General features: G+C 37.6%; 9 protein-coding genes and 1 pseudogene across 20 annotated transcripts in view; 4 read left to right on the top strand and 6 right to left on the bottom strand.

The window, feature by feature from the left end:
- LOC127439989 (nipped-B-like protein A) overlaps positions 1-23665 on the bottom strand; it is a 78949-nt gene extending 55284 nt beyond the window's left edge. The window contains exons 1-9 of one of the 2 annotated variants that reach the window (XM_051696323.1): positions 23575-23665; positions 21292-21439; positions 11107-11272; positions 10146-10282; positions 5843-5957; positions 5285-5439; positions 5125-5180; positions 3378-3750; positions 237-959 (exon numbers count right to left, since the gene is read on the bottom strand). In XM_051696323.1, coding sequence (XP_051552283.1) covers positions 237-959; positions 3378-3750; positions 5125-5180; positions 5285-5439; positions 5843-5957; positions 10146-10282; positions 11107-11272; positions 21292-21355 — 1789 coding nt within the window. In that variant the 5' untranslated portion in view covers positions 21356-21439; positions 23575-23665. Of the gene's footprint in view, positions 1-236; positions 960-3377; positions 3751-5124; positions 5181-5284; positions 5440-5842; positions 5958-10145; positions 10283-11106; positions 11273-21291; positions 21440-23221; positions 23376-23574 lie in introns of those variants that run through there. The other variant, XM_051696324.1, reaches the window with a different exon arrangement.
- A 2701-nt stretch (positions 23666-26366) lies between these two features.
- Positions 26367-47568, bottom strand: LOC127440023 (excitatory amino acid transporter 1-like). Of its 2 annotated transcripts, none has more exons than XM_051696392.1 (10): positions 47429-47568; positions 46281-46546; positions 44940-45077; positions 40115-40319; positions 39981-40023; positions 39004-39275; positions 38160-38393; positions 37094-37288; positions 35391-35525; positions 26367-27550 (listed from the first exon to the last, which is right to left on the bottom strand). In XM_051696392.1, the coding sequence occupies exons 2-10, from the start codon at positions 46459-46461 to the stop codon at positions 27340-27342; spliced, it is 1614 nt and encodes a 537-aa protein (XP_051552352.1). In that variant the 5' UTR covers positions 46462-46546; positions 47429-47568; the 3' UTR covers positions 26367-27339. The 2 variants fall into 2 exon arrangements, with proteins under 2 accessions (XP_051552352.1, XP_051552353.1); XM_051696393.1 differs by having other exon boundaries at positions 46281-46463; positions 47429-47553.
- A 9917-nt stretch (positions 47569-57485) lies between these two features.
- On the top strand, positions 57486-85015 carry LOC127440010 (G-protein coupled receptor-associated protein LMBRD2B-like). Of its 2 annotated transcripts, XM_051696372.1 has the most exons (18): positions 57486-57617; positions 59349-59588; positions 60393-60496; positions 60630-60728; positions 61474-61641; positions 61764-61974; positions 64097-64171; positions 64285-64398; positions 66445-66628; positions 70252-70433; positions 72181-72314; positions 72408-72513; positions 78049-78146; positions 78275-78378; positions 78474-78520; positions 78621-78729; positions 81991-82090; positions 83030-85015. In XM_051696372.1, exons 2-18 carry the CDS (start codon positions 59415-59417, stop codon positions 83091-83093), a joined length of 2073 nt encoding a protein of 690 aa, XP_051552332.1. In that variant the 5' UTR covers positions 57486-57617; positions 59349-59414; the 3' UTR covers positions 83094-85015. The 2 variants fall into 2 exon arrangements, with proteins under 2 accessions (XP_051552332.1, XP_051552333.1); XM_051696373.1 differs by lacking the exon at positions 64285-64398.
- A 6826-nt stretch (positions 85016-91841) lies between these two features.
- Positions 91842-106445, top strand: LOC127440012 (serine protease FAM111A-like). Of its 3 annotated transcripts, none has more exons than XM_051696379.1 (5): positions 91842-91959; positions 99750-99833; positions 100543-100608; positions 100971-101033; positions 103162-106445. In XM_051696379.1, exons 2-5 carry the CDS (start codon positions 99771-99773, stop codon positions 104959-104961), a joined length of 1992 nt encoding a protein of 663 aa, XP_051552339.1. In that variant the 5' UTR covers positions 91842-91959; positions 99750-99770; the 3' UTR covers positions 104962-106445. The 3 variants fall into 3 exon arrangements, with proteins under 3 accessions (XP_051552339.1, XP_051552340.1, XP_051552338.1); XM_051696378.1 differs by lacking the exon at positions 91842-91959 and adding an exon at positions 92001-93086; XM_051696380.1 differs by lacking the exon at positions 99750-99833 and having other exon boundaries at positions 91866-91959.
- Positions 106446-107404: 959 nt separating this feature from the next.
- spef2 (sperm flagellar 2) lies at positions 107405-144480 on the bottom strand. The gene is made up of 36 exons (XM_051696331.1): positions 144352-144480; positions 144106-144208; positions 141005-141257; positions 140173-140343; positions 138830-138973; positions 137546-137625; positions 135926-136094; positions 135580-135768; positions 135273-135460; positions 134539-134707; positions 133740-133959; positions 132403-132467; positions 132251-132302; positions 130821-130879; positions 130597-130700; positions 127627-127874; positions 126593-126728; positions 125926-126080; positions 124765-124895; positions 123037-123164; positions 122476-122614; positions 121957-122094; positions 121688-121845; positions 120465-120551; positions 120215-120335; positions 119783-119909; positions 119580-119705; positions 118507-118645; positions 117917-118146; positions 116966-117072; positions 116322-116504; positions 116003-116095; positions 115073-115243; positions 114271-114465; positions 114050-114172; positions 107405-108404 (listed from the first exon to the last, which is right to left on the bottom strand). Exons 1-36 carry the CDS (start codon positions 144407-144409, stop codon positions 108339-108341), a joined length of 5025 nt encoding a protein of 1674 aa, XP_051552291.1. The 5' UTR covers positions 144410-144480; the 3' UTR covers positions 107405-108338.
- Positions 108507-113702, top strand: LOC127440014 (serine protease FAM111A-like; annotated as a pseudogene).
- A 3023-nt stretch (positions 144481-147503) lies between the features above and the next one.
- LOC127440001 (leukemia inhibitory factor receptor-like) lies at positions 147504-180020 on the bottom strand. Its single transcript, XM_051696357.1, has 18 exons — positions 179829-180020; positions 170752-170897; positions 169318-169460; positions 167542-167695; positions 164264-164536; positions 163521-163650; positions 163127-163260; positions 160606-160751; positions 159923-160076; positions 159183-159247; positions 158402-158621; positions 155985-156167; positions 155636-155737; positions 155074-155223; positions 154568-154705; positions 154027-154120; positions 152701-152767; positions 147504-152620 (listed from the first exon to the last, which is right to left on the bottom strand). The coding sequence occupies exons 2-18, from the start codon at positions 170816-170818 to the stop codon at positions 152033-152035; spliced, it is 2808 nt and encodes a 935-aa protein (XP_051552317.1). The 5' UTR covers positions 170819-170897; positions 179829-180020; the 3' UTR covers positions 147504-152032.
- Positions 180021-184484: 4464 nt separating this feature from the next.
- Positions 184485-212576, top strand: LOC127440004 (leukemia inhibitory factor receptor-like). Of its 3 annotated transcripts, none has more exons than XM_051696363.1 (17): positions 184485-184663; positions 184968-185119; positions 185199-185358; positions 191264-191427; positions 192315-192493; positions 192826-192983; positions 194211-194344; positions 196822-196972; positions 197108-197184; positions 197991-198195; positions 204838-205020; positions 205617-205718; positions 206488-206646; positions 206846-206992; positions 208718-208799; positions 208922-208991; positions 210388-212576. In XM_051696363.1, exons 1-17 carry the CDS (start codon positions 184558-184560, stop codon positions 210739-210741), a joined length of 2583 nt encoding a protein of 860 aa, XP_051552323.1. In that variant the 5' UTR covers positions 184485-184557; the 3' UTR covers positions 210742-212576. The 3 variants fall into 3 exon arrangements, with proteins under 3 accessions (XP_051552323.1, XP_051552322.1, XP_051552324.1); XM_051696362.1 differs by having other exon boundaries at positions 191264-191530; positions 192364-192493; XM_051696364.1 differs by lacking the exon at positions 185199-185358 and having other exon boundaries at positions 184486-184663; positions 191264-191530; positions 192364-192493.
- Positions 212577-231385: 18809 nt separating this feature from the next.
- Positions 231386-250904, bottom strand: LOC127439786 (FYN-binding protein 1). Its single transcript, XM_051695999.1, has 14 exons — positions 250385-250904; positions 248048-248171; positions 247465-247532; positions 247358-247380; positions 246800-246840; positions 245334-245493; positions 243204-243363; positions 241455-241554; positions 241081-241110; positions 240423-240469; positions 240217-240280; positions 235895-235994; positions 235641-235803; positions 231386-231615 (listed from the first exon to the last, which is right to left on the bottom strand). The coding sequence occupies exons 1-14, from the start codon at positions 250902-250904 to the stop codon at positions 231386-231388; spliced, it is 1830 nt and encodes a 609-aa protein (XP_051551959.1).
- A 15783-nt stretch (positions 250905-266687) lies between these two features.
- Positions 266688-283328, bottom strand: LOC127440029 (polyadenylate-binding protein-interacting protein 1-like). 5 transcript variants are annotated; one of them, XM_051696400.1, is made up of 12 exons: positions 282263-283328; positions 279096-279241; positions 277468-277665; positions 276203-276315; positions 274876-274987; positions 274399-274470; positions 272284-272409; positions 271453-271559; positions 271217-271334; positions 271022-271076; positions 268700-268778; positions 266688-267613 (listed from the first exon to the last, which is right to left on the bottom strand). In XM_051696400.1, the coding sequence occupies exons 1-12, from the start codon at positions 282417-282419 to the stop codon at positions 267526-267528; spliced, it is 1371 nt and encodes a 456-aa protein (XP_051552360.1). In that variant the 5' UTR covers positions 282420-283328; the 3' UTR covers positions 266688-267525. The 5 variants fall into 5 exon arrangements, with proteins under 5 accessions (XP_051552360.1, XP_051552362.1, XP_051552363.1 ...); XM_051696402.1 differs by having other exon boundaries at positions 279096-279208; XM_051696403.1 differs by having other exon boundaries at positions 279096-279208; positions 282278-283328.
- Between the last annotated feature and the right edge of the window lie 5030 nt (positions 283329-288358).

The following is a 288358-nucleotide window of genomic DNA, read 5'->3' as shown; positions in this document are numbered from 1 at the left end:
AACCCTTTTTGGTGGACACAAACACACAATGCAGTAACTGTTGAGCTCTCACCAGCTGGGCGACCCAAGAAACACATTTTACATAACTGCCTCTACACAAGCAATCAAGAAACACAACTTCCTGCCAGGTTGCTTGTTCAGTTTGAAAAACCATAATGTTCATGGTAGGTAATGTAATGAGAATAAGAAGTCATCATTTAAACTGGTTTCTAGAGGAGATAAAGGAGTTCCCCTACCTTTCCCAGACCTCCCAGAGGACAGCCTGTTCTTGCTGGACTTGGAGCTGCGTGAGTCTCTCTCTCTCATGAGCCTCTGCACTTCATCTATGGAGAGTTTTTGCAGAACGACCACAGGCTTAACGCTTTTCTTCATGTCCGCCTCAGTGTCCAGTCTCTCTAGCCGCACACATGGCTGCTTCCAACCTTCAGGAATATCTCCCCCTCCATCTTTCTTGATTTTGGGGATGGTGAAGTTCTTAAGCGCTGAACTGGCGTTGTCACCCAGCATGTATGGAGGAAGCTCGACAGGTTTACTCCCAGATTGGGCTGTGCGCTGCGTGCTGGCATCGGCGTGGCGACCCTCTGGCCTGTGTTTTGGCCGTGGGGTATCAGGCTGTTTGTCGTCATGACGATGCCCCTGTTCAGGAGCATGGTCATGCTTGTGTTTGAGAGCTTTAGGTGTGACGCCCTCTTGTGGCTCCTGAGGCCAGCGCTGGGCCTCGCTGGCCGGGACGGGTATGCCCATGCAGGCATCCTCTACCTTGCCCACCTGCTCCAAGCTTACCTGCAGACCAGGCCGGCTGGCACTGGTGCCTGCAGCACTGGCCTCTTGCGGGGCCAGCCGATGACCTGCGTTAGCCCCTCCTCCCCCACCTGGAGCCCCAGAGCCTGAACCTGCTGTGCCAGCTGCGCCAGGCTCCTGCGGGTGAGAGTCCTGTTTGCGCTTCTTCAAAGGCTTATCTAGAGAGAGAGAGAGAGAGAGAGAGAGACACACACACAGAGAAAAATAAATGGTAGGGGGGAAAAAAAGACAGAGAAGAGAAAATGTTTGACTTTTTTATTTTTTTTTTGGCATTATGACATTTCAATAAAAGCAAGCTTTTTTTTGTCATTCCCATTCATCTCTATAGTGATTCTTATAAAAATCTCATTACTGTAATACAGTCATTTTTATGATTTGGGCAGGGGCATGTTCTTGAACAGTCTGAATAGGTAGATTTAGGGGTGTTCCATTCATGATTCTTTTAGTACTTTTGACGAAACACTATATGGAAAAAATAAATGCAATTCCAATTGCATTTATTTTCCATCAGCAGTCTGTTGCCAAATGACAAGATCAATTCAGATTTCGAGAGAGCAGATTAAACAAATTAGAAATAAATTTGAGAGGCATAAATGCAATCCAATCATTTATCCTAACTCTAAATTACATAAGAATTCTAAATAAACAAATGTGCTAACATATTTCATTTATTTATGGTAAAACTTTACTGACTGCAACAAAACTCATGTTTATCTTTACGTACTCATTGATCATTAAAAGAACTGGCTCATAAGATTCATTTGTTTGGGAGTCTACCACACTGGTAGTGCTATATGTTTCATGCTATAGATTCAAAAGAACTTGCTCATAAGAGTCATTTGTTCTAGAACTGGACTATATATATATATATATATATACACACACACACAGTGTATATTAATATTTAAAATTTTTATTTGCATGACATGGCGATTATTCGCATATCAATATTTGCTGAGAAAAGCCCCCAAATAAAGAAATAAACATAACTAATACATAATAATTCAAATAACTTTAAATATAATTAGGGATGTGAATCAATTAAATATCTGTAAACTTGTTTTATTAAAATCGCAAATTTTTTCTGCAATTAATCACGATTAATCGCGATTAAATTATGGTACATGATACATAACAACAAACATTAAAAATTTTCATAAATATATTTACTTTGTCTCAAAGAACTTGTAAGAAATTAAAATGTACTTTTTTTGTAGATAAAGTTAATGACACATTTTTAGAGGTATTAATCTTTTATACAAGTATATGTATACGTGACAAAATCAGTGGACATGTTGTAAATACAAATTGGGAAAAATCTTCTTGCATTTTCCAGTGGACTTTCTTTAACAGGATAAAATGGGCAGATTCAATTCATATCAAACTTTATTTGCAAGAGAAACTTAAGTGTATTGTAAATGAATTATTAGACACTATACAAACAGACATAAATCATATTGAAAGCAGAAGTTTAATTTGCTGAAGTTTCAAATCTCAAAACTATTCTTTTCTCTGGCTGCAGCTTGCTGTACGGCCAGGTCCTTCTCAGTCTCTATTGTGCACACGCTAGGTCTCTCGACGGTTTTGCTTTTGAAACGGGTTCAGATGAAAGTGAGTGAGGTTTTCACACGATGCGAAGCGATACAGCAGCTTGCCCTTCATTCTCCGCACAGTAAATCTGCTCCCATGTTTGCATCCCCATGGCATAATATCGCACGCAATGAATAAGCGTGCACTGCTTCACACAATCAGTTTCTGTGTTACGGTTAGGGTTAGATGTGCAGTTGAGTCAAGCGAATACCTCCTGAAAATGTATATATGCCAATTTTAGAAAGTGGGGAAACCATTGGTGAAGTTTCACCCATTGTGCAAAACTACCTGGGTTTGTTCCTGGCAGGCAACAGATGTCCTAACCCCTCCCCCACCATAATCAGTGCATGTAAGGCTGAGTAGCCTGCCAGGAACAACTCGGGACACTTTTCTCCCATTGTGCGAAAGCCCAGGAAGTATAAAAACAAATACTGCATTAATTGTTAATGAGTTAAACAAAAATTATTAATCGCAGAATTAACGCATTCAATTTCCCAGCCCTAAATATAATATACATAATAATTCATATTTAAATATATTGCATCATTGTGGCAGACAAATAAAGCATTGATTAGACAATACAAAAAGTGGCTTTATGAGTCAAGCTTCTGTCAGCTTTTAAGAACGTATCCTGTGTGACCGGTTCTCATTCTGTGACTGCGCTACTTGTGAGGTTTGATGAGGTGCACAGACCACCCCCTGCTGAAGCGGCTCAGAAAAACACAAAGTACTTCAAGCTTAAATTGGTCCGATGGTAGGAAAATACATACTTTTATTACGGAATTTATATACAGGTCAAGTTGAATATAATTAAATCACAATAAATTAACGTGTTAAATCGACACCACTGTATCAATTATCAGCAATTAAATAAAATTAGGAAAAATTTGGTTGTCAGCCAATATTTATCAGTGCATCTCTACAAGTAAAATGTTTTAATTCAAACACATTACATAATTAGACAGCTGTGTCATTCTGTGTCATACCTTTGTCTTGGACCTCTTTAGCACTACGGTCCGTTTCCATGGCCGCTTCACTTTCCATTCTCTCAATTGCAGCAAGAGCCTCCACCAGTTCTCCTTCCGGGTCTGAGCCCGGATACATTCCTCCAAGCTCCACCTCTGCCGGCCTTGCCCGTGACGGACGCAGGATCAGCTTAGTGTGATCTTTTGCCGGTGAGCCCACAGTATCGTACACTGCAGCCTTATCGGCCGGGTCCCGCTCTCCCTCGGCAGGCTTCAGGCCACGCTGCTTGTCCGGAGAGTTGAGGAGCAAGTCTGGAGCCCCGTCGCGAGGAGGTGTGTATGGTGGAGATGACTGCAGGATGTGAGACGCACCCGTGAAGGTCCTCATCTGATCCTAATGGTTTACAAAAAGAAACATGCAATCAGGAAGACAGTTACGGTTGACCCTATTGAAGGGAAAGCTCAATTTGCTTAAATGTCTACTTTTGTATTGATATTCTATAGTTTTTGCCTTACTGTTGCTTTACCGTAGATGTAATAAGCACAACTTTTCTCAGGTTTCATTTCTTCAGGTAACAGAGAAAGTTTGTCTGCTAGTGTATTTATTTTATCTTCAAGGTTTCTGATAAAGAGCAACTCCATGCCATGGACTGCGAGTTTTCTATAAAGGGAGGGAATTTACGAGTCGGATCATGGAACTGACTGCACTTGAGTTTGCTGTTTGATTTTTTTTTTTTCCTGGGACCTCATAAAAAATAAGCTTTGCATCACACTTTTTTTTTTTTTTTTTTTTTTTAATTTGGAAACTTTTGATTCATTTGTGTCCTTTATTTAGCCTAAAATTGAATCACTATACACTGCTATTGTATTGAAAATATGAACCGGGATATTATTTTGTTCCACAGAAGATAAAGTAATATGGGTTTGAAATCATGATGGCAAATGATGACTTATTCAAATTTTCATTTTTGGATGATTACTACCTTAAATTTATAAAACAGACTTGCAGTTCTGCATAATATCCCATGCCAAATGAACCCGTCCACTCAATGTACCTATTGATACTAGCTATTAAAGGAATAGTTCACTCAAAAATGAAAATTCTCTCATCATTTACTCACCCTAATGCCATCTCAGATGTGTATTACTTTCTTTATTCTGTTGAACACAAAGATTTTAAGAAGAATATTTCAGCTCTGTAGGTCCATACAATGCAAGTGAATAGTGACCAGAGCTTTGAAACTCTACAAATCACACAAAGGCAGCATAAAAGTAATCCATATGACTCCAGTGGCTAAATCAATGTTTTCAGAAGCGATATGATAGGTGTGGGTGAGAAACAGATCAATATTCAAGTCCTATTTCTCTATAAACTTACACATTCTTCTTTTGTTTTTGGCAACTCGCATTACTCGTGCATATCGCCACCTACTGGGCAGGGAGGAGAATTTATAGTACAAAAGGACCTAAATATTAACCGTTTCTCATCCACACCTGTCATATAGCTTCCGAGGACATGGATTTAGCCACTGGAGTCTAATGGTTTACTTTTATGCTGCCTTTATGTGCTTTTAGGAGCTTCAAAGTTCTGGCCACCATTGTCTTGTATGGACCTACGGAGCTGAGATATATTTTTCTAAAAATCTTCATTTGTGTTTAGCATAAGAAAGTCATACACATCTGGGATGGCAAGAGGGTGAGTAAATGATGAGAGAATTTTCATTTGTGTGTAAACTATCACTTTAAAGTCAAATAAGAGTCTACATACCTTATTCTCATGAACATTTCTAATGCCTCCTGGAATCATTGGACTTGCTACTGAACCTGTAAAACAACAAGAAAATCTAAATGAGGAAGAGGCCTGGATAACACAAAGAACAACAGAACTGAAACGTTTCAAGCAGCTCATGTGCGTTTATCGTGCAGACCTTGCTGTATGTGCTGGTGTTGACTGTAGGCTGGGGGGTGGGGGTACTGTCTGTATCCGGTAGCAGGGCTTTGGGGGGCATAAGGGCTGGGTACTGGGCTGTTCTGCTGGGGAAGAAACCGTCCACCAGAACCAGACTGCCCTGCCACAAAACGCCTAACACAAAGATCAGGAGAGGACACGGTCAATGAAGAGAGAAGCCGCAAAAGATTAAAAACAATTAAAACGTATCAAAATCTACTGGCAGAATGAGACATATTCAACAGTTCTGGCAAAAACTGAATCATTTTCACCAAGTTCATTTATTGGCAGTGAAATTAGCAAACTGCTAACAAATTAAATGTTTTACATCAACCTGACACAGACAAAAATTATTTGATTACCCCAAGAATAGCATGTTAAATCCATTTCTTAGTGCACCTCATAATGTAGCATCTGACACTGGATGTGGCCCAAATAAATAAATAAATACATAACTAATTGTAATTGATTTGGCTTCATTCCACTATTATCAAATAACAGTTGTTGGTTTGTTTAGTACAATAAAAAGCAGGCTTACCCAGAGGGGCTGTGGGACACAGAGGCCTGTTGGTAGTTGGCAGAGGCAGGGCTTCCCTGCATGGAACCTGCATGTGTGATTTTATATGGTGGTGCCATTGATTGCTGACCTATACCTGTGAAAAACATCAATATGAAAATATTCTGAATTAGAAACAAGACAAACAAGAAAAAAACTGTTTCAACAGAAACACATTCATATCAGACATTTCCTAAATAATCACACTACAAAAAGGACATGTGGGTCCAATGGGTCAGGTAAAACTATTACTTCAGCTTTACTAAATTATAAAGTAGCAAAGAATGGCGTTGGGCTTCTTGGTTTCATAAAGCCATTTTAAGACAGTCAACAGTGATTTCTTAGAACACAAGATATTAAGATGCAGTCATTAAAGAGGTCATACATAGGGAGAAAGAGATCAAACCGCAGGGTAAAGCTATTTACGATTCTGTAAGTATTGCTCATAGTAAAACTTCATAACAAAAGCATTCTCAAAAATAAATGTCTATTGAAGAATAGTTGTGTCTGATATGACAATTGTTCTCACTCTGTAATATATAATTTGCAGGTAAAAGGTAGGGATGTACAAAACTACCAATTTAAAAATAACAAATCGACCAGTCAGTGCATTGTCTGAGCTAGGGTTGCACAGTATACCGGTGCTACGGTAGCATCATGATACTAAAGCTTCAAAATACTGGTGGTGCCACAGTATTTTTTTTTTTTTAAATGGTAGTAACGTTAATACGGTAGTACCGTAAATTATGTTGTATGTACTATTGTAAATATTATTTTCGCTAAAACCTTGATTTGAATCAGACCTATGTCTGAAACAACATAAAAAAAAAAAAAAGTGTCTTTTCAAGTGGTGTCCTCTTCATGTACTGCCCTTTAAGTGACCAAAATGCTGTTTAGAATTCACCCCTTATATGGTGTTGTTTATTTTTCATTGAGTGGTTTTCCCATGCTTCAAACACACACACATCTGAATCTCTGCATCTTAATTTGGCGGTCATGTCTCCTAATGGATAATATGGATTTAAATAAAACTTTGAAGAGTGAGAAGCTTTTTAAAAACAAAATTCATGTAACGAGATTTGGAATTAGTTTGGGGTTTGCCTGATGAGACCGGGAAAACCCATCTGCCGTAAATGCCTACAAAGATTTCAAGCCAAAGGTGGAACGCCAGCAACCTTATTAAACACCTTCAGACACATCCCACTGCTTCTGCAGAATACACACCGGTTAGTGCCACTTCATTTAACCTAAATGCTTTATCTTAACATTTACAGATTTACAGTTTCTCTGAAAAATCGAACGTTGCACTCGTTTACTTTTTCCAATTACAAATTATTTTGGGAAATGCAGCCAAGGTCAGTTTGGTCACGGTTGGATCACATCTCTGAGCTGTGCGATCAAACCGGTGTGTGTGTAATCTGCATTCGCGCTGCTCTTTACCAGGAGAGAGGGGCTGAAGTGGTTATAATAATGAAACAGCTGCTCATAATAGTCTTTTTAATGTTACAATATCTTTATTTTTATGTTACCAACATTCAAATAATCACAGATTCATGGAATAAAAGTTCAAAGCCATTGCCATTTAAGTTTTTTGTTTTTTTCCCCCCAAACTAATCAAACTAAGAATGCATTAGGTAACAAGTTAGTCCATTAGAGCCTTCTCCCAGTTCATCCATCAGTTATTTTCACCACTTCTGGAGCAATAAGTGGAATGGCTAGTTTCTAAGAATCAATGTCAAACTGTGTTAAGAATTAACACACGATCGTGTGGTATCGTGACGCTTTATTTGGTATAGTGTCGTAAGATATGATTATAGTATCGTGACAACCCTAGTCTGAGCTAGGCAATTAGTTAGTGCAAAGGTACCCATGTATAAGACTGCATTATGTCCATTTGTACTCAAAAATATACAATATATCATTTTTAACTTTAATTTTGTTATATTAGAATATAAAATACAACATATTACCATAGGCTATTACTTTTATTAAAATGATAATTTTGCAACATATAAATGGTGGCTAAAGAGAAAAACTTCAAGAACCATTTCTGGAGCTATACTGAATTATGACACACATGACAATTCACCTGTAGTCCCAATGTCATTGCATGTTATTTGTATATGCATCCTGAGATAGTCTGAGATCCTTTACAGCGTTCTCATAGACAACACTATTCTTACAACCCGCTCCCAGATGACTGACAGAAAAAAAAAAAAAACTCCCCATTTGCACGTGTCGTGAGACACGGTTGCACTGCACACATTAGCACCAAAGCGCAAATGAACTTCTGAACAAAAAAGCTAATTAGACATGCGCATCACCGGCAATTCTTTCATCTGTTCTTCAAAATATAATCAGGTGTGTTTCCTCAACCATGCGTTTTTGTGTCTAGCGGCATTTCTTGTTGACATTGGCGGGTAAATATGCAAAATTACCCACCACTGCATATGAATACCCTGGCTGTTAGATTATAATTATTGTGGGGGCGCAACATGTAGTTTACGGCATCCAACGGTCTGATAAGCCTTTTTACAGCTAAACTATTTATTTATTTACTCTCCACAATATCTCTCAAATAAACTTTTGGATTATGCATAATAACAGGAACATTGATCACAACATAGAATTATGATGTCTGACAGTGAACAAACGGCACTTTGATGGCTGTAGCAGAGATGCATTAAAGGACTAAATAAAGAATTAAAAAGAGACAAAACTTCTCAGAGAGAAAACAGTGTTAATGTGGAACTCTGCACAAATATAGCTTTCTATACATCTATTAATCTTTGTAGCTTTAAGATAAACAAGTATTTTTTTTATTATTAAATAAAAATAGATTTTTCATTAGGGAGATGATTTTAAAATCGTTTGGTTCAAGAAAATCACGATTTGTAACAGAATAGTTTTTTTCCCCCAACCCTACTACATAGGCTACTCTACAATGTTTACACTACATACAGAACACTACAGACTAATAAATTGTTCAATATTGTTATTACACCAGTAATACTGATAAATATTTAAGCGACTCAAGACTAGCGCAAGTATTTATGCATGATTTGTTTTGTTTTATCAGCATAACAGCAAACTTCAATAATAAGTAGCCTAATAAGCACAAGGGATGTGCACAAGTAATCGATTATTCAAGTACTCAGTCAGCACCAACTAATCGACAAAAAAAGAAACAAAAAGAATTCTACTTGAATCTACTTTTGCATATTTCCCTACCATAGGCAATGCTGAATTGTACTGTATTTTCCCTTTAAATGTCTCACCAAATCTCACAGTTACAACGATGCATTGAGAATTGTAATGAAATGTAATCTGTTAAATTAATGCATATTTATTTTTTATTTTTTAAAGTTAGCTTATTTAAAAACTTTTCTTGGTAACATTTGCGAATAAAAGGAATAATAAATGTCAAGTATGTCATACCTGTAGTTTTTAACTTACATTTTCATTTACAGGTTATCGATTACTCATTTTTTTGTGGGTTTGAGTACTCAACTACAAAATTACTCAATAATTCCCATCCCTAATAAGTCTTTCCACAAGCAGCAAAATGAAAATAAAAATGCTTATCTCTCACAAATGCCATCCACACCGGACAATGTCATGCAGCGATGACTTGAAAAGTTCTGGAAGTTAAGATAAAATCCAGTCTTCTTCACAAGTTCAAGGAATGTGTCTGATGAATTTATTTTCAAAGTCATACAGTGCTTTCTCATTTCAAGTTTGATAAGGACACTTATTAATTTAAAAGTGAATGGAAGGATAATTAAAAAGGAACGTTACAAACTTGGATGAAACCGTTTTCAATGTGGCCATAATCTAATAAATATTTTGGAATTCAAGAAATACACTATTTAAATTTAGCTTTAAAAGTGTACAATTATTATAAGAATGAAGATATTCTCCTTGCGCATAAATACATCAATAGGCTGCAACCACTTGAGCAATGTAAAACTAAAAATGGCTAATGAATGTTTTACGTATTTTTATTATTGTAAGTGCAATCAGCTCACCCTATTCTAATTAATTCCTATACTGTTCTTTTTATTCCCATTAATAGTCTATATTATTTGTTCTTAATTTGCTTCTGCATTTTGCCACAGTACAGCACTTTGGGCTACTTGCAATATTTAACTTTTAATATTCCAACCTGTAATCTTTTAAAATGTGCTTTATAAACAAACATGACTTGACAGCCTTTAAAATGATAATTTCACTGAACAGACCAAATACATCTACAGTGTGCTGCTGTGATGGTAATGGTTCTTACCCGCCTGGGCTGGATATTGGGGTGTGCTGGGTGTGGACTTATTCCTGAAGATGTTAGGGTTCCTGGACAGCAAAAGCTGCAGTAGCACAGGTACATCTCCCTCCAACTCATCACTGCCCAGATTGTCCTTTAGCTCTCTTTAGAAAAGATAACAAAGGTTGACAATCATGCACCACTGAAAGTGCTTTTCTTGAAAAAATTGCTAGGTCTAATTAAAAATGAACTATATTACCCAATAGTTTAATGCTTATAAGTGGATCACACAGATTCTAGAAAGGTGGCCCCCTTTGTGCCTGACAGGCTGCTTGACATTTGTTAGCTTAGCAACATGCAAACACTGACTCTATTAGAAGCAACTGTGAGTCAATATTTCTGTGGCATACGGAATTGCTTTGAGATGCCTATGTAGAGTGTTACAGATCCGTCACTTATGAGGTCCCATCTCTGTTAGAATACTGCCTTAGAAGTTCACTAGGAAGCTCACTAGGTTTTGGAACAGACCCTTACAGTCAGTAAATACGGACTAAATAAAGGGATAGTTCCCTCTAAAACCAACAGAACACATAAAAGACATGTTAGGGAGAATGTTATGGACAGCCTCAGTCACCATTCACTTTCATTGTATAATTTTTCCATACAATGAAAGTGAATGATGACTGAGGCTAACATTCTGCCCAATGTCTTCTGTTGTGTAATACGGGTTTGGTACAACATGAGGGTGAGTAAATGAAGCCAAAATATACATTATTGGGTTAACTATTCTTTTAACAGTAAGACAGTTTAACAAAAAAGACCATGCATTTTCAGATGATAATGAAGACAAGGTTAAGATCACAACAGGGGCCCTGACCTCTGTCTATAAGCAAATGAGTCAGAGTACAGAGTAGTGACAGGCAGGTACAGATGTGAATGGGCATGCAGAGGTGCAGCATATGTAAAGGGCACACGTCAAGACACTCACATGCGCTCCGAGGAGACCTGGCTGAGGCCACTGGCGATCTGAGAGACCAAAGTTTCATCCCTGCAGCCCATCAGACGGCCCACTTCCTCAGCTACATGTCCGCTGTACAGCAGGCTCTTAGTGGTAGTGCCAGGTAAGGGGGATGGCAGAGGCAGCTGGTTCAACACTGCACACAAACAGAATGTGATGACGCAAAACTGTCTTTATAATTAGAGAACACAAACAAATATCTTACATTTACATTTATTCATTTGGCAGATGCTTTTATCCAAAGCGACTTACAAGAGAGGAAAACATAAGCCAATCATCTTAGGAGACAGTGGTATGAAAAGTGCTGTATTACAAAGTATCACTAGCATCATAATAGTATTCAAAACAGAATAAAGTGCAACAGAATTTATTTTTTTTTTTTAATGACTGGTTAAGTGCTCATGGAAAAGATATGTTTTTAGTCGTTTTTTGAAGACAGAGAGTGAGTCAGCTTCACGGATGGAGTTGGGAAGGTCGTTCCACCAACGTGGTATGATGAAGCTGAAAGTCCGGGAAAGTGTTTTGTTGCCTCTTTGTGTTGGTACAACAAGGCGACGTTCCTTAGCCGACCGCAGACTTCTAGTGGGCGCATAGCTCTGCATAAATGATTTTAGGTATGCTGGAGCAGACCCAGTAACTGTTCTGTATGCCAGCATCAGAGCCTTGAATTTGATACGTGCATCAACCAGTAGCCAGTGGACTTGAAGATAATACAAACTTGATGTCAAACGTGCCGGTACTTTGGAACCAAGTCGATCCTAAAATAAAATGATGTAATGATACCAGTGTTTCTGCAGTACCGGTAACCCAGAGCACCGACTCAATTCAGTACCTGCACACTGTCTGATTAACAGACGACTTCTTTCACATGCCCACAAGCTTATGAGGGCGTGCCGTTACTCCTTTTACACTGGAATGGACAATCAATCAAATTAAAATAGTGATATATGCCCTAGTGTGATTATTAAACTGGCGATTTAAAATAATAAATACAGTCTGCATGTGCTGCGTGCTTTAGCGCACACGTGAATGTGTGAAGCCGCTTATAAGCTGAAAACACAGACTGATGAAAAATCATCACATTTTATGGGAATCACACGCTGTGCTTGTTGTAGTAGATGACAGAAGAGAGCGCACATTTACTGTAAAGCGTGTAGTGCCTGCAGACTATATATTTATGTAGTTAAATTGCAGCATTTTGCACTTTAATAATCAAACTGGGCCATATAACCAATGTCTAAACCGAAGGTGTGAAACTACCATCAAAAAAACAAAATGGAAAAGCCTTCACATCAAAATAAAAGTCTGATTCAAAATAAAATCTCAACGGGAAAACTAAAGAAATCGGAACAGAAATATTTCAATACTGTATACTTAGCACAATGTAGTATTTTCTGTAATAATAATAATAATAACAACTAATATTATTATATTTAAGAAATATCAAGAATGCGGTTGTACTGAAAAGAAGTTATCAGTGTTTTAATATACAGTGTGATGCTCTTTTATGCAGCACTTTATTTAACAAATAAGACCAATTTTGTGTTTTGGATTATGCTGTGATGATCTTTACTGAAGCACTTAAAAAATGCAATGGTATGTTTAAAAGTAATTGTTACTATTTTATTTGATTAAAGTTTTATTCATTCTTATGATTAGACACTATTTTGATGATGAAATTGATGAAACTATAAAGAACAGAAAACACAGAATGGGAAAGGCAAAATTTAGAAAACAAAAACTGGTTTCATAGGGTCCTACTTAAAAAAAAATAAACATGAAAACATGAAGCAATGCTCACGTAATTGAGAAACTCTTCAAGGAAACATGCAATTGCTTTAATGTATTATTAACATTGACACATTTAACTTTGTTAAAATTGCTAAAGCGTGTTCAATAGCATACGTTTTTTTGTGTTATTGAGATTGGTATCAAGAATGGTTAAATTTTACTGGTATTGGTGCAGTCAGACTTCTGAAATTTTGATATCATGACACTAACCCAAATAAAAAAAGATTAACTCTCCATGGTACCGGTAGAAATTAATGAAACTTGAACATCCCCCTTTGCTCAACATCACAAACATTACAACTAGACAAAATCAATATAAACGTACATAAATGAAGTAAAATTGAATACAAAAATTATATGACTGGGCCTGTCGCGATTAATCGATTTGATTACTCGTATTGAAAAAATCCTTGATTATAAATTCCTCGATCGCAAAATTGAAAAATCGAAAATAAGTGACGGGGTACACGGATGAGGGTCTGAACACATAACGACAAAAGGTGTCAGCTGTGTGAGGGCGCGTCACTTTAGATTTGAAAAACAATGCAGGACCTAAAAAAAAACATGAATTAACTTCTGCAATGCAACAGCTCTTAAAGAGCCCATATTATGCTAATTTACAGGTTCATTATTTTATTTTGGGGGTCTACTAGAATAGTTTTACATGCTTTAATGTTCAAAAAAAACATTTCTCATACTGTACATTTCTGTTAAACCTATTTCATCCTCTGGCTCAAATGCTCCGATTTAGGTCCTGTCTCTTTAAAGCCCCCCTTTCCGAAAAGCCCAGTCTGCTCTGATTGGTCAGCTGGCCTAGTCTGTTGTGACTGGTCAACCACGTAGAGCGTGTCGGAAATGTAACACCGCTTACCATAACCATGTTTCAGGCTTCCTGAGCAGCTGTAAACACTACTGTAAATATGGTAACAGTGGCGTCAGTTTTTGCCATACCAGTTTGAGTCCAATAATGAAAGTTTGGAAGAACAATCTGATCGACCCGAACCACCTTCGCAAGCATGACTTGAGCAGGACGTTTCACAGTGGTGAGTTTTACTTTTATAGCTTTCTTACAAGTACACTGTTGATTATTGTGAACCTAACAAAGCTTCAAGTAAAAGACACGTAGTGCATCTAAGTTAGTCATCTTTTACTTGAATGGCTGTAGTCAAACTTTTTTCGCCAGAGCTATGAACGGAGAACAGAGGCTTACTCCCGGTTAGTGAGCAAGTTAGCTGTGGACTACCATGGATAGTGGCCGTAACATTACAGCTTGTAATTATATAAGACTCTTGAGATTGACCATTTTGTTACACAGTTTTTGGTAAAAGCCAGCCCACAGCTGAATAGTAAACCATTACCAAAACATTAACATTACATAGCAAGTTAGCCGAGCACTACCGTGGATTGCAGACATAAAATTATAGTTTGTAAAAAATAAATCCATCTCTACACTTGATCACTATTCATGATAGTAAGAACGACAAACAATCTGCATAATTCTACACAACTGTAGGTAAAAGTGGGCCCACAGCTGATTAGCAAAACTATTTCAACACAATATCATTAGCTAGCAGGTTAGCACTGAACTCTCGGTAGCAGATAAATCCAAAAATAATCAAACATACTTACAAGTTGTGATCCTGAAGCGCAAGATTGTCCCAACAAAGTGGGAACTACACCGTCTTTCAGGAGTAACCGTCTTGAAAATCCGGCATTAGTTGTGGTTGTACTTTTACATTTTAACCACTGATTCTTCAATTCATCTGCCTTTGGAAGTCCAAACAAAGAGGTTTTGCTTTTGCAGTGAAGAAAACAGCGTCTTCTTGACATGGCGACAACACAAACACTAATAATCAACTCACCTCTATAACTACCTTTGTTTGAGAGTGGCCCAAAGTAGCCCTTAGGCGGGTATTATGCAAATGCATTACATAGTGACGGAGAAACTTTACAGAAGAAATGGCTGGACTACAATCCAGCCGTTTCATTGTGGTCTGTGGGAGAGAATACCTCCCAAATCCTTTTGCGTGGACTTTGTGCTTTGTAACTTTGCAGACCTTTTAACATGCACAAACAGCTATATTACATGCTAAAGGAAAGGTAAAATCCCAAAAAGCAGAATAGGGCCTCTTTAAAAAAAAAAAATTAATCTAGTTATTACAGACCGGCTGGACATTACAATTACAATTATGGCATTTAGCAGACGCTTTTATCCAAAGCAACTTACAATGTGTACAATTACAAGGAGCAGATAGGGGGTTAGGCATCTTGCTCAAGGATTCTTACAGGTAGGCCAAACCTGGGGTTTGAACCCACGACCTTTCGGATGGGAGTCCAACACCCAGACCACTAGACTATCCTGTCCCCTCACTGCACAGTAAGTTCACTGCATGCGATTCGATGTGTTTTGCATCCAGATGAGTGAGAGAGGTTGGGCTCTCCATTAGAGGACATGCTGAACTCAGCAAAACAACACATTGGAATGCACTATAAACCTATTTATCTACACAATCATGTGCAATATGCTTTTATGACAAAATGTCATGAAAAAGACGTCCGTTGGACTTGATTAAAGTTACACATGCACAAACACTTTCCGTTCAATAAATCTGACCGAATCCAGACAAAGGTTATTTTCTGCAGATCGTGATTTGGGTTCCGTTCTGAGTAAATTAATTACCATATGAATGTAAATGCGATCTCTCTTCTCATGTCAATTAGATTTCATGATGATTTTGTAATAGTCCGCAATGCCTCACTTCCAATAAATATGGCCAAGTTTATGGCCATTTTCACAGGTAAAACTCAATGTGGGAATCCAGAGAACTTTATTTACTAAAAAGAGCCACAGTTCTGTACGCCATCAGTTAAAGCTCAATGTGAGTCTGTCGTTAAAGCCACACAGATGTGCATCTAGCACTCCGCAGGCACAATACATAACACGCTTACCTGAGGGAGTAATGGCTAGTCTTCCCATGTGAAATTATTAACAGTGTTTAGTCATGGACGAACTAAATGTCCAGAGGCTTAAGGGCATTTTACACAGTACTAGATCTGGGCAATATGTCTTAAATTATATCTTGATATTTTTCAGACTATTGACGATATTAGATATATATCTCGATAATTATGTATTTGCTCTTAATATTGTGTTCGTTTTTGTTTTTTTATCAGAAGAATCATCATTTCATCCAAACAGCCATTGTAGCCAAGTAGATAATTTTTTTTAAAGACATTAAATAAAAATCGAATAATTAGTTTAATTAAATAAACACAAAGGAGAATGAAATTCAATCATTTTCATTAACTACGTTTCCATCCAAGGATTTTTTGCGAAAGTTTTAGCGCATCAAAATTAAGCTGATGGAAAGGCAATTTATCGCTAAAATTTTACAAGTGTCGACACAATATTTTTCCATTTAACTCTAGCGCATAAACTATGTCGATACATCAAATGTCGCGAAAAACTGGTTTGGAAACACTTTTTGTCGAGAAAATTGGCATTAACGCTAACAGAATTTACCCTAACCGTTGCCTGTGTTAATCATGACGGCAAGGTATACGATCCTTGAAAGCCACTTTATTTTACGTGATTATGGATTGATCTGAACGGCATATAGATCTGATGCTGCAAACATGACACTTCCAGGAGTGCCAACACAAATATCTTGTATCATGCACATCGACAAGTGCACGGAGAACAAATGAATGGCCACTGTTTGTGATTAATTTAATCGCGGTAGCCATCCGTTTATTAAAGTTGCTTTTTCACACCAATCAAAATTATAGATGGCAATCACGGAATTAGCCCACAATACAAAAAACGTAATTTCTGTGCACAAAGATGTTTTAAATGAAAAATAAATACACAATACTAGAAGAAAAGCTTCAGTGTGCTTTTTTGGAAGACTAACATATAGCCCAATTTTATTACTTTTGAAAAAATGCTGGCAAACTTCCCTATATTAAATACATTACCAAATGAAAAATGAATTAACTTAAATAAAAATTAGCAAATTAAATTTTTTTTTATTTTTAGACCAATATATGCCTTTTCTTTACACAAACTTAAATTAGCCTTACCATGTTCTGCAGATTAATAAAGTCGGCTGAATGACATTTTCTACACTTCAGAACTATTTGTCCAATGCGGAGTTCACTTTCAGAAAACGAGCTTTTGAACATTTTAAATATTTTAAATCTAACCTTCTTTACCTCGGATCGCATTTGCTGAGCTTCTTCAGAAAACTTAAATTGCATTACACGCTAAAATTAATTTTAGATGACAATCAAGTTCAGTTGATCGTTAAAAGTTGCTGGAGAAATATGCGGGACATAATGCAGTTGTGATGCCGAGGCTTTAGATTAGATTATTGTTCAAAATAGCCTATTGAATATCAGGAATGCATCATATGTAAACCCTGAAATTACACAGCATCAGTTTTTCTTTAATAGCTGTGCACACAGCATATACACATCGATGGATGGTCCTTATACTAAGACTGAAAGTTTCCCCCACTACTTGGGGCAGGTTGCCAGCTTTAACAGGGCCATGACGATTCGCTTTCTGGTCAGAACCGGTGGCAACCTGTGACAGGCGCAACATCAGGACCAATATTACAGTGCTATCAGAAGGGCAACTGTTCCCTTTTGATTGCAATTCTTCATCTTCTGATTATATTTATTTGTGAAATTAAAATGACAGTAAGCTGGCTAATTTCAATGAATCGTCTCAATACTTTCCCCATTTTACCAAAGCTTCAGAGGAAAAAAACATTAGGGACATCTGGGAAGCGAATTGGCGATAAACACACATTTCTGAATGGAAACACCTTCAGGGCAGATTTCTTTTGTGCTAAACCAAAACTTCAGCGACAAAGTGTTTTTTAGGCATGACGTCATCACACACACCATTTATATCGATAAAAGGCCATTTGAATGGAAAGAGGAAGACGACGGCAAATTTTGCAAAAATGTTTTTACGCATTTTCACTTTGTCGACAAGAAAATAGCGCGAAAAGTGGATGGAAACTAGGCTATTGATATGCACTTTATATTTATATACGCAATGATACATATTAGCTTAATAAAAAGCATTATTTACCTTCAAATGTTTTTACTGTTCAAAGCTACTTCACTGACTTATTTTTGAAACCCCAGTTGAACATTGCATAATACTAAATTATTACTGTGGGACACGTCAGGTTGATTATTATAATAGAATGCTGAATTATCATTATTATTCTGATTATTAGATTTGCGTTATACAAAAGTAATATATTTCTTTCCTGTTTACTTCATCTTCACCTGGGGCTTTTATTTTTACACCAAAAGTGCTGTCGTATTTACCTCAACTTCACAAGGAGCTTTTATTTTGACACAGAAAAGGCAATGTGTATTTGACAGTTTACAATGTTCTGCATTTCCTGAAATGCTGTAATCTCCTTTTCTGTTATTCTGTGCCACATTTGTAGATTTGTATAATAACTTGTAACTGTTACTAATGTTTGGAATTGTGCAAATGCTTAAACCTGCATTACTTTGATTTCACAATGCACATGAACTGATCTGAGAGCGCCGCCATGTGTGCACACAGATCAGCGCATCACACACAGACCATGTTTATCTGTCTTTAAATCACAGCCTTTTGTGGATTAATAATCACATATGACCAACTTGCCATTTTGATGTTATTTTAATTGTGCAGCTCTGAAGGATCGTGAAATTAGTCTACTGATGCGCTCTTTATGAAAATTAATGGCCAATGAAAGCACATTAAAATCATCGTGATATTCACGATATTGGTCAATTTTATATCGTCAGTGAAATTATCTAGATTATATTGTTAATATTTGATATATTGCCCAGCCCTACACGGTACATGGCAAGCCAAAAGCTTTTGCGATCTGTGCGGCAAGCGCAACAATGTCCGCAACTGCTGCGGCTCAATTCAAGAGAGTTAAAACATGTATCTCTCAATAACTTGATTACTGAGATTAGACATACACACAAACTCCTATGAAAGAACCCTTCAGATACTTCACTTTCTGGCAACAGAACTTTTGCTTTTTTACAGAAAACAATCCATAAATATACTTCTCGTGCACAAAGCTCTTGGATAATCTTAAATAGAACAATTTTCCTCACAAATAAAATTGGCTTTAGAGTGCAACAGCAGAGTTCCACAAGTAAAAAAATCAATAAATAAATATTATTTTAAAAAAAAAAATCACTTTATCCTTGGAAATTGTATATAATACAATATAAATATAAAACTCTCCAAAACAGACCTACAAACTTCAGTGATGGTAAGGCACTGCGGTTTCTACTTTTTGAAGTTTTAATAGCCAAATTCACAATGAAGTATTTTACTACCCATAATCACAAAGAGAGATTCACCATTTAGAGAAGTCTCTATTATTGTGGAAATGGGAAAACTTGCTAGCAACTTCGCACTCCCATGAAGCATTGTGAATAGTGATGCTCCATTTGATCAGCCGCCGATCGGTATTGGCCGATATTCACATCATATGACTCAATCGGTGGATTGGCCGATGGCATAAACCGATCGCACATGTCCCAAAAGACGTGCGGCTCCTTTAAGCCTTCAGCAGCACTGCCATGACATCACAGAGTCTGGGAATACTAACAGTGTTGTAAGACAACAAACTTGATTCAGCAGTTAAGAATGATGCAGTGGGAGAGGTTTGGCGAATATGAAAAATTTGAGTACTGTACTGTTAATGTGGCGTTTCACACACAACAAGGCAAAGGGAAAACAGCGCGAGCTGTGAAACAGTCCTTATTATCGTTCATGGTGGCAGCTTCTCAGTCTCCGACGGGGCATAGGCATCTCAGTAAAGCTAGTTACAAGATATGGTGTAATTTAGACATCACTATTAAATATTTCCCGATTAAACGGCATTGACAATAGTAGCACCTGTAGAGTCCAGAAACATGCGCTCTTTCTCCACTTTCCTTTCATTTCTTGCCCTCATGAGAGAGAGCGCGCGTTCCCCCATTAAAGTTCAAGCAGCAACAAGTGAAAAATGAACTATTAATACAATCATCCAACTAAATGAAAAGGCAGGGAAGAAATCTATAAATATAATAATTCTTTAGACAATAATAAGATACCATAATATAGTGTATTTAAATATAATGCAAAAATAAAATAGAAATAAAATAGGGAATAATAATATGAAATAATGACAATGAATCAATAACCAATAGTCACATTGTTTAATTTCACCTATGGGTTATCAGTTTGTCTTCAGTTTGACACTAAGCTTCATTTTTTTATAGGGCAATCTATCTTAATATAGAGAATATTTTGCCATAGCTTATTAAAAAAAAGCTTTTTCTTCAGCAAAAACAAGGCAAGTGATATTAATGGGAAGATGATAATTTAATTAAAAGTGACAGTGTGCAGAAAACTTATATATAGCCAGTTATGACAGAGATCTTGATAAAAGGTGAAATGATAGGCCGATCAGGTGACAAGAAGATCTGTGATCGGTGTTGGCTGTAAAAGCCCTGATCAGAGCATCTCTAATTGAACTACTTAAAAAGTTGTATAATATTTCTAACATTTTGTCATATACATAATTTTTATGTTTTTGGCTGCCACATTAACTAATCATGAACACTGATAATCACTGCATCCATTTAAGTCCACCACTGTTGCGTCAAAAGGTTTATATGTTCAACGTATTTGCAGCGGTTGAGTATTCTAACCAATCATAGACATATCTGTTGAGCAATGCAACAGCAATGGCCAATCAAAGACGCTTAACTTAGTCTACAGTCCTATCAGTAATGACAACCAATCCTAATGTGCAAGTTTCATACAGACTGATGCCCAGATTCTTGCTTTAAGTTTAACCTCTGTTTGCAGTGGCACACAAAAATGTAAATTGTTTAGTTTTGTCATGCTACTAAGTGGGCCAATGTGAAGTTGATGTTCTGATGTATAAAACAGCAGTAACGAAACTCAGTTCTCAGCTTGTTTTGGATGTGTAGCCTAGATAAAGAATATGGCATGAGGTTGAACAAATAAGTATTAAACATAACTTCTATTAATCAACATTTATAATCACGAAAACAATATCAAGGGAATTAATCGACAATTATTAATTCTATCACGCAGCCCCAGTCTATACATTCTAAAGAATTTAAGTACACAGTCTAGCACCTTTGCCCCCCCTTCAAATAAAATGTTATGTTTTGATTAATCACAGAGCTGGTTCGGTTCATGGCTCAGAACTCCCATATTTTATTATTTTTGGAAATCCCTATGTAGAAAATTACTGTTGTGCTTTTTTGGCCAATGAAGTGAAAGTAGTGTTTGATGAGAATACTTACAATCAGTGAGGCCAGCGATCCCAGCAAGGGTCGTGATGGGCACATGTGGCATGTCCCCATTCATACTGATGGCTGGGAACAGAAGTCTTACACACACTGAGTTCCAGAGATATTTATACACTTATCATCCCTCACATCTCACTCAATCCTAGAGAGAGAGAAAGAGAGAATGTTTGCATGAGATTGTGTGACATGGCATGATCTATTAAATCCAAAAAAAAAAAAAAAAGAAGACACAAAGGCTCAGCAGATTCTGTTCATTGCTTGAATACATGATTTTCTTGAATAGGTCAACATATATTATACACTCATTACAAAACATATACTCTCCTCCCTTGCATAAAAGCCACTGGGGAGAATCAGTCCACTTAGATGTATTGCCTCTAACAGGTGTATTGATTTGTGTGTACACAAACTGCCACGTAAAGGAGGATTATGTGAGACAAATAACATCTACACTGGTACTGACAGTCTGACAGACACACCCACTCAAGCTGACAGAGGACTGACCATAGAAACACCCCTCTATTAGATATGCAAGCCCAACCCTGTCCCCTCTGGGGACCAGTGACAGCTGGGAGATGGACAGCTCATGGTAAGCACAAAAGAGCAGATGCAGAGAAGCACTGAAAGTCTGCCACATGTAACCTGCAAGTGCAATATGTATGCCTTGCATAATCAAACAAGAATAAATCTTATAGGCTAAACAAAGTACAATATATGAACTGAATCACTTCTCAGAAGATAAACGGTAAGTTTTGTATATTTGCATTTAAATTAGATACATGTATGCATCCAGCAAATGCCATTGTCATAATGCACCAGCAATGCATTTAGAACAAAAACCATTAAAACAACTCTCCTAAACTCTCAAAAGGAGCGTTTACAGTAATCCAAGAACACATTTCCGCATCCGGGCTATTTCCAGGACATAAATATTCATGAATTATTTGCATGCGATACAGTATTCGGAAGGTAAACAGTCCAGTGATAATCGCTGAAGGGCACTCCCGTGGCAGATTACGAATGCAACAGGGGGCATTTCAGTTGCACCAATGATCCACAGGCCATTTAAACTGCAAATATTTCACTACCATGAATCCACATTCTCGTCACTTGCATGCACGTTCCAATACAACTTCGCAACGAATTGCACATAATGCCTCTTAAAATCAAAACAAGTAGCGAGAACACATGCAAGAACTCTTAATTTAGGAAACACTCAAGTAAGAACATGCTTTTTGTTACTTCAAAAAAATGCAGCCTGAACTGGTGATAACGAATTACAAATTCAAAGGTCTTAAAATCGGAATGCAAATTTCTACCTAGTTAATATGGTTGTTCCAGACACACATTGGCTCCTACACACAAGCTATTAAAGGATGCAACAAGCCATATAATTAGGTGAAGGGTCACATTTATGCACACATGGCGACACGAAATAAGCAAAAACAGTGTTGACAAAACATCGCTCAGTGTAGAGGGGAACCATTCATCCTCAAAGCCTTTCACTGACGTTTATTCATCCGTTGTTTCGCTACTCACATTCCAAACATAGCTAACATGTACACTCACAGCACACGTTATGAACCAATCGATTATAAATATTGATTATAACTCACATTCAAGCTTTTCGTGGGTTAAAGAGATATGGCACACGTTACTTATCTGTTTAGTCTAGCAAAGCGTTAGCTACCGACTTAATGAATTCCTTGCACTGGTTAGCTAATAAGCAATGTTCTGAGATGAGGGGTTTGTTCTTGCAGGAATGCGAGCCACTTATGTTTATCACTCATTTATATCAGATTGGCTGCGAATGGTTCAGTCATTTTGTCATATCAAACGATAGCCGTTGCTAAGCTAAACGCTAGCTAGGCTACGCATATCCTTATATCTCCCCTTGCGAACAATAAAAACACTTTTTGGTCACCTCCATTCTTTCTTCTGACGGTACGTCACAAAACGAAACGTTATCCGTCATTTCAACGCGCACGGGGTGTTTGAAAATATTCCGTTGGAGTTTCCCCGCACAAAACACACACAAAAACACCCGTGTTTGTGTCGCGAGGCCTCCGCGAGCTCCACAGAAGCCTCGGACTTTGCGCACGAGAGCGACGCCAGGTCACGCGCTTCCCGCCACGGGCGCGCGCCGGAGGATAAGGGCTAGCCGAGCCGTTCCGTCGAGACAAAAACAAATGGAAATGAGTCGAAATAAGGTACGGAAACACAGAGAGAGAATGCGGGATGGCATTAGGAGGAATTTTGACAGGATTTCATATTTACCTTAGCTTGGGGTAACTTCAAAGAAGAAAAAATAAGAGGACTGTTGTTGGAATGAGAGGCTGGTTGTCGGTCTGCTGTTGGACTCTGGCTCCCCCTCTCTGCTATAAAAAGATGCGCGCGGGCTAACTGAGCCAGCTAATATGGAGTTATATATGTGCCACAATTCTGCACGCGCAAAATTATATTTTGAGCGCACAAAAATTAATTTTGCACTCGCAAAATGATATTTTGAGAGCACACATTTTTTCTGCATGCACTCGATGAAATTGAACACACAAAAAGTTGTTTTGCACGCACTAGATGATATTTTGAGTGCAAAAAATATTTTCTGCACGCGCAAGATGATATTTGAGCGCACCAAAACATTTCTGCATGCGCAAGACGATATTTTGAACGCACAAAATTTTTTCTGCACACACAAGATGATATTTTGAATGCACAAAAGGTTATTTTGCATGCACTTGAACTCTTCTTGCAAAGATAAATTCATTTTGAGCAAACACAAATCAATTTTGCGCTTGAATAAAGTTTCTTTGAATGTGAATTTGCTCAGAATTCTTACATTTTGCTTTCTCCTCCTACCCACTCTGCATGCAAAATGCTTTTTTGCATGCTCAAAATATCATCTTGTGCACGCAGAAAATTTTTTGTGCGCTCAAAATATCATTTTGTGTGCATAGAATTGTGGCATAAGTATAACTCCATAGCTAACAACAAGCCAACTCTATTCTTTATCTGAGGTGGGGGTAGGTCTATGGAGTTATACTTGTGCCACAATTCTGCGCGCACAAAATTATATTTTGAACATTTTATTTGCACTCAAAATATCATCTTGCGCATGCTAAATAACTTTTTGTGCGCTCAATTTCATCTTGTGCGTGCAGAAAAATTTTTGTACGCTCAAAATATCATCTTGCGCTCGCAGAACATTTTATTTGCACTCAAAATATCATCTTGCACGTGCAAAATAACTTTTTATGCACTCAAAATTTCATCTTGCACGCTCAAAATATAATTTTGTGCGTGCATAATTGTGGCACATATATAACTCCATAGAGGTCAGGCTTTCTCTCGTCAGACATATATATATATATATATATATATATATATATATATATATATATATATATATATATATATATATAAAAGCTCGGCTACACATCCTTTATGTTCGTCAACCCGTCTGCTTAATATATCACATCTTGTTTTCCCAGCAAAAACACCCTACAACTGATGGTTTGTCACTAGTGAGGTGAAATTTTAGGTTGACCGGAAACACAGATTCTAATAACGTGATTATTTTTCCTCCATACACATATTTCTAGCCTGTTTCCACCAGAAAATTGCCGCAAAACTCAAGTCAAACTGTTTGGCTTTTTTTTTTTTCACTACATGCAGTATGATATGAATAATACTATTATCTAAGGGAAATGTTTATACATTCACACAAACTGATATACATCTTGTAATAGTGGTATATATTATATAGCCCATATATGCATTAATTTATATATTTAAATCCTTCATATATAGTTTACACTTATATATTATATATATATATATATATATATATATATATATATATATATATATATATATATATATATGTATATATATATATTTATATTTATTTAAATTGATAAGAACTGTCTGTTCAGTTATTCTGAGCATGTGATACCAGACTACTGTTACAGTTTTTTCGCCTGCTCACACATTAATAATAATAAACTTTATTTTCATTTATTTATATAGCTTCTCAAGGTGCTTTATATAGGAAAAAACAAGATATAAAAATTAAAAGGATTAAAAATAAAGGCTAAAATATGCACATATAAACATACATGTTAAAAGATTTCTAATAATAAAACATTAGTTTAATAGTTCACTTCAATCTGACATAAAGCGCTGTCCTTTGACCTCGCCTGTACTTTCACTTCTTACCACTTGATGGCGACTCGGTATAAGCATTAAAGCTAGGGGGCTAGTATATTGAGCAAGAATTTACTAATTTCTTGGGATTTATTTGGTGGTTTGCAAACGCCATAACTCTCAATAAAGTAGCGATCTGGACTTATATTAATTAAGTTTTCTTTAATAAATACTACTCCACCTTTCTTTGTTGTGCTTGGATACACTGACCCCAAAAAGTATTTTGGACACTTGAGCCACATTAAAAATGTATGACTGTCATTGCATTAGATAGCAAAATATCTAACCAACTGGCATTTATTTTAAGGAAAAATAGCACAATCACAGGTTTAATAATAATAATAATAATAATAATAATAATAATAGTAATTTACATATTTGTATTATATTTGCACTACTGCCGCTATTGCTGAATATCCAGACCTTGTGTATACTTTTATGGGGAACTGACTTCATACATCCACTGAAAATCACCTTGACACCAGTTGGTTAAAAGTACTTGCAAAGTGGCTCACAAAAGTTAAGATAGCTCAGAGAAAAGATATAGCATCATTTGTGTGCAGATGTCACCTGGTTTGATATTTTGTTGCCTTATACAATGACATTCAGATATTTTAAGTGTGACTTCTAAAGGATGTCCAAATACTTTTTCATGGTCACCGAATGCCCATGCCGGGTTTTTCTTTTTTGCGAAGGTGAGAATACTGTAACACCGTGTACTTGATAAGCATAATAATGAAGGTTTGAAATGTATCAAGATTAAGCCATTCTCAACAGATGATGAATGTAAAGGAATCAGAAGTCCAAATTATTTTATTACTTCAGGGTGGGGCTACCCTGATGATTTAAGATTAAATTCCTTATTATCATTATACAAATACATTTGTTGTGACTTCAGGGTGTAGTAAGTGAGCAAAATCAAAGGATCTGATATGCAAAAACTAGGTTTGAAGATGTAATCCAAAGCAGGGATGATCCTGATTATAGAAACATCCAAAAATGAACATTTCCGAACAGACAATAAAGGCAACAGAAGAATCACCTCCTAAAAAGAATACAGGCAATGTGAGCAGACCTGACCAAAATGTCTTTTTTATTTACATATTCCTTTATTCTTTTCAAAATTAGTCATTTATAAAATTCTTAAAATGACATTGTTTCATCAATTGAATGAACAGTTTGTTTGTTTATTCAAATAAAAATAATGTGTGGTCTGAGTGACTTCACAGTTTGCAACTTAAAGTTTACAGAAAAGTCTACGGTGTGGCATGAAAACATTGTACTTTGATGTTTCTGGTGCCTCCGTCTCACTTTCCAACTTAAGCTGCCACAAAATGTCCGGACCAATGTGCGTCATGGATGATAAGTTGAATAAAAGCTTAAACTGTTTAATTGTGCATTGCTCACTAACTACACAGTTATAAACTGAGCAGATAGCCTAAATATGATGAATTTAATTTTCATTTATTTAAAATCTGTTTATTTTCCCAGCCCAAGTTTAAATATCATTATAAACAAATTCTGTCCATGATGGTACTCATAGTATATTTCTCTTGAATGAACAAAACCAAACCTTCATCGAGAAAATTAATTAAATCAAATTCTTACCAATCTAATCAGTTTACTAGCTCTACAACAAAACAAAAAGGACCGTTGTGGACCGCACATGTCCATTTTTGCTTGTAGAGTGGGCATTTCAATACATTTGTGTGTCTTTGACAGGCATAAAAAAAGACTTGAGATGAATATCAGACATCACTAGTGTCTGACTAAGTCACTGGTGTTCGCACAAAAACTCCAGTTTTCCATGGATAAAACTCCTCAGGAAACAGGCTGTTACATTTTGGTCTCGCTGTCAGGCATCTTGGCATTTTCACACTCGCTCTCCTGAGAGATGGGCTGATATGATTTCTTAGTCTCGTTTTCCTCCAGCACAGAGTTTCCGACCTCTGCATCGATGGAACGCAGCTCATGACGTGACAGATGCTCCACAATGCCAGCACCGATGGAGTCACCCAGAACATTAGTGGTTGTGCGAAGCCGATCTCTGAAACAAAAGATGAAAATAGAGGTAAAGAGATCATGTAATTATACTGTGGTTTGCCCATAAGTTAACCAAAGTATCAAAGTCATCAACAGGGTTCAACAATAAGGAAAGCCTTGCAGATTTAAACAATTGGTTTTATATTGTTGCGAAATCTGCTGATTTAAAGGAATGTTACAGGTTTAATACAAGCTCAGTCAACAGCATTAGTGGCATTATGTCGATGTCCACAAAAAATAATTTCAACTTGTCCCTTGATTGTTTAAAAAAAAAGAAAAATCGGAGAGTCACATGATGCCATGTGAGGTTCGGATGTGTGAACAGCGAGCTTTGCGCACTTTTCTAGTTTTAATACTTTTTATGTCATAAACCGGTAAGATTCGATACACTCTGTTCCATAAATGTTCTAGGAAGACAATATGTCAAAGAATACAAAATCTCTGGGCTCTGGAGACATTAAAAGACACTTACATGCTCAAGCTGACACCCCTGAGCAGCAGGCCATAAGCCCTGGAGCCGATTTGGCCGGAGAAGTGAAGGAAATTCGTCGAGAATTGTTGAACATGTCGGCAATGCTGACAAACGTCGTTGCTGACTTGGAGGATCTTGCTGTAATACGTCGATCGATCACTGCCATGAAGACGAAATTCTCTGAGGTGGTTACAAGAGTGGAGGATGTCGAGAAATGGATCGATTATCTGGAGTCATCAGATAGGGAATTAGCTGCTAATCTGCTAGCGACCAAGGTGGATTTGGAGTGCGTCTGGGTGAATCTGGAGGACTTGGAGAACCGTAACTGCCGGAATATCGTCTGAATTGTTGGAATTCCTGAGGTCAAAGAAGGTCGGGATATGGTGAAATTCCTGGATGGGCTCTTCCCGAGTCTGCTCGACATAACAGGCCATAAGCTGGAAATCGAGCGAGCTCACAGGGTTCCGGCTCGGCGATCCGCTGAGGGAGTCAGGCCCTTCAATTCTGGCCAAATTTCTGAGATCATCCAATAAAGATCTTGTGTTATGTGAGGCGAGGAATAAAGGAATGCTTTCTTGGAAGAACCACAGCATTTTCTTGTTCTCAGACTTTGCGAATTCGACAAGAGAGAAACGTGATCGATTCAAGGAATGCAAGAAACTCTTACATCAATGGAAGGTCACTTTTGCACTGATGTTCCCGGCCAAATTGAGATTAGATGCTAAGGATGGCCACAAAATATTTACATGTCCCCAGCAAGCAATGTCCTTCATAAAGTCAATGGACTGAGTAAGTTATTTTGTGGTACTCAAGTTGCAGCCAACTGGTTGGACTCACTGAACATTCATTTGTCCGTCCGAGGAAACTGAGCACCTTTTTGTTTCTTTTTGTGCTGGTTCCGCCTAGCGGTTGGAGTTGTTTTGTGTAGTAGCACTCCTTCGGGACAGTGTTGTGGATGAATCTGCATGTTCTTTGTGCTTATGCCTCCTATTGGTTGGAGTTTGTTTTGTGGAGGATGTCTTGCAGGACATTGGAGTGATTGAGTGAAACAAATGACCCATGTAACAGTCAAATGGGTTGGCTTACTGAACATTGGTTTGACTGCCCAAGGAAACTGAACAGATTTTTTTTTTGTGTTTTTTTTTGTGCTGGTTCCACTAGCGGCTGGAGATTTGTGGAGGAACACACCTTCGGGACAGTTATGTGGACGAATCTACATGTTCTTTGTGTTTATCCTGCCTATTGGCTGGAGTTTGGTTTATAGATTGTCTTCTGTTGTGTATTTCTGTCTCACAAAATTTGTAATCCAGATTTGAGCAATCCGATGGCAAAATTGTTGCGGGGGCTCTCGTAGGCATACATGGACTGTTTGAGTTTAGAGGGATGGACGGCAGTTGCCGCTGTCATGCATGGGGTTAATGCGGACGTTTTTCTTTTTTCTGTTTGTTTGGTTCGGGGGGAAGTTTGGGGTTTGATTGTTGCACTAATGTTGGAATGTGGTCTTTATAATTTTATTTTTGTCACACAATCTATTTTTTGTAATATGTCAAAATGTCAAATGTTAATATGAGTGGATTGTCTTTCTCCACGTGAAATGTGAATGGGTTGGGGCACCCCATAAAAAGAAGGAAGATTATTTCTCTTCTTAAACGTAAGAAATATGATATAGAGTTTCTTCAAGTTTCTTGAAAAATTTGGGAAGATATGAGGTGGACATGTTTTCTTTAGTGCTGGCTCAAGTAAGAGCAGGGGAGTCATTACACTGATAAGTAAGCATCTACAAATTAGGAAGAGTCATAATGGTTTTAGCAGAAATTCAGGGGCAAAGGTTGATTTTGGCTAATATTTACACACCTAACGCCGATGATCAGGGCTTTTTTATAGATCTTGAAAGGATGTTGCAAGCCACTGGCACCCCTCATGATATAATTTTGGGAGGAGACTTTAATCTATTGATGGACACAGTCCTTGATCATTGTGAAGCAAAAGTGTGTAAGCCCCCTAGAGCAACATTGACATATCACAGGATGTGTAAAAATCTTGGTCTTACAGATATTTGGAGACTTTTGAATCCATCTGGTAGGGACTATATATTTTTGTCAAAAGTCCATAAGATTTATTCTAGAATAGAGTTTTTTTTTATATTTAAATCCCTCATTTCATCTGTTGTTGATTGCTCAATTGGAAACATCTTAGTCTCAGATCACGCCCTGGTGAGTTTAGAGATGTTGCAACATACAGAGAAAAATAAATCATTTAGTTGGCGCTTTAATGTATCCCTTTTGCAAAATCCTGAATTCCAACAAATATTAAAGGCTGAAATCAACATTTATATGGACACCAACTGGTCCTCAGTATCCTCTGTGGCCGTGGCTTGGGAGGCACTTAAGGCGGTTCTTAAGGGTCGGACCATACAGTATGCCTCATACAACAAAAAATCCAAAGCACGAGAACTCGTGGAGTTGGAAAGGAATATTAAAAGTGCTGAGGCAGAGCTAAAGTGCTGAATGTCGTCTAATGGCCTCAGAGAATTGACCCAATTGAAATACAGATATAATACTATTTTGTCGCAGAAGGTGAAGTTTTGGCTATTCAGGGCAAGACAGTCATACTTTGAGTCGGGGGACAAAGCAGGGAAGCTTTTGGATAGATATATAAAGCAGAGAGTTTCTTTTTCCACCATTCCCTCAGTGAAATCTGCTGGTGGTAAAATATTTTCCTCAGCCATTGATATTAATAATGCTTTTAAATAATTCTATCTTGATCTCTATAGTTCCACGTCTTCATCTACTGATGAAGACATTAGAAAATTTGTGGAGCCATTAGAACTCCCTAAACTGACGATGATCCTGAGATAACCTTGGAGGAGCTTGGCAAGGTAATTAAGGCCTTTCCTACAGGCAAGTCTCCGGGGCCAGATGTCTTTGCCGCTGAATTTTTTAGATCTTATGCTACAGAACTGGCTCCACTTTTGTTAGAAGTTTATACGGAATCATTAAAGAATGGAAAGCTTCCGCCAACCATGACACAAGCCCGGATCAGTCTGATTCTTAAACAGGACAAAGATCCAAGTGAGTGTAAGAGTTACCGTCCAATTTCCCTGATCCAGCTAGACGTAAAAATATTGTTAAAAATTCTTATACATATAGATCAGGTGGGGTTTATTCGGGCCACAGCTCTTCTGATAACATTAGGCGTTTCATCAATATCATGTGGTCAGTGGCGAATTATTTTGGAAATATATGGGTTTGGGAATACTTTTATTGGATGGATTAAGTTACTTTATATACACCCGGTAGCGGTGGTACAAAGATTGTACCGGATTTTTAAAAACTTTTTTTGTACAGATTATTTACTCTGGATAGGGGCACTCGGCAGAGCCGCCCTCTTTCCCCATTATTGTTCTGTCTTGCCTTGGAACCATTAGCAGCCACGATAAGAAAAGAAGATGATTTTCCAGGGGTGGTGGTGGGCGGTATGGCGCATAAGCTTTTGCTTTACGCAGATGATATTTTATTATTCGTCTCCGACCCCACTAGATCTATGCCTTGCCTTAACAGAATTATTAATTCCTTTTTTAAGTTCTCAGGATACAGAGTCAATTGGTCTAAATCCAAAGCTTTGGCTCTGACAGCGTACTGCCCAGTAACGGCTTTTCAGCCTGCCACCTTCCAGTGGCCCAACATGGCATTAAGTGTTTGGGTATTTTATTCCCAGCAAATTTGTGTGATTTAGTTAGAGTTAATTTTGACTGTTTAATAAAAAGGTTTTCGAGCGATGTGGGCAGGTGGGCTTCATTACATTTATCTGTGATTGGAAAGGTTAATGTTATTAAAATGAATTGTATTCCAAAATTCAACTACCTGCTACAATCTCTCCCTATAGATGTGCCCCTCTCTTATTTCAAGCAATTTGATAGCATAGCGAAGTCCTTCATTTGGAAAGGTAAGCATCCCAGATTACATTTCAATAAGTTACATAGGCTGATTGACAAAGGTGGGCTAGGCCTACCCAAGATTTTTTTTATTGTTATGCATTCGGTCTCAGAAACTTGGCTCACTGTTTGCTTCCACATGAGAGCCCCTCCCTGGTTTTGTATTGAACAGGAAGTTCTTGCCCCTATTTCGCCATTGCAAAGCCGTTCTATCAAACCAATCGGAGAATTTAAGTTACACCCCGCTATTTCGCATTTGCACTCGGTATGGAAAAAGTGTTTAGAGTGTTTAATTCGGACATTTATTTAAATGTTGCCTCAAGCATATGGCTGAACCTAAAATTATGTATTAATAAGTCCCCTTTCTGCTGGTCAGAGAGGATTGAGAGGGAGGTTAATACGAGAGTGGAGTGTTAAGATCCTTTGAAAATTTGGTTCAACATTTTGGGATTCCCAGATCTCAGTTCTTTAGGTATTTACAGCTGCTCCATCTGCTTTGTACTAGTTTTGGGAGTAGCATACACCCCCCTAAAGCGGCAGATACGTTGGAAGAGGTGATTGCTGATTTTGGAAAAGGTCATGAGGCATCAGTGTATTACTCCCTGCTAATTCAGAGTCAGGGGGATGGAGCTTTAACTTCTATTAAGAGATTATGGGAGAAAGATTTAAACTTTGTATTGGAGGAGGGAGTGTGGGCTAGGATTCTGAAGAAAGTCAAGTCTGTATCTAGAGATGCAAGGGTGCGCCTTATGCAATTCAAGATTTTACATAAATTCTACTGGACCCCTCTAGATTGTATAGGCTTGGTCTTAAAGACACACACACCTGCTGGTGATGCCAATCAGAAGATGGAGACACAACCCATGTTTTTTGGGGGTGTGTTAAGAGCCAAGAATTTTGGTTGAAGGTTCAGAGTTTTGTGTGTGACATGTTGGGCACTCAGGTTTCGTTTTTCCCCAGACTCTGTATTTTAGGCGATTGGGCAGTCATCAATATAGGGGATAAACTCATAAAAAATGGGGTCCTGACCAGTGTTATGACAGGCAGACAGATTGTTTTAAGGGGATGGAAGTCAGCTGGAGCGCCCTCATTTTGGGAGTGGTGCGCGGAGATGGGGAGGGTGGCAGCTTTCGAGGAGGTGTCATGTAGAAGGCTGGGGATCTGATTCATTTGATGGGAAATGGGGCAGTTTTTTGGCATTTTTGGGGGACTCTCAGGGAGGGGCTGTAGAGAGAGAGGCATAGTTTTAGATGTGTAGGATTTTTTTTTGTGTGTGTGTGTGTGTGTGTGTGTGTATTTAAGTGTGACCATGGGGATGTTCGTTGGGGGTCGAGTGGGGTTGGTGATTGAGGAGGGGTAGTAGTAGGAGTTAAATGTTGTTTCAGTGTATATATCGATAAACATTAAAATACACACTGTTTCAAAAGTGTAGCCACAAGATGCAAACATTATACATGTTAACATGATTTTAGGGTGATAAAATCACTTACCAACCTTATTAGTGTAAAGTTACTGTACATCCAACAGTACTTCATTGGCATGAAAATGCACCGGTAGTAAACCCTGTATGCGATTTTATCACACTAAAATGGTGTTAACATGTAATGTTTATGTATCGTGGCTATACTTTTGAAACATTTTGTATTTTATTGTTAATGGATTGTTCCCATTCACTTTCATTGTAAGTGCCTTACTGTAACCCAGATTTTTGCTTCTTTCAAATAATCGAGGGAAGAGTTAAAATTATTTACTGTGGTAATCAACATTATGCTACAAATGAGTTGAGCTTAACTTATATGGAAACCAGAACATTCCTTTAAAGACGTCACCAAGATCACGTTATCTAGCTGTTTAACACAGTATAGTTGAAATTTGTAATGACTTGTGATAGTCTTGGAAACTATCAACTATTGAACATTAGTAATGTTTTGCATGGTATGCTATTGTTTTCCAGCAATCAAGTTTGTATGAATCATGGAGTTACATAATAGCTGTAGAATTTTCAGCTATTATTGCTCATTAAAAACATAATATATTATTAATTGTTTCTTTTTATGGTAGAAAAAAGCATTAAATGAAAGATAAATATAGTTTCCTGACAACATAAAAATAAATTTCAAAAATAAAAGTAGTCCTTTTTAGTAATAAAAAAAAAACAGACATAACATGTTTCTGAGACATTTAGAAACGAGATATTACACTTTTTGTGGTGGGACCAGTGGAACATTGGAAGTAAAAATCTGAAACACTGACCCGACCGGGGCAGCAAAATAGTGCTTATTGTTGAGCCCTGCATACTGTACTTATTGATGGTGCAGTTTTCAGATTCGTTCTATCACTTAATATAACATTAGCATTTTTTGTGCTCTGAGGGCCCCATGCAGCTTCCTCTTAAGAAAAATATTCCTTCTATCTTGTGAGATGTGTTTTTGCTGACCCATCTTTCCTAGTATGTACTTTCTTCCTCTGGATTCCCTCTGTCCTTCCAGGGCTGAGGTTTCTTGTAAGTGTCACAATAGATGTTCTGTTCTGAACACTGTTGCTCACATCATCATGCCACAGACTGCTTTAACCATATAATGTGACAGTGAATGAACTTACCAACAGGAATTCAGAATTCAGTGCAGAGACAGTGACTTAAAAGTGTAGTGTAGTGTTTGAGGGCGGGTCACAGCTGTTCGCGAGCAGCCAATGAAGACCAGAGACGGGTTTTTTGTTACCAAATTATGTAGGTTTGTACAGAAAGTAAGTCTGGAATTACTAATGACTCGTTTCAGGATTTCAGAATCGGTTCTTTCTTTTGGGAGTCAATAACTCCATTTGTCGTGCACTTTGATTTTTGAAACTTTGCAGACTTTTTTACGTTCACAAACAGCTATATAACACACTACATGAAAGGTAATATTTGAAAAACCATAATAGGTGCTCTTTAAACAAACATAGTACACGTGACCTGAAGTCCAGACTCTCCATTTCAAGGTTCCCACACCTTTTGAGCAATGAATTGAATTTGTGATTAGGATAAGCATTTTAAGAAAAAAGGATTTTATAAAGATTTTACTCACAGAGAACACTTACTAGCCCATTTGAGTGAGTGTGGGAGTTTATTAAAAATGATATACAGTATAAATGATATTCACTATAGAAGTTTCAATGACATTTAAAAAAAAAATTAAAACCCATTTCTTTTCAAGGTCTGGAAATCACAATTTTAAAATTCCCACATGTTTCCAGGTAGGGCTGCACGATTATGACAAAAATCATAATTGTCTATGATTTCCCTTGATATTGTAATTGCAATTATTCATTTCAATTAATAGAATTAACATTCTGTGTGGAGCAACAGCATGCCATATTTTTTATGTACTGTTGGCTACATCCAAAACAAGTTGAAAACTGTGTTCCTCAATTGCATAATACATGAAATGTAGTACTCACAGGAACCAATCAACAGCAATGATTAGGGTGATGTCATCAGTGGGCAGTCCTACAGAGGTCAGCACTATCACCATGGTAACCAGGCCAGCCTGAGGGATTCCGGCTGCACCAATACTGGCTGCTGTTGCTGTGATACTGTTAAACATAATAGCAAGAATTTCTTGTGTCAGAAAAGGAACTGTAGTAGTATGAAAAATTAGAGATATTTAATTGAATTAACTGCTGAATACTGTCATAATGAAAGTAACAGGATTCCCAGACTTTTTGACCAGTGAATTTCCATGACTTTTTCTTCAACTTTAGTTTAGAGTCATTTGTGATTACTTAAAAAATATTTTGATTCAGACTGATTTGATAAGGAATCATTAAGACAGATGTCTGTGAATTGGTTCCACCAACCGATCCACTCACATATTGCTATTGCTATATATCTACTCTAATTATTTTAGAGCAAAGCATACCTAAAAATGTATATCCACTTGAAATCTGCACCCTGGCCTCATAGAATCACTATACCTAAATTTTTGCAAAATAATTTTCTGTGTCTCGTTCTATGTATCACAGCAGTTTCCTGGTTAAATGCACACTAGAGGTGCAAAACAGCAATGACTTTTATTCCCTTTCACACAAATCACCAGTAAAATGGCAGATTGTCAGTTCAGTTCATAAGCACTCATTTTTTCACTTTGTTTCTCTGACATCTAATCACTTTTATTAAAGCACATGACTTGTAAGGCGACACATTCTAAAGTTTGCCCTACATAATCAACTAGTACATTTACAAGCTTGTTATAGTGATCAAATTAAGCAGTAGCTTAAAGTAGTATTCCTGGTTCAATACAAGTTATGCTCAATCGACAGCATTTGTTTCATAGTATTAATTACCACAAAAATTAATTTTGACTTGCCCTTTTCTTAAAAACAAAAAGCAAAAATCTGGGTTACAGTGAGGCACTTAGAAGTGAATGGAGGCCAACTTTTTTACATTAAAATACTCACCTTTTCTAAAGTATAGCCACAAGAAATAAACAATGTGTGTGAAAACATGACTGTAGTGTGATAAAACTTTATCTACTAACCTTTTCTATGTAAAGTTATAGCCAATTTTACAACTTCATTGCCATGACAATGTAATGTCAAAAAACTGTAAAAATGACAATTTAAACTTTACAGCTCAAATAATACAGTTTTAACAGAAGAATTAATGTAAGTGCTTTTTTTAAATTATAAGCTTCAAATTTCTGCCTTTAAACCCTCCAAAGATTGGCCCCCATTCACTTCCATTGTAAGTGCATCACTGTAACCTTAGCTGTTTAAAAGAAAAAAAAAACATTTTTTTTGTGGTAATAAATATTATGCCACAAATGCTTTCGATTGAGCTTAACATGTATTTAACCCAGAATATTCCTTTAACTGTTTAGCAGTAAAGGTATAGGATGTGGAGGTCGGTTTGTTCATTTAAACTCGATAGAGGATTAAGCTCTTCTGTTTGGAAAACATTTAACTCGCTTTTAGCGCCACACAGTGGCATTTCACCTCACAACTGCTGCGATACGTGTAATGAACCACGTCATTAAAAGTATAATTAAATATAATATATTAAATATTCATTTGCAAAAATTTTGTCACAGTCACATAATTTTAATGAAATCAGACTGTGGGAATTCTGAAGTTAGCTATTTTTTAATTTATCCTAACTTTACCTGATGGTTAGAATCTGTCCAAAGTTCAAGTCCATGTTGTTGACCTGTGCTATGAAGATGGCAGCCAGAGCTTCATATAGGGCTGTACCATCCATGTTTATCGTGGCTCCCACTGGCAGCACAAATCGTGTTACACGTTTATCCACATGGTTATTTTCCTCCAGGCACTTAAAGGTGATGGGCAGAGTGGCAGAGCTGACGAGAGAAACAAAACGTATGAGGTTAGTCAAGTGCTACTTTGTAACATTTACACAACAGTACAATGATTGCCTTTAGAACTACATAAATCATCTCTAGAAACTGTATGTCATTTTTAAAGGAATAGTTTTCCTGAACGTGAAAAGTCTGTCATTATTTTCTCACTCTAATGTGTTCCAGACCCCATATGACTGTGGAACACAAAAGGCTAAATTTAGCAGAATGTTTGTGCTGTTCTTTTCTATTCATGAAGGCATGCAGTGACTACGAGCTGTAAAGCTCAAAGAGGACAAAAAAGCACCATTAAAATGCCATAAAAGTTATCCATTGAACGTGTGCGATATATTTCAAGATTTCTCAACCCATTTGATAGCTTTATGTGAGCAACAGACCAAAATTGAAGACATTATTCACAGTAAATTTCCCCCCTACCATAGCTCCCATAGTCAAACTTGATGCATTGCAAAAATGGTAATTTGAGCATTCAGCATCATTGAAATGAAACCTGCTGCAACCCATCTTCTCGCAACATATTTAAAAAGATTTGAGAGCTGCAGCTGAGCAAAATATTTTCAACAAATAACTACTTAAATTCTTAGAGCTTCACAGCCGCTATGCTTTTATAGCATTGAAAAGAGCTTCATCAAATTCTGCTAATCTTTTTCTTTCATTTTGGAACAACATGAGAGTGAGTAAATGATGGTATATTTATATATAAAGAGAACATTTAAGGTCAAGGTCTAGAGTTTGAAAATGTCAGACTTCTAGTTATGACATCTCCACTCATGGCTGGTACATTTATTAAAAGTAATTCCTTGAAAAACACAGTTAACGAAACTGATTAAGCAGTATGGGTGTAAAACTTCACCTGGAAGAGGTACCGAGTGCGGTGACAAGGGCTTGCAGAAGACCACCGATGAACACAAATGGATTTTTATGTGTCACAAGGAAGTAGAGCAAGGGTAGAACGATGACAGCATGTATCAGCAGACCAGTGATGACTGTGACGGTGTACATGCCTAACTGCCCTCCCATTGCTGACAGATCATCCATCTCAACTATCTTTCCTGCAATCAGGAACAGTATGCCCAATGGAGCGTACCTGAGATGGGATACCACAATAGATATTTACTGCCATTTATGATCACTGTAATTCAGTGGAAAGCATAAAGTGTAGAAAAAGGTAGGAAGAAGGAGAAAGTTAGATGAATATGCTGAAATACTGCCTATTTTAGCAGAACATTTCATTAATATCAACATGAAATAAAACATTTCTAATACACATTCTTAGTCTTGTTGTGCAAGATTTATCATTGCATGTTATTCCAAAGAAAGTCTGTCTTTAATATTTCATCAAAGTGTAATAACTTGCTCCACTCTAAAACGACTTTCCTTTTTGGCTGACGTCACCAAGCCCTCCAGCCACCTGTCATAGAGACCCTTTTCATGATCCAATCAAATCCCTATGGAGAAAATCACGTTCAGCCCTAATTTATTCTCATGTCCCGTTTTACTCTGAAATATGTCACAAACACCATTTCATGTTGACTTTATGTCTGTGCAAAGTCAAAATTACAAAAACAGTCTGAAAAGCCATAACATGATTTTTATAGTTTCATAACAAGTGGTTTCCATTAATTATGAAAACCAATCACTTAATCTGTCCATTCATGTGATCAAAATTAAGAAAATTCCTACCCTAAATCACTCACCACATAATAATGGCAACCAGCCTCATGATGGCCTCGTTCAGACAGTCAAAGAAGTCCCGCAGCGGCTGACCCTGCTCTTTCATGTTCCCAATAATGAGACCAAAGCACATGGAGAAGACCACAAGTCCGAGCGCGTTGATTCCATTAACAGTTCCGAGCACTGGAATCATCTCTTCGTGTTGGAGTTCCTGCGACCCGTTATCCAAACTGAAGAGCGTCTCATTCACCGTAACTTTTACTGTGATCACGCGCTTTGCATACTTTGTCTTAAACTGTGAAAGAAAGAGAGAATAGATACAGTAAACGTGTACTTGGTTTTCTTTGCCGTTTTATGGGGTAACTATATTTTTACATTTTGTAAAGAAAATGTGAGTGGTGCTTGCCATCATGATGCTAGGGTGTGTGGGTTATTGCCAAGGCATTACTGTATGGTTGCTGGGTTGTTCTGGGTGGTTACTAAGGCATTGTTTGTTGGTTGCTAAGGTATTCTGAGTGGTTGCTTGCTGGCCCAGATCAAAATAGCCCACACACAAGTCTCTATGATATTATACAGTATGGAGTACGTATGACTCCAACTTTTCCCTCCTTCATTTCAAGTCTATGAGATTTATTTGCCAATTTGATCATCCACCAGGTGTAAAGTGTAAGTCAGATTGTTTATAAAAGTAATAGCACACCTCTCCTCTGCACAACCTGCACAATTTGAGATATCATTTGTCTGGGACAAGTTACATGGAGGAGTTTAGGGGTGTACTGTAGAGCAAACACCATCCTAAATATGAGCAATAATAGTAGTGGTGCTTACATTAGCAAAAACCACTTCAAATAAATCATTTTGGGGGAAAAACACAACAGATGGATATGAGTAAGGAATGAACATAAACAGGAAAAGACGACAATATGGATAGAACAAAAAAGAGAGAGTTAAATAGACAAAAACAAAAATATCAATGAACTCAGCAGACTGGAGTTTTTACCTGTTGTGTACACGCTTGCACTAGATTGGGAGGAAACATATTTCTGTAAAAACAAAAAAACACAATTGTTTTTTTACATTTGAACAAAAGACCCTTGTAAAAACAATGAAATGTAAAATGTTACTTTTCAGTACCTGATGAGATCCAGGAAGGCATCTGCAGGGCTAACTTGCTCTATTTTCTCCTGTTTAGTAAATTCATCTTTCGAGCCTTTTCCTGGATGGATGATGAGCACCATGACAATCCCGATGAAGACAGCGATGATGGTGGTAGTAGTGTAGTAAACTACAGCTCTTAGACCCATCTTCCCTGAAGCTCGACTGTCCAGTGCTGCCATACCTGCACACAGGTGATGTAAGACTCTGACTGAATGTACGTATAGTATTGCAAGCAACAGCATATATTATACTCCTATTATTACTAATTTCCACATTTAAGAAAAATAGTAAAGTCATCAAAAATATTAAATAACACAACTGGCTTATGCTTAAAGGGATAATTTATCCAGACATGACAATTCTGTCATTTACTATAATTTTGTTTAAACCTATATTAAAGGAGATGTTAGACAGAATGTTAGCCTCAGTCACCATTCACTTGCATTGTATGGAAAAAAGATGCAATGAAAGTGAATGGTGACTGAGGCTAACATACTGCCTAACATCTTCTTTTGTGTTCCATGGAAACAAGAAAGTCATATGGGGTTCGATCAACATAAGGGTGGGTGAGTAAATGATGATTTTTGGGTGAACTATCCCTTTAAGCATAATCCAGTTTTTAAGATCCCTTCATGTTCTTTATGTTTAGACATGTGTCTAAACCTTTGACTGGAAGTTATACTTCTCCCTGCCCTATAGTGGAAAATTCTTTTTTTTATTTTTATTTTTTTATCCAAAACAAATAGCAATATATTTTTCTTGTCAAACCAAAGTACAAAATAAGTCCTTTAGAAATGAATGGTTGGTTTCCTTTCTTTTCAGTAAAACTGAAACAACTATTGTATCGTGCAATGTATGTGGTCCATTATTAAGGTATGGTGTGTGTCAGATCCTAAGCAATGATCTCACTGCCCCCAGCCCATAAAAACCCTGAACTCACACCCCAAATACCCTCGACCCCCCCTAGTCTCCCTCAGACACTGAGGCCTGGGAACCTTGCGCACAGGTCATGTTTTCTTTCTGCTACTCTCATTAATTCCTGTTTCCATGGTAACGATGGCTCTGCCCTGCAAGAGTCTTATAAAGTCTCATTCTCCTATACTGCAAAGTAATCTCCTCACAAATGCACACAAACAGTCTTCAAAGACCAATTCTGTGTGACCCTCACTGAGAAATGTGTATTTAATGAAAACGCTTTCTCCGTAGAAATCAGTGAACAGACCGAATATTGCTGATGATCTAAATCTATCTGTTCAATCAAGTGGCTATATAATGAATACTTTGTCAGTTGTAACATGCTTACTAGTCACTATTAAGGCGAGGGTATACCGGTACATTGCGTGCATAGCGAGCGCTCAGCCTTTCAAAGTATACTCTTTTGATCACAAGCCCATACGGACATGTTCGCCGCATGTGCACTACGACAGCTTTTAGTACAGTCAACGACATGTGAATGTGCTGACAGGGATGTCAAGAAATATCAGGCTGCACGCGGAGAGTATGTCACGTTAAATGTACGTAACGAACAATGTGATGTTAATTTTCCAGCAACCGAAGTATAATTTTGTGCTATACCGTTTGTGCTATGAATGTGAATGATACCTCAAACTGGGGGGCCTGGGTAGCTCAGCAAGTCAAGATGCTGACTACCACACCTGGAGTCGCAAGTTCGAATCCAGGGTGTGCTGAGTGACTCCAGTTAGGCTTCCTAAGCAACCAATTGGCCCGGTTGCTAGGGTGGGTAGAGTCATGTTGGGTTAACCTCCTTGTGGTCACTATAATGTGGTTTGCTTCGGTGGGGCGCGTGTTGAGCTGTGCGTGGATGCCGCGGAGAATAGCGTGAAGCCTCTACACGCGCTAGGTCTCCATTATAATGCGCTCAACAAGCCACGTGATAAGATGCACAGATTGACGGTCTCAGATGTGGAGGTAAATGAGATTCGTCCTCCGCCACCCGGATTGAGGCGAGTCACTACGCCACCACAAGGACTTAGAGCGCATTGGAAATTGGGCATTCTGAATTGGGGAGCAAAGGGGAGAAAAAACAGTTATACCTCAAATTGTGTGCTTTTTTGTGGAGAGGTGTGCTAATATTTTTCTAAGCGTGAGTGGATAAATCCCACTTACATTGAAGGAGGGAACCAAGCCATATCTAGACTAGAGACCAGAATATCATAGGCCAGTAAGCAACCACCTAGCAACCACCCAGAAACCACCCACAACACCTTAGCATCATGGTGGTGACTTTTGCATGGGCAAGCAACACTAATTTTTTCTTGAGAGAATGTAAAAAATCTAGTTTAGAAGTAATGCTGTTGACTAGTTTGCATTAATTTTTTCTAATGAATTCCCTCAAATCATTTTAACAGCAATAATGACCTCTGCTTAAAGGGTTAGTTCACCCAGAAATGAAAATTCTCTCATCATTTACTCATCCTCATGTCATCCCAGATGTGTATGACTTTCTTTCTTCTGCTGAACACAAACAAAGATTTTTAGAAGAATGTTTCAGCTCTGTAGGTCCATACTGTATATTGCAAGTCAACAGGGTCCAAAACTTTGAAGCTCCAAAAAGCACATAAAGGCAGCATAAAAGTAATCCATACTACTCCAGTGGTTTAATCTGTCTTCTGAAGCAATCTTATTGTTTTTGGGTAAGAACAGACCGAAATATAACTCATTTTTCACCATAAATCTTGACATCAACAGGCTCCTTGTCGATCATGATTTCAACCTCGATTACACTTCCTATAGCACCATCTAACTCTCTGCATATGCATCAGGCACTAGGAAATGTAATAATGATCGTGCTTACAGACTGTAATGGCAAGATGTACAGTGAAAAAAGGAGTTAAATTTTTGTCTGTGTTCACCCAAAACCGATCAGAATGCTTCTAAAGACATGGATTAAGCCACTGGAATCGTCTGGATTACTTTTCTTCTGCCTTTATGTGCTTTTTAGAGCTTCAAAGTTTTGGTCACCATTCACTTGTAAGGACCTACACAGCTGAGATACTCTTCTAAAAATCTTTTTTGTTTTCAGCAGAAGAAAGAAAGTCATACACATCTGATGGCATGAGGGTGAGTAAATGATGAGAGAATTTTCCTTTTTGGGTGAACTATTTGTTTTGATACATCAAGCTAATGCAAAGCAACAATCAGTCAATTCATTTCTGTCAAATCACTGCTAAAAACTGCTTATAGCAATAATACACTGCATCTTTAAACCACAGTGTTTACAATGCAGGACCTTTCAAGACATTTCAAGAATCAGTAATTCTCCAGTTGTTAATCAGTAAATAAAGAAAGAGATTGTAGTTGACTTAGTTCCAGCAAACACCTGATGTGCTCACATTTTCTCTAAAGCTCTACATTATCAGTGAGTCACTGGTTTGTCTCTCAAGTTTGTCCCATGTTTTGGCTTTTACAGATTTGGTTGACTCGATGACAAGCTGTGATGTCGAGCACCACATGAGTGTGTGTGTGAGTGTGTTTATGTTTGAACGGAACTCTACTGTGTCATTGATGTCTGCCTTGTGACTGTACAAATGAAAACAAGAGAAAGACAAACAGCTGAATGTCTAAAACTTGTGTGTGCAACAAGAAAGAATAAGGACGTTACTTGAATTTATCCATCAGGAATTGATTGGATTGTGAACAGTAGTCTCTATATGACAGGTTGAATGGATTTGAAAAATAAGAAGGATTGATTACAAAGGAATACAAAGACAAAATGTTACTTGTTTGCATTAACATGCACTGCTGAATGGTTCACAGTAAGATCAGGAGAAAGTAAATGGTGTCAATTTTGATTTCAAGTTGACTTTAAAGGCACATGACTAGCAACATAAACTGAATTGATCTATCCAGTGAATTTAAGCCTAAAAGAATCAGTTTATCAGTGTCAAAGTTTAGCAATATAAATGTATTGTCTTCTTCATTCTATATATGCTGTTTGTTCCATAGGCAATCTATAAATCTGTCTAGGAGCCTGTCTCTGAAAGTTTGTGACTATTTAGAAGGCAGTAAATGCTATTTATGCACAGAGAATGAGTGACGAACAGAGAGAGAGGTCACTGAAAGAGGCATTTGTTCATTTCTCCGTATGGTCACTTTGACCCTCGACCTCTTGTCTGTTTGGAAAATGACCATCAAATACTGACCTCACACAAACTCTCACCTGCTCTCCCTTTTCCTTTCTCGGTCAGTCAAACCCCCCCACCAGAGAACTTATGCTAACCTTATACAAGATTCTCCTTTATTTTTATATCAGCATTGTTGAAGCTCCCAAAACAATACGGAATACAATTAACGCTCTTATATATTAGAATCTTAAACTGTTTTGCTAACTAAAAAACAACAAACACATTAAAGCGATAGTTCACCCAGAAATCATTTACTCACCCTCAGGCTGTTCCAAACCTGTATGACTTCCATTCTTCCGTGGAACACAACAGGAGATTTTAGGCAGAAGGACAGCCTCAGTCACCATTCGCTTTCATTGAATGGAAAAAGATGCAATAGAAGTGAATGGCGACTGAGACAAACATCTCCTTTTGGTGTTCCACAAACGGGTTTGGAGCAACATGAGGGTGAGTAAATGATTTTTGTGTGAGCTGTCCCTTTAACAGCTCTGGGAAAGATTGTGTTGCATCAGCTGTGTGACATAATAAAGGGTGTCACACAAGGGTCTGCCACATTCGGCCAGTCCCCTTCCCTTGTATCATATGTTTAGCTGGCAGAGTTGCCCATGTCTGTATGCAATCACTTCCTGTTGGCGCCGCGGTGGCCCGTAGGCTACCTGTAATTAAACTGGACACCAGCAGAGGGAGTACCAACATCTGCAGCATTCTCATCAGCAGCTCTCCAGGAAAGGAGAAGTACTTCATTTCCCGATAAGACATTTTATACGGCCGCAGTCCAAAGCCCAGAATTGTACCTGGCACAAAAACACATGCAAATCTATAAATCATCTATAAATAATGCGAGAAAATTGTTGTCCTTTTTTAATGACTTTAGCATCTTTTACACATTCATGTTTAAGTTGGAATGGTTAGGTTACGAAACATGTTTTTCATATACTGAAAGAAAAAAGACAGAAAAAAAATAATAAAAGTCACGACTGTGAAATTCTAAAATAGTCCAACTGTGTTGTACTGTGCCAATGCTGATGTCAGAGCACAATACTGAGGTATTAAGTATTGTGTTATGATATCACTTAATAATACTGAGAAACATATGAGATCTCTGAAATCTGATGTCTAATATATATTAGTGATGTGATTAAAGACCGATATATTTTTTTATGGGCAGTTTCGATTCTGATTTCTAGAGAGCAGGGTGGCTGATGGCCGATATAATGCTGAAATATACATAATATATATTATAATTTAATGATGGCAGATGAGAATTTGCTGTACTGAAATGAACACTTATTTGACACATTATTGACTCAAACATATTAATTTCTAAACAGAATATTTCATATCTATTGTGAGGGTGTTGATATATTTTAAAATTGATATAAGGAATTACCACTGCTGATAATAAGGCAAACTTGGAGGGGACGATTATCAGCAAATATACAGTGACGGTATCTCACTATTATATATGATGTCAGTATTAATACATAATGTAACAAATTACATTATGGAATAACAGAAATAACAGAGTACTGATGTAAAGTATTTCTGTATAGTATTTTTGCTTTAAAGGGATGGTTCACCCAAAAATGAAAGTTCTGTTATTATTTATTTACCCTTATGCCGTTCCAATACCCTGTAACTTTCTTTCTTCCACGGAACACAAAAGGAACACTAAGGTAATATGTTAGGGACTGACAGCCTCAGTCACCATTTATTTTCATTGTATGGAAAAATTAATAAATAAATGAAAGTGAATGGTGACTTAAGCTAAAATTCATCCAAACAGCTTCTTTTGAGTTACACGGAAGAACAAAAGTCATATGGGTTTGGAACAACATAAGGGTGAGAAAATAATGACACAAGAAATGACTTTTTTTTTTTTTTTTGGAAGGGGAGACCCTTTCCTGCATGAAAGATAAATGCATTGTGCATCTTTCCATTGAGAGTAAAAAAGCAAAAATCACTTTCTATCGTCTCAAAATCATAGATAATCTCACCAATGATTACAGCAATGACTGTGAGTATGACGAAGGCATTCCGTCTGAAAAACCCTTTAACGTCATTGCTGGTGATGTTCTGTACGGTGGTCCGTGCCCTCATCAAACGCTCTGTGATGCCGTCTCGCAGCTGCTGCACTCGCCTGCGCTGGATACGCGTCTCCCCATTACTTTGAGTCATGCCTGGAGTGGACGCCACACCGGACACAACAGACACAGTTGGGCGAGAGTTTTAATTCAAAACACTCTGCACTGATGGGCAATAGCTGCAGAGAACAAAATACAGATTTATCATAACATCTCCAATGCATAGTATTGTTCCTATCCATCCAGGTAATAGTATTATTGGAGATAACTGGATTTTTACATTTTCTGCAGAAAATGTAAATGGTGCTTTTTCGCTGTTATGATGCTGGGGTGATGAGGGTGATTGTTAGGTCATTGCTAGAATATCCTGGGTGGTTGCTAGTCAAATTTGTCCACCTCCAAGTCCCTATGATATTCTGGTATCAAGATATGGCTTGAGTCCCTCCTTCAGTTTTATTGTGCATTAGCTAAAAATGATAAATCTGATTGCTTAAAAAAGTAATGGCACACCTCTCTTGATAAACCGTGCCATTTGAGGTATCATTCATGTCTGTAGCAAAAACAGAGAAGAAGTAGTGATACATGCCTTAGCAAGCACCACTAATAACAATATAGAAAACAGTTAAATAATTAGGAAATGCTACAAAACTTTTTTTATATATATATATATAAATAAAACATGTGGCTTTAGATTACAGATATTAGACTTTGGACTTTTTTGTTTTGGTGTTCAAATGCTTCTTAAAAAATGTTCATCTTACTAAAACCCCTTAATTCACAACACTAGAGTCAACAACTCAGTCATGAAACGTGTGACTGAATTATTTCATTAGAGCTGACTTCAACACAGTTCAGCACAGGTTTTTGAAACAGAGCCAGATGCATCTGCGTTCAGTACGAACAAGTTGCCAAATACTGCAGTTTTCCACAGCTCCACGTGTGCTAGGAATACAGCCAGACCAAACACTACTGCTTTCCCTTTTTTTTCACTCACACACACACACACATGTTCTCAGAGAATTCACCCCTACATTTAGAACAATAATAAACAGCATACTTACACCACAAAAAAGGATTAGAAGCAGCTAGAGCCCTGTGTTACTGTGACAGAGGTGACAGAGGTCCTCTATGTTTAGGGTCTGGAGAGCCGTGTATAATTTGAAGAGAAGGCACAAGAGTTTGGAAAGATAAGACAGCAAGCATGGAGGGAGTGAGGGAAAAGGACAGAGAAGAGCCAATAACAAAGCTCTTTCACACACTGGGGAGGAGGAACTGCCACCTCAACTATGGGAGGGTCTTTTAGATCTCCTCCCCCTCCAGATGAAGAGATAAAGAGCAAAGCATGTGTTTGTGTGTGTTCATGTATACAGTAAGGACTACATTCAATAGCTGGGATTTTTAGGCATAATTCACTTAAAAATGGAAATTCTGTCATCATTTACCCCCTGATGTTGTTCCAAATCCGAATGACTTTCTTCATTTTTTTTTGTGTGGAACTCAAAAGGAGTTATCTAGCATTTTGGTCTCCATCCACTTTTATGAGGTGAATCACCCCTTAAAATTTGGGGATAAACAGAAGGTTTGTGGATTTAAAAAAATTCAAAACAAAGAATCACGTACCTAAATTTTTACTATACCAAATTATTATTATTGTACATATCGCCACCGTTTTCTGAAATCAACACTAGAGGCACTACAACAATAATGACTTTTATTCACTTTCAACCATCATGAGTAAAACGGCAGATTATCAGTTCATAAACACGTAATTTTCGCCTTTTTCATCACACAATGCTATCTTATGACATCATAACACTTTTACTATAGCGCATGACTTTTAAGGCGATGCATTTTAATGTTTGCCTTTTTTATGTCAAAGTGGGCTAAAATACATTGATTGAAAGCCCAATGTCCAATAGGTAATCAGATGCAGATCCAGTGCAAATAGCACTCATGAGACTCATGTTGACTCCCAGAGAAGCACAGTGTGGTGAGGAGGAGGACGGGGCCGGGCCGTGACTATGCACGCCTGGCCCCCAATCGGGCTAATCAGCCGAGGAGAGGGATAAAGGCAGCCAGATGCGGCAGTTCGGGAGAGAGAGAGCCACATGCAGCTGCCGTGTTCCCGCCTCCTCCTTTCCCATTTTACCCTTGTTACATTGGTGCCGATACCCGGGAGGGAGGAGGGATGTGCTGTCGTGGAGTCCTTGCCACTGTCGTCCGCCCAAAGGAGCAGCCGCGGCCATCCGCCGGGGGATGGAGGAGTCGCTGCTGGCCGTCTGGACGCAGAGGAACGGCCGCCATCCGTGAAGGGAGGAGGGGCTCGCTGCCGGCCGCCAGGAGTGGTGGAGCCGCTGCCAGGGGCGAAGGGGCTCTCTACCGGCCGCCAGAATGCGGAGGAGCGTTCTATCTGCCAGGGGTTGGAGGACTCGCTCCGGTCTGCCTGGGGAGGAGTGGCTGTCATCCACCAGAGGGTGGAGGAGTGGTCGAGGACTAGGCGACGCCGTGTCGGGGAACCAGGGAGAATTTTTTTTTCTCTCTCTGCTCTTTCTCTCTCACTGTCGCTCTGCCTTGCCCTTTCCTTCTCCTATTTTCCCTCCCCTTGTCTCCCTCCCAGGTCTTGAAAGGCGGGGAAAGGGCATGTCCGGAAGGGGTGAGGGGAAGGGTGTACATCATGAGTGTGTTCCCTGGGTGTTCCCTGGCCTGAGGCAAAGGATGGAGGAGTGTGACGAGGAGGAGGGTGGGGCCGGGCCGTGAATCCGCACGGCCGGCCCCCAATTGGGCTAATCAGCTGAGGAGAGGGATAAGGCCGAGCCAGATGCGGCAGTTTGGGAGAAAGAGGGCCACACACAGCTGCCGTGTGTGTGTTTATGTTTGTGTCTTTTTGTTTCATTAAATATTACTTTGACTGTTCAGCCGGTTCCCGCCTCCTCCTTCCCCATTTAACAGGGTTAAAATGGGAAAGGAGGAGGCGGGAACTGGCTGAACAGTAACAGGGTTAAAATGGGAAAGGAGGAGGCGGGAACAGGCTGAACAGTCAAAGTAATATTTAATGCAAAATTAAAACATAAAGACTCTCCCGAACTGCCGCATCCGGCTGCCTTAATCCCTCTCCTCGGCTGATTAGCTTGATTGAGGGCTGGGCGTGCGTAGTCACGGCCCGTCCCCGCCCTCCTTCTCGTCACACATGGCTTCCGGGCAGGATCCAAAATTATGTGTTTTAGAGCATTTCATCCAAAGATCATTAATCTTGTTTGCTTAATTAATAAATAAATAAATGGTACAGGTATTTGGCATAGACTCCTATTGACACAGGGCTTCAATGGGGGCTCTATGGGTTGTGCGTCCACTGACTTCTATGCAGAAAAAAGCAGACTGCATTACTCGAACAACTGTGCGATAGTGATGTGTGATATTTGACACTTTTATTCACTAAAATATTGAAATTCACAAAGAGTGATATAGAATTTTAATATATCATAATATACCGTATGAATTATAATATCTATATTTATATATACAGTATATACATTTATATGCATTAATATATTTTAGGGGAAGCCATTTTGTCCAGTATAATTGCACAGTTTAATGTTCGCTCATGCAGCCCAATATTTTCATTGTTAGAATGAAACATTGTTTCATACAGTATAAGGTTTTTTTGGGGGGGGCGGGGGGGTATGTTTTAGCTTCGCTTCAACAATCCTTTTAATAATTTAAAAATGCTAAATAACTTAGAGACACAAGTTAAATCTTTTACCCTTCTTGTTAAATCTACTTCCTAATAGTCTTGTGAAAAAGGGAGCTATCTGAGGAAGTGTCTACGGTACGAATACACACCATAAGCACTCAAAATAGCTGAGAGGTTAACATGGCAAATCAAATTAATTAAAAACTCTTAATTAATTACTATGTTAGTGTTAAAGGACATTTTTGCACATCAAAGTTTTAAAAGTATTAGAATGTTTTGAGAAGTCATCACAGTCCTGCTGCCTCTTGTAATTGTGTGTGTCAGCTCTCCTGAGTGTCTGTAAATACTGAGTGGTACTTTTCGACACCTTTTCACCAACGTCTGCCTCACCTGAAGACGTGTTACAATACATCAGACAGAAAGACCTCTGAACACTGTCTGCTGGAGGCCCTAAGGGGTATAGTTATTGCATGGTATATTTTAAAAAGCCTATGATGGAAACTGAAAAATAGTTTTAGACATCAAATATAAGACAAAAGGCATTGCAAATTACAGAAAAAGGCAGGGTAAAAAAATTAACCAGGGCTTGGGACAAAAACATCTGTTTGGCTGACCAATGGCAAACTGGGGGAGTGTTCATGAAAACCTGTTTGAAAGCAATTATTATGTTGGCTTGAAAAAGCCAATTTACTGCCAGTCTACACTTTGAGCTGTTAAGGGTTTTCAAAAATCCCTAAACGAAGACCACAATTTCTGACTGTAATTTCTAACGGATCAGAATTATGTTTTTTGCAGTGTGGACGAAAATTCGGAAAAATCCCATAGACTTATGGTTTATGTCACTTTGGAATTACCGTAATTGTGAGATTCCAACTTGTAAAAAGCGTTCATGCCTTTGTAGAACTTGTAATTATAAGTTGTAAATCTATACTGTCTATAAAAGCTTAGACTTGACAGTTGTGATGTCATGTAAAAAGAAACAATATGGCAGTGGCCTTAACAGTTGAAGGTAGTGAACAAATATTCCTGTTTGATATGTCATTTTATTATGCCACTGATGCCTGGTGCATTTTTTTGTTCTTAAATATTTTGCAAGAAATTATATAGGTGAATTAATTAATTCGTTGTGTAGTGATAAACATTTTGCTGTTACCAACAACAAAGCCGATTTGGCGTAATAAGATTTGCCATAGAATCGAATAACTAACAAGGTCTAAGGACATGAACAGCTAGAATCTTCAAGTTGCCATCTCGTAATTACAGTAATTCCGACATGACATGAGCACACCATAGAATTGATGCAATGTCCAGACTATTCAAACTCCAACGTCAATAAATGCAAACGTAAACAAACCCACTCAAGGCCTTTAATCTGCTTTCAGTTGCTCTCTGTCTCTCTCTCTCTCTCTCGACTGCAGTATCTGTCTACAGCTAAGTCTAATCTTTCAGACAAGGCTTTGTCACTGCAACATCAAAGTTTGTCTTGACAAACTTTATCTATATAGTTGTGTGGAGGTGGGGGCATGGCTGAGCACTGTGCTGTGGGGAGTGAGGCCGGGGGAGATGTGTGGTGAATGATTTCCACCTGTGCTTAACACCTGTCTTGTGTTTCAGTGAGGAGTGACGGGGACTTTTAAGGAGGGGCGACAGTGGCAGATGAGAGAGAGGGAGCCCAGCTGATAAACTGTCCGTGTGTGGGCCGTTTGCCATGCTACTGAAAGCTGCACTGATTTATTTGCATCTCTGTTGGTTTTCTTTATCGCTGCTAAGCGAGCATTTTTGTTTGAATAAACGGATTTTCCTGTGTTGGAATCGCTGTCTCCCGCTTCCTCATTCCCTGGAGCAAGTTGTTTTTGTAATTTTAAGTGATGCAAGTTGCTGCGTGATAACACTTCAATTTAAAATTTGGGGACAAAAATGCCCCCTTTATTAATTGCTGTTTTTCATTCTTTTATTGAACAGTTGATACATTCCAAAATAATCTATTTTATGCCAATCTATGGGTTTATTGCCTATAGTGACAAAAATGGACATATAAAAAAATAAAGTTCATTTTTGACACTGAAGTGAAGGGAACCTAGTGATGGGGTGAATGCAGGGTTAGGAAGTCAGTTTGATTGAGTCTGCTATTGTGAAGAGTTTGGGGGACCCATATTAGCACACAGTAGGGCATCACCGAGTCAAGGGCATTTGAGCAAGGATCTGAACTGGCCCATAGATTCGAAATTTCCATGGAAGCACTGCTTGGGGGAGTGAACTATAGCCGAGATGGGGAAACATCTGCTAATGTTTACTTTCAATGTTTGTTAGTGAATGCAGATGATAAGTGTCAATTAATAGTGATCATCATTTTCTTTATCGTTTAAGCTTGCAGGTTTCCTTATGCAAGTTAAAAAAGTGAATCAGTATAGCAGGGGTAAATTAAAGGAATAGTTCACCCAAAAGTAATAGTCTTGTCATTAATTACTCACCCTTTTCTCGTTCCAAACCCATATTGGAAATTAGACCTTTGCCTTGGAACACAAAAGGATACATTTTGAAGAACCGTACTGGTGTTTTTTTTTTTTTATCCAATTACAAAAATGCAAAAGCACCATAAAAGTATCTTTAAAATGGTCCATATGACTTCAGTTTTCTGAAGCCACACAACAGCTGTGTGAGCAACAAACTTGAAATATAAGTCAGAAAGAAAAATATAGAATAATTCTTTAAAATTTCTCTTTTTATGTTCCACATAAGAAAGAAATGTCATGAGCATGATTTAATGATGACAGAGTTTTCCATTTTGGGTGATTTATTCCTTTAAGGTATTAGGATGGCTTTTTCTCCTTTAAGGCAGGGGATGTTCAGTATGGGAAGTATGATATCACTGAAGAGTCATTGGCTGAGTTCAGAATGGCATACTACCCATACTACTACTCTTACTACTTCTGACATATGTGTCTATGGCAGAAATACAATGAGTAGTATGCCATTCCAAACTCATCCATTGAGTGTTTATAACTGAAGCTCACACATGACTTAAGGCGAGTACAATAGGCTAATTTTCTGATGTAACTGAAGTGCAATGCACAATAAAGGACCTTTTTGCTGCTGAGGAGTCATGCATTTTCATCATAACAGTGTGACCTCTCTTGATTCCTCTGGCAGTCTTATAAAATGCAACAAATTTGTGTTCCATGGAAGAAAGCTTTCCGGGTTTGGAACAACATTATGGTGAGTAAATGATCTTTATCTATCTCTTGAACCATCCTTTTAAGAAGCTGTATGTAGTCCAGTTTCATTTTAAGCCTGTAATAGTGGTATGATTGACTGCTGAGATCTGTCTTGAAACTTACTCTCCCAGGCAGCATTATATAACTTTCATTCACTCTCTGAGTCCTTCCAAGAAGACCTTTAAAACCTGTCCGTGCATTATGCCCATCTATCTCAGACCAGTGAGACAGGGTGGGTGTATCCCAGGGGAGAGGGCTGTATTTGGGGCAGGTGATGCGATCCGTTCTCTCCTCTACCCTCCAGAGAACAGAGACAGTGGGAATTGAGGGAGTTCTGGGCCGGCTTTGTGTGGCTGTTGCATTGTGCGGTGGAGTTCCCAGGATCAAACTTCAAACATAACCTCCCCATGCTGCTGTTCTGTTGTTACACTGCATTCACAGGACAAGGCTAAGTACATTTACTCTGAATGGAAATGGGGAGATCAAGGGGAGTACTCACTGAAATGCTGTTTCTGGACCGGTTGTCACACTAAAACGCAACGTGATTATTTAAGCACTGCTGACCTCAGATCAGAAGACTAGGAAATGGTGTCAATATGATCTCTCTACAATGCCGTCCTTATAAGTCAGTGAAAGCTCAATGTAATTTGTTTGCTCAGTTTAGTGCTTGATATCTGTAGCCACTATAGACTTCGAAGCGGATATGTCCCCCAATATTCAGATTAGTGGTTGACTCTTACAGGTTTTTCAATGGCTGATTTTATTAATTATTATATTCGGTCACCCCAATCCGGAATATGTGCTTATATCCTTGCTTATACAGTATGTGTGCATGTGTTGGTGTTTCAACAAGTACAATTAGAGAGAGTTCATCTGTCAGTCAAAACACAAACTTTTTTCTTACTATTATACTACTACACCGATCAACCACAACATTAAAACCACTTGCCTAATATCGTGTAGGCCCACCTCGTGCCGCCAAAACAGCTCTGACCCATCAAGACATGGACTCCACAAGACACCTGAAGGTGTCCTGTGGTATCTGGCACCAAGACTTTAGCAGCAGATCTTTTAAGTCCTGTAAGTTGTGAGGTGGGGCCTCCATGGATCGGACTTGTTGGTCCAGCACATCCCATAGATACTCAAACTGAATCGGGCTGATCAGTGTATATTTATTATTACTGTTTTCTACATTTTAGAATAATAGTAAAGTCATTAAATCTACGAAACAACACAAATGAAAGTATGGGAATTATGTAGTGACCCAAAAATATCAAAGCCATCTTATATTTTAGCTTCTTCGAGTAGCCACTCTTTATCTAGAATAAAGTTTTAAGTTTAGTAAAGGAAGTCATGTGGAGGCAAAATTTATACTTGATAAACTAATTTCAAGGATTTATGCATAAGACTTTAGATAAAAAAAATTTTTTAAGAACATAAGAAACATAAATTCAGTCCAGTGTGGACTGAATTTGAATTTATGGACTACTCAATGAAAGATACAGTGTGTACGATATTTACCTCTAGAGCTAATCTAACTGATATGCAGTGTTGATTTCATAACAAATGCAGAGACAAGGATTTGCTCTTTACAATGGTATGAACACTGAAACAAGTTTTACCATTTGCAGTCCCTTTTATGCAGAACAGCCAGAGTAAATGAACTATTAGTATTCGTATTAAAGCTGCTATCTGATTGGTTTGTGGTGGTTTTCGTGTGCAATAGTTAGAGTGGTTTATAATGAATAGCTCTGACTTTGTGATCAGCCGGCTGGTGCCAAGCATTGATTCAGGATCAGCTTGCCACAGCTTTTGTGCTCTACGTGTTTTAGGTTTCTCTCTCTAACAAGAATGCATACTTCCTTCATATTTTAATGATGTGGTTTGACGTATTTCATGTAATAAGCCAAGATTAACAATAGCAGTTTATAATGGAGTCAAATATAAAGGCTGCTGGTGTAACAATAGAACTTTATAGGCTTTTCTCAGGCTTCTGATTTCTTTTTCATTCGTCAGAACAGTAGAGGTATTAACATTTAGTGGTATGGCATCTTACACCACTAAATGTTAATACCCCCTCTCCATCAGACTTCAGCATGAGAAAAAACCCAGCCGTGGGAGGGACAAAAACTTAGCTGCATAGGTGAATTGCTTTATATGACCCAATATGGCTCTGTAGGTGTCACTATCAAGTTAGTATTTTAAACAATTTACTTTTAAAATTAAAATGTACAACAAGCTCTGTGAGTTCATGTGTTGCAACTGAATTGAACTGTTCAACAACACAACCTTGGGGGCAAGAGTCAGATGCAAAAATTGCGCCGCCTAGTGGACAAATCAACCAAATAATTGGATTTACATCTAAATACAAAAAAGTCCCAGCACTTACCATGGTATTATTATTGGGTTTTGTTTATTTGTTTAGTTGTTTGGTTGGTTGTTTTTTTTTTTTTTTTTTTTTTTTTTGGACATGTACCATGTTAATACCACCATTGTATCATCTGAAATACCTATATACGTCCCATATGAGAAATGCAAATTATTCAGCTCCATGGTACACTACTGGTCAAATGTTTGGAAACACTGAATTTGATTGAATTTATGATCTTGCAAACCTTTTGATCAAAATACTTATGATTAAATGCTTTAAATTAGTTATAAATTATGCCGATGAAAGAATTTCTTTACAAAACTAATTAAATAAAAAAAAGCCTATTTTTCAAATGTATGCATTTCAGTTTCATAAAAAATTACCATCAAACTGAATTGAGTAATATTTAACATAAGTGAATAAAACTTGAATATATTTAAGTTATTTATTAATATAATTTAATTAATTTAATTAATTTAATTTAGTTGTATAGATGGAAATGATAGTAATATTATATAAAAGTAATTTTATACACACACACACACACACACACACACATATATATATATATATATATATATATATATATATATATATATATATATATATATATATATATAGTGTATACGTATGTGTATTATTTATTAAATTTATTATTTTTGGTTGAGAGAAGAATTTGCAGAGCTGTAGTCTAGACAAAGAAGTATTTTTGGTCACTGCATAATCTCCATTCTTTAGTTTTATTTTATAGTTTTGATGATGACTACTATTATAAAGTGTGGAAAATAGTAACAATAAAGAATAAATAGGTGTGTTCAAACTTTTGACTGGTAGTATATATCCTGTATCTAAATACCATGGTATTACTAATACCATCACTGTACTATGTTACCACTACGATGCTTTTTGTATCAAGCTGCAAAAGGTAGATATGCTAAATACAGGAAAATTGTTGGGGAAAAAAATAGTATGATTATGACCTTCTGTTTACATCAGGTATCTGGAGTGTAGTGATGTGGCAGTGAGCTTGGCACTGTCTCGTTGAGTATTAAAGGGTTTAAGATCTGAGGAGGCAGATTGGCTTTTCTAAGCACCAGTACACCTGTTACATTCAGCTAACAGCAAAAGCTGAAATGGACATACAGTACATTTAAATTCAAATGGAGCTACCAGGTTCGAATGCTCAGGACTGGATCCAGTCTGTTGATGTGTTGGCCTCTCTGCTGCTGGACTCTGTTGGAAATATGGACTGTATGGAGGACTGGGAGCTGTGTCTGAGATTACTGGAGAATCTGAGTTTGGATCTGATCGGTCAAGTGCAGTGTTTGCTGGAAGACAGAGCAGTTTGCATTAATTTTCTGGGCTCGTTGTGGCTCGTTGCGGTCTGGGCTTTTCTGAACCTGTAAGAACACTTTTGCATAACTTCAACAGAGCAGGAGAGGATGTCTAAAATGTAGAGGAATCAAATGTAACAAAACATTCTCACCGGCTCTATTTAAAACATATTCTCTGGCATCATCATACTCTGCTCATTCATTTACAAATAAGAAGATATAAATGCCTTCTTATTTCATCATCTAATGTTCAAGTTATTTCATTTTTTTTTTTTTTTTTTTTTTGGAAACTCTTATTGAAATGACCTACAACATGACTTTCATGATTGTTTTCCCTTTGAACTGCATTATTTATGCCTTCTGGAACGCCTGTCTGCTTCCACATTACTAAAGCTTTCACTAAAAATATAACAGAAAGACAACAAATGACATAAAGAAACAGGTTCACTAAAAAACTACATAACCCATAATGCATCACGCGAACAGGAAGTAAGCCGCTCAGTGACGTGACACCTCTAGAGGTTCTGTACACAAATATCACGGGCTACTTCAATTTTTTCCACGAGATGTAACCATTCTCTCACATCGGACCTAGTGAACATTTTCTCCAGATATCGCCCTGATAGTCTGAATTAGCACGTAAGCTATCTCCTTCATTCTGTCTATAAGATTTAACTGACGATCTGAACATAAATTGTGGTGAAAAAGTCGACCTCCGGTAGCTGTGACAGAAACGCTCTGTACTATTAATTACACAACGATTACGTGTCATAAAATCAACTTAGCAACCGGATTTTCTCGTTATGCCACCGAAACGACATTATATCGAACAACATCTTCAAATCGATATACATTTAAATAGTAACTTCAGGTAATAGAACTTTTTAAATTCTTTAGGGGTTGATTTAATGTAACATTCATAAAGTTGTTTAACCCGATGAATGAATCAAATTTTATTCCAAGTTAGAAATCATTAAAATGATTACCATGTACCTTTTTATTAATCATTTTTATGAGTTATTTTATTAATCAAAAGTCAAAACAATTATTAGTGAGTACATTTTTAGTATCTCAGTCATTTTTATAATTAATAACTACGGGTCAAATTTGATTAATTGATCAGGTAATAAAATAACTTTCTTTGAAAATGTATTATACATTTTGTACTTGTTAAATAATGCTTATTTTAACTGTATTATTAAGTAGAATGTTTTAATTGTTTAAATTCTTATATATTTTTAATTTGTTGTATTTTACGAAACCTAGCAAGAGCATTTTCATGTCAAATCTCATCCCAGAAACAAAATAAAGAAAATAAAATAAAGCATATTTTTTAAAATATTTTTTTAAAGCATACACTTTTGCTTTGTGATATTATTTCCATGACAATTACAATTATTTTTTTTTATCTTATTCTCATTGCTGTTATATGAAATATATATATATATATATATAGTAAAATATTTATATATTATATATTTTTTATAGAAAACTTATTGAAAAGTAATATTTCTGGATGCATGGTAATGAGAACGGGGGGTGGTACTTAATTATTATAAAAGTAATGTCACAATTCTAAAATAAATTGGTCCTAAAAATAGGCTTAACTTTCATTATGAAAAAAATATTTAGTTATGTTATTTATTATTTTAGGGTGAAAGTTGATCTAGACATTCAGACCCAGTGATATTTATTTATAAATATTATATATTTATACATTATTATTATTTTATTATTTTTTGATTCAATGAGAGACTACCAATCCTGCTATAAAGGCTCATAGGAGCTTGTAATATTAAAATTTGACATACAGTACTGTGCAAAAGTTTTAGGCACTTGTGAAAAATGTTGCATAGTGAGGATGTCTTCAAAAATAATGACATAAATAGTTTTAATTTATCAATTAACATCATACAAAGTCCAGTAAACATGAAAAAAGCTAAATCAATAGTTGGTGAGACCAACCAAAAACAGTCCCAATTCTCCTAGGTACACCTGGACACAGTTTTTCTTGGTTGTTGGCAGATAGGATGTTTCAAGCTTCTTGGAGAATTCTCCACTGTTCTTCTATCTATTTAGGCTGTCTCAATTGCTTCTGTCTTTTTATGTAATCCCAGACTGACACAATGTTCAGTGGGGGGCTTTTTGGGGACCATGCCATCTGGGCTCCCTGTTCTTCTATTCTAATCTTTTCTATTTGCAAAAGTAATGTTTGGGAGTCTAAAATGTATATTTCCTATTGACACACTAAAGCTGAAGATATAAATAACAATCTTAAGACAAAAGCTTTTGTGAAACATCTTAAGTGCCTAAAACGTTTGTGCAGTACTGTACATTTATAAATCCTGACGTCATTTTTTATGCACACAGCTCTTGCCTTGATGGCGTGTTTTGTGCCAGTCTGACTGATCTAGAACAAAAGAGAGAGCGGTCAGGATGAGCGGCGTGGCGCTCGCGCTGGAGGTGGTGGTGGTATTCTTCCTCGCACTCTTCCTCCTGCATCGCTATGGAGATTTCCGCAAACAGCAGCGGATGGTTCTGTTCGCCACCCTCCTTGCCTGGTTCCTGTGCTTCCTCATTGTCTTCATCCTTCCGCTGGACGTCAGTACGGTGAGACACTGCAGTTACAGGTGGTGTGGGTGCAAGGTTACGAGGGTAGATCCATGAACTTGTGCCTTAATCTACTTTGTCAGTTTAACTTTTATGGGTGCTGTAGCTTAGTGGTTAAAGATCTGGGCTGGTATTAGAAAGGTTGCAGGTTCGAATCCCATAAACTCACCAAAAACCATTGTGCCCCTGAGCAAGACACTTTAACCTCAAGTTAATCCATAGTTAATATGTAATAAGTGTGCTGTCACTATAAATAAGTGTGTGTTTAATGCAGGTTCCCATCTTGGAAAACCTAGAAATACCAGGGAATCAGGCCTGGAAAAGCCATTGAAATTATTCACCCCAAAATTTTATTTCTTTCATAATTTACTCATCCTCATGTTCTTCCAAATCCACATGACTTACTTTCTTCTGTGAAACACAAAAGGAGAAGCCAAATGTTAGCCTCAGTCACTATTCACTTTCATTGCATCTGGCATATTATGAAAGTGAATGGTGACTGAGGCTGGAAGACATGGCAGAAAGAAAGTACGGGTTTGGAAGGCGAGTAAACGATGACAGAATTTTCATTTCTGGGTGAACTGACTCTTTAAGGCATTTAAGGCATGCTTGCTCATACAGAGTGACTTTAGTTTCATGTGTGTGACTGCCATGAACAGATGCCAAGCATGCAATTCTCTGTACAAATACTAATTATTACTACCTGTTGTAAACCGGTGTCATGGCCTCTCGATCAAGCCACTGTTCTCTTATTCTCAACTCCTGAGATGTGTTTCTTTCTCTTTTTTTTTTTTGCCTCTGCAGACCATTTATAACCAGTGTAAGATTGATAATCAAGTCCACCTGGTGGCAAGCAACACTTTCAACCTTGATAATACATCCAACACCTTGGTATCTCCAACACAAAGGTAAAGAGATTTTATATTTTGCTAAGTAAAGTACTGTTGTATAAACAGTTCTAGGTCTTCGATGTTTCATTTACACAGTCTTATCCAGTTATACATTAACTTTTCAACTTTACCTCACCACTTCTGATTATAGGGTACCGAAGACTTGTCACAAGCCTTGGAGTTACATCCCAGATGGAATTCTCCCAGTGTTCTGGAGGGTGGTGTACTGGACATCACAGTTTCTAACATGGTGTAACAGAAATTCAGTCACTGTGCTGCTGCTTTTTTTTTTTTTCACAGTATAAAGTCACTACTGAATCAGGAAGTGATACTAGCATTAGGGGATAATAGGATAATTCACCCAAAAATGAACATTCTGTCATCAATTTTACTCAACCTCATGTCATTCTCAATTAATTTATTTCTTGCGTGAGACACAAAATTTGAATTTCTGAGGAATGCCTTTCCTTATAATCAAAGTGAATGGGTACTGGGGCTGTCAAACTCTAAAATAACAAAAAAAGAAACACCATAAAATTATCATAAAAGTCCTCATACGACTCATAGGCTATATTTCTATATTCCGAAATTTAAGCTGTTATTCACTGATAATCTGACACAACATACTTAAATCCTCACGCAAAGCTATCTTGTGGCTTTAGAAGACTTAAGCAAACAAGTCATATGGGCCACTTTTATAGTATTTCCTTTGCCATTTTGGAGAATGACAGCCTCAGTCCCCTTTCTCTTTTTTTATATTGAGAGTTGCCAAAAATGAATCTTTCGGGTTCCACTGAAAGTCAGGTTTGAAACAACATGTAATTGTTTTTTTGAGTGAGCTATTACTTTAAATCATTCCTCTGGTTTCTATTGTAACATTTATAGTTTGCGTCCCCCAGATTACACATGTAACCATAGATATATTTTACTATGATCATAATATAAATGGTTTGTAAATGTTTTAACATCTGTTATTGTTTTGTTTCCGTGGGTAGGCTCTTGATTCCCTTCATGCAGTCATACGCACGTTCAGGTGGTTTCTCCATCTCGGGGAAGATAAAAACAGCCCTGATTGAAAACGCCATTTATTATGGCACATACCTGCTTATCTTCTGCTCTCTGCTCATCTACGTCGCCGTCAGTCCGCAGTGGCACCTCTCCTGGTCTGTTTCCCAGCCTCTTCTCTCCCTATCAACCAATCAAAACACTCCAAGCACATTTAATTTGTAGACCAATGGCTTTTCTCATTACCCTCCCCTATCTATTTTAACCAAACGTGTTTTAGGTATGACTTGCGAACGATTGGCATTACCGCAGCCAATACCTGGGGGCTGTTCCTACTGGTGCTTTTGCTAGGATACGGCCTGGTGGAAATCCCACGCTCTTATTGGAGGGCATCGTGCCACGGGCAACTGCTGGCGAAGACATATTTTAAAGCAGCAAAACTGATGACGGAGAAAGCCGATGCAGAGGAAAACCTGGAGGATGTCATTGAGGTGAGAACTGGTCAGATTATGAGGTTTTTAGAGCACTTACTTTAAAGGGATAGTCAACCCAAAAATGAAAATTCTCACATTTACTCACCCTCATGCCATCCCAAATGTGTATGACTTTTTCTTCTGCAGAACACAAACAAAGATTTTCTACAAGAATATCTCAGCTCTGTAGGTCCATTAAATGCAAGTGAATGGTGACCAGAATTCACAGGGTCCAAAAAGCACGTAAAGGCAGCAGAAAAGCAATCCATAAGACTCCAGTGGTTAAATCCATGTCTTCTGAAGCGATATGATAGTTGTGGGTGAGAAACAGATCAATATTTTAAGTCCTTTTTTATTGTATGTCTACACTTTCACATTCAGCCACCTACTGGTTGTGGTGGAGATTTATAGTAAAAAAAAAAAAAAGACTTAAATATTCATCTGTTTGTCTCACACACACCCATCATATCGATTCTGAACACATGGATTTAACCACTGAATTTGTATGGATTACTTTTTTGCAGCCTATGTGCTTTTTGGACCTTCTGAGTTCTGGTCACCATTCACTTGCATTGTGAGGACCAACAGAGCTGAAATATTCTTCTTAGGGTACGTTTACACGACAACGATGCACTAAAAACGGAAAAGTTTTTCCTTTGCGTTTTTGAAAAGTTTTGCGTACAGACGACAATGTTGTCAAAACGATCCCCGTTCACACGGATCCGCGAAAACGACTAAAAACGCTGTATTATGCATGCCAGGCCAGTAGTTGGCGATGTCACTTTGTAAAGAAACACCACGCGCCTGCACACATAATCATTCTTCCACAGAGCGGTGAATACAAACAATGAAGATGGCGATCGCTTGTCGTAGTAGTGATGCAGTAAATCTACACTTTGCTGGAGAAGCGTCAATAAACTCAAAATTTTGTGTAGCACAAACACAGTCCTGTAGTCCGCCATTGTAGTTTTGAATGTCTTGTGCGTTGTTTTGAAGTACTCACGCATGCCTATAGACTGAACACGTAATACGCGTGCGCATGACGTCATCGTTTTCACAAACGGAATAAGTTTTTGTATGTTTACATGGAGACGATAATGGCATCGTTTTCAAAAACTTGCACTTTGAAACCCATTTTCAAAAGTTTGCGTTTTCAGGCCCCAAAACGCCGTTGTTGTGTAAACGAACAGCCAAAACGCATAAAAAGTTTTCAGTTTTTAGTTGAAAATGTTGTCGTGTAAACGGCCCCTTAAAATCTTCATTTGTGTACTGGAGAAAAAAGAAAGTCATATACATCTGGGATGACATGAGGGTGAGTAAATGGTGAGAGAATTTTCATTTTTGGGTGAACTATCCCTTTAAAAATAGAAGTATATAAAAGTTATATAAATGTTGTAAAAGGAATACTTTATCCGAAAATGAATATTCTGTCATCATTTATTTGCCCTCATGTTGTTCCAAACCCGTATGAGGAACACAGAAGGAGAAAAAAATTTCAAAAAATTTCATTAGGACTGTGAAGTTCCAAAAAGGACAAAAAAAGCCATAATAGGATTTTCTTAAGCCATAATAGGATAGCTTTGTGTGAGAGCCAGACCTAAATTTATGTCGTTATCCGCTGAGAATATTCCCTCTGCCATCAAATCTCATATGCATATGCACATTTTTAAACATGGCGAGTCAAGATGCGTTGCCGCTGGTTTGACGTCAGTGACTCCAAGCACCATTCGTTCTGTCATATGTCATAACTGACATATTCAGGTTTCATGGCCAATATCTAGAGAGCAGGGTGGCTGATGGCCAGTTAAATTTATATTTTTTATTTATATTTTAATGATAGGACTTTAGATCTTCTAAAAATTACTTAGATATTATTTTGCACAATATGTACTCAAATTTCCATTAAAAAATAGATAAAACAAAAAACGTTGCAAAGAGATTGTCGGTAGATTTTGGAACTGACGCAAAAGGGAACTTACTCTATAAACTGGCCAAGCAGGCACGGTTGATGCCAATAATCTCAAAATGGCAAAATATCAGTGAAAAAGATATATTGATCAATCACCACTCTAAATTTGTTTTTATATTTAGCCTGCATGCTTTATCGTAACAAAAATTAAAGGATACTTCTCTTTTACAGGAAGTCAGAACAATTAATGAGACTATCAAATACAACCATCCTCTGAGAAAATGCATTGATACGATTCTGAGAAAGGTAAGTTTGGTTTGTTGTATTCACCGTTATTGTGCATTTGTAAAATATATATGATAAAGTAGATACAATATCGAAAATATTCTGTAGCATTAATACCTGTGTGTCATTTTCAGTGTCCTTTTGAGTACCAGGAAAAGTTGGGCAGGAACATGGATGATTATGAGGACTTTGATGACAAGGGAAACCCTTATCCTAGTAAAAAGAGTTTAGTCAAACTGCATAAACGGGTAAACTTCTATCACATTAATTAGGGCTGTCAATTCAACATTTTAATTTCATGAACAAATATACACAATTAACTAGAGGTTGAATGATAGTAGATTTAGCTGATACCGATAACTAATGTAGTGGAAAAGGCAGATAACGGATTAATCGTGCAATTTTTTAAAAAATCGATTTATAGAAAGTGACTTTTTTTTTTTTTTTTAAAGTCTTTTCTTACTATGACAGGCACAGACATAGAGGCTGCAAGAATCTAAAATGAATAAAATCCCAGATGCAGTTTATTGTTCAACCAAAATCCCAATAAAAACCAGACAAAAAGGCAGTGGTGGCTCAGCGGTTAAGGCTCTGGGTTACTGATCAGAAGGTCAGGGGTTTAAGCCCCAGCACCGCCAAGATGCCACTGTTGGGCCCTTGAGCAAGGCCCTTGACCCAATCTGCTCTAGGGGCGCCGTATCATGGCTGACCCTGCACTCTGACCCCAGCTTAGCTGGGATATGTGAAAAAAAAAAAGAATTTCACTGAATATGTGCAAATGTATAATGTGTGATTAATAAATACAATTATAATTATAATTATAATTAAAAATAAGCTTTGGTGCAGAATTTGGTGCTTTTAACTGTAAACAAGCCCAAAACACACATTCTTATTTTGAAATTACAGAGACTTGGCTCCATTACAATGCTCTCTATATATATTTATATACCTGTATATACAGTATATATATATATATATATATATATATATATATATATATATATATATATATTATTATTATTATTTTTTTATCCCCTTTTTCTCCCCAATTTGGAATGCCTAATTCCCACTACTTAGTAGGTCCTCATGGTGGCACGTTTACCTCAATCCGGGTGGCGGAGGATTGTCAATCCACACATTTATCACGTGGCTCTCTGTGCATGACACCGCGGAGACTCACAGCATGTGGAGGCTCATGCTATTCTCCACGATCCACGCACAACTTACCACACACCCCATTGTGAGCGAGAACCACTAATCGCGACCACGAGGAGTTTACTCCATGTGACTCTACCCTCCCTAGCAACCGGGCTAATTTGGTTGCTTAGGAGACCTGGCTGGAGTCACTCAGCACACCCTGGGTTCGAACTTAAGACTCCAGGGGTGGTAGTCAGCGTCAATATTCGCTGAGCTACCCAGGCCCCCACAATGCTCTATATTTAAGTATTTAACAAATTAAGCTTTTTATAGCCTACATGTTCACCATATAAAGGGTTTTGCATATATACTGTTTTTACCAGATGAGGTTTAATGAGGAATAAGGTTTTTTATTATTATTCACAAGATATGAAGTTGGAGATAGGATGTACATGTATGTGCTAACGAGGCACATTTATACAGTATATAGTCTTATTTTTCTTTGCATGCTCTTGCTTAAATTTAGAACACATGATTGTCCAATTATAATAAAATATGCTTTGAAGTGAGGATAAAAATATGGATGAATATTGTCAATAATGAAAGACTTGATTGTTTTAATTTTACTTTTAGACGCTGCTGTTATACTGTAGAACCGAGCCGTTCTAACTGTAGAATCCTCTGGCACCGGCCACCGAGGAATATGGAGGAATAATCACAATTATTTTAAAAAGCTATCGGCATAGATTTTTGCCAGTAACCGATACTTCCAAAAAGCAACTATCGGCACCGATTAATCTGTAAAACCGATATATCGGTCTACCTCTGCAATTAACCATACCCCCTCGCCCACATGGAAATTTTGTAATAAGGGATCCTCCTACCATCGAAGCATGAAGCATCACCTAAATAACCCATCTCTTCAGTGCTTTAATTTGCCACATAATGAAATGTCTTTGAATTATCATCTTAGGCTTTTCTCTGCAAATGATGAGATATGCACTTAATTGGGATTAATTTGATTAGTTTATCAGAAGGTTATTTAATTATTTAAAAAAAAATAGATTAAAAATCCTAATATTAAATATACTGGAGATAGACTTTCTTATTTAGGTCAATACATGTTTTTGTATTATCCATTTGATATCTCTCCTCAGGTGATCTATGCTGTCCAGAGGCATAACCGCACACAGGTGCAATGGCAGATTCTATTGGACGAGGCTTTTCACTTAGAGGATGTGGCCAAAAATGAGACAAGCTCCACTCACCAGTTCATTCGCAGCTTCCCCTCTGCCGAGCCACCTGGATGGAACAGCAAGTACCTGTACACTCCCACTGTGGGTGAGTATACCTGTGAATACCTCCACAAAACTATTGTCAACAACAATACCTTTCTGTTCTTACTACAATAACCCCTTTATTCACACCTATTGAGAGTACATAGAACCTGTAATCCCTCTACAGAGTAAAGGCCCATTCACAGTGAGCACATTTTTTTTACTGCAAATTTTACAGAGAAAGACTTTAAATTGAAATAATGCATTCTATGGACCTATTCACACTGGAGGGCTAATATTTGTTTAGCAGTGACGCAAGTTTTATTTTTTTCACTACAAAGAATTTTTTTACAACAGATTTTTCTCTTGTTTTCCAGTAAAAATCTAAACATCCATAAAACAAGATATATTAAATTAAGTGTTGTTTTCAGAGGAATATAACAAGATTTAGTTAGGTTTATGCTTAAAGGAAGCTTATTGGGCAGCATTTGTGGCATAGTAAAATTTATTACGACTCGTCCCTCCTTTTCTTTAAAAAAAGAAAAGATCTGGGTTACAGTGAGGCACTTACAATTAGGGATGCTCCGATTGATTGGCCACCGATCAGTATCGGATGATATTTACATTATATGACTCAATCGGTGATCGGTAATTTGGCCGATGGCATAAACCGATCACTCATGTCGCAAAAGACGCGCAGCTCCTTTAAGACTTGAGCAGCACTGTCATGGCATCACAAAGTGAGGGGAATACTAACATAGTGTTGTAAGACAACAAACTTGATTCAACAGTTAAGAACGATGCAGCGGCCTGGGTAGCTCAGTGAGTATTGATGCTGTCTACCACCCCTGGAGTCACGAGTTCGAATTCAGTGTGTGCTGAGTGACTCCAGCCAGGTCTCCTAAGCAACCAAATTGGCCCAGTTGCAAGGGAGGGTAGAGTCACATGGGGTAACCTACACGTGGTTGCGATTAGTGGCTCTCGCTCTCAATGGGGCGCATGGTAAGTTGTGCGTGGAACGCGGAGAGTAGCATGAGCCTCCATGTGCGGCGTCTCCGTGGTGTCTTGCACAGCGAGCCACGTGATAAGATGCTCGGATTGACCGTCTTTGAAGTGGAGGCAACTGAGACTTGTCCTCTGCCACCTGGATTGAGGTGAGTCACTATGCCACCACGAGGACCTGCTAAGTAGTGGAAATTGGGCATTCCAAATAAAAATTTTTTTTAAAAAAAAGCACGATGCAGTGGGAGAGGTTTGGCGAATATGAAAAATTTGAGTACTGTACTGTTAATGTGGCGTTTCACACACAACAAGGCAAAGGGAAAACAGCGCGAGCTGTGAAACAGTCCTTATTATCGTTCATGGTGGCAGCTTCTCAGTCTCCGACGGGGCATAGGCATCTCAGTAAAGCTAGTTACAAGATATGGTGTAATTTAGACATCACTATTAAATATTTCCCGATTAAACGGCATTGACAATAGTAGCACCTGTAGAGTCCAGAAACATGCGCTCTTTCTCCACTTTCCTTTCATTTCTTGCCCTCATGAGAGAGAGCGCGCGTTCCCCCATTAAAGTTCAAGCAGCAACAAGTGAAAAATGAACTATTAATACAATCATCCAACTAAATGAAAAGGCAGGGAAGAAATCTATAAATATAATAATTCTTTAGACAATAATAAGATACCATAATATAGTGTATTTAAATATAAATAAATTCCCTAGAAATAAAATAGGGAATAATAATGTTAAATAATGACAATGAATCAATAACCAATAATGTCACATTGTTTAATTTCATGTTTGGGTTTTCAGATTGTCTTCATTTTTTTTACAGGGCAATCTATCTTAATATAGAGAATATTTTGTTTGCCGATACTTGTTTTAAAGTCTTTTTTTTTTTTTTTTTCTCCCCAATTTGGAATGCCCAATTCCCAATGCGCTCTAAGTCCTCGTGGTGGCGTAGTGACTCACCTCAATCCGGGTGGTGGAGGACGAATCTCAGTTGCCTCCACGTCTGAGACGTTAATCCGCACATCTTATCTCGTGGCTTGTTGAGCGCGTTACCGCGGAGACCTAGTGCGTGTGGAGGCTTCACTCTATTCTCCGCGGTATCCACGCACAACTTACCACGCGCCCCACTTAGAGCGAGAACCACATTATAGCGACCACGAGGAGGCTACCCCATGTGACACTGCCCTCCCTAGCAACCGGGCCGATTTGGTTGCTTAGGAGTCCTGGCTGGAGTCACTCAGCACGGGTGGTAGTCAGCGTCAATACTCTCTGAGCTACCAAGGCCCCCGTTTTAAAATCTTATTTAAAAAAAAAAGCTTTTTTTAATGAGCCTTTTAAACTTTTTAAACTTTTTTTTGTTAGCAAAAACAATGCAGATATTCCTGAAAAGAGGAAAATGCAGTTAAAAGTGACAGTTTGCAGAAAGCTTATATATAGCCAGTTATGAATGAGATACTGATAAAAGGTGAAATGATCGGGATCGGCCGATCAGGTGACAAGAAGATCGGTGATTGGTATCAACTGTAAAAATCCGGGTCGGAGCATCCCTACTTACAATGGAAGTGAATGGGGCCAAACCATAAATGTTAAAATACTCACTATTTCAAAAGTATAGCCACAAGACGTAAACAGTATATGTGTGAACATGATTTTAGTGCGATAAAATCACTTACTAATCTTTTCTGTGTAAAGTTATAGCCATGACGATGTAATGTCAACAAATCCTAAAATGACTGCAAAAATGACAATTTAAACAAATTTACAGCTCAAATAATACATGAGTTTAACAGAAGAATTCATGTGCTTTTAATTTTTATAAAATAATAAGCTTCAAATTTCTGCCTTTAAAACCTCCAAAAATTGGCCCCATTGACTTCCATTGTAAGTGCCTCACTGTAACCTCCATTATTGGGATTTGTTTTGTAAAGAAAAGGAGAGACGAGTCAAAATTAATTTCACAAATGCTGTCAATTGAGCTTAACTTGTATTGAACCTGAAATTTTGGTTCAAAATACATTTAAAATTATTTAAATGTATTTTTCTTATGCCATTGGCAGATAGTTTTTCCTTGTTTTCTAACATAAAACTTTCTGGAGTTTGTTACATTTCTCTAAAAAAAATACATCTCATCATGTCATTTTGCTTCTCGGGTAAATGTATCTTGTTTTAAGGATGTTTCTGTACTATTTTTGTCATGTTTTACAGTAGTAAGAACATAATTTTTGCAGTGTTCAGGTATTGCACCAGGTGTGTGTTTGATCACCTTAAAAGTGTTTGCTCACTTTGACACAACCTTCTACAGTGTTTTGTTCATCAGCAGCTTTCTTTCATAAGATTGCTATTATTATAAAACCAGACCGTTCCTGACAAAATGCAAATCTTTCTTAACCTATATATTTAGCAAGATATTGCCACATCCTTTGTTTTCTTATCAAATGTCAGGCAACTTTGACAAAACACTCTATTGTGTATAGTTTCTATAGATGTTTGGTTTATTTCAGCACACGTATGATAACCTACCCATGACGTTAAAGAACAAAGTCACACATTGAATGAGTGTGTGTAGAAAAAAGAGAAATATTCAGCTAGATTTTTCATTTTTTCTGCAGAACAAACTCAGCAGTATTCTTTTGTATAGGTGTTTCACTCATGACTGTATCTCTCTGTGTCCTGTAGAGTGGTATTGGGAGTGTGTGTTCCGCCGCTGGTGTTATCGTGTACTGGCTGTGGTTCTGTGTGTGTTCTCTGCTGCAGTGGTCTGGTCTGAGTGCACTTTCTTCAGCACACAGCCCGTTCTGTCACTCTTTGCCGTCTTCATCCAGCTCGCAGAGAGAGACTACAACTACGTTTATATAGAGGTGGGAGACTATTGCATAAGCACAATTAAACATACACTTATCGGTCATCCAGCGGACAGGAGCGCTCTGAACATGGACTGTCATTCTTACTGGTTGTGTTTGAGGCAGTACAGCCTTGCTTTTGGAACGGTTCACAGACTCAGAAGCTGGGTAGCCTTAAAGACCCGAGTACATTTCTTGATGAGCGCAGTTTTCTTTAAGTTGGATTTTGCCATTTTGTTCCATTATTGGAGCGGTAAGTAAAGAGCGAGATAGGAAATGAAAGGAGTGAAGAGGGGTACGGGATTGGGAAAGGACCACGAGCTTTGAGTCAAAGTTGCGACTGCACCATATGTCTGAGCACTGTCCTGTTTTGACATATTTTCCTGATGTTTGGGTTGGACAAATGAAAAAAATAAAAAATAAATAAATAAAAATTGCCAATAGGCTTTAGTTTCGTCACAGCCATGAACCATGTGGTACCTGCTGGTCTGTTGCAGATAGGAATGTCCCGATACCGGTTCTGGAATCGGCATTGGGTCCAATAATGTGCTCATTTACTTGTAAAAATGCTCCGACACCAAAACCTGATACCATCTGACATACGACTGTCATTGCGTAAACATACAGCACACAAATTAAAGTCTTCATTAGATCATTTGTATTTATTTTTTTGTTGAAAATGAAAGTTGTTTTATTTATTTAGACACCATTTTATTGATAAAATTGAAATAATAATTTATTTCAATTTTTTTAACATGGACTGAGCATGGACTGAAAAAAATAATTTATTAACAAAATTGAAATAAACTGTTGAATATGCAATTCAGAAAAAATAAGACAGAAAACATGGAATTTCTAAAAGGTAAAATAAAATGGAATTTGGGAAAAAATGACCCTACTTGTTAATTTGCAGAGATGCTTTTTATTCATGAAAAACCCTGCCTTTTACATCCTTATTGATAGACAACTTTTACATATTGATTATTCTTTTTTATTTCTGTAACATTTGTGATTTTTGACCATTTATGACAATACAAGAGCTAAAATTGCTTTACTCTCTCTCTCTCTCTCTCTCTCTCTATATATATATATTACACACACAGTTGATAAAACCAATAATCTCAGTAGGTCAGTTCTCTTGGTTGTTTTATTTAGTGATTATTTATATATACACTCTTTTTCTCTCAAATTTGTTTGTGATGTTTGATAATTTTGCAATAGCTAAAAATGACTTTTTTGATGAGGTATTTTGAGTAACAGATGCTGAAACCAAATAAACCAGTGTCCTCAGATCATCAGTCTCACAATATTGTATTTGAAATCAGCAACATAAAAAAGAAAAATGGCATCAGTTAGTACCAAAAAGGAAGTATCGGTACTCCTCCAAAAAATGGTATTGGGACGTTCATAGTTGCAGGTGGAGGGACGTTCTCATTCTAGGGAGCATTTGATTGGACAAAAAACTTTGTAGCACAGCATGAGTCATCAATGTTTTTGGCCTGTTTTCCTGGGAAAGAAGGATTGTAAATATGTACTATGTGTTCTGAAAGCGAATTTTGTCAATGATTATGAGTACACTAGCATATGATGACTTCAGAGCCAACACATGTGGTCTAAATTTTCATGGGGTCTTTACGGTGTGTTCACACTGACAGCGGTTAAATTGTTTTACAGTCCATGTTCAAGCACCTTTCTCCTTTCTGCTAATTAGTTTTGTAAAAAAAATCTGTATTTCTATAATTTTTTATTTTCCTTTGTCCACTAGATGGCGTGTTTTGTCACCATATTCTTCCTGTGCTACTGCGTGTACTCCACTGTGTTCCGTATCCGAGTCTTTAACTATTACTATCTGGCTCCTCACCATCAGACGGACGCCTACAGTCTGCAGTTCAGCGGCATGTACGAAACATCATATGTCTGTAGAAACAAAAATCTCCAGGTTGTTTTGCTGTATCACTGTTATGTTTTGTTTTAATTCTGTTTCTTCTGTAGGTTATTTTGTCGTTTGACGCCTCCGCTGTGTCTGAATTTTCTGGGAGTGATTCACATGGATTCCACCATCTCACACCAGCAGAGACAGCAGACAGCGTACACTTCAGTGAGTCACACACCTACCGATAAAAATGGAGTACATGGGTACCCTCACATACACTATATTGCCAAAAGTATTCGGTCACCCATCCAAATAATTGAATTCAGGTGTTCCAATCACTTCCATGGCCACAGGTGTATAAAATGAAGCACCTAGGCATGCAGACTGCTTCTACAAACATTTGTGAAAGAATGGGCCGCTCTCAGGAGCTCAGTGAATTCCAGCATGGTACTGTGATAGGATGCCACCTGTGCAACAAGTCCAGTCGTGAAAATTCCTCGCTACTAAAGATTCCACAGGCAACTGTCAGTGGTATTATAACAAAGTGGAAGCAATTGGGAATGACAGCAACTCAGCCACGAAGTGGTAGGCCACGTAAAATGACAGAGCGGGGTCAGCGGATGCTGAGGCGCATAGTGCGCAGAGGTTGCCAACTTTCTGCAGAGTCAATCGCTACAGACCTCCAAAGTTCATGTGGCCTTCAGATTAGCTCAAGAACAGTGCGTAGAGAGCTTCATGGAATGGGTTTCCATGGCCGAGCAGCTGCATCCAAGCCTTACATCACCAAGTGCAATGCAAAGCGTCGGATGCAGTGGTGTAAAGCACGCCGCCACTGGACTCTAGAGCAGTGGAGACGCGTTCTCTGGAGTGACAAATCACGCTTGTCCATCTGGCAGTCTGATGGACGAGTCTGGGTTTGGCGGTTGCCAGGAGAACGGTACTTGTCTGACTGCATTGTGCCAACTGTGAAGTTTGGTGGAGGGGGGATTATGGTGTGGGGTTGTTTTTCAGGAGCTGGGCTTGGCCCCTTAGTTCCAGTGAAAGGAACTCTGAATGCTTCAGCATACCAAGAGATTTTGGACAATTCCATGCTCCCAACTTTGTGGGAACAGTTTGGGGATGGCCCCTTCCTGTTCCAACATGACTGCGCACCAGTGCACAAAGCAAGGTCCATAAAGACATGGATGAGCGAGTTTGGTGTGGAAGAACTTGACTGGCCTGCACAGAGTCCTGACCTCAACCCGATAGAGCACCTTTGGGATGAATTAGAGCGAAGACTGCGAGCCAGGCCTTCTCGTCCAACATCAGTGTCTGACCTCACAAATGCGCTTCTGGAAGAATGGTCAAAAATTCCCATAAACACACTCCTAAACCTTGTGGAAAGCCTTCCCAGAAGAGTTGAAGCTGTTATAGCTGCAAAGGATGGGCCGACGTCATATTAAACCCTATAGATTAAGAATGGGATGTCACTTAAGTTCATATGCGTCTAAAGGCAGATGAGCGAATACTTTTGGCAATATAGTGTATATACAGCCTTTTCTTAAATATATATGAAATTGTTTTAAAGGGTGTCAATCAGAGGAACCATAATTGAATTTGTTTATCTTTACTTAAACACTATCAGGGGTGTAAAAAGTACTCAGAAATTATACTGAAGTGAAAGTATGGATACTGAGTGAAAATTTTACTCAAAAGTCCAAGTATCTAGTCAAAAACATACTTGAGTGAAAGTAAAAAGTATTCCCATTAAATTGCACTTAAGCATTAAAAAAGTAACTTTTTACTAACTAGCATGAAATCAAGAGAGGAGGTTGTTTGAGAGGATGTTGTTAAATTCGATTGGTTTGTTAAGTCACCTTTTTAAGTCTCTGACATTCTGGTCAAAGAATCATGTTACAATAACAACATTTTTGCTAAATTATTTTTATGTGGCCTGTTGTACATAACACGATAATTTCCTGGTGGAAAGAACACTAAATGTGCTAAAACAACAATGACTTTTAACCCCTTTCACTCAAATCACGAGTAAAATGGCAGATTATCAGTTCACTTACACTTACTTTTCACTCTGTTCCTCACACAATGCTATCTTATGACATATAAACACTTTTACTGTAGCACATGACTTAAAAGGTGACACATTTTAACATTTGCATTACATAATCCACTACATTTACAAGCTTGTTTAAATGTGATCAAATTGCACGGTAGCTCAACTGATAGAGTGTTTCATACACAATACAAAAGGAGCGGGGTAAAAGTCCTAAGGAGCATACGAGTCAACGTGTGTCAGCAGTGTCATAAAAGCACTACAAAATGGCGTGGATGCTTCAGAAATTGTTTTTCATCTCACATTTGCTTTTTATGACACTATCGGTTAGGTTTAGGTTTAAGGTAGGGAGATAGGTTTTGTTGATTTAAATCTCGATAGGACTGTTCTGTTCGGGAGAACATTTCACTCACTTTTAGCACCACACAGTGGACATTTCACTTAAGAACTGCCCTGAGATTTGTAATGAACCACATCATTTTATTTTGCAAAAATGTTGCCATAGTCACGCAATGGTCTTTGCATGGGAGAAGGCACTCAGGAATTACGATTTCAGAGCACTCAACCCCTTGAGACATAGAGAAAGATAAAAAATAATTAAAATGAAGCTTTGAAGAAAGTTGTTGTTGGTTTTGTGAATTGCTTTCTAAAGTTTTCTAATAAACCTTGCTGTTGAGCAGATGGATGAATTCAGTAAAATTTATAATCAATATTTACTCTGATTCCAAGGTGGCTTCAATCCAAAAATTATCTGAAAAAATTTAATGAGCACTTTTCAAGTTTAAATAAAATTGTAAGGAGTAAAAAGTACTATATTTTCTTTGGAAATGTAATTAAGTAAAAGTCATTTAAATTGCACTCGAGTAAAGTACAAATCTCAAAAAATAATACTTAAGTATAATTGTAACAGTTAAAGGTTGGGCAAGGAGGAGGCGGGAACCGGCTAAACAGTAAACAAAGTTTTAATGAGAAACTCTAAACAAACGTAAACAAACACAGACACATATGCAACGTGGCCCTGCGTCTCTCTCTCTTCCGAACCGGCGTCTCCGGCTGCCCTTTATCTCGCTCACCCGCTGATTCAGCGCTGGCCATGCTCCATCACGGCCCGGCCACGCCCTCCTCTTCGTCACACTCCTCCCTCACCCGATTCAGGCCAGGGCGACACTGGTCTGACTAACACCCCCCCCCACCATGTCTGGAGGGGAGACGCTGCCCTTCCAGCCGTTCTGTCAGCCGGTGGACCTGCGAAAGGGCGAGCGGAGACGCACAGAGAGAGAGAGAAGAACTTGCTCGCCGTCTCCCGGACACGCTGTCGCCCGGTCCTCAACTGCTCCTCCGCCCTCTGTTGGATGCCAGTTCGCTCCAGGCCCCTGGCGGACATAACCGCTCCTCCCCTTCTCGGCAGATGGCCGCTGTTCCTCCAGCTCTCGGCGGCCGGCAGCGACCCCTCCATCCCCAGGCAGACAGCCGTGGCTGCTCCCCTGGCGGATGTCAGTGGCAAGGACTCCGCAAAAGCGTATCCATCCTCCCTCCCGGGTTTCGGCACCACTGTAACAGTTAAAGATTGGGCAAGGAGGTATTGAACCCGGAATATTTCTTTAACTGGCCAAATAGACAGCAATGTAAGATCACCTCAACATTTGCAATCTGCTTAATTTTATATTGCCATCATCAATAAAGTATTAAATAAATCACACAGCCCTACTGATTGCTATGGCCCACATCACTCTATAACACTATGTAACACAATTTTTGTTCCTGGGTAGTAAGTATTATATCCTAATTGCTTATGCCTCAAAAGTGTAGAAAATGACTATTATTCCCCACAAACTTTACTTTTGTGACCAGGACAGTGATATTTTGAAATGTACTTATTTCCAATGAGAAAACGGGCGATTTTGTATCTTTTCGTTCACATAAAGTTTGAAAAAAACAACATATGAATCCAAATTAACATGTATTTATACTGAAGTAATACAAAAATGACTACAAAAGATTTAGAAGTGAGTAGTTTTTCCAGATTTACTATTATACTGTAAATCACTTTCACGAATCAGCCCCCAAATGTAGTCTCCCATCATGTTCTCATTATACTGTCCTTGGTAGCAGCGTTCAAAGTCCAGTATATCCTGATGGAAGTGCTCGCCTTGCTCCTCCGAGTACATTCCCATGTTCTCCTTGAATTTATCAAGATGAGCATCAAGGATATGGACTTTGAGGGACATCCTACAGCCCATTGTGCGGTAGTTCTTCACCAGAGTCTCAACCAGTTCCACATAGTTTTTGGCCTTGTGATTGCCCAGGAAGCCCCGAACCACTGCAACAAAGCTGTTCCAAGCCGCTTTCTCCTTACTAGTGAGCTTCTTGGAGTTCATTGCACTCCAGGATCTTCTTTAACTGTGGTCCGACGAAGACACCGGCTTTGACCATTGCCTCAGACAGCTTAGGGAAGAAGTCTTGAAGGTACTTGAAGGCTGCCAACTCCTTATCTAGAGCTCTGACAAATTGTTTCATAAGGCCCAATTTGATGTGCAGTGGTGGCATCAGCACCTTCCGGGGGTCCACCAGTGGCTCCCACTTGACATTGTTCCTCCCCACAGAGAACTCGGTCTGCTGTGTCCAGTCCCGCTTGAGGTAGTGCACCTTGGTGTCCCTGCTGTCCCAAAGGCAAAGATGAAACTTGGTAAAACCGCCTTGGAGACCCATCAGGAATGCCAATATTTTGAAGTCTCCTATGACCTCCCAGCCATACTCATCATACTTCAAGGCATCCAGCAAGGTCTTGATGCTGTTGTAATCCTCTTTGAGGTGCACCGAGTGAGCCAGGGGAAGAGACGGATACTTGTTACCATTACGGAGCAGCACGGCTTTGAGGCTCCTGGATGAGCTGTCAATGAAGAGGTGCCACTCGTTCTGGTTACAGGCGATTCTGATTGCCTCGAACAGACCGGTCACAATGTGGCAGAAGCAGAGCCCATCTTGATGGGTGAAGAAGCTGGAAAAAGGTTGGTGACGCTTCCTCTGATCTGCGACTTTAACACTTTCATCCAACAAGTTCCACTGTTTGAGCCTAGATGTCAAAAGATCGGCATTGGACTTGGTGAGACCAAGATCTCTAATCAAGTCGTTGAGGTCTCATGGTTGGGGTAGTATGGGTTTCTCTCCTCAGCTCCACCTCTGAAATCCCTCAAAGTCCATATCCTTGATGCTCATCTTGATAAATTCAAGGAGAACATGGGAGCGTACTCGGAGCAAGGCGAGCGCTTCCATCAGGATATACTGGACTTTGAACACCGCTACCAAGGACAGTATAACAAGAACATGATGGGAGACTACATTTGGGGACTCATTCGTGAAAGTGATTTACAGTATAATCATAAATCTGGAAAAACTACTCACTTCAAAAAATGTTGTAGTCATTTTTGTATAACTTTAGTATAAATACATGTTAATTTGGATTCATATGTTGTTTTTTTTCAGACTTTATGTGAACGAAAAGACACATTCGCCCGTTTTCTCATTGGAAATAGGTAAATTTAAAAATATCACTGTCCTGATTACAAAAGCAAAGTTCGTGGGGAATAATAGGCATTTTTGCACTTTTGAGGCATAAGCAATTAGGAAATAACACACTACCCAGGAACCAAAAAAATAAAAATAAAAAATAAATAGTTACAGTGTAATCTCTCTCTCTCTTACAAATGTAGATAATGGGATCCATGCAGGTGCTGTCTTTCATCGCTAATGGATTTTATATCTACTACCCCATGCTCATTGTTTTGCTCTGCATTGCAACTTACTTCAGGTAAGAAGTAACTCAAACATACAGTAGATTCTCCCTTATGTGGCTTTCAAATCTTCATAATACTGTGTGTTAGTAAGTGTTGATGTGGAAATGCTGTTGAACTCTTTGTTCTCCCTTGCACTTTTTAGTTTGGGTACACGCTGTCTGAATTTGCTGGGCTTTCAGCAGTTTATGGGGGAGAACGATCTGACCTCTGACCTTGTGGACGAGGGGAGAGAACTCATCTGTAGAGGTGCGATATAATCCCTCCTTTTGTTTCATTCAGCTGTTTAATTCTTAGAGTTATGATCTTCTTTTCTAAAGTATTTTATCCTGCCTTTTCTTCAGAGAGGAGGAAACGGCAGAGAACAGAAGATGGAGAGAGCAGGCGAAGAGTGAGTTTGTCTCCTTTCTGATTAAAATATCATGATGAGGATAGACTGCGGTCGGTGTGCTGATGATCATTAATTCCTTCCTGACTTCTCTGTCTGTCAGGAATGGAGGGAGCGCTATAGTGACCAGAGGGAGAGATACAGAGGGAGGAATAAAAGTGCATACTCAGAGCTGAAGGAGGCAGACAGTTCCAGCACAGACTCTGGCAAAGGTGAGGATGATTACTCATAATGGGTCTCATTCACTGTCCATTCAGAATAACAAACATTATGTACAGTATGCTGTGACTTGGGATCTGGGATGGGTTCTGCATTTAGGTGAATGCACAGGAGATTGACATGTTGTTTCCGAGAGTTCATGTACCTTGAAGTCGACCCCATTCAGCTGAATTATTCACAAGTGCCATCCTCCATCAGACATTTTAACATCTATTCAAGTGTGAATACCATTTAACTCAGGGGTGTCAATATATGGCCCGCAAAGGACTCCAGTCTGGCCCATGGGATGATTTGAGAAAAGACAAATACTTTATATCGGTATGATGTATTCTTTCTTTTCTTTTTTAGCTACAGGAGGGCAGATAAGCATTTTAATTTGCGATGTTGCATGGATGTTATAACTTGCATCATCGGTGGAAATTATTTTAATTACGCACGTGTGACGAGGAGGGAGCGTGGCTGGGCCGTGATGACGCACGCCTGCCGCTGAGTTGACTGATCAGCAGGAGAGAGAGATAAAAATGACTATTTTTACTAAGCGGGTTTGTAATTTAAAGAACAAACAGTTTCTTTGCATTAATGTTTGGTTTTAGGCTGTTTATTTAAGTTTAAAGCTCTTTTCCTGTCAGTATTGTTGCTTGATTCTTTACTACTAATTGATGTAACCTGTGCTTAATGAAATTAATAAATGCCACGTTCTCCCTTTTATATCAGCCCAGTAGTAATTAACCCTGTAAAGCAAACAATATGAAAGAATTGTCAGAAAATTCAAAAATATTTTACATTAAACTGTTTTTATACCATTAGACAAAATATAAAAAAAAAAAAAAAAATAGTGAGAGAATTGTTTTTACATGTATTTTTTTTTTATTTTTTATGTATCATATTTTGATACATTAGAGGTTTTTCCTCCATTTAGTTTCCCAGATGAGTGTTTCCCATTTGGTGTTTTTACAGCATGTCATATTTCAAATTTGTCATATTTGAAATCAGAGATACCTTTTTGCCCTCAAAAAACAAATAATAATTTTCTTAAAGATTTAACAACACATTTCTTTGAAATTATATCAAAGTTTACTATTTAGTCTTTCAAGATGAAAGAACAATAATGTTATAAATATAACATTTTGTAAAGTTTCTGTCAGATGTATAACAGAGTGCTAATGGCATATTTAACCCGTAAAGCCTAATGTATCAAATTTCAACATTGTGCTTTGACACAGCGTTAGGCTAGTCTTATAAAGCAAACGTTTACTGGTAATCAGACGGTTACTGGTTCAATCCCCACAGCCATCACCATTGTGTCCTTGAGCAAGGCACTTAACTCCAGGTTGCTCCAGGGGGACTGTCCCTGTAATAAGTCTACTGTAAGTCGCTTTGGATAAAAGCATCTGCCAAATGCATAAATGTAAATGGAAATGTAATGTTTAGTGCCGCCTCAACGTGGGTGGGATTATAGGTTGATCGTCATAGTTGCGCCGCCTCTACTGCCGTGACATCATCTTAAATGCGACACAAACATTACTGAGCATAAACAATAACACGACCGCTAGCTGTTAGCTACTAGCTCATTGTGCTGCATAAAGCAGTTGTTGCATGGTGATTTTACACAGTTGTAACAGTTAAATTGGCCTGGTTGTTTTAGAAGCAAGCTTTCCAGTAGCTGGTCAACTAAATAAAGTGAAGCTTTCAAGCAGAATATAGAGTTAACGTAACAAAACATACCATCCTCCATCGTGGACTCCAACAACGCCGTGGCCGAGTCCAGGGCACTCTCCCTCCCATTGCTTACCGGTCTATTGCCATAGATAGCGTCCATTTGGTCGAACCACTTCCACTTTCTTCTGTTTGAACCACTCCGGCTGTTGTGGACCTTGATGGTTCTGTAGTCACTTAAGTTATTTTTAACTTTTCCCTACACTGTTGGTAGGTCCGGTGGTAGCCGTGTGCGGCCAACAGCTGAGACACTTCCTGAAAGACTTTTTCGTTTTGCGTCGTTTCGTTCGTCGTTAACGAGAGAAACGTCTGCACCTCGTTTATTGACCACAGCGTGGTTTTGCGCACAGCCATTTCTTTTTACAATTCGAAAGTCGCGTGAACAAATGATACTGCTATCGCTGTTGCTAACTTTAAAACTAGCGGGTTGATGTCCCGTGATGCAAATCCAGTGACACTGCTAGTGACGATTCTCTCTGACCAATCAGTGATCTGCAGGGTTTTGACGTCACTTTTAGTATCGGCTCGGCTCGCTTGGAACCTCGACCGAGGTGGTACTAAAAAAAGTACCAGGTACTATCCACAGTGGAAAACCCCCAAAAAGCGAGCAGAGTCGAGTCGAGTTGTACCGTGCAGTGGAAAAGCCCCAATTGTGTATCGTATTTGAAATGCACGGCATTATAGTGTTAAAGCAGCATAGAGTTTATTCTGGTTCGCCAATATGCTTTGATCCACCGCTGAATCAACAACGTCACTGAAGAAATACAATTTTACCCAAAATTTATCTGAATTGAACGAGGCCATGAAATAACATCAAAACAGCACGCCTTTCTATTGCTTTGAGTTTTCTGGGTGCGCTCAACAACAAACACATCATGACTGGTGTAGTTTGATTCTTGAACAAATGACTCTTACGAGCTGGTACTTTCAATGAATTTGTCCAAACGACTTGCCAACTCACAAGTTATTGGTTTGAATTAGTCTGATGAATCCTTCACTGAATGAAGTCACAAACACAGCAGCTCGTAGGTTGCATTTTCACTCTAAAATTACATTTTTACTTCACTGTCAGTTTGGGATGGAGTGTATGGTTAATGAAATATACATTCCTGTTGACTGTATTATTTCTATGTATGATCATTTATCATTTACAACTAAAAAAAAATACAACTAAAAATCCGTATTTAATAACATTAGAACAGTGGGAAAACTAATTTTAAAATGGGCTGATATTTGCCTCCTGGAATTGATTTTCAGGTTTATTTTGTACATTTATGGGAGAATGTTTTTCTTAACGCATTGTGCCATCTATATATGCCAAATACTTCGATTAAACAACAGTGTCTGAATCATGTCTAAGTCGCACAAGTAGGAACACTTGTACAGAATTAGTGAATGAGACCCACTGGCACAAAAAAAAAAAAAAAAAAGTAACTGTTTACCTCCAGCATTACCTTTACTGAGAAGTACTCCTGCAAAATGCTTTGAGCAATGATCAAGTCATTATTAAGATGTGACAAAGAGTACTGTGTGTGCAGCTCAGTCTCGAAGAGATCATAGCGACAATGCTGAGTTACTACAGGATGTTGAACCACTGGACTTCAATGGGGATGAACCTCTGGAGACAGACAACAGGAGGTCGGTATCAAAGCTCACAAAATAATATTACATTTTTATTGGAAGTTTTGATTCTTCCAAGTTCGATGCCAGTTGCTTTCAAGCTGCTTTTCCTCCATCGGGCCGAGCGGTTCTGATCATGGTTCCAAAAGCATTTCAACTTGAAAATTGTTTGGTACAGTAAAATTACAAACCCGGCCTGGGTTAGCTAACCATACTAAGAACATAGAATCGTGCTGGTGGAACGGCTTTTGTGACATTGCGACTCACGATTGATCACTTGCTCAGTGAGTGCATTCTAATCCTGATTTCACAGCAGTACAGTGGAAAAAGAAACCGTAACCCAGCCCAGAACAGTACAGAAAAGCATGATTCAGCAGCGTTAACCGTTCGGGCCAGTGGTGGAAAAGCAGCTTCATTGTAGCCATGGTGTAACAGCATACTGTCACAAAGGCAGTGACTCCAGCCAGGTCTCCTAAGCAACCAAATTGGCCCGGTTACTAGGGAGGGTAGAGTCACATGGTGTAACCTCCTCGTGGTCGCTATAATGTGGTTCGCTCTCGTTGGGGCACATGGTGAGTTGGGCGTGGTTGCCGCGGTGGGTGGCGTGAAGCCTCCACACGCGCTATGTCTCCGTGGCAACGCGCTTAACAAGCCACGTGATAAGATGCGCGGGTTGACGGTCTCAGACGCGGAGGCAACTGGGATTTGTCCTCCGCCACCCTGACTGAGGCGATTCACTACGCGACCATGTGGACTTCAAAGCACACTGGGAATTGGGCATTCCTAATTGGGAGAAAAAATAAATAAATACAAGATACAAAATATCACAAAGGCAAAGAAAGACATATATAACTCACACAGCTCATTTCAGTCTTTAGAACTTGCAGCTTTTAATTTTCAAGGTTCATATTGTGATGTTTGCTCAGAATGTTAATGGATTTTTATGCCTCTCTGTAGGTACGCTGGAGGGCATTACCTCTCTACCTCTGCATCTCGAACCCGCATCTTTGATGATGTATGAGAACAAGGAAAACGAGGAACTGTTTGCACTTTTGAACTTTAAACTCTTCCTGAAGTGTCCAGTGAGGGACTGCAGCTAAAGGTTCTGTGTGTCTTTCTGTAATGTGTTTGCATTGTGTGAGTGTGCCGCCTTGATCCTTAAAGTGTTAGTTCATCCAAAAAATTGAAATTCTGTCATCCGTTTACTTACACTCATGTCATTGCAAACCCATATGACTGTATTAATGTCAGGCGGAATGTACATGCTGCTCTTTTTCATACAAAAAAAGTTGATGTGGAAGGACACTGTCAAGCTCCAGTAATGTAAAAAAAACAAAAAAAGCACCAGTTAGGACTTTCTCTCCACCATAGCTCTCAAATCTCATTCGAGTTCACATTTGGTGCCAGTTTTGATGTTGATGAGAGATGCACAATATTGTTGGTTCTCAAATGTCTCCTGACAGATCATGTTATGACCGGAGATTTGAGAGCTGTGGCAGAGGGGAAGATTTTCAGCGAATAATGAACTAAAATTTCTTTCTGTTCATCACATAAAGCTATCTTATTGCTCAGTGTCAGAAATTAACTTTTACATTAAGGGGCATATCATTTTCTAACCATTTTAAACTAACTGTGTCTCGTGCGTTTATGTACGAATTTGTCAATTTAAACGATAAATTATAACCTCTTACTCTAAGAACAACTCACATTTTATGCCATATTTATAACTAGGAATAAAATAAAGTATTAAGAACAATATTAGATGTTACAAATAAAAAATTCAAAATTTTTTTGGGCATTTTTGGTGGCATTTTTGCCCCAAGTCCCCCTGAATTTCTGGAAATTTCTGGAATGCTTCAGATAACTTGTAATATAGTGCACAAGTCATATTGACTACTTTTACGGCACCTTTTTTGAAACTTGACAGCCTGTGGTCACAATGCTTTCATTGTATTAAAAAGTGCAGCGTGAACATTCTTTCAAATTTTGCCTTCTGTGTTCCACAGAAGAAAGAAAGTCACTCAAGTTTGGAGTGGCATTAGGGTAAATAAGAGTAAATGATGACAATGTTTTTTTGGGTCAACTAATTCTTTAGACCTCTCATGGCCCCTTTATTTCCGGATGAAGCCAAAATATCAAACACTACATACCCAGACATAATAGTATCTTCAAGTATTTCGTATTTTGTAAGAGTGATTATTATTACAGGTTGTGGCTGAAAAGGGAAATATATAAGGGTTCCATTACTTTTGGAATTATCTTTTGAAAGTTTAAAAGTTTATATTTAGAGAATATAATTTAAGGGCCTGAATTAAGAAAGGGAATGCATAAGGTTCCAGTGGTGCCTGTACTACATTTCATACTCTGAACTGTTACCTGCTTTGACCTCTGACCTTTCCATCTCAGAATGATAACTTGTTTGACCAGTACATTATTTACAACAGTAAATTGTATATTTTATTTTATTATTTAGTGTTTAAAAGAATAGTTTACCCGAAATGAAAATTTTATCATCATATACTCAAGAGATGTTAGGCAGAATGTTTAGTCTATCACCATTCACAGATTCTAAAATTACCAAGGAAAATATTCAGAAAATGTCTAATTCTGGTTTAACCATTCATAAAAATAAAAAAAAAATGTTGTACTGTAAACATGGAGGAGTCTCTTATAGAGCATTATTTGATGATCAATGCATACAGTATAAATGTGATTTATGTTTGTTTTACTTTTTCATTTATGTTCTATTTATTTACAAATGTCTTTTCATGTCTGTTTCTTAAATAACTTCTCAGTGCTACTGAAGGATGTTGAAGGATGAATTATTTGGGGATGGCACACAAATCTTTATAGCAGCTATGTGTTAATTCCTCTCCAACTTTGTTTGTGTAATTGTTTGATTGGGTTTTCTGTAATACCTCAAATAAAAATACCTGAGATTTAAAAGCATTATTCTGCGAACTCTATTTAAGGACTACTAATTACTTTGTATACACGCAAGAGAACTTGACCAATGAGAGAAGGGAGGCGGGACTACGGCAGCGCCTTGTCCAATGATGGCTTACAGATCGGTTTATCACGCCTACTTCGGAATAGATGGGGAATATTCTCAGTAATGTGGATACTTAAAATATTCCAATTCAAAACTAAGTTTCTTTAAGTCTATTTTTATTTTATTTTTTCAAAAGTACCATCTGATAGGATGTGGGAAATATTACTGCTTCAAGTAATATTGTGCGATTGCATGGGATTTTAGTTGTAGTATTTACTAGTTTCACATTGCTTTTTATTTGTACTTTGTGGACAAAATGTCATTGTCATCAGGTGAAACCCCGAGAGATTTGAGCTCTCAGATAACTTTTACTAAAGCCTCAGACCTTAATTAGCTTGTTAGGGCTATGACATAATTTGGAAAGGCCAGGTGATGCAAATTTCAAAGCTTTACAAATACTCTGACTCCTCAAACCTTGTCCCAACAATCTGCAGCCATGGGCTCCTCTAAGCAGCTGCCTAGCACTCAGAAAATTAAAATAATTTTTGCCCCCAAAGCAGGAGAAGGCTATAAGAAGATAGCAACGCATTTTCAGGTAGCCATTTCCTCAGTTCATAGTGTAATTAAGAAATGGCAGTTAACAGGAATGGTGGAGGTCATGTTGAGGTCTGGAAGACCAAGAAAACTTTCAGAGAGAACTCCTTGTAAGATTGCTAGAAAGGCAAATCAAAACCCCTGTTTGACCGCAAGAGACCTTAAGGAAGATTTAGCAGACTCTGGAGTAGTGGTGCACTGTTCTACTGTGCAGCAACACCTGCACAAATATGACCTTCATGGAAGAGTCATGAGAAAAAAACCTTTCCTGCGTCCTCGCCACAAATTTCAGCGTCAGAAGTTTGCAAATTAACATCTAAACAAGCCTGATGCGTTTTGGAAACAAGTCCTGTGGACTGATGAAGTTAAAATATAACTTTTTGGCCACAATGAGCAAAGGAGTTGGATGTTCTGCTGTCCTCCTTGCCAGAGGATGGTAGGCCACTTGTGGTTCTTGGTGATTTCAACATATACCAAGACAAGCCCCAGGCCACTGAACTGAATACTCTCCTGTTCTCATTTGACTTGGAAAGACTACATACCACAGCAACTCACAGATCGGGCAACCAGCTGGACCTAATTTTTACACGTAACTGTACCAGCTCAAATATTCTTGTTACTCCTTTACATGTCTCTGATCACTACTTTGTTCATTTCAACATGACCCTCCCATCTACAATAAAACAGTCTCCACCTTTGGTTTCCTTTCACCGTAACCTCCGTTCTCTTTCACCCTCACGCCTTTCCACTGCTGTCTCTACCTCTCTTCCCACACTAAATGTATTTACCACGCTAAATGTAAACACTGCCACAGACACACTAAGCTCTACTTTAACAACCTGTCTAGACAACATCTGTCCTATCTCCTCTAGACCAGCACGTGCTACACCACCCAGCCCCTGGCTGTCTGACATCCTTTGTGAACATCGGACTGACCTCAGGGCAGCTGAGAGGAGATGGCGGAAATCTAAAGATCCAGCAGATCTAGGTAAATATCAGTCTCTGCTTGCAACTTTTTCAGATAACGTTAAATCTGCAAAAACCTCCTATTACCAGAACAAGATCAACAGCACCACAGACACTCGCAGCTTGTCAATACACTTCTCTGCCCTCCCCCTCCACCGCCTGACACATCACTGACAGCAGATGTCTTCACCACATTTTTTACTAATAAGGTTACAACCATCAGCAATACATTCTCAGCACCACACACTGTCAAACACCCATCTCCTATATGCAACTCTTCTGTCTCTATGTTCTCTCCTCTGACTGACACTGAGGTCTCTAAACTCCTCCTCTCCAACTACCCCACCACCTGTTCCCTTGACCCCATTCCTTCTCACCTTCTCCAGAACATTTCTCCATCCATCCTACCTGCACTCACACACATAATTAACACATCTCTACTTACAGGTACTTTCCCCACTACGTTTAAGTAGGCTCGAGTAAGCCTGCTGCTGAAGAAACCCACACTTAATCCCACACAAATAGAACACTACAGAGCAGTCTCTCTCATCCCGTTCATGGCAAAAACACTTGAAAGGGCAGTTTTCAAATCTCTGCCTATCTCTCACAGAACAAGCTGCTGGATGACAATCAGTCAGGCTTCAAAAGTGGACATTCCACCGAGACTGCCCTGCTGTCTGTCACTGAGTTGGGCAAAAGCTGAATCCAGATCATCTGTCCTGATTCTGCTGGACCTTTCTGCAGCCTTTGACACAGTCAACCATCAGGTCTTACTCTCTACCCTCTCCTCACTGGGCATCACAGGAACTGTGCTTGACTAGTTTAACTCCTATCTCTCAGGTAGGTCCTTCATGGTAGCCTGGAGAGGTGAGGTATCCAAGCCACATCAGCTACTTACTGGGGTACCTCAGGGATCAGTGCTTGGGCTACTTCTCTTCTCTATATACACAACATCACTGGGACCCATCATTCAGGCACATGGTTTCTCTTACCACTGCTACACTGATGATACGCAACTCTACTTGTCTTTCCAGCCCAACGACACCACAGTGACTGCTCGAATTTCTGCCTGCCTGGCAGATATCTCGACCTGGATGAAGGAGCACCACCTGCAACTCAACCCAGCCAAGACTGAACTTCTTGTCTTTCCAGCCAACCCTGCTGTTGAACACAACATAACCGTGCAGCTGGGTGCAACTACAGTAACGCCTTCCAAATCAGTCGGAAATCTAGGGGTAATCATCGACAACAGACTAAATTTCACAGACCACATCTCAAAGACCGCAAGATCATGTAGATTTACACTCTACAATATCAGGAAGATAAGACCCTTCCTCTCTGAACATGCCACACAACTGCTTGTCCAGTCACTTGTCATAACTAGACTGGACTACTGTAACGCTCTCATTGCAGGCCTCCCTGCATGTGCAATTAGACCCCTGCAAATGATCCAGAATGCAGCAGCACGTCTGGTCTTTAATGAACCAAAGAGGGCACGTTACACCACTCCTTGTCTCTCTCCACTGGCTGCCGGTTGATGCACGTATCAAATTCAAGGCTCTGATGCTGGCATACAGAACAGTCAATTGGTCTGCTCCAGCATACCTAAAATCATTTCTGCAGAGCTACGCGCCCACTAGAAGCCTGTGGTCGGCTAAGGAACGTCGCCTTGTACCAACACAAAGAGGCACCAAAACACTTTCCCGGACTTTCAGCTTCATCATACCACGTTGGTGGAACGACCTTCCCAACTCCATCCGTGAAGCTGACTCACTCTCTGTCTTAAAAAAAAAAAACTACTAAAAATACATCTTTTCCATGAGCACTTAAACAGTCATTTAAAAAAAATAAAATAAAATAAAAATTCCTGTTGCACTTTATTCTGTTTTGAATACTATTCTGATGCTAGTAAACTTTGTAACTTACAGCACTTTTTCATACCATACCATACACTTATGTTTTCTTCTTTTGTAAGTCGCTTTGGATAAAAGCATCTGACAAATTAATAAATGTATGTCTGTCACGACTGCTATGTTGATCAGAACTGCACCCAAGAATTTCACACACCATTGCACTTGTGTATATGGCTGTGAGACAATGATAGTGATTTGATTTGTTTGGAGAAAAAAGGGTGCAGAATTTCATGAAAAGAACACCTCTCCAACTGTTAAGCACAGGGGTGGATCGATCATGATTTGGCTTGTGTTGATGCCAGTGGCACAGGGGAACATTTCACTGGTTGAGGAAAGAATGGATTAAATTAAATACCAGCAAATTCTGGAAGCAAACATCACACCATCTGTAAAAAAGCTGAAGATGAAAAGAGGATTGCTTTTACAACAGGATAATGATCCTAAGCACACCTCAAAATCATCAATGGACTACCTCAAGAGGCGCAAGCCCTCACAGTCCCCTTACCTAAACATCATCGAAAGTCTGTGGATAGACCTCAAAAGTGCGTTGCATGCAAGACGGCCCAAGAATCTCACAGAACTAGAAGCCTTTTGCAAGGAAGAATGGGCAAAAATCCCCCAAACAAAAATTGAAAGACACGTAGCTGGCTACAGAAAGCGTTTTCAAGCTGTGATACTTGCCAAAGGGGGTGTTAATAAATACTGACCATGCAGGGTGCCCAAACATTTGCTTCGGGCCCTTTTTCTTTTTTGTTATTTTGAAACTGTGAAAGACGAATATAAAAAAGTAAAATTGCTTAAAATATTAAAGAAACTTGTCAACTTTAACTTTATGCCTTTTGGAAATCAGGCCATCTTTTGCTCGCTTAGCTATTCACAGCAACAGGAATTTTGATTAGGGGTGACCAAACTTTTGGATGCCACTGTACTTTCCTCCAGGATCTGGTTGAAACCCTTGTATGCCTATCTTCTGATTGGCAATGGTGTTTGAGCCCTGCCCCTTCAGGGGCGAACTTGGCCTATATAAGCGGGTGCTCAATTACCATTACTTCAGATTTTTCTGACTGAGGGACAGAGGTTATTACTCTTGCCTCATTTACATCACAGTAGTAGTGCAGCCAGCTTTCGCAATGTCTCGTTCCCTTCATCTCAGGGAACTGAGGTTACATACGTAACCGGAGACATTCCCTTTCGATTCAGTTCACTTCGACATTGTTATGGGGAACAGAATCCCATCCCCCATCACTATGTGATATTATACTCCCTGACTCCACTCTCATCTCCACTGTTTTAATTGTGTTCAGCTCAAGGTTGTTTTGACTGCACCAGACGGCCAGCTGTTCAACTTCCCTTCTGTATGTAGACTCATCGGCATCTTGGATGAGGCCGATGACAGTAGTGTCGTCTGCAAACTAAAGGAGCATTACAGAGGGGTTCTTGACAGTGCAGTCATTTGTGTACAGGCAGAAGAGTAGTGGGGAGAGTGCACATCCCTGGGGAGCGCCAGTGCTGGTTGTACATGTGCTGGAGGTGAATTATAGTTGGAAAAAGTAGGTTTTATGCTTATAAGGAGTGCTTGTGGCTTTCTATAGTGGGTATTAAAACCAAAGCTCTACATACAAATGACAGCCTACCTGTAACAGAGGGTTTCTGGCTTAATTTACAGGATATAAAAAGCACTCTAAACAGAGGACTTGAGAGGAAATGGAAGTTACATCCAGGTTGTAAAACCTCACAAATGTATTATGTGATAACCATACTGCTGCCAAACATATGTTCTGTTGGGACACGCCGTTTTTTTCCATGCCCATGATGATGCCATGCCTCTAGTTGAATGTGCTTTGACCCCAATAGGGCAATTTATGCCTTGCAAATGAATTTTAAAAATTAATTTCAAGCTCAATTAGTGGAAAGGCAGTCAATTCATTAAGTGATGAGCTGTTTCCTCACAAAAGCAGTTTATTCAGCACACTGAAGCATCTCCTACATGGACATCCATTCAAAAAGAACGGTCTCTTGTCTCCTCGCCAGTGTATCGTCCATAGAATGTCTATGGGAGCGCTGCGTTATGTGATTTTAGGCTATGCTTGTAGGCTCCCCTAGAAGGCTCTGCTTGTTTTGCAGACTTAGTCGGGCACGGTTCTCCGATTGGTGGATCTTTCTCTGCTGGATCATGGGTAATGTAGTTGTTCACCAGGAAGTCAGCTATTAAACTTTTTTTTTTTTTTTTTAATAAAGTTGAAATAACGCAGACTGATGGCTTCAACAAAGGCATATTCTATCAATTAACAACATCGGAGCTCATGGTAGGTCTGTATAAAGGTTTATAAGTTATCATTGAAAATAAATTAGTCTATGGGAGAACAAATAATGGGATTTATAAACAAGTACAGAATATCAAAGGCAGTCTTCCACCAGTCACAAGTGAGTTTTATATGGGTTCAACAGATACTCTCTTGAAACTCCACAGAACAAAAACTCTACTGATCTGAACAGCCATAGGAATAATAGGATGAATGTAATGTAAACATTTTGAATATAGATGCTGTAACTATTGACAGACATCACTGAAATAGGTATTAATTACAGCTGTTTCTGTGAAAGCCCTAGCCTACACTCTGTTAACAACAAGATTAACAAACGTGTTAACAAACACGTCCAGTTAGGGTTGCCACCCAGATAGTCCCATATTTAAAGATAAAATATCCCGTATTGAATCAATACGGGACGCGATTTGTCCCGTATTTAAGCTGGTCAGATGACGTCATGGTGAAATGTTCCAGATCGCCAATTTAACATTGATATAAACTGGAAAATTTGCCTATGGTGTGTAAGGCTGTCTGAAAAGTCCACAGATGGTGGTTAAACTGTGGAATTGTTTCTATAGAAACGTTCAATAAGATCAAACAATGTATAAATACAATCATAAAGACAAGAATGGGTGAAGGGAAAAAAAAAAAAAAAAAAAATATATATATATATATATATATATATATATATATATATATATATATATATATATATATATATATATATATATATATATATATGTATAAACCATCCAAAATGTATACATAAGATAAAGAAGAAAAATAATCGAAAAAATTAAAATAAATATTTTTTTAACATATTATTATTATTATTATTATTTATAAGTCATAGGTCAGGAAAGTTCTAATTTTAGCATATAAGAAATAAGTGTCCCTTATTTTGAAACTTAAAAAGTGGCAACCCTACTTTCAGTTTACTTCTCTTAAATCCATATATGGCTACATTTCCGGGGCTGTGCTATAAAACATCTCGCGAGAATTTCGTCATTCTAAATTCGAATAGTTTTGGCGGGCGCGATGACATGATTGAAGCTGCGAAGAGAGAAGACACACTCTCCTGTTTCCTTCAAACTCTAGTTTAACTTGTGAAAGGTAAACTTTTTGTACAAACTATTATTTATGTTAATCTGTATATAAAAGCTATACAAATCTATAGCTTTGCGAGTGATTAATCCCAGTAATATTTTAAATGTGTTCACGTTGTAGATATTGTTAAATGATAACAATTCTAAATTGCTTGAATGAAAGAATCTGTACGTGAACGAGTCTTTGTTCACGGATGTCTGTCCTTTTAAATAAACCTTTTTCACACTTTGAAACGCGCAAGTAAACGATTGCAGGGTAAACTTCAATGGGAGGGAATGGGAGATCACAGCAAATATTATTTTCACTTCCCATTTCCTCTAAGACCAAAAGAAAAAATCCATTATTACGTTTGAATGACTTTCCAGAAGAGTTAAAAAATAGAGAGCGGTGGATTAAGAGAGTAAAGTGGCGCAGCTGTAATAGAAACCCCCTCGCAGCTGTGGAAATTCATTTTTAAATCTAATTCCAGGGCAATATAACAAAGCATAATGTTATAAATTTACACTCAATATTTAAAAACATTTATAATATAAAAAATAGCGAGATTTACGCTGCTAAATAAGGCGGAAACGCGTCATCACAGTCTGTGAAAAAGGTCTATTTATAAATGTGTAAAATATAAATAACGACCATACACAAAGATGACGAAAAGACGCTTTTGAAACCCATAATTCATTTATATAGGCCAGGGGTCCCCAAACTTTTTTCTGCGAGGGCCACATAATTTTTCCTTAATTTAATGGGGGGCTAGGGATGCAGCGATTAACCGGTTTCGCGATTAAGCGCGCTTTAAAACATCACGGTTAATTAATCGTAAAGGTTCCGCTAAACCGAGTGTTTCTGTTACACAGAACGGAACTGCTGCAGCTTGCGCAAAAACGAAACCAAAGTTACACTAGCGGTGCACCATCTTAAAATGACGTTTCTTGACAGATGAGACAAACAGCCACTTCTTTGCACTGAACAAAAAAATAATCACTTGTCCACTTTTGGTTAAATACCCTTCATTCTGAATCAACCTTTCTCTTTCCCAGCCGTTTCGCCATTTTGTCGTCTCTTTGAATTTTCTCGCTGGCTCGCGCGTCACCTGTTAGATCGCGATGGCACGTTATGTTGAACGTACCATTCTGTTGGTAGGTGAATTTTACAAATAATTAGGCTACGTTAATAACTAAGGGAAATTTTAGTTTGAAAGCCAGCCTTTATTTTAAAATTACAAACTATGTCTCTGGCATTGTTCAGAGGGCCGTTCCAAATGTGGGGGTGGGCCGCATTCGGCCGCGGGCCATAGTTTGGGGACCCCTGATCTAGGCTATTGTTGTCTTTCTATAGTTATAGATAAAAGTCAACTGAAGAAGTTGACAAGATCGAGAAAGAAAATGAACCATGGTTTTAAAACAGTAACTATAGTTAAATTATGGTATTTATAGTCGAATCATAACCACGAGAATTTACTGTGGTTTTAATACGGTAGCTATAGTTCAATTACGGTATTTATAGTCAAATCACAACCACAAGAATTTACCGTGGTTTTAATACGGTAACTGTAGTTCAATTACGGTATTTATTGTCATCACAACTACAAGAATTTACCGTTGTATTAATGCGGTAACTGTAGTTCAGTTACGGTATTTACAGTCAAATCACAACCACAAGAATTTACTGTGGTTTTAATACGGTAACTGTAGTTCAGTTACGGTGTTGTCATCATTGTAATAACTAAGGGAAATTTTAGTTTGAAAGCCAGCCTTTATTTTAAAATTACAAACTATGTCTCTGGCATTGTTCAGAGGGCCGTAGTCCAAATGTGGGAGTGGGCCGCATTCGGCCGCGAGCCATAGTTTGGGGACCCCTGATCTAGGCTATTGTTGTCTTTCTATAGTTATAGATAAAAGTCAACTGAAGAAGTTGACAAGATCGAGAAAGAAAATGAACCATGGTTTTAAAACAGTAACTATAGTTAAATTATGGTATTTATAGTCGAATCATAACCACGAGAATTTACTGTGGTTTTAATACGGTAGCTATAGTTCAATTACGGTATTTATAGTCAAATCACAACCACAAGAATTTACCGTGGTTTTAATACGGTAACTGTAGTTCAATTACGGTATTTATTGTCATCACAACTACAAGAATTTACCGTTGTATTAATGCGGTAACTGTAGTTCAGTTACGGTATTTACAGTCAAATCACAACCACAAGAATTTACTGTGGTTTTAATACGGTAACTGTAGTTCAGTTACGGTATTTATAGTCAAATCACAACCACAAGAATTTACCGTGGTATTAATACGGTAACTGTAGTTCAGTTACAGTATTTATTGTCATCACAACCACAAGAATTTACTGTGGTTTTAATACGGTAACTGTAGTTCAGTTACGGTATTGTCATCACAACTACAAGAATTTACCGTGGTATTAATACGGTAACTGTAGTTCAGTTATGGTATTTATTGTTATCACAACCACAAGAATTTACCGTGGTATTAATACGGTAACTGTAGTTCAGTTACAGTATTTATTGTCATCACAACTACAAGAATTTACTGTGGTTTTAATACGGTGACTGTAGTTCAGTTACGGTATTTATAGTCAAATCACAACCACAAGAATTTACCGTGGTATTAATACGGTAACTGTAGTTCAGTTACAGTATTTATTGTCATCACAACCACAAGAATTTACTGTGGTTTTAATACGGTAACTGTAGTTCAGTTACGGTATTGTCATCACAACTACAAGAATTTACCGTGGTATTAATACGGTAACTGTAGTTCAGTTATGGTATTTATTGTCATCACAACCACAAGAATTTACTGTGGTTTTAATATGGTAACTGTAGTTCAGTTACGGTATTGTCATCACAACTACAAGAATTTACCGTGGTATTAATGCGGTAACTGTAGTTCAGTTATGGTATTTATTGTCATCACAACCACAAGAATTTACCATGGTATTAATACAGTAACTGTAGTACAGTTGTGGTATTTATAGTTAAATCACAACCACAAGAATTTACCGTGGTATTAATACGGTAACTGTAGTTCAGTTACAGTATTTATTGTCATCACAACCACAAGAATTTACTGTGGTTTTAATACGGTAACTGTAGTTCAGTTATGGTATTGTCATCATTGTAATAACTAAGGGAAATTTTAGTTTGAAAGCCAGCCTTTATTTTAAAATTACAAACTATGTCTCTGGCATTGTTCAGAGGGCCGTTCCAAATGTGGGGGTGGGCCGCATTCGGCCGCGGGCCATAGTTTGGGGACCCCTGATCTAGGCTATTGTTGTCTTTCTATAGTTATAGATAAAAGTCAACTGAAGAAGTTGACAAGATCGAGAAAGAAAATGAACCATGGTTTTAAAACAGTAACTATAGTTAAATTATGGTATTTATAGTCGAATCATAACCACGAGAATTTACTGTGGTTTTAATACGGTAGCTATAGTTCAATTACGGTATTTATAGTCAAATCACAACCACAAGAATTTACCGTGGTTTTAATACGGTAACTGTAGTTCAATTACGGTATTTATTGTCATCACAACTACAAGAATTTACCGTTGTATTAATGCGGTAACTGTAGTTCAGTTACGGTATTTACAGTCAAATCACAACCACAAGAATTTACTGTGGTTTTAATACGGTAACTGTAGTTCAGTTACGGTGTTGTCATCACAATTACAAGAATTTACCGTGGTATTAATACGGTAACTGTAGTTCAGTTATGGTATTTATTGTCATCACAACCACAAGAATTTACCGTGGTATTAATACAGTAACTGTAGTACAGTTGTGGTATTTATAGTTAAATCACAACCACAAGAATTTACCGTGGTATTAATACGGTAACTGTAGTTCAGTTACAGTATTTATTGTCATCACAACTACAAGAATTTACTGTGGTTTTAATACGGTAACTGTAGTTCAGTTACGGTATTTATAGTCAAATCACAACCACAAGAATTTACCGTGGTATTAATACGGTAACTGTAGTTCAGTTACAGTATTTATTGTCATCACAACCACAAGAATTTACTGTGGTTTTAATACGGTAACTGTAGTTCAGTTACGGTATTGTCATCACAACTACAAGAATTTACCGTGGTATTAATACGGTAACTGTAGTTCAGTTATGGTATTTATTGTTATCACAACCACAAGAATTTACCGTGGTATTAATACGGTAACTGTAGTTCAGTTACAGTATTTATTGTCATCACAACTACAAGAATTTACTGTGGTTTTAATACGGTGACTGTAGTTCAGTTACGGTATTTATAGTCAAATCACAACCACAAGAATTTACCGTGGTATTAATACGGTAACTGTAGTTCAGTTACAGTATTTATTGTCATCACAACCACAAGAATTTACTGTGGTTTTAATACGGTAACTGTAGTTCAGTTACGGTATTGTCATCACAACTACAAGAATTTACCGTGGTATTAATACGGTAACTGTAGTTCAGTTATGGTATTTATTGTCATCACAACCACAAGAATTTACTGTGGTTTTAATATGGTAACTGTAGTTCAGTTACGGTATTGTCATCACAACTACAAGAATTTACCGTGGTATTAATGCGGTAACTGTAGTTCAGTTATGGTATTTATTGTCATCACAACCACAAGAATTTACCATGGTATTAATACAGTAACTGTAGTACAGTTGTGGTATTTATAGTTAAATCACAACCACAAGAATTTACCGTGGTATTAATACGGTAACTGTAGTTCAGTTACAGTATTTATTGTCATCACAACCACAAGAATTTACTGTGGTTTTAATACGGTAACTGTAGTTCAGTTATGGTATTGTCATCACAACTACAAGAATTTACCGTGGTATTAATACGGTAACTGTAGTTCAGTTACGGTATTTATAGTCAAATCACAACCACAAGAATTTACCGTGGTATTAATACGGTAACTGTAGTTCAGTTACGGTATTTATTGTCATCACAACCACAAGAATTTACTGTGGTTTTAATACGGTAACTGTAGTTCAGTTACGGTATTGTCATCACAACTACAAGAATTTACCGTGGTATTAATACGGTAACTGTAGTTCAGTTATGGTATTTATTGTCATCACAACCACAAGAATTTACCATGGTATTAATACAGTAACTGTAGTACAGTTGTGGTATTTATAGTTAAATCACAACCACAAGAATTTACCGTGGTATTAATACGGTAACTGTAGTTCAGTTACAGTATTTATTGTCATCACAACCACAAGAATTTACTGTGGTTTTAATACGGTAACTGTAGTTCAGTTATGGTATTGTCATCACAACTACAAGAATTTACCGTGGTATTAATACGGTAACTGTAGTTCAGTTACGGTATTTATAGTCAAATCACAACCACAAGAATTTACCGTGGTATTAATACGGTAACTGTAGTTCAGTTACGGTATTTATTGTCATCACAACCACAAGAATTTACTGTGGTTTTAATACGGTAACTGTAGTTCAGTTACGGTATTGTCATCACAACTACAAGAATTTACCGTGGTATTAATACGGTAACTGTAGTTCAGTTATGGTATTTATTGTCATCACAACCACAAGAATTTACCGTGGTATTAATACAGTAACTGTAGTACAGTTGTGGTATTTATAGTTAAATCACAACCACAAGAATTTACCGTGGTATTAATACGGTAACTGTAGTTCAGTTATGGTATTTATTGTCATCACAACCACAAGAATTTACTGTGGTTTTAATACGGTAACTGTAGTTCAGTTACGGTATTGTCATCACAACTACAAGAATTTACCGTGGTATTAATACGGTAACTGTAGTTCAGTTATGGTATTTATTGTCATCACAACCACAAGAATTTACTGTGGTTTTAATACGGTAACTGTAGTTCAGTTACGGTATTTATAGTCAAATCACAACCACAAGAATTTACCGTGGTATTAATACGGTAACTGTAGTTCAGTTACGGTATTTATTGTCATCACAACCACAAGAATTTACTGTGGTTTTAATACGGTAACTGTAGTTCAGTTACGGTATTGTCATCACAACTACAAGAATTTACCGTGGTATTAATACGGTAACTGTAGTTCAGTTATGGTATTTATTGTCATCACAACCACAAGAATTTACTGTGGTTTTAATACGGTAACTGTAGTTCAGTTACGGTATTGTCATCACAACTACAAGAATTTACCGTGGTATTAATACGGTAACTGTAGTTCAGTTATGGTATTTATTGTCATCACAACCACAAGAATTTACTGTGGTATTAATACAGTAACTGTAGTACAGTTGTGGTATTTATAGTTAAATCACAACCACAAGAATTTACCGTGGTATTAATACGGTAACTGTAGTTCAGTTACAGTATTTATTGTCATCACAACTACAAGAATTTACTGTGGTTTTAATACGGTGACTGTAGTTCAGTTACGGTATTTATAGTCAAATCACAACCACAAGAATTTACCGTGGTATTAATACGGTAACTGTAGTTCAGTTACGGTATTTATTGTCATCACAACCACAAGAATTTACTGTGGTTTTAATACGGTAACTGTAGTTCAGTTACGGTATTGTCATCACAACTACAAGAATTTACCGTGGTTTTAATACGGTAACTGTAGTTCAGTTATGGTATTTATTGTCATCACAACCACAAGAATTTACTGTGGTTTTAATACGGTAACTGTAGTTCAGTTACGGTATTGTCATCACAACTACAAGAATTTACCGTGGTATTAATACGGTAACTGTAGTTCAGTTATGGTATTTATTGTCATCACAACCACAAGAATTTACCGTGGTATTAATACAGTAACTGTAGTACAGTTGTGGTATTTATAGTTAAATCACAACCACAAGAATTTACCGTGGTTTTAATACGGTAACTGTAGTTCAATTACGGTATTGTCATCACAACTACAAGAATTTACCGTGGTATTAATGCGGTAACTGTAGTTCAGTTATGGTATTTACAGTCAAATCACAACCACAAGAATTTACCGTGGTATTAATACGGTAACTGTAGTACAGTTGTGGTATTTATAGTCAAATCATAACCACAAGAATTTACCGTGGTTTTACTACGGTAACTGCAGTTCAAATACGGTATTTATAGTCAAATCACAACCACAAGAATTTACCGTGGTTTTAATATGGTAACTGTAGTTCAATTACAGTATTTATAGTCAAATCATAACCACAAGAATGTACCATGGTTTTACTATAGTTATAATATTTTAAAACCATTCTTTTAAAAAATAAAAAATAATTGTTACTGCATGTTTAGTAGAGTGAAATTATGGTTAATTTTCTTAAGGGCGTGTTTGTTTGCATGGTTTTAAAAATCGTACTTGTTCCACAAATTAACCATGGTGTTACTATAGTAAAACTGTAGTAACCATTATTTATTTATTTATTTATTTATTTTTGCAGAATGATTTTTTGTATTTATTTTTTTACCATAGTTATGTTTTTCCTGTATTATTATGATGGTTTTACTGCAAATATCATGGTTCAATTATGATTATTGCTGTAAAACCATGGTTGAATTTCATAAGGGATGCATAAAGATATTCAAAGGAACCCCAAAATAATTACAATGTGAGAAATAAACATTGACATAACTGAGCATTAAGGAAGTTGGCAACAATAGTTTCCTGGGAAGACTGAGAAAAACTGTACCATAAAACACTGATACTGCGTAGCTGTGTGTGCGTGTGTGTGTGTGTGTGTGTGATATGCATCACTTTTTTTGTGAGATATTAATCATTATTTGGCCTCTTCACAGAAACACTGCATTACCTATAACATGCCTCGAGTACAACCACGCAAGCAAAGGAATTCCATGAACATTTTGAACTATTTTCTTCCTGTGGGTGACAATACGCAAAACATCAAAATACACGGGTCATGTATATGATTAATAAACAATGCTGTGCAAACATCTCAGCTTTCAAACTTTCTATTTGAACATTGTATTGTACTGTTTTAGGTTTAGTGTAAATGATGTTTGTGCAATTTCAAAAAAAGCAGACTGACCGCACAGTGAAGCCAGAGAGACGCCACAAACTTGTGACAGTGGTCAGGTTAGATAATGAATAATGATTCAGGCCTAAGAAGCCATATTCTTTAGGTAATCTATCAATGTATACATCAAGTCCAGGTGAATGAGTAAGAGCTATTTTTGTGTATGTGTTCATCTATATTTAAAAATATAAGCAATATGTTTTAATGTCCCTTAATTCTAAAATTCTAGAAGTCTAAAAATCATATGAAATGAGTTGCTTTGATTTTTCTTTGATTTAGTGTAGAAATATGTCAGTGTATTCCACATCTTCTAAAGCAATACCATTGTTTTGATGGAGGAAAAAAAAGAAATTTAAGTAATTGATGGGAAATTTGTTTCTCCGCAGTCTCAAAACTCATTCGCTATTGCATAATTTAAATACTGTGCGTGGCATGAAGTTTAATGCCAAAACCCATTGGTTCTTGTGTGTCATGAACGGTCCTGATGCGGCCATTTTTAATAAATATTACTTAATACAATTGACATTTAAATATTTCTACTGCCATTCTTGCAGGAAAAAATGGATCATACGAGTAAGACAGAAGAGGGGACTGCAAAAAACGGTCATGAACCGCCGAAGGTTTGTTGTATATTGCAATGTTATTGATCATCACTGAATAAAAAAAATATTTATTTAAAGCTGATGTATGTAACTTTTTAGGTGTTAAAGTACTTTTTCTTATCCAAGCTTAAAATGCTGACAATATGCATTTCAGCACAATGGTGGAAAAGCACTTTTTTGCAGTTTCATTCGGTGGAGCTATTGTGGCCTAGAAATTACATGCTTCAGCTTTAAGGATGCTATCCAAAGACAAAGCTTCCTGTCAACTACTTTTAAAATCTGTAGTATATTTTCTTTGACATTCTAAGAGTTCTGATTGCATGTCAACCGCTATGCTTACTTGTGGTGGACTTATCTTAGTATGGCTGGCATTCTTTTAGGAAAAAATGGGACATTTTTGTAAGGAGGAAGTTAAAGAGGAACTATCAAAAAGCCATTTGCAGGTAAGTTTTTCAATAAATTATGTAAGAATACCTCATGTAAGTAAATATGCACTCACCGACCACTTTATTAGCTACACCTGTACTTATTTATGCAATTATCTAATCAGCCAATCATGTGGCAGCAGTGTAATGCATAAAATCTTGCAGATTCAGTTAATGTTCACATCAAACATCAGAATGGGGAAAAAATGTGATATCAGTGATTTAGACTGTGACATGATTGTTGGTGCCAGACGGGCTGGTTTGAGTATTTCTGGAACTGCTAAAAATTCACACACAACAGTCTCTAGAGTGTAAAGAAAATGGTGTGAAAAACAAAAAACATCCAGCCAGTGGCAGTTCTGTGGGCGAAAATGGCTCGTTAATGACTGAGGTCAGAGGAGAATGGCCAGACTGGTCCAAGTTGACAGGAAGGTGACGAAAATCCAAATAACCACAAGCATTTCTGAACATGCAACATGTCGAACATTGAGGCAAATGGGCTACAGCAGCAGAAGACCCCTTCTGGTACCACTACAGTCAGCTAAAAACAGGAAACTGAGGCTGCAGTGAGCACAGGCTCAGAAAAACTGGACAGTAGACGGTTGGAAAAGCATCACCTGGTCTAACAAATCTCAATTTCTGCTACGACATGCAGATGGTAGGCCCACTGCAGCCTCAGCTTTCTGTTCTTGGCTGACAGAAGTGGAGCCCGACGTGGTCTTCTGCTGTTGTAGCCCATCCGCCTCAAGGTTTGACATGTTGTGCATTCTGAAATTCTATTTTGCTCACTTAAATTATACAGGGGGGTTATCGTAGTTACCATAGCCTTTCTGTCAGCTCGAACCAGTCTGGCCATTCTCCGTTGACCTCTGTCATTAACAAGCCGTTTTCGCCCATAAAACTGCCGCTCGCTGGATGTTTTTTGTTTTTCACACCATTCTCTATACAGTCTAGAGACTGTTGCGCATGAAAATTCCAGGGGTTCAGCAGTTCCGCAAATACTCAGACACAGCCCGTCTGGCACCAACAGTCATGCCATGGTCAATCACTGAGATAAAATTTTTCCCCATTCTGATGGTTGATGTGAACATTTAACTGAAGCTCCTGACCCGCATCTGAATTTTCTATGCATTGAACTGCTGCCACATGATTGACTAATTAGATAATCACATAAATAAGTAGGACTTGTGGATACACAGTCAAATGTTTAGCCACCCAGTGCGATCAGATATCTTCATGTATAGCTGACAACGGCAGCCAAAATTAATCAGAAATTCGTGGACATGTTATACTTTTTCCTCTAAATAATTGTAGTTATTCAGCCTTCAGGTGTTTCTTCAACTTTGGCACTTTAACTTCAGGGTTGATTTTTATTAAAGCTAGCATATTTCAGCTTTTTTATATTTTATGTATGAAGGTCACATTAAAACTGAATTGGAAACTTTTTACCAGACCTTTATCATTTATTTTTGGTACTTTTTCAAATGCTGTGTAAAGAATTTACTGTTTTATCCTTGTCCCAGTCCTCATACTTTCAATATTATACTGAAAATTCATTACAGCTTTAAAACTATAATATATACAAACCAAAAAAAGTAATTGTGTGAAAATGATTTCCACCACACCAAACCGTTTTGTACCTAATTAACTTTTTCAAAAGTTAGTATACTTGTTAACCAAGTCGACAAAAATTTCTGTGAGCATGCTTGAGATGAAATATGAGATGTTTTTAGAAAAAAAAGAAATTCAAGGTAAATATCATTTGTGAGTATAATTTTCAATTAAGCTGTAGTTTGGCCAAATTACACAAAACGTGATAATATTATTTAATCGTGTGTATTTGCAATACTAAAAATGTTAACGATGAAATTAGACTTAGCAAGACAAAGGGGTCTGTCGTTTTATTTCAAAAATGTCATTTGCAACACAGAATTCTATTAAACACAAAGAATCTGAGATGTGGTTGGAATTTTCATGACTTAAAAAAAAACAAAACAAAGATGACAAATCATTAAATATTGGCCAAGTTCGGAATGACATACTACCCATACTACTCTTAATACTACTGCCATATCTGCCTATAGCAGAAATAGTAAGGGTAGTATGCCATTTCGAACTTGGACATTGTTTTCTCTGAACTTAACAGGGAGCAGAAGGGAAAAACCACACTTTCCAGTTCTGTTACGAAAAGGAGAAATATTCAGTGGTTTGCAATGCATCCATTACTGTGCTTGATGCTCTGAATACAAGCCATATTTTCAAGGACATTAAAACAAAAAAGAAGAACACAGAGAAAGAAATACTTATCCAAAGAAGATCCAAAGGAGAAGTCCCTAGAGCTGCCGTGAAGACAGATTTCCCCTGCTGTCTTTTTGAAAAAGATGAAATCATTGATGTAACCTTCATCAAAAATGATGGAAATGCTTCTACAAAAGTGACAACAACTGCTGGTATTTCATGCCTAAGTACACCTGAAAAGTTTGTCACCTTCTACATCAAAAAGAAAGGAGGCGAGAAAATTAAACGCTTATTGAAGAGCAACGCCCTGATGAGAGAAGTTGACTATGTTTGTGTTTATGCACTCAAAGCCAAGAATCTGAAAAATGCTCTAAGGCATGATGGACGATTTATCAGTGTTATATTCAAGAAACATTGTGCACTATCTGAGTTTGGTAGCGAGACAAAGCATGAAATGTCACACCCTGTAGATCATCTTGATGGAAAGGTTTTCCAGGTAGTCATTATCAGTGACACCATCCAGTTAGATAGCCAAGAGGATTTTACACCTGTTGACACTGAATCTATTGTAGCTTCAGAAAATGCTTTTCAAGAAAGTGGGTCAGGCCAGAATCACAATAAAACTGAGAAAGAAACTCCTCAAAATGGAAACACAAAATCCAAAAATTCTCCTGTGAAGAGAGGTGTCCCAGAATCCATTCCGAACTCTGAAGAGATTCTAAAAATTTTGCGTAATCAGTTTAAAGATTTACTGCAGACGCTAAAAGATCGAGAAAAACTCCGGGACAACACACAGGTCCAGAACTTCTTTAGAGCTGAATATGATAAAAGCGTTCAGAGTTTCTCTGAGGTGAAGAAAGTGAAGCAGCTTATGAGGCTGTGTGACTCTGTATGTCTGATTATGGTGGAGGACTCTGCCAGAGGAACTGGTTTCTTACTCTTCGACAGATTTATCCTCACCAATGCTCATGTTATTGGGGACTTTGACCCTTTCTCAAAGAAACTTTCGAAGTCCTTCAGAGCAGCTTTTGGATATGAAGATGTGGAAGCAAAGGAGATCAAGCTTGTACCAATCAAGGAACAAGTTACAGCTTACTTTTATGGAAATAAAGACATGGATATGCATCTTGATTTTGCTCTTCTTGAATTGAGCATTGATGAAATGACCGATTATCCTGAATTGCTGAGTCGTTTCAGCCTTGGCCCTACTCCTAACAGAGGTGGGATCTGCATTGTGGGACATCCTGGTGGTGGTGTGAAGAGAATGGACCCCTGCTTCATCATTCCAAGAGAGGATCGACTTGAGGCTGAAATTAAACACACATCTGAGAATGCCGATTTCTTTCATGTTATTACACAGCAGTGTATTGCAGAGAAATGGAAGGTGCATGAAAACCAGGTGACTTATGACACTTGTTTCTTTCATGGATCTTCTGGCTCGCCAGTTTTTGATGAAGACTGTTATCTGATTGGTATGCACACTGGTGGATACGTGTACCCAGGAAAAGGAGGTAAAACTAGGAGTGTTATGGAATATGCCTATTCCATGCAGCCAATTCTGGAAAATATAATCAAACAGGCAAAAATGAGTGGTAGATTGGACATCTTAAATTTACTGTCTGAATTTAAATCTTTACGTTTAAATTTTGACTTTGGCAATGATGTGGAAATGACGGAAGAACCACAAAATCAAGAAGACTGGATATGAAAAATGGGACCGTGGAGTCCAGATAGAAGCCACCCCCACATTTCGGTGTCTATTGCTTTGGAAGGAAATGTCAAACGCATCATGTTTTCTTTAATTTCCATATATTTTGAAAAGAAATGAATTTATGCAAATATTTTCCATGTATGTACAGTTTCATTCAATTATGTATGGATTGTAAGTTCTGAATGAACATTAGAAAATTCTAGACAAATACTTCAAATCATCCTTCTAAATGACTTCTTATTGCCGTACATCTCTATTTCCATGATTTGATTGATCCAGTGTTATGAATGTCACACTCTTTACATCTTCCATGTTTTACTTTATGCATCTTCAGAAATACATATGTACACATATACAGTATATCTATCTTTTTATTTTTCCAGTTTGTGTTGTCATTTACTATTATCTTAATCTTAATATATTAAGATTGATTTTTATTGATATTCCCATTACATCTCTTAAGAAGGCTTACATGTGTAAAATCAATCTATATGACAAACGAGTGATGTATTATGAGAAAGAATACATGCAATAAAAAGTGTAACTCAACTGCAACTATTGTGGATTAATTTTGACAATACAGGGAATCTTTGAAGACATTTTTATCGTCAAATTAGATGAATTACACTAAACAGGTTCTTTATAAATAAAACTCCTACTGGTTTGTAAAAATGAAAGCTTCAGAGATTTATTTGTGATGACCAATCAGTGTAGACCAACAACTGTTTCACACTGCACACTGAAGCAGCAGGTTTGCAACGCTACAGCGTAACTACAGCAGCAGACTCGCTAGGGCGTAAACACTGGAAGTGTCTTTTAACGCGATCACTCGACTTTATAGTCAGAATTAAGTTATTAAATATACAACCATTGAATAGCGATATCTCTGCTCAATCATCAGCCAAAACGTTTAATTGTTGAATAATTATAAGAATAAAGACTGAGTAATTGTGTCTTCTGTTATGCAAAACAATATTTAAAGTCTCGTTGCCCTCCCCCTCATGTACAAACCTAGTATCTCCACTGAATGATTATGTTTGTAAGTACTGATAGAAGTTACTGTTTACAAACAAATGCACCGCTCTGCCACTTCTAGGTTCGTTCAATGGGAGCTTTGCACAAATTGAGCTGAAAATGGCCAAAAATACTGTGATGTAGAGTTATAACTTGATATTGCGGATTTTAAAAGCGGCTCGAAATGAATGATAATGGTCAAAGCCGTTCATCTAGTGTAGAAAAACATTTAAATCCAGATAGGCACATGAAGGTGTCCTGTGTAAGTCCCCTTTGCTGTAGATTAATTTCCCATTCATATGTCACATTTCTCAGGCTTTAGAGGTGTGTTGTGTATGAGAGTGTGTATTTATCAACCTGTACATGTCCAACACAATCATACAGGCCCATTAAATGTGAAACAGGCGTATTTATTAGGAGAAATGATTTTGTGTTACCTGCTTGAATTAATAAAACTGTTGATTACACGTCTTGTATATTATTTACTATATTTGTATATAATTATTTGGAAAACTAAATAATTAACAAATCTAACAGTGCAGTCAATAATTATGACAAACTTTTCAAATTATTCCGATTCAATAGACTTTGAGATTTAATACTGTTCAACTTGACATGACAATTGTCCTGAAGATCATCCCACCCCCAGATTACATATGAAATTACATATAATTTGTTACATCCTCAGCAGTTTTTGTTCTACATCCCAAAAACTGGTGCATGTCTGCTAACTTTGCCTTACCCCATGACATCTTTGTGAAAGACAGGTGCACCAAACATGATGCCATATGATTTTTGCATACATAAGGATGAAAGATATTTGCATATGCAAAGATGAAAGAGAAGTCTGTATACACACTTAGAAAGGGATATCTGTAGACGTTCACTTCACTTGACAAAATTGGTGCGTTTGTAATGCCTTACAACATCATCAGAGACAACACTTGAATGCTGTGAAGACATTACTCCTGCTGTCATCTTGACAGAGATAAGATTGTAGATGTATTCTGAAAAAATGGTGGAAATGCAAATAATGTCAACAAATATGATTCCAAAAGTTAAGTATATTCTACTACTTGTAGTCAAAAGTACAAAAATAAAACTGCATATATGTACTGCCTATAGTCTACAGTGGTATAACAAATTATAATATGGCTTTGACTAACTTCAGTAGTATCAAAACAAGAAGACATTTGGTAGATGCAAAGATGAAAGACAATAGACACACATGGCACCCATAAAGAAAAGTGTTTCTGTTTCCTTATACAAGTAGTCATACTCGTATAGTGAACCAGTAGTGATCGTGGAGCTATAAAAAGGTAGTGTTCATCACATCTTTGAGTCAGAATTCTTACAACAGCGGGTGTGGTCAGATACTGCGGAAACATTCTTTAGAGACTCTCCTGCACCACAAGGTAAAGGTTTTCTTATTTCCTTAAAAAGTTTTCATTATTTTGAATATTATCTTGAAATGTCTCTGGCCAGACTAACTACTCTTTGCCACACCTGCCAATGCCCGAGTGAATTAAAGGAATATTCCGGGTTCAGTACAAGTTAGGTTCAATCGACAGCATTTGTGGCGTAATGTTGATTACCACAAAAATGAATATTGACTCGACTCTTTGACAAAATCAAAAGTCGAGGTTATAGTGAGGCACTTACAATGGAAGTCAACGAGGACCATTTTTGGAGATTTTGTGAATCTTATAATTTTATAAAAGCACTTGCATATTTTTCTCGGTTAAAACTCATGTATTATTTCAGCTGTAAAGTTGTTTAAATAGTCATTTTTACAGTGGTTTTAGGGTTTGTAGACATTAACTCGTCATTGAAACGAAGATGTAAAACTGGCTATAACTTTACACAGAAATTCATAGTTATGTTAACAAGCTTTTTTTTTTTTATGTCTTGTGACTAAACTTTTGAAACAGTGAGTATTTTAACAAAGCAAAATGACCCCCATTCACTTTCTTGGAGGTGAAACATCAAACTTTTTGATGTAATATTTTTTTTTTTTTTTTTTTTTTGGTGTATTATTCAATTCAAACATTAATAATAATTATTAATAATGATCCTGGTCTTTGAAGAATTATTTTTATTTTTATTTTTTACAAATGGCAAATAATTTTCAGTCAAATCCCTTTTTCAATGCTCTGCTTATAATAAAACATGCACATCTTAACTACAATATTTACCTTTTTTTTGTCATAAAGCAGATCTCAGATCACAATTCTTTCTGCTTTACAGTTGAGTTTAGACAAATGATAATTACAGTTGAAATGTATGTTTTATCACATATTACATTAGTGTATACCATATTTAAAATTGTTGGTGATGATGTGTTACACTATGTCTAGTGCTCATGATGTTTCAAAGCTTTTGGAATCTCCTTCAGTTTTCTGGATCTGCAGAATTTTGTGGATGTCCTGCAAACAAACGAAGTTTCGTCAGACTGTAAAACTATGTTGTTGCAGATTAATTATTTGTGAATTGTAAAAATAAATAAATATGGGGGGGGGGGGGGGGTTTAGTTGTGACCAAAACTTTGAAGCTCCAAAAAGCACATAAAGGCAGCATAAAAGTAATGCAACTGCAGCAATATTATTATATACTCAGAAGTCCTGAATATTAGTAAAAAATTTTACAGTAACTTCACTGAAGAAAAAAAAGGAAAAAAAAAAACTTTCAACATACAAGTAATGTTTGATTCATTAACGCATGACAACCAATATAAACTTCAACAACCCTAACAGAAAACATATCCAAGCATTATGGCAGGTAAACAACTTCGCCAAACAGCTGAAAATCCATTAGGAGTGTAATTTCATGGCACGGCTGTCCTGAAAATGTCTGACTTAACAGCTTTTTCACTCGCTTCCCGCTTCCCCGATACTCAAGCAACACATCCTGTCCAACTTTTTTCCAAATAGAAAAAATCATGTTATCCACCACCACTGATCTAGAGTCAGTTTTCGTGTTTCACTAATAGTTAAGGTTTGGAATTACTTACAAGTGTGAGTCTTGAAATGTTCTGTTCAATAGCTTACAGTAGTGGACTTGAATACTGTCTGTATGAACGAATAACCAAAGTCACAACCGTATTCTAACATCTGTAACTATAGTGACAGAGACTAAAGTAATGGAGTGTCTATTTACACTAAGTGCAAATAACCCATCTTGTTGGCAGAGGCTATTTATACTATCTCCGCCCACCACTGCTCAGACCAAACTCAAGACAGCCACAACAGATTTATTTGGGGTCAACTGCTGATCAAATGAAGGTGGGCATATTTGAATTTTTCATGATGGGGCAGAGACGTTAAACTGGTTAGACGTTTAGTGGATTAAGAGAATGGATAATGAAGTGACTAATTGCACTCCAATAATCTGGTGGAAACACTCTGGACTACTGCACTCTCATGTGCAGCTGTAGTAGCTCTAGGTGTAATGATGGTATGTGCATGTATTGTCATGCTGAAGATCTGGGTTTAAATCCCACATCTTGTAATACTTTTTCCCCTGTCTCTACTCTTAATATTTCCTATAATACTTGTAGTAATAAATAAAAGAGATTCCTCGCAGTGATTTATTCACAGTGAATGTCGGGGACTTGAGAGAAGGATTTGACCTGGATCAAATTAACCATGATTTTACTGTAATAATATTGTAGTAACCATGTGTTTTGGTGGAAAGTATAGAGTTCTGATGTACTTACCATGGTGATACTACAGTAATATGTTGTTAATAGTACTTAGTTACCATGTTTAATTTTGTGGTTACTATGGTTTTACTAGAAAAATACCATGGTGATACTATGGTTACTGTAGTAAAACCATGGTTAATTTTTGTAAGGTATGGTTAGGGGTAGGGGTTGGTGTAGGTTGTCAGTGGGACTCAATAACACACTGCAGTGATGCCCCTATACTGTATATTAGTATTCAAACAGGGGTGTAATAGTATCTAGTGCAAATATAATTAGTGCAAACAAGATGCTTTGTGTTGCCTTTTACACTTTGTGTAAATAGCATCTGCCCTAAAGTAAATATAAAAAAATCATCAGATCCAACAGATCTTAACAAACCAACAGCAAATCCATTTTAACCGGGTGCAGAGTGCAGCATTTGAGTCACGTGGCTCAAGCCTAGACCATAAAACTGATGCGTGCAGCTCCGGTGGAAGAGATCGGCGACAGGAACTTGATGACACACAGCTCATATCTCTGTCGCCGTGAGTTAAAGAAACCCTCATGATTAACACAAGACGCGCTCATGTACAGTACAGTGTACTGTGGCTCTAACATTATATTGATGTTACAGACAACAAGTTGTCCAGTGCGGTTGTGAGTCCTGAAAATGTACGTGTGTCAGTTCAGTTATAGTGTGATCAGTGCAGTTGTCACTCTCGTAAATGACCAAACTGTGTGTGAACATTAAGCATGCAAATACAGGACTGACAGCCGTATTCTGCTGCTGTGTGAATGTGGCCAATCTGGCAATAGTTGCTGGGTGAAGAGGTGATAGCTGTGCTTTACTGTGAATAAAACACAGCTACTGACCAATCAGCATCCAAGATCAGTACTATCGGTTTCATTATCTAACATATAATAAGAGGCCTGTCTGAACAAGCCAATTGAGCATTAAGTGCATAGCCATTTCAGTGTTGCTCTAAAATTTGTCAGAAAGTGGCCCAGTTTACCTAAATTCACTCTTACTGTTATTGAATGTGGACTGCATGAAAACAAGTAAAATATTGTGGAGGAAAAAAGATTATTACTTTTATGCATTTTATTCATATTCATACTTGTTGACTTGGATAAATTTTTTCATACAAACAGCCATTTGGAATCTTTCTTCACATAAAATCTGGCCCACCCTCAACAACTGTTTTATTAATATATATATATCTATATTTTTATGAGTCAGTTGTCTCTGTACATTTCTGTAAAAATCTAGTGGAACTGAAACAGTGATATTGCAAACACCACTTGTTGTATTTGCCAGTTTACACAGGTAATGAAACAAATGTAGTGGTTCAATAAAAAATATTGCTTGTTGCAATAACCCTAAAAAATAAATAATATTGTTGCAATATATTAACATTACAGCTGGCTCAGATGGGTACAGAGGCTGAACAGAGACCAGATCTGCAGCAGGTATATCACGTAACACATACATGTTCAGTTACATGTGTTTGTTTGTACATGATAGATTCTTTTTCTGAATTTAACAGAATGCAAAAGGGGAACGCATCGATTTTAAGTTTCGTTATGACAGCGAAGTATATGGACTGTCATATAATAAATCCCAGACTGTGCTTGATGCTCTTGAAACAAGTGATGTTTTCAAGGAGACTGAAAAGAAGAACAAAGAGAAAGAAATAGTCATCAAAAGATCCAAAGGAGTAGTCCATGAAGCTGCTGTGAAGACAGATTTCCCCTGTTGTCTTTTTGAAAAAGATGAGTTTGTAGATATAACCTTCATCAAAAATGGTGGAAATGCACAGCCAAAAACACAACTTTTACTCCCTAGGGAAGACTTAGTAACCTTTTACGTCAAAACGACAGGAGGTAAGAATGTGAAATACGTAATGAAAAACAACGAACTGGGCAACACAGTTGACTTTGTGTGTGTTTACGCAATCAAAGAACATACATTGAAAACTGCTCTTGAGTGTGATGGACGATTCACAAATAAAATATTCCAGAAACACTGTGTACTCTCTGAAGGTCCAGCAAGGTTGGAAAATAGGACAAGGTATGAAATGTCACAGTCTGTTGAACATCATGATAAAAAGCAATTTGAGATCATTTGTATTGATGACAAGCTGACAAATAGCCAAAAGGAAGAAACTACTTTGAAGACTGAATCTAATGCAGCTTCAGCCACCGATCTGACAAAGACTGACCCAGCCCAGCATCCCATCAAAACTGAACAAGAAGAAACACCCAAAAACACAAAATCCAAAACATTTTCTGTGAAGAGATGTGTCCCAGGTTCCATTCCAAACTCGGAAGGGATTCTAAAAATTTTGCGTAATCAGTTTAAAGATTTACTGCAGACGCTAAAAGATCGAGAAAAACTCCGGGACAACACACAGGTCCAGAACTTCTTTAGAGCTGAATATGATAAAAGCGTTCAGAGTTTCTCTGAGGTGAAGAAAGTGAAGCAGCTTATGAGGCTGTGTGACTGGTGGTGGAGGACTCTGCCAGAGGAACTGGTTTCTTACTCTTCGACAGATTTATCCTCACCAATGCTCATGTTATTGGGGACTTTGACCCTTTCTCAAAGAAACTTTCGAAGTCCTTCAGAGCAGCTTTTGGATATGAAGATGTGGAAGCAAAGGACATCAAGCTTGTACCAATCAAGGAACAAGTTACAGCTTACTTTTATGGAAATAAAGACGTGGATATGCATCTTGATTTTGCTCTTCTTGAATTGAGCATTGATGAAATGACCGATTATCCTGAATTGCTGAGTCGTTTCAGCCTTGGCCCTACTCCTAACAGAGGTGGGATCTGCATTGTGGGACATCCTGGTGGTGGTGTGAAGAGAATGGACCCCTGCTTCATCATTCCAAGAGAGGATCGACTTGAGGCTGAAATTAAACACACATCTGAGAATGCCGATTTCTTTCATGTTATTACACAGCAGTGTATTGCAGAGAAATGGAAGGTGCATGAAAACCAGATGACTTATGACACTTGTTTCTCTCATGGATCTTCTGGCTCCCCAGTTTTTGATGAAGACTGTTATCTGATTGGTATGCACACTGGTGGATACGTGTACCCAGGAAAAGGAGGTAAAACTAGGAGTGTTATGGAATACGCTTATTCCATGCAGCCAATTCTGGACAAAATCAAAGAACAGACTACGGACACTGTTAGAAATACCATTGTAACTATCTTAGAAGGTAATAGCAATGCACCTGGGACTGCACAGCAACAGAATGAGGCAGAACAAGAGATGGAAGATGTTCAAGACTCGAGTCCTCATTGAAGCCTCCCACACATCACTATATCCATCTGTTTTGGGGAAAATAACTGCATACTGTAGCTCTCATTTCTGGAAGACCGAAATATGAGACTGAGATTTTAATTTTACTTTTCATATATTTTAAATATCATGCATCATATATTATAAGTAACACTGCAATCATGTTTAATGCTATGAATACATTTAATATAGATTTTTTCTTTTATTAGTAAGATTAAAATGATGTAATTTGATCCCTAAATACTCAAATTTGTCAACTGTCATAAATATGACAGAACAATAAAATCTATGTAATAAGAGATCACAATACATTATCAGGCTCTGCCTATAATAAAATAAGTATATCTCAATATAATAGATATATTTGTCATAAAGTATATCCCAGATCATGGTTCTTTATGCTTTAATATTTAGAAAAGACTAAATGACAGTTGCAATTTATGAATTTAATATTAATTTAATGCTTTATTACATATTACATTAGTGTGTAGCACATGTAATTAATATGTTGGTGATGGTGTGTGTTGTCTCTAGTGTTTACAATGTTTCAAAGCTCTTAGAATCCCCTTCAGTTTTGTGGGTCTGCAGAATTTTGTGAATGTCCTGCAAAGGAGAAATTTCATCTTTTTAGTTTTGTGGACTTAATGTTATTTAATCAATGGAAAATGGTAAAGAAATACACTTCAATTGTATTTTACATATAATAAATTAAAGGCACTGATTTATTTAAAATGGATGTCGTTTTTTAATGCAAGTAGAACTGTGGTGTCTGCAATGTTAAGAATTTCCCACAATGGTAATTTAAATAAGTCTAAGTGATTAATACACAACAAAACTCAACAATGGCAAATCTACTGTATCTGGTGCTATTATAACCTAGCTAAAGTAAAACCAGAAAACTTGTGATTTCTTGAGAGAAACAAGTTTCATTGCAAGAAGAATATGAAATATTGTTGAAAGCAAACAATAGTATACTGTACAACTGTAGTAGAAGAATTGCACAAACTAGTTCATTAATTAACTAGAAAGAAAGAGAGATCACACATTTATGTGTTAGTACAAGGAAAAGGAACACTTACAATAAGCAGGTACTGTGAGGAACCTTCCATTATGTCCTGCAGAAAAGGATGCTGGGATAAGATGGAGAAAGGAATCTTCTCCTCGGCCTTAAAGCCCAACTCCTTACACACCTTTACCAGCTCCTGAACACACAACATCACATTAAATACAGTCCCATACAGACCCTATACTGTAGATCATCAGTTCTCCAGAATGACAGATTGACAGAAGTGAGTTCTACCTCTCTGTATTCATCTGTGCTGCTGCAGTTCAGATGGAAGCGGTTTGGAAATGTAGACATAGGATTATTTCCATGACTCAAAACTCTGAGCACATCATCAACTGACACACCCTCTTCCTCTGACTCTGCCCCTCTCTCTTCCTCATCATCAGCATCAACCTCCTTGATCTCTGTACCCTCCATATACGGCATAGACTACAGCAATAATACAGCAGATTAAACCAAATACAAGTGGTCTAGTGAATCTCTCAAAAACACATCAGAGTGACATTTCACTCTCAAATGAAAATAAATAAATAATTTATAATTACTTAAAAGAAAATGAAGCTTATTTTTAGGACCATTGAGATTATTTTGCATTGTAACATTATTAAGCATATTTCTGCCCAAATTGTTTTACTGTTATTGACATTTTACAGCACATTTTTCTTACCGGTCTCACTTAATATTCTCATTTAACATTTTTGAAATATTACATTAAACATTTATTAGGGGCTAAATTGTTTGGTGAGGTGAAAATTACACCATGATTGTGGGACAGCTGTGATTTTTGAAAAATGTACAAACAATAAATATTTCACTATTTAGATTATTGTCATTAAATTGCCTTAATTGTCATTGAAACAATGTCACAATGCAAAAAAATCTTAATTTTCCAAAAACAGCAATCGAAATGTAATTTCTTTCTTTTGATTTTGGGATGAAATATGACCTAGATATGTTTTCACCTGTCAACAACATTACCCTCAGTTTAACCACAAATGTACCCACAAATGCTCCACATTTACATGTGTGTGTGTACCTGTATGAGGGGGCTGGTGTGTTTATAGTTTAGTGTGTGTCCGCTCATGAGGCTGAGTGCTCTGGTGAAGCCTTGAGCCGGTTCAGGATGACAGCAGAAATACAGCAGCATGTTCAGGTAATCCAGCGTCACTGGAGAGGTGTGTGCGCTCGCAAACAGAGTGAAGAAAAACTACACGCACAGACCAGTAAAAAACACACATATTCATACAGTTCATTGCCTGTTGAGAACGACTTTTGAGAAACAACATCATAGTTGCAATTAAAGTCATTATATCTATTCAGACTGAGATAGAAACGTAAAACATCCCAGCCAAAAAAACAAAAAAACATTAAACAGCAAACTAAGCTCAAAAATAACTCGTTATGAACTTCCCCAATGTCACAGGTGAAAGCATCAACATATGAATGTCCACATTTACAAGTCAGTGATGCCTATTGTGTGATCAAACACTTTGATTGCAATTAAGGATCAAGCCTTGTTTCTGACAGTGTGTAGCACCTACAGCTCTGCATCTCCTTCTGAAGGGTCCCAACATTAGAAATGATTGGATGAAGTTTATTTTCAATAAGATCCCCGATCATTTCAGTCTGATATCAACAGTTTGAGTGGAACATTTCAGCACTGTTTGTTTTATGAATCTGTCACAATATGATTCAGCCTTGCAACATGCAAAGGGCGTGTTTCTTATTGGCGCAGGAGGAAAAAAAGGGGTTGTTTCATTTTAATAGAGGGTGGAATGTGGAACATGGTCATAAAAACTAAAAAATATTAATACATATAAAACATAAAAACATAGAAAAATAATACTAAAATATATAATAATTCATTTTACTAACACTTTACTAAGTAGACCTCAGGGGAAGAAAATAATGCAAAAAATGATATGACCCTTTAAAGTCAAAAACATCTTTTAACATGCTGCATTACCTGCTTCAGATTGGCTTGTCTGTCAAAAGGCAAAGGTTCGGTTGGGTCATCAGGCACAGGAAGATCTCTTTTACTAGGAAACCACAATTCAACCTGATCAAGCAATAAAACAAAATAAAAGAAATTCTAATTGTACTGAAATGAAAGAGGTGTATGAATGTAGCAAGATGATATGGTTGAAGTTTGCTTACGTTAATTTTAGTTATAAAAATGCCCTGCGTAATATAACAATAATTGAATTATTTTACAAATCTGTGTGTAGTTTATAGACTATTGCAGTAATATTCTGTGTAATGCATGTAAGTGTAATTGTGTAGACCTGTGTGTATTGTTCATGAGTGATGAGTCCAGTTCCTGCAGTGTCGATGGCTTTGTACCGCTGCAGGGTCTTTATCAGCTGATTCTGAGAGGGAAACGGCCACGGCAGAGCAGCACTGAGCAAGAACTGATGCCAATTCAACATCTCAGAGTCAGGAGCTAATACACACACCAGCTCAACAACCTACACACACATAATGACACATTTACATGTTAACATATTAAGATGATTGTAGAGACCAGTTGTGGTAAAAAATACTAAAACTGGGATTTTGATACAATCTTAGAAATCAAGTTTAATTTTAAAGATCCCATGAAATGTTTTGATGAGCATAGATTCCTATTTTGATGCAGGAAGATGATTAATATTTTAAATGTCATATTATATTCTTAGTAGTAAAACTGGCGTGTAGTAAATGAGCTCGCACTTGTTGAGCAACATCGCCAAGTACGGGCTAAAAAAGTTTGAATCTGGCTTGGGTTGTTTCACCATTTCACCATTTTGTCACCTTGTCATTGCTGCGTCAATAAATCTGTGAGGCGTGTGAGAAATATATATGGCCAGTACATTTTCTCATTTAGCCTATCATTGGTAGATTTGGGAAAAAGGTTTAGTTTTAGACACTGGTTAAAATCCAGGTGTACCTGTGAGGTAGTAAGATTCATCCAGGGTTCAGGTAGAGCACCGCTGCCCATGTGAGAAGACATTAAATCCTGCAGAACCTCACTCATCTCATTAGTGGACAACAGACCTACACATAAATGCACACATTAACAAAACCACACAAATATGCACAAAAAGCAAAATGAAAAAAAAAAAAAAAAAAAAAATATATATATATATATATATATATATATATAAATTGCTCTAACTTACCCTCACGTTGTTCCAAACCCATTTGACTTTCCGTAGAACACAGTGGGAGATGATTTTTAAGGTTCGTGCTGCTCTTTCCATACAGTTGAAGCACCAGTGGCTATCAGACACCAAAAAAAGCACCAAAAAGCACCATAAAACATGTCTTACAAGTCTTTCAAAGCCATAAGATAGCTTTGTGTGAGGAACAGTCAATGTAAAAAAAATTTATTCACTGAAAATATCCGCTGTAATTCTCAAAACTCATGCATACTTTTGTAAATTCAAATTGACACATTGCATTTGTTTATGAGACGCACAAGAACCAATGACATTTGTCATCACTGACGTCAAACCTGGTGCAAAACATCCTGTCGCGCATAGTTTATGCTAAAGAGATTTGAGAGCTACAGCAGAGAGGAAGATTTTTAGAGAAAGACGACACAAACCAATCGCATGGCTTCAGAACACTTGGTATATAGTTTAAAATTCATACGGACTACTTTTATAGCTTATTTTTCTCCTTTTTGGTGATTGATAGCCGCTGGTAGCTGTATGCTTTTACTGTACGGAAAAGAGCATGGTGAACATTCTTCAATATTTCTCCTTTTGTGTTCTTTGTAAGAAAGAAATTCACATAGATTTGAAACAACAAGAGGGTGAGTACATGATGCAAGAATTTAAATTTATGCATGAACTATTAATTTGTTTTCAGAAGGTAAACAATTGCTGATTCTGACCAGTAGGGGCAGCCTTGTGCAGCTGAGTGCAGAGGATGTTCAACTGTTGGACAGTGAGAGTGCTGTTATTGGGCTGCTCCAGCATCAGTGGACGTGGAGGGGGCGGAGGACTCGCCACAACTTGTGTGTCTCCATCAATGCAGAAATCAGTGCACTGAAGCACGAGCTCATGACGAATCTGAACAGAATTCTCAATGTGCTGCCGCACCAACTCTGTCAACTGGTCGATACTGGAAATCATACAGGATCATATTATGCACAATACATGTCACACTGCAGGACATGTAAACTTCCCAAAAGTGTTTCACGACACTTATGCTGATTTTGTTAAAAAGAAAAAACAATGTGTACAGACAGAACTATTTTCATTAATGTATTACTGTACTGTATTAATGAGAATGCACTTTTATGTATTACAATAATGAGAATTTGTGCAGTATCTGAAGTGTGCTTAATTTTCATGGAAGTAAGGTTACAACAAATGAACTTAAACCTAACCTCTCTGCATTTATTGGAATGGAAATAAAACTGTGCGAAGAACCCATAGTGAAAGTGTTTTCCTTCCTCCATCTACCCTTCATTGTTATCACCTTTTCATCTCAGACAGGAAGCGTGCTCCCAGCCAGTCGTCCATGTTCCCGTAAGTTTGCTCTGCTCTCTGCAGTAAACTGCTCATTGTTTTCAGTGCATGAGCCTTCACCAGCTCTAAACGCAGCGTCACTGCATGTTCTGCACACAAAACACATTCTTACTTTCTACACTGCTTTATTCCATGCAGTGTTGGAAGAAATGTGAATGCAAAATAATTAATGTAACATAATGATTTGTTTAGTGGAGAAATTATTATATATATGTTTTTTACATTTTACATTTTTTCAATCTTGTTACTGACTTTCAATTGCATTAAAATTACATTACCTGTGTTACACATTTGGGGTTTGTTCAAATCCCTACCCTTAAAGCAAAAGATCACCCAAAAATGAAAATTCTCTCATCATTTACCATCCTAGATGTGACTTTCTTTTTTTCTTTTCTTTTTTTTTTCCGAAGAATATTTCAGCTCTGTAGGTCCATACAATGCAAGTAAATGGTCACCAAAACTTTAAACCTCTAAAAGTACATAAAGGCAGCATAAAAGTAATCCATAAAACTCCAGTGGTTTAATTCATGTCTTCAGAAGAGATCTAATCAGTTTTGGGTCAAAGATTTGGTCACTATTAACTTGCATTGTATGGACCTACAAAGCTGAGATATTCTTCTAAAAATCTTAATTTGTGTTCAGCAGAAGAAAAAAAGTCGTACACATCTGGGATGGCATGAGGTGAGTAAATGATGAGAGAATTTTAATTTAGGCGAACTCTTCCTACAGACATAAATGATCCCGCAAACTGTGTGTCCAGTTGAGAAAAGGTGTCCTATATGACCATATATGATAGGATTTTCACCCGACTGACAATAAAACAGGCAAAAATAATAACTGACATGCATTGCAGGAGGGACCAGAGTCATATCGAGATCTACAGAATATCATAGAGACTTGGAGATGGGCTCTTTTGACTTAGGCCAGTTAGTAACAATCTGGCAAACTCTCATTGGATTGTGGTGGCGATGACAGGTTTGCACGGGAAAAATCTAGTTAGCAGTGTTCAGTAGCATAGTGTACCTTCATGTTCCAGTGCAGCTGTGAACTCCTGTCTGATTCTTCTCCTCACTGTCCTCCTCTTGGCCTCATCAGGGTTCTCCTCCACTGCGGGTTGAGGACTGGGCTCCTGAGAGGGCGAGGGAGCACCTAAAACAACACAAACACTTGAGTTAATACCTCACAGAACTGCAACTCAAATTGATGATAGATCAGAGTGTCTTCACCTTTCTTTTTCCCAGCTTTCTTTTTGTCTGTAGCAGAGTTAGAAGCCTGAGACAGTCTGTGAACAATCTGCTGCTGCTGCTCTTCATCACCCTTCTCTTCCTCTTGTTGCTGGGTTTCTGCACACACCTTGCACAGTTTTGTGCAAACACACACATGTACGTACACACACACACACACACACACACACACAATTACTCTTTTATTCCATAAGCAATCGCCCACTGATTTATTCTATTTTTTAAAGGATCAAATTGTTGATTCTTTTATTTATTCATACATGTTTAGACATTTCGTTTTTCCTTTTAAATTGATTTATTATTTTCTCACATGATTTTTGAGTGCTGTGAATTGACTACCATAATTTTCAGCTTCACAGCTAAAACATTTTATACATCCATTATAATCAACACAAAAACACATCTAAAACACACCATGTTCTTGACGGCAGTGAGTGCTGTCTGGTAGAACTCCAGCAGTAGTTTCTCATCAGGGCAGAGCAGAACCTGTTTGGAGAGTTCGTTGGAGGGAGCGGTGCAGGAAACCAACGGAAACCTGACAGCACAGACAAATCCAGTTATTCAACATTTATCAACATGCTTAATATTTTTATACACCCTCACAACAATTAAAAACACACACAGAAACAGCAGGGCACACAGATGCATGCACACACACACGCACATTTTAGATTTCTTCTTGTCCTCAATCTCTGTGTCTTTTCTCCCAGCACTCTTTGAGCGTTTCTCTGACGGTGCAGTAACTGAAGAGCTGAAATATAAAATAACAGAAAAGTTCAATGGATCTGATTATTTGACATTTTAACACATCAGACATGAGTATCTCTACTATAGTGTATTTACTTTTCTAAAACAGTAGGCGTTATGCAACTATTTCAAACAGCGCTATATTGTTGTCACATGACCTTATCATGAGCATGTTTAGTTCTAAAAGCGGTGGTCAGTTATCATTTTGGAAATACAAATGGTTATTTTGCATTAATAATTCAATTTTGTGTAATAAATGTCTTAACCTTTTCAGTCTAGATGAGTTGTGAGTTGAAGAAAAAATAAAAATGACAGTTAATAATAACATTTATTTTGTAACACTCAAAATGGAGTGTTGACAGTCAAGCACATTTCATTGTGGGATTCAGTGAAGTGTGTTCTGTTGTGTATGTATATTTGGTAAATGCAGTAGGTCATCACTCCATGCATACATAAAAACTGCATACTGTACAGAGTGTACATACTGCAAAAATAGGTATTTATGCTATTTCGAAACAGGGTTATAATAGTTTTGGATTTTTATTTATTTTTATTTCTATTTTATGTTCAGTTTTTCTTTCCATTTTAGCTTAGTTTTCACACTTTGTCTGTTTTGTCTGAAATAAGTTTCAGTTCAGTTTCCGTTTCCTCAGTATTTTCTACTTTCAGTTTAGTTTAGTTTTGTTTTTAGTATTTTATGGCTGCTATATGTAGCTGCAGTGTTTGTAGTAATATTTAAACATCTTTAACGTCATTAAATTTCTCAGTGCAGTCTTGTGTAACCGCTATCTAGTGTCTTGTGTATAAAACACAAATTTTTTTTTTTACTTGAGGTAATTTATAATGTGTTTTAGTTTGTTTTGGAGTTATGAAAAATAATTTGAGTTTAGTTTGAGTTTTTTTCCAATCATGCCAGTTTTTATTTTTATTTCAGTTAACAAAATGTTTTTCATTTGGTTCTTGTTTTAGTTTTAATAACACTGTTCCGAACATAGCCAAAGTAATATATCATGGCTTTATTATATTACAGACAGACAGACAGACATAGCAACAGAGCCCAACTACAGTGGTTTGAATACATATATTAATGTAATATGAGTGACATGATAATAAATGGTGATATGTATGGCTTCTTTTTACATTTTGGGCGCCTCTGGCTCGGTGTTGTCATCCCTGGTGATGTCAAGCAATGGGACGCAAGCGAAGTCAGGTCTGGATTCAGGTAACACGGATTTATACATCCCCGAATAATAATCTTTCATTAAACACACAGAGTCTTGAAACTTGCTCACTTCTATCTGCACACACAAACACAAACACACACATAAACAGATCCATTAGAATTTAAACTCATCCCAGAAGGCTATATTGTGTCCTACATTGTGTGTGTGTGTGTATGTGTGTGTTACCTGCATTAATGCAGAATAATGATTGATTAGTACAGCGGTATGATCATCTAACCAGTCATCATCAATGACACTTGCTCTCTCCTGCATGGACTCCTCTTTGCGTTTATCACAGATGTCCCACAGACGCTCTCGCAGGTCCTACACACACACACACACACACACACACACACATACACACACATATACAGAAACACAAACACACACTGATAAGACCACGAAAAGAAGCATCCAAGAATGAACACACATTCCATTGCAACTGTTAATATGAGGCTAAACTTATAGTAAATTTGTGATACAAATACTGTTTGTTGAAATTGATCACTTTTATATTTGTTGAAGCTAATCAACAGTTTGAAAACATTGCACCAAATGTTTTACAGGACTTGCACTGTATTAGAGTGTTTACCACTGACATGTGAAAATATGAACATGCTGCAAATTTGCGGCAATGTTTTCCAGAAGTTTGCGAAACACTTTTTTTTTTCTTTATAAGGGTTGAGAGTTTTAAATGTGTCTCACATCCAGCCTTTGATGGAGCTCTCCTTTGGTCTCCTCATCATCTCTGATGTTGTCAGGAACGTTGTTATAATCACGCTGCCACGCACTGACAAACTCCTGCTTCAGATCAGGCTTCTGCAAATGCTGCCTGAAATTCTCCCTGAAATATACAAACCAGCCTGATCTCATGAACATTTCGGGAACATTGCAACATTTTTGCAAAACGAAATTACGTGGTTCATAACAGGTTTGGCTGCAGTTTCCCAGGAAAATGTCCAGCGGGGGGCGCCAAAAGCAAGTGAAATGTTTTCGTAATCAGACAAGGTTTTTAAGGTGAATATTAGATTAGATTAGAGGTTTTAATGAGTAAAAAAGGTGAACAACACTTTGTGTAAAAGTGAATAAAATTCACAGTTGTTGTAGTGCCTCTAGTGTTAATTTTACCAGGAAATTTACAAAATGTACCGTAGTTATAGTAACATTCATTCTGAGACTAGGTTGCTACAAACACAAACACACGTTATACACTCATACGCATACACACTGATTCTTATTATACAAACTAAAGCACGGTTCTCTCACCGGATGTTGTAAAGGTGGTGAATGATAAGCTCGCGTTCACCGCGGAGGTTCTGCATCACTGTTTTGACATTAGTCACATATGAATTACAGGTGGTCTCCCAGTATGGCACAAGATACTGTGGGATCTCCTACGAACAGGTGACAAACATAACAGCAAACAACATAAACAGAAAGGGGTGACTTATCATTTTGTAATACTGATACCCCTAAAGATCCAGTTATGTTAGTAAAGATTCTTTAGTTTTTCAAAACCACTTCCACCTTTCTTTTTGACCCCACCCCTGTGGTAGATGCCATAACTGCACCATTATAACTGGAAAAATTGTCCATATTCATTGACGGCCATTCACAAGTAGCTGTGTATTCTGATGAAATAAAAAAGCAAGCACAATGCAAAAAAAATATTGTTTCTTATTCAGTATTTCTGTTTTGCTTTCCAATATATGTATCTATATATATATATATAAAAAGAGATATAATTACTTGAGAAGCGAAATGTCATAATACTTTAAGCTTTCTTTTAACAGAAATCGAACATATTTCAGTGTGATTATGCTTAAAACAACAACAAAAACTATATGTAAAATAAATTTTATTCAAGTTTATTTTCTTAACACGTTGGCAAATATCTTTTGAGTTTTAAGCACAAACCACAATAAATGTTGTTATATTTATCTGAAAACAAGACTTAATACCTTGTAATTTTGCTTTTCAATAATTTATCTTGTTTAAAGAATGTTTAGAGAAAAAAAAAAACTGACTGAGATAATAATTTTTGCGGTAACACTTTACAATTTGTTCCATTCGTTGACATTAGCAAATGCTGTAGGTATCATGAACTAACAATAAACAGTATATATTTTTACAGCATTTAGAAATCTTTGTTAATGTAATGTTAGTTAACAAAAACATAGTTGTTCATTGTAAGTTCATGTTAGTTCATTGTGCATTAATTAATGCCTATGTTGAAATTAACATTAAACAAGATTATTAAATGCTGAAAAGTATTGTTCATTGTTCTTTCATATTAACTAATGTTGTTAACTTATGTTAAGAAACGGAACCTTATTGTAAAGTGTGAAAATATTTAACTATACATAAAATATTTGTAGATGTTTTAAAAGTAGTCATGTAGAATGCATTGATTAAATTTTTGCAAGAAACAAATAAAATGCAAATATTTCATTATATAACAGCAGATGTTTGCCAGTAATTATATATATATATATTTTTTTGGAGAGCTCTTGAATGTGTGAAATGAACCTTTATTTTAACTAATAAGCTGATCTAATAACCCCATGATCTATCCTGCCCTCTCCCCATTACCTCACTGTGACTGGGTGGGACAAGTTTCTGATTACCCAATGAACGGCTAAGAAAAATTCCTCATGATATGTGCCTTTCCAGGGACTTTGATGGAAGGGTCAAAGACATAGTAAGTCTGATCTCCTCTGACCTCGGTAGATAAGCTTGGTTAGAACTTCAATGGGAGACCGCCTTGGAATATCAGGCTCTATAAGCGTGTTTACGTCCATACCACCCTGAAAAAATCTGAAAAAGTCCTAAACGAACAACATACTCAAAAGCTACAGCAATCCCCAGCCAGCCCAACAAAAATAATGGCTGTAAATTTGATATTTCCAAACAAACAAACTCTTTGAAAGTTATTTTGTTTAATGTTTAATAAGTATCTGCCAGAGAGAAGGAGCGTTATAAGTGTGTCAGTGCCTTGGGTAATGGTTCATCGACGAAGGCCCTCGCAGCAGATCTTGGGGTGGTTTGTGGAGCAGAACAGGCAGTTCCTGGACGGGTATGATCAGATAAGGAGGACTTTTTCCCAGAGTGACCCAGAGCTGACCCTGTGGGGCAGAGAAGAAAGCATATTTCACAATACAATGAGATTTGCATTTCCTGAAAGAAGTACCAATGCTTGCAAGGCAGCACAAGATAGATGGTGTTAAAGTTGTAGGTAAGTTTAGGTTTCATTCTTGGGTTCTGCGTCAATGATATGCAGCATAAGAGGTGCTGTAGGAGCCATTTACATGTTTTGCAAACAGTTTTGAGCAACTGTGTTTTACTTCTGTTTTTCTTGGCATGTGTGCACCCCCTACAGGAAAGTAGTATGGTGTCCATTGTATGACATCCTCATACCTCAGCATCAGTTCCCAGACTAATGGCTTTAAGTCTCAGGAGAAATACTGTCATGTCTAAGGTCTCATACGTAAGAAAAACAGCCTCAGACCCAAGGAATCAGACTAATGTCAAAAATGTTGAGTCATCATATTGACTATTTTTACTTTGGTTTCATAATATTTTTTCCCCCCTTTTTGGAGCTTGACAGCGCTTGAGAGTCTTGAGAGCCAATATTTACTTTCATTATATGAGAAAAAGCAGAAAAACAAAATATCTATAAAATGCGAAGACTTTTTAAAATTATTCATTTTCTGTTCCATGGAAGAAAGAATGTTAGATGGGTTTGACATTAGAGCAGGGACGGGGCCAGAAGGGTCGCACGGGGCGGTAGCTGCCACTCTAAAAATGAGCTTTGCCACCCCAACTCTGACCCCACTCGCATCCTGGAGACGGTGCACAACGGCTTAACCCGTTCGTGTCGCGCATGGTCCATAACACACCCTTTACTCCACTCTTACCAATGCTTTGCCACCCCTGGCAAAAAATCAAGGACACACCCCTGCATAAGGGTATGTAAATAATGACAGAATCTTAATTTTTGTGTGAACTGTTTCTTTCTTTAAGCAGTTCAAGCTGAATTCATTACAGACATAAATTCAGAAAGTGTGAAGAACAATAGAGCCTTGCAATGCTTGTAATGTACCGCTTTGCATATAAGAGAACACTTTGAAGCAATCCAGAAACCAAGACACTTACCTTTTTCAACTGAGTCCATAGTGTCCTTTAAGATCATCTCCACATTGCTGAAGAGAATGTCCTCATCTTCTTCTGCCGTGATTTTTACTAGAATATTCTGCTGGTCACCAAACCATTTCTCCAGTTTTGGCCACGTATCATGGAAACCACTAATTCTTTTGAAGAAAACATAACATATAATATGCAAAAATCTCTGATTGATTTGGTCCAACAGGCTTTCATTGGATCTTGAATTAATGTTCCAGTATGTAACATCAGACAAAAAGGAAAGTCTTTTCAGATGTGGAAAACGCTATTACATTTTGATGAAAGATTACGAAGACTGATAATTGTGCGCGTGTGTAATAACACACACTAATGAATAATGAACAATAAGACCAAATGTATTATTAAAAAAAGGGGTCAATTTTGATTTTATGTAGATCTGATAATTTCTTCAGCTCGAGAACCACTTATACATAGGATACATTTTCATGATTTTGTTTTGCAAAGAAATTTATTGATTTCAGGCTTGTTGCAATATCTCGCTCTATGAAAAAAAATACAACCAAAACTTTTAGCATTTGAGATTAATATTGCTTGACTAAAAGACCAACTTTTCAATGTGGCTTTAATAAAAAAATTCCAATAGAATAAAACATTCAATTATTTCACTGTATTCACACACCTGTGCTGTATCTGTTCTCTCTCCAGGCTTTTGTCTGTAGAGAGGGATGTTGGATCCTGTGTGTCCAAATCTGTACTCCTCTTTTCCTCCAAAGCATCACTGTCTTCTCTCTCCTGCTCTCTGCTATCCACCACCACTAATGCATGAAGATCACACAGCTTCTTTATTACAATGATATAGCCTACTGTAAACTGACAGTGCCTCATACACTGATCAGCCACAACATTAAAACCACCTGCCTAATATTGTGTAGGTCCCCCTCCTGCAGCCAAAACACCACCAACCCACATCTCAAAATAGCATTCTGAGATGCTATTCTTCTCACCACAATTGTACAGAGTGGTTATCTGAGTTACCGTAGACTTTGTCAGTTCAGACCAGTCTGGCCATTCTCTGTTGACCTCTCTCATCAACAAGCGTTTTCATCTGCAGAACTGCCCCTCACTGGATCTGGCACCAACAATCATCCATGCAATTATCTAATCAGCCAATCGTGTGGCGGCAGTGCATAAAATCAAGCAGATATGGGTCAGGAGCTTCAGTTAATGTTCACATCAACCATCAGTATGGGGAAAAACTGTCTCAGTAATTTGTACCGTGGCATGATTGTTGGTGCCAGATGGGCTGTTTTGAGTATTTCTGTAACTGCTGATCTCCTGGGATTTTCTCACACAACAGTCTCTAGAATTTACTCCGAATGGTGTCAAAAACAAAAAACATCCAGTGAGCGGCAGTTCTGTGGATGGAAATGCCTTGTTGATGAGAGAGGTCAACAGAGAATGGCCAGACTGGTTTGAACTGACAAAGTCTACGGTAACTCAGATAACCACTCTGTACAATTGTGGTGAGAAGAATATCATCTCAGAATGCTATTCTGAGATGCGGGTTGGCGCTGTTTTGGCAGCACGAGGGGGACCTACGCAATATTAGGCAGGTGGCTTTAATGTTGTGGCTGATCGGTGTATATTAGAAAGAGGTTGCTGTTAAAGTTAGTCTGAAAGTTATACCTTGCAGTACAATCTCTGTAAACTCACCAGTCTGTTGGGCAGCTCGTTCCAAAACCTGCTCATCTGAAACATCTAACAGCACAACTAGATCAAGAGCAGCTGATGGAGGGGGTGGGTGTTTAGAAGTGGTTTTGTTTTTAGCTCTGCTGCTTGGCTGTGTTTTTGGCTCAGCTCCATCAGGTTTTGTTCCATTCAGAGCATTCTCCAGCATCTGCGCCTGAGTGACATCCACTGGGAAACCATCTAGAATCCAGCCACTATCAGCAGGAACATTCCTACAGAACGCAGCAGGAAGAAATCAGTTTTAAATGGAATAAATGCTATGGAATATCAAAGGAGCACTACGTAAGATCACTGACATTTCGGTCAAAAAATTACTTGGTATACCTTTTGACTCTTGATTTGAAATGACACCCAATAAAAATATTCTCTTCACTTACCTTGATTGTTCTTTGTTTTCTTCAAAACATAATTTGTCTAATATTTAATCAAGCAAGCTCTTCATTGACACTCTTGCTGACCCTAACAAATATACTAACTTTTTTTTTTTTTTTGTAAATTGATAGAAATCATTTTCACACAATAAATACTGAAATGGTTTGTGTTTATTTCACTCTTTGTTCAGATAATCATAGTTTTATTGATATTAAATTATTATTGAAAGTCTGGAACATGGCTAAAACAGTCAATTCTGAACATAAACATGATTTGAAAAGTACCAAAAATAAATAATATAGACCTGGTAAAAAGTAAAAAATTGGAAATCTGTTAAGGCCCTGGTATACTTTGTATGAAATCAAAGAACGAATGGGGGGGTCAAAAAGAAGGTGCTTTTGAGTTCGTTTTGGTGGTTTGCAACAGCTCGACAGGGTGAACTTTAAGGGAAACTTCTGACCGGCTGCTAAACACCTTCTAACTGTCATTGATCCGCATCATCGTAGGTGTGACCTAGAGCTCCACCTACCTTGAGCCCGACAGCTAATTGGGTTTACGTTCTTCAGTCAGTCAAAATCACTCAACAGGAACACATCGGCATGTAAAGTTATTAGCGAGCTGGTGGAAATTTACCAACATCTGTACGATCGTTCACGTAGAGACGTTTTACAAGAACATGTCATACGTTTTTTGTTTTATTAGTCTACAAAAGGAATCAAATCTACTCAAATACTCTTAAGTGCCAATTCACTCATGTGCCATCTGCATGAAAGCCATTCACACACCTGTCTAAAGTAAGATATGACTCTCTTATCATCATTCTTTTGTCTGTTTTTCCCCATTAACACTCTTTTATACATTTACTTTGCAGTAGTATCATAAAATACTACAATAACAGTGTAATCGGTGCATATTTTATTTATCATCTATTACTTTAAATCATCGAGCGGTTAAAACAGCTTCTTTTATTGACCTCATGTGAATTCTACTCATAAAATGAGGCACAAAGTCATTGATCATACATTTTATTGTCACATTAGTTAAGGTTTTACATATCGTCTTGAGCGTCCTCATATTTAAATGTGCCTCTAAACGCCGACCTACAGCAGTGTGTCCTGTGTCTGAATGTTTGTGAACAGTATACTTTTGCTCAGCTGCTTCGAACTTCTTTTTACCCCCAGTGCTTGAAGTGGGCGGTTACTCACCGGTACGTAGTACCTGACTTCTTTAGTTTAGTTTACAGAGTACCAGCAGATTTTCTTGCCTATCAACACTTCTCAGAGACTCCTGGTACGATGTGATTTCTTAATTTAAATGCAAGCCAGTGATTTGATGAGGCCCGCCAATCACTTTTATCTGATGTTCTAAATGATTTTGATAAAATCGCAGTTAACATCAGAGGACTCTCTGCGCAAATATCAGCAGTGAGTTTATCAACACTCAACACATGCAACAGCATCGGTAGTTGTCAAGCGATCCGTGGTCCAGTTCCAGAGGAGTGTGCATGTTCAAGCTTGCTGGCCACAGTTCAGTTATACTCTTCTCTAAAACATGAACTTTTGTGTGAGAACTTTATATTGCATCTTATTCACTCAAATGTATTTATGCAAATTGTTTAGCTGCTGGTACAGTCAAAACAGACTTTTTATTCTCCATTCTTTTCTGTAGTGCTCGTAAAAAGATTATGTGAAGCTGAACCGGCAAACATGCATATATCCTGGTTGTGTTTGTTTCTATATACAGATGTGTGTCAGATTTCACAGTCCTGAACATCATCAAATCAGTTTGTTTACCGTTTCTAATGATTCTTATCTGCACAAGTGTCTGGCTCCTGTCTGCAAATTCATCATATGTGCAGGACAAAGAAAGTCTAATTTTGCCCTCATTGAATAGGAGGTTAATAAAAAAAAAAAAAAAAAAGGAAAAACACACACAATGCTCTTTTTTTCTCAAGTTTTAGGCTACATTTATTTTGTGAAAAAAGACAGTTCTACATTAGATTGCCATTGTTCTCTTAATCAGGTTGATATTGTCAAAGTTACAGACTTTAGCAGATCTAAATGTTCTTTCACAGTTTTCATAAACAATAACCCTATATTGTATGTTTTTATATTCAAAGTAAAGTTAATCAAAACCTATTTGTTAGTTGAGGGTGTGAGGTCAGGTTTGTTCTTTAGCCAGATCTTAAGAAGGAATTTACGACCAGACCTTGAACATGTTAATTAAATACCTCTTTTAGTTACAATAAAAGTGATAGGTAAGATAAATATGGGGGGAAAAGTCTGGCCCCAGTTCAGCTTATAAAACCCCAAGTTTATTTTCTTATTTTAAAATAAACATACTGTATGTTGTGAACAAAAACAGTCTCAGAGTATATTATATTTCCCCAAAAAAATCAAGTTTAATCCTAACAAGAAGAGTACCTGCACTATTTTCTTCCACTTCAAGCACTGATTACCCCTAAACGGGCCCTTTAATTTAAATGAAAATAAACCCCTGGGACATGAAACTGCCAATAGTTATAGAAAACCCCCACATATGGAATGCAGACAGGCCACTTACCTGATAGCATCCACTATGATGTCCACCAGGAGTTCATCTGGAACAGCTTTGCCGGTCCTGAGGATTTTCTCCACCGCAGCACCATGCTGTGCTCGCAAAGACCACTGAAAAACAAATCATTGTACATCATCAACCATATCAAACAACAGGGCATTTGTTGGTGAGAGAGTACAGAGAGATACAGGTCATATTTATGTTGGCAGTGTGTTAACTTGTGCCTTTACTTTTTCTTTCTCCTTTCTTTCATGATGTCCAGATGTTTGAGTCTCATGAGAATGCGGTCCTGATGTGAGACATATAGAAGAGATAATAACACCACTGTTACAGCTTGAGCATATACACCGATCAGCCACAACATTAAAAACACCTGCCTAATATTGTGTAGGTCCCCCTCATGCAGCCAAAACAGCGCCAACCCGCATCTCAGAATAGCATTCTGAGATGCTATTCTTCTCACCACAATTGTACAGAGCGGTTATCTGAGTTACTGCAGACTTTGTCAGTTCAAACCAGTCTGGCCATTCTCTGTTGACCGCTCTCATCAACAAGACATTTCCATCCACAGAACTGCCCCTCTCTGGATGTTTTTTGTTTTTGGCACCATTCGGAGTAAATTCTAGAGACTGTTGTGTGTGAAAATCCCAGGAGATCAGCAGTTACAAAAATAATCAAACCAGCTTGTCTGGCACCAACAATCATCCATGTGATTATCTAATCAGCCAATCGTGTGGCAGCAGTGCAGTGCATAAAATCATTCAGATACGGGTTAGGAGCTTCAGTTAATGTTCACATCAACCATCAGAATGGGAAAAAAATGTGATCTCAGTGATTTGGACCATGGCATGATTGTTGGTGCCAGATGGGCTGTTTTGAGTATTTCTGTATCTGCTGATCTCCTGGGATTTTCACACACAACAGTCTCTAGAATTTACTCCGAATGGTGCACAAAACAAAAAACATCCAGAGAGGGGCAGTTCTGTGGACGGAAACGCCTTGTTGATGAGAGAGGTCAACAGAGAATGGCCAGACTGGTTTGAACTGACAAAGTCTACGGTAACTCAGATAACCGCTCTGTACAATTGTGGTGAGAAGAATAGCATCTCAGATTGCTATACTGCGATGTGGGTTGGCACTGTTTTGGCGGCACGAGGGGGACCTACACAATATTAGGCAGGTGGCTTTAATGTTGTGGCTGATCGGTGTATTTCCAAAGCAACTGATGTCACTTTTTTTAGCCTTCTCTTTATTGGGTTTTTAGGTTTGGTACAAAACCTTTACAGAGAACCCAAAAAAAACAAAAAAAACATACATACGGTATATAAAAGAATCAAACAAATGAAATACATCAAAAGTAAAGACAAGTGTAAAAAATGATAACATAAATTAATAAATAAAGGAGTAAAATAACAACAACAAAAATATCAGATGAATTAAAAACACTTTTTCCCCAGTAGGTCATTGCTTTCTTTTTTCTTTCATTACTTTTCTCATTTTTGTTCCTCCATAGGGAGTATAACTTCAATACATAAATAACAGATATCACATTACATATCCTTTTGGAGTTACATTGAACAAAATGTATAAACAAACAAATAAATAAATAAAATAAGTCACTAAATAACCCTTTGAAAAGTATTTTTATATTCTCTCAAACCTGAGTCCAGAGAGGTACCATCTGTGGATGAGCTACATCTCTCCAAATTGTTCTGCAACAAATGCAAGGTTGCAGAAGGTCAGCTTCAACAGGGATGTGAAATAGTAAAAGAGGATGTCCAAAATGTAAGTCAAATGTTTGATGAATGATACCTGCTGATAGGCTGATAGGGCTTCCTGGATCAAAGTGTTGACCGAGAGCACATGAAGGCCAAGAACTGATTCCCAGAGATGAACGAATATCAAGTTAGTTCAAAACAAACCATAAATAACCTAATCAATGAAATAAACACTCAATTGTTGTTCTACACCAGAGTTTCTCAACGTTTTTTGTCTGCTGAGCCCCCATCACCCAGATTCAGGGGCGCAACTACACATTTCCAAGTGGGTATGCAAAAGTAAATTTTGTGCCCCATGTATCTGTCAAGCGAGGGGAGGGGCGTGTCATCTATTAAGCGTTGAGTTACATGGCGCCCCTATGTATTGCATAATGAGGGGGTGATGTTGGAGGGGTCCAGGAGGCCGACTGCACCACCTTTAGTGAGCCGCTGGCGCCCCCACTTTACATGACGCCCCTATGCATTGCATACCTTGCATATATGGTTTTTGCGCCTCTGCCTAGATTATTTATGTAATATCAGTAAGTACCCACAAAAATTTTGGTCTGATACTCACACAAAGCTACTGTATGGCTTCAGAAGATTTGGAATGTTATGCACAAAATGTAGACTACTTTTTGGTGCCTTTTTTTGTCCTTTATGAAGATTGTTAGCCCTTGGTGACTGTATGTTTTTGTTGAATGGAAAAGAGCAGCCTGAATGTTCTTTATATTTTGTTTTCCAAAATTTGGGATGACATGAAGGTAAATGATGACTGAATTTTCATCTTGGGTGAACTAATCCTTTGGGGGTATTTACACTTGGTTACTTCTTGCTTTTTTACTGATCTCATTGCTATCCGATTGAATAAGCACATTCCATTTACACTTGGCCACATCAATGCATCTCCGCCAAAATGATATAAATCTGATCTTCAATTCCCGTGCTATATGAAAATAAAACAGAGTTCACTTCCGTGATTATGCTATTTCCAGGCAGCAGATTTAAATGATGTGATTTATTATCTGATTCCAAGTGACTTTGCCCAGTGCACATGTGTCTGTGTGTTCATGCGCTGTGTATTTTTCCCCTGGGCCGCTTCTTTTAGAACAGAGCTGTCCATGCATGTCAGCTGCGCTCATTGTCAGTGTTTAGTTTCAGTTTCGCCAGCAATCTGCATCAAATAATAAAGAAAAAAGTTCTGTCTCTCCTACAACAGGCATTTACACTTGGTCTTTTCATGATCAGATAGCACTCTGATCAGCAAAAACGCATGCAGTGACCAAGTGGAAATACCCCCTTTAAGTAATGTTCTAACCTTGTGATGCATCATAACACTTTTTATCACAATACAGCTCATATTATGATGATTTATATTATTCATGTTCCTACCATTGTGGATCCTGGTGAGGCAGGTGGTTTTGCCCGAGTAGGTTTTTCCCAGCACACAGGCTCTGATGGTGAACCGGGGGAACAGAGGATTGGGGGGGCTTGTATTGGGTTTGATTATCATGTTCTGTAGATGACTCACTACATGATCCAGAATATCATTATTCACAGGAGGCGCTTGACTCTCACCCTCTTCAGGCCAAACCCACTCACCCGTCATACCCTCAGGTAAACAGACAAACAGATATTTTGTTACCCCTTGTTTTTTACCAACAGAGCACATGCAAATGTTCTTCTGGAGTTAATAAAGTTCTAAATCAACTTTATACTGCTTTAATAACAGATAATGGGGTAAAACAAAAGGGAGCACACACTTATTGCTCTTTACAGGGTTCCCACTGTCATGGAAAACCTGAAAATATCAGGAAATATTCAAATATTCAAAGTCTATAATGAATACATATAGTTTTTCTCTACTCTAAATATTTCATGAGCTTGAAATAGCTTATGTAGAATACAAACTGCCAGTCCATAATGATGTCTCATTTGTCGGTGAATGGTTCTTTTGAGTCAGTAATTTTGAATAAGGAAAAGACATGGAAATTCAAAGGTCAAAAAGGGTGGGAACCAGTCCTTGAATTGATTCCAGTCTTATGGGGGGTCCCCACCACTCAATGTTGTTGGCAGGCTTTTGACATAGGGTAGTTTTTATTAAATCATACTTTTCATTATTATCTTTACTAAAATAAAAATATAAATGCCTTATGGGGGGTCCTGCCCCCATAAAAAAAACTGTACTTACCACATACTCATCGTAGTCTATCTCATTGAGTATACTGCGTTTCTCCAGTTCAATTATCTGTTCTGGTGTGGGGTCTATGGGTGTGGGCTCCACGCTGGCCACTTCATACAAAGGCTTACCGCTGTAAAACAGCTCCATCCATTCTTGCATCATCTTCACTGGTATCAGACTGAGAAAGAGTAAAGGTGACAAACAGATAGTCAAAAGAAGGTCAGAAGAAAGAGACTTTGAAGACCAGAACTTCTTTGAAACTGCTCACTACCATTTCTCCACCCAAGAGATTGTTGTAATTCTAAAACTGATATTTATAAGAGTGAATAAAGCCTCAAACATGTAATCACTCCAAAAATAGTACTAATTGGTATTTTTTTTTTTTTTTGAAACATCAAAAGATTAAACAAACAAGATATGTGGTCTTAACTGGTTTTAGATACCGGTCTGTTCCTAGTACAAGCTAATTAAGCTGGTTATTGTTGCATGTTGACCAAGCATGAAAGTAAAAAAACCATACAGTACATACTGGTAACCATGTGGTCACCAGATGAACCAAGCTAGCTGGTCAAAACAGGGAAGTGCATTTTGTCATGTTCCATTTTAAGAAGTTTTCACTTTTTTTTAAGCATCCAGGTCACTGAATTATGTATCTTTGTATTTTTTAACAGCATTTTGTTTTGCAGTGAAGTAATTTAAAATCAGATATTATTGTTTAGTAGAGTGATCAGGGACATCAGTACTTGGATGTGAGGAGCCGATATTCTCCAGCTTTGGTTGCCAGATCCACAATCTGCCCCAGGATTTCTCTGCAGATGTCAAAGTGCTTGCGATATCCAGCCTGAGCGCGCTCGGCAGCCAGCCGTTTGTGTTGCTCACGTTCCATCCTGATCTCTTCACTGCGCTCTAGATGTTCCTGTCGAGCCAGAACCTGGACAGCAACAGTGAAGGGAAAAAATTAGAACTACTATTTTGAAACTTCTTCTGATGCCTTATGTGCTGATTTATACATTCCAGTCATCTTTGTTATATGTATGTGTGTTCTCTTACTGCTTCTCTTTCCAAAGCCTCCTGAAAGTCTCGAAGGCGCCGCTCCTGGTACTGTCTTTCCAGGAAGATTCGGTTCTGTCTCAAGACCTCTTTCTGCTGTTTTATTTGCATTAGCTGCACGGCGATTCTCTTCTCCTGCTGTGTCTGACGCATCAATCGATTGACCATCTGTTCTTCTCGTAATGCCTCCTGCAGAAAAAATATCAATGTGAGAATCATCAAGGGACTGAGACATCTCTGATGCTCACCAGCATATGTTGTGTTTTGGTCACTGGTTTCCAGCATGATAAGCTGGTGTGCTGGTGTCCACACCAGGCTTTTTAAGACAAGCAAGGCCTCTAGTCACCTGCTGAGCCTCGTGGGCTTGGAGTTGCTCCAGAAGGGCACGGCGTCTCCGCATCTCTCTCTGCTCTCGGGCAGCTGAGTCCTCTTCCAGACGCTGACGGATTTTCTTGATGTACTCCCTGTTCCACTGTTCTTTATCATCTGCATTTGTTGGCTGGGTCACAGGACCACTGTAATTGCAGGTAAATGCGATGTCTAAAGTAAAGCCTGTTACATCCCAAAGCAGTCAAACAAAACACACATGACTTGCAGTGCTGTTTCACAGACCTTTGACTAACAATGTAAGGTCAACATTCTTGTAGACCATGATGCAGCTTATTCTGGCCTAGAACTACCCAATGAGACAGGACAAGACCATCTGATTAAGAGAGATGTACCACTATTGATTTTAAATGACCGTACGATACTGACTATTTTTGTGTTTAAGTGTCAGATTACCGATATGCATGACCAAGTTTTAATTGTTTTATTTTTGCTTTTAGGCACAATAACTTAAGCATTTTTCATTAACCTCTGAAAGTGAACTGCTTTACAAAACTACCATTCATTTTGTGCACAAAGTAGTATTTTGGCTACAAAAAATTAATTTCACTAGTTTTAGTTGCAACATACAGTACACTTTTACAAAGCCCCCCACTTAATTAATATTTAAGATTTAAAGTCTTTTGTGTCTAACTTTATCGGTAAACCTGACATTAAAGAAACGATAACCGATTAAGTGGAAAAGTGTAAATATCAGTTGAAAATATCGGTTAAACCGATTATCGGTCTATACCCAGTGTTTGGTAATTTACTCTAAAAACGTGATTAATTACTAACTACTAATTACATCTTCTACAGTGTAATTAGATTACTGTACTAATTACTCTGTCTGAAAAGTAATTGCATTACTTATTACTTATTACTAAAACCCTTAACAACCTCGACCAGATGGAAAATACAAGGATAGACATGAAACTGTTCTTTTAAGTCTTTAAAATAAATCATATAAAATCAAATAAATTATTCATGAACTGGCCAAAGAATTTAAAGGGGCTGCATTAAACATTAAATTAGACATTAAATTTCGATTTTAAATTCACTATTGTTTTATATAGAATTGTTTTATAGTCTATACAGTATTTAACGCAATTACATCAGAAGTAACTGTAATTAAATGACGGAAAAATTAAGAGTAATCCCTTACTTTACTTTTTTCAACTAAAAAGTAATTTAATTACAGTAATTAAGTACTTAGTAATATATTACACCCAACACTGTCTATACCTAATAGTTACTTTTGCTTTTATGTGCCATTTAGGGGTGGGTTTATTTGAAAAATATTTAACTCAAGAATAGATGGAAATAGGTTGAAATAATGAAGCGAACGGTTGTACAGAATTAACTGAAAAAAAGAGTGAAAAATGTGTGTAGACTTTTTGTCCATCTAAAAAAACCTCACAGATACTGTATAACTCAAACAAAATAGAATATACTATTCTGTTTGTGGATATCTTGTTATCTTGCAATCCTGAAACACTAATCAAGCCAGAACAAAAACGATGGTGCCACAGACAAACTCATGAACTAAGCAAGTGTTACTTTATTATTTATGTTGACATGTAGCTCTGTGGAAACACACCTGTAGAGTAAAGCTTCACCGCCAGCAGGTGATATCCTCTTCTGGTTCTTCTCAAAATGAGAGATCTCACGATGAACATGCTGAAAATCACACATCAATATAAGGGATAGTTCACCCAAAAATTGTCATCATTTACTCACCATTACGCCACCCCAGATGTGTATGACTTTTTTTCTTCTGCAGAACACTTATGAAGATTTTTAGAAGAATATTTCAGCTCTGTAGGTTCATACAATGCAAGTGAATGGTGGCCAGAACTCTGAAGGTCCAAATATCACATAAAGGCATCATAAAAGTAATCAATATGACTCCAGTGGTTTAACTCATGTCTTCTGAAGCAATCCAGTTGGTTTTGGGTGAGAACAAACCAAAACATAACTCCTTTTTCACTGTAAATTTTACCATTGCAGTCTCTAGGAACGAACATGATTTCAAGCTCGATTACACTTCTTAGTGTTTGATGCATGCGCAGAGCGCTAGATGGCGCTATAGGAAGTGTAATCGAGCTTGAAATCACGATCACCAAGGAGATTGCTGTCAAGATTTATAGTGAAAAAGGAATTACATTTTGGCCTGTTCTTACCCAAAACCGACTGGATTGCTTCAGAAGACCTGGATTAAACCACTGGTCATTGGATTACTTTTATGGTGCCTTTATGTGCTTTTTTGTTTTGGTCACCATTTACTTGCATTGTATGGACCTACAAAGCTAAAACATTCTTCGAAAAATCTTTGTGTGTGTTCTGCAGAAAAAAGTCATACACATCTGGGATGGCATGAGGGTGAGTAAATGATGAGAGAATTTTCATTTTTGGGTGAACTATTTCTTTAAAATATGCTCACTAAACACAATCCTTTAAACAAAGCAACCTTTGACAAGCCACATTTCTCTTCCATATGAATCTTTTATACCAGCTTTAAATCCAATATGGTCAACCACCTGGATTTAGTATGTATTGTAATATACATACTTCATTTGTTCAAAACTGGTATGTAGAGTAGTAGTAGAGCAGAGTAAGCTTTTTATTTATACCCATGCCATAAAAAAGTGAACATGTGCAGTTGTTACCTTAAAGAGCTACCTGATCTTTTCCTTTAAATAAAAAATAAAAAATGAAGTACATTTAAAGTCAATACATTTTTAGATGACTAAAAAATGTTAGGTAAACCGATACACATTTTTTCTTTACAGTGCCTGGTTTGGTGAGATTAGCCCAAAATGGTACACAACTTTTTTAAGGGCTTTTAAAGTAAAGAACAGCACATATACTCAAAACAGACCACCTGAGCCTCCCGCTGTTTGCGAAAATGCTGCTGCTGTTTCTCCAGGCCTCTGGATGTGCGAGCGTGAGGAGGTTTTGGGATCTGAACTACAGCTGACTGAATCTGAATCATGATCTCCTGCTGCTTCCTGTGGACCTGCTGGTGCTGACATACAATAAGACATTCTATCAGTCTCACTTTTACATGCGGATCCACCAATCCATGAACAGTAACACATTAAAGCCATTAAAATGCCACTAGATAAAAGAAGAGCCTTTAATCAATGCCTTTGTTTCCCAGTATTTTTTCCCACTGGGATATCTATATATATTTTTACTGGGATAAAATATATTCATCCCATTAAAAACATCTTTAAAACAAGATGAATTCACATTATAAGGTAAAATGTAATCGGATATTAGGACATGTATGTGTTTTGCCACTTTTTTCCCCATGTGCTGTCTTGATTTAATGAGGTTTATGCTTTAAACAAGTCGCAAAAATCTGCCAATGGAACTAAATCAAATACACATACTATACACAAAACATTGACACATTCTCTGAAAGCAGACCTAAACATCTTACTCAGTTGTGCTTATATGGGGAGCTATCTTGTTTTAAAGGAAATGTTCACCCAAAGATGAGTATTCTGTCATTCTTTATTCACCCTTAAGTTGTTCCAAACCTATATAACTTTCTTCCACAGAACACAAAAGACAGTCTGACAGTCTCCATTCACTTTCATTGCATCTTTTTTCCGTTCGATAAAAGTAAATGGTGATTGAGGCCAATATTCTGCCTAATATATCCTTTTGCGTTCCACAGAAGAAAAAAAGTCATACTGGTTTGGAACAACATGAGGGTAAGTGAATTATGACAGAATTTTCATTTTTGGGTGAACTTTCCCTTTAAGCATGTACGGAAGTTTTTAGTGGAAAACAACAAAGATATTTCTTAAGAATGGTATTTCTAGGAGGCCTGGGTATCACAGCGAGTATTGACGCTGACCACCACCCCTGGAGTATTGAGTTCGAATCCCTCGTGGTCGCGATTAGTGGTTCTCACTCTCAATGGGGTGTGTGGTAAGTTGTGCATGGATCGCGGAGAGTAGCATGAGTCTCCACATGCTGCGAGTCTCCGTGGTGTCATGCACGAGCCATGTGATAAGATGTGCAGATTGACTGTCTCAGAAGCAGAGGCAACTGAGACTTGTCCTCTGCCACCTGGATTGAGATGTGTAACCGTGCCACCATGAGGACCTACTAAGTAGTGGGAATTGGGCATTCCAAATTGGGGAGAAAAGGGGATAAAAATAAAAAAAGAATGGTATTTCTGTAGTGCTGCACTCTAGAACAAGTCTTCACCTTTTCGATGTCTCTCAATCTCCTGTCCTCCAGTCGTTTGAGTCGCTCCTCCTCTTTCAGGAATTCAGCCATGACCGAGTGGTTGTACATGTCCTGCCCTCGTTTATGGAAGCGTTTTGCGATCTTCTGCATCTTAAGATCCGTCTCACGCTTTACTACTGTCTTCAAACGCTGTGAGACAAACGGTTCAGAGATCCACTGACCAGGCTAAAAAAACCTAATTAGATAAAACTTTGCTATGGCAAAAACTTTTTTTTAAGAATGAATGATCTATGCTTCCCTACAAAGTCAAAATGCAGTAACTATGCCAACTCTGAAAATGAGAAAAAAATGTTTGCTTGTTTATTTTGATTCTAAAGCCAAATCTAAAGTACTCTCCTTCCATTTTCTGTAAATCTGAGAATTGAGCCAAAAGTCTGTCACAGTACAGATCAACCTAAAAGACACAATTTTGGTCATAACTCACACAGTTTTTTCAAAATGTGTAGTTACTGTGTTTAACCTGTGGTTCAGCAAACAGTGTGAATTTGGGGCAGGACTGCAGTACCTGTAATAAGCCTTTAAGTGAAATTATTAGTTTGTCCGAACAGTGACAGACAGGGAATGGAGTGCATGGGGCCGTAGGAGTTTTATGGAAACATGTCTGGAAACAATCATTATGTTTTGCTGTTCGGGCACCAAACTTTTTGCTACTTTGGTGTCGCTAGTGGTGCAGAAATTACACACTTTAATTTGAGATACCGCCAACATGGCGAGCAGACATTATAACCACTAGGGCACTAGAATATCCCTAAAAGAAATGAATTGATTTGACTTTGTAATAGTGGCTCACCTCAGTATAGATGCTGTTCTCTATGCGGTGTAGCCGGGCTGTGGCCGCAGGCTGCATGACCTCCATGGCTGCAGCAGTGAGTCCCGATCTCTTCTTCTTCTGCAGCAGAATGTAGAGCTGGTACAGCAGGTGTGTGGCTGCCCCCTGTCTGCCCTGCATCACCGATTTTGCCATGGCTAGGTCAAAGGGCACGCCCAGCAGCTGTAGGGTGGGCTCAAGGCGGGTGAAATTGTTCAACTTTGCATTCGGCGTGCTGGGAAAGATCACAGACCACTTGCTAATAATTTGGATATTTGATCAATGGATGTTTGCTATAATTACATTTACAATATCATTTAACATAGCATTACCTGTGAGGAATAAATAATTGTCTGTCTGTCTGTCTATCTATCTATGTTAATTTCACATTGTTCGTAATGGTGATGTTCTATACAGCAAAACTGTATTTAAAAAAATGGTTTTATTGAAATCAGCATAAATTAAAGGTAGTACAACAAATCCAACCATGATGTTTAAATACTTTATAAATAAATAATACATTTACATTTTTTATTTTTTATTTTTTTTGCATTTGGGCATACAGTAATACAGTATATACTTCATGAAAGTATTGCTGAGATAAATTTGTCTGTCTGTCTCTATCTATCTATCTATCTATGAATTTTTACACTAAATTGACTATAGTAAATGATTTGTTTTACAATGAAATTAGCATAAATAAAGGTAGTACAACAAATATTACCATGATGTGTAAATACTTTATAATTTAAGTCATATTTTATTAATTTATTTATTTTTGCATTAGGACCTACAGTAATGTTGTGATACAGTTGTGCTCAAAAGTTTGCATACCCTGGCAGAAATTGTGAAATTTTGGCATTGATTTTGAAAATATGACTGATCATGCAAAAAAAAACGGTCTTTTATATAAGGATAGTGATCATATGAAGCCATTTATTATCACATAGTTGTTTGGCTCCTTTTTAAATCATAATGATAACAGAAATCGCCCTGATCAAAAGTTTACACACCCTTGAATGTTTGGCCTTGTTACAGACACACAAGGTGACACACACAGGTTTAAATGGCAATTAAAGGTTAATTTCCCACACCTGTGGCTTTTTAAATTGCAATTAGTGTCTGTGTATAAATAGTCAATGAGTTTGTTAGCTCTCACATGGATGCACTGAGCCATGGGGAGCAGAAAAGAACTGTCAAAAGACCTGTGTAACAAGGTAATGGAACTTTATAAAGATGGAAAAGGATATAAAAAGATATCCAAAGCCTTGAAAATGGCAGTCAGTACCGTTCAATCACTTAAGAAGTGGAAAATTCTGGGATCTCTTGATACCAAGCCAAGGTCAGGTAGACCAAGAAAGATTTCAGCCTCAACTGCCAGAAGAATTGTTCCGGATACAATGAAAAACCCACAGGTAACCTCAGGAGAAATACAGGCTGCTCTGGAAAAAGACAGTGTGGTCGTTTCAAGGAGCACAATACGACGATACTTGAACAAAAATGAGCTGCATGGTCGAGTTGCCAGAAAGAAGCCTTTACTGCGCCAGTGCCACAAAAAAGACCAGTTACAATATGCCCGACAACACTCTGACACGCCCCACAGCTTCTGGCACACTGTAATTTGGAGTAACGAGACCAAAATAGAGCTTTATGGTCACAACCATAAGCACTATGTTTGGAGAGGGGTCAACAAGGCCTATAGTGAAAAGAATACCATCCCCACTGTGAAGCATGGTGGTGGTTCACTGATGTTTTGGGGGGGTTGTGAGCTCTAAAGGCACGGGGAATCTTGTGAAAATTGATGGCAAGATGAATGCAGCATGTTATCAGAAAATACTGGCAGACAGTTTGCATTCTTCTGCACGAAAGCTGCTCATGGGACGCTCTTGGACTTTCCAGCACAACAATGACCCTAAGCACAAGGCCAAGTTGACCCTCCAGTGGTTACAGTAAAAAAAGGTGAAGGTTCTGGAGTGGCCATCACAGTCTCCTGACCTTAATATCATCGAGCCACTCTGGGGAGATCTCAAACGTGCGGTTCATGCAAGATGACCAAAGACTTTGCATGACCTGGAGGCATTTTGCCAAGACAAATGGGCAGCTATACTACCTGCAAGAATTTGGGGCCTCATAGACAACTATTACAAAAGACTGCACGCTGTCATTGATGCTAAAGGGGGCAATACACAGTATTAAGAACTAAGGGTATGAAGACTTTTGAACAGGGGTCATTTCATTTTTTTTCATTGTTGCCATGTTTTGTTTTATGATTGTGCCATTCTGTTATAACCTACAGCTGAATATGAATCCCATAAGAAATAAAAGAAATGTGTTTTGCCTGATCACTCATGTTTTCTTTAAAAATGGTACATATATTACCAATTCTCCAAGGGTATGCAAACTTTTGAGCGCAACTGTAAGTCTGTCTGTCTGTCAGTCAGTCAGTCAATCTATATATCTGTCTATTAATTTTTACATTAATCAATGGTGATTTGCTTTATTACATTAAAATGACTATAATACAATTATTATTTTTTACATTGAAGTTTGCATAAATTAAAAACAAACACTACCATGATGTATAACTTTACTATGTAAATGTATCATATTTTATCTATCTATCTATCTATCTATCTATCTATCTATCTATCTATCTATCCGCCTGGCCATCGGTCTGTCTCTCTATCTACCTACCTGGCTGGCTGCCTGTCTGTCTGTCTATCTCTCTGTCTGTCAGTCTGTCTGTCTATCTATCTACCTACCTACCTGTCTGTATCTATCTGTCTGTCCGGCCGTAGGTCGGTCTATCTATCTATCTATCTATCTATCTATCTATCTATCTATCTATCTATCTCTCTGTCTGTTTATTTGTCCGTCTGTCTGTCTATCTATCTCTTATTTTTATAAGTATCTATCTATCTGTCTGTCTGTCTGTCTGTCTGTGATTAAAATACAAGTCCATTCTTTTTTGGTCATGTTAGTCCAATCTATCTATTCATAATCTTGATTTCTCTCATTCATTCAACCATCTCAAAACTGGGATAAGTGGCAACAATCGCACACTTATCAATAATAATTTTCACCTTTGTTTTGAAAACAAGTGGAAGTCGTCCTGCAGCTCATATCTGTACAATATCTCTCCAATCAGATAACCGTTCGCAAAATCCTTGGTGAAGGAAATCGGCTCTGCAATGGAAACAGTAGACATTCAAAACAACAATACAACTGTCACGTTTATTATCTACCGTTTTATTAGGAAAATATTCTAACTAACGCTTGTTAACTCTGTTTCTAACAGCTATTTCGTAATTTACACGACAGACACTTACCAAGGACTTTTGACAGGCGCAGCTCTGAATTCAGCCACTGACAGATTATGTCTGACATTTTGAAAGTGTAATATTCTTGAAGAAATTAAATGTCCATAGTCTATAAGTGTGTTTTTAAGGCAGCTGTGTAGTTGGTATTGTTATGGTTAGCGTCCCGTATTGGTGTGCTGTTGCTATGGAAACCAAACATGGAGGCGCTGAGCGCAAAGGCCCACCAATATTCCCTGAACGGAAATCATGACAGAGTGGAGTTGCCATGGGCACTAAATTTGTAACGTTTCCTCGATATTCGTCTTGTGACGTGTTCATGTTTTGTCGTCATCCGGTTGTTGTACCTGTCAAAAATTGTTGACAAATATTGTGACTGAAGAAAAGACTGTGACTTGGGTGGGGGGAATCCAAAAGGAGTGTGTTAAGGATTTCGCTTAGATACCCTAAATGAATACATTTTAAATTATTAGGGGCCGTTTACACCGAATGCTTTTTGTGTCCATCTGCACTTTTTAATAGTTTTTCTATGGATGTCTAAGAAGTGTTAGCTGAAGTAAAAATGACTTCTGGTACAACTTGTGCAGTTGTTGGCCGTAATAACAACACCAAGTAGTTGATGATATCAATGTAACTAACTTTGGGCCATCACTTCATGTCATCTACCTCCATAACCCTTGAATGAACATATGGATCAATTTAACCCATCTGACCTTTTAACACTGATTTAGATCAACTTAACTTTAACTTTTCGGCCTGATACTTCATTACATCCTCCATGGAGGTAATTTGGATGTGACAATGTTCAGCCACTTCTGTTGGTTTTATATTTTGTGGCTGAATTCTGACACATGTTGTGTGAACACATGGCTTTGTTTGGTTTTCATTGTCATGTGTTCTTGTGTCTTATCACTTGTGTGTGTACTTGGCTTTGTGTTCTCATTGCCATGTGCACTTGTGTCCGTTCAGTTGAGAGTGATACCCCCGTTATCAGTTTATTTGCCTCAACCTGTCCCTCGTTACCCTCATTTCCTTCCCTATTTAACCTTCCTTTCGTTTTCTGCCCCATGCAGTTTGTTGTGGATGTTTTTGCTGTATAGGTGTTTGGTCTGTCTTTGCCACTGGAGACTCCTTTTTTGAGACAGGACCTCTAGGCTCCCTTCTTCAGCCCTGCAACAAAGTTCCTGTGTCTGTGGAACATTGTTTTCCCCTATGGGGTGGTTTGTTATTTTTGGATCTAATAAAAGCCCATTGTTTAATCTGCACTTGAGATTGACATTTACAAACTTAGTATACGGATCAATTTGACCCAGTTCATATAAAGACATGAAAGGTGTAAAATGGCAGAACAGTTCAATTTGTTATTTATAGCAAGTACACTCATACTCACAATTGCACTTACCCACACACACATGCTCAATCTAAATCTAGTGGAGGTCAATGGGAAACAAGTGTGTGTGTGTGTGGTTCAAAATTTGACCTACCCACACCCTGACAAACACAAAAGTACACTCAAACATATGGACACACACAAACAAAAATACACCCAAATTGTCACAATATTATTAGCTCAGTGGAAGCAAATGGAAACATGTGAGACTACATTTTTCCCCCATTCTCATTGTTGATATGAAGATTAACTGATGCTCCTGACCTGTATTTGCATGATTTTATGCATTGCACTGCTGCCACATGATCGCTGATTAGATGATCACATGAATAAGGTGTACAGGTGTACCTAATTAAGTGCTTGGTTAGTGTACACTACCTGGACAAAAAAAAAAGTTGCATACTCATATTTCTTTGGACCACCTTTAGCTTTGATTACGGCACGCATTCATCTTGGCACTGTTGCAACAACCTTATGCAATGTCACATTTGTTTCCCGTCCAGAGTTGCATTAATTTTTGGCCGAAATCTTGTATTAACGATGGGAGAATCGAACCACGCCGTTATGTCTTCTACAGACTTTCAGTGGGGTTAACAGGACTAGGTGGTGACCAATTAATACGTGAAAATGATTCCTCATGCTCGCTGAACCACTCTTTCACAATTTGAGCCCGATAAATCTTGGCATTGTCGTCCTGGAATATGCCTGTGCCATCAGGGGAGAAAAAAATCCATTGATGGGATAACCTGGTCATTCAGTACATTCAGGTTTTCAGGACTTCATTTTATTGCTGCGTAACGTTGCTGAGCCTAGACCTGACCAATTGAAGCAACTCCAAATCATAACACTGCCTTAAATCCAAACAGCAACTTTTTTTTGGACAGGCAGTGTATATTGGGTATAACTGTACACAGTAAATGTTAGTAAGCTATTTTTATTACACTAAAATCATGTTAACACACATATTGTTTTTGTCTTGTGGTTATACTTTTGAAACAGTGAGCATTTCAACCTTTACAGACCGGATCCATTTGCTTTCATTGTAAGTGCCTCACTGTATCACAGATTTTTGCTTTTTCATAAAGAAAAAGAGGGACGAGTAGAAATTAATTTTAGTGCCACAAATGCTTCCAATTAAACCCGGAATATACCTTTAATGACCCCTTACGATTCCAAGATTTTCGTTGTGACAATGTTTTGAAGTCAATATCCAGTTGTGTGGAGAATAAACTCTTTTTATAAGACCTAAAAAACAAGAGACAGGCAGATTTTTCAGATGTTAGGTCAGAACTGAAAACCCATGTTCCTAAAACATTAGGATAGAGAGTGCAGTGAAACAACAGAAGGGTGAAAGGTGTGGTGGATTTATAGTGAAGTAGAGGACAACTGACCTACATTAATTAAATTAATTAATTTTATTTATCACACATATACAGTGAAATTCTTTTATTGTTTTTCACATATCCCAGCCAAGCTGGGGTCAGAGTGCAGGGTCAGCCATGATATGGCACCCCTGGAGCAGACAGGGTCAAGGGCCTTGCTCAAGGGCCCAACAGTGGCATCTTGGCAGTGCTGGGGCTTGAACCCCCGACCTTCTGATCACTAACCCAGAGCCTTAACTGCTGAGCCACCACTGCCCCAAGATAACTCTCTCTGCAAATAATAAAAATCAGGCCAATTTCAATATAGGGATTCCAAAATCAAACCTTAAATTGTCCCACAATACTGAATATTTGTTGTCCTTTGAAATAAGCACAGGAAATCATAACTTGGTTTATTTGCTTTATTGTCTATAATACTACAGACAGTATGATTCTGTTAGTGTATTAGCATAGTATTAAGAGCCCAGATGCCTGGATACATCTTTAAAATGTCCTACACATGTGTTTACACACACACACACACACACACACACACACACACACTTGTATAGTGTTTCTAATTTGATTATCCTTTATTCCTCTTTACTAGCTAATTTCTTCTCTCTCTAAACACTGAAAACACAATGTGGAATCTGCCATGCATACAAAGGCGATAATATTAATGTAATATTAATTGATATTTACTTGGATGCAATATTCACATCTGATGATATTCACGCACAAGAGAAAAGCTTATATACAATGGATTACATGCTTTGTAGTGTGGTATCCCATGTGATCTAAATCACACACAGAAGTCGCTCAAATCTGAACAGTTCTCTGTGTTCACACTGCTCAGAAACATTTAGAAAAATCTGATTACCACTCTAGTAAGAAGAAAGTAGCCTTTTGAGATGATTTTGACACTTACACCCTGCCACCAGAGTGTAAATGATATAAAATAAGCTACTTATCCATTTTCATAGCTAATAAATGACTCATCTGGGCTAGGAAATCTAGCTAAAGCTGAGCTAATGATAATAAGTGTGGCCTTAAAAACATAACATACATATATTTATGCATTTCACATTCATAAAAAAAGAAAAATAAACATTAGTAGGTGTTCATTATTAAAAGTTTTTCACAGTAGTGTTTAAAGCTTTAGCAACACGCTTATAGATGCCGACCTATCCCACAATATCACCCAAATTCAGTCCTAATAATGTTCATCTAATGCCCTTTCAATCAAATGCAAAACAGACACGTTCTCAGTTTAACAGTCTTTAAAGTCTCTAAAGTCAAAATTGACCCAAGTCGGGTTCATTTTGATTCCATGCTGAAGTCAACCATTCAGGCTCAGCGTAGCGTGCGCAAACTCAGACGCTATATTGTCCCGTTGTGACGTATGTGTTATTCTGACTGTTCTCACTGTGACAGCACAAAGTGACAGGAGATTTACACAGTGTTCAGGTAAAGGCCTTCACAGTAATGTTACACATAACTCTCAAATACTTGGATGTTAGATTAAGTTCTGGGAAAAGCAGGTTGTTGATGATGTCGCTGAGGCCAGTTAAACAAAAATTCCACCAGAAAATGAAAATTCTGTCATAATTTACTCAACCTTATATCATTCGAAACTCCTATGACTTTCTTTCTTCCGCAAAAGGATTTATTTATAACAATGTCGAAGTAGCTCATTTCCATTCAATGAAAGTGAATGATGACCACAGCTGTTGAACTAGCTTTTCAATGCAAGAAACATGATCTTACATCGATTTGGCTTAATAAGTAGGGATGTGCACGGATAGTCGACATTCGGTTAACCATTATTCGGTTATTCTGCACGTGCAATAGAGGTCTTTAACCCGACCTCGTCAAGCTCCGATAAAAGCGTCTGGTTTTCCGGCCGGTTTTGGGTCAGTTATTCAAGTATAGGGTGAGTTAGGGGCTGTTCAAACATGCTTTTGTGTGGGTCTGTGCTGTTTTTCTATATACTGTTAACCAGGGGCGTAGATTCTAGGGGGGATGGGGGGGGGGGTAACCACCCAATAATCAAAACAAGAAAGTACAACCCCCCCCCGCATATTTATACAATGATCAATGGAAACATGTAAATTCTTCACACTGTAACCCCCCCAATGTTCAAGCCAAATGTACGCCCTTGCTGTTAACACATGTCGGACGGACACTTTTGACTGTTGCACTGGCTGAATCTCGCTGTTTTTTCTTTCAGCGTCTCATGTAAGATCGCCGCATTTTTAGACACCAAGTAAAGTTAAAAATCTCGAAATACCTGCATTGTGTTTCATTGGTTGTGCTGCGTTCTGAAGAAGTTCAGGTTGCAAAGAGGACTTAATGTGACTGTTACACAATTAAACATGATTCCAGGTTGTTTTCGCCGTGCAAAGTTTCAGCGCTTGATAAACAGTAAGACAGTGTTTTCCCCTTTTGCTCTGGTGTGCATATTTAATAATTAGACAAGTTCAATGCCATTTGATTTGAAAACATTTAAAAATCAAAGCACCCCAATGAGGCTTTTCTGCATCACAGAAATGTGAACATGCCCAAGCAGAGCGCAGTCCAACCAATACAGGCTTGAAAGTTTGATTATTTTTGTTTGAAGAAATGTATTTGTGAGATTTTATCACTGGAGGATCTATGTATTGTACTATTTAGGCTTATAGCTCACTGTGCACTTTATTTGCTGTTATTTTGAGTAACGTTTGAGGAAATTCAATTGCAATAAACATTCTTTATCCTACGTCACAATCTCACGGTTAATCGAATGTTAAAATGGTAACCGTGCACATCCTTATCAATAAGCCGACAACGCATAAGGTCTTGAAAACACCTTAAGCGTTTTACTTTTAACAATGTAACGTTATAAATGATTTAAACAAACGATTGGCACGCACAGATTTTTGCGCAGCTTTCTTGCGTTGTCTGTGGAAGAGAGCAACTTGAACATTCTGCCTCACATCAACTTAGGTGTTCTACAGAAAAAAGCAAGTCAAACTGTTTTGGAACGACATGAACTATTCCTTTAAAGTTATTTACCCTGTGGTACACAGTGGTCCCACGATCCATAGCAATAATGGAGAGACTGCTATAGTAAAAGGTGCTGCTCTTTGGATATTACATCAATTTAAGCTCCTGAGGCACTGTGGTCATTTTAAACTCTTTGAAAATTTCTTGATAGCAAGCAGAGGAGCACATTCTGAAATCCTAGACTAATATCTCTAAAATTAGCAAATATATATCCTACATAATGCGCATTGACATGTGGCTAAGTATACTGGTGCACATGGTTGCCAATGTCATATCCAGGTAAGTGCTATGCATCTGTGAGATTTGAAGCAAGTTCCAGATTTATGCAAGTATGAAATGCAAAGATGTATTCATAAAACCAACAAGATGCTATACAGATTGTATGGATAATGACATTGTTAAATATTACTGACCTTTGGAAAAATGTTGTAGATAAATGTAATTTTCTACCCATGGAACTGACTGAGCATCGATTATAACTAGCTAGCTGCATTTAATCATGAAGTAACACAATCTTTCACAGAATGAAAGTTTTCGACTCGTCACTCAATTATTTAAAAAAAGCAAAAATTGTGGTTACAGTACGAAACTTACAATGACCATGAATGGGGCCAGTCAATAAACGTTTAAATACGCATTGTTTCAAAACTATAGCCACGAGATGTAAACATTATACCTGTTAACATGATTTTAGTGTGATAAAACTGCTTACTAATCTTATCTTTGTAAAGTTATACCCAATATTACAACTCGGTTGCTGTGATGATGCAACACGGTAAACCATATTAACAATTTTATGACACAAAAAAATATTTTTTCTCATTAAAATTATGTTTACATGTATAATGTTTACATCTTGTGGCTATACTTTTGAAACACGGTGTATTTTAGTGTTTATGGACTGGCCCCATTCACTTCCATTGTAAGCGCTTCACTGCAACCACGATTTCTGGTGCTTCTTTTTTTAAACAAGGGATGAGTCTACAATACTTTCTGTGGTAATCAACATTATGCCACAAATGCTGTCGATTGAGCTTAACTTGTATTGAACCTAGAATATTCCTTTAACATGCAAGTCGACCACATATAAGGTAACGTAAACACGCAAACAATGTTCTTATATTGGGGAAAACCCATTTGACAGCTTATTTAATGTGCGCATGACTGTTTACGTTTTGACGTCAAGACTCAAGACCGGAAATAAATCTGATCATTTTCAAATCTCATGTAAACGAGGTATGTTTGCCTGTCTGGTTTTCATAATGAGCTGATTTTTGCAAGCTGTCAGCATTTCGTTACATGTAAAACACACTGATTAACGGTGAGATTTTAGCTTAAGTTGCGTAACAACTTTCAAATATGAATGGAAGTAGTGCAGCCATTGAGAACAAACCCTCAATGCACTGCTTTCGATCAAACAATACATTTTCACAGCCACCATCTTTTCCCGCCAAATTTAGCCGAAACATGAGCGAGAGAGTCCATCAATTTCTGACACTTTCTGATCTCCCAAGTTTAACTGCTACCAAAAATGTGAGTACATTTAAGAAACGATGAACGGTGAGATTCCATAAGAATGTAGATTTTCAGGGACCACTCCGATAACACTGGATAAGTCTAAGGCTACTGTTGCTACAAGACAAGAACACTAGTATGAACGGATGTGGCAGTGCCCCCTAGGGGTAAACATCATACTGTTCCAAGTGAGCATCAGAAGATACAACTCCCTCCAGCTCTTCAGTAGTACTTCACCTCTCTGGTCAGTAACACAAGTCCCAAACAGCAGTGATGTTTGATAACATAATTGTGAGTGATTTCCAGTAAGGACCAAAGCGAAAAACATCCTCAAAGGTGAACATCATGAATCAAAGTGGAACGCTGAAGTAGTGTGTTCTCAAGATTTTCCAGAGAGAAGATTGTGGAACCAGGTGTTGGAAGGCTGCGGTTTCTCCTCAGAAGATTCTGGAATAAGGAACTGGGATGATGTGACAGATGTTGGGCTGCCAAGTGAACCGCTGAAGTTTTCCGCATCAGGAAAGTCGAGCTGCCAGGAACACTGGGGTTTATAGCCCATATTCATGCTCTCCTCTTGGAAGTCTGGATCAAATCCGAGTTGTGGCTCAGCTGGACCTGCAGCAGACTGCATCTGTGGTCTGTAACCTCCGGCACCGTTTGTCACCTGTGAGGAGGTCGGGCTCTGGATGCCCGTGTAGGTGATTTCGGTCTGTGTGGAGCCCACCGAGGTGGTTGAAGAACCAGACGAGTCTGAAACATGGTTACTGTGCGAACGGTCACCAACCACCTGATTGTAGTATCTCAGGAGGGCGGGTTCATCTGAATCGGTGTCTACCTCTACGTTTTCATTCTCAGACTCCTCCTCTTCCTCTGGCACTGGAACCAGACCCTTCTTTCTGAAGTCCCACTCTGGACTCTCAACGATGTGAACTAGACTGTGAGGAGAGGGCTTCACATCCAGGGGACCCTAAACGCAAAAAACAATCTCGTTAGACGAGACGCGAGGAAGAGAATGGAGAAATTATATTTAAAAAAAAAAATCTTTACCTGAGGAGAGGACCAGTCTCCAGGTACCTTAGGTCCAGGAATTTCAGGATAGAATGCTTTCTTTACCCTAGATTTAAATAAACAATACAAAAACCCTCAGGTCAAGATGTTACTTTGGATGAATCTCATGATGAACTGTTTGGGTCATATTTCATCCCTAACTCAACATTATATTTGACCATGAAGAGGCCCATTTTTAGAACCATTAAAGGAATATTTCGCCCAAAAATGAAAATTCTCTCATTATTTACTCGCCCTCATGTCATCCCAGATGTGTATGACTTTCTTTCATCTGCTGAACACAAACAAAGATTTTTAGAAGAATATCTCAGCTCTATAGGTCCATACAATGCAAGTGAATGGTGACCAATACTTTGAAGCTCCAAAAACCACTTAAAGGCAGCATAAAAGTAATCCATACAACTCCAGTGGTTTAATCAGTGTTGTCAGAAGTGATATGATAGGTGTGGGTGAGAAACAGATCAATATTACTATAAATTCTCCTCCCTGCTCATTAGGTGGTGATATGAACGAAGAATGTGAATCGGCAAAAATAAAAGAACTCTTTGTAGAACGGAGGGATTAGGAGGGCTGTTTGAAACTGGAAATTTATAGTCAAAAAAGGACTTAAATATTCTGTTTCTCACCCACACCTATCATATCAAATACATACTTTTATGTTGCCTTTATGTGCTTTTTGGAGCTTCAAATTTTTGGACCCAGTTGACTTGTATTGTACGGACCTACAGAGCTGAGAAAAATCTTTGTTTGTGTTCATCAGAAGAAAGAAAGTCATGCACATCTGGGATGGCATGAGGGTGAGTAAATGATATCAGAATTTTAATTTTTGGGTGAACTATTACTTTAAGACTGTAATACAATAATGGAAATAATCCTGTCTGAGCCAAATCATTTTTTAAATATACAAATCTGCATAAATTAAAGGCAGAGCAACAATTAATACCATGATGTATGTTTACTTACTTACTTGTGTTTTAGAATTTAATCTATCTTTTTTTGCATTACATACAATTCAGTAGTTTTTGGCATTACAATAATGAGAATTGTGGGAGAAATGTACTTGATTGTCATGAAAAACCCTTAATAGTCTTAATAGGCTTTATTTTCTTTATTCATATTTTGATTTTGGGATGAAATATGTCTCGGGCATCACTTGAGTCTTTTCGAGTATAATAGGTCCATTCAAATGGAAAGAATACAGTCTTAGCAGAAATATTATAAGCCATATGGACCTAACAGATTACATTTAGTGGAAATTACATAACTTGATGGAAATACCATTAAACCACCATAATTAAGTCATACCACTCTCTCTTCTTGTAGCAGAAGATGCTGATGAGGATCAGACAGCAGAACATGGCGCCCAATGACACAAGAATACCAACAACCAACATGTCAGCTGCAGGTAAGAACAGAAAAAAAGAGAATAGTATAACTATATTTTAACTATCATTTTAATAGTATATAGTGTGCCATATAAACAACTCTAAATATGAAAGCATGCTTTGACTTTGATTATAAAGAAATACTCTTTGCATCAATTCAGGAAAACATCTTCTTATCAAGAACCATTTTTCACTGTAGTTGCTATATGGTCTTTGGAGATTAAGAAAAGTTCCTAATGTTTCATTATAGGTTGTTCAGATCAGTGATTTGTTTTCTGGGTTCCTTAAGCAGCACTACATAGATGGTTTTCTGAAGAACTAGAGAGTAAAAAGTTCTTTGTGGAACTTAAATTTGCCCTCTTTTTGGCTCTAAATGGACCCTTTATTTTTAAGAGTGAAGAAACATATGCATTTCACATATTGTGCAGAATTTAATCTGAAAGAGTAATATAATGACTTACTGTCCATCTCCAGTTTAATGGCTACAGTAGATCCTGTGTCCTCTCCAGCTGATGTGTAGGCCTTCACTATAAACTTATATGACCCCAGAGATAAACCCCTCACCCTGTATGACTTTACTTCAGGATTGGACACATTACCTAGGAACACAACAATAAGAGACAATTATTAACTGATATATTGAATAAAAATAGGTTATTGTACTTATTTGTAAATGCTTAATTTTGTACATATTTTTTATTTACAAGTGTATTTATAATACTGTAATGCATTTATTGTTTATTTGTTTTATAAATCATTTTTATTAACAGGTATTTTTTCCACTGATGTTTACAAAGTTAAAAATATTACAAGTCATGCTACCTTTGACCTTTAAAAGTAACATCTACACTGTAACAATTTTGGCTTGTAAACTTACACCTTAATAAGAACTGTATAATGCAGTTCTATTCATATAAGCAGATGGTTGTTTCTACTATCACGTGCCTGAATGTGCTGTAAAACTTACCAATAAGTTCCAGACTGGCTGCATTTGCCAGGTAGATTGTGTATCCACGTATGAAGCCTCTCTGCTGTTCCATTGCAATGGCTTTCCATGACAACAGCACATCAGATCCCAACTGATTAGCTGACAGATCACCGACTGACTGTGAAGGAACTACGAACCAGCAAAAGAGAGAGAAGAACAGATTCAGATACAAACACTCACCAATAATCATAAATAACAAATATATATGGATTCCAGGTGCCCGTTCTTAAAATATCTGGAGAGCTGACAACAAGAACTAAAACTACATAGCTAAATTAGAAGACTAAATATATATCAATATACACTTTTACACATGACACCAAAAAACTGAGGTTATTTTTTCCAGTAAAGGTATCACATCTGTTATTCATAAAAGCAACAGCATTTTGTGTTACATCATGCTACCATTCACACACACACCACCACAACCACAACATGTATTTACACAGGACCTCAAAGCGGAATAATGTTGTCAAATTTGCAGCCAAGGTAGCATGTGTGAATGCGTCTTATGACTGGTGATCAGCAATGGTCCTCTTACTCATCTCCTGTGTGTATCCGTGCCATCTCTGCAGCAGTACAGGCGCTCCAGCTGAGAGAACATACACAGAAATTGTGTACCGAACTCCTGCCTCCAGGGAAACTAAAGTCAACAGGGAGGAATAAATCAACGAGGCGCACAGATGAAAACATGCAGTCATGAAGTAAACAAGACATAAAAAACATCTACAGTAAATTCCATTCATTTTCCATTAACTGTGAAAAATAAACAATCTAGTATGCAGTGGCTACGAAAAGTATTTGAAAACTTTTAAACATTTAAAATGTTTGAATGAAATCAAGTGCTATTTATTTTAAAGAAAATTAGCAAAAGACTCTATTATGATCACCTGACTGCACCCTGATGCTGCCGTTTGATTCAGGTACTTTCTCCCAGTGAACAGGGCAAAGCCCACTGCAGCCCGAGGGGACCCACTCCACCACATAACCTCTGCTCGCATTGGCATCAAGCTGCCAGGACACGTCGAATCCTCCATCTGTGCCCAAGAGCTCAGAAACAGACAGCTGAGAATCTACAGGAAATGAGACCACACATAACACAGAGTTCATTTAACACTAGCCTGAATTTGTTGCCTTTTGTTTTTGTTTATTTTTAGGACTGTCAATAGATTTAAGTAACTGTGATTAATTTCAGGATTTTTGACATCAACATTATAAATCAAAGATTTTAATGAAATTTGCTTCTAGATTTATATATATTTCCTTTTCAAAATCATTAGTGTAAGAAGTTTTATTGTATTAACATATACAGTTGTTTAATGTAGGTATGGACGATATAAGAAATATTTTAATATCACGATAGTTTTGAAATTTAACGATAATACAATATGATCATTTTTATTGAAAACTGGTTCAAAACATCGTAAAAAATAAAAGTCCAAAGTAATAGTGGGGCCTAGGTAGCTCAGTGGTAAAAGACGCTGGCTGCCACCCCTGCAGTTCGCTAGCTCGAATCCAAGGGCGTGCTGAGTGACTCCAGCCAGGTCTCCTAAGCAACCAAAATTGGCCCGGTTGCTAGGGAAGGTAGAGTCACATGGGGTAACCTCCTCGTGGTCGCTATAATGTGGTTCGTTGTCGGTGGGGCACGTGGTGAGTTGAGCGTGGATGCCGCGGTGGATGGCGTGAAGCCTCCACACGCGTTATGTCTCTGTGGCAATGCGCTTAACAAGCCACATGATAAGATGCGCGGGTTGACGGTCTCAGACGCGGAGGCAACTGAGATTCATCCTCCGCCACCCGGACTAAGGCGAATCACTACGCAACCATGAGGACTTAAAAGCGCACTGGGAATTGGGCATTCCAAATTGGGTGAAAAAGGGGAAAAAGTCCAAAGTAATAGTAAACCTTTTACATATTTGATTTTTTTTTTTTATTGCTGTACGTTTCAATGAAACAACTCTAAGTGAAGTACTAATTATTAAAAATGTAATTTTATCTTTTATATTTCCTCTGCATGTTTTTAAATCCAAGATTTAAAAAAAATGGCTTCTTTATTTATAATATATAAAAAAAATAATCCAAATAATGCAAAATAACACAAAAGTAACGAACGACGAATAAAAATAGATCCATCCGAGTATAATAACAATAGTGTTTTGCACAACCACGATACAGACCTTATTGTTGATCATTTAATGAAATAAAATAACTTTACATGTAACATATTTTTACCACTAGTCCACAGCAGGGGAGTCTTAAAGGGATAGTTCACCCAAAAATGGAAATTCTCTCATCATTTACTCACCCTCATGTCATCTCAGATGTGCATGACTTTCTTTTTCAGCAGAACACAAACAAAGATTTTTAGAAGAATATCTCAGCTCTGTAGGTCCATACAATGCAAGTGAATGGTGAACAAAACAAAGGCAGCATAAAGGTAATCCATACAACTTCAGAAGTGATAAGATAGGTGTGGGTGAGAAACAGATCAATATTTAAGTCCTTTTTTATTATAAATTCTCCTCCCTGCCCAGTAGGTGGCGATATGCATGAAGAATTTGAATTGGCAAAAACAAAAGAAGAAGAATGTGAAATTAAAAGTGGACATTTATAGTAAAAAAGGACTTATTGATATTGATTTGTTTCTCACGCACACCTATCATATAGCTTCTGAAGACAAGAATATAACCACTGGAGTCTTTTGGATTAATTTTATGCAGCCTTTATGTGCTTTTTTGAGCTTCAAAGTTCAGATCACCATTCACTTGCACTGTATGGACCTACAGAGCTAATCATGTTTGCGTTTACAAGAAAGTCATACACATCTGGGATGGCATGAGGGTGAGTAAATGATGAGAGGATTTTCATTTTTGGGTGAACTATCCCTTTAATAGTGTGTATGTGATATTTATTATTTTGTATTTGATATTTCAAATTCATACATTGATGGTAAATGATTTTATTTTTGTTAAAAAGTCCCATCTGGATTTTAATTTAAATAAATTCCCCATTTAATAAGGCCTTTCTCAGAGGAAATTTCAGCCATGGGATTGTTGTGTTCGAGTTTGAATATTAAATTAGCAGAAACTATTCCAGTCTTTATAAATCACAGAACAGAATGAAGCAGTTTAAAGTCAAATTAGATCAAATCATTAAATAAATGTAATGGAATTAAAGATATTTCTTTAATCTCCAAAGTTAATGTGTTAACTTTGGCAATCCTAGTTCTTATTTTATAAGAATAGGTTCTTTACTATTTAAAAAGCAAAAAATTCTTTTGGGAAGTGTTCCAGGCCCTCTGTAGTACCTGTTCTGTAAACTGGTGCGGTCACAGTAGAAGGCTGAGAGAGACCAGCTGGGTTCCGTGCTGCCACGGCAACGGTGATGTCACCACTGTTGTTAAGGGTGATGGGATAGCTAAAGTCCTCGCGAGGACGAGACACCGTTGTCCACCTGTCTTCCTCTGCTTTGCTGTAAGAAACCTCATACTCGTCTAACGCACCGTGACTTTCACTCACAGACAGAGGCTAGAAGAAAAGACAGACACCATGCTCACTTACGTTATACATATTTATGAAAATAAGCTATGATTCAAACACTGCAAAATTCATTTTCTTACTCAGTATTTTTGTCTTTTTGTCTATGTTTTTGTAAAATAAAAATGTAAAATCTAGACATTTTAATTTTGTCTTGTTTTCCAGTAAAAATATCTACATGGACGAAACCTGATAAACAAAATGACAGAAGATATGATGTCTTGTTTACAAAGAAACCTAAAAAAGATTAAGTGAAGTTTATGCTTATGCTTAAAAAAAAAAAAAAAAAAAACATTTGCCAATGGATTACAGGAACAAAAACTTGTAATATGTAAAAATACTTGTTTGAAGAATAAACCTCACTATATCTGGTTAGATTTCTCTGAAAATAATACTTAATATCTAATGTAATTTTGCTTCTCAAGTAAATGTCTCTTGTTTTACAGACGTTTAGATCTTATAACGGAGTTATAAAACTACGGAATAAGAAAATAATCTTTTTGCAGTGTATCTCTCAGGATGGTGAACGTAAAATAATTTATGTGTTCATACTTTCCACAAAACATGTCCTGTGTTTTCACTGTCCATCCAGATCCATACATCCAGAGATTCGGGACCTGAAAACATATAAACAGTGTTATAAATACATATTACCAGTCAAAATGAAAACTATGACATAACAAATGGAAGTATGGGAATTATCTTCTTCAAAGTAGATTACAGCTCTCTCAACTTTTTTTTAACTGGGATACTTTTAAAAAGGATTGAAGGAGTTTCCATTTCCTTCACTAGTCCAACATCTGGTCCAACTCATCCATTTAAAGAAAATATAAATTAGAAATGTTCCTGTAAAGAAATTCCTATGTAGGCCTAATTTATCTACAAAAATAGCATTTAAGCATAAGTCTTTAGATCAAAAAATTTTAAAAGATCACAAGAAATACGTGTAGTCCAATGTATCCAAACTTTCAACAGGTAGTGTGTAAACTTAATATTTCTGTTTTAATTGTATTTTTGGCCTTTTCCCACTTTGCATTAAAAGAAATATCTGGAGGACAGAAAATGAAATGGAAAAGACTGAGAAATAACACAAGCTGCCCTATATAAGCATCACAGCTCAATGTGTCTGAGCATGTGCATTATTCACTGGACCACTGCTTCAAATAACCTTTATGTAACTTGCCTGATATTTGTAGTGACTACATAAAAGACAAAGCTTATCTCTATGTTTTTATTTCTGTTACCTCCTGCTGTCAAACTTATTTTGTGTAAGACTAAGACGACCCACTCACGGTCCATTTTAGTGTGGATCCTGTAGGGGGTGCTCTCATCTCCCCACTTCCAGAAACTGTGCAGAGAACCACAGCGCACAGACACTGTGTATTCGATATCTGGCCACAAACCCTCCAGCACCACAAACGATAATCCCATGCCGCTGTAGTTGCGCTAAAGCGAGAGAGAGTTAAACATTATTTACAATGATATCTGATCAGCTTAGAAATTATGAACAATATTAAAACAATTCATAATAGTTTCGAAATAGATTAACTGATTTATACCGGTTATTGTAGTTAAAGGGAAAGCACACCCAAATATGAAAACAACTTAAATTTTGATCTGTTCCTAACTCAAAGATATCATATGGCTATAGAGGACTTGGAGTTATATGGACTAGTTTTATGGTACTTTTATTTTTGGATTTCGACAGCCACTAGTTACTGCTAACTTGGGTTGTATGGAAAAGAGCAGCCTGGACATTCTGCTAAATATCTCTTTTTAGTGTTTTATAGTGGGGGGGGAAACTCTCATGCAAGTTTCAGCATTTGGGTCTGCATTCAATGTTTTTGATTACAAAATTATTTAATTTTCACTTTTGGGTGAACTATTCCTTTAACTCCAAAAAAAAAAAAAAAAACACATGATAAAGCACACTGTGCCGAATTTCTGAAAAGTGAAAGCTGAGCACTAAACTTACTGTGATTACGTGTTCATGGCCAATGAGCTGCAGCTGGCAGATCATGTTCAGTTTTTTATATGCTGCTATAGACCAGCTCCACTGCAGTGTGGCATTCCATGCCTTTATATCTACTGCTGTCACATTTACTGGAGCCAACAGATGTACTGCAAAAACACACCATGTTTAAAATCCCTTCAACAGTGTGTACCTTCAATCTGACTGTAAATAAAGTCACTTCAAAAAGTATTTGAGTCTTAAGTCGCACTTAAAATGTCTGGATGACATTGCATTAGATACAAAATGTCAAACCAAGTGGCATCAAACTGAAAACAGATCTTTTCTCAGACTTAAAGGTGCTATATGTAATATTTTTACTGTACCAAAACATCAAATTATCATGATATGTCATTAGAGAATTAGTAAACATGCTAAGTTGAATACTGGCTTCTCCGATAACAATGCTGCAGCCAGTATATTCTACTTTGAAGTTTCCATTCCGGGCTGGAATTTCTGTTTATGTTCTGGCCTGTGTGATCCCGCCCACTGCCCACTCACCAATAGTATTTCGACACCGCTGGGTTGACAGTTTTGAACAAGTTTGCAGGCAAACAACACTGCGTGCTGCAGCCATGGAAGCCAGCAAACAAACTGGATCAGAGATAACAGATTCTACCCGTCCTAAAAAGCCTCACCATCCGTCTAAAAACCACCATGACCAGAGGCGTAGTAAAACAGGGATAAATATTGGAGATGCCTTTGGAAGATGGAGACAGCTTAAAGCCCAGAAATCCTTTCAAACGGATGCTGAGTTGGCTAATTTGAGTGTCAACATTCTGGCAACCCGCATGAGCTTCGAATCTGGGGCGGGGCAGACAACTCTCCAATATTTTGAATTTGGACTGCAGTGCCCATTTCAAACGCTTGTTGTCATTTTTACATATAGCACCTTTAACTTCATTTTCCAGAGTCATTTTTATACCAACTGGTGCAAAGGTAGGGTTCCTACATCATTTGCCCAATGAATTACTATAAACCGCATAATTTTATAGAGACTGCGTTCACCATTCACAATTTTCAGCTGATGAAATAGGTTAGTAATGCACATTACTAGAAATATATTCACTATAGAAATTTCCATGACTGATTAGAATTGTATTAATTTCCATGACTTTTTATAATTTTATCAGTTTCCATGACTTTTTATAATTTTAAATTAAACTTTTTAGAACTGTACTAATTTCCATTAATTTTCAATAATATTTTAGAATTTTATTCATTTCTAATTGTACTAATCTCCATGGCTTTTCCATATTTTTTTTTTTAGGATTTTAAAAAAAAAATTATTTCCACGATTTTCCAAAGACTTTTTAGAATTGTACTAATTTCATTAGTTTTCCATAACTTTGTAGAATTTTTGCATGTCCATTATGTTTTCATAATTTTTTAGAATTGTATTAAATTTGTATGCTTTTTCTATTACTTTCAAATTTGTATTAATCTCCATGATTTTCCACTTTTTTTTTAGGATTTTTTTTTCTTTTTATTTCCACGATTTTCCAAAGACTTCTTAGAATTGTATTAATTTCCATGACTTTTTAGAATTGCACTAATTTCGATTAGTTTTCCATAACTTTGTAGAATTTTTGTATGTCCATTATTTTTTCATAATTATTTAGAATTTTATTAAATGTGCATGCTTTTTCTATTACTTTAAAATGTGTATTAATCTCCATGACTTTTCCATAATTTTTACAATTTTGTTAATTTCCATGATTTTTCCATTACTTTTTAAAATTGTATTAATCTCCATGGCTTTTTAGAATTGTACTAATTTCAATTAGTTTTCCATAATTTTGTAGAATTTTTTTAATGTTGTAACGGGGTAAGGGATGGGCAAGGAGGTGGCGGGAACCGGCCGAACAGTCAACATAAGTTTAATAAAAACTCAACATAAAACAAACACACATGCATCGTGGCCACGTGCGTCTCTTTCTCTCTCGAACTGGCGCCTCCGGCTCGTCTTTATCCTCCTCCCAGCTGATTAGCCTGATTCAGGGCCGGCCGTGTGTCCTCACGGCCTGGCCCCGCCCTCCTCCTCATCACAAATGTCCATTATTTTTTCATAATTTTTTAGAATTTTATTACATTTTCATGCTTTCTATATTACTTTTTCCAATCATACTAATTTCCATTACATTTCCATGACTTTTTAGTATTTTAATTTTCATTACTTTTCAGGCCACTAACATATGATAAACACCTGACAACCAGAAAGTATCCAAATACATTTCGTCTTCATTTTGAACAGTACATCTATTGTTTAATCATTTAAAACCTAACAAACTGCTTTTTGTGAAATGTTTTGTTTGAAAAGTGTGCTATCTTTCTTTTAAATAAATGCAACTTGGTTTGATTCTTTCTTATATAATGCAATAATATTCATACATTTTAAAGTGTGGCTCCAGATACTTTTTAAGGCCACTGAATATTATGCGACATAAAATAAATATTTTGAAAACATTGCTGCAAGTGCTGATACCGCGATCAGTGAGACGGGCGAAGTCAGTGAGCTGAACTGTTCCAAGAGGATTTCGAGCCACTAGAGTCCAGTTCCCCTCCCACATGGTCCAGTTACACCGGAATATCTTCCCTTCATTAGCCTCCAAACAATCCCTGCAGACCAAAATATGGCTTATCCAACCCAGACATTCATTTACTTTCAGGCAAGTAATGGAATTCTAATTACAACTGAATATTAATGGACTTCTTAGATGAGCAGCAAAATATATATTACATACTCTAAGTATCCTTTCCAACTCATTTAATGTGGTTTTCTGTTTAGTGATCTTTTTATGTACAAAGGACATCACAGTTCAGAATGCCAATCAGGATAATGTGTGTGGTTTGTGGTTCTTGTGTAGTGTGTTTCTTGCCTTCCATTAAGGGTATAGTTAGTGCGGCTGAGCTTTTTTCTCAAGTGAGTGTCCCGTCCTTTCTTCCAAGAACATTCTGCGGATGCCAGGTCCCGATTCTCGCAAACCAAACCCTCATCGCCTGGCGGATCTACAGCAATTACAAACAACAAGCCACAATGGATTTTTTGCTTTCTAACAGAGCACAGACATTTTTTTAGTGGTGGTCGTTGTGGTAAAAATGAACACTTAAAATGTCCTGCTTTCTGAAATGTAACTTTGCAAGCTTTGAAAATGACAACAGTTGTTCTTCAATGCAGTAAAATCGAGTAATACTTGATATGTTAGGCAGAATGTAAGCCTCAGTCACCATTCACTTTCATTGGACAGATACTGTAAAACGTCCTTCCACGGAAGAAACTCATGGGTGTTTCTTCAACTTTGGGCAAATTTATGTTATTTATTTGAACAAGAATTTCCTTTCAGGAAGACCACAGTGCTAAAAGTGCCCAAAGTTGAAGAAACACCCACGCACAGATTTGTTTTTTGCTTATTTGAATGTTTTCAATGGAAACACTGTGCAATGTTTTAAATCAAATTAAAATGCAATATTACAACTTTACTTTCTAGAAGTTCATAGTCCTAAAACTGCCCAGAGTTGAAGAAACGCCCTCATACGGGATTGAAACCACATGGGGGTGAGTAAATGACAGAATTTTCATTAAAACTTCAAAGTGCATTGCAGAAGATTGAATTCTACTCACAGCCAACAAACACCACCGCTCCAGTGAGGATCTGCATTTGGGAGCTGCAGACCACATTGGTGCCCGTGTTGCCAGACGGCGGCTGATTGGTTACAGTGATGGCATAAGTTCTTCTGCTCAAACGCGTGGCACTCATCTCCTGTCCCTTGTACAGGATTTTGCTGAAGTCCTGCCTCTCACCAACAATACAGCAGAAGGTCATGTTGCTGCCCACAGCTACCAGCTTATCCTGAGGAAACATCTGAGGTCCAGACTTCTCAGGAATATCAGACCCTAAAGACAAATGATCTTTAGTAAATGGTTTAAATCTAAATAATTAACAGCAAAATAACACCTTTTAACCCTCCTATGGTATTCATCATTTTTTACCAAATCATTTAATAAAAATGGTTTCCTTTATCTGAGCAGTACAAAACTTGATTTTCATAAAAAAAAAAAAATAAATAAAAAAGAAAGAAATTGGGCTTGTTTTGATAAGTCTAACTGATCGTAAAAAAATTTACAAAAAAAAGCGACACCTTTGGTATTTGCGGTCAAAACTGACCGACCAATGAAAATGAATGGGAAAGACCAAAAAAAAAAAAGAATTTTTTTTTTTTAATCTGTCAAATACAATCAATAAATCAGCCACAATGCAGCAAAAAACAGACAGAAATTACAGGTTGAGAGACTAAAACATCCTCAGAGCAAAACATGTGCACCCACTCACACTCAAACACACACAAAATGAACTGGTGAGACAGAGAGCTTCTTCTTTTTTTTTTCCTCACATTTGTCAAAATAAATAAATAAATAAATCAGTCACAATGCTAAACACACATACTCAGAAATGAAAGGGTGAGACGATAACACACTCAGAATGCAGAACACACACACACACACACACACACACACACACACAACCAGGGTATCAATAGGTGGAGCTCTACAGCCATCTTTTGGTCATTGTTGGCATTACAAGTCATCTGTTATTTTCCAGCTGATGACAGCAATCTGACACACACACACACACGTACATTTGCAAAAGAAAGTTTTTACTATAGAAAGTTATAGAAATTGCAAAATGTTCACTCCGATTTTTATGTTTTATACTCTAATTTAATTTTCAGAATTTTGCAGTTCATTTCTGTTTCTTGATGTTCATTTTCTTGACATTATTATGCATTTACACTGATTTATTAAATTTTTTCCTTTGAAATAAATTCTCTTTGTAACACCATGGTCAGGTTTGATTGCAAGCATAATGACATTAACTGCAAAACCTGAGACTTCAAATCAATTTTAAAATTATAAACTTTGACAACTAGTAGTTTGATAATGTCTAAATATATATCCAAATGCATTTCTTGTGATAAAACATAAAATTATGTGCAACAAGCCATCAGACTACACCGTAGGTGGCTACAGCCATCTACTGGCTGTCACTGGCATGACATGGTTTTTATATTTTGTTCACCAGATGGCAGCAATCTGTCTCCAATTTATGTCACATTCTAATATTTTCTTCATGTTTCAATTTACAGAATTGTAGGTTCTGATTTTTGCTTATTTGCTTACTTGTATATGCAAATTAATGTTCAAATTTAGAAATGTACATGTAAATAAGTATAAATATTATAATATCCCAAAAGAAATGCATAATTGTATTATTCTTACTTCAGAGAAGAAGAAATTGTATCATTATCACCATCATCATAAAAACAAAACACACACATCTGAACCTTCCGGTCAAAAATGACCACGAACCAAGGGAGGTGCCATTTTTCAATACCATAGGAGGGTTAATTGTGTAACCAAATTGTTTTACCAGATGTTTAAGAAGAAACGCTACGGAATTCTGGGCTCTCTATCCACATCTGTGGTTGAAACATAAAATTGCAAGTTTCTCGCGGAGGAACACTGTTTTGTTGTTTACGCCGACTGTGCTTCAGCACTGTTCTTCTGCATGGATGAATCTGATGGTTTGAGGTTTACTTGTGGTTGCCTGTGATCACCATCAGGATCTGACTAGCTACACCAAGAGACACTGAGAGTAAGAAGAAAGTCTTACAAGAAGTATATCTGACAAATATGTCTTCTGAGCAAGCAAGTAGCATTTCTGCCACCAGACCTTCTTTTCTTTGTTTAAGGGCATGGCGTAAACGTGCAAGGATGAATGACGGAAGCCTGAAATTTCCCTCCAAATCGAACCTGACAGCTCTGAATGTTGTTCCAGCGAGCCCAGCAGTCCATTATAATTTTATCATTCAACTAGACTCATCAACAATATCACCATCCAGGAATACCAGAAATCTTGGGGTTGTGTTTGACAGATCATGCAGATTTGCTCTGTTTAACATCAGGAAGATCAGACCCTTCCTATCTGAGCATGCTACACAACTCCTTGTCCGGGCTCGTTATATCTAGACTGGACTACTGCAATGCTCTTCTGGCAGGACTTCCTGCATGTTCAGTCAAACCTCTGCAATTGATCCAGAACGCGGCAGCACGACTAGTCTTCAACGAGCCCAAGATGGCTCATGTCACGCCTCTCTTCATCAAACTGTAATGGTTGCCAGTGGTTGCTTGCATCAGTTCAAGGCATTTATGCTTCTTTACAGAACAACCACAGGCTCCGCAACCCCCTATCTACACTTGTTACTTCAAGTCTACAGTATGTGCCCTCCAGAAGCTTACAATCAGCGGGTGAGTGGCGCCTCATGGTGCCATCTCACTGAGGCACAAAATCCCTTTCCCAGACTTTCACTTCAACTGTTCCTCGCTGGTGGAACGACCTGCCAAACTCCACCCAAGCAGCTGATTCTCTAGCCACTTTCAAGAAACATCTAAAGAAGCATCTCTTTCGTGAGAACATGACCCAATCCTACTAATGCAATAACTGTGTTCTTTCTCCTTAAAAATTAAATAAATTCTCAATCCATTCTTTTACCTTTCTCTCTGATTGTGTTTCTCTGAGCAATTTGCAACTTTGTATTACAGAATTTATTGTATAACTGACTCTTTATTATGAATCGCTTCTGCTGCATTCCTCAGTTGTACTGCAAGTCGCTTTGGATAAAAGCTAAATTAATAAATGTAAATTAAAGTAAAATTATTATTGTAGGAATACCATAGGGAATCAGTTTAAGGCAAGAATACAATTTTGAACACAGTTTTTTATGTACTGACTCAATCATGCTATTTTGTTCATTTATAGCAAAAAACTAAAGTGAGATTTCCACCTTCAGATTACCTGATAAATAATCTGAAACTATAACTAATCTAAACAGTTATAGTACCTGGAATGGTCTGAAGGGGGCTCCACTGGCTAACTGATTGTTGATTTCGCGCCCTGATGAGCACAGAGTGAGAGGTGCACTCCAATGGTAATGGCGAGTGCCAGCTCCAACCATGTTGTCCTGTTGCAGGATTTGATTGAACTGCCACTGTCTCCTACAAATAAAAAAAGAGCACATCAAATCCTCTTAAATAAACCGATTTTTAAAACAACAGACTGAAATGGAGTTTTGACTCTTTCCATCTTGAAGTCAACATGAAACGGCATCCGTGACCCATTTTAGCTCCATAATGTTACGTATTTCTTAGTGAAAAGGAATGCTCAACAAGGAAAAAAAAAACAAAACACAAAAGATCCATACAATGAAAGTGAATGGTTACTGTGGTGGTCATTCTGTCTAATATATCCTTTTGTGTTCCAAAGAAGAAAGCAAGTAAGTCAGGTTTGGAACGACATGAGGGTGAGTAAATGGCAGAATATACATTTTTGATTGAACTATCCCTTTAAGCTCTATCGACAGTGTCTGTGGCATGCTGTCGATTACCACAGGATGTAATTTCAACTCATCTCTCAATTAAAAAGGAACAAAAAACTTGTTTACAGTAATGCAATTACAATGAGAGGCTGGCAGACATAATTTTCTGTTACAGCATGCCACATATTCTGCTGATATAGCTTAAGAATATTTCTTATATGGGGGCCTGGGTAGCTCAGCAAGTAAAGACGCTGACTACCACACCTGGAGTAGCAAGTTCAAATCCAGGGCAGGCTAAGTGACTCCAGTCAGGCTTCCTAAGCAACCAATTGGCCCGGTTGCTAGGATGGGTAGAGTCACGTTGGGTTAACCTCCTCGTGGTCGCTATAATGTGGTTCTTGCTCTCGGTGGGGTGCGTGGCGAGATGTGCGTGGATGCCGTGGAGAATAGCGTGAAGCTAGATCTCCGTGGTAACACGCTCAACAAGCCACGTGATAAGATGCGCGGATTCACAGTCTCAGACGTGGAGGCAACTGAGATTCGTCCTCCGCCACCCGGATTGAGGCGAGTCACTACATCACCACGAGGACCTAGAGCGCATTGGGAATTGGGCATTCCAAATTGGGGAGAATTTTTTTTTTTTTAAAGAATATATCTTATACTGTATATAAGCTGTATGGACTACTTTTATGGTGCATTTTCCGAGCTAGACAGTCCCTGGTCACCATTCATTTTCATTGTATGGAAAATAACAGTGTGAACATTCTGCCTAGCAGCTCCATTTGTGGTCTACGGAAGAAAGAAAATCTTACAGGTTTTGAACAGCATTGTTGAATAACGTTCACAGTATTACATTTTTTTCTGCAAACTATGCCTTCAAGGGTTCAACCATAATATTCTATTCCAATAAGAAAATAAACTTTAAAATACGGGAAAAACTAACACTGACATTCCAAAACATGTTTGACACATGAATGTAATCACAATCAAAACATGTACTCTTAAGCTCTTTAAGTCAGTCAGTGACTCATATGAGACTAAAAAAACAATGTGTGGGCAAACCAGTCTGAGAGTATTCGCGTTTAATCTCGTTATTGAACCGTAGGTGGAACCGTATTGTCCTGAACAGACATGGAGTTGGCACATAAGACATGATGTTATGATACTGCAAGAATGAAAATCATTGTTTATCTGCTCTTTTATGGAATGTATCCAAAGCCACATTTCAACCCCAACTAACAGGCAATAACATAGATTAACGGTCAAACTGTCAGTCTAAAGCAGAGATTTAAGAGCTCTTACATTTAACACCACATTCATGAGTTCAGTGTGGAAAATCTCAATGTCGAAAAGCGATGAGTCACTTTCCCACGTCAGAAAAAGAGTCTGTGCAGGTAAATCCGCCTGAAGCATTAAACCACGGGGCACGGGAAGTTCACCAACCGCTGTAACATTACAGAGAGAGAGAGAGAGAGAGAGAGAAAAAGAGTACATAAGATTGAGGCTTTATTTTCATTGTATTATCAATTCAGTTTGTAAATCTTCACAAAAATTTTTTTAATTGTAATGCATTAATCCAACTGTACACTGGATGATTTCTGCTGTCCTTTACAATTTTTACACATAGTATTATCAGTTATTACTGTAAAACCCCTGACAGACCATCTCCGGTAGTGGCGTCACCTATTTGTTTTTTTGTTAGTTTTTTTTATCTAGCGAACATTGTGTCCAAACACAACATCGTAACGACAAGCGATAAAATAAAGCATCAAGCACTAAGAACTATCTCTCGTCCTAACCAGCCGTGACAAGCGACCAGCCCCAGGACATTTTGGCTATTGCTTGGTTTCTATTTCTAAAGCACTGGCTCACCCACAGCTCAATCTCATTGGTTCAAAATCCTGCTTCACATAACAGTATATTTTTTCTTTCAGTGTGGACTGAAAAATTACTTGTTTCTTCACACCTAGTTAGGAAACGGTGTAAGGAACTGTTCACACGGAATGCCTGTTTTAGTTTAAGGCCACATCCACACGAATACGTTTCTGTTTCAAAACGCATTAATTTCATTTTCATCCACCAAAAACGAAGCATTTCGAAAACACTCGCCATTACCGCATACCTTGGAAAATGATGACAAAGCAGTGAGATGCATCGCAATGGCCAAAGATGTCCGTCTAGCGCATGTTTACCTAAAAAAAACTATATGAAAACAATGCAGACGGATGCAAAAAACATCCTGTGGGAACGGCCTCTAAGAATTCGGTCATGATCGGTTGCATTAAACTGCCACTAGAGCAACGTTCCAAAATTTTGGACAGATAAAACTCTGTAAAAGGCAATTACTCAATACAGGGTTAACTTTGCATAATGGCTACAGTAATCTTTTCTGAGCTGCACGTGCAAACGATCTATTTATCTCATTGTATTGCAGCTTCAGCTGTTAAATAATCTCACTAGGACATGACCTGCTTTTAATCTGTGCGCTGTTTACGTAATGACATTCGTACATCAGATGGTATCGGTTTTTGGTATCTGAACATTTTTACGAGTACAAGTACATCAGCATGGTATCGGACCAGATTCCGATACCAGTATCGGTATCTGTGCATCCCTAGTTACGACATGCTTGATTGGTGTCATGACATTTGAGTTAAGCCTGCACTGGCTTTGAATTCTAGAACATGACAGGATGAATCTGGATAGGAAGCTTGATGATGACAAAAACAGACTCACCGTTCTGTCCGAGAGAGTGTGTAACCCCCAGGCTCAGCAACAGAGCCAAAGGCAACCAGACCTGCATACTGACCAAACCAGCACTCCGCTGTAGTGCTTACTGAGAGAGCAGAACACAACCAAGACCTGGTGAACAGCAATAACACCTACAACAAAACAGACACATAAGATTAAAGGGGGAGCTTGACAGGATCTAAAACAGATCTGTAGAAATTCTCATGTGTGGAAAGGTTCATCCAATTTGAAAGGTAGGGGGCTTATTAATGTCTTACAATCTTGATACAGAATCAATACATTGATTTAACAACATCTACTTTTTTTTTATTATTCTCATTATCATAACACCTTTGCTTTTGCAAAACATTTTCAGGTAAATCTCACGAAAATGGAAGTCTGGACCATTAAACTTTTTTTTTTGCATTGTGGCATTATTTTCATTACAATTTATGACAGTCTTTAATTTAAAAACAATTAAATATTTATTTCTTTTAAATTACAGAAATTAGGGGGGCCTGGGTAGCTCAGCAAGCAAAGACGCTGACTACCACACCTGGTGTCACAAGTTCAAATCCAGGGTGTGCTGAGTGACTCCAGCCAGGCTTCCTAAGCAACCAATTGGCCCGGTTGCTAGGATGGGTAGAGTCACGTTGGGTTAACCTCCTCGTAGTCACCATAATGTAGTTCTCGCTCTCGGTGGGGCATATGGTAAGTTGTGCGTGGATGCCGCTGAAAATAGCGTGAAGCCTCCACACGCACTATGTCTAAGTAAGTAAGTAACGCGCTCAACAAGCCACGTGATAAGATGCGCAGACTGACGGTCTCAGACGCGGAGGCAACTGAGACTCGTCCTCCACCACCCAGATTGAAGCGAGTCACTACGCCACCACGAGGACTTAGAGCGCATTGGGAATTGGGCATTCCAAATTGGGGAGAATTATTATTATTTTTTTTTAAAGAAATTTGAATTTTAGGGGGAATGTGGTTGTTATTATATACATAATACCACAGGCTTCATTTTCTGTAAGCAAAATATAGCAACTGTTTTCTTTCTTTTAATTTTGGGGTAAAATATAGCCCAGGCATGTTTTTGAGATTCAGCATAATATAATTATTCAGTTTGATGTATTTTAAATCATAAAACTAATCAAAATATGTAATGTTTTGTTTTTAAATAAATAATACTGTATTGCGGGATACCTTGTGATTACTTCCCGTTAGCCTGAATTACCTGTCCTGACCTGTTTTTATCATATAACCAAAACCAAAACATCTGAACTAAAACACTTAACTAAGATTTGATAATGCACAGCTGATAAAACAAGCTCTCTCGTGTATAGATAGATATTTTTCAGTTGTTTTTATTGGCATTGGTGTTGGCATGACCTTCAAACTTTATCTGATAACAGTCTGATGAATAAAAATTATGCTAGAGAAAACTAAAGCAAATGTGGTGAGACTTAACAATGTTTGGTGCCTGTCACGAACGTCTTATCAATGAATTCATGAGGGATCAAACGTGGAAAAACATCACACATTCCTAAGAAAGATTAAATTAGCACAATGCTGCAGCTCCTACACACTGAAGACTTCATCCACATCACTTGATCATTAAAGTAACTTTTGTATCACGGCTGTAAAAAGGAAAACACATAGCAACAATAACTAGTTTTGTATATTTTCAGAAGTAAATTTGAGTGGCACTGGTCCATGCAAAATGTAAAGCCACGATGCTTGGGTGTGGTGGGGGGTTGCCAGGGCATTGCTATGGTCTTCTAAGTGATATTGCAATGTTTTTGCTAGGTGGTTGCTTACTGGCCTAAGTCAAAAGAGCCCACCCTCAAGTCTGTAAAATATTCTGGTCTATAGATATGGCTTGGGTCCCTCTTTTAATCTAAGTCTATTGGATTTTTTCGCATTCCAGGCAAAGATTTGAAGTCCAATTGCTTATAAAAGAGCACAAACAAGCAGCAAGATCTGAGGTTTTATTTAATCTGAAATGGTTTTTAACTCTGAATATTCTTTCAAAGTCAACTTGAAATCAAAATTGACCCCACTTACTTTATTCAAGTTCCTGGTCTTATTTTATATAAGGAGCGTTACATGTTGAAGGGTCAAGGCAAGCTACTGTTTAGAGAAAAATAACCAAAACAGGCCACAAAAGACAGCAAGGCAAATGGTGAAGTTAGCTGCTCATATGGCAGTTGCAACCAAACCCAGTCTTGGGTACTGATGCCAAAAATCATGTTTAAACAGGCCTCCAAATTCAGTCCCTCCCTTAAGTAAATCTCACCACCTCATACTGAAATTGAAGCTATTTCACTCTTCCAGTAAACCAGAGTCCGAAACGCACCACACTTGGGAAAAAAAATATTTGTATGCAGAAAAAGAAACTGTATAGAGGACAAGAAGGAAGAAGAAATAGAAAACAAATATATATACATAAAAAAAACATGTGTTGCTACTAGAATAACCAATAAACATAGGCCTATTTAGTGGGGTTTGCTAAGCCAAGCAACACTACTAATGTGGGGTTAGGGATCTGAAAAAATTCCCAACCCCATGTATAAAACTTTGGTGTGCAACTCATCCTGAACCGTTTGTGCCACGTCACTGTCCAAGCAATTTGCTATTGGTCAACACTGTGAATTTGGGTGTCCAAATTCACCGAACTTTAACCCCACGCAAAATTTGCGAAGGGAAATATTTTCGCCACCTGAAATCTATCGAGGCTCGGTCACATTCACCCTTGCACAGCGGAAACCCACGGGTGAAATATGGTGACCTCAATGAGAATCCGCGCAAACAGGAATTTTCCAGATAGACTTCCGGTAGCAAAGACATTTCTGAAACTGAACTTTCAGCTGATGACAAAATGGGCAAAAGAAATACCTTAGACTTCCATTAGAGGAATGTTCTGGGTTCAGTACAAGTTAAGCTCAATCAGCATTTGTAACATGATGCTAATAGCTCGTCTCTCATTTATTAAAAAATAAAAGCAAAAATCACGGTTAAAGTAAGGCGCTTACAGTGGAAGTGAATGGGGCCAATCCATAAATGTTAAAATACACACGGTTTCAAAAGTAGGTTTTAGCCACAAGATGGAAGCATTATACGTAAACATGATTAGTGTCAAAATTGCTTTCTGGGTTTACCTGAATAACAATGTTAGATATAACTGGTAATATTGGACATAACTTTACACAGACATTTATCACAGTAAAATCATGTTTCCAGGTATAATGTTGCATATTGTGGCTATACTTCTGAAACACTCACCATTTCAAAAGTATAGCCACAAGATGTAAACATTGTGTGTTAACATGATTTTAGTGCGATAAAATCACTTACTAACCATTTCTGTGTAAAGTTAAAGCCAATTTTACAACCTCGTTACCATGATGACAATGTCATAACCCTAAAACGACAATTTAAACAACTTTACAGCTCAAATAATACACAAGTTTTAACAGAAGAATGAATGTAAGTGCTCTCATATAATTTTATGAGCTTCACATTTCTGCCTTTTAAGTTTAAACCCTCCAAAAATTGGCCCCCCTTTCACTTCCATTGAAAGTATCTCACTGCAACCTGTTTTTTTCTTCTTTTTTTTTTTTAAAAAAAAGGAGGGACAATGTCAAAATAATTTTTGGTGGTAAAATTATTCCTCAAATGCTGTCGATTGAGTTTAACCCGAGCCATATCTAGAGACAAGAATATAATAGAGTTTTAAAAAAAATATGAAAGTCTAGTTTTATTATACTACTAGCGACAAGCACATATAGCTTTTTCATCACCAAATAGCAAATAAACTTAGGGAACGGGATCAGATTGACATCAGATCCGGTAACTGATCAAAGTGCTGTTGGGTAACAGGAAAATAAAACATCCAATCATGTACTGTATTACATGTATGCAGACATGTATGTTTGCCGTTTTGGTTGAGAGCTCAATGTGGTCACACAAACAGATCTCTTTAATATTGCAAAAGGGCTGTGAGCTGCCAGGGGGCAAAGAGCTGTAAAGCATACAAAAGACAGGAAAACATTCTTTCTGTACTGAAACAAGGTCTGGAAAACAATACCTCTAACCTACAAAACCTTGGCTCACTGCCAACCAGTTTCCATGCATGATTCAAGGCTGTCTGATATAACGGGTCGTGTTTACGGTCGCTAATAGGTTACCACATTTTTCATCAATTCATCATTTCACTCCGATCACCCAAACATAACAGCCCACACATGTCTGCCCAAATATTAGCAGTTAACTGGAACCAAGTGTTTGTGTTGGGTAACCTGTATGGTGGGTATTCCATGAAGTGTGAAACCTCTGAAAATAATAGGTCCAGTGTTGAAGAAGGTACTTTAGTTTGTCAAGTTTCAAACTACTCATAATTTTACAGTGCTATACCCATTTGAAAACGTAGTTACAAGTTACTCACAAAAAGTCGCTAAACTAAATTAAAGCAATGTTCCAGGTTCAATACAAGTTCAGCTCAATCAGCAGCATTTGTAAATACAAAACAAACCCAATTGCTGAAGTCACTTCCCAATGCTATATGTGAAAGAAAGAGAGGGACATCAGGAGAGTGTATCTGATTATTGTCCCTCGATAATAAAATAAAGCAGCAAAAATCGTGGTTAAACTAAGGCATTTACAGTGGTTGTGAACGGGTTCAGTCCATAAACGTTAAAATATACACTATTTCAAAGGATTTGCCACAAGATGTAAACATTATACATGTACATATATATATACATGTACATATATATATATATATATATATATATATATATATATATATATATATATATATATATATATATATATATTTAGATAAAAACTCTGTTCTACATATTTTAGTGTGATAAAATTGATTACAGGGTTTACTGGCGTTACATTGGCAACGAAGAAGTAATTTGCTATATAACATAAGGTTAGAAAGTGCCCCCCCCCCAAAAAAAAATTATGTTAGCACGTATGATGTCCACATTTTGAAATGAAACTTTCAAAACATTTAGTGCGTATTTTAGTGTTTATGGGGCCCTATTTTAAGAGCGCTAGCGTTAAGCACAGCGCTATGCCTTAAGTCATAAGCGCAAATTCATAAATGCAACGTCAGTGGGGATGGTCATGAAGTTTTGGTATTTTCGTGCAAGTATGCGCTAAGTCTAGGTGCAATTGGGTTTGGCAAAATCGTGCATCCAACATGCAAATTGGCTGGGCCAGGTGCAATTTAATTCGGAGGTTCTTCTCCGGTTACTGCACCATCTGCATCCTGTTACAAAGTCCATTCCCTCAAGCACCTGTGATATAAACAAAAACAGCACATTCATAAGAAGTCGGTAGTGCAAATGGACTGCACGCAATGTATTAGAAGAACTGAAAATGACTTTCTTTTGATCATTAACTGTGTCCTTGATGATTGTCAGGCATATTTCTATGACAGTGACACGCTCCTTTTATACGCTTAGAAAACGTGTTTCTCATCAGAATTTGGATGTACGTTCCGTTAAATTATAGAGAATGTAAGTATTATTAATCATTTTCATCTACCGACACACAAATCATGGCTAGTATTAACAGTGATTGTATCGGCACGCACTTTATTTCTACTAGTCAATTTTCATTTTAAAAAACGAATATACTGAAACACGAAAAAATTAAACAAAAAATATTTCTGAATTCAAAGTACACTTCAAATGAAACGAAAATATATTCAAAATAACAACGTGATCATACCAAATACAAACTTTCACCAGCACCCTTTTGCAGTGACTTAAAAATCAAGACAAGACAACAGGTGGAAAATACTAATACAAATTAGATCATAAATACAATTGTAAATTTAAACATAATAATAATAACAACTGGCCCCATTCACTTCCACTGTAAGTGCCTCAATGTAACCCAGATTTTTTTATTTGTAATAAATGAGGAATTAGTTTGAATTATTTTTTGTAGTAATCTACATTATGCCACAAATGTTGTAGATTGAGTTTAGCCTAACTTGAACCCGGAATATTCATTTAATGCTATTTAAGGGGACAACATCTTTCTGATAATTATCAATACAAATAAATAAATAAATAAAAAGGTTTACAGGCACAGAAACACAATGAGGACCTGAATTCGGTTGATGGCAACAAACGTATCAAATTCTTGTTGTAGTATCAACAAATGAAACTACAAACAGTTCATGGAAAACTGTGAAAAACAGCAGTATTCAACTAAATATTTACTTTGGACTTTTGTGAGTTCACTATTGATTGATGACAGATATTATTTTTACCATTATTTTAAACAACACTGAAATGAACCATTTGAAAAAAAATCACAAAGCAAATCAAACAAATGACAAACAAAAACAAACCAAATTGCCGAAGTCACTTCCCAATGCTATATGTGAAAGAAAGAGAGGAACATCAGGAGAGTGTATATGATTATTGCCTCTACTGTCTGCTCGCTTGCGCTAAATGTAACGAAACATGTAACGATGTCACATTTTCACACTACACTGCTAGTTGAAAACTTCCTCTTGGTTGTATCCAATGACCTAGTCTAACTGTAAAGTATGATCCTGCTTTAATGATTACTAATGGAAATCTAAAAATAGTCATATTTTACCAGGTAGAACAACATCTCTATCAGTGCATGTACATTATAAGAGTCTGTACATTACATTGTGAACTCAATATCTAAATGTGTCTGCTTTAAAGATGATGCATTATATATTAGAGATGTATTAATAACTTCCAAATATTTTACAGGAACTGCAGCATCTGGGTCCATTTCCGTGGCGCAGAATATTCCTTTGGAATCCATGAAAGCTTTGAGAGTACTCTTACATGACATCTTTATTATTTATTGTTGTGAGCCATGAATAGTCTGAGATTCCTCACTTTCCCTCCCAGCACATTTACATGTGCTGAGAACAATGGCAATCTGTATACCAGCACACTTTAATGGTTTCCTTCCTCCTCTTTTATCACACAAAAAAGCTCTCTTCAAATGAGAGAGAATTAGAAGCCTCTATGAAGCAAGTGGGAAAATTGTACATACATTAGTTATACAATAGTTTGTATTGTACAAACTAAATGGTGAACAAGGGCTATACGCTGCCCTCCAACAAACTGTAAGGGTAGCCAAACACAACATAAAGTAAATAATAATGATTATCGGTATGCTAGAAATATCCTCTCAATAGTTTGTGAGACAGTGAGCAACATTTAATTGAAACTATCTCTGACATCATTATCAAACAGTCCAATAATAATAATTATGAACTGTCATTCCTATTAACTTATTCACAGGACACCATGTACAAATTTATAATGACTAATTTACTCAATGACTCACACAGTCGACATAAGAAATGGTGCAAGCCAAGGTATATCATCACTGGAAACTGTCCTTTAATTGTTAGCTCAAAAGTAGTAGTTGATTGAGTTATTATCTCTCTCTCTCTCTCTCTCTCTCTCTCTCTCTATATATATATATACACACACACACAGCCACCAAAACAGCGCTAACCTGCATCTCAGAATAGCATTCTGAGATGATATTCTTCTCTCCACAATTGTACAGAGTGGTTATCTGAGTTACCGTAGACTTTGTCAGTTCAAATCAGTCTGGCCATTCTCTGTTGACCTCTCCCATCAACAAGGCATTTCCATCCACAGAACTGCCCCTCATGGGATGTTTTTTGTTTTTGGCACCATGCTGAGTAAAATTTAGAGACTGTTGTGCATGAAAATCCCAGGAGATCAGCAGTTATAGAAATACTCAAACCAGCCCATCTGGCACCAACAATCATGCCACGCTCCAAATCACTGAGATCACATTTTTTCCCCATTCTGATGGCTGATGTGAACCATTAACTGAAGCTCCTGACCCGTATCTGCATGATTTTATGCACTGCACTGCTGCCACACGATTGGCCGATTAGATAATCGCATGGATGATTGTTGGTGCCAGACGGGCTGGTTTGAGTATTTTTATGGTAAAAGGAAGTTTCCGGGAAGTTCAGAATTTTGCTTCAGTTTCGGTCAAACAGGTACAGTTATCGACCAATAAATCTCAAAATAGCCAACAATCGGCCAAAACATCGGTCTGTCACTACTAGGATATAACCTTCCACCAAAACAATGCAATACAGGCTATCAAATTACCATTTGGGTCTGTTTACCAATTTATACTTTTGAAATGTGTGTTTCACCTGCACAAACAAGAAAAAGTATCATGTTTATCTATGGTACTGACATGGTATTCTTAAAAGTACCTTGGAGGAAAAAGCATGGTATATGAATATGGTGATCATTAAGTGCCATAGTGATATATAAAAGCACATACCATGGTAAGACTTATGTTGTGATTATTTGGTGGAGCTGCTTGTCAATACATTATTATTATTGTCTTACTATAGTAACATGTAATATGTCATAGTATAATATCAAATATTCCTTGAAATTTGTTTAAACTGTTCAAGCATCAAGCAAATCATTTTAGCAACGCACCAAAAGACTAACTACAACTGTTAAACATTAACCATCCACCAAAACAGCCCAGGAACGCAAACAACACAAAACTACACAGAAATATGTGTAGCCTTTTCTATGAACACAACATACAAAATCCATATAAAATCAGCAAATAGATCATAACTGGGAAAAAGCTTATGGAGACCATGTGCGTGCTGTGAATAACATTGGAAAACATAACGGTGGGCCTATGTTTACCCAACGACAAAACGACAAATGCGATCGAATAAAGTGTCATAAAATGATCACATTTAGTTTTTAAAAAACGTTAATACATGATTTATTACTGTGTCAAATCACAATGTTGGCCTTGTCAAGTATTACCATCGAAGTTCGTTATTTGTATTCTAATTAACCTCCTAAATTAATTTATATTTGATGGATTTCAAAGCGCAACATTAACATTTTATATTTAGCATTTAACATGTTATGTTCATGAAAAAAGAAACACATTAAACAGTAAAAGTTAACGTCACGAGCCAACATTTAAACACGGAGCATTTCTAAGGACTAAACACACACACGGTCCCAAAATATTACCTTGATATTTTGTTAGTATCCCAGTGTCTTCAAGATCACTCAGTTATATCCATTAAAGTGTAGGCTGATCACACTGAAGTATGTGGTTTAATGGCCGTCTAAACGGGGTGTCGAAACTGAGGGAACCGAACGGGATTCCCAGAATTGCCGTTGTATTCTCCAGACGGAGCCGTGTTGTGCGCACTGCGCAGTGCGCTCGGATCAACACCCGTTTCTGCCAAGTATCCCTGGCTGCAGCTTACAGAACGGGGCGGGGCAACATATTGGGGCGTGGCTACACGTGTCGCCCCGCCCATAACTTACTCTCATTGGCTCGGTCATCTTTTATTGGTGTACATGATAGATGCTTTTAAAATGGTGTAGCCCGATAATTTTTATTACAGTGTTGTGGTTTGTAAGTGATATGAAATTGTGCTGTAGCTCATGGTTCATTGCAAACAGATGTAGTAGGAGTCTGACTGAGCAGCCTGTTGTTGTTTCAGTCGTGTTGAAAGCAGAGGGCAAAATTACTAATCCTATTACTCTAATGCGGTCGTAGTCCGTGTTGAAATAATTTAGCAAGATAATTTTGATTTTAGTGCTATGACCCGTAAGTGACATTGTGTTGTACCTCACGTGTCATTTCAAACAAATGTAGCAGGACTGAGTCGCATGAACTGATGAACAAACTGTGTTGATGTGTCTGCTGTCATTCAAACCTGTGAATCAAAAAGCTGTGCAATTTCACAAAGCCTTCATTATAACGCATGGTTAGAGAAATTAATTCTGAATTAAATTAATTATAAAATATGTTATTTTTTTAATACCACCATAGAGTGACAATGACAAAAGTGTATCAGTGTTGTTGTAATATAAACAGGGGCATAGATTCCAGGGGGGATGGGGGAGGTAACCCCATAAATAATCAAAATAAGCAAGTACACCCCCCCATATTTATACAATGATCAATGGAAACATGTAAATTCTTCACAATTTTCAAGCCAAATCTGTGCCCTTGAATATAAACATTTTAATTTATAACCCAGCATATGGGTTATGAAAACCAACAGCACCGTCTACTGTAAATTAAATTCTCACAAATGTTATAAAGATGTAATATAAATGTATTTTCAAATATCCTAATATTGAGGGACAGAGGGTAGCTGGGTAGCTCAGCGAGTAAAGACGCTGACTACCACACCTGGAGTAGCAAGTTCGAATCCAGGGCGTGCTGAGTGACTCCAGCCAGGTCTCCTAAGCAACCAAATTGGCCTGGTTGCTAGGGAGGGTAGAGTCACATGGGGTAACATCCTCGTGGTAACTATAATGTGGTTCGCTCTCGGGGGGGGGGCGCGTGGTGAGTTGTGCGTGGATGCCGCGGAGAATAGCGTGAAGCCTGCACACGCGCTATGTCTCCAGGGTAACGCGCTCAACAAGCCACATGCGTGGATTGACAGTCTCAGACGCGAAGGCAACTGAGATTCGTCCTCCGCCACCCGGATTGAGGCAAGTCACTACGCCACCACGAGGACCCAGAATGCATTGGGAATTGGGCATTCCAGATTGGGGAGAAAAAGGGGAGAAAAAAAATATTGGGGGACAGAATACAAAAACCCATGTGGTTCATTCGTTCATAAGAGGCATGTGCTTGTATGCAATGGGTAATTCTAAAAAAAATGAGAGCATGCATGCACTTTATAACAGCTCATCATCATGAGTGATTATTTTGCATGATTAATAATAGATCTTTAATTGACCAAGTTTGCTTTATGCACACCATCTGCATCTGCTCGATCTATTGATTACACTTTTAGGAATTAAGCCATTTTAATTTATGCCATCAACAATAGAAAACAAGAGGCTGTTCAACTGATGAAAATTGTTATGCCATTCTTGAGATAGTTGCAGTGCTTTCACCTGTAAACTATATTAATTCATATTCATTTCTTTGAAGGATTGTAAATGATTATCTCTCCTCCTCGCTCCAAAAATGTGTGCTCCGTTATCTCGTCAGCCTAAAAATTACTTTCTAATTGACATGCACACAGAAACCAACGGCAGTTAATAAATAGTCCGTTACAGTGGGAAATAAGGAATATTGCATGAGGCATACAGGCTATAACTGTTAATACTTTACTGATGTACATGAGCACCAAACACAAAAAAAACACATATACATGATTTTCAGTTGGCATTTGTGTAAGAACATTTTCATTTCAGTTTCAGCCTTTATAAATCTCGATTTGTTCTTCACTTTTAACGTAGGATAAAATTCATGGAATTTAGGATTGAATATCACAAAAAAGGACTATAATCAAATTGTTTGGCTCAAATTTTCAATATCTCTCTAACAATGATAACACACCAGCAACGATGACCACATCTCCTATTATGTATGTCTATGAAAGATGAACGAGCCAATGAGAATATGTTATGGGCGGGGCGACCCATGTCGCTCCGCCCCATATGTAGCCCCACCTCAATCTGCAGACTGCAGACAGGTCCTTCTACTCATGGGACACACATTTTTTTTCCGCCTGGGGGCGCATGGTGCCTCAGAAAGCCGACTCCTCCATTAAAACGCATTCACGTATCAGCATGTTGTTGTTTTTTCCCTTGTTAAAGACATTTGTACACTAGACAGTGTAATGTTTTAAATATAATAATTTAAAAGATTGTTAATCTAAATATAAATTTAAATATGCTTTGTTAAAGTCTGTAAAATTATTAAATAGCTTGCCGTATCCAGTCAACACAAACGTCTGTGATTGGTTTATCATGACCAGCGGTGAGAAAAGTAACAGGTACCATGTCACAATGGTGTCTATGTGACGCTTCAGAAGCAGTTTGGACAATAATTTACACCTGAATAATGACAAAGAGAAACTTTAATGGCCATTGAGTTGTAAATATACAGTGAAGAATTAAAATAGAAAAAATATTATTTAGCCAAAATTTACCTGACCAATTAAAAACAACTTTCCGGCCAAAAAGTCCCGCCCATTTTTTGGTTTTGTGTGTGTGTGTGTGTGTGTGTGTGTGTGTACTGTGCAAAAGTTTTAGGCACTTAAGATGTTTCACAAAAGCATTTGTCTTAAGATGGTTATTTATATCTTCAGCTTTAGTGTGTCAATAGGAAAAAATATATGTTAGACTCCCAAACATTACTTTTGCAAATAGAAAAGATTAGAATAGAAGAACAGGGAGCCCTGCAACACATGGCATGGTCCCCACAGAGCCCCCGCAGGCTACCCTGCACCAAAGGGCTCATCAGACTCATTTTACATGTGTCGGGAAAATAGTTAAATTCTGGGACATTTTGCATCCCGGAATGGAATTTAATTTTTCCAGGACAGATGGCCAAAAACCAGGACTATCCCGGAAAATCCAGGACGGGTGGCAACCCTGGTCTCGGTGGGAGCGTGGGCAGCCTCGTGGTGTGAGTGAAGAACCACTGAGCCATTTGACACCAAAATGTATATGTGCATGGTCTTAACCATGGAGTTCAAAGTGAGAGATACAACTTGAAAATGTATGAGGTTGGATTTTTTTGGAAATGTGTGATCTAGATTTACCTAAATATATATAAAAGGGCAATTTTAAAATGTCAAATTTTTCAGTACATTTAGCCAATGATTTAATAGGAATGTAAAATGGAAATTACATATCAATCTAAATCCTAAACCTAAAGTTTATTTACATTTAAATATTAAATATTCTATTTAATACTAAATTAAATTAAATGTAATGTATAAATATACTGAAAATATAAATATAAATTTTACATTTAGAGAATTAGAGATATATTTTCTATCTAAAAGAATAAGAGTTGGAAAAAAAATACATAAAAAAGGCCCACTTTTGTCAGATTTACCTAAATAAGCCTAAAAAGTCAGTTTCAGAATGTCCCATTAAAAGAAAAAGAAAAATATGGTAAGTAATTACAAAATAGCCTTTATAAATCTAAATCTAAATATTTAGATTGATATGTATTATAGATAATATTTAATGTTAATTGTTAAATTAAATGTAATAACTATAAATCCTAAATATACATTTCAATAAAAAATCGTAATCTGGAGCTAAATATTTATAGAATTTACTGAATTAAAAATACTGTTGCTATCTACACTCCAAAAAATATTTTAGCCTATTTTTAAGATTTATGCGTTAAATATGATCAAATCTTATCAGTGTTTATCAAATTGAATTGTGTGGTTTAACAAAATAAAATGATTAAAACTTAAAATATTTAGTTTTTATTTTATTTTATTAAAGATTACGCAATTCAATTTGATGGAATTTTGCTGAAGTTGAAATGTATAAATCTTGAAAATATTTGTTTGAGTGTAAAGAAATAAGAGCTGGATTTATTTAAGAGTATTTTCAGAATTTGTAACCTGTATTTTAGAAGTATTTCCACCAATAGCCTTTAGATGGAGCTCTATGTTTATAAACAAGTGTGGATAGTTTGATTAAAAGTCATTTGATATAACAGTGCTTAAATTAGTTTTAAGGCATATATATGGTTTATTATCAGTATACCTTTCTGCATTTTCTCAGTTATTTTTGACCCAGAACATTGTTAAATTAAACACCAAAGAACAAAGATTATTCTGACACTATATGACTTACAAGCAATAAATCTAAGTCTTGGCATTATTTCTGTAACCTCAAACGGAAGGCAGCAGTAGGAGAACTTTAACGGTTCATGACACATCATTCACTTTCATAAAAGCACAGAGACTGAATGCTGGAAGAACATATATCCACAAAGATGATTTTAAATTGGGCAAAGATGCTTATATTTATTATTTTCTTTGAAAATATGAAAGAGTGGAATTCTCATTCTTCAGGTCAGATATAACTCAGATTAAATTAACCTTCTTAGATTTAATGGACACACTTAACATTGCAGTATTCATGTTACATTGTAATCCTTTTGTAGAGCTGTTTATTAGCACACATTGTTGATATTAACAACTTTTGTAATTGGGGAATTGAAGCTTAACATGATCATCAAGGTTTTCGTTTTTCTATCAACATCAAGGGATTTAAAGGACACCATTTCTTTCTAGATTTTCATGTACGTGTAATATGTAAAACATGGAGACTGTAATGTATAGTGTTACTATATTATATTAAACTGTATTTCCATAGATAACGTCACTGTACCGAGCATTATTAAACTTCGGGCTTTGGATATGTGGAGACTAGAGATGATGTGGAGTATGAATCAAACTGAAATACAGAGAAATCAGATGTATGAAATACAAGTTGGACGCTCAAAAAACATGGATATTATCGATAAAGTGAGTGCAGCACATAATTTCTCAGCATTATGACTCTGAATATTTTGTTATGTACAAATTTTTTTCTAACCTTTCACAGATCAATGTAAGTAGGTTTTCACTGGAAGCCGAGTTTTCAGTTCACACATTGGTTTGGATATCACAACTACCGCTGAACTGTGTAGATCACTCGGTTAGAATAAGGCACATCTCTGATGCTTCACCATCCAGCTCTTGGAGTTCATGGAAAACCAATAATGGTAGGACATTCAAAGTTCAGTTCATGTATGAATGGTCAAGCAAATCTCCAAAAATGTAAAGATCAGTTTGCCATGGTTTCATTAACTGACATATAATGAAAATAACATACAGTGTGCTCCAAAATCTGAGACCACATTGAAGATCTGGGATTCAAAATCTCATTTAAACCTGAAAATAAACAGAACGTTTCAGGGTTTTAAAAACTGATTTGATGTAAAAATTGCTAAGAACTATTTTACATTCTGCGCTGTTTCTTGGTCATTGATCAAAAAGCACATTTTGGACAATGACCATGTTCAATCCTTTGTAGAAAAGGTCAGATATCCAAGCACACTAGATGAAAAAAAAAAAAAAAAAAAAAAAAAATCCAAATGGAAGACTGCTACCTTGGCTGAAAAAGATATCCAAAAAGTCTCATATAGGTGATCATTGCTAAGTGAGGCTGCTATCAACATCAAATTACAGTTGAAAAAGAGAAAGGCACTCAATCTTCAATACAAAATTATTTTATTAGGCAACAAAACATTATTGTTTTGGTAGAACTTTGCAGAACTTTCTCAAATCATTCTGGATAACATGGATCGTTGGGTTTTGCACTAACTTGTGAAGTCCATACCAGCCCAGGCGGATGTTATCATTAAAACAAAAAGGGGACATACAAAATACTAAGAAATTCTGAAGTTCGTGTTTATTTTTCAATTCAACTTTTCGCTCAAATTATTCTCATAATGTACACAATTTATTTTTATTTTTTTGGCCTATTTTATGATTTACACATTTCATTTTCATAACAACATTCCAGTAATCTTTAACAAAAATTGTATTAATAATACTTTAATATATTAAAGTTTTATTAATTTAATCCATTTCATTCAATTTAATATAATTTTGTTAATAAATTGAAATCCATAAATCTTATAAAAAAAGGCCTAAAATATTTTTTTGAGTGTAATTTGTAATGGAAAAAACTATTAATTTAGAAAAATGCAATTCAGAAGCATATTCACAAGTGGTCTCAGGCATTTGGATCTCACTGCATATTTATTTTTTATTCCATCCATATTTTTTATTCCACATCCATACACTTTTATAAAATGGTCATTTATGTCATGGTCCCGTCACCTTGTCAGGTTGGGTTTCTGTCTGACGGGACAGTGGCATTATCGTCCTGTCTCATGTTTTGTGTACCTTCTTTGTGTGAGCACACGGGTCCGGTTGTTAGCGACCGCCATGGGTGAGTTACCGCCATGCGCTGTCCGGTGATGTCACGGTCCTGTCACCTTGTCAGGTTGAGTTTTTGTCTGACGAGGACCGTGGCATCATCGTCCCCTGTCTGTCTTGTGTTTCGTGTACGTGTTTTGTGTTGGCACACGGGTCCGGTTGTTGGTGACCGCTGTACACGAATTACCACCGTGTGCCCTCCGGTGATGTCACGGTCCTGTCACCTTGTCAGGTTGAGTTTTTGTCTGATGAGGACCATGGCATCAATGTCCCCTGTCTGTCTTGTGTTTCGTGTATGTTCTTTGTGTGGGCACACGGGTCCGGTTGTTGGTGACCGCCGTATGCGAATTACCGCCGTGTGCCCTCCGGTGATGTCACGGTCCTGTCACCTTGTCAGGTTGAGTTTTTGTCTGACGAGGACCGTGGCATCATCGTCCCCTGTCTGTCTTGTGTTTTGTGTACGTGCTTTGTATTGGCACACGGGTCCGGTTGTTGGTGACCGCTGTACACGAATTACCGCCGTGTGCCCTCCAGTGATGTCACGGTCCTGTCACCTTGTCAGGTTGAGTTTTTGTCTGACGAGGACCGTGGCATCATCGTCCCCTGTCTGTCTTGTGTTTCGTGTATGTGCTTTGTGTTGGCACACGGGTCCGGTTGTTGGTGACCGCTGTACACGAATTACCACCGTGTGCCCTCCGGTGATGTCACGGTCCTGTCACCTTGTCAGGTTGAGTTTTTGTCTGATGAGGACCATGGCATCAATGTCCCCTGTCTGTCTTGTGTTTCATGTATGTTCTTTGTGTGGGCACACAGGTCCGGTTGTTGGTGACCGCCATATGCGAATTACTGCCGTGTGCCTTCCGGTGATGTCACGGTCCTGTCACCTTGTCAGGTTGAGTTTTTGTCTGACGAGGACCATGGCATCATCGTCCCCTGTCTGTCTTGTGTTTTGTGTACGTGCTTTGTATTGGCACACGGCTGCGGTTGTTGGTGACCGCTGTACACGAATTACCGCCGTGTGCCCTCCGGTGATGTCACGGTCCTGTCACCTTGTCAGGTTGAGTTTTTGTCTGACGAGGACCGTGGCATCATCGTCCCCTGTCTGTCTTGTGTTTCGTGTACGTGCTTTGTGTTGGCACACGGGTCCGGTTGTTGGTGACCGCTGTACATGAATTACCGCCGTGTGCCCTCCGGTGATGTCACGGTCCTGTCACCTTGTCAGGTTGAGTTTTCATCTGACGAGGACCGTGGCATCAATGTCCCCTGTCTGTCTTGTGTTTCGTGTATGTTCTTTGTGTGGGCACACGGGTCCGGTTGTTGGTGACCGCCATATGCAAATTACCGCCGTGTGCCCTCCGGTGATGTCATGGTCCTGTCAACTTTTCAGGTTGAGTTTTTGTCTGACAAGGACCGCGGCATCATCGTTCCCTGTTTGTTTTGGTCAAAGCATTTTGCCCTCATGTGTTTCAGGTGCCGCTGGCACGTGGACTCAGAGTTTCCATGGGAAACCTGATTGTTTCCATGGGAACGCTGATCATGACAACTTTCAGCTGCGAGCGGCACCTGCCCCTTGTTTGTTTCCTGCTTATTTAAAGCCCCTCGAGTGTCATGTCCGACGCTGGATCGATCAATGTGGTTTAACGTTAATGTAGTTCAATGTTGAATGTAGTCTAGTTAATGCTAATGTGTGTGCTTTCAAGCAACTAACCTTGCTCTCTGTGTCTAGTTGGTGCTGTCTCATGTATCTGTTGGTTGCCTGTCTCTGCCTGTGTGTTGGGAGTGTGGTTACCTTCCAGCTTGCCAGTGGAGGATTCCTCGTCTCTGACCACGTGTCAGGAATACGACTGCCCTCTTTTGCCTGGGCTTTGTTCTCTGCACCTCACCACGCTTCAACGGACACTTCCTACGGAGCTGCTCCTGACATTCACAATGCATACACCTGTCTATGAACACACTCTTCCTTTGCCCACTGCGCGGCCACGACACGCACGGTGACTCAAACTTCACCTCATGCTATGCAGCCAGTGCTGGGATTCTAATACTTCCCAGCACAGTTTATGTTGACATTTGTTGTTAATATATCCTTTGAACTGTTCCTCTGCTATTGGGTCTCTGTTGTTCTCACTCTTGCTCTCATTCTTTTGTATAAATGTTATAGTGTATATTTTCAGTAGTATTACTATCAAGCAATAAATTTAGAGAGCCCTAATTCACTTTATTTTATTTTTAATTGTGATATGTCACACTGCATTATTATATGAACTTCCTCTTTTCACCTGTGACTTAACTGATTTGAACATCCCTGCTGTGAGCCTCCCAACTGTCACTGATGAGTGTGCACTTTATCTGAGAGCATGTTGGTCAACCAGACAGCCTCTCCAGCTAACCAACACCAGAACAGCTCTAACCAGCATGAGTCTTAAAATTCAAGCTTGGGTTGCCAACCGTCCAGGATTTTCTAGTATCGTACTGTTTTTTTTGGCCAGCTGTCCAGGAAAAATTTAATTCCATTCCAGGACACTTTGTCTCCGAATTTGAGTATTTTCCAGACGCGTTCACCCATACTTGTTTATATGCACACTATTCAAGGAGGCGAAACTGATTAAACCGCTCTCTCATAAGAATCATTAGAAACTCTGATTCATTTGTGTGAATTGGTTCACTTGGATGATTCATGTACACTGAAAAACCTAATAAGCTGACTGTACTCAATTGATTGAGTAAACTCATTCCCTCAAACGAATTGAGTAATGGTGTCTCCAAAACCTGTGTAAATAAGTTAACTTAATGTTCATATAGAATGAACGTAACTATTAAGTTAAGGTAATTAGATGCAAGTGGATTTAATTCAGAATTGCTATTTTAATATTGTTGTTTCTACTTTATCATTTTAGCTAAATTGAATCAAATTTAGTTGATACAGCAACACTGCTCAAATAAGGAAGAATATAACTGATTACAAGTCAATAATTAATTAAACATAATTCTCCACAGAATTACATGTATGCATGTACTACAGTTGCACATGTACAAAATAAACTTAATTATTATGAACAGGGTCCAACTTAAACAAAGGGGACACTGATCACCCTAATGGTGACATCACACAAAACAACTATTTGCAACAAAACAACATAAATAATATTATAAAAGAGCTAAAACCTCAGTGAATTCTTAATAACTATTTAAATGCCCCCGTAAGTTATCTTTGCCCAAGGAAAAATCATTCAAGCGCAAGGCATTGTGGGTATTCCCTATAGCCTCAATTTCTGAGTTCAACACTCAGACAAGTCTATAGATTTTTAAGATAAATAAGTTCAAGGAATTTAAAAATTTGAATTATGAGCCCAAAACTTGACATTTCAAGTAATGTTTAAAGGTGCACTCAGTCATTTTTTTTTTTTTTGTTATTATTAAAAAAGTTTTACTTCTGAAGAAATTTATTTTAATTTTGAAACATATATATAAAATCATGACCACTCACATGACATGAGGACTCCAGTCACATCAGTAATGTTATAAAAGCTGTTTTATGCCGTATTGGGATCACATGGTCTGTCAAATACGACTTGCTTAATCTCAGTAACTGCTCTGTTATTGGATACTTTCACTTTTTTAATTAAATTAATAAAATGAAGAGTTAATTTGTACAATGGCATCTGTTATTTAAAACTATTGATTTTGAATGATGCTGAATCCACACTGTTAGGTGTCACTGTTAGTCCAAGATGACACACAAAAAAAGTTACTTAGTGCATCTTTAATAAGAACAACATGAATGTTCTAGTAAAGACAACATTAGGGTTTACAGTGTATATGAACCTCTCTTAAACCATACTGTCCCTCTCATATGACACATGGGGAAGTCTGGGGATGGGGATTTCTAACTATTTCTGCCATTAACTGATACTGTACATCAGAAGCAGTGAGAGTAGTGTGGGAAGTATGCCATTTCTTACGCATTGAAGTACTCTTTTGACCGTGAGTCATCGCATGTGCACTACCACTGCTGTAGTGAGCATCTTTAGTACAGTCAACAGCAGATGCATATGCAGACATTGCGCACAGATGCAGACTGTCCATGAGTCTAGAAAAACTGGGCTGCACGCATATTGTACACGTGAACTGTACTGATGAAATATGCATCATGAGCACTGTGCATGACACGTAGCAGTATGTGGAAAACCATAGTATTTTTTTGGCCTTAAGCATTAAACTTCAGAGTGCAACTTTTTCCACACAGATAGTGCTACAGATATGATTGATTCCTCAAATCATGCAGCTTATTCATGAGAGGTTTTACTTTCTTAAACAATCAGTTGAATTTTTGCCTGGCGGATGATAAAACAGGTGAAAGAAAACCCATAGACTTTGATTGAAGGAGGGACCTGAGCCATATCTAGGGACCAGAATATCATAGAGACTTGGGGTTTGGTTCTTTTGACTTGGAACAGTAAGCAAGCAACCGCCTAGTAAATATTCAAACACCCTAGCAACCCACTAAAACCCCCTTATAACACCATAGCAACCACATAGCAACATCCTGGAAACCACCCACAACGCCCTAGCATTGTGGTAGTGAGTTTTGCAGAAGTAAGCATTTAAAATAAGGATTGCTCATGGAATTTGTAGAATGGTTAAATAGTTTCTCCTTGTATTTAATCATTTGGGTTTTTCTTGTAGGGGTTGTGAACATGGCTCACGGTGAAATCAGGATGTACCCAAATGGCCAGGTGCTAAAAGAGGGCTCTACAGTGTTCTTCTGCTGTGTTTATTCCAAAGACGTCCAGGTCACCTCGATGTTCTTCGGCAACACTGCCTACAAAGTCATAAACATAAGCCCGCAGGTTAAAGCCATTCGAGTGGAAAACATTAAAGCCACAAACTCATTTGGTGTAAATTTCTACTGCGATAAGAACAACAACAACACTGCTTTAAACTTTGTCACCTGTGAGTTCTAGAGTAACTCTAACCCTACCTGATTTCTCTGTAAACATTTTACTTACATAAAAGTGATATGAAATGACAACTGAAGTGCAACCATTTACTTTATTCAGTTGCCCTAAAATGCAACATTGACTCAAATTGGTTTGTTCGACCAGTGCCATATGGAAGGAGTATTCTAGAAACCTGTTTTCAAACAGATTCCAGAAAACATTCATTATTTTTGCAATTTTCCATTTGGTGACTCTTATGCAGAAATTACACACTTCACAGTTAAGCCACGCTTGAAGGAATATTCCAGGTTCTTTACAAGTCATTCACTTACCACTTTATGGTGCCATACTGAAACCTTGATTTTTGATTTTTTTTTTTAAAGAAAAAGATGGATAAGCCGAAATATTTTTTGTGGCAATCAACATTTTTCCACAAATGCTGTCAATTGAGCTTAATTTGTATGGAACCCAGAATATTCCTTTAAGTATGAATGTTATTGCATTAGTTAACAAAATGTCAAATCATGTCTGCAAACAAATAATGCTGTAGAGCTTTTCTCAGAACTAACTTCACTTTTCTGAGCTATTTTTGCAATGACTGAACTAACTTGTCCCAAGGTCATATTTATTTGATGTATGAATGCATGCTGTTTGGCTTAAAATTGTGTTATCTAATGCAATATCATTCATACATTTTTAAGTGTGCCTTAAAGGGATAGTTCGCCCAAAAATTAAAATTCTTTCATCATTTACTCATCCTCATGATATCCCAGGTGTGTATGACTTTCTTTCTTCAGCAGAGAATATCTCAGCTCAGTAGGTCCTTAAAATACAAACCTCATTCAGTCCCTCCAGAGAAACCCCAGGACATTAGATGTGACACCAAAGACATGAGATTCGTCTCTTGCTCCTGGAAATCAGGCAGAGCTCCTAACCTAGGTGGCAGCCGCAAAAGCAAGTACACATTACTCATCAGGTTAGTCAGATTTTATCACCACTAAGGAACAGACACTTGAACATAATATCTCTCTCCTGGCCAGGTTATCTGGTGTTTTTTAGCGGAACGTAATAAATGGCGTTATATTTCAAAGCGTATTTGATGCACCTTAAAAAGTACAAAGTCACGCAATTAGTAGTTTTTGGTATTTCAGTGTTTGGGCATGTTTTTGATGTAAAAAAATAAAGTAAAGGGAGCAGACTAGATTGCTTTAATGAATGTTGTTACTACAGTATACTTGTTTTTTAGAATTTACTTGAAAATTGAATTGTTTATAACTCACAATGACTGCATTTTCTTCTGTTGATCAGGGACTCCAAAGCTGTCAGTTGTAGTCTGTTTAGGAGCCATCCTGAATCCTGCAGTTTTCGAGTCATCCCAGAGCAGACCACTTACAACATCACCTTACTTGTGACCAACAGTTTAGGGGAAGAGAAAGAGAGCTACATATTCAATATCATAGACAGAGGTGAGTATGTACCTCTTAAAAAGTTAACTGAATAATATTTTAAGATCATCGTGAACTAGTATAGTTATTTAAGGATAAGGTGAAGATTGACTTAATGTTATGTGAATAGAAACAGAGTTTACGGCATTGATGGGCAACCATATACTGTAGCTCAGTGTTGTTGTATAGTGTTTAAAAGGTTAGTTCACCCAAACATCAAAATTCTCTCATCATTTACTCACCCTCATATCATCCCAGATGTGTATGACTTTCTCTCTTCTGCTGAACACAAACAAAGATTTTTATAAGAATATCTCAGCTCTGTTGGTGCATTCAATGCAAGTGAATGGGAAACAGCCTTTTGAAGCTCCAAAAAGCACATAAAGGCAACATAAAAGTAATCCATAAGACTCCAGTGGTTAAATCTATATATTCAGAAGTGATATGATAGTTATGAGTGAGAAACAGATCAATATTTAAGTCCTTTTTTACCATAAATCTCCACTTTCACTTTCACATTCTTCTTTTGTTTTTGCCGAGTCACATTCTTCATGCATATCACCACCTACTGGGCAGGGAAGAGAATTTATAGTAAACAAAGGGCTTAAATTTTGATCTGTTTCTCTCTCACACCTATCATATCACTTCTGAAGACATAGATTTAACCACTGGAGTCTTATGGATTACTTTTATGCTTCCTTTATGTGCTTTTTGGAGTTTCAAAGTTCTGGCCATTATTCACTTGTTTTGTATGGACCAACAGAGCTGACATATTCTTCTAAAAATCTTCATTTGTGTTCAGCAGAAGAAAGGAAGTCATACACATCTGGGATGGTATGAGGGTGAGTAAATGATGAGAGAATTTTCATTTTTGGGTGAACTGTCCCTTTACAATTTGGGCTAGTAACTAAAAGGTTGTAGGTTCAAACCATGATTTATTACCATTATTACTAGTAAAACAAAAAAGTAAAACACATCGCCAATAAAAGGTCTATTTACACCTAGAACTAAATTAAAAAGCACTCCAACCATTTATGTGCACAAATGCAAAATATTCCTTCAGATTACTGTCCTTGTAATAAGAGTATTTTGATATAATTGAGATAATTATGCCTATTAATTAAACTTATTTGTATATTAATTCAGTAGCATGATTTCAGCGTCTTGTCATGTACCACTTTTGATGTTTGCCTTTATACTCTGCAGCCCTAAAGTGTGTTATTTTTTACCCATTCAAACTCATTCCAGTTTTCCCAGTCCCTGAGCATGTTGAAGTGACTGCAAGTGTGCTGGAAGCCGTGGTGGTTTTACAGTTGAATGGGAGTTTCAAAGGACTTTCATTAATTTGTCAGATTGCATTGGAACCAGGAGGAACAATACAGGTATACACATACTGTATATTTGTATTATGTGTGTATAAGCTCAAGTGAGCTGCCTTGCTGTCTACTACCTACATAGGTAGCTGCATTCTAAAGGGCCGTTCAGACCGAGCACATTTTTTACGTGTCTCGAGACAACTGCGTTCTGTATGGAACTTTGTAGAGGTCAGGGAGGGAATTTATTTTCTAAAATAGTTTTGTGTTCCCTCACAAATGTTTTTAGTTCCCTTGCAATAAATAACCATTGTTTTACTATAGTAACCCTAGTTGAAATATGGTCATGTATTTGTAGTAAATCCATAGTAACAACAAAATCTACCATGGTTTTACTACAGTAACTATAGTTCAACTCTGATATTAGTGGGGAAACCATTACTACAAAAATTACCATAGTTTTCCTACTGTAACCATATTTTAACCATGATATTCCTTAGCAATAAAAACCATAGTAATAAAACAGAAAAACCAAAACTTCAGTAATAAAAATTATTATTTTGTGGTTACTATGGTTTTACTACAAATATCAAAGTTCAACTAGGGTTACTGTGGTAAAACCATGTTTAATTGTATCTAATTCATGTTTCTGCCAAAAACATGGTACCTTAAATTTAACTATAGTTAAAACATTATTTCTGCCAAAAAACAAAACAAAAGTCTAGGTGACTTCAATATGTTTTTATGCATTTCTTTTTTCATGTAATTTATTTTCCTATTCTTTTCATTATATTTTATTCTCTTATTTTTATTTTCAAATTCTAGTTTATTATTTTTAATCTGTATCTTATTCTATGCATGTGAACATATGTAAAGTACTTTGTAAACACTGTTTTTAAAGTTGCTATATAAATAAATCTTTACTTACTATAGTAAAACCATGATTTCTTCTAAAAAACACGGTTACTACAATGTTACTAAAGGTTAATATATTGTGACAAAACGTTGCATACTCTGTATTAGAGAGCCCATTAAAGAAGGAGAGGGGGAAATGTATTTTCCTAAAGAGTTATGTGTTCCTTTGCAATAGTTTTACATTTCCGCAATTTAGTTTTGGGTTCCCTCGCAATACCTTAATCCATCCTTTATGAAAACTAACCATGGTAACCACTACAGCAACCATTGTTACTATCACTATTGCTAAATAATTACTATTTATAGTAGAACAACAATAACCACAAAATCGAGCATGTTTATACTAAAGTAATCATATTTTAACCATGCTATTCGCAGTAATGCAGGAAAACTAAAACTACAGGAATATAAATCATAAATATTTTGCAAAAAAAAAAAAAAAAAAAAAAACATAGTTTAATCATTTAATAACACTTTTCTTTATTATTATTTTTTTATATAATTATTGCAGAAATTAAGGCATTTTCTCATGGGCTACTATTTTGGCTGTGTACTTGCAGAATGATGCAGTACTAAATGCAAACCACCATGCATAGGCTAGTTTGACACAGAAGTATAAATGAGACATAAGGGAATATCCCCCCTCTAATAAAGTTAAAGGGATAGTTCACCTAAAAATGAAAATTCTCTCATCATTTACTCACCCCCATGCCATCCCAGATGTGTATGACTTTCTTTCATCTGCTGAACTCAAATGAAGATTTTTAGAAGAATTTTTCAGCTCTGTAGGTCCATACAATGCAAGTGAATGGGTGCCAAAATTTTGATGCTCCAAAAATCACATAAAGGCATCATAAAAGTAATCCATATGACTCCAGTGTTTTAATCCATCATTTTCAGCAGTGAAATGATAGGTGTGCGTGAGAAAAAGATAAATATTTAAGTCCTTTTTTGCTTGAAATTCTTCTCCCTGCTCAGTAGGGGGGTGATATGCATGATGAAAGTGAATCACCAAAAACACAAGAAGAAGAATGTGAAAGTGATTTGTTTCTCACCCACACCTGTTATATCGCTTCTAAAGATATTGATTAAACCACTGGAGTCTTGTTTAAAGTTCTTTAAATTGTCGTTTTACAGTCATTTTATGGTTTTAGTGTTTCCAGTGTAATGTCGTCATGGCAACGAAATTGTAAAATTGCATGTAACTTTATACAGAAAAGGTTGGTAAGCGATTTTATCACATTAACATCATGTTGACACGGATAGTGTTTACACCTTGTTGCTACACGTGAGTATTTTAAAGCTTTACGGATTGGCCCCATTGACTTCCATTGTAAGTGCCTCTCCTTTATTTTTTGGCAATGGGTTTCGCTGTCCCATTCTGCATATCGCGGCCCCCTTTGGAACAGTCCCGGTTCTCCCGATGGCCAGTCCGCCACTGCACCCCCACTAGCTATGGCCCTGCTTCTGTGTATCATTTCTGAAAATCTTGTGAAAGCATCAAATTACGTCAGGAAAGAGTTTCATAACCGTGTAAAAATTCTACTCAACTTTACGGAGCTGTTTGCACCATTTGTTTTTGAACATATGTAACAATGCTGAGACACTTCCTGTTTGTGCTCTTGTTACAGGAGTTACAGCAGAATGGTTCTGACTCAGTGCAACTTTACACATTCAGACTAAAGCTGCTGCAGCCCAGCACACGATACTCCACTAGGGGACGCTGTGCTGTACAAGGGAATGACTGGGGCCGATGGACACTATCAAGGCCATTTGTTACAGGTAAACTAGGGGTCATTGAAACATTGTTACCACCATGATATGTACTGTATGTTCTCTATGATATGTGCATGCTGAATGAAGCTGTCCAGAAAAGAGATTCCAAGTGGTCTATATTGTATTTCGTTTTCTATTCAGAGCCTTTGGTGACAGTGGATCTCTGGAGACGAATCAGGGACCATCCCAATCGCACTGTCACACTTCTGTGGCACACTGTATGTCCAGGCTTTTTAAAGGAATTGTTCACCCAAAAATGAAAATTATGTGATTATTTAATCAACATCATGTTGTTCCAAACCTGTATGCTGTTATTTTATTGTGGAACACAAAAGGAGAATTTTTGCAGAGCTCTTTTCATAGTGACTACTTCTGTCAAAAAAATAAATAAAAATAAAACACCATAAAATCACCATAAAAGTAGTTAATATGCCTTGCACACTACATTCCAAAATGTTCTAAAGCTGATAAGCTAAAATTTAAGTCTAGAATATAAGTCTTACATTTTCTGAAGATCTTTCCCTCTGCTGCAACTCTCAAATCAAGTCAATCAAGTTTGGACTCACGAGACGAGCAAGAACCAATGCATCTCCATATATAATTTGAAAGATTAATTAAGAATAATAAGAGTAATTAATGACTTAAATTTAAAACTGTTCTTTATACAAAGCTATAGCGCTGACCGTAGAAGACTTTCCCACATAATTCCCAACATAGCGGCCCTTTTCGGCAGCTCTAAGAATGCAACGTGTGCATTTTGACACATTTTGGAACTTAGTGACATTTTGAAGCTAGACGTGTTTGCGTTCACACACTTGTTTACATTTTAAAATATTTCTGAATCGTGACCAGATTTCAGATTTGATCTATGCATTGCATTATTGAGTAACAACAAATATTTATACTGCTACCACAAATAGATCTCAAATCTGACATAACCTAAACACTGATTGTTTTGATGAATCAACAGTAGTGCTAAATCCTTCATTCACAGAAGATGACAGCAAATTTCACTTTTTCTCAGGTCAACACTGGTTCAAAGTCAGATATTGAAGTCTATGAGGTGTGTGTGAGCCACAGAGATCCACCAAAGAGTGTGTGCACGAACTTCAAACAGACAAAGGTGGATTTAACCGTTGATGTCCATGTGTGCGACATCACCGTGAGGGCTGTGACTCAAATAGGCTTATCTGTACCCTCGCACATCACTATACCATCAGCATATACAGGTAAAAACAGTTTGTCTTGTGCAACCAAACTTGTCTTTTAGCGTCATATTCACTAACCAACCGCAATCCAGTTTAACCAAGCAATTAATGTGCAGGTATAGTGCTACTGTGTCATTAATATGTAAATTAGGCTTATTGCACTAAACTCAGAAGTATATGCCTGGTGCAATTAACATAACATTAATGCTGCCTGAAAGCAGATGCTAAATGGAATTCTGTTTAAAAAATGACATTTATTAATTGATAAAATGGTGATCAAATGTGTTGTGCAGTCGAGCACACTTTTAGGATTGGATTGCAGTGATTGAGTGATTTTGTACAGTCCAGATAGGTATGGGAAAATAAGGAATTGAAGGAATATTCCGGGTTCAATACAAGTTAAGCTCAATTGACAGCATTTGCGGCATAATGTTGACTCGACTTGTCCCTCCTTAAAAAAAAAAAGCAAAAATCTGGGTTGCAGTGAGACACTTACAATGGAAGGGAATGGGGCCAATTTTTGGAGGGTTTAAAAGGTAGAATGTGGAGCTTATAATTTTATAAAAAAGACTTGCATTAATTCTTCTGTTAAAACTTGTGTATTATTTGAGCTGTTAGGTAAGTTATTCAGTCATTTTCATATTCGTCATTTGTACAGTCATATTAGGGTTTGTTGACATTACATCGTCATGGCAACAAAGTTGTAAAATTGGCTGTATTTTTACACAGAAAAGGTTAGTAAGTGATTTTATCACAGTAAAATCATGTAAACACGCATATGGTTAGTGGCTATATTTTTGAAACCATGATTATTTTCATGTTTACAAATTGGTCCCATTCACTTCCATTGCAAGTGCCTCAATGTAACCCAGATTTTTGCTTTTTTAAAGAAAAAGGAGGGACGAGTTTAAATAAATTTTTGTGGTAACTTGTATTGAACCCCGAATATTCCTTTAAACTATTCCGGTTCCTTAATGGCTCCATTATTTATTATTTTAGTCCTTTTGTAGAAGATAAGAAATGTAATCCTTATTGGATTTACTGCCTTTAGCAACCTGTTACTAAATGATCAGATCATTTCATATTTTTTTTTTCAATTAACATTTTTTATTGATTTGTAGACATATAACAAATAAAAAACACAACATATATACAGTGAATCAACATTTAACATTTAACCCCCAATATTACCCCTCCTCAATCACCAACCCCACCCTGACTCCCAACGAACACCCCTGTGGTCACAAATAAGAATACACACACGAAAAAAAAAAAAAGAAAACAAAAAGAAAATATAATAATCACATATTTAAAACTAAACTTCTCTCTCCACAGCCCCTCCCCGAGAGTCCTCCAAAAACACTAAATAATTGCCCCAGTTCCTAACAAACAAATCCCAAAACCCCAGCCTTCTACTTGACAACTCCTCAAAAGCTGCCACCCTCCCCATCTCCGCACACCACTCAGGAAATGAGGGCGCTCCATCCGACTTCCATCCCCTTAAAATAATCTGCCTGCCAATCATAATACTGGTCAGAACCCAGTTTTTTATGTGTTTATCCCCCAATTTGATGACCGCCCCTCGCCCAAAATACAGATTCTGGGGCAAAATGAAATTTGAGTGCCCAAAATGTCACATATAAAACTCTAAACCTTCAACCAATATCTCAATAATTTATAAATAAATGTCTTAATTAAACAATCTGGACACTTTTGTCCATACCGAGTGCAAATGCGAGATAACCGGGTGTAACTTAACTTCTCTGATTAGTTTGATAGAAAGGCTTTGCAATAGCGAAACAGAGGCAAGAACTTCCTGTTCAATACAAAACCAGGGAGGGGCTCTCTCAGGTGGAAGTGACCAATGAGCCAAATGTCCGAATGCATAATAATAAATCAAAATCTTGGGTAGGCCTAGCCCACCTTTGTCAATCGGCCTATGTAACTTATTAAAATTTAACCTGGGACGTTTACCATTCCAAATAAAGGACATTGCTATGCTTTCAAATTGCTTGAAATAAGAGAGGGGGACATCTACAGGGAGAGACTGCAGTAAGTAATTGAATTTTGGAATACAATTCATTTTAATAACATTAACCTTCCCAATCATCGATCACATCATTCGAAAACCTTTTTATTAAAGGATCAAAATTAACTCTGACTAAATCAGACAAATTTGCTGGGAATAAAATCCCCAAATACTTAATGCCCTGTTTGGGCCACTGGAGGGCACCCGGCTGGAAGGCCGTTACTGGACAGTACTCTGTCAAAGCCAAAGCTTCGGATTTAGACCAATTGACTTTGTATCCTGAGAATTTGGAAAAGGAGTTAATAATTCTGTGGAGGCAAGGCATAGATCTAGTAGGGTCGGAAACTAATAATAAATATCATCTGCGTAAAGCAAAAGCTTATGCGCCACACCTCCCGCCGTCACCCCTGGAAAATTATCCTCCTTCCTTATTGCAGCTGCTAATGGTTCCAGGGCAAGACAGAACAATAATGGGGAAAGAGGGCAACCCTGCCAGGTGCCCCTATCCAGAGTAAAATAATCTGAAATTAACCCATTTGTTTATACCGTTGCTACAGGGTGTCTATAAAGTAACTTAATCCAAACAATAAATGTACTCCCAAACCCATACCTTTCCAAAATCTTAAAAAGATAATCCCATTCTACCATATTAAACACCTTTTCGGCATCAAGAGAGATGGCAGCGACTGGAGACTGATCATTCACTACTGACCACATGATATTGATGAGACGCCTAATATTATCAGAAGAGCTACGGCCCCTAATAAACCCCACCTGATCTATATGTATAAGTGATGTCATAACTTTACTTAATCGATTAGCCAAATTTTTTTTTACATCTAACTGGATCAGGGAAATGGGCGGTAACTTTTACACTCACTTGGATCTTTGTCCTGTTTAAGAATCAGACTGATCCGGCTTGTGTCATGTTGGCGGAAGCTTTCCATTCTTTAATGATTCTGTACAAACTTCTAACAAAAGTGGAGCCAGTTCTGTAGCATAGGATTGAAAAAACTCATAGGAAAAGCCGTCAGGCCCCGGAGCCTTGCCTATTGGCAAGGCCTTAATTACCTCGTCAAGCTCCTCCAAGGTTATCTCAGAATCGAGAGAGTTTTTTTGCACAGTCGTCAGTTTAGGGAGATCTAATGGTTCCACAAAGTTCCTAATATCTTCATCAGTGGATGAAGACCTGGAACTATAGAGATCAAAATAGAATTCTTTAAAAGCATTATTAATATCAATGGCCGAGGTAAATATTTCACCACCAGCAGGGAATGGTAGAGAAAGACTCTTTCTGCTTTATATATCTAGCCAAAGGTTTTCCTGCTTTGTCACCCGACTCAAAGTATGACTGTCTTGCCCTGAATAACCAAAACTCCACTTTCCGTGACAAAATAGTATTATATCTATATTTCAATCGGGTCAATTCTCTGAGGCCATCAGATGACATACGGCGCTTCAGCTCAGCCTCGGCACTTTTAATATTTCCTTCCAACTCCACAAGTTCTTGTGCTTTGGATTTTTTAATGAATGAGGCATACTGTATGATCCGACCCCTAAGAACTGCCTTAAGTGCCTCCCAAGCCACGCCCACAGAGGATACTGAGGACCAGTTGGTCTCCATATAAACACTGATTTCAGTCTTTAACATTTGTTGGAAATCAGGATTTTGCAAAAGGGACACATTAAGGCGCCAACTAAATGATTTATTTTTCTCTATATGTGGCAACACCTCTAAACTCACCAGAGCGTGATCTGAGACTAAGATATTTCCAATTGAGCAATCAACAACAGATGAAATGAGGGACTTGGACACCAAAAAAAAATCTATTCTAGAATAAATCTTATGGACTGATGAAAAAAATGTGTAGTCCCTACCGGATGGGTTCAAAAGTCTCCAAATATCTGTAAGACCAAGATTTTTACATATCCTGTGAAGCGTCAATGTTGCTCTAGGAGGCTTACACACTTTTGCTTCACTATGATCAACGACTGAGTCCATCAAAAGACTCAAGTCTCCTCCCAATATTATATCATGAGGGGTGCCAGCGGCTTGCAACATCCTTTCATGATCTATAAAAAAGCCCTGATAATCAGCGTTAGGTGCGTAAATATTAGCCAAAATCAAACTTTGCCCTTGAATTTCAGTTAAAACAATAATGACTCTCCCTAATTTATCTTTAATCTGTTTGAGACATTTGAATTGTAGATGTTTATTTACCAATATAATGACTCCCTTGCTCTTCCTTGAGCCAGCACTAAAAAAAAACATGTCCACCCCATATCTTCCCAAATTTTTCAGCTTCCTGCAGGGAGAGATGTGTTTCTTGAAGAAACACTATATCATATTTCTTACTTTTTATTGGGTGCCCCAACCCATTCACATTCCACGTGGAGAGAGACAATCCACTCATATTAACATTTGACATTTTAATATAGTAGAAAAAATAAATTGTGTCAAAACAAAATTATACAGACCACTTTCCCCATTAGTGAAACAATAAAACCCCGAACTTCCCCCCGAACAAAACAAACAGAAAAAAGAAAAACGTGCGCATTAACCCCACGCACGACAGCGCCAACCGGCGTCAATCCCTCTAAACTCAAAAGGTCCATGAACGCACATGAGTCCCCACGACAACTTTGCCATCGGATTGCTCAATTTTGCCTCACAAATTTTTGAGGCAAAATTACATAACAGAAAATACATTGTAAAATAAACCCCAGCAAATAGGAAGAATCAACACAAAGAACGTGTATCAACAGAACTGTCTCAAGGATGTGATCTTCCACAAAACAAATTCCTGCTGATATAAAACCGTTCAGATTCCTCAGACAGACAAACGAATGTTCCGTGAGCCAGCTGTTATGAGTACAGCGGATGATGTAATCATTCCAATGTCCCGTAAAAATACTCAACAAAACAAACAGCAGCCAGCAGGAGGAATAAGCACGCAGAACGAACAGATTAATCCACAGCTGTTCCAAAGGAGTGTTATTCAATAGAACAAGCTCCAGCCGCTAGGCGGAACCAATACAAAAAGAAACAAAACCGGCATCTCGGTTCCCCAGATGATCGAGTCAATTCCCTCGGAGGCCGCATAAACGTATATTCCATGACTTACACAATCCGTCAACTTTATAAAAGACATCCTTTGTGTGAGCATGTAGATATTTTGCAGTCATCCGTAGTGTCTATTCTCAGTCTGTCCGGGAACTTCAATGCGAAAGTAATCTTTTGTCAATGCAAAAGTTTCTTTAAGAAAAAGTGCTATTCACAAAACAAGCTCCAGCTGCTCGGCGGAGCCAACACAGTTATTGATTCTATAAAAGACATTGCCAGATTTGGACATGTAAATACTTTGTGACCAACCTTCATTTCTATTCTCAGTTTGGCCGGAATTAGAGCAAACGAGATCTTTTTCTGATGTAAGAGTTTCTTGCATTCCTTGAATCGATCACGTTTCTCTCTTGTCGAATTCGCAAAGTCTGGGAAAAGAAAATGTTGTAGTTCTTCCAAGAATGCCTTCCTTTACTCCTCACCTCGCGTAACACAGGATCTTTATCAGATGATCTCAGAAATTTGGCCAGAACTGATCTGGGCCTGTCTCCCTCAGCGGATCGCAGAGCCAGAACTCTGTGAGCTCGCTCGATTTCCATCTTATGGCCTGTTATGTTGAGAAAGAGCCCGTCCAGGAATTCCACCATATTCTGACTCTCTGCTCTCTCAGGAATTCCAACAATATGGATGTAATTCCACCGGTTACGATTCTCCATATCTTCCAACTTTTCCCAGATGCGCTCCAAGTCTGCCTTGGTTGCTAGCGGATTAGCAGCTAATTCCCTCTCCGATGACTGCAGATAATCGATCCGTTTCTCAACATCCGCCACTCATGTAACCATCTCAGTGAATTTCATCTCCATGGCAGTGATCGATCGACATATTACAGCAAGCTCCTCCAAGTCAGCAACGACCTTCGTCAGCACTGCCGACGCATCCATCAATTGTCACTGGCCAAATCAACTCCCGGGCTTGCGGCCTGCTGCTCGGGGGCTTCAGCTGGAGCACGTAAGTGTCTTTTAATGTCTCCAGAGCCCGAGGATTTTGAGTTCTTTGACATATTGTCTTCCTGGAACAGTTAAGAATCAGGGTGTATCGAATCTCACCAGTTTATGACACAAAAAGTATTAAAACTAGCAAAGTGCGCAGAGCTCGTCGTTCACACGTCCGAACCTCGCATGGCGATATGCGACTCCTCGGATAATTTCATATTTTAACAAAAACAAAAGGTGTGCTTATAGAGACTTTTTGAATTAAGAAATTTTATTCTTTAAATATTTTTTATAAAATGCACATAATTACAACAAAACTCATCATCTGTATCTTTAACTACACATTATCATATCAACAACCATCCAGTTATTACTTGTATTTAAGTCTCATGTCAAGTACAGATAACAGCACAAATCTTGGTTTATTTAGAGTCAGACATGATGAATGAATGACTTCATTAAGTTCAGAACATTTTTCATTCACTAAAAAGAACCAGCTGATAAGAGCCATTCGTTCGGGAGGTAGCACTGTATGTTTCGTGCTTATCTCTGTAAAATAGCAGGCTTTTTTGCTGCTGCAGGGGGCATGCTGAAGGAAAAGAGGATTATGGGTAATCCAGAGGGATTCCAGCTCTTGTGGTCAAAGGACTCTGCCACCACGTGTGACTACACTATAGAATGGTGCATGTTGGAAAGTGCACTCTCCTGCACCATAAAGTGGAGAAAAGTCCCTGCTAATCAGACATCATTATCACTCAAAACAGGTTATCTATCTATCTATCTATCTATCTATCTATCTATCTATCTATCTATCTATCTATCAAAACATCCTAATCCCTCAAAGCAGGCCATCCATCCATCCATCTATCCATCTATCTATCTATCGAAACATCCTAGTCCATTAAAAACAGGCCATCCATCCATCCATCCATCCATCCATCCATCTATCTATCTATCTATCTATCTATCTATCTATCTATCTATCTATCTATCTATCAAAACATCCTAATCCCTCAAAGCAGGCCATCCATCCATCCATCCATCCATCCATCTATCTATCTATCTATCTATCTATCTATCTATCTATCTATCTATCTATCTATCTATCGAAACATCCTAATCCCTCAAAGCAGGCCATCCATCCATCAATCCATCCATCCATCCATCCATCTATCTATCTATCTATCTATCTATCTATCTATCTATCTATCTATCTATCTATCTATCTATCTATCTATCTATCAAAACATCCTAATCCCTCAAAGCAGGCTATCCATCCATCCATCCATCCATCCATCCATATCCCTCAAAGCAGGCCATCAATTTTTCTGTTCCATCCATCCATCTATCTCTTTTGCAGGGGATTTCAAAATGGGTGTTAGATACACTTTCACTGTCTATGGATGTAACGTTGAGGGACACAGACCTCATGAGAAACAGATTGGATACTTGAAAGAACAAAGTGAGAAAACACCCAATCTTTCTTCAAACTTTAAATTCAATTGAATCACATCAGTATTAAGAAGTTAATTCACACATAAATAAATTTTGTCGTCGTTTGAGCTACTCACCCTCATGTTGTTCCAAACTAGTGAAAGACAGATTAATCGGCCGATATTTACCCATTTTGAGATTATCGCAATGGCCAATAACCGTGCTCACTTGGACAGTTAACAGAGGTGTTAACTTTCCCTTGTGTCAGTTCCAAAATCTACCAATAGATTTGTCAATGGATAGTCAACACTTTCTGTTTTCAAGGTTTTTCTTTTCACGTTTATAATATGCAAAAATGAAATTGTATTATGTTTATCTGCATTTATGTCGGCCATCCTGCTCTCTAGATATCGGCATCGCCATTGAAAAAACCATATCGATCGACTACTATTTTAAACCCGTATGACATTCTTTCTTCCATGGAACGCCAAAGGAGATGTTTAAGCAGAATGTTAGCCTCAGTCGCCATTTACTTTCACTGCATGGAAAAAGATACAACAAATGTGAATGGTGAGTGAGGCTAACAGTCTGCCCAATATCTCCTTTTGTGTTCCATGGAAGAAAAAAAATTAAACAGGTTTGGAACAACAAAAGGGTAAATTATTCTATAAGTAAACATTTTGGGTGAACTATCCCAAATAATCGAGTTTGTCAGTTATCGCCTTTTGCTGTTTATCACATGCACATTACATCAATATACCACATATTAACATTCTTTATCTGTCTGTACTCTGAAGAACCCAACAAGTACCCTACTCTGGACCCTAATCCAAGTGTAACTTGGTCTTCTATAAACCTGAAATGGAGTTTTAATGAAGAGGACCCAACTCATCCTGGATTCATCACAGGATATATGATTACAGTACAGAGAGATTCAAACAGCGGCTCCAATCTCAGTAAGTGTTACATTGCTCTAAATTAGAATGAACAATTTCCTAGTAGTTTCCCCAACACTGATACGCTTTGTTGTAGCTTTGTAGTCGTAACATTTTATATGCCATTTACTTTGAGATTTAACTCCCTTTGATATGCACCACTTAGTATCTGAGATATTTTATACCTATATCATGTTTACCTTGCTGTCTGTTATCACAGGTTTCTATCCAATAGTTGACCCTCACATCAAGTCTTTTACATTCAGTGATGTACAGGAGGACCAACCATATAAATTTCACTTGGCAGCATGTACGTCTGTGGGCTGTGGACCGGAGACCAGCAGAACCTTCAGAACTGGAAAGAACTGTGAGCTAGGATACAGCTCGGATCTCACAGATCTAGATTAAAATATAGCACTAAAATCAGATTTATTATGATGAAATATTTAATGGTTGAAACTAGAGGTAGACCTATATATCGGTTTTACTGATTAATTAGTGCCAACAGTTGCTTTTTGGATATATCGTTATCGGCAAAAATCTGTGCTGATAGTTTTTTCATAATTTCTTCATTTCAAAATAAAAGTCCCCAGTGTATTTCGGGCTTGTTTATACAGTTGTGCTCAAAGGTTTGCATACCCCGGCAGAAATTGTGAAATTTTGGCATTGATTTTGAAAATATGACTGATCATGCAAAAAAATTGAAGAATTGTTCAGGATTCAAAGAAAAACCCACAGGTAACCTCAGGAGAAATACAGGCTGCTCTGGAAAAAGACGGTGTAGTTGTTTCAAGGAGCACAATACGACGATACTTGAACAAAAATGAGCTGCATGGTCGAGTTGCCAGAAAGAAGCCTTTACTGCACCAATGCCACAAAGCCCGGTTACAATATGCCCGACAACACCTTGACACGCCTCACAGCTTCTGGCACACTGTAATTTGGAGTGACGAGACCAAAATAGAGCTTTATGGTCACAACCATAACCGCTATGTTTGGAGAGGGGTCAACAAGTATTGTGCTCCTTGAAACAACCACACCGTCTTTTTCCAGAGCAGCCTGTATTTCTCCTGAGGTTACCTGTGGGTTTTTCTTTGTATCCTGAACAATTCTCCTGGCAGCTGTGGCTGAAATCTTTCTTGGTCTACCTGACCTTGGCTTGGTATCAAGAGATCCCAGAATTTTCCACTTCTTAATAAGTGATTGAACAGTACTGACTGCCATTTTCAAGACTTTGGATATCTTTTTATATCCTTTTCCATCTTAATAAAGTTCCATTACATTGTTATGCAGGTCTTTTGACAGTTCTTTTCTGCTCCCCATGGCTCAGTATCTAGCCTGCTCAGTGCATCCACGTGAGAGCTAACAAACTCATTGACTATTTATACACAGACACTAATTGCAATTTAAAAAGCCACAGGTGTGGGAAATTAACCTTTATTGCCATTTAAACCTGTGTGTGTCACCTTGTGTGTCTGTAACAAGGCCAAACATTCAAGGGCATGTAAACTCTTGATCAGGACCATTTGGGTGATTTCTGTTATTATTATGATTTAAAAAGGAGCCAAACAACTATGTGATAATAAATAGCTTCATATGATCACTATCCTTAAATAAAAGACAGTTGCCATCGGCAAAATCCACGTCAACCTAGTTAAAACAGCTAAAGGTATTTCTGGGTGGATATCAAGGTTGGAGTAGTGTTTTATAATGGAAGGCCTTTTCAAACCAAATGCAAAATGCACAACAAATCGCAGACAAATTGTCTATTCACACTGAGAGCGAAACAAATATTCATCAGGGTAATCTAAAACTAGATTCACTCCTGTACAATGGGTTGCATTGATTAACAAACCAAATTTGCTGTGTTACATGATGGTCTGCTTATCACAGAGGAGAAAACGATGTACACCAAAGAGCTTCGAAATTTGCAAACTGTTTTATGATAGTTAAGTCACAGTAATACACTCACAAACTTAATTCAGTAGACTGACATTTTTTTGTCGCAGGTGTGAATAGCTTAAATGGAATGCATTGTTTCTATTTAAAATCTTTTTTGACAAATGTGGAATTGGAATGATTTTCTCCACAGATTATCTGCTGTCAGCCAAGATTTTCATTCCTCTCATGGTATTGGTTGGTTGTTGCTTTTGCCTGTGTTCCTACAGAAAAATGTAAGTCTTATAATATTATAAAAGAATATAATTTGCTTTCAGGTGATAGAATACATTTCTTACCGGTTGCAAGAGTGACGACGACTCTCTCTTTTTCCTCATATTAACTCAATCATTTCCAGGCTCATTCCTGAGGAAGCATTTGGCTTTCTGCACATAAAATCACTGGACCTGGATGAGGATCTTTATGAGGTCATTATTTATTATTTATTATTACTACTTATTACTAGTAGGGCTGTTAATCGATTAAATGTTTTAATCAAATTAGTTGCTGAAAAAAGGCACCCAAATTAGGATGAACATAACGCATAATTCAAATAATAATATATTAGGGCTGTCAATCGATTACATTTTAAATCAAATTAATTGCATGAGCTGCAGATTAATTAATCACAATTAATCACATATAATCATTATTTGCTGAAAAAGGCCCCCAAATAAAGATCATTAAATATAATTATTTGAATAATAATTCAAATATGTATAATCAGGTTGAAATATATCGAATTATTGTGGCAGATTATTAAAGAATTGATTTGACAAAATGTAAAAGTGGCTTAAAGGAATAAGCTGAGCTCAATTGACAGCATTTGTGGCATAATGTTAAATACCACAAACATGTATTTTGACTCGTCCCACCTTTTCTGTAAAAAAAGCAAAAATCGAGGTCACAGTGAGGCACTTACAATGGAAGTGAATGTGGCCAATTTTTGGAGGGTTTAAAGGCAGAAATGTGAAGCTTATAATTTTATAAAAGCACTTGCATTGATCCACCTGTTAAAACTCGTGCATTTTTTGAGCTGTAAAGTTGTTTAAATGTTCATTTTATAGTCATTTTAGGGTTTGTTGACATTACATCATCATGGCAGCGAAGTTGTAAAATTGGCTATAACTTTACACAGAAAAGGTTAGTAAGCGATTTTGTCACACTAAAATCATGTTACACGCAGACTGTTTACGTCTTGTGGTTATACTTTTGAAACATTTTAACGTTACAGATTGGCCCCATTGACTTCCACTGTAAGTGCCTTGCTGCAACCCAGATTTGTACTTTTTTTAAAGAAAAGTCAAAATAATTTTTTTCAATAATCAATATTATGCCACAAATTAAGCTTTAATTGTATTGAACCTGGAATATTCCTTTAAGTCAATATATTGTTTGATTTTATTAGCATATTATTAAACTTAAGCCAACAGTCAACAGCAATCCATTTTGCAATTGGTTTTACCAATTTTACCAATCTGTCCTGTTCTCACAGGACGCGTTCTTGCGTTCCGTCTGTGCTATTTTAAATTATATTGTTGTTCTACATACATATGCGTCAGACAGATGCTTTTTATAATAATTACAACTTCCTTTTTGGATGATGTTATGAATTTCTCTTACTTTTCAACCTCTCCTCCAACCACCAACCTCAACGCCCACTTTTAATAATCCAATCAGTTCCTGTTAAATAAAATCAAGTCCCACCCTTCATATTTTCTAATTGATTACCTTTTCAGATTATGAATGTGAAAGGCGTTTTATGTGTATTTTAACAATACTCAAATGGATACTCAGTTTCACTCTTTTGTTTTTCTATTCAAGGCAAGTGAAAAAATCCGTACTCTGAGGATAGAGGAGTGTAACTGGTGTGATGTTGAGATTTCAGACACGCAGACCACCATGGCAGAAAAAACCTGGCTGACGAGCGCAGAGGATCCAAGTTGTTCATTCATTAGCCCTAACGTTGGAATTTCCTCATCCCTGATGGTACCCTACCAGCTTACCGCAGACATGTGGGACAGGACAGCCACAAGTCTCAACAACTTCACATACGTGTCCACTGTGCAACAGGTTTTGCCTGCTGAAATGTTTAAGACCATTGATGAAGAGGGAATGAAGCAAGAGCCAGATAACTCAGGGTTTACAAGTGACTATGTGACTTCAGCAGCCATATGAGTGTTCAAAACTCCATTTTTCATCTATAAATACACTTAAAGCAGTGTTGAAAATCAAGGGGTGTGATCTTATCGCAAAGATGTTCAGTGAGATCACAACATGTCACCTACAGGCACAGTGTGTTTCTAAGGGGCCCCACGTTTTCCGGCCCCTCTCTTCCTTCTGCAAAGCAGGCTTTAAAAACAAGAAGTATTGCGAAATGTGATATTGCGATATTTGAGACTTAAGATTTTGCAATTTCTGTCAGGTACTATATCATTTTTTTCCCATCATATGCTAGACCTGTCTGTCATTAAAAAAGTAATCTTTTGTCTGTTTTATAAAAGTTCTGCATTCTGGGGTTGGAATAAAAAATAAAAAAATAAATTCTTAAATATCATTTGTAACAAAAAGGTGATTACCACAGAAAATATTTTCGGCTCGTCCCTTGTTTATTTATTTATTTTTTAAATAGCATGGTTACAGTTAAGGCATTTACAATGAAATGTAAATGGGGCCAGTCCACTAGCATTAAAATTCAAACTGTTTCAAAAGTATAGCCACAAGACAAACATTATAGGTGTTAAATTCTACATTATCTTAGTGTGATCAAATGATTTACAGAGTTTACCGGTGTTGCATTGTCATGGCAACGAAGTTGTAATATTGGATATAAACATACTGTGTCTCAATCAGTTCCCTGGTTTCCTATGTCATGAATCAGTATATCGTGAACATGAATTCGGTCACTGGTAAGGGTACTGATCCACTGAACATTGGGACACTTATGACTCAATCACCTGGGGTTGCCTCCCCCCCATCCCCCCTGGAATCTATGCCCCTGGGTATGTATTCGCTTTTTCAAGTTTTCCAGTCGGACGGTTATTTCCTTTTAAATCCGCATGTAAGTTTAAACATTTGTTTAGCGGGTGATCGACAAGTGAGAGGTGGTACAGGACGCATCAGGACGCCGTTTTGAACCTCAAATGCGATGTGGTGTTTGACTATCTCTGTATGTGTTTTTGTGATCCAATCTCAAAACATTTTGCACCCCGTTTACAACTATATTTAGCACTGACCATTTGTGATCAGATCATCTGAAACATGTCTTATTACCAGCTGTAAAAAACAGGGTCTAAAATGATTGCAGCCAGAGCTAGGGAATGCTATAGAACGGCTTCCGGCAGAAGTCCCACCCACATTTGTTTCCCCAGTAAGACCCCCAGGAAAAAGGTGGATAGGCAATTTTACAACTTCCTTACCATGACGATGTAATGTCAACAAACCCTAAAATGAATGTAAACATGACCATTTAAAGAACTTTACAGCTCAAATAATAGATGAGTTTCAACAGAAGAATTAATGTAAGTGCTTTTATAAAATTATAAGCTTCACATTTTTGTCTTTAAACCCTCCAAAAATTGGCCACATTCACTTCCATTGTAAGTGCCTCACTGTAACCTCGATTTTTGCTTTTTTTAGGAGTCTAAATTAATTTTTGTGTTTATCAACATTATGCCACAAATGCTGTCGATTGAGCTTAACTTGTATTGAACCCGAGATATTCCTTTAAGCCCTTTTTTTTACACTAAATCTGAAAGTCACTTACTTAATCACAGGATTTAAATATTGTTCTGTTTCTCACCCACACCTGTTTTATTGCTTAAACACTGGAGTCTTATGGATAACCTTTATGTTTCCTTTATGTGATTTTTGGAGCTACAAATGTCTGATCACCACTTACTTGCACTGTATGGACCTACAGAGCTGAAATATACTTCTAAAAATCTTAGTTTGTGTTCAGCTGAAGAAATAAAGTCATGCACATCTGGGATAGCATGAGGGTGAGTAAATGATGAGAGAATTTTCATGTTTAAGTCAACTATCTCTTTAAGTAATAGCACATCTCTCCTCAACAAGCCACAAAATTTGTGGTAGGCCTATCATTAATGTCTAATGTCTAGGGCTGCCAACTGTCCTGTATTAGAAGTGATGTCGTGTATTTTGGCAGAAATGAAAACATCCAGAAAAGTTGGCAACCCAAGTTCAAATTCAGCCAAACCTTAAGTATAAGCAATAAGTATGTTTGCCTTAGCAAGCACCACTAAAAAACCCGCAGAATGTGTAACTGAAACACAAATCAACATGTTATTTCGTGATAACTATAGCTACACAAGCTGTGTAATGCAAAATATTTAGACTGTTATATCACACTGAAAAAGGAGCATATGCACACCATGAGTTTTTATCTTTAATATATCCCTTTGATAAGACTGACAGATTTTTAAGGGCTTAAAGTGCCCGCCTGCCCGCCCGCCCGCCCGCCCCACAAAACAAAAAATATACACACTTTAAAAGGGAAACCAAAACTCAGGCAAAAAAAGGAACAACTTCTTTAAATTATACTGTCTCTTTTCTTTTAGAAAAATATAAATATATATATTTTTCTTTTCTGTCTCACACCACTATGGTACAGATCTATAGCACAGACAATAGCCAAAAGCCATGGCACTCTCTTCAGCCAATCAAATTGCAGTCAGTTCAAGGCAGTAGCAGCAGCACTGAGACATATACAGTTGTGTAGGTACACACATATTAACAAAGGTCTTGCAGTTAATAAATAATCAACTGGATTTGAGCGTCAATTCAGCATGCAATCTAATAAACATAATTTCAGGAGGATATGACTATAAGAAATATGAATGTGAACATACAGAACACTTCGAGAACAGCAATTAACAAGATGGATGCAAAAGTCATGGCTTACTACAAAACTGATAAAACATCAATATTAAGACACCCATTTAGATATGCTATACCTCTCTGCCAGTGATTTAACATGTAAAACAATTCAGTGCAGGTTTCAATTGTTCAGAGATTCAAGTGATAAACCAGGTACATTTTCTAGGTAAAACACCAAACTACGCTGGGATTAAATGTATGTAAAAGGCAAAATTTAAAAGGGTAAATGCTACCAATATAGACAACAGGTGAAGCAAATATTGGTTTAACCCTACCTAAACCCATGATTTGGCAGCTTAAAGGAATTTTTGTTTACAACAAATTAATTTTGATATATATATATATATATATATATATATATATATAAACACACACACACACACACACACACACACACACACACACACACACGCTGACGGCCAAAAGTTTGAATAATGTACAGATTTTGCTGTTTTGAAAAGAAATTGGTACTTTAATTCACCAAAGTGGCATTCAACTGATCACAAAGTATAGTCAGGACATTACTGATGTAAAAAACAGCACCATCACTATTTGAAAACAGTCATTTTTTATCAAATCTAGACAGCAGCCATCACTCCAAAACCTTATCCTTGAGTAATCATGCTAAATTGTTAATTTGGTGCTAGAAAATCACTTGCCATTATACTAAACACATCAAACAAAGATTTCATACAAAGGTGTACACTACAGTCTTCAAAGACAAAGGACAACTGGGTCTAACAAGGACAGAAATAGATGTGGAAGGCCCAGATGTACAACTAAACAAGAGGATAAGTACATCAGAGTCTCTAGTTTGAGAAATAGATGCCTCAAATGTCCTCAGCTGACAACTTCATTGAATTCTACCTGCTCAACACCAGTTTCATGTACAACAGTAAAGAGAAGACTCAGGGGTGCAGGCCTTATGGGAAGAATCGCAAAGAAAAAGCCACTTTTGAAACAGAAAAACAAAAAGAAAAGGTTAGAGTGGGCAAAGAAACACAGACATTGGACAACAGATAATTGGAAAAGAGTGTTATGGATCTTAATCCCATTGAGCTTTTGTGGGATCAGCTAGACTGTAAGGTGTGTGAGAAGTGCCCGACAAGACAGCCACATCTATGGCAAGTGCTACAGGAAGTGTGGGGTGAAATGTCACCTGAGTATCTGGACAAACTGACTGCTAGAATGCCAAAGATCTGCATAGCTGTCATTGCTGCACGTGGAGGATTTTTTGATGAGAACTCTTTGAAGTAGTTTAAGAAGCTCTGAATTTTTTTTTCAAATTGTAATAGTAATATTTTATGTTATTAATGTCCTGCTATACATTGTGATCAGTTGAATGCCACTTTGGTGAATAAAAGTACCAATTTCTTTCCATAAGATCAAAATCTGTACATTATTCCAAACTTTGGGCTGCCAGTGCATATATATATATATATATATATATATATATATATATATATATATATATATATATATATATATATATATACATACACACACAATAGATGTATATTAAAATAAATAAAAAAAATATGTGGGTGAATCACTTGAAACCTTTTGGCAAACTCAAATGAAATAAGGAATTATATTTTGCATAAAGAAAAGGAAGCTTATTTTAGGACTACTAAAATAACTACTTTTTTTGCATTGGGACATTATTTTCATGACAATTATGCACATCTTCCTCTCAAATTCTCTTTACAGTAATGGGCTTGGCTGTTTTATTTTTGAGTTTTTTAAATTCCATTAATTCTCATCACTGTAATACAGTCATGTTTTTTTCCTGTATTATATTGAAAAACAGTCTTTATTTATATTAGCATAAAATAAGGGCAATGCAACAAATACTACCATGACGTATGAATACTTTGGAAAATAAATGGTATATAATAATATTTTTTCTGCATTACAATAATGATTTATTTATTAGAGATTTATTTGTATTACATTAATGTCATAATGCAAAAAATGTAATGTCTCTAAAATAGCATAATTTTCTTTAATAATAATAATAATAATAATAATAAATAAATAAATAAATACATACATACAAAAATAAATGAAAAAAAAAAAATAGTATTTATTTATTTTGATTTTTGGCTGAAATATACCCTAGACAGGTACTTGATGGTTTTTGAGAAATTCACCCATGTACAGCAGTGCATTTACAATGGCATTCAATGGGGCAAAATTTTTTGTTTGCTTGTACAAATTGAAATGCAAGTCAGTTATTTTCTGTGTTAATCAACAGCATTTCACAGATTCATAAAGCTTAACTTGCATTTATCCCTGAATTTCCTTTAAGGGTGCTTGGATCACATTCATTAAGCTAACATCAAACAAAATATAACTATGCATGAGTGTGCTTATCCCTTTTCATTTCCTGTCAGTCAGAATTGAAACTAATCACTACCGTATCTCTGATCAGGACCATTCGATTAAAGTATCATGAGCAAACAACAGTACAGAACAAGTTCAATTATCTTACTGAGAATTATGGGAGACTTTGGGTTACAATCAAAGCTTTTAAGCATACTCCATCTCGGTTTACTAAGCACTGTTCATCCAATGCAAATGATAAGACGATGTCCACACAACTGACAGCCAAAAAGCTAGATTTATTGTACACATGCAAACTCATAGAATCTCCATTAGGTCTGTGAATGTGTGTGTATCAGTGCTTTTGTTGTGTTTCTTTGTCTGCATCTATCAGATTAGTTAAATAGTGCTGGATAAATGGATAAATCGTATGAAACTGGTCAAGAAAATTTCTTTTTTCTCCCCAAAAATCAAAAGATGATTTTTTGCATTGTAAAATTATTTTCATGAAAATTAAGCATATCAGCCCCCCGATTCACATTTCTATAATAATAATTAAAAAAAGGGTTTTAAATTGTAAAGTATTAATGCATCATATAAGTATTTTTTGAAACAGCTTTAATTTATGCTGATTTAAAAAAAAAAAAAAAAACATGAATGAGAATTTAATAAGAATCACCATTGAGAAAAATGGGACTTACTAATAACCTCAAAAGTAAAACATCCAGACACATTACTTGGGGGGGGGATGTGTTTAACTGTCATATAAATGTATAATGCAATTTTGTCAGTTAATGCAATTTAAATGTCCTAAAACCATTATGCATTATATACAGTATACAGTATATAATATATATTTGTTTCTTTTCATTTTGGAGTTAAATGTGACCTGTAAATGTTTTTGTGAAATTCACAATATGTTTCATAAGACAACTTTCCTGTGATAGTTATTTCTGAGGTGGTTACCAGCAAAGGATATGTGACGATAAGAGCTGAACAGATAAGAGATGCTCCACGCTATTTTTTTTTCTCTTCCAAATAAAACCACTGAAGTCTGATTGTCTGAAGGTCATAAAAACACAAAACACATATAAATAAAGAAAATAATAAATACAAAAGGTGTTTTGCCCAGTTTTTTGATGGAAGTCCTAAATTCATAGTTGCCATTTCTGCTGATTCTGAAGCAGTCAACAGTGTTTTGTAGTGTTTACGTGACAATATCTGTTTAAACATCAAGATTCACACACCAGAGCATATCACTTTTTCATCTCATCTACAACTCGCTAGTATTTCTGATTGCAGAACACTCAGGTGTAGTTGTCCCTTTGAAGCTTTGTTTGAGAGACTGGTTTTTCTCTAGCAGTCTGTAGACACTATTTGGTAAACTGCTCCCCATTACCCAAACATAGTCTAAAGTCCAGGGGCTTGTTTGTGAAGTTCCTCTTGATTTCTATTCCAGTAAGTGCCTCTTTTGCAGTAAAGCAGAATAATCTCCCTTGCCTTCTGTCTTCCAATCTGCCTCATCCACTCCAGGTTCTCGTGCTTTCTCTGTCCTCCAATTTCAATTTCACCATGTGTATGGGAGGACGGAAGGTGAGATGGGGGATTGGGAATTAACAATGGTGAGGTGTTTAGGAAGTTGATGGAAGTAACAAGACTCTTGTCTCCACTGGAACAGGTTTTGATGACTTAGCCAACACAGCTTCAGCTTCATCATACAGCTGGAGACACACAGTTAGGCAGATACACAATAAACACAGTCAGACATAAAAAAACACTGACAGACAGAAAACCAAACTATTAGAGAGAAACACACTAAACACAGTCAGAGAAAAACACAATAAACACTGTCAGAGAAACACAGAGAGAAAAAACACTGACTGAAAGACAAAAAACACTGTCAGAAAGAAAGACAATAAACACCATCAGAGAAACCCACCAGGGAAAGACACAATAAACACTGTTAGAAAGAAAGACAATAAACACCGTCAGAAAAAAAACACTGACACTGTTAGAAAGAAAGGCAATAAACACCGTCAGAGAAAAAAAAACACTGACACTGTCAGAAAGAAAGACAATAAACACCGTCAGAGAAACCCACCAGGGAAAGACACAATAAACACTGTTAGAAAGAAAGACAATAAACACTGTCAGAAAAAAAACACTGACACTGTTAGAAAGAAAGACAATAAACACCATCAGAGTGAAAAACACTGACACTGTTAGAAAGAAAGACAATAAACACCGTCAAAAAAAACAAAAAACACTAACACTGTTAGAAAGAAAGACAATAAACACTGTAAGAGAGAAAAAAAACACTGACACTGTCAGAAAGAAAGACAATAAACACCGTCAGAGAAACCCACCAGGGAAAGACACAATAAACACTGTTAGAAAGAAAGACAATAAACACCGTCAGAGAGAAAAAAACATTGACACTGTCAGAAAGAAAGAAAATAAACACCGTCAGAGAAACCCACCAGGGAAAGACACAATAAACACTGTTAGAAAGAAAGACAATAAACACCGTCAGAGAGAAAAAAACATTGACACTGTCAGAAAGAAAGACAATAAACACCGTCAGAGAAACCCACCAGGGAAAGACACAATAAACACTGTTAGAAAGAAAGACAATAAACACCGTCAGAAAAAAAACACTGACACTGTTAGAAAGAAAGACAATAAACACAGTCAAAAAAAAAAACACTGACACTGTTAGAAAGAAAGACAGTAAACACCATCAGAGAAAAAAAAACACTGACACTGTCAGAAAGAAAGACAATAAACACTGTCAGAGAAACCCACCAGGGAAAGACACAATAAACACTGTTAGAAAGAAAGACAATAAACACCGTCAGAGAGAAAAAAACATTGACACTGTCAGAAAGAAAGACAATAAATACCGTCAGAGAAACCCACCAGGGAAAGACACAATAAACACTGTTAGAAAGAAAGGCAATAAACACCGTCAGAAAAAAAACACTGACACTGTTAGAAAGACAATAAACACCATCAAAAAAACCAAAACACTGACACTGTTAGAAAGAAAGACAATAAACACCGTCAGAAAAAAAACACTGACACTGTTAGAAAGAAAGACAATAAACACCGTCAAAAAAAAAACACTGACACTGTTAGAAAGAAAGACAGTAAACACCATCAGACAGAAAAAAACAATGACACTGTCAGAAAGAAAGACAATAAACACCATCAGAGAAACCCACCAGGGAAAGAAAGACAATAAACACTGTTAGAAAGAAAGACAATAAACACTGTTAGAAAGAAAGACAATAAACACCGTCAGAGAGAAAAAAAACATTGACACTGTCAGAAAGAAAGACAATAAACACCATCAGAGAAACCCACCAGGGAAAGACACAATAAACACTGTTAGAAAGAAAGACAATAAACACCGTCAGAGAAAAAAAAACACTGACACTGTCAGAAAGAAAGACAATAAACACTGTCAGAGAAACCCACCAGGGAAAGACACAATAAACACTGTTAGAAAGAAAGACAATAAACACGTCAGAGAAACCCACCAGGGAAAGACACAATAAACACTGTCAGAAAGAAAGACAATAAACACGTCAGAGAAACCCACCAGGGAAAGACACAATAAACACTGTTAGAAAGAAAGACAATAAACACCGTCAGAGAAAAAAAACACTGACACTGTCAGAAAGAAAGACAATAAACACCGTCAGAGAAACCCACCAGGGAAAGACACAATAAACACTGTTAGAAAGAAAAACAATAAACACCGTCAGAGAAAAAAAAACACTGACACTGTCAGAATGAAAGACAATAAACACCGTCAGAGAAAAAAAACACTGACACTGTCAGAAAGAAAGACAATAAACACGTCAGAGAAACCCACCAGGGATAAGACACAATAAACACTGTCAGAAAGAAAGACAATAAACACCGTCAGAGAAACCCACCAGGGAAAGACACAATAAACACTGTTAGAAAGAAAGACAATAAACACCATCAGAGAAAAAAAAACACTGACACTGTCAGAAAGAAAGACAATAAACACCGTCAGAGAAACCCACCAGGGAAAGACACAATAAACACTGTTAGAAAGAAAGACAATAAACACCGTCAGAGAAAAAAAAACACTGACACTGTCAGAAAGAAAGACAATAAACACCGTCAGAGAAACCCACCAGGGAAAGACACAATAAACACTGTTGGACAGAAAGACAATAAACACCGTCAGAAAAAAAACACTGACACTGTTAGAAAGAAATACAATAAACACCGTCAGAGAGAAGAATAAAAAACACTGACACTGTTAGAAAGAAAGACAATAAACACTGTCAGAGAAACCCACCAGGGAAAGACACAATAAACACTGTTAGAAAGAAAGACAATAAACACCATCAGAGAAAAGAAAATTGACACCATCAGAAAGAAAGACAATAAACACCATCAGAGAAACCCAGCAGGGAAAGATACAATAAACATTGCCAAAAAGAAACACAACACAATCAGAGAAACACAATAAACACATCAGAAAAAAACACTGTCAGAGAGAAACAGAAACAGTCAGAAAAACACAAACACTGTCAGAGAGAAACAATAAACACTGTCAAATAGAAATAAAATAAACACTGTCAGAAACACAACACCGTTAATGTGAAACACACTGACAGACAGAAACATAATTAACTATCAGAAACACAAACCGTGTCAGAGAAACAAACACAACACAGTCAGAGTAAACACAATAAACACAGTCAGAGTAAACACAATAAACACAGTCAGAGTAAACACAATAAACACAGTCAGAGAGAAACAAACTATTAGAGAGAAACACAAAAACTGTCAGAGGAATACAAGAAACACTGTCAGAGAAAAAACGCCATAGTGAAAACAAATACTAACAGAGAGAGAAACACAATAAACTATCAGAGAAAAACACAAACATTTTCAGAAACAAACACAACAGAAAGAAACACAATAAGCACAGTCAGAAAAACACAGTCAGAGAGAAAAAAAACACTGACAGAAACACAATAAACTATCAGAGAAACACAAACACTGTCAGAGTGAAACAAAACACATCAGAGAGAAACGCACAAACTGTCAGAACAACACTGTCAGAGAAAAACACTGTCAGAGAGAAACAAACAGTCAATGAGAAACACAAAAACAAACACTTTCAGACATAAACATAAACACCATAAAAAGAAATAAACATATGCCATCAGATATAACAAACACTACATATTATTTTGTGTTTTGCCAGTTCACATCCAAACAACTGTGGCAGGTTTTAGAGAACTCAAACACATCTTATAGCATCTGAACAACAGTTTTCTAAAAGAGATGCCATACCGAAATTAACTGCACATCCTGAAAGAGCTCTTGAATAAAGTGACGTAAAGCCAAACGGAAAACATGCCAGTAGGAAGAAGACCTCAGAGTACAGGCAGATGTCATCAAATGCATACGGAAACCTCTCTTTGATCCTGCAGGAGGCAGCAGAGTGTTATAGAGGTATGGAATGAGTTCCTTCAACATTCACAAAGACACACTCCCAGAGTATTTCTCTAGCATGGTCTTACGTGAGCAGTCCGGTTTCGTGTCCTTTAGTCCCAATTGATGAGCTGAGATTAATGACCTCTTTCCTCAACAAAACTCTACAGGAACATCCATCATCAGATAACACCTTACCACCTACACACCCACAAACACACAATCATTTTCCTATTTGGTCCCAATAATGATAGTAAACTCACTGTCTACTCTGTTTTTTAATGGGGATGCAAAATGCATTCATCCCTATGTGTCAAATTTAGTCCATTTATGTTTATTTATTTTTTATTTATGTTTTTTTTTTTTTACATTGTTTGTATATTTTGATATTGGAAGCAGATAATATGAAGGCTCATTTTTAATGGGGGGATGTCCAGGGGGGCTAAATCCCCCCTGGAATCTACGCCCCTGATAACAGAACGAAAGAAAATTGAGGGTGATATTGCAAGCATGATGTTGTTGTTATACCATCAGAATCTCCGAAAATAAATTTGGATGTATTTTCACCAGCAGGGGGGCTTGTTCTCTTCTCTTTCTTTAATCTGAGAGAGGAAAAAAAAAAAATCATAATAAAATAAACAAGATAAAATAATATGTAAACAACATTTTAACTAAACTTGAATCAATAGAGCAACAGTGCCCCACCCACTTATTCAGCATCTGGGTTCAGGAAGTATTTTTCCCAATCTTTTTTCCACAGGCTTTTCATAAAATTTTCCATTAAAATGTTGTAAGCTACCAACCAGCTCCGAAGGTGAATCAGAACATCACAAAATTTGTTCTGAGGCAAAAAAGTAGAAAATCTGACAAAAAGACAAAGGTAAAAGACTGTGTACTTACCGTCTTTCACGAGGGTACAAACTACAATCCCATGAAGCACTGCGAATGATGGAACTGAATAAAAAACAATGGGAATATATCAAACTATTGATTTTAGGTTGTTGATTATAAGTATAGAAACAATATATTTTACATTTATAGCAAACTATTCCGATATGTACAATTAGATAAGTAGTTTAAGAGTGAAGGAAGATCTACTTGATTACGTCACCCACAAAGTGTCATGGAGTGGGCAGTCGCTCCGAGGCAAATTTCGCAGGGTTCTTTGGCCGCGGTTATCTGATTAGTGAACCATTCTCTGCTGTGCCATGGGTAATGTAGGTGTTTACCAGAAATTCCGCTATCAACCATGTTATTTAAACAATGAAGTTGAAATAACGCAGACAGATGGTTTCAACAGAAGCATATACCATCGATAAACAACCTCGGAGCTCAAGTTAGGTGTGTCTTGAAATGTTTCCAAGTTATTGTTAAAAAATGTATTAGTTTATGGAAAAATGTAATGGGATTTTTCCTGCGGAACCAGACTTTTGCACTCTATTCATTAACACTCGTAGTTGGTTTATGCTAAATTAATCCATTTTGTTTTTTTTTTTACTTTATTTTATTATATTTTTTTTCCTTCGCAAGTACTTCTTGTCTTTATGACTAAGTGATTGTATTCATACACTGTTCGATCTGTGTAATTTTGTACATCTTATTGAACCTTCTGTTTTTCAATAAAACATTTTTAAAAAATCAGCAGTTTTAGCACAATGTGTGGACTTTTCAGATGACCCCTTCCCTCCGCAAAATGTCCTACTTATGTTAAAATGTTAAATTAACGATCTGGAACGATTTCGCTGTGACGCCATCCGACCAGCTTAAATACGGGACTAATCGCATCCTGTATTGATTCGACAAGGGACGCAAAATGTATTCTTTAAATATGGGACGATCCCTGTATCTTATGGGACGGATGGCAACCCTACTCATATCAGCCATATTACGAGTTTCACCTCTTAAATTGATAAGTGTAGTACAATACAAATATTAATAGTAGCAGGAAGAAAAAAAAATATGAGTACATTGCAATAACATAATGCAATGCAATCAGTCAATGAATGAACAGGTACGTTTTACTTGATAACCCTGAAACAAGCATATATGTACTGTGAGTGTAGACACTAAAATGAACCTGGAACATGTTGTTGATGTCCATGGGCAGTGCTAGGCCGATGTAGTCCTCACTGCATCCAAAGGTGGCGTTAGAGACCATGGAGTGCAGCGACGAGGAGTGTTGTTGTGTATAGTAATTTACCTCCTTATCCAGAGACACAAAACTCAGAGCTTTCAGAAACCTGAGAGTACAGCAAGCATAATCAAATATACAAAAATACAACAAAGCTTATCCATTCTACCCCAATATCTCTACCGGTAAACTTTCCCTTTATTGAATAAATAAATTTTTTGACCATTTATAAACTAATTACTACTTTAAATCACAGATGCCTTTTTTAATTCTTTCAACAAACCAGTGAACACACTAACATGATTGTGGTACAACGAGGTAGACCGATATATAGTTTTTACAGTGCCGATTGTTGCTTTTTAGAACGATCGTTATCTGCAAAAATCTTTGTCGATAGTTCACACAGGAATTTGCTGTATCAAAATCTTTCATCATTGACAACATTTTGGTTGATTTTGGTTTAACGGTTAACTACATCTGGGATTTTATTCATTTTGGTCTATGCCCGTCATAGTAAGAAAAGACTATAATTTTTTTTTTAATTAGAAATTGATTTTAAAGACTATCGGCCAATTAATCGATTTTTATTTCATCTTTTCCACCACCTCAGATATCGGTCTCGGCAAAATACACTATTCATCAACCACTAGTGGTACATTGTCAGCACATCTATGCTGCCTTCAAAAATTTACCAGATGAAGGTATCTTAAGCTTGAAAATATTGTTCTTTTGCCGAGGCAGGGTCTTGTGTTCGTCAAGTGGCCAAAGAGCTTCTTCTTTTACTAAAGAACTGACAAGATGTCAAGCTGATCTGATTGTAATTTCTTCACTGACTGAAAGCTGCATTTGGACATATGTGTTCTTGTGGAGAAAAAATACACAATCACACACTTTCACAAGGTAAAGTTACTCCATGAGTCGCACACTTGGCAAAACAATTGCACACGAACTCTGGAGTGGTTTGCTTAGGGTGAACATGCATTCTGAACCAATGGACCAACAAACCAAACAATATCCCAATAAAAACCATGATCATACCTGAAGGATCTTTGGAGAAGAATCTGTAGTCCAGCTCGTCACTGTGATTCATCATCAAAACGCAGATATAGCCTTTTGGCAAATATATTAGATATAGCTGCATGTTTAAAATGTTATTTAATAATTCCTAAGATAATTTTAGCACAATCACTTTTCTGTTTTGGATAGCGGCAGAACAGACACAGGTAGGATGGCATCAGCAACTTTTTTACAGATAAAAACATGTAAAAGACTTTCACAGGGAGGACACGGGAGATCCACGCGTTGATAACTTTCATGCGGTGGAGCCATTGGAGCGGGGCGTAATCCTAACAGAGGGTGAAGGCCCGCCCCAACAGGTAGTATCGAGAGTGAGGACTGCCCACTTGATGGCAAGACATTCTTTTTCTACGGTGCTGTACTTAGTTTCCCTCAGCAAGAGCTTGCGGCTAATGTACAGCACTGGGCGCTCCTCCCCCTCCACCACCTGCGAGAGTACAGCCCCCAGCCCTCTGTCTGAAGCATCCGTCTATAAAACAAAAAGGAGAGAGAAATCAGGTGAATGTAAAAGCGGCCCCCCACAAAGTGTGGCTTTAACTAGCGTGAATGCCTGTTGGCACTGTTCTGTCCACTGGACCGGGTCTGGAGCTCCCTTTTTAGTGAGATCAGTCAGCAGGCTGGTGACATCCGAATAGTTAGGTACAAATCTCCTATAATAGCCAGCCAGCCTCAGGAAATGTCTCACCCCCTTTTTGGTCTTGGGCCTCGTGCAGGTCGCAATCGCCGCTGTCGTTTCAATTTGGGGACACATCTGCCCGTGGCCCAAGTGGAACCCCAGATACCGTACCTCCACCCTTCAATTGCGCATTTCTTGGGGTTTGCCGCGAGTCCCGCTCGTCGCAGCGATCTCAGAATCGCCCTCAGATGCTGCATGTGCCGCTGCCAATCATTGCTGTAAATGATGATGTGGGGTAGGCAGAGTGTGGTCTTAGGATTCGGTCCATGTGATGCTGAAATGTAGCCGGGGCCCCAAACAAACCGAACGGAAGTGTCACAAATTGGTGTAATCCGAACGGTGTGGAGAAGGCCGTTATTTCACGGGAAATTGGTGTCAAGGGGATCTGCCAATAACCCTTCGTCAAATCCAGCGTCGAATAAAATCAAGCAGTGCCTAACCGATCAAACAACTCATCAACGCGAGGCATTGGGTACGTGTCAAATTTAGACACCGCGTTGACTTTTCGAAAATCCACACAGAACTGTCACTCTTAGGAACCAGAACAACTAGGCTGGACCAATCACTGTGGGATTGCATCCAATTCTTCCCAAACAATTTTCTTTTTGTGCTCTGGTAATCGGTAGGGGCGGCTACAAACCACGACCCCCAGTTCAGTCTCGATGTGGTGTTGAATGAGGTTCGTACGACCCGGTAGAGGAGAAAACACATCCGCAAACTCCTGTTGCAACCTGTCAACCTCTGCGAGTTGACTCGGTGAGAGGTGGTCTCCGCAAGTGACCGGGGTGAAATTATTATGTTTTGAATCCACCTCTGGCCTGAGCTCCACCCTCTCTGGAACTACCATAGCCAACATCACAGGGACTGCCTCCCTCCATAATTTCAGGAGGTTGAGGTGGTATATTTGACGTGCGCCCCCTCTATCGGTTCGTTTAACCTCATAATCGAGGTCCCCCACTCATCGTGTGACCTCAAAGGGTCCTTGCCACTTGGCGAGTAATTTAGAGCTCGATGTGGGAAGCAATACGAGCACTTTATCTCCCGGTGCAAATTCCCTTAGCTGAGTTCCCCTGTCATACAGTCGGTGCTGTCATTCTTGAGCTTGGAGCAAATTCTCCTGTGTTAGTTGCCCCAAAGTGTGGAGTTTTGCTCTAAGATCGAGAACGTATTGAATTTCATTCTTACTATTTGAAGGTCCCTCCTCCCAGGCTTTGCGTAAGACATCTATCACACCGCGCGGATGCCGCCCATACAGCAGCTCGAACGTGGAAAAGCCAGTGGAGGCTTGCGGGACCTCACGTACTGCGAATAACAGGGGGTCGAGCCATTTATCCCAATTTCTAGCGTCCTCGTGCATGAACTTCCGAATCATGTTTTTAAGGGTTTTATTAAATCGTTCCACCAGGCCATCCGTTTGTGGATGGTACACGCTGGTGCGAATCGATTTAATGCCCAGTAATTCGTACAGCTCGCGTAGTGTCCGTGACATAAACGTGGTGACTTGATCGGTGAGGATTTCTTTTGGAATCCCCACCCGGGAGAATATTTTGAAGAGTGCCTCCACAACACTGCATGCTGAGCTGTTGCAAAGAGGCACTGCTTCTGGATATCGCGTTACATAGTCCACTATGACTAGTACAAAGCGTTGTCCACGTGCTGACCGCTCTAATGGCCCGACGAGGTCCATTCCAATTCTCTCGAACGGGACCTCGATCAACAGAAGGGGGTGCAAAGGCGCTTTTGGGGTGGCCGGTGGATTAACCAGCTGACATTCGCAGCATGCCGCACACCACCTGCGGACATCGCCGCCAATGCCCGGCCAATAAAAACGGGCTATTAGGCGGTTCAGTGTTTTTCTTTCTCCTAAATGACCCGCCATAGGATTATAATGAGCCGTCTGGAACACCATTTCCCGACGGCTCTGCGGTATCAAGAGCTGGGTTGTATCTTCTTTTATTTGAGCATCCTGCGTCACTCTGTACAACCGCTCATTTATAATTGCAAAACAGGGATATGAAAGTGCGACATTCAGCTGGAGTTGTAGACCATCGATCACTCTCACTTGGTCAAAGGCGTGCTTGAGGGTTTCGTCCAATGACTGCTCCAAAGGGAAATCCCCCTCGGGGAACTCCCTGAGGATGAGAGGGGCTGCAGCCCTCAGAATGGCGTGGAGCTGACAAGGATGGCCCCGGTTCCGCCTCCCCTTCCAGAGCATCGCATATTTCACACCTCCTTACTTCAGTACAGGACCCATCTGCGCAAATTCCCTTTAACAAATTTCTAAAATCAGGCCAATCAGTTCCCAAAATCAGCAGATGGGTGAGGCGGGAACTAACCGCTGCCTCCACTCTATGCTTTTCCCCCCGAAATTTAATCACTAAGGTCACCACAGGATACTGGTGAATATCCCCATGCGCACACTTCACCCTCACCGTTTTAGCTGTGCCCAAAGCCTTGGGTTGAACCAAGCATTGGTGGATAGTGGTTTGATTACAACCGGTGTCCACCAACGCTCGGTGAGTACCCCCCTTGACACTTACCGGTATCCGGTATGCTCCGGCCCGGTTGGGGGTAGTCTGCAGTTTGTCGGAGACTCATACCACCGTCCCCAGCTCCATCAGAAGGCACTGATCCCAGAAGTGGCCCGGGTCTCCACACCTCCAGCACGCTGGCCCAGGCGCTACGCCTGCACCTGCGTCGTTGGACCCCTCCACCTGAGAGGAAGAGTGGCGGGGCATCGGGGAAGGGGAAGGTGTCCGCCCCCACGCTCAGGGAGCTGGCTTCGGTGGCGGAAGTCCTCCTCGCCTGTGTGGGGCAGGAACTGGCCCTGGGGATAGAGCAGAACGAGAGGGAAGAGGGGAGGGGAAAGAGACAGGGGAAAATACAGAGGAAGGAGAGATAGAGTAAGAGGGCTCTTCCGCCTTCGGGATCGCCGCCATGTGGTCCTCCGCAAGCCGGATGGCTTCCTCCAGTGACTATGGGCGGTGGCACTGGACCCACTCCGCCATCCCTTTTGGCAGTCGATATACCAGCTGTTCCAGTACCACCTGGTCAATGATCCCCTCAACGTTATGGTCCCCCGCTAGCAGCCATCTCTGGCAGGTGTCTCAGAGCCATTGGGCGAAGGCAAACGGGAGGTCGGACTTCTCCAGCTGCAGGCCTCGGAAGAGTTGGCAATTCTCTTCCGGACTCCGGCCAACCCGTTGCAAGATGGCCTTTTTTAGATACGTGTACGCCAGGAGACTCATTGCCGACAGTTGTTGAGCCGCGAGCTGGGCTTCCCCGGACAGCAGCAGAATGAGTCGGGGCGGCCAGCCCCAGATCTCGGCGGTGCGTTCAAAGAGGTCCAGGAACGCTTCTGGGTCGTCCGCTGCCCCCTTCTTCTGTAAAGTGGGTGGGGGCAAAGGGGCGGTGATGTCCGGGGTCGCGGCTGGGGTGGTCTCCTGGCTGAGGAGGCTCCGGATCGCATGCCGGTCCTCTGCTTGAGCCCATAGGATCTCAAAAAAACGACGATCTTGGTCTTGCCGGAGCTCAAGCAGGATTTGTTGGTGAGTCTGGTGTAGGCCAGCGAGGGATTGGAGGATCTCCGCCAACTGGGAGGACACTAAGGGGTGACTCCCTTCCATCTTCAAATGGATCCCGGGTTTTGGCACCAGTGTAAAAGACTTTCACAGGGAGGACACGGGAAACCAGGTTTCTTCCACTCAGGTAAGAGTTTCTTTAATGGAGTAACTTGGGTTTTTACAGAGTTGCCACAACACGTCAGATTCACACTTTCACGATACTCTTTAGCTTCACAATATAGACTTTAGCTTCCCAACAAGACTTTAGCTTCATGAAAAGACTTTAGCTTCACAACAAGACTGTAGCTTCACGAAGAGCTTCAAGACCCAGACTCTCTCTCTGGTCTGCTGACGGTGTGGCTCTTTTATGCCGCTCTCTCCATGCTCACTGTAATTAGAGACAAGTGTTAGACATAATTTAGCTCAGGTTCAAGTGCCCTTACTGCTTTCTCTCTCTCCGGACAGACACTTGACCACGCCTCCGCTGCCACAGTGGCTTAACTCTTTCTGTGTGTACAGTAGATGTATGAGCTAAATCTTTTAAATGAGGAAAATGCAACAATAACTATTTTAGCCCCTGTTTTGGAACAAATCAAGCAAGCTACAGATCTGAAAACTCCCTAAAACAATCTATTGCAATAGTTTATGCTAATGCGGTACTCATGTTATTTCGCCGAGCTCCAGATGGCATGGCATCAGAGAGAGATTTACGGTGAGGTGTATTACTATCCAGTCACTCAACTCTTCATATAAAGTGAAGGGTGAGAGAAAAATATAAAGAGTTGGGAGTTAAGAACTGCATTTCCTAGGACAGGATGTTGCCATGTACTCTACACTGTTCTACGATGGAAACTCTACACTGGGTCTAAGGTAATGAGGGGGATCGTTCTCTATTGCTCACTACTGCATGACTGTTCTGGACACTTAAATGTCCAGAATAGCTGAACCTTTTACGAGAAAATCTAAGGACCAGCAACAAATACCCTGAACTTCTCACATGAAAGTCAAATAAATGTAACAAGCCAATTTTACTCTTTTATATAATGCTGAATCGCATGAAACCTGTCGAGAACATGTCCAGGTTATATTTCACATTAGGATGCACAATGAAGCCTATTTTTAGAAACAAAGATTTATGTACGACAATCTTCACAAAAACTTTCCCCAAAAATGTCATTAATGTACTGTGTCTAGAATTTTTTTGTCATTGTTTTTGCAATTTTGCTATTAATCTCAACGATGATTCTCATTAGAAAACAATACATACGTAAGAAATATAATATACATAAATTATATTACTCAGGATATTTAACTAACTACTGTATCTGTCTACGATTTTATTTTATGGCATTATTACAGAAGTGAGACTGACTTTTTGGCATTACAGTAAATTAAATTTTTTTGGGGAAATGTGCTTAATATTCATAAAACAATTATGTCACAATGCCAAAAATAGTAAAGCTTCAATTTCAAATTATACATTTCTTATTTCTTTCTTTTGATTTTGGGGTGAAACATGACCTGGACATGTTCTCGACACTTTTCGTGAAATTCACCCATATTTCAAACACCTCAAGATTCATTTGGAGAAAAAAAAAAAAAGAAAAGAAAAATACAATCAAAGCTGTAAGGGTATGAAGAGGGCAAGAGTTTGCTTACCTGCACGGGGTTAGCCGGGAGTCGAGGCTGCACGTTTTCATGGTGAATGTGTCGGTAATAGGGGTGTAACGGTATGACATTTTCACGGTATGATAGCCATCACAAAAATTACCACGATATTACGGTATCACGGTACTGAGGTGCATTGATGATATTATTAGCAGTTTAATATTTGGTTATGAAATATGTCTGATAAACACACAAATAAATATATTTCAGTTATAACCAATTCTTGAACTTTATTTTGGATTTCTTCAACGTTAATCCTTAAACTTTTGATCTTGAACATCAGGACACTCTTAATCCAACAAGATAATAAAAAAAGAGAGAAAAAAAATCACAAACAGGTAAAACCAAAACTTTATATATATATATATATATATATATATATATATATATATATATATATATATATATATATATATATATATGCAACAAGTACAGTAGTCAGATGATTATAACGAAAAAATATTCTGTTATTGTTATTTTATAATTTATGAAATTGAATTGTAAAAATTTGTAATGATTATTGCTTAGGTTAACACTTCAGATATGCATTTGTATGCATTCAGTAATTTGTTGCATTTGTGATTATTGAATTCTAAACAATACCTACTGAAAATATATTCTTAATTTGCAATTTTGTTATTGGTATTTTTATCCATTACTGTCTATTTTCTGCCACAGTTTCACTGTCAATTTCCTGCATGCATATTGTCAATGTCAATTTCCTGAACACCAAAAGCCATGCACTTTTTAAACCCTATTTAGTACTAGGTTTTACAAGTAAAACATATTATTAGTAATATCAAACACATTGTTGGCCAACTGTTGCGCTGCACTCAAGCAAATGAACAATTGCTGCATTTGTGAATGTGACAGAAAGCATGAACATAACTTTAGTCTAACTAGTCACTACAACTCATGTAAATCTACATTGAATCTGGTGTTTTTATGAAACAGGGGCTATAATTTATTATCCTGTATACTGTATTTCCACTTACATCATCTCCAAAGATTCCGTGGGATGGTGCTCCAAAGAAGGTGCTTAAGGTTTGAAGCGTTTCCAGTCTGAACCGTTCCTTTTTTGCGACAAACTTTACAGACTGGGTAACCATCAACGCTGCTTTGGCGGCGGAAATAAAGGTTCAGGCTCGGACATGTCTGTACGATGCGCTCGTGCTGCACTTCTGATGTGCTGGTGATGCGCTGCACTCGCGACACCTGCATGTCACCTTGAAAATTGAGTGACAGTCGAATGACACATGAGTAAGGCGCAATTAAAAGATTTATTTTATCTCGCAACCTTTATATGATGCTGTAAATGTCGCAGATTCCGTCTTATTTAAAAAATAGAAAGTTCTGGAAAAAATCTGTCTTTATATTCATGCAATACCGTCAATGACAATATTTCAACGGTATGATAACCGTCCGTTTTAAAACCGAGGTTTATTGTGAAACCTTTAAACCGTTACATCCATACTGCACATGAATATTATATTATCAGTAGGTATTGTAAAATTAAAATAAATCACAAATGCAACAAATTACTGAATGCATACAAATGCATATTTGAAGTGTTAATCTGGGCAATAGTCATTACAAAACATTACAATTCAATTTCATATATCATAAAATAACAATAACAAAATATTTGTAGTTATAATAATCTGACTACTGTACATATTGCACACACACAAACATTTTTTTTATTAATGTTTTACCTGTTTGTGATTTTTCTTGCACGACTGTCATTATTGTACTTGATTAAATAATTTATTCAGGACCAGCTTGTGCTCAGTCTTTTATTGTCATGTGTGAAACAGAAGCAAGTGCTTCACAATATGCCCTTTATTTTTGCAGGGGGGGGGGGGGGGGGACCAAATGTAATAACTTAATAATTAACCATGGAAAAAACTCATGGTTTTCTGATACTCAAAATATCAGACCACTATTATGAGTATTGGGGGGACATGTCCCCCTCAAAGTCTATGGTGGTTACGGCCCTGGCTTATCATTTATTTTAGTTTTGAAAGTAATTTTTGTGCATCTCAGGAGAAACTAAATTTGACCTTATTTTTCAAAAAGAAATGGGAAATAACTGGAGCATCAGAAAGTTTGCTATAAACATAAAACAAAATCAAGTCTTGCTTGCCCTAGGTGAAGCCTGTTATAAATCATGTAACACTTCAAAAACATTCCCCTCATGATTCCTTTCTGAAAGGGCATGGTTGAATATGTTTAACTTTATGGATAGGCATTATTTTGGAATAAATGTTATTGTGTAAAGATAGTCTATAATGTACTTGGCAAGGTTCAGAAGGATTTAGCAATTGGAAAGTTGAAAGGTGATTATCACAAACATTTTGAGAAGTAAAGCCAGGAGAGCAGTGGAAGAGTGGCCGCCAGAACAACACAGAAGGACTTCAGGTTTTACTCCACATGTTGTAATCACATGTTTTTGGTAGGGATCATCTCTAGTTGATTAATCTGATCCAATTATTCAATTACCAAAACACTATTCCAAATCCCAGATTGATTTTCCGAGCTTGGTTATCTCCATCTGCACCGGTGCACACATACAGGAGATAGTGGCAGATGTTTCTCTGAGAGTTTCTGAGGTTGAAGTTTGTGTTTGATCCAATGAACTTAGAGTACATTGTTCAGTTGTTATCTTTTTATTTACATATTTCAACATAAACATGAATTCAATATGTTATCTAACATTTTAAAAAAGGATTTCCAAGGAAAATCAAGTTTGAGATAAAATATGTGTGGCATCATTTGTTGAAGTAACAGCTTAGATTACTAAATGCAAACATGAGTAACAACTGAGAATATTTAGCTGTTTAAAACAAAATTAGACATATTACGCCTAATAATCTTAACCCTCTGTTGCACACGTTTTTCTAAATATTGCTTTTTTTTTTTTGGCTGGTTTTTATTTTCAATAAAATAAAATTATTTGGTCATTATAAATCTCAGGCAATACCAATATATAGAATTAATTTTAGCAATTTGTTTTCTAAATATTCTTCTAAAAGGTTCATCTGCATATAAAATATTTGTGTCTTGTTAAAACGTACTATTCCCTAAAAAAAAAAAAAAAAAAAAGCTAATTTATATTACACTTAATGGTCTGACCAGTCTTCTTCCTTAATTTATATTTGTTCACATTTGAAACATAGTACTTATCATAATAATTCTTGCACATACTCACATATTATCAAGAATGCAAGTAAAATAAAAAAAAACTGGAAATTAAATGGATAATAGCATTTTATAATAAGGTAACATTCGTTAATATTAGCAAATGCATTAGCTATCAATGAACAATATATTTTTTACAGTAGGATATTTCTTAACCTTTGTTAATGTTAGTTTAAAAAACATACAGTTGTTCATTGTTAGTTCATAGTGAATTAACTAATCTTTAATCTACACTCAAAAAATATTTGAGCCTATTTTAAGATTTAGACATTTTAATTTCATAACAAAATTCCATCTAATTGAACTGCATAATCTTCAACAAAATTAAATAAATAAAACTTTATTCAAGTGTTTGAAATTAACATCAACCAAGATAAATAAATGCTGTAAAAGTATTGTTCATTGTTAGTTCTTGTTAACTAATGTTGTTAACTAATGTTAACAAAAGTAACCTTATTTTAAAGTGTTATGATTTTGTGCTTCCTCGGGACAAATAAGGGGTGGAAGGTTAAACTGCATGCTATGTAATGACAGTCAGTATTAAGTGTTTGAGGGTTAATTCATGCTACTGTATGTGTTTATCCTTGCCTAATTATTGTCGCCAATACAGTCTGTAACAAAGACAAAGTACATTAATATAAATTGTTGCAAAAATTAAGAATTAAATATAATTAAGGACATAAACAGCATACATATCCATCAACAACACATAGCCAAGTTAAACCTCAACTTGTCCAACATCATCATAAACTTAGAGAAGTGAGACATAAAAGACAATATTTAGGCAAATAAAATGAGACCAGTGTGCTTATAGAAAGGCTTGTAGCTGTTAATTCTGATCAAAGAAACATCTACTGTACATCTGTTCTCCAAAAAGACCATCCCAACAGTATCAATAGAATAGATAGACTCTACTTACTGCTCCATATTAGCAGTGGAAACATATCCAACTGAAATAGAGAAAGACTCTTTACTTAATAGCAGTTGTTTTCTGTTCTGCTTTGCTGTTGTGCGTGGCATTTTACACAGATAGGATACAAAATAGGGCCTGAAAATGTTTTGTTAACTTATTCAACAAAATTTGGGACATCTAAATTCAGTTTAAACCCCTACTTTGTATGATTTGAATTTCTAGAGAAAAAAAACACTGAATATGTATCAATTAAGTTATTATCTAGACAAAATGTAAAAATAAAAACTAACGTAAAAAAAAAATAAAATAAAAAAATAAGATGGAAAAAAAAAATGTTCAAGGTTGCAAGTAAAAGTGTTGCAAATTTTATATAGCTAGTTTAGGAACAAATGTTGATTTTGCAGTTATAGAAAAATGTATATTTCCAATTTACAAAAAAAAAAAAAAAAAAAACTTTAAATAACTTGGGTCTTGAAATAATTTTTCTTTAAATAACTTGACTAACAGGATTTAATATTTGAGCTTGATGTATGCAGTCGACACTATAGTTTGTGTAAAAATTGAGAAAATGGCACGAGATTATTTACCTATCTTCCTGCCTTGCTGTAGAAAAGGTCCAAATGATGTTACTTCTTGGGTGTCACAATTTAAATAATGTTACAATTTCTGTAATGGCGGAAACTAATGTAATAACAGAATTGCGTGCAAAGATGTGGGGCACAACGAATTATGTATTTGGTTATTAAAATCAGTTTATAATAAAATGTTTTTTCTACAGTTTATTGAATATTAATATTATGGCATTGTATGATTATGATGTTTTTTTTTTGTTTTTTTTTTTTTAAACTGTACATAAAAGAGAGTCGACACATCTGAGGTGGTACAGGTAAAAGCTCCGTTTTAAAAAGGAGTTGTGCAAGTTTGATGTTTCTAAATCTGGCTCCTTTTCATGCTAGGTTAGTTTTATGTTTGATAGTTTCTCAAAAAAAATTTCACTATGGAAACATGGTATTTTTGCCTGTAACACTTAAAAAAAAAAAAAGGAATTGGACACCTGAGTGTACCGTATTTGTGGAAAGTGCCACATAATAATGCATATGTACAGCATTAGGGCATAATATATTATTTATAACTCACATTTGCCTTCGCTGTTCCGGCCGATAAATTTGCCACCGACTGGACAAACTATTACATCTATGATCTCTCCGGGTTTGACCGGCAAATCTTTGTTACCAAACTTCTTTATGGACAGTGATGGTAGAACAGTACCTTGATACAGCACTCTGATTTCTCCATTATACTGCAAGAAAAGAGAATGAGGATTAGAATACACAGACATCTCACTGACCACTTTCAGTCACTCAAATTAACATGGATCTTAGTGGACTTACTTTAAACTTCTTCCTAAACTCTTTCTCCTCTTTTTCAAACTTTTTCTTTGCTTTTGGGTCCATCTCCTCTGTCTTGCTTGTTGAGCTGAACCTTCGAATACTGAGAAGAACAAGAGACAGGTATAAACAAGATTTTACATTTACTGAAGAAAATGTGTGTTGCTTGTCCATGCAAAACTCGCTGCCATAATGTTAAAGTTTGCTTGACAGTTTTTCAATTACTTTAAAAAGGGATGGTTCACCCAAAAATGAAAATTCTCTCATTTACTCACTCTCATGAAATCCCAGATGTGGATGACTTTCTTTCATCACCAAAACACATTTGAAGAAAAGTAGAAAAATATCTTAACTCAGTAGGTCCTTAAAATGTAAGTGGATGGTGATTTGACATTTGAAGCTTCAAAAATCACAGACAGTCATAATAAACGTCATCCATACGCATCCAGCGATTAAATTAATGTCTCCTAAAGTGATCCGATTGCTTTTGGTGCAAAAAAGATCACTATTTAAGTACTTTTTAACTATAATCTATCGCCTTCGGTAAGCTTCACAAGAAGGTGGAGATCATGCGGTCTCTCGTGTGATGTATTTGTGTTGCCATGTTACGGACGTAATCTCACGTTCTTCTCTCGGTTAAGACATCCAGGATAAGCACAAAAACGCACCATTGTGAGTAAAGAAAAAGATACAAATACAGATCTAAACCAAAACCAACAAAGCTTCTGTACAGCATACCTCCTTCTCACTTGTAAACAGCGCTGATCTTCCATGTGTGTCGCACGTGCATCAGTTCTTGCGTGTCACGTGCCAACACGCGCATACCGCTGCTGACCAGAAGCGATGATTTAGAGTTAAAAAAGTACTTGAACATTAATGCTTTTTCACACCAAAAGCGATCGTGTCACTTTAGAAGACATTAGAGTCTGGAGTCGTATGGATGACGTTTATGCTGACTATCTGTTCTTATTGGAGCTTCAAATGTCGGATCAAAATCCGCTCCACGCGCCACTATTCGAATATCAAAATCACTATTTGGTTAATTTACACGTGCAATAGAGGTCTTCAACCCGACCCGAACACGTTGAGTTCTGACAAACCGTTGGGTTTGGGTCAGTTTTTCAAGTATAGGGTGAGTTAGGGGCTGTTCAAACATGCTTTTCTGTTAACACGTGCTGGACAGGCATCTTTGACTGTTGCACTGAATCTCACTGTTTTCTCTTTCAGCGTCTCACGCAAGATCACCACATATTTAGACACCAAGTATTTTTTTTTTTTTAAACGTATCATGAAACACCTGTGTTGTTTCATTCATTGCGCTGTGCTACTTTATGTAACTGTAACACTATTAAACATGATTCCAGGTTGTTTTTGACCAAAGAAAGTTTCAGCACTTTATAAACAGTAAGTCAGTCTAATGTGCAAATGTACGTACAATAGTTAGACAAGTTAAATGCCATAAGGTTTTAAACCAATTAAAAATCAAAGCATCCCAAAGAGGCTATTTAAACGCAGCCCGCCCGGGCAGAGTGCATATAGCCTACTACATGCAATGACAATTTGATTATTTTTGTTTAATTCAAGATTTTATCATTTGAAGATCTATGTATTTTGCTATTTAGGCTCATAGCTCACTGTGCACTTTTGTTGCTGCTCTTTTAAATAGTGTTAGAAGAAAATCCATTGCAATAAACATTCTTTATTCCCAACGAAAAACCGATAAACCGTTCATGAAACCTCGTGGTTAACAGAATGTTAAAAACAGTAACTGTGCACATCCCTAGTTTTAAGGACCTAATGAGTTGAGATATTTTTCTATTTTTCTTCAAATGTTTTCTGGTGAAGAAAGAATGTCATACACACCTGGGATATCATGAGGTTGAGTAAATAATGAGAGAATTTTCATTTTTGGGTTAACTAAATCTTTACTACATTGCTCACTTTCCAGTATTTGCTGAGTGATTTGGGTGGTCGTTAGGGCTTTGCTAGGTGGTTGCTAGGTTGCTTTAGGTGGTTACTAGGACATATCTGGAAGTTTTGCCCCCCTTCATCACTCACCAGGCGAAATCATAAATTGTTGCTTAGCAAAATAATAGCACACCTTTCCTTAAGCCGATCAATGATTTGAGGTATCATTCATGTTCATAGCATAACTAACAACATTAATTTCTGTCTTTCTCACACAAAGCTATTATGTGGCTTCAGAAAACTTGGAATATAGCGCACAAGTCATATGGACCACTTTTATGATTCTTTTTCATCCTTTTTTGAAGTGTGAATGCTTCAGTCCACATGCATTGTAATTGCATGGAAAAGTAAGACCAACACAGAATTTCTCCTTTTTCATGTTTCACTTAACATATACAGTATATATATATATATATATATATATATATATATATATATATATATATATATATATATATATACAGTTGTGCTCAAATGTTTGCACACCCTGGCAGAAATTGTGAAATTTTGGCATTGATTTTGAAAATATGACTGATCATGCAAAAAAAACTGTCTTTTATTTAAGGGTAGTGATCATATGAAGCCATTTATCATCACATAGTTGTTTGGCTCTTTTTTAAATCATAATGATAACAGAAATCATCCAAATGGCCCTGATCAAAAGTTTACATACCCTTGAATGTTTGGCCTTGTTACAGACACACAAGGTGACACACACAGGTTTAAATGGCAATTAAAGTTTAATTTCCCACACCTGTGGCTTTTTAAATTGCAATTAGAGTCTGTGTATAAATAGTCAATGAGTTTGTTAGCTCTCATGTGGATGCACTGAGCAAGCTAGATACTGAGCCATGGGGAGCAGAAAAGAACTGTCAAAAGACCTGCGTAACAAGGTAATGGAACTTTATAAAGATGGAAAAGGATATAAAAAGATATCCAAAGCCTTGAAAATGCCAGTCAGTACTGTTCAATCCCTTATTAAGAAGTGGAAAATTCTGGGATCTCTTGATACCAAGCCAAGGTCAGGTAGACCAAGAAAGATTTCAGCCACAACTGCCAGAAGAATTGTTCGGGATACAAAGAAAAACCCACAGGTAACCTCAGGAGAAATACAGGCTGCTCTGGAAAAAGACAGTGTGATTGTTTTAAGGAGCATAATACAACGATACTTGAACAAAAATGAGCTGCATGGTCGAGTTGCCAGAAAAAAGCCTTTACTGCACCAATGCCACAAAAAAGCCCGGTTACAATATGCCCGACAACACCTTGACATGACTCACGCTTCTGGCACACTGTAATTTGGAGTGACGAGACCAAAATAGAGCTTTATTGTCACAACCATAAGAGTTACGTTTGGAGAGGGGTCAACAAGGCCTATAGTGAAAAGAATACCATCCCCACTGTGAAGCATGGTGGTGGCTCACTGATGTTTTGGGGGTTGTGAGCTCTAAAGGCATGGGGAATCTTGTGAAAATTGATGGCAAGATGAATGCAGCATGTTATCAGAAAATACTGGCAGACAATTTGCATTCTTCTGCACGAAAGCTGCACATGGGACGCTCTTGGACTTTCCAGCATGACAATGACCCTAAGCACAAGGCCAAGTTGACCCTCCAGTGGTTACAGCAGAAAAAGGTGAAGGTTCTGGAGTGGCCATCACAGTCTCCTGACCTTAATATCATCGAGCCACTCTGGGGAGATCTCAAACGAGATCTCAAAAGACTTTGCATGACCTGGAGGCATTTTGCCAAGACGAATGGGCAGCTATACCACCTGCAAGAATTTGGGGCCTCATAGACAACTATTACAAAAGACTGCACGCTATCATTGATGCTAAAGGGGGCAATACACAGTATTAAGAACTAAGGGTATGCAGACTTTTGAACAGGGGTCATTTAATTTTTTTCATTGTTACCATGTTTTGTTTTATGATTGTGCCATTCTGTTATAACCTACAGCTGAATATGAATCCCATAAGAAATAAAAGAAATGTGTTTTGCCTGATCACTCATGTTTTCTTTAAAAATGGTACATATATTACCAATTCTCCAAGGGTATGCAAACTTTTGAGCACAACTGTATATATATATATCTATACAACAAAATTAGGCATTTCAATTTCACAAAACATTTCCATCAAAATGAACTGAGTAATCTTTAACAAAATTAAAATTAATAAAACTTAAGTTGTATTAATTTAATTTGTTAAAGATTAACCATTCAAACTGATGGAAATTTGTTATGAAACTGAACTGCGTAAATCTTAAAAATAGGTTTAATAAAAATAAAATAAAAATAATTAAAAAAATTTTTTTAGCATCCATGTCTTTATTCACTGTTCTTGTTTTGTAACTGACCAGTTGGGAGATGGAGGTGGAGGAAAGTTTGTTGAAATATCGTCATATGTTTCCTCAGTGGCTCCTATTGGACCAAAAACATGGTTAAAAATGATTATTATTATTTTTTGACATGCCTTTATGCATCACCCCACTCTTCAAATTATTTGCCCCTTCTTATGCAAAATCGGTATCTTAATATTACAAAGTTGCAGTAGTTTACTCACCTCCACCATTAGATTCAAGCTGATCTGCAGGAGGTGGAGGGGGGAAGCTGCAATATGACAGTAATGTTACAGTAGACAACAGTAAATTAACTATATTTTAACTATATTCTCTGCACACAGGTTAAAGGGGTGGTTCACCCAAAAATGAAAATTCTGTCATCCTTTACTCACCCTGATGATTTTTCAAACCTATATGATTTTTTTTTTTTTTTTCTCTGTGGAACCCAAAAAGAGATATTTAAGGCAATATTTAAGTTTTAGCCCCCTTTCATTTTCATTGCATATTTTTTTCATACAATCAAAATGAATGGAGACTGGGGCTGTTGTTGTGCCTTACATTTTGGATCAAAAGTTAAGTCATACTGGTTTGGAACAACATGAGGGTGAGTAAATGATTACACTAATTTTATTTTGGGTGAACTATCCCTTTAAATGTGGAATAAGTAATTTCTGTTTAAGTTTCTCTGATTTTATTAGACACTGATATGACTGAGGACTTTAAACATGTAAGTGTACATCATTATAAACCTCATCAAAAGTACTATTAATTTCTTTAGGTCTAATTTTCTTTATGTATATAACTTTTTAATGTAGAAAAATTACTAAGTGCACCTTTAAATAATCTACTGAAATTTCATATTTACGATAATATTTTCACCTGAAATCAGTTGGTGAATCTTCTGGTAGACTGGAAAGAAAGAGATGTTTTTCAGTGAAAATATCAAAGAATTGTTTAAAAATTAAAGGAATAATGAAAATAAAAAAATCCATATGATGTTCTTTCTTCCATAGAACACAAACACAAAAAAAGAAAAAAGTCTCTCACTCACCATTCACTTTCATTGTATGGATAAAATGCAATGAAAGTCAGTAGCAACAGAGACTATCATTCTGCCTAATATCTCTAGCTCCTATTATGCAAGAAAGAAAGTCATATGGGTTTAAAACAACATGAGGGTGAGAATATTCATTTCATTTGGGGGTAAACTATCCCTTTAACAATCCAAATAAGTGTCCTAATAATTCTTTTACTTGATGTCTTCATCATCCACCCCAGCATCATCATACACGTCTTGTGTGTATATCATGTCACCACTCTCAACAGCAACTGTGTCAGGCTTCACAAAACCATCTATATGAAACACACAACAGACACACCAAACAATTAAAATAGCACCTGACCACGGCTAGAAACAGGAAGCTTCAGTCTGAAATAAAAAGAGACATAAAAGCTATGCTGCTGTATATCAGTGGATTGCACCCTGCCACAAAAGACAAAACTGACTATAGATGCAACTCAAAATATAATACATTCTATTTTACATAGTGAACATGAGGCTTATTTTTAAGACCGTATTTGCATTTCGAAACTATTCACATAACTATTTCTCCAATTCTCATGAACATAATGCAAACACAATATTAATACCTCATAAAGTTGGAGTGATAATTTCTTTCGGTGTTCAGTTTCTTTAATAAACAACTATATTGTTAGGGTTATTTATTTATTTAGCATTCCAACCAACCTAACACAGCAACTCTGGCTCAACCAATGGCGTACATTTGGGGCGGAACTATACGTTAGGCAAACCAACGCAGGATGGGGGGAGTGTTCAGGAAACCTGTTTGGAAACAATATTATTGGAATTCCATTTGGTCACGCTAGTGGCTCATCTAACAACTAACGAATTTCCTAATCGATTATTTGGATATTTGCGCTGAGCACTGAGAAGCTCTGACAGTGACGCCACTTTACAGCCCAGTGTTGAATGCTTAAAGTGAAGTGGAAAAAACAAGATCCAAGTTGTCCTGCACAAGAGAGCACTTTATAAACACTTAAAAGATGATCAAAAGCATACAGTTTAAAGTGGAGCGGTTGCTGCATCAGGTGCGTTGATAGATTGATTGTGCTGTTTGATGCACTTAAGAGTTGTTTTTCCTCCTGTGCATAACTTACATTTTACTGCTATTTTCTATGTTTTATAATGTATACATGTTACAAATTCAAAATCAGGAGTGCATTTCCATCTCGTGAAACTATTTCTTTACCACAAATGAGTCACCGTTAAACCAGCAGCAAGCGAGCGCACATCCACGTCATTTAAACCGATCACAATGGAGAAAGGGAGCGCAATCATTTAAAACTTGTGCTTTGGGGGCCTGGGTAGCTCAGCGAGTATTGACACTGACTAACACCCCTGGAGTTGCAAGTTCAAATCCAGGGTGTGCTGAGTGACTCCAGCTAGGTCTCCTAAGCAACCAAATTGGCCAAATTTGCTAGGGAGGGTAGTCACATGGGGTAACCTCCTCGTGGTTGCGATTAGTGGTTCTCGCTCTCAATGGGGCGTGTGGTAAGTTGTGCGTGGATCGTGGAGAGTAGCATGAGCCTCCACATGCTGTGAGTCTCCTCGGTGTCATGCACAACGAGCCACGTGATAAGATGCGTGGATTGACTGTCTCAGAAGCGGAGGCAACTGAGGCTTGTCCTCCACCACCCGGACTGAGGTGAGTAACCGTGCCACCACGAGGACCTTCTAAGCTTTTTTTGGAGAAAAGCTAATTTTTCATGATTCAGGCTTTGTTCAAAGTTCTGTGATAGTATAGAATTGTGAATTCAGTACCTTAAATCGAACCAAATCCTTACACCCTTCATCATTTCTGTTTTTTAAAAATCACATTTTAATAAATACAGGAAATAAAATGTAATTTTGTTATACGATTAATCAATTATCAAAATAATCATTAATTGCAGCCCTAATTTGTTGTACTTGAGGAACTCACAGTGGCCTTCACTGTTTCGAGCGAGCCAGTTGTCTTTTGGGTATCCTATTTTGCACACGATTTCGATAGTCTCTCCGTGCTTCAGTGGAAGCTTGTTCTTCCCACCCTTGACTTCCACTTGGGCCTTCACTGTTTCAACCACAGCAATCGGACCCTTGATCTATCCAAACAGAAATGACAAAGTGATGGTGAAGATGTGCAAATGTTAGTCAGTCAAACAGTTTTAAAAAAAAAAGCTATACCCTTTCTATAAGCATGCATCGAAATTGCAATTAAAAAAGGTCTAAGAGTAAATCTCACGATGTCCAGGTCACATTTCACTCCAAATGAAGCCACTTTGTTGGATCATTAAGATCTTTTTCACTGTGACATTATTTTCATTACAATTAATGCATACAGATGTTTTACTTGTATTTCCAGAGGAGGGTTTTTTATTCCCAAATTGTCATTTTCATGAGATTCTCATTTGTGTTATAAAATAAAAAGCTGTAATACAATAACATTTTTACTTATTTAATAAGCAAAAATTATGGGCAAAAAAAGAGAGGAAAAAAAATTATATATATATTAGTATTATGCATTAATACTTTGGAATTTAAATAATACATTATATCATTATATTTTAACATTACAGTAATAAGAATGAGATTTTTTTTCCTATTACAGTAATGAGACTTTGGGGGCAATGCTAGACAATCCTAATGGTCCTAGAATAGGCTTCATTTTCTTTATGCAAAATATACACTGGCAGCCAAAAGTTTGGAATAATGTACAGATTTTGCTCTTATGGAAAGAAATTGGTACTTTGATTCAACAAAGTGGCATTCAACTGATCACAATGTATAGCAGGACATTAATAATGTGATAAATTACTATTAAAATTTGAAAAAAAATGTTCAGAACTTCTTAAACTACTTCAAAGAGTTCTCATCAAAAAATCCTCCACCTGCAGCAATGACAGCTATGCAGATCTTTGGCATTCTAGCTGTCAGTTTGTCCAGATACTCAGGTGACATTTCACCCCACACTTCCTGTAGCACTTGCCATAGATGTGACTGTCTTGTCGGGCACTTCTCACACACCTTACAGTCTAGCTGATCCCACAAAAGCTCAATGGGATTAAGATCCATAACACTCTTTTCCAATTATCTGTTGTCCAATGTCTGTGTTTCTTTGCCCACTCTAACCTTTTCTTTTTGTTTTTCTGTTTCAAAAGTGGCTTTTTCTTTGCGATTCTTCTCATAAGGCCTGCACCCCTGAGTCTTCTCTTTACTGTTGTACATGAAACTGGTGTTGAGCGGGTAGAATTCAATGAAGCTGTCAGCTGAGGACATGTGAGGCGTCTATTTCTCAAACTAGAGACTCTGATGTACTTATCCTCTTGTTTAGTTGTACAACTGGCCTTCCACATCTCTTTCTGTCCTTGTTAGAGCCAGTTGTCCTTTGTCTTTGAAGACTGTAGTGTACACCTTTGTATGAAATCTTCAGTTTTTTGGCAATTTCAAGCATTGTATATCCTTCATTCCTCAAAACAATGATTGACTGATGAGTTTCTTGAGAAAGCTGTTTCTTTTTTGCCATTTTTGACCTAATATTGACCTTAAGACATGCCAGTCTATTGCATACTGTGGCAACTCAAAAACAAACACAAAGACAACGTTAAGCTTCATTTAATGAACCAAATAGCTTTCAACTGTGTTTGATATAATGGCAAGTGATTTTCTAGTACCAAATGAGCAATTTAGCATGATTACTCAAGGATAAGGTGTTGGAGTGATGGCTGCTGTCTAGATTTGATCAAAAATGACTGTTTTCAAACAGTGATGGTGCTGTTTTTCACATCAGTAATGTCCTGACTATACTTTGTGATCAGTTGAATGCCACTTTGGTGAATTAAAGTACCAATTTCCTTCTGAAACAGCAAAATCTGTTTATTATTCCAAACTTTTGGCCCCCAGTGTATATTTTTTTGTTTATTTGTGTTTTATTTGGGGGTAAAATATAATCTAGACATGTTCTTAACATGTTTTGTGAAATATGTGAAACTCTTCATAATGTCACAAAAACATAATGAAAATATAACCCTGCTACTACAACTGAATGATAAAGTATTGAGCTTTAGATATTCACTTTGAACTTTTTTCTGGCTTCCTGCTCTCTTTTCTCTCTTTCCTTTTTCAGTTTCTTCTCCAGCTCTAAGCGTTTCTTCTCTTCTTTTTCAAGCTTTTTCTTCTCTTCCTTGGATTCCTGTTGTTTTGTTTCCTCCATGGGTTCTTTCTTGTTTTCTGGCCTGTGTGGGTCAAAGAGTGTTTTTCCATTAGTACAGTAAAATAAAATAAAAAAATTTGTTTATTTATTTTTTCCCCAATCAGAATTAATTTGGTAACCAGACGATTTACAGCATTTCTGGGACTGAGAATGGAAGCCATAAACAATCAGTGAGCAGCACTGTGTGTTTGCCAGGGTGTTGCTATGCAGTTGCTAAGGTGTTCTGAGTGACTTTCAGCACATTGCTGTGTGGTTGCTGGATGGTTACTAGGGTGTTTTGGGTGGTTGCTACTGGCCCAAGTCAAAAGAGCCTTGCCTCAAGTCTCTGTGATATTCTGGGCCCGCATTCACAAAAAATCTTAAGGATAAAAGTAGCTCCTAATGTGGAAATTTAGGAGCAACTCTTAAAAATGAGGGGCATGTCACTCCTAATTTTAGGACTCGTAAAATTTCATCTGAGAGTAATTCATGAAGCATTTTAGCGCTAAAAGTAGCTCATAAACCCACGACAGCTTAGAAGTCATCCTGAGGACTTCTAAATCCCTAAGAGTGTCTCACAAATGATCCGAAGCATGCCTGCTGTTGTCAATCCACATTAAAAACAATGTTTTAGAATATTATTCTGACATCAGCCTTAGATATCACCTGAATCACAATTAAGTCAATGTATTTTAATAATATAACATTATAATATTGCATTATAATATTGATATTAACCTTTAAAAAAGATCAATGTTTTCATGATTACAAAGTTAATTATTAGTTATGCAGTTTACTCTCCCATGAACCGAAACAATACTGCTATACTGTAGAGACCACTGTAGAGACCGCCCAAAGTGATTGGTAGACAGGGATGCGCTATTTATCAGCAAATCCCTCATAGACAGATAGCGGATATACATAACTCTGTGTAATTGGGTTGTTTCGGTTCGTGGGAGAGTAAACTAAACGCCAAAAACAAAAGAACTCTTAGGAGAGAAGAGTGATTAGAGGGGCTGTTTGAAAGTGGAGATTTATAGTTTTAAAAGACTTAAATACTGATCTGTTTCTCACCCACACCTATCATATATCTTCAGAAAACATGGATTTAACCACTGAAATCATGTGGATTAATTTTATACTGCTTTAATGTGCTTTTTGAGTTTCAAAGTTTTTGGACCCTGTTTAATTGCATTGTATGGACCTACAGAGCTGAGATATTCTCCTAAAAAGCTTCATTAGTGTTCTGTTGAAGAAAGAAAGTCATACACATCTGGGATTGCATGAGGGTGAGTAAATGATGAGGGAATTTCCATTTTTGGGTGAACTATTTCTTTAAGAGCTCTCACCAGCTTTCATCTAGATCCATGTATGTCTCCTCATCCGACTCCTACAACACCCAAGAAACAATAAATAAAGCAAAATCTGATTATTAAAAACCTCCTTTAGTCTGTTAATCATTAAAGTTTTCAGCAGTTCATTATAATTAATCTGATTGTTGTTAAGGAGACAGTTCACCCAAAATGGAAAATTCTGTCATCATTTACTCACCCTCATGTTGTTCCAAACCAGTGTAGGACTTTCTGACTTTGACTCTCTGTAGAACACAAAAAGTGATGTTAGGCAGCTTGTTATTCTCAGTCACCATTCTCTTTAATTGTATTTTTTCCCCCCATTAAATGAAAATGAATGGTGACGGAGTTTAACATTCTGCCTAACATTGCCTTTTTTGTTCCATGAAGAAAATAAATTAAAATGGTTTGGAAAGTGAGGGTGAGTTATTGGTGACAGAATTGTCATTTTTTCTTTTTTAGGGTGTTACACAGCAGCGATTTGCTGGCTTATTTTTTTACAGTTCTGAATATTCTCAGCTATACCAGCAAACATATTGAACATTTCATCTTTACCTCAGGATCAATGCTGCTTATACCTAAAAAAGAAGAGACCTCGTTAAAACAAGAATTTTTTTCTGAGCCATTTTTACAATGACTAATGTATGAAGATGTGTGAAGACCTAGTGAAGATTGTGTTGTATCTGTGAACTCCACATCATCATAATGATCCTCCATGAGTACTGGATCCCTGTTCACAACAGATGAAATACAATCACCCAAAATGCAACAAGTGCTATGAATGTTTTTATTTTACAATAATTTGACCTCACTTGGAAAGACTGTAAATACAAGTTAACTTATAAATTGCAGCCTTTGTTTTAAGTATAATAAATGAATTATACTATTGCCTTCCCATACAAAAAAGTACTGAGGTGGGAATAATATAATACTTACAGTATAATCATATACAGTATATTGTGACATTATCTTCAGGAAACGTAAGCGCATTTTAATACCAAACTCTCATTCCCGTACTGCATCCGGACATTTTGCTTTAACTATTCCCATGATGAATCTCATTACCATAACACATACATTTTGTAATGCATTACAGCAAACAAATGTGCTGTTGTACAATATTTTGATTAAAGTCATTGAAAATAAAAGTTTAGTAAGTGTTGTGATGTTGTGCATAACAATAATAACTTAAATGTTGTTGCTGATGCATTTGTTTAAAGCTTCTGTCATGAAATGACCACTCACATGGGAAGGGGTGCAGGTGGAAATGTAAAGTCTGCTGGTGGGGGCGGAGTCACATATGTGATTGACGGGTGTTCAGGTGGTGGTGAGAGTGGGAAAAATTGCTCCGAGTTGCAGGTGTTAGATACTGCTGAACCAGTACATGGAAGCAGAACATGAAACAAAACAAAACACATGTCAGTTCGACATACAACAGTGCAAGAGTTTGGATCTGTAACCACACAATCACTTACTGCTAAACTGAGCCACCCCTGTTCAAAGAAAATGTTCATTTCAGTCACAGTTTGAGGAACTGTAAGGGTTTTGAATGTTTAGACGTTAAAGGTGTAATCTTTAAAAATATACCAGCAATCAAATGTATTTGGACACTAAATCCACACTTAAAATTTAATGTCATTGCAATATAGCGTTAGATGACAAAAATATCAAACAATGAGAGCTGTCACTAAAAATTCATAATGGTCCTAAAAATAGGCTTAGTTTTCTTTTGTCAAATCTAATTTCTTCTTCTTTTTTCTCCTTTTGATTTTAGAGTAAAATACGACCCATAACATATCTTGAAAGGTCTTGTGATTCTCCAAATAATTTGTTGTATCTATTTTGTACAGTATTGTTGAATATTTTAAAGGAATAATTCACCCAAATATGATACATTTCTCATCATTTTCTCTCAAAATCGGATGACTTTCTCTTGCGGAACACAAAGATATTTTGAAGGATAAATGAGGTGTTTTTGTCCATACAATGCAAGTCAATGGGGTCCAAAACTTTCAAGCTCCAAAAAGGACATGAAGGCATCATAAAGGTAATCTGTATGGCTAGTGATTCGATCGGTTTGGGTGAGAACAGATGAAAATGTAACTCCCTTTTCACTATTTTTTACTTTATGCTGCCTTCATGACCTTTTTGAAGCTTGAAAGTTTTGGACAATGTAGCTTAAAAATATCATCGTTTGTGTTCTGCAGGAGAAACATAGTCATACGAGTTTGAGATGGCATAAGGGTGAGTAAATGATGAGAGAATTAGCATTTCTGGTGAACTATTCCTTTAAAACATAACAAACGTCTTGTGAAATATTTAGCTTGAAAAGTGTGCTTGTGCCATCTTTGTTTAAAATAAATGCCACTTGGTTTGATATTTTGTTATTTAATTATTAAGTGTGACTTAAGTCCAAATACTTGTTAGGGATGGGAATCATAAGGATTTCAAATATATATAAAATAAAACTTCTATTAAAATATGTTTCATTATTACTTTATAATGAAATATAATTAGATATCATATATAGATATACTGTATATCAGGCTGTCAGGATGCAGTAACAGTTGTTGGTTCATTTTAAGCTGGACATGATAGTAATCAATTCAATGATAAGAATCGGTTCTTAAAGGGTTAGTTCGCTCAGTAATGAAAATTCAGTCATTGTTTACTCAGCCCTGTTTTATTATAACCCCATATGACTTTTTCTTAAAGAGACAGTTCACCCAAAAATTAAAATGTTTAGTAAATTCTGTTCTCTGGTTTGTGTGCAGCTGTGTTGTGTTCTGTTGTCACTATCGCTGTGGCGATAAACAGAGTGAGTTTTCTCTTAAACGCCCCTTCTCGTTAGAGGGAACAGCGTACTGTTGCTCTCGTGCAGTCTCATGAACGTGCAGAGGAGAGCAACGGTCGGTCAACACTTTCACTAAATAATACATTAGATTTCGGTTTGTTTCTCACCAAACCTTATCGTATGCTTTCAGAACAATCATGAGTCTCATGTGATAATTTATTAGACTTCTAAATTATACTTTTGCGTGCTTTTGCATCTTGAAGAGGTAGTCATAACCTGCCATTGTATGACATCACTGAGCACAACTTTTTCCCCACAATTTCTTCCTTTGTGTTAAGAAAAAGAAAGAAAGTCATATGGGCTTATTGCAACACAGGGGTGAGTAAATAATGACTGAATTTTCATTTTTGGGTGAACTATCCCTTTAAGAGTCATTAGTTCGGGAATCGGCCAACACTAGTCGCAATGTAGATTCAGTAGAGGGGCAGTGCTGCCGCTGAACAATGCAGCAAGAAACACTGTTAGAGTATTTTAGTCTGGTGTCCCATCCGCACTGACGGAAAAATGCATGTTCAAGAACCGCTAACAGAACCAAAAGTCATGAAAATCGAGCGGTTCCGGTATAAAATAAAAATACAAAATGGAACCAGTTTCTCGGTTCCAAACTGTACTTTTGAGGGGATGCACACACATATTATTCAAAACATTCGATGGTAATTAACTTGTACATAATGAATAGGAATAAAAAACACATATATCTTCACGAATGATAATCTATATTGACCTACCGTTTCCTCTGAACATGGCAAGGTTAACATATGGGGGTCGCTGTGGTTTAGCAGGACTCATTCCTAAAGCAAACACACTGGGGAGAGGATTCATCTTTGGCACAAACAAAGCACAGTTGTGCTGTTCAGACAGTGGTGAAGCAGTGATATCTTTTGGTAAACTGGGTTTCTGCATTACAGGAAGTTTTGGAGGACTCAGGGGTCTGGTTCTATCTGAGCCCATGTCAATGCTACTAAAGTCTCTTTTTCCTTCTGAACGGACGTTCAAAGGTCCTGTGAAGCCAGTACGGGCTTGTGTATCTGTGCTGTTGTCTTGCAGTCCTTTATAACCCACCGGCTGCAGGGCTGTACCGCTTTGGGCAATATGACTGGGCAGTGTCACTCCTGAAGCAACAACTCTCGAGTTGGTCCTCCACTGAGGCTTGTCAGAAAAGGGAGGTTTGTATCTAGTCTCCATAGAGTTCACGGTGAAGTTAGGTTTGACCATAAGTGGTTTAGGGAGAGGTGTGTCTCTCTGCATGTCCAAAGGTTTGAGTTTCCCTGGCTTGGGTATCAACACTGGATTCTGGTTATCACTTGGTGTGCTGTTAAATTTATTATTCAGACTAGGGTGGAAAAGCTTATTTTGACCATCCAATGAGTTTAAGTGAGCATCAGGGCTTTTATATTACTCTGAGTGCCCTAAAAAGAAGTCAAATTAAAAACATAATGAATTAAAAATATTTTTAAAAAGGCAGGTCTTTTGCTTTTTCACTTTGCTTAAAAAGTGAAAGTTTTTATTATTAAGGCAGTAATCACTATTACTATCCTAAGGCTTGGGGATTTTTTGCTTACGCAGTGTTGCAGAAAGCATCACAAAGGGGCGAATTTAGAGTTTGCAAGAAGGTGTGTACAGTAAACATGATGTCCTGGTCCGTTGTGTTGTCCGAAAAAAAATTTGCATGCACAAAGCCTAGTGTGACTTCCCCATTACACACACACACACACACACACACACACACACACACACACACAAAATTATAATTCTGAATCCTCCCTTGTTCATATTACTAAAAAAAAACATTAAAGGAATAGTTCACCCAAAAATGAAAATTCTCTTATCATTTACTCACCCTCATGCCATCCCAGATGTGTATGACTTTCTTTCTTCAGCAGAAACAAAGATTTTTAGAAAAATATCTCAACTCTGTATGTCCATATAATGCAAGTGAATGGTGATCAGACCTTTATAGCTCCAAAAATCACATAAAGGAAATATAAAAGTAATCCACATGACTCCAGTGGTTAAATCCATATCTTCAGAAGAAATATAATAGGTGTGGGTGAGAAACAGATCAAAATTGAAGTCCTTTTTTACTCTAAATCTCCACTTTCAGATGTGAAAGTGAAACTAAAAAGGCACCACATGTGACTTTCAGATGTAAAAGTGAAAGTGGAGATTTAGAGTAAAAAAGGACTTAAATATTGTTCTATTTCTCACCCACACCTGTTATATCACTTCTGACGACACTGATTAAACCACTGGAGTCATACGGATTACTTTTGTTTCCTTTATGTGATTTTTGGACCTACAAAAGATATGATCGCCATTCACTTGCATTGTATGGACCTACAGAGCTGAGATATTTTTCAAAAAACCTTCATTTGTGTTCTGCAGAAGAAAGAAAGTCATACACATCTGGGATGGCATGACGGTGAGTAAATAATAAGAGAATTTTCATTTTTGGGTGAACTATCCCTTTAATATTGTGAAGAGCTGACATGAAGAGTTTTTGTTATGCAGGAGTTTTGGGGGTTACCATTATAGTGAAGAGTGCAGCTTGAGCTTACAATGAGGACTTCCATGTGGCACATGATATTAATGGCTTGCTTCATTAAGAAATTGCTGTGCTAATCATAGAATAGCTACTAAACTACACTCTGTAGTGCTTCTCACTAGCATGTATTTAGCATGCTAACATTCAGTCACTAGACAGCATGTAAATTAATAAAAGATTTGAGTTACTTTGACGTGTCTAATTTTGTTAGGTTTACAAGTGTATGTTTTGAGATTACATAGTAATTTTAAGATAAGAAATCATATTTCAAACACATGGAACCACTTTCCACAAATGAATCAAGCTCAGACAAAGAGCAATTATTTTGTGTGTAGGTTAGAAAAACCAACAACCCATAACACTCTTGTAACCCCACAGAAACATCCTAGTGTTGTTGTGCTGAATTTTGCACATGTAAGCACCACTAATTTCACAACACTTCTCAATTAAGGGGAAAAAAATAATAATAATAATTATTATTATTATTATTATATTGAGCAAATTTAATGTTCACACCTTTAAGCATCCGCCTTGACACTAGTCACATTTTTACATTCACTCTTCTGACACTGAGCCACACAAGTGTGAAAAACCATAATTGCTGCCTCTTTAAAAAGCAAATATATTATTAATAGATACAGAGACATACAATATCTGCTACCCATAAGTCAAGCCTGATTTACAACTTACAGATATTGACTGTCGTTAAGCAACACAAGTGTTAAGATCATCAAAGAGTCATAAAATAAATGCATAAACAGCCTGTAGCAACATAAGATGTTCATTTTAGTCATAATAAAATAAAATTAAAAACAAGATTTCTGTGCTCACCAAGCAGACAATGTATTTGTGCACAAGCGGACAGTAGTTCTGAAACTGTTGAGCATCACAATAACACTCAGAGGAAACTCATGTTTCCATTGCTTTAATAAGGAAGAGGTGTGACCAGGGTTTCAGTATCAAGCATCACAACCCGATCTGGGGTCAGTTTTAAGATCTTCTCAAAACCAGATGCTCATAATTTGGACAGCCACATACAGTACTGTGCAAAAGTTTTAGGCACTTGTGAAAAATTTTGCATAGTGAGGATGTCTTCAAATATAATGACATAGTTTTCATTTATCACTTAATGTCATACAAAGTCCAGTAAACATAAAAGAGCTAAATCAATATTCGGTGTGACCACCTTTGCCTTCAAAACAGCACCAATTATTCTAGGTACACCTGGACACAGTTTTTCATGGTTGTTGGCAGATAGGATGTTCCAAGCTTCTTGGAGAATTCTCCACAGTTCTTTTATCTGTTTAGGCTGTCTCAGTTGCTTCTGTCTCTTTATGTAATCTCAGACTGACACAATGTTCAGGTGGGGGTCTCTGTGGAGCCATGACATCTGTTGCAGGGCTCCCTGTTCTTCTATTCTAAACTTTTCTATTTACAAAAGTAATGTATGGGAGTCTAACATTTATATTTATTAAGAGCTGTAACTCCATAACTCACAAACACAGTATAACCAAAAGAAATGTTCCAAATACATAGCAATATGCCAGAAGTGATGAATCTTCACTTTCTCCTGGAAAACGGATCGAACTCCCCACTGATGGGTATATCAAGGCCTTGGTTTACTAAATACAGGAACTCCTGGAGCAGACCTGAGTTTCCTCTACATTTCTATGTGTGCTGATGGCCCACACTCTCATCTGTCCAGTGTCCCTCAGAGGCCATAAATTGCTCAGGTGAAGATGAAGTCTTTGTGTTCCCTCCCTAAACTGCTGCGTAAAATCTGCATAGCTGTGTTTTGACAGCCTGTGGCTTTAAATCATCGTTTTATGACAGCGAGGGAAAACGTGTCCATGTTCCCCTGTGCTGATGTATGTTCATTGGACTCTGGAGAAAATGATAATTTGGCCCTATATTAAATGGATAGAGAACAGCAAAAGGCTTCTGTGCCAAACGCTCCCATGCACTACACAAATGGAGTCCATATGCTGGAGAAAGACCCGGTAACATCTCTGTCCACCTCCTCAAAGTCATGTGTCTGTAGCTTCTTCCAGCATCTCCTGTCTCATGGAATTACACTTCTGTACATACAGCAGTCCAAATACATAGTTGGACTTAAGTTGCACTTAATCATGTATGATGTCATTGCACTAGATAATGAAATGTCATAGCAAGTGATGTTTAATATTAAGATAGCACAAGCACACTTTTCAGGCAAAACATTTCACTAAAAGAAGTTTGTTAGGTTTGAAATGATAATACAATAGGTAAAATGTTCAAAACTGTTGACAAAAATGACTGGTTGTCAAACTTTAGTGGAAAATGAGGATATTTAAAGGAATATTCTGGGTTCAAAACAAGTCAAGCTCAATTGGCAGCATTTGTGGCATAATGTTGATTACCACAGAAAATTATTTCGACTCATGTAAGTTACAGTGATGCACTTACAATTTTTGGAGGCTTAGAAAAGCAGAAATATGAATTCTTAGCTATAAAGTTGTTTAAAACAATGTTTTAACAGTCATTTTTGGGTTTACACCGTTATGTCTTCTTGGCAACAAAGTTGTAAAATTGCACAATTTATATTGACACACTAAAGCTGATGATATAAATAACCATCTTAAGACAAACGTTTTTGTGGAAGACTTTTGCACAGTACTGTATATATATATATATATACACACACACACACACACACACACACACACACACACACACACACACACACACACACACACACACATACAGTGGTGTGAAAAAGTGCTTGCCCCCTAAACCTAATAACTGTTTGGGCCACCGTTAGCAGCAACAACTGCAATCAAGCATTTGCGATAACTTGCAATGAGTCTTTTACAGCGCTGTGGAGGAATTTTGTCCCACTCATCTTTGCAGAATTGTTGTAAAATTGAGCCACATTGGAGGGTTTTCAAGCATGAACTGCCTTTTTAAGGTCATGCCACAGCATCTCAATAGGATTCAGGTCAGGACTTTGACTAGGCCACTCCAAAGTCTTCATTTTGTTTTTCTTCAGCCATTCAGGTGGACTTGCTGGTGTGTTTTGGATCATTGTCCTGCTGCAGAACCCAAGTTCGCTTCAGCTTGAGGTCACGAACAGATGGCCGGATATTCTCCTTCAGGATTTTTTGGTAGACAGCAGAATTCATGGTTCCATTTATCACAGCAAGTCTTCCAGGTCCTGAAGCAGCAAAACAGCCCCAGACCATCACACTACCACCACCATTTTTTACTGTTGGTATGATGTTCTTTTTCTGAAATGCGGTGTTACTTTTACGCCAGATGTAATGGGACACACACCTTCCAAGAAGTTCAACTTTTGTCTCGTCAGTCCACAGAGGATTTTCCCAAAAGTCTTGGGGATCATCAAGATGTTTTCTGGCAAAAATGAGATGAGCCTTATTGTTCTTTTTGCTCAGCAGTGGTTTTCATCTTGGAACTCTGCCATGCAGGCCATTTTTGCCCAGTCTCTTTCTTATGGTGGAGTCATGAACACTGACCTTAACTGAGGCAAGTGAGGCCTGCAGTTCTTTGGATGTTGTTGTGGGGTCTTTTGTGACCTCTTGGATGAGTCGTCGCTGTGCTCTTGGGGTAATTTTGGTCGGCTGGCCACTCCTGGGAAGGTTCACCACTGTTCCATGTTTTCGCCATTTGTGGATAATGGCTCTCACTGTGGTTCTCTGGAGTCCCAAAGCTTTAGAAATGGCTTTATAACCTTTTCCAGACTGATAGATCTCAGTTACTTTCTTTCACATTTATTCCTGAATTTCTTTGGATCTCGGCATGATGTCTAGCTTTTGAAGATCTTTTGGTCTACTTCACTTTGTCAGGCAGGTCCTATTTAAGTGATTTCTTGATTGAGAACAGGTGTGGCAGTAATCAGGCCTGGGTGTGGCTAGAGAAATTGAACTCAGGTGTGATAAACCACAGTTAAGTTATGTTTTAACAGGTGGGGCAAACACTTTTTCACATATATATATATATATATATATATATATAAAAATATAAACTATTCATGGATTACTATATTTATTTTAATATAGTAATAGTATTAGTTACTAATTAGTATTAGCGGTACAAATACCTTACTTTATAAATAACCTTAAAAACATCACCACAGGTTTGTTGCAGCTGAACACAAAGGTGTTCGGTTGAGCATCACTAAAAGGTCAGTCTTCTAATTTAGAAACAGAAGTGTTTCACAAATATAGCTGTTAAAGAAAATAAATAATACTTACCATAATTATGACATGTGGAACTACTATCAAAGTTATTTGTTGTTTTGTGGATTTCTTCCATTGAGTGTGACCGAGAGTACGGGGTAGAACTGATGGCTAAAACTCTGGCCACAGTTTTTTTTTTCCTTCCCCTTAAAAGCCTTAAACTTTTGACCAGTAACAGCTGAAGTTAAAGCAATGAGTGAGACAATTTTTTTTGCCCATTTTTGGGGCAAACAGAAATTCAATAATTTAATAAATGCATTCAATTATAACCATACATCAAGTTTGATCATTAAAAAAAAAAAAAAAAAACTGGCAAAATGTAGAAGACAGACGTGTTTGTCTGAAAGACGCCCCAATGGACTTTAGTCAGGGTAGGTTATGTTTATGCAGCTCTCTTCCATACAAAGACAATAGCGACTACAGCCGTCACAGCCGGTTTGAGGTCATCGACACCAAATCTCCATTGGTTTTATACGTGTCTTAAATGAACACAACATATCTGTCTGAACATGCATGATGGGAGAAAGATTTGAGAGCTGCAGCGGAGAGCAAGTTTGAGTAAATAGCGACTTTTGGTCTTTTTTTCCCCCGCACAAAACTATCAAATTGCATCCGAAGACTTGGAATATATTGCACGAGTCATACTTTTATGGCTCTTGTTTGGAGCTTAACAGCTGTGGCCACTATGATTTCCACCCTATGGAAAAGAGCTGTGTGAAGGTTTTCTTAAGACAAAATAACGGCATATGGGTTTGGAATGACATTAAGGTCAGTATATAATGACAGAATCATCGTTTTTGGGTGAACCATTCCTTTAATTTGATGCAAATGAAAATGAGGCTGTGAGGGATGAAAGTATAGTCCATTCAGTGAGTTGTATTTTGTGTTCGTTAGCACTTTCCAAAAAAAAAAATATATATATATTCATTCGTGTCAAATTAAATCTGGCATTTACCCTGACTAAATTCCAGAAATAGCAGATTTTTGTTTTTAAATCTCTTGGAATCGATTTTGATGGTGGAATTTTAGTGATACTTTTTTTTTAGTATCCCCCAAAAATAAACCTGTTTGTATTTCAGTATATTTACATTTATGCATTTGGCTGACGCTTTTATCCAAAGCAACTTACAATGCCCTGATTACAGGGACAATCCCCCTGAAGCAACCTGGAGTTAAGTGCCTTGCTCAAGGACACAATGGTGGTGGCAGCTGTGGGGATTGAACCAACAACCTTCTGCTTACCAGTTCAGTGCTTTAGCCCACTACACCACTACCACTCCAGTATATGCACATGGGTCTCCATTAAGACAGTCTATGGTGTCTCTGATAGGAGCATGTTAATGTCCTGTATGGCTTTAGATGTCTTCTGCATAGCCTCATAAATACAGCTGTCAGTGAGTTTGAGATCAGAGTGATCAGAAGAACGCTCACAGCTCAAAGATTTTCCTGTGGAACGCAGGACAGGACTGTTCTCCAACAAAACTGATTTATTTGTATTAAAGAAAACACACACATGGGCATCATATACACTACCAGTCAAAAGTTCGGACATTGTGCCTGATGTAGGGGAAATTACCCTATTAAGCCCACACACCATATAAGCCTACTTACTGTTTTATTTTGAAATATAAAAAAGACAAAGCAAAAGAAAGATGTTGTTGTTGCAGAGGAAATACATTCACATTTTGTTGGTATCATTTTACTTTTTATTTGAAGCGAAATAAATGTTTCGTTCTTGAAATATTTTGGATGATGTGCTACCACTGTTCGGTGGCCATTATGGTAGTTGCTTCAAAACTTCAGTTTTTGAAGACATTATATATACACTATATTGCCAAAAGTATTCGCTCACCCATCCAAATAATTGAATGCAGGTGTTCCAATCACTTCCATGGCCACAGGTGTATAAAATGAAGCACCTAGGCATGCAGACTGCTTCTACAAACATTTGTGAAAGAATGGGCCGCTCTCAGGAGCTCAGTGAATTCCAGCGTGGTACTGTGATAGGATGCCACCTGTGCAACAAGTCCAGTCATGAAATTTCCTCGCTACTAAATATTCCACAGTCAACTGTCAGTGGTATTATAACAAAGTGGAAGTGATTGGGAATGACAGCAACTCAGCCATGAAGTGGTAGGCCACATAAAATGACAGAGTGGGGTCAGCGGATGCTGAGGCGCATAGTGCGCAGAGGTCGCCAACTTTCTGCAGAGTCAATCGCTACAGACCTCCAAAGTTCATGTGGCCTTCAGATTAGATCAAGAACAGTGCGTAGAGAGCTTCATGGAATGGGTTTCCATGGCCGAGCAGCTGCATCCAAGCCATACATCACCAAGTGCAATGTAAAGCGTCGGATGCAGTGGTGTAAAGCACGCCGCCACTGGACTCTAGAGCAGTGGAGACGCGTTCTCTGGAGTGACGAATCACGCTTCTCCATCTGGCAATCTGATGGACGAGTCTGGGTTTGGCGGTTGCCAGGAGAACGGTACTTGTCTGACTGCATTGTGCCAACTGTGAAGTTTGGTGGAGGGGGGATTATGGTGTGGGGTTGTTTTTCAGGAGCTGGGCTTGGCCCCTTAGTTCCAGTGAAAGGAATGCTTCAGCATATCAAGAGATTTTGGACAATTCCATGCTCCCAACTTTGTGGGAACAGTTTGGGGATGGCCCCTTCTTGTTCCAACATGACTGCGCACCAGTGCACAAAGCAACGTCCATAAAGACATGGATGAGCGAGTTTGGTGTGGAAGAACTTGACTGGCCTGCACAAAGTCCTGACCTCAACCCGATAGAGCACCTTTGGGATGAATTAGAGCGAAGACTGCGAGCCAGGCCTTCTCGTCCAACATCAGTGTCTGACCTCACAAATGCGCTTCTGGAAGAATGGTCAAAAATTCCCATAAACACACTCCTAAACCTTGTGGAAAGCCTTCCCAGAAGAGTTGAATCTGTTAAAGCTGCAAAGGGTGGGCCGACGTCATATTAAACCCTATGGATTAAGAATGGGATGTCACTTAAGTTCATATGCGTCTAAAGGCAGATGAGCAAATACTTTTGGCAATATAGTGTATATACTGTATATACATATATTTATTTTATTTTATTTTTTTGTCTTGTGTATTCTATATATACTTTTTTCTTTTCAATATTTATTTTTTATTCAATTTTAATTATTTGTTTTAAAAGTCTTGTTGCTGTTTTTGTATTGTTGTGTACTGGAAGCTCCTGTCACCAAGACAAATTCCTTGTATGTGTAAGCATACTTGGCAATAAAGCTCATTCTGATTCTGAGATATATATATTTATATATATATATAAATATATATATACTTTTTGGAACATTGTTTTTTGCATTGTGACAATTTTCATAACTTAGAAACAATTAAAAAAAATTAACTGTTCAATGAATCAAGACTTTCATCACTGTATTATGAAAATTGTGATTTTTTTTCCTTTGCATTACTGTAATAAGAAAGTGGGGGTACTGTCCTTAAATATAATATAATAAATTAGAATGTCGTGGAAAAGTTCATTTATTTCAGTAATTCAACTCAAATTGTGAAACTCATGTATTAAATAAATTCAATGCACACAGACTGAAGTAGTTTAAGTCTTTGGTTCTTCTAATTGTGATGATTTTGGCTCACATTTAACAAAAACCCACAATTCACTATCTCAAAAAATTAGAATACATCATAAGACCAATAAAAAAACATTTTTAGTGAATTGTTGGCCTTCTGGAAAGTATGTTCATTTACTATATATGTACTCAGTTCTTGGTAGGGGCTCCTTTTGCTTTAATTACTGCCTCAATTCGGCGTGGTATGGAGGTGATCAGTTTGTGGCACTGCTGTGGTGGTATGGAAGCCCAGGTTTCTTTGACAGTGGCCTTCAGCTCATCTGCATTTTTTGGTCTCTTGTTTCTCATTTTCCTCTTGACAATACCCCATAGATTCTCTATGGGGTTCAGGTCTGGTGAGTTTGCTGGCCAGTCAAGCACACCAACACCATGGTCATTTAACCAACTTTTGGTGCTTTTTGGCAGTGTGGGCAGGTGCCAAATCCTGCTGGAAAATGAAATCAGCATCTTTAAAAAGCTGGTCAGCAGAAGGAAGCATGAAGTGCTCCAAAATTTCTTGGTAAACGGGTGCAGTGACTTTGGTTTTCAAAAAACACAATGGACCAACACCAGCAGATGACATTGCATCCCAAATCATCACAGACTGTGGAAACTTAACACTGGACTTCAAGCAACTTGGGCTATGAGCTTCTCCACCCTTCCTCCAGACTCTAGGACCTTGGTTTCCAAATGAAATACAAAACTTGCTCTCATCTGAAAAGAGGACTTTGGAACACTGGGCAACAGTCCAGTTCTTCTTCTCCTTAGCCCAGGTAAGACGCCTCTGACATTGTCTGTGGTTCAGGAGTGGCTTAACAAGAGGAATACGACAACTGTAGCCAAATTCCTTGACATGTCTGTGTGTGGTGGCTCTTGATGCCTTGACCCCAGCCTCAGTCCATTCCTTGTGAAGTTCACCCAAATTCTTGAATCGATTTTGCTTGACAATCCTCATAAGGCTGCGGTTCTCTCGGTTGGTTGTGCATCTTTTTCTTCCACACTTTTTCCTTCCACTCAACTTTCTGTTAACATGCTTGGATACAGCACTCTGTGAACAGCCAGCTTCTTTGGCAATGAATGTTTGTGGCTTACCCTCCTTGTGAAGGGTGTCAATGATTGTCTTCTGGACAACTGTCAGATCAGCAGTCTTCCCCATGATTGTGTAGCCTAGTGAACCAAACTGAGAGACCATTTTGAAGGCTCAGGAAACCTTTGCAGGTGTTTTGAGTTGATTAGCTGATTGGCATGTCACCATATTCTAATTTTTTGAGATAGTGAATTGGTGGGTTTTTGTTAAATGTGAGCCAAAATCATCACAATTAAAAGAACCAAAGACTTAAACTACTTCAGTCTGTGTGCATTGAATCTATTTAATACACGAGTTTCACAATTTGAGTTGAATTACTGAAATAAATGAACTTTTCCACGACATTCTAATTTATTGAGATGCACCTGTACATTCAAGATTCCTGTAGATGAAGAGATTCATCCAATCAGCGTCGTTCTCCGCAAAAATATGGTCACAATAATAAAAAAAGACTTTCTTTATGCATAACATTAATCTTTGTTTTTATCTTTTGATTTTGTAACTATGATCTGGATATTTCTTAGTGAGAATCACCTTTTAATCGCATATACAGAATATATATATATATATATATTAGTGCATCCGGAAAGTATTCACAGTACTTCACTTTTTCCACATTTTGTTATGTTACAGCCTTATTCCAAAATGGATTAAATTCATTATTTTCCTCAAAATTCTACAAACAATACCCCATAATGACAACGTGAAAGAAGTTTGTTTGAAATTTTTGCAAATGTATTAAAAATAAAAAACGAAAAACAATCACATGTACATAAGTATTCACAGCCTTTGCCATGACACTCAAAATTGAGCTCAGGTGCATCCTGTTTCCACTGATCATCCTTGAGATGTTTCTACAACTTGATTGGAGTCCACCTGTGGTAAATTCAGTTGATTGGACATGATTTGGAAAGGCACACACCTGTCTATATAAGGTCCCACAGTTAACAGTGCATGTCAGAGCACAAACCAAGCCATGAAGTCCAAGGAATTGTCTGTAGACCTCCGAGACAGGATTGTATCGAGGCACAGATCTGGGTAAGGGTGCAGAAACATTTCTGCAGCATTGAAGGTCCCAATGAGCACAGTGGCCTCCATTATCCGTAAATGGAAGAAGTTTGGAACCACCAGGACTCTTCCTAGAGCTGGCCGCCTGGCCAAACTGAGCAATTGGGGGAGAAGTCAGGGAGGTGACCAAGAACCCGATGGTCACTCTGACAGAGCTCCAGCGTTTCTCTGTGGAGAGAGAAGAACCTTCCAGAAGAACAACCATCTCTGCAGCACTCCACCAATCAGGCCTGTATGGTCGAGTGGCCAGACGGAAGCCACTCCTCAGTAAAAGGCACATGACAGCCTGCCTGGAGTTTGCCAAAAGGCACCTGAAGGACTCTCAGACCATGAGAAACAAAGCTTGAACTCTTTGGCCTGAATGGCAAGCGTAATGTCTGGAGGAAACCAGGCACTGCTCATCACCTGGCCAATACCATCCCTACAGTGAAGCATGGTGGTGGCAGCATCATGCTGTGGGGATGTTTTTCAGCGGCAGGAACTGGGAGACTAGTCAGGATCGAGGGAAAGATGAATGCAGCAATGTACAGAGACATCCTTGATGAAAACCTGCTCCAGAGCGCTCTGGACCTCAGACTGGGGTGAAGGTTCATCTTCTAACAGGACAACGACCCTAAGCACACAGCCAAGATAACAAAGGAGTGGCTCCAGGACAACTCTGTGAATGTCCTTGAGTGGCCCAGCCAGAGCCCAGACTTGAACCTGATTTGAACATCTCTGGAGAGATCTGAAAATGGCTGTGCCCCCACACTCCCCATCCAACCTGATGGAGCTTGAGAGGTCCTGCAAAGAATGGGAGAAACTGCCCAAAAATAGGTGTGCCAAGCTTGTAGCATCATACTCAAAAAGACTTGAGGCTGTAATTGGTGCCAAAGATGATTCAACAAAGTACTGAGCAAAGGCTGTGAATACTTATGTACAAGTGATATTTTTTTCATTTTTTTATTTTTAATAAATTTGCAAAGATTTCAAAAACTTCTTTCACATTGTCATTATGGGGTATTGTTTGTAGAATTGAGGAAAATGAATTTAATCCATTTTGGAATAAGGCTGTAACATAACAAAATGTGGAAAAAGTGAAGCGCTGTGAATACTTTCTGGATGCACTGTGTGAATATATAATTATTATTACTTTTTTAATAACAATTTTATTAAAAAAAAGTCATTGATTGCTGCCTCGGTATGGAGCTTTCCAGTTCTTTTGTTGTTTTTGATTGTTTGTCCTGTGTTTAATCATTTATTTCAGATGAGTTTTACCAGAGGCGAGCTGCTGAATATTCAGCAGCACACGTCAGACAATCTTTTACCGGTTTTTGATTATTCAGACGTTTTGTTGGACATTTTAGTGGGAGGAGCAGCGGTGCTGTACAAGCACACTAAAATACGCAAGCGTGGGAAGCGAGCCGGTGCGCTGGTCAAACTGCATCAATGTGGCTTTCGAACTGCGCTGCCAAGCATCCATCTAGCGAATCTCCGCTCTCTTCCTAACAAAACAGATGAATTATAGATCACAGGCACAGAACAACAATACCCGGACTCACTTATTAGTATTCTTGGTGATTTTCACAATGCAAATCTCACACGTGAACTGCCCAAATACAGACAGCACATTACATGCCTCAACAGAGACAGAAATATACTGGATCACTGTTACACTACATTAAAGGATGCACATCGCTCTGTCCCTAGAGCAGCGTTGGGACTCTCTGATCACTGTCTGGTTCATCTTCTTCCACCCTACAGGCAGAAACTAAAATCAGCTAAACCTGTAGTAAAGACTGTAAAGAGATGGACCAATGAAGCATAGCTGGAACTACAAGCCTGTTTTGACTTCACTGATTGGAGAGTTTTTGAGGCTGCAGCCACAGACCTGGACAAGCTCACAGACAATGTGACATCATATATCAGTTTCTGTGAGGATATGTGCATCCCTACTAGAACTTATTTAACATACAACAATGACAAACCATGGTTTACAGCAAAACTCAGGCAGCTTCGTCAGGCCAAAGAGGATGCTTACAGAAGTGGGGATAAAATATTGTATAATCAGGCCAAAGACAAACTGACAAAGGAGATTAGAGCAGCTAAAAGAAGCTATTCTGAAAAGCTGAAAAACCTGTTTTCAGCTAACGACCCTGCATCACTGTGGAGAGGCCTGAAAGACTTTACCAACTACAAGACACCATCCCCCAACACTGTAGGGAATCAAAAACTGGCTGACAACCTACATGTGTTTTATTGTAGATTTGAAAAGCCCTGTCTCACACCCCACACCTTCACAGCACACAAACCTGAACTTCACAGCACACAAACATTTACCCCTCCTGCAACCCCCCTCCTGTTACTCAACCTGCACTTGTTCAGAAACAGAATACAACAAAAGCACAGGGCCCAGATGGTGTTTCACCCACTTGTCTAAAATCCTGTGCTGACCAGCTGGCCCCCATCTTCATACAGATCTTCAAAAGATCACTGGAGCAGTGTGAAGTTCCCAGATGCTTCAAACGCTCCACCATCATCCCTGTCCCAAAGAAACCCCAAATCACAGGACTTAATGATTACAGACCTGTTGCTCTGACGTCTGTGGTCATGAAGTCATTTGAGAGACTGGTGTTGGGCCACCTGAAGAACATCACTGAATCCTTTCTGGATCCCCTTCAATTTGCTTATCGAGCAAACAGGTCTGTGGATGATGCAGTCAACATGGGATTGCATCATATCCATCAACATCTAGACAGAGCAGGGACTTATGCAAGGATACTATTTGTTGACTTCAGTTTGGCTTTTAACACCACCAACCCCGCTCTCCTACAGACTAAATTAACCCAGCTCTCTGTTCCCACCTCTATCTGTCAGTGGATCAACAGCTTTCTGACAGACAGGCAGCAGCTATTGAGAATGGGGAAATTCACCTCCAGCACATGTACAATCAGCACTGGTGCCCCCCAGGGATGTGCGCTCTTCCCACTAATCTTCTCCCTATACACAAATGACTGCACTGCCTAGGACCCTCTGTCAAGCTCCTGAAGTTTGCAGATGACACTACTGTCATCGGCCTCATCCAAGATGTCAATAAGTCTGCATTCAGAAGGGAATTTCAGCAGCTGGCCGTCTGGTGCATTCAAAACAACCTAGAGCTGAACACTCTTTAAACGGTGGAGATGATTGTGGACTTCAGGAGGAACACCCCAGCATTACCCCCGCTCACCATTCTGAACAGCACTGTGGCAGCAGTGGAGTCATGCAGGTTCCTGGGCACTACCATCTCACAGGGCCTGAAGTGGGAGACCCACATAGACTCAATTTTTATAAAGGCCCAGCAGAGGTTGTACTTCCTTCGCCAGCTGAGGAAGTTCAACCTGCCACAGGCGCTGCTGATACAGTTCTACTCAGCAGTCATTGAGTTTGTGCTCTGCACTTCTATAACTGTCTAGTTTGGTTCAGCTAACAAGTCAGACATCAGAAAACTTCAAAGCTTAGTTCGGACTGCTGAGAGGATTATTGGCACTCTCCTACCCACCCTGCTAGAACTGTACACATCCAGAGTGACGAAAAGGGCTAGTAAAATCACTCGACCCCATTCACCCAGCACACTACCCTTTCGAACTGTTGCTCTCTGGCCAGCGGTACAGAGCACTGAGCACCAGAACAGCCAGGCCATTCACCTCATGAACAGTTAAAATTGCCCCAAAATACTTTCCTTTTGTTAATACAGTCATGTGCAATATTCAATCCATCCGTTCCTACTTATATCCATATTTCATTTATATTCTTTAACATATCTTACCTCTTCTTCAATACATCACTTGCACATAACTGTATATAAAATATTCAAACATTATTGCTCTATTGTATATTTCTTTTTTCCATCTGTTATATCTTATGTATTTTTTGTCACTATATGTATATATATGTTTAAATGTATATGTTTGTATGCATGTGTGTATATATGGTTGCATTTGTACTGGAAGCTTCTGTCACCATGACAAATTCCTTTTGTAAGCATACTTGGCAATAAAGCTCATTCTGATTCTGAAAGCTCATTCTGAACTGTCATTCTTCAAGGCCATGGTATCGCTGATAAATTTAACAATAACCTAATATTTTTGACAATACTAGACAAAAATAATCAATTTCATTAGGTCTATCAGAGTGTATATTAAGTCTACAACTGTGTCAGCTTTCACAAAAGCAACAGAATGATCTTTTTATTTTATTTGGTAGAATAGTCAATAATACAGTGGATAAGAGGTTGCCTTTTCTTTACCTAAACTGTCCCCAAATGCTGACAGCATGCATAAAAGGATTACCCGACTGCAAAACAAGTTGGACAGCGTCTCATCTAACAGTTCATTACCTTCACAAAACAAAATGAAAGAAAAAACAGCTCTGCATCAACATAGCTGTAACTCTGACCAATTAGTTACACTAGAACAGTCTTTGCATTTTAGCACAAACATAATGATAAAATACAAATGGCCACTGTTTTTATAAAGATTTATTGCAGGCAAACAATGCAGTAAATAATATTTACAACTATATTAATATAAACATTCCTTTATATGGGATCCATGAGATGTTGGTGATCAGAACAGTTCTGTAAATCACAGTGGTGATGAATCGGTGCGAACTCCCAAAACCGTGCAGAGATTTTCCTATCGCCTATTTGACACACGTCACGTATTTGGAAATCCCCCAAAAAACAAGCCAACTAGAAAGTGGCAGCTCCTCTTTTCCTCTACCATGTGCATTAAAAGAAAATAAAACTCTAAAGGGTTCGAGGAGAATCTGAGAAAGGCAGAACACTTAAAACACATTTCAAACCTTTTTTTTTGTCTTTCTTGCTGTGTTGCGTCATGAAACAGCAAAGCCTTGAGGAGTGAGAAAGCCACCTGATATTACGTGTTCCACTCCAATTCTCCTACAATTTCTTTGACATTGAGCGGTTAGTTTGCAAACAAGTCACACGCACACACTTGATAATACTATTCTTCGGCTCATATTAAAATCTCACTGCAAACATTTTCTCTTTTTTTGGTTGTTGGACAAATCAGAACACGCATAAAATGATGAACCTCACAACCCAAATGCCAAACCCATGGCTACTGATGACTCGATGGCCTGACGGACTAGCTAATTGTCATGTGTTACAATTAAACAGAAATCCCAGCCATACAATCCAGTGACACTAGCCAAGAAGTGCTCATTGAGAAATGAAACAAAGATCAAGCAAAATTTGTTTTGGTTCCGCCCACTCTGAAACATTCCAGCGGTCAGGTGTGGTGTTGACATGGCGATCTCACAGTCTACAGCGCTCATTACTTTCCTCTCGTCTCTGATTCCATGCAAAACCTCTCAAACGCTTCCTCGATCTCTGGGTCCATCTCGTCGTCCTCACCACAAAAACTGCCACATAGCGAAAATGTTATAAGTATAGGAGAAGTGTTAATTTTCACAGTTTTTTATTTTAATCATAATTTTTGTCTATTGACAAAAATGTCCTATAAATTACATGTCATAATCATTAAAGGGATAGTTCACCCAAAAATGAACATTCTGTCATCATTTACTCACCCTCATGCCATCCCAGATGTGCATGACATTCTTCTGCAGAACACAAAGATTTTTAGAAGAACATCTCAGCTCTGTAGGTCCATACAATGCAAGTGAATGGTGATCAGACCTTTGTAGCTCTAAATATCACATAAAGGAAATATAAAAGAAATCCATAAGACTCCAGTGTTTAAATCCATACCTTCAGAAGCAATATAACAGGAGTGGGTGAGAAACAGATAAAAAAAAGAAAGTCATTTTTTAACTCTAAATTTCCACTTTCACATCTTAAAGTCACATCTGAAAGTTAAAGTGGTGATTTAGAGTAAAAAAGGACTTATATTTTGTTCTGTTTCTCACCCACACCTATTATATCACTTCCGAAGGTATGGATTTAAACACTGGAGTCTTATGGATTACTTTTATGTTTCCTTTATGTGATTTTTGGAGCTACAAATGTCTGATCACCATTTACTTGCATTGTATGGACCTACAGAGCTGAAATATTCTTTTAAAAATCTTCTTTTGTGTTCTGCAGAAGAAAGAAAGTCATACACATCTGGGATGGCATGTTGGCAAGTAAATAATGAGAGAATTTTCATTTTTGGGTGAACAATTTCTTTAAAATTGAAAAACTGACTTTCCTGAAACACAGAAGGAGATGTTAGGCTGTATGCATATCAGACACTATTCACATCCATTGCATCTTTCTTCCGAACAATGAAAGTGAATGGTGACCAAGGCTGTCAGTCCCTAACATTCTGCTTAACATCTCCTTTTTTTTTAATGGAAGTCAGTTATACAGGTTTGGAACAACATGAGGGTGAGTTAATAATGACAGAATTTTCATTTTTGGGTAAGCTAACCCTTTACCCTGGGACAACTGGACATTCTGCACTTCTAGAAATCTCACAGGATCAAAAAATACAAAATACTCACGATTCATTTCCATTCTCTTCATATGTGTCAGGGAAATAGTCTTCTCTGTCTAGAATCTCCTGATATTTCTCGGAGTACTCTGTCGTGAAATAAACGCATGACCATAATGAAACATACAAGAAGGAGAAGTCACTTAAAAATGATAATAAATAATATACACAATTATACAGTATATTCAGATATTTGACTATACATATTCAGATTTACAATTATATGTTTGGATTTATAAATGTAAATATTCAGATTTATTACTATGTGTTCAAATTTACATTCAGATTTATAACTATATATTTATGATTTATAACTAATTTTATATATATATATATATATATATATATATTTTCGGATTTACAATTATATATTCAGATTTTCATCTATATATTTGGATTTATACCCATATAAACAGGATTCATAATAATACATTCAGATTTACAATTATATTAGGGATGCACCGATATTAGGGATGCACCGGCCAGCGATGTTTATCGGACAATTATTGACCAAATAAAAACCAATCGGCATGTCAGTTGTAAGCATGTTATGAAAAACCGTGATATGAAAAAACGATGGTTTATTTCTAATTAATTATCAACATACTGTGTAAAAACTCTGAATTCAAATGCACAATCTAGAAATAACGATAGCCAAAAAATTTAGAAGGGTTTGCACTCCAAAGAACATGTAATATTTAATTTTTATTTTTATTCTGGATAAACCAGCATTACATACGTGACAGTTGTGAAAGCGGAACTTACCTATGGGCTACATGATGAGGGAAACCATCCAAAACGCTTGGACTCACTTTAACTTCCGAGACATTGGTATGGTATCTATTGAGACTGCACGATTGATTGAGTAAAGATTAAAAATTGCAATATGGTTGATTACTAAACCTTAAAAGGCTGCATTTTTAAAAAAAGCATGCATTTCAGTGCTTCAGTCAGTGCTGTGTGAGCAAGCGGTGCCCTCTAGTGGTCTGGACTGCAATATCCTTTATCCATTACATCACAATACAATTTAAAAGGCTGTTTGTTTTTTTTTCTCCCATTTTCTCACCAAATTGGAAATCCCAATTCCCAATGCGCTCTAAGTCGTCTTGGTGACATAGTGACTCACCTCAATCCGGGTGGCGGAGGACGAATCTCAGTTGCCTTTGTGTCTGAGACCATCAATCTGCACATCTTATCGCATGGCTTGTCGAGAGCGTTACTGCAGAGACCTAGCTCGTGTGAAGGCTTCACACTATTCTCCGCGGCATCCACGCGCAACACACCACGCATCCCACCGAGAACGAGAAACACATTATAGCGACCACGAGGAGGTTACCCCAACGTGACTCTACCCACCCTAGCAACCGGGCCAACTGGTTGCTTAGGAACCTGACTTGCGTCACTCAGCAACCTCTGGATTCGATCTTGCAACTCCAGGTGTGGTAGTCAGCGTCTTTACTTGCTGAGCTACCCAGGCCCCCCAAAAGGCTGTTTTATTCTTTTGGTTAAAACGTTTTATTTTTACATGATGCCATTTGACATTTCTGTGGAATTGCCCAACATATGCATAATATACATTTGTAATGTTCTATCATATAAAGCACATACTTATATAATGTGGGTTCTGTTGTTTTAAACGGCAAAAACAAAATACAAAAATGTTATAGAAGTACAAAAGTACCTTTTTTTCCCCCACATCAATCATCATGCTGATATTTATTTATTTATTATATTTTTTATTTTTATCTTCTATTTATCTTTTTTTATTGTGGCTGGCTCTTTTAAAAATGTTGGCCTGTCATGTGTTCGATAGATCCACTTCATGTTCAATGGGAATTATTTATTGTTAGAAAATTTAAAAAAAGCTATTTTTTTAAAAGCTAAATTTTTAAAACATAATTCCTGATCTAAAACAGTGATCTGTTGACAAAATAAGGTAAATTGGCAAATTATTGGTATCGGCATATACTTTTTTGTTAATATCGGTATCAGGCAAAAATGTTCATATCGGTGCATCCCTAAATGATATATACAGGATTTCTAACCATATTTTAAGATTTATAACTATATATTCAGGATTTATAATCACATATTCCCCATTTACAAATATATTTGGAACTTGATTATACAACAAAATATTCAAAATTTACAAAAATATTTACAAAATATATATAATTATCTCCTGTTATGGGGCCAAATAGGAAATAATTATATAAATTCTACTATATATGCAATGATATTCATGCATTTTTAAGCATGGCTTAAGTGCCCAAATACTTTTTGAAACCACTGTACGTGGGGTATACAAGCAGTGCAGATGTAGAGTACTCACCAGGATCTGCTGCTGTGAAAGGTGTACCATCTGCTGTGTAAAATGTTGGTTCATTCTGAAAAGCAAAATGCAAATGCAAAATATATAGAGTTGTCAAGCCAAGCAATGCAATCATTGTTCCAAAATGTGTGGTCATCAAAATTGTTTAACTTCACTGCATGTATTTGAAGGAATTATTTTCCTGAATGTACGCACCATGAAGTAGTTGGGGTCATTGTCGGGTGTAGCGTCACTGGACACGGCAGCAGTGTAAACTCGCCCCCAGTTACTCGACCGTAACTCCACCAGTTTCAACAACATCTGTCTGACATCTCTACAAACACACAGACACATAGCACACCCCTGATCTCAACAATATTTAGAACTTAGAACGCAATACAGAAATAGCAGAGGATGGGAAATGCCAATCTACTGTTAACCAATTCACTCACCGGCTGCATCTGGCATCCAACAAAATCTCTTCAATTTTCTTGATTATCTCATCCATGTCTGACTTTCCTTTCTCCTTCCATGTGTCCTCCAGAATTGAACCGCTCAGCTTGTTAGATCAAGTACAGCAAAGCAAGGAAAGTTAACAACATAACAGCCAACTAATATAACTTAAGTTTTACACTATTACAATAACATTGCTTCAGTATTATATTATACTGAATGACAAGTGCTTACTTATTATTCTATGACAGTGTCATGCTTTGAGAAAGTTGTCTAGTAGTTTGTTTACATCTGGATTACTGCCACTAGTGATCTTAAGTAGAGGTCAACCGATAGAGGATTTTGCCGATACCGATAACTAAGGTGGTGGGAAAGGCAGATAACCAATTTATTGTTCGATAGTTTTTAAAAATCTATTTATAGAACAGATAAAAACAATTCTTATACTTCCCTTACAATAACGGGCACAGACAAAGAGTCCAAAAGGAATAAAATACCAAATGTAGTTATGTAGTATTGTGCACCCAAAATCCCGATAATAACCAGAAAAATTCAGATTTGGTGCATAACGCTACACTTTTAAGTATAAACAAGCCAGAAACAAACCGGGGACTTATTTTGAAATGAAGAAATTATGAAAAAACTATCGGCATAGATTTTTCCCGATAACCGATTATCTGTTTAAACAAAGTACTCACTCTTATTTACTACAGCAAGTGCAATGTACTAAAGATTCCTCATGTAAATCACAGTCTTTAGTTGCTGTAAATAACCAACAGTTTTCCTAACATAAATGTCACTATTACTGTATAAGAAGAGGAATATCAAACCTTGAGTAATTTGACAGCACAGATTAGGTTTGGGTCGTCGGGGTGTGAGAACAATGCATTTAAAAGATCCTTTAGAGCTCCCAGTAAGACGTCAGCTCGTCCTGGTGTGCCTTTGCCACTTTTGACCTGAAAGACATAAAAAAAAAATTTCATCCTAAAGAATTAGACTGGAGTAGTTCATGTTCTTAGAAACTGAATGAACACACAGCTACAAAGTGAAACAAAGGGCTAAAGATCTAACAGGACTTTGAGACTTTATTTGGGCTTGTAACTTTAATGTCTAACTTACAGTAATTGCCATTTGAAAACAATCAGATTTGGCGAGGTTTGCATATTAGGTCACACAAAGGAATACAAATACAGGGGTTTAATTAGTTTAGGCTTTAATCTTACATAATTTCCTCAAGCGTATCAGGTCAGGTTCTGAGCTGGGGTTTATTTGGTGGTAACGACCGGCTGACTGTACCTTATCTGCTTATTACATGGCAACTTGCAGGGGTGTAAAAAGTACTCAGAAATTATACTTAAGTGAAAGTATGGATAATGAGTGAAACTTTTACTGAATTAAAAGTCCAAATATCTAGCCAAAAGCATACTTGAAAGTAAAAAAAGTACTCACATTAAATTGTACTTACTGTAAATATTAAAAAAGTAAAAAGTAGCTTTTTTCCTAGCTAGCATGAAATCAAGAGGAGGTTGTTTGAGAGGATGTTGTTAAATTCTGTTGGTTTGTTAAGTCGCCTTTTTACTGTCTCCGACGACATTCTGGTCAAAGAATCATGTTACAATAACAACATTTTTGCTAAATTATTTTTATGTGGCCTGTTGTACATAACACGATAATTTCCTGGTAGAATGAACACTAGATGTGCTAAAACAACAATGACTTTTATCCCCTTTCACTCAAATCACGAGTAAAACGGAAGATTATCAGTTCATAAACACTTACTTTCTCACGCAATGCTATCTTATGACATCTAAACACTTAATGTAGTACATGACTCATTTTAACGTTGCAATAAATAATCAACTACATTTACAAGCTTGTTCAAGTGTGATCAAATTGTGCGGTAGCTCGACTGATAGAGCTTTGCACTTGTGATGGAGAGGAGCGGGATACGAGTCCTGAAGAGCACGCGAGTCGACACGTGAGCCGAAAGTTGTATAGAAGCACCACAAAATGACATGGTTGCTTCAGAAATTGTTTTTCATGTCACATTTGCTTTTTCTGACACAATCGATTAGGTTTAAGTTTTAGCGTAGGGAGGTCGGTTTTGTTGATTTAAATCTCGATAGAAAATTAACCTTAAAAACCTCATCTGTTCGGGAGAACATTTCACTCGCTTTTAGCGCCACACAGTGGACATTTCACCTTGGAACTTCCCCGAGATGTGTAATGAACCACATTTTATTTTGCAAAAATGTTGCCATAGTCACGCAATGCTCTTTGCATGGGAGAAGGCACTCAGGAATTGCAATGTCAGAGCACTCAGCCTCTTGAGACATAAATAAATTCAAAATAAGCTTTGAAGAAAGTTAGTAATTTTGTTGGTTTTGGGAATTGTTTTCTGAGGTTTACTACCAAACCTTGCTGTTGAGCAGACGGATGAATTCAATAAAATTCATAATTAATATTTACTCGGATTCCATTATTTTTATTATCATCATTATCATTGCTGGTTTTATAGTTATTATTATAATTAATGGCTTTCCAACAACAACAATTCAGCAAATAGGGAGTAGAAATTAAAATATGATTTAAATATGAAGGCAAGTGTAGAAATAAATGACATGTAAACATTTAATTACAAAAGCCTTTTGTTTTTAAACTGTATATATATTTGCAATGTGAATGATAATTTCTGACTTCATAACTGTCCAATCTGTAGAAGTAGCAGGCATTTAGAATAAAATTTAAGACACAAAACGTCAGTGTTTATTGCTTCGTGCTCATAGCTTTGAATAAATAAACCACATTCAGTCAGGTGGTCACATACGGCCTAGTCACAAATATTTCAACGTATCCGAAGCTCAAATCAGATCTGAAATTCCGCCTCTGCAGAGAGTCAGAACTCCACACCGCCGCCGTGCGACACTCCATTTGAAATGACTGACCTCTAGCGTCATCTGTTGTTTGTCGGATGCAGTGAAAAGCGGCTTTAGTCCAGTAAGATGAAAGAGAATGATCTGCAAAAATGTAGTGAGTAATTTTCAAGTTTAAATAAAACTGTAAGGAGTAAAAAGCACTATTTTTTCTTTGGAAATGTAACTAAGTAAAAGTACAAGTATTCTGTTTAAATTGCACTCGAATAAAATAAATACTTAAGTATAATACTGAAGTATTTTTACTCAAATACTTTACAGCCCTGGCAACTTGTATATATAAATGGACATGAAATATTGATTTGAGTTTAAATAATTTTAATATCTGAAAATAAAGAGTGCTGAGTGATTTAAAATACATGAAACTATCACAGTTATGTAGGAAATTATACAATTTAGCTAAACAATTTACAAAATGCTGCAACTTTAATAATCACATTTATCATGTTTTGAGGTAATGACTGAAATAAGCATGTGTTGTGAACTGACCTCTAGGTTAAGGTAAAGTTCCCCCAGAAACAACACATATGAATGATACTTTTTCTGTGTGGTCTCATCTCCTTTCACAGCCTGATCTCTCTGCTCATACTCTGTACGACACCTACACAGACCAGAATGGAGTTTAAAGATAAATGAAACTGAAAGTAATGACAAAGTTTAGCTAGGTGGGAAACATATTGAATGAGATCATTAAATGGAGCAAGGTGTCAGTGAATGCCTCCAAACCATGAGAAGCCCCTTTTACAAAACAAGAAAAGTGCTTTTTACCCCCCAAAAAAATCTCTCTTTGGGCTTCATATTGCTTCACCTGGGCCCGTATTCACAAAGATTTTTATCTTACCACTAGGAGTTCTCCAAAGAGCTCCTCAGAGTTTTTGCTTAAAAGCTAATTGCTAAGAGCAAGTTTTCCTAAGGAAATCTTAATGTAAGTGTAAGGCAGAGTTGACCTTGTTGCTATAGATGACGTCACATTTTATCAGCGCACTCTTTTAAATTGATAGACAGGGAAGCGCTATTTGTCAGCAAATTTATTTTAGACAGATATCGGAATATATATAACAAACATAAGATGGACAGACGGACAGACATAGATAGACAGATTTATTTTTTTTCAGTTGATGAATATTTCTTCATCCTGTGTTGTTGCAATGAAACAAGCATGCATCCTGTCTACTGTATCACCTACACCGTGTAGCCCCTCGATGGCCGTGAACGCCACCGCCTTTTTTCTCTGAAGCAAGCGCATATCCATAAGAAAACATCCACAATGAATTTTAGGACAGTGTGTGGTCGGGAGAGGGCATATATAGTTTGATAGATTGTTCTGCTGACAGATGACAGAAATGTCCAATTCATCCGTTCTACACAGATTCACTTTGCCTGTGGCCAGAGAGTGCAAAGTTATCAAATATTATCTCCGGTGTAATTGGGTTGTTTCGTTTCGGTCCTTGCCTTTGCGTGCCATTCAGTTGTGTTCCCGCCTCCGGCAGCTCCGTGCGTGTTTAGAGAGAATCTCTGTACATTTCAAAAATAAAAATAAACAAACACAATTCACTCAACGGTGCTGCGGCATCGCGTTATTACATTGAAAAAGTTCCGGGTCAAAAGCCTACACGTTCTGCCGGCCATAAGTATCATCACTTATTTTAGGTGGGCATATGCAAAATCCTAAGAAAGATAGGTGGGCATACGGTGTATGCCTGCGTATGCCCTAGACAACACTACTGGTTAGGAACTACTTTTAGCCTTAAGATTTTTTGTGAATACGGGCCCTGAAAGCTAGCTGAGAGGAGAACTGATAGCAGTGGAGTTTTACCTCTGCAGCAGCAGCTGACGAAAGTTCCCGCTGGATGGACTGAGACTGATGCAATGGGACAAATGGTTACAGAGCCGTGCCCCAGTGTAGGAGAAGTTGGGAACAGATGTTGACTGTGGAAAGCAAATAATTGCGATAACTGCTTATTCCTTTTCATTATGTTTTGACAATGTTACTTAAAGGAATAGTTCACCCAAAAATGAAAATTGTTATTATTTAAACACCCTCATGTTGTTCCAAATCCATATACTGTTATTTTTGTTTAATTTGACTGTCAAAAAAAAAAAACAGAGGCACCATAAAAGTAGTCAATACGACTTGCACACTGTATTTCTTCACATCTTCTGACATCATACGATTTTGAAATTTAAGACATTATTCACTGAAAACCTTGCCCTCCATCGAAGCTCTCAAATCTAATTCGTGATAGCATTCTGATTCAAAAATGGCACGACGTGTTTGACTTCACTGATGCAAAAATGGCATTCGGTCGTAAGCGATTGCAACACACCTGTTCACACCTGAATGAGATTTGAGAGCTGCAGCAGAGGGGAAGATTTTTTCATGAACAACAAAGCTATCATATGGCTTCAGAAGACTTTGAATAGAGCATACAAGTCATATTGACTGTCTTTATAGTACATTTATGGTGTGTTTTTGTGCTAAACAGACCTGATCACTATTGTGCTATGTGAAGATTCTTCAAAACTTCTCCTTTTGCGTTCCACTGAATCAGTGAGCGTGGTTACATGCACGTTATTACACCGATTATGCTTAATAAGCTGATAACGTGTGATCATCTATGCATTTACTTTCCTTTATCGGTCATAAACGGCTTAAGAATAAACCGATCGACGCGGTCAGATTTTTGCTCATTACCTTAATTTCACATTGCATGTAAACACCTTTACCAGCATATCCAATGTACGTAAGAGTTGTGAGCATACCTCTTCACAGTTTGACGTCAAAAGCAGAGAATAACTCGATTTATCCAAATCTCGTGTAAACATAACTTTCTTGCTTGGTCTGGGTTTTTTAAAATAAGCTGATTTTTAGCAGTTATAGGCATGTTGGTGTGGATGAAAACGCATTTAGAAACATCATTTGGGTTTGAAATGTCATGGGGTTGAATAATAATACACAAGGTTTTCGTTTCTGGCTGAGCCATTTCTTTAAATAGTATGTGCTCTGCATTTTGTCTAGGTTATCATCGTTGAAAAATAAACTTGTCTAGATCACTTATCCAGGAATCAACGCAAGCTCACCTGTGTGTAGATGAGCTCTACTAGTTCCTGTAATGTCTCTTCTGTGGTCACCCAGCTGTTCAGCGTATCTGTGATGTAATCGATTTCCACCTCGAAGGACCCTGGAGACGTGGTCAGATGGCTTACAAAATCCTGAACTAAATCAGCCAATGAGGCCTCAGCATAGTATCCTTCAGATCCATCAGAATACACATCATCCTGTAAGAAAGGACACGAGGACACAGTCAAATATTCATGAATGTGTTATGAAAGCAGTCTGACCAGTGATCAGTATGACAAGGATTAGAAAGTCGCACACCTCACGTTGGTCACTTCTTTTTAACAAATATTACATTTATTGGTGGCTTAGGTGAATAATACCATGATAGTGTGGAACATATTTTTGAGTGATACAGCATATTCAATTTACCACGAAGCAGAACAAACAAGCATACCGCCAGAACACCTATTTAAACTGGAGCATGCGTGCTAGAACATTTGACTAAATATTATGCGTTTAATTTTTGACAGAAAATAGTGACACTCTTGTAACGTGGCCTAATGGTCCACCTTAACACGGAAAGTCAGGATAACACAATTGCGCTATTTAAAAATGATTGGTTGGCTATTTTAGGAAATAAACAAAAATAAATACATAAAATATAAACTCTTGTGTATACCTTACAGTACTTGCGTTTTGGTGTAGAGCAGATGAAATAATGTCTTTGGTCATTTGCAGCATTCTCATAGACGACACTATTCTTGCAAACTGTTTTCAGACGAGTGAAATACAGAAGAGTGAGAACTCTTTACATGCTCGTGCTTCACGCATTTCTGTTCTGTTCTTAAAAATAAAGAGTGTTTCTTCAAGTGTGTGTCTTTGTGTCCATCAGCATTTCTTGTCATCCGTCACTCCGAGATGTCTTGCAGGTTGCCCGCCAAAGTGGCAAGAAGATTAGCAAAATTACACGCCACTGCATGAAATGGGCAACCTGCATTTGGCGGGTGCTAATTTCAAACCCTGGGCTACTATTTATTTTTTTGGGTGACTTCCCAGCTCCATGGTGTTGTCATTTCACGATTGTTTTGTCATTTAATATCATCGAATAAGAAGCTGGATTCAGCTTCGTGATTAACATTGTCCTATCGCCCAGCCCTATGTTTGTGATGCATTTACAGTCCCTGTGCCTCAACGCATTGCAATGCTAACACTTCTTTAAAATCTAACGTTGATTTCCATTTTTGCTGTAACCTTTATTACATTATCATTACCTAGCATTAAATTACCGTGTTAACTACAGGCAGATTTCTGAAAGGCTGCATTACCTGCAACAGTAGCCTAAATCAATGCCTAGATAGATTTATAATTTCCATAAAGGAAAGTTGTTTAAGGGGCAAAGCAAGTTATTACATTTTGATAAAAAGAAAAAAAAAAAATCCATTTTTTATTTTATTAGGAATAGCCGTACACCATAGAGGGAATTTCTGACTTTATATCTCGTAACTGGGACTATATTTCTCGCAACTGTAAGATATATTGGCAAATGCGTAACAAACTCAGAAATCATGCACAATAAATCCAGAAACATGCATTAAGGAAGTAATATGGGTCCATTTTGATTTCAGAATGACTTTAAAGATCAACTCACCTGGTATGATGCATAAGAGCTCGGGACAAACTCTGGCGCAGCGGCAGACAGTTTGGAGTTTTTCACTAGCGAATCTGATGTTTTTAAGGCAGTAGCACTGCTGTTTTGGTACCCTGAATTGAAAAATGTAGGAAATCCTTGGCTTTCTGCAAAATGAAGCAATGAAAATGCAAAATAGTGCAATAATGGCTTAAGAGCATTTATTTTTGGAGTCATCTGAATGTAGATGAACAAGTAACCTAATTTAGTAACTTCTCCACTCAGATCATTTGACAGGTTTGGCTAGATTGACCGTCCTACCCACTAAAGCGCTGGCCACCATTTAAAGAGCTTGAATTCATGTGTGCCTATTAAAGTGCTACATTTGTGCAACTTACGACCACAATCTATCCATCTATCTGTATGTCATTTTCCATCACTGTCTGTACATCTAAAAATTTCCATCATTGTCTATTTGTCTATCAATCAATTTGTGTATCAATTTGTCTGTCCAATTGTCTGTCTATCCATCCATCTATCATTTTCCATTACAGTCTTTCTATGTCTATCTATTTGTTTCTGTCTGTCTGTCTATCAATCAATTTGTGAATCAATTTGTCTATCTGTCCAATTGTCTGTCTATCCATCCATCCAACTATCCATCTCTCTATCATTTTCCATTACAGTCTGTCTATATGTCTATTTATTTCTGTCTATCAGTTTGTGTATCTATCTGTCATTTTCCATCACTGCTTGTCTTTGTCTCCCTGTCTATAAGTCTATCAATTTGTGCATCAATCAGTTTTTCACAATTCCTGACATTTACTCATAGAAAACATTCCCTGTCTTAGGTCAGTTAGGATCACTACTTTATTTTAAGAATGTGAAATGTCAGAATAATAGTAGAGAGAATTATTTAGGTCCATTTAGGTTATTTAGGTTTTTTTTTTAGGTCTCGGCTGATTTCTTTTAACATTTTGTCAAGCAATGTCAAGCAAAGAGGCACTGAGTTTGAAGGTAAGCCTTAAAATACATCCACAGGTACACCTCCAATTCAGTACTCCTCCTGTCAGAAGCTAATTGGCTAATTGTCTAAAGGCTTGACATCATTTTCTGGAATTTTCCAAGCTGCTTAAAGGCACAGTTAACTTGGTGTATGTAAACTTCTGACCCACTGGAATTGTGATAGTCAATTAAAAATGAAACAATCTGTCTGGAAACAATTGTTGGAAAAATTACTCGTGTCAGGCACAAAGTAGATGTCGTAAACGACTTGCCAAAACTATAGTTTGCTAATATGAAATCTGTGGAGTGGTTAAAAAATGAGTTTTAATGACTTTAACCTAAGTGCATGTAAACTTCTGACTTCAACTGTATCTATCAATCTAAACTCAGCAAAAAAAGAAACGTCGTCTCACTTTCAACTGCTTTTATTTTCAGCTAACTTAACGTGTAAATATTTGTATGAACATAAAAAGTTTCAACAACGAAGACATTAACTGAACAAGTTTCACAGACATGTGACTAACAGAAATGGAATAATGTATCCCTGAACAAGGGGGGGGGTGAAAATCAAAAGTAACAGTCAGTATCTGGTGTGGCCACCAGCTGCATTAAGTACTGCAGTGTATATCCTCCTCATGGACTGCACCAGATTTGCCAGTTCTTACTGTGAGATGTTACAGCACTCTTCCACCAAGGCATTTGCAAGTTCCCAGACATTTCTGGGGGGAATGGCCTTAGCCCTCACCCTCCGATCCAACAGGTCCCAGATGTGCTCAGTGGGATTGAGATCCGGGCTCTTCACTGGCCATGGCAGAGCACTGACATTCCTGTCTTGCAGGAAATCACGCACAGAATGAGCAGTATGGCTGGTGGCATTGTCATGGAGGGTCATGTCAGGATGAGCCTGCAGGAAGGGTACCACATGAGGGAGGAGGATGTCTTCCCTGTAACGCACAGCGTTGAGATTGCCTGCAGTGACAACAAGCTCAGTCCGATGATGCTGTGACACACCGCCCCAGACCATGATGGACCCTCCACCTCCTAATCGATCCCACTCCAGAGTACAGGACTCAGTGTAACGCTCATTTCTTCGACGATAAACACGAGTCCAACCATCACCTCTGTTGAGACAAAACCGCGACTTGTCGGTGAAGAGCACTTTTTGCCAGTCCTGTCTGGTCCAGCAAAGGTGGGTTTGTGCCCATAGGCGACATTGTTGCTAGTGATGTCTGGTGAGGACCTGCCTTACAACAGGCCTACAAGCCCTCAGTTCAGCCTCTCTCAGCCTATTGCGGACAGTCTGAGCACTGATGGAGGGATTGTGTGTTCCTGGTGCAACTCGGGCAGCTGTTGTTGCCATCCTGTACCTGTGCAGCAGGTGTGATATTCGGATGTACCAATCCTGTGCAGGTGTTGTTACACGTGATCTGCCACTGCGAGGACGATCACCTGTCCTTCCTGTCTCCCTGTAGCACTGTCTTAGACGTCTCACAGTACGGACATTGCAATTTATTGCCCTGGCCACATCTGCAGTCCTCATGCCTCCATGCAGCATGCCTACGGCACGTTCACGCAGATGAGCAGGGACCCTGGGCATCTTTCTTTTGGTGTTTTTCAGAGTCAGTAGAAAGGTCTCTTTAGTGTCCTACTTTTTATGACTGTGACCATAATTGCCTACCGTCTGCAAGCTGTTAGTGTCTTAAGGACCGTTCCACAGGTGCAGGTTCATTATTTGTTTATGGTTCATTGAACAAGCATGGAAAACATTGTTTAAACCATTTACAATAAAAATCTGTAAAGTTATTTGGATTTTTACAAAATTATCTTTAAAATACAGTGTCCTGAAAAAGGGACGTTTCTATTTTTGCTGAGTTTATCTATTGATCTTCCATCACTTTCTGTCTGTCTGTCTATCCATCCTTCCGTCTATTTGTTCTTCCTTCTGTCTGTCTGTTCTTCCTTTTGTCTGTCCAATTATTTAATATGGGCGACTTAACCCATATTTTCGTCTTTTTATTGCCAAAGCGCTCTTAAAATGACAAATAAACAATAAAAACAAACATCTGAGCCTATAATACACATAATTTACCTCAAAAATCACCTCCCACCATTAGCCACTGCAAACTCTATTATTAGCCCGTTAGCAAGCAAGCTAGCAGTAAACTTCTTGTCAGTGACTTCACCTGTGTAAACTTCACCTGTGCTGCTTTCTGCGACCGGAGGAGACGTCCGCGGCTGTCTCAGCGGTTCACCCGGGTTAAACACCGAACTTCTCACCGAATCTCCAGCCTCGGACGAGGAGGATGATGATGATGGTGTGCTGTTATTGTTGTTGTACATGATCTTCTCTCAGATCCCGCCGTTCCGATCCAAACTCTCTGTAAGCTCACTGATCTGGTCTGTCGAGGCCGCTAAACACTAAATAGACAGCTTGAATCTTACACTCGACTTCTCACTTTCATAATTACTATTTCTGTTTCTAGCATCTGGCCCTTTATATGACTGACAAACTAATCACTTCCTCTGTCATTCTCCATATATACCACCTGACCACAGGAGCACTGCCATCTATTGGAAACAAAAGTCAAACGTCATTGTTACAAGTGCTCATATATTTAGGGTTTAGGATTGGGAATAAATAAAAAAAAAAAACTAACCCAATGTTTTAAAATAGTATAGTATATAGTAATAATATAAATATATAATCTTTTAAAAATATTTTATATGGCCTCATATCAAAACTAGCGATTCCTGATTCGCAAAAGAATCGTTTTTTTTTTTTTTTTAGTCTGTTCATTTCAATGAATTTTTCAAACGGGTTGGCAAAACGGTATGAATCGGTTCGCGAATCACTCGGAATCGCACGGACTGAATCATTTGGAGCGTTTTCCTCACACACCGTAGAACATTCGTGTTCCCCTCGTATGTGGAACATAAAATGTATAATGTTCCTAGTTCTTTAGAAAAGACGTACTCTTTTACTTTTTTTTTATTTTATAGTTTTTGAACGTCTTTGCACTTGATAAATACCTTTAAATAAAATAAATCTGGTCTCCTCTACCTCAGATTCGCTTGGAATGGTAGTTTCTTACCATGTTACTAAATTGAAATGCTTTGATGTAGTCCTTAATGGGTTATTTCACCCAAAAATTATAATTATTTCATAATTTACTCACCCTTACGTCATCTCAAAACTATATTACTTTCTTCTGCGGAGCACAAATGAAGATAGTTTAATGGAGATATAATATCTGTTTGTCCATACAATGCAAGTGAATGGTGACCAAATTTTCAAGCCTCAAAAAGGACATAAAGACAGCATAAAGATTTCTTCTGAAGGGATCCAGTTGGTTTTGGGTAAGAACAGACCCAAATGTTACTCCTTTTTCACTGTATATCTTGCCATTGCAGTCTCTAGGCATGATCATGATTTCAAGCTCGATTACACTTCCTAGTGCTTGACGCATGTGCAGAGCGCTAGATGGCGCTGGAAGTCTAATCGAGCTTGAAATCATGATCGCCAAGGAGACTGCATTTGTCGAGATTTTTAGTGAAAAAAGGAGATATATTTTTGGTCTGTTCTCATACAAAGTTAATAGGATCGCGTCAGAAGACAATGATTAAACCACTGAGTTTTATGAAATACCTACACTATGTCCTTTTTGGAGCTTGAAAATTTGGTCACCATTCACTTGCATTGTATGGACAAACAGACATCATATCTCCATTAAAACACCTTTGTTTGTGTTATGCGGAAGAAAGTAAGTCATTCGTAACTGTAATGAGAATGGTTAGTTGTCATAGTCCAACACCAAAGTCTCAAATATCTATTGTGTTTAAAATTACATTATGCAAGTGCAGTGAATTTTTTTGCACTCTTTAGAGAAATATTCTAGGTCCAATACAAGTCAAGCTCAATCGACAGCATTTGTGGTATAATGTTGATTACCACAAAAATGTATTTAAAAAAAAAAAAAAGAGGCAAAAATCGAGGTTACAGTGAGGCACATACAATGGAAATGAATGGGGCCAATCAGTAAACACTGAAATACTTATTAGTATTATTCAAAAGTATAACCAGAAGACGTAAACAGACAATTTTACAACTTTGTTGCCATGACGACTTAACGCTGTAAACCCTGTAATCTCACTAAATTATTATTTAAACAACTTTACAGCTCAAGTAATACACACATTTTAACACTAGAATGAATGCATTATAAGCTTCACATTTCTGCCTTTAAACCCTGCAAAAATTGGCCCCATTCACTTTCATTGTAAATGCATCACTGTAACCTCGATTTTTGTTTTTTTAAATAAAAAAAAAGGAACGAGTCAAAATCAAAACATTCTCCTTGACAGATTGGAAAACTGGGTAGGGCTCTCTGGGATGGTCCTCATTTGGTTCAGGTCATATCTAGAAGGTAGGGGTTACTATGTCAACATAGGCAATTATGAATCTGAGTGGACATCCATGACGTGTGGAGTCCCACAAGACTCAATTCTTGCACCGCTCCTGTTCAACCTGTATATGCTACCACTAGGCCAAATTATGAAAAAGAACCAAATTGCATACCATAGCTATACAGACGATACCCAGATCTATCTAGCCCTATCGCCCAATGAGTACAGCCCAATAGACTCTCTGTACCAGTGCATTGATGAAATCAACAGTTGGATGTGCCAAAACTTCCTTCAGTTAAACAATGACAAGACAGAGGTCACTGTATTTGGCAACAAAAGGCAAAATTCCAAATGTGAATACATAGTCAGAACTTAGTTTCAGTAGTCACATCAAAGCAATAATTAAATCCGCCTACCATAATCTAAAAAATATAGCCAGAATTAGATGTTTTGTATCCAGTCAAGACTTCGAGAAACTTGTTCATGCATTCATCACCAGTAGGGTGGACTACTGCAATGGACTCCTCATCAGCCTTCCCAAAAAGACCATTAAGACACCTGCAGCTCATTCAGAATACCGCTGCCAGGATTCTCACCTGAGCCAAAAAATCAGAGCATATTACTCCAGTCCTCAGGTCTTTACACTGGATTCCAGTTACATTTAGAATTGATTTTAAAGTACTATTACTCGTTTATAAATCGCTCAATAGCCTAGGGCCTAAATACATTTCAGCTATGCTTGTTGAATATTGTGGTGAGCAGGTCGGGGCCAAGATAAGTGGCGAATGACTTTCACCTGCATGCCACACCGGTCTCGTGTTCCAGTGAGGGGTGGCGGGAGTACTTAAGGAGAAGAGACGGGTGAAGCCGTCTGTGTGGGTCTGCGTGTCAGAAGTGCGGGTGCTGAAACGCAACACATATGTTGAATGTACAGCTGAAGTCTTATTGTGGAACGCTGAAAAGTCTTTGACAATAAATGTCTGTGTGCTTTGTCAACCCAGTCCTAGCTTCCTCTTTTCCTTAATTGTTAGAAATATAAACTTAACAGACCTCTCAGATCATTAGGATCAAGTTAGTTAGACATACAAAGGGTTCACTCAAAACAAGGTGAGACAGCATTTAGCTATTATGCCAACCACAGCTGGAACCAGCTTCCAGAAGAGGTCCAACAGTAGCCACATTCAAATCCAGACTGAAAACACATCTGTTTAGCTGAGCATTTTCTGAGCGAGCATTGTGCTGCACTTATTGATTTCACTGAATCATTTTGCTTTTGTCTGTCTTTCATTTTAATTAGTCTATTTTATTCAATTTGTATATAGCTTTTTCTCATTTTAATGATTCTATTACTTTTTATTATTATTTCATGTTCTTAATTGGTTTTACGAATCTTGTATTTTCTTTAAATTTATATGTAAAGCACTTTGAATTGCCATTGTGTATTAAATGTGCTATATAAATAAACTTGCCTTGCCTGATGAATATTATACATTTTTCACATTTAGGAAGAAAACAAAATACTGGGCTTGCTGACACAAGTAGTTCTCTAGCAGTCAATCAATTTTGAACTTCTAAAAATGAAAAGAAACCAATCATTATTCAATTAAACATTTTACTTGAATAATGATTTTGGTTATGTTGACACCTAATTAAACCTACTCCCAGATCATCATGTATCAGTCTTCAAATAAATGACATTTCTGATTTTTAAAATGACCAGCTGCTCTGGCTGAGATGTGCTCCCCTGATGCATCTAATTTCCATCATAACCAAACAGAAAGCTTTTTTGTGGGGGAAAAACAAAACAAAAAACTGTCCGCAGAAATGCTTTAAGTGATGATGGCAATAACAGCAGTATTGGGGCAGTGATTGTTCTTTATAAAGAAATACTAATTGTTCACACAAATAAGTAACGAACTGAAAATATATATTTTTAATTCTTATTAAAAGTGCACTGTAGGATTTTCCTGATTTTAACACATTATACGTTTATCATTTAAGGTGAAGTTGCAAAGTCTGGGTAGGGGACAAGACCAAAACAGCTAAATTCAGTCAAATTTAAAATGTACACACTCTTAAAAAAATAAAATAAAAAATAGGAAGACATAATTGAAGAGACATTCTTCACAACTTATTCTTTAAAATCACCCAAAGAGACAGAAAAGCTCCCCTAACTGAAGAATCTCCCTTGTACACAACAAACACAATGCAACCCACGTGTGTACGTCAACAAAGCCAAAATAATCGCTTTACGTTTACATTTATATATATTATCCAAAGCGACTTACAAAAGAGGAATGCATTGTAATTATTCCTTTCTAGGTAATGACAACTTATCAACAACAAGCACACATTCTGCAAACTGAATATTGATTTACTAATTTTGATAACTAAGTGAATATGAACCTGATCACAACTGACAGTACATAGCTTCTCACTCTTCTTCAAATGTTCAATCAAGTTCTCGCTCGGGTTTCACGATGTGCCAGAAATAATCAAGGAATTCTCGGTTCTGTTTGAGAATGCCTTTAGAATCGGTGACTTTGGGTCGCACGACGCTGTTCTTGAGCTCTCCCATGTTTTTCTGCATCACTGCGACCACGAGACTGTGCTACACACATGGGATGAGGCAGTGTGTGTGTTTACTTCCGGGTTTTTTTTTTTCTCCTGATAGCAAAGGATTTCAAAATAAAAGTCTCCATTACATATATATATATATATATATATATATATATATATATATATATATATATATATATATATATATATATATATATATATATATATATATGGTGAAATCTCAAACCACTTGCACATTTAAAGAAAGAGAAATATTTTTCTGTTTTGAACCCATAGTCAATCATATTATGCTTAAATTTGTGATACATTTTTGACTATACATATCTTTATTCAAAAGCTGAAATTATTTTTTATATATTTCTTATAGCAAAATAATTTCATGACTGTATAATTCTTAAAACAGGAAAGCAATGAGAAGTATTAAATTGTAATTATAAATATTTCTGATTTTTGTAATTTGCTAACTGTGTGATTCTTTTTCTTTATTCATACCCATCTATTTTAAACTATAGGACTATATCTTTGCTGACAGTAAAAAATATACCAGTTCTGCCTAACTCTGTTATTATTAGGGGCCAAGCACTGAAAGTGCGTAGGCACCTATTGTCTTCATTAGTGTTCTTCTTCTTCTTCTTCCATCATTAAGTCTATGGCAGCCCATAGAACCGTATGTGGGAAATTTGTGAAACTTGGCACACAGGTATAGGACAGTCTGAACATTAACTGGAGCAAATTTGGAGTCTCTAACTCAAAACCCTCTAGCGCCACTAACTACCCAATATTTCAAACATGTTTATGCTGATAACTTTTGAACCCGTAAGTGCTAAAATCAAAATAATTTTTTTCCTCTGATTCCTTGGCTCGAGATGAATCAATTGCACCCTATGTCATAATTTTCCGTGTTAAAAATGTTTACGCCATTTTGAATTTTTCGAAAAACATAGTTTTTCAAACTCCTCCTAGACTGTTTGTCCGATTTGCATGAAAATTTAATCAGATCATCTTCAGACCTGATCAGGAATTCAAGTTGATTAGTCAAAAGGTTATCAAATAAGGTGTGAACAAATTCGATATTGAGCACACCAAATTGGAGGTGAGGCTATATCTCTGTAACGCTTTAGCATATTCACACCAAACTTAGTGTGTGTTATGACAACCATGACTTGAGTGTACCTGCACAGCTTCGGCACAGCGCCACCTAGTAGTCACGAGATATGAACAATTTATTTTTTTGCTTATAACTTCTGAGCGGTTTCACCTAAAATGGCAAATCTGGTCTTGTTAGATTCTGTGCA

The sequence above is a fragment of the Myxocyprinus asiaticus genome, chromosome 4 (assembly GCF_019703515.2).
Source record: "Myxocyprinus asiaticus isolate MX2 ecotype Aquarium Trade chromosome 4, UBuf_Myxa_2, whole genome shotgun sequence".
Lineage (NCBI taxonomy): Eukaryota > Metazoa > Chordata > Actinopteri > Cypriniformes > Catostomidae > Myxocyprinus > Myxocyprinus asiaticus.
This window is presented reverse-complemented; position numbering and strand designations above follow the sequence as displayed.

Excerpts from the sequence above, each read along its gene's own strand:
- LOC127440023 (XM_051696392.1), bottom strand. The coding sequence starts at position 46,461 with ATGACTCAAAGTAATGGGGAGACGCGTATCCAGCGCAGGCGAGTGCAG. Across the intron at positions 45,078-46,280 it reads AGTCATTGCTGTAATCATTG|GTACAATTCTGGGCTTTGGA; the intron begins GTGAGATTATCT and ends TTTTTGTGCCAG. Across the intron at positions 40,320-44,939 it reads GGTGTCCAGTTTAATTACAG|GTATGGCAGCACTGGACAGT; the intron begins GTAGCCTACGGG and ends ACCTGTGTGCAG.
- LOC127440010 (XM_051696372.1), top strand. The coding sequence starts at position 59,415 with ATGAGCGGCGTGGCGCTCGCGCTGGAGGTGGTGGTGGTATTCTTCCTC. Across the intron at positions 72,315-72,407 it reads AGTCTGCAGTTCAGCGGCAT|GTTATTTTGTCGTTTGACGC; the intron begins GTACGAAACATC and ends TTTCTTCTGTAG. Across the intron at positions 82,091-83,029 it reads CTGGAGACAGACAACAGGAG|GTACGCTGGAGGGCATTACC; the intron begins GTCGGTATCAAA and ends GCCTCTCTGTAG.
- LOC127440012 (XM_051696378.1), top strand. The coding sequence starts at position 93,054 with ATGGCACGTTATGTTGAACGTACCATTCTGTTG. Across the intron at positions 99,834-100,542 it reads TTTTGAACTATTTTCTTCCT|GAAAAAATGGATCATACGAG; the intron begins GTGGGTGACAAT and ends CCATTCTTGCAG. Across the intron at positions 100,609-100,970 it reads ACGGTCATGAACCGCCGAAG|GAAAAAATGGGACATTTTTG; the intron begins GTTTGTTGTATA and ends GCATTCTTTTAG.
- spef2 (XM_051696331.1), bottom strand. The coding sequence starts at position 144,409 with ATGTCAGACATAATCTGTCAGTGGCTGAATTCAGAGCTGCGCCTGTCA. Across the intron at positions 123,165-124,764 it reads TCGATGAACCATTACCCAAG|GAGATCCCACAGTATCTTGT; the intron begins GCACTGACACAC and ends ACCTGTTCGTAG. Across the intron at positions 108,405-114,049 it reads CCTCACAGTACCTGCTTATT|GACATCCACAAAATTCTGCA; the intron begins GTAAGTGTTCCT and ends GTTTGTTTGCAG.
- LOC127440001 (XM_051696357.1), bottom strand. The coding sequence starts at position 170,818 with ATGCAGGTCTGGTTGCCTTTGGCTCTGTTGCTGAGCCTGGGGGTTACA. Across the intron at positions 160,752-163,126 it reads CGCCCGTCTCACTGATCGCG|TACATCTGTTGGCTCCAGTA; the intron begins GTATCAGCACTT and ends GTGTTTTTGCAG. Across the intron at positions 152,768-154,026 it reads TGCTACAAGAAGAGAGAGTG|GGTAAAGAAAGCATTCTATC; the intron begins GTATGACTTAAT and ends ATTTAAATCTAG.
- LOC127440004 (XM_051696362.1), top strand. The coding sequence starts at position 184,558 with ATGCTGGAAGAACATATATCCACAAAGATGATTTTAAATTGGGCAAAG. Across the intron at positions 184,664-184,967 it reads GTGGAATTCTCATTCTTCAG|ATAACGTCACTGTACCGAGC; the intron begins GTCAGATATAAC and ends GTATTTCCATAG. Across the intron at positions 206,993-208,717 it reads CTTCAGAACTGGAAAGAACT|ATTATCTGCTGTCAGCCAAG; the intron begins GTGAGCTAGGAT and ends TTTTCTCCACAG.
- LOC127439786 (XM_051695999.1), bottom strand. The coding sequence starts at position 250,904 with ATGCAGAGAGACACACCTCTCCCTAAACCACTTATGGTCAAACCTAAC. Across the intron at positions 247,533-248,047 it reads CCACCTGCACCCCTTCCCAT|GGATCCAGTACTCATGGAGG; the intron begins GTGAGTGGTCAT and ends TGTTGTGAACAG. Across the intron at positions 245,494-246,799 it reads ATGGATCTAGATGAAAGCTG|GCCAGAAAACAAGAAAGAAC; the intron begins GTGAGAGCTCTT and ends TGACCCACACAG.
- LOC127440029 (XM_051696400.1), bottom strand. The coding sequence starts at position 282,419 with ATGTACAACAACAATAACAGCACACCATCATCATCATCCTCCTCGTCC. Across the intron at positions 271,560-272,283 it reads GTGCTGTCAAATTACTCAAG|CTGAGCGGTTCAATTCTGGA; the intron begins GTTTGATATTCC and ends TGATCTAACAAG. Across the intron at positions 271,335-271,452 it reads TTGGATGCCAGATGCAGCCG|AGATGTCAGACAGATGTTGT; the intron begins GTGAGTGAATTG and ends GTGTGTTTGTAG.